The sequence below is a fragment of the Cyprinus carpio genome, chromosome B9 (genome assembly GCF_018340385.1).
Source record: "Cyprinus carpio isolate SPL01 chromosome B9, ASM1834038v1, whole genome shotgun sequence".
Taxonomy (NCBI): domain Eukaryota; kingdom Metazoa; phylum Chordata; class Actinopteri; order Cypriniformes; family Cyprinidae; genus Cyprinus; species Cyprinus carpio.
In genome coordinates, this window is record NC_056605.1 from 21,465,179 (window position 1) to 21,745,700 (window position 280,522).

Sequence of the window (280,522 nt, forward strand, 5' to 3'; positions counted from 1 at the left end):
GCTTCTTTATGATCAATGTTGATAACAGTTGTGCAAATTAATATTTTTGTGGAAACCACGATACATTTCATGATTCTTCGATGAATATAAGTCCAAAAGAACGGCATTTACTTGTAATATTTTAACTGTAGTGTATGATTGTCACAATCATGCTATAAACTCTAACTACATTTAAATTGAAAAACTATCTCCTACAGACTAATGTCTTGGTGAATGTGACCAGAAACTTGCATTTATGTAGTGTAGGTCAACTCCACAGGCCACCCAGAGTGCTATATGTAATCCATCTAATCAAGACAAGGTAGTATTTCACATTGTTTTCAGACAATCCCATTTAAAAGTCAATGGGCACACAGCAAGCTGTGAGTAATAATACAGCTTGCTCCACAAAGTCAGGTAAGGACGAGAGAGGTTAAATTACAACTGATAAGCAGAATCCACATCATGAATTTCAGGCAGTGGTATGACAATTGCATAGGTGCAAACACACACACACACACACACACACACACACACGCAAAGAGCCAGTGGGAGATGGGGGACGCGCAGCCTGTTGTGTTTAGCAATGCAAATGAAATGGTGAAGATTCTGTAACATTTGAGCAAACAAAACATCAGTCGTTCAACAGCAGCCCCAGTGAGCCTCAAACCTCCTACACTCTAAACAACCTAAACACAGACTCTCTGGAAGAACAGAGAACTGTTTGTCTTCATAAATAAACAAGTCAAGGATGTATCCTTCAAGTAGAGATGCCACATAACGGCAGTGAATCGCTCCCTGACCTTGGTGTAATGCTCAGCAGTTGGTGGTTTAAAATTCCTGCAGACTGTGGGACATCAAATAGTGCATATCAAATACTGATGATTTTATTCTATTCAGTTTATGCTTATCCTGGAATCTTATAGGACAACAAAAACATATGGAAATCACAGGCACATGGGTTCACACATAGGTTATGCTTGTTTGCCCATGTGCAGAAGAATTTTTTTTAAACAGCTCAACACCAAAGCTAATTTAACAGCAAATAAATAAATCAAATGTACAAAATAATATGGAAAAATGGGCTGTTTTGCTTGGTCTGCTACCTGGCCCTAGAAAAGTGGTGAAAATGGACTGGAGGGGTGAAAATAATATTAGGGCTGATCCGAATACCATTTTTTGAGCTTCGAAGCTCCGACAGTAATCAACACTGAATATTCGAAGCTTCGGAGGGACGGGCTGAACATATTCTTCTAATAAAGGCAGGAATGTCTGTGTGTCTGTCTGTTTGCATTTTTATTATGTCGAGAACCGTTCATCCAGTCGACTTCACGCATGTCAGCTGTGCTGCTGCGGACCCAAGGGAGTGCAGTGTCACATTTTGGTGCAATATGGACAGCAGCATGTTCAGAATGAATAAACTTTTAATAACTATAGAACAGCGCGCCTCACGTGGGCAGGGCTTAAATGCAACGAGAACAGACACTGCACTAGTGATACAAAACACACAGGTTAAGAGCACTTTTAATATAGACAAATTATTATTAGTTTTTTTTTGTTTGTTTGTTTGTTTTATATGGCTGCCGTATTCACAAGTATTTTCCAAGCAAATTAAGTGCACGTTTTTATCATGTGTAAAATTACTGATTAACATGGCGGATAAATGCAGCTCGTTTTTTGATCACTAACAATATACTATAGCCGTACTACTTACAGAACTTGAGGCCTTCTGCGTTTTTGTCTTCTCTTCCAGATAAACTGAATCATGACGTTCACTCATGGGCGATTCATAATCAGCTTTTCCACTATCGGCCCGAAAAGTTCTCTTTGCTTAACTGTTCCATTTCGTGCCGATCCCGGCCAGTCAGCACAGATATGGTTTCATTTTCCACTGTGGCGCTTATAACGGAGCTCTTTGGAATGCAATATCAATGCGTCAGTCCTTGCCTTGGTAACGGAAGTGTTAGATATACAGCAATATGGATGATGATCAGATATTTGTTTTTGGGACTCCTATTTTTATATGATATTTACTTCGATCAATAACAGAAAAAAAAGACTCTCTATGTGAAAAATAAAATAAACAAAAGGCAACGACAGGTATAATATCAATAAGCGCAAATGTTCACTCCACAGACCAAACTATCTCAAGACATTCTTTTTCTTTTTTATACTGAACATAGTGTAGCTGTTTACTTGGCTGTTTGGAGAAACTGGTAGCCAGGCAACAGAGTTCCTTAGAACCATTTGGCCCAACGGGGAAAAAACGTCTATATTCAAGAGCGAATGAAGACCATTTCGCGGGGATGCCAGGTGCTCAAAAAAAAAAAAAAAAAAAGATTGTTCGAATGCCAACTCACCGAACGAATATTCGAATATTCTGGTCCAGCCCTATATAATATATAATAAAATTTCCAAACAATTATATGAAAAGCCTTTGTTAAAATATTTGACAAAAAATCTGAAGGCAATACCTTTTCAAAAACATCTGTGAAATTTATGAAAAAAAAAGGAAATTTCTGAATAAAACCTTTGCCTTATAACATTAAAAGCAGGACAGTCTAGCAAAATATGCTTAAGTCAAACTTTGTGTTTAGGATTTTAAAAAAAGCAAACCCTGCCGTTAATAACCAGTGAACTGTTGGTTTGAATATTGTAAATTATTCTAAATCACAGGTGCTTAAGTATTTGTGTACACATAAATGTTTTCAATATCTATGCTACCCAGGAGTCGTCTTATCACTACCTAAAACTAAAACTATTAAAAAAATGTTAATTGAAAAAAAAAATAATAATAATAAACTAAATTAAAATTTGAAATGTTGCATTGGCAACACTAAAATAAGTTGAAGTACTAAATTAATAACTGAAAACTGAAATAAATAGAAACTATGATTAAAATATTAATAAAATGTATACATTGATAAACATTATTAAAAACTTTAATAATAAATAATAAATCTACCAAGGCAGCTTACCTAAGGTCCAAACTGCCTGCTTGCACAATGCTCTCTCTCTCTCTCTCTCTCTCTCTCTCTGCTGAATCAGGTTAGTGGTGTGTTCAAGATACTGACCTCCACTTGAAAGCTCTTGGTTTGAAAAATTCCATCGATTATAGAGGATAAAGCAGTTTCTACCTTATTGCTACATCTGAGAAAAATGATTAGCAAAAGATGGAGCACACATTGTGGAGCAGTTTGCCACCGGGAGAGGAGCTTCTCGTCTGATCTCAGAAGAGGATAGTGAGAACTGCTGAGCGGGCCTGTTAGCACTGTGTTAATGTTGCTGAAAGTATTAAATACTGACCCAAGCACATTTCACACTGCCCTCATGCCAAGACTAGTCTATTAAAATGAAGTTAGCCTCATTTTTAATATGCACTATTGCATAATAGTGAGCCAAAGCCAAAATGAGTGAGTAAAATTGAAGAAAAAAAAAATACATTTCTAAAACATGAGTAAGCTGACCTGACCAAAACGTGCAATCAAAATGTTAAGTTGTTCTAAAATAAATACACACAACATGGACATAATCTTACCACGTGGATCTTTCTACACAAATGCTCAAGCTGACTATGTGCTACAGAGACTGGGCTGGGCGCTAGGAGCAAAAATTCATATGTTGGTATTTTTTGGCTGACTTGCAGTATACGGTATATATCTCTGTATTTTGTATTTGAATTAAATAAAGTGAATGTAAACATGTAGGCATATGTACAAAAAAGGGTTAAAATTAGGGCTGTGTGATATGGACAAAAAAAAAAAACTATTGCGATTTCGATTTTAATCACGATTTTGAAACACACAGACATGCTTTGCAGTAATAAATGCATTTAGTATGAATTTGAAACATATTTCCAAAAGAAAACCAATTAGAGCTTTATCAACAAGTTGTAACATGTCTCTAGAACAGACATAAGTCAAAATAATCACTATGTAAAGGTGTTACAAAATTTCTAGACATATGGCAAAAAAATTTTTTTATAAATAAAAAAAATCCCGTGTCCAGGATTTTTTTTTTTCTTTTTTGCAATACATTGGTCATAGAGCTCATTGTAGCGGTGCCTCAGGTGTTGAAATATATTTGTTATACATTATACAGGTACACACGTACTACGTCTGCAGTGTGTATACAGTATGTGTATGCGGTGCAGAAGCAGCAGCGAAAGCGCATTATTGTAATGCGAAAGCACATTAAAATAACGTGCTGCATTCTGATTGGATTGTATAGCATACTGCGGGAGGTTGGGGCCAAGGAAAATCGTGCTATAAAGCGACTCAAAGCGTGATTTTATGATGATTTTGATTAATCGCATAGCCCTAGTTAAAATCACATTTTATTCTAACACTATTACATTGCAATCTAAAAACAAAATAATGCTTTTAAAAACAGAAGTTAAATTTACTAAACTAAAAATGAAAATAATAAAAACGCACAGAATAATTGAGTAAAAAGGCTAATTTGATTACCCCATTAGAGTCACTTTAAAGTTATTGCTATCACACCAATAGACTTACTCGTAGGTTTAAAATTCTACATATGGCGAGACAGACAAGAAGATGGCAGAATAGTTTCCAAATGACATGCAAAAGTGCCTGTTTTAAAAATATTTGGGATTTTGAAAAGCCTGTTGACCTCTGCTTTTGACTTCTGCCTAGGGATGCAACGATACCATTTTTTCAGAACCGATCCGATCCCGAAAATTCTGAGTATCTGCTGATACCGATCCAATCTGATACCAGCACTGTTTTATTTAAATCAATGTAGAATTTCTATACTTCTCTATGTTGACCTGATCATCACTCTTTTGTGTTAAACACAATCTACTACATATACAGTAGACAACTTCATTTTAATGAAAAATAACAAATGAAAAAATATATAAATCACAATCTATGACAAAAATCCTATTATAAACTAGGTTCGTGAATAATTGAGCAGCAAAAAATACTCTAGAAAAATCACAGGTGCACAATAATTTTATAAAATCTAGTGAAATATTTTATTTACAAATCAAAGTGAATAAGTCTAAAATACGGTAAAATGTTACAAATTGCTATTATTGTTACAAATTTGTATTATTGTAAAATACATTCATGAAAAAACAAGTAAATACATAGAAATATAAAAGACGATTCTTTTAAATGTATTGCAGCAACATATGATAAATAGGACAGAACAATAAAGACATTTTATTATTATAATACTAAAGGCGCCAATACAGAGTGGCACAGAGCGCTTATGCGCATCCCGTGCGCATATGGAGTCACAGTGTGCAGTCTGCGCAGCCCTACGAGTCCGTATAGAAAAGTTAGTACAACACACATGCTGCTCTGCTCGTGTTCATCTTCAGTTCTCTCTTCAAAGCAGTTCAGTCTGTGTACTGTTTGAGTAAATGAATTACTCCGGGATATAGGTTTATTTTGACTCAGAGGGAGTGTCAGCCACATTAAAAAAAAAAAGTTAATATCTTAAAGAGGTCATATGATGCGATTTCAATTTTTCCTTTCTCTTTGGAGTGTTATAAGCTCTTGGTGCATGAAGAACATCTGTAAAGTTGCAAAGACTAAAGTCTCAAATCCAAAGAGATATTCTTTATCAATGTTAAGACTCTGCCACGCCCCCCCTAAAACGGCTTATTCAAACACGCCCCCACATGTCTACGTCACAATGTGGAAATTTTTGCGTAATGCCGCCCAAACGTTCACGCAAAGAAAGAAGGCGTGGTTTCAGTAACCGCAGTTAGTGTTGAAGCAGCTATGTCAGGGAGATGCTGTGGGGAGATGCTTTCTAGGCAAAAGCAAAAGCACTTTATTTGGCCTTCCAAAAGTAGATGCATTTAGGAATCTTTAAAATTACTTAAAACAAGAACAGCAATGCATTTTATGGACGACCGTTTCGTGAACCTAGGAGAGGAGGTAATTCTGACTTTGCTACGACAATCAGGTGCTTCTGAATCAGCTACTTTAAGTATATTTTGTTATTAGTTTAAGTATTTGCTATTGCCTGTTCAAATGCGGATTTGGTGAACTGGTTCAATCGGTTCACTAAAGCCGAGCTCACACTACAGGATTTTTTAAATCCTAACCGATTATGAAATCTGTCTGCAGCACACACATTAGGAGAATCTTTGCAGATTATCTTCCCTCAAATCTTAAACATGCACACACTACAAGATTTGAACATCGTGACGCATCACACACTGCAAGATATCATTAAGATTATCATGCCAGAGGGAGCGCCTCACGTGATCTCACGCAGCAGTTCGTCACTGATATTTGTTTACTAATGTTAGCTAGTGCTAGCAGCTTTGTTTGTGATTTTTCTAGATCTAGGGTATCTTTTGCTGCTGAATCATCTACTAACCTAGTTTATAATAGTATTTTTATCATAGATTATGATTATATATTTTTTCACTTGTCTTTTTTTTTTTTTTTAATGAAGTTGTTTATATGAAGTAGATTGTGTTTAACACACAAAAGAGTTATGATCAGGACAACACAGAGGAGTATAGAAATTCTACATTGATTTAAAAAAAACTGCTGGTATCAGATTGGATCAGTATAGTCACCAAATTACTTAACTTACCTTTACTTTACTTAACAAATGATCTATTTTGAATCCAAAAGAGCAATTTTTTTTTTTAATTTAAGAATGCAGACACATGAAGCAATACTGTTGTGACATCCTCACATGATAGGGCTGGTCAAAAACAGCCACATTAATTAAAATGATTACTTAACCTTTACACCAAAGTTCACATATTAACTTTCTGTATTAAAGTGCCAGGGTTGGGTATGATATCCCTCACCTTGTTTTCTGTGACTAGCGAACCCAAAGACAATCCTATGTCTGTTCATCTGCTGGTTAATAAGGCCTGAAGCAACTGACTGCAGAAGCTCCATCTCAACTGATACATCTAAACACCATGTTTTTCTAGATCTCAATGAAAGAGACAGAGAAAAGAGAGGGAGTAAGTGATTTGGAAATGAGGAGCACACTGGCTCTTGTCTGCTCTCAATTCCATTTGTAAACACATTGTCTCTCTATCTGCAGAGGGAGAGGAGACTGCAAATATTTGACAGAGACATGTAAATACTATAATGCTGACGAGGAAGTCTGTATTCACCCATGTGGTGCATCGGTAAAAGGAAAATGATGTGGTAGTGACCTCACCTTCCAGATGACACTGGTTTAAAAAAAAAATTTGAGTCTGCGTTTGCATATGGTCTAGGAATGAAATTGATATGGAGACGTTGAGAGGAGAACTGATATTTGCATGAGAGAGAGCATTGCCTTCAGTTTAGCTTAGCTTTTTTCGGCATTTAGTAGACAACACTGTTTAAAAAACAAACAAACAAAAAAAAAACGCACAATGTACTGTATTAATAAGAATGAGTTTACCTGAATATTGAATTATAAACTTTATTGTGTTATGTTTTAAGGTTAACAAAAATGTATGTGAAATTACCGGATGACTGGAACATCTTCCATTATTTTTATTATCTTTTATTATTTTATTTATTTATTTATTTGTGCCAAGTTTGTGAATGTTTGAATGTTTTGTGGCAAGTATGAACAGCTTTTTATTGCACATCTACAAAGGACAATCACTGTACTGACGTCAAGGCACTTCCTGTCTTGTCCAGGAATATTAAGCCCAGTGTCTGACCTTTTACATCCTACACACTATTGTGTTTAACAGATGGGGACAGAGGCATCTCATTACACCCTCTACTCCATATGGAGACCAGACACTGAGCTAAAGTGCTGTACAATCATATACATGTATATATTATTTTTATTATGATTATTATTATTACTATAAAAATAGTAAACAAATTAAGAATTTGTGTAAGTATTACTATTGCAATATTTCACTGTAAAATAAGATCTAGTATTAAGAAAAAATATTTTACAGTACAAATAAACAAATTATAATACTAATATTGTTATCTGTCTTCATTTCTTAATTTAAAAACATTAAATCATCAAGTTTTTATTTTGGTAGAGAACCACAGGGAGCCCTTAAAGCTCCTCTTTTGTTGGCACCAGCCAGTTTATAATAGCTTCTCATTACAAGTTTGGAAAGATGGCTTGCATTCCCAAATGCATGATATAAGTGACCCAAACCTTGTGTAAAGCAGCATTTGCTGCAAACCAAGCCACATTTAGACACTGAAAACACCAGAACACAGTTTGAAAGAACATAGTGGCATACGTGATGAGATGAGAAACTAGTAAAGAAGGAGGGGGGGGGGATCTACTCTGGACCTGTCAAGACATGCTGAGTTCCAGATGAGAAACACTTAATTACTACATTCACAAGCCTGCCAGCACTGACTTAAACACAGCTCGATAGCCTCCAGATAAATCTAGCGTAGCGTTAGTTCTGGGAAGTCACGTTAGTCAAGCTCGCATCAGCTGACTCTCAGCTGATCCCTATCTACATATAGGAATACGACACCTATCTAAGCATTCATATATAAGGTCCCTCAGTATTATCAGCAGTTTTTGCATTGCTCAATAGCTAATTACCCTCCTCCATCCCCAACTCCTCCTTTGTCAGTCAGGATTCAGCCTTCTGATTCTCCTTTGAATCAGACTAATTCTAAAATGTGTACATAACATTATTGAACTTTAACAATATCTGCAATACATTTATGTTGGTTCTGTTCTGCTAGGCGGCATGGATGCGAAGGGAGTTCTTGCCCAGAACGGAACCATACCGCCAATCCAAACTGAATGCTAATTGTCAATAATACTTGATGATAGTGGTCCTGACAGAAGTGTGCGTTTGGGTCAAGGTGATAAACCCTGGAGGCTTTGATTGGGTTTAACTCAGCACTCTGCCATTTTTACTAAAGATGAGCAAGCAACCTTAGGGGTCTTCCACAGTGTCCGTGCATTCTACATTAAAAAAAACAAAACAAGATATAGCACATGGAAAACAGAACACAGGCGTCCTGAGGAGTCTTTAACATTTGAAAGGCACAGAGCTTGTGGCACAAGATGTGTTGCAATCAGTCAAACAAGCCTGTTTAGTACAATGTTCAAGCACACAGACAATTAAAAAACAGCTTGGATGGACACAAGAATGCAACGTGTGAAAAAACACTCCTGATTAGTCCAATAACAGCAAATGCTTTCAGTTAAAGACTAAAGGAAAGCTCTTCTTTACCCAAGTAACGTAGTACCTTTCTTTTCCTGGGTTTGGTAAATGTGATTACAAGCCTATTTTTGACATCCCTGAAAAGATAAATATAGGTTAGAGTTGTCTATTTCTTGCAAGGCTCCGTGTTCAAGTCACTGACAGGGATAATGGAGAGATCTTGCTAATAGGAGCAGTGAGATTTCAAATCCAGGTTAGACTGGGAAGACAGACTGGGAGCTTTGCTCTTATACAGCTGACATTCATTAGCTTGCTTTATAACAAAAGCCCTTTAGCCCGAGCTGCTTTGACAACGAAGACCTTCTTTTCCTAAGTCACACAGGAAGTTATATCCCATAAGGTTGGCTTGTTTTTAGAGAGAAAAAGTGCTAAAGAGGTGTAGAGGAGAAAAGAGGCTCCCAGTGAAAATGATTTAGAGGGAAACTGAAGCACTGACAAAAGAATATCCCAGTGCAGAGCACATTGCTCTTGGATAGGAAGTGACATTGTGTGGGTAATGAGCACAACTGAGGGGTTAGCCATATTTTTGCTGCTGTGAGAAGCTGACGGCAGAGAGCAGGCCAAGAAACATCTCTGCTACTGACTAAACTGTGGAAAGGTATGTCTTCAGCAGTACCTTTTGTGTTTATCTCCTTAGAGAGAAGTAACAACAAACAACACAAGGTGAAGACCATTAACAGGATCTGAAGATGCAATTTTGCCCAAAATATGAAGCAGAAACGCTATAATTTTACTGTGAATTTAACATTTGGACAATCAAACAATCTTACTCAAAATGAAAAGGAAGATGAAAGGAGGAGATGTAGAGGAGAAAAATTATGATTTGTAAAATATGAATGAGAAGAAGGGGGATATACTTACAGAGGAATGATAATAGGAAGGGGTTAGCCAAGCGTGAGCGTGATTTGTGGGCAGAAGGGAGTGTCGCAGAGCTATTTGTCTATGAATTTTTTTGCATCCAGGCAGATTGCAAGCAGCACTCCATCCGCTCAGACTAATTATGCACCGTGAAAATATGGTTCACAAAAGTAGCAACACAGACTTCACAGCTGAAGAGATTTTACTGGCAGTTTGAATTAAGAAAAAGTATTAGCTTACTGCGAAAATATTTACATGCAAAAAGGTTAAAGTAGAAAACGTGACTTCAACACCACTGAAGCACCTGAGCAGTTGCCAACAGTCAAGATCCATGTGATTTGTTCCTCTGCCATACACTACAGAGAAGCAAAACTTAGTTGGTGGGTTTTTAAAGATTATCTTTAAGTCAACATCAGATGATGGCAAAGGTTATTTAATATATTATTTTGGATATGCAAAATATACAAAACACTTCAGAGAAAAAAATATATTGTGAATCTGTGATATTTACCATGACATAATAACATAACTACTCAAGAAAAGAGTGAAGTTTAAGCTAAGAGTATAAGCCTTATTTCCATGAGGCATGTAAAATCCACAATTTTTTATAAGCATTCATCAGTCAGCTGATGGTGAGTCCTAGAGACCTGCAGTCAGACTGAGCTCTGATTGTGGCGATAGTAAGAGAGGCGGGAGATTACAGCCCATTTTTCCTGAAGAATCACTATTCCATACAGGAAGCAAGTGCCCAGGGGATCAGCGCTAAATAATTTCAGTCCACTCTCCCCATAAGAGGATCTAAAGTTATTTATGCGGGCACTTTCACAATAAATAGATAAATACATATCTAAATAAGCCATATTAATAACAGAGGGGCGAAGACGAAAGGGGACTGCAAAACAGTTTGGTTAGGGCTCTTAGGAAAGCCTGGAGTTTCTGTGCTTATTTAAAGAACTGTTTTAGGAAGTGTTAGCAAAGGTGCTGATTGACTGAGACAAAGTCTGCTAGGGTCTTTATCTTAGTGTGAAAACTGCCTGCCAATTTTCACATTAAACGGTTCAATATACTGTCGCTATCTGGGGTCTTGCGAGGATCCTCCGTTATAGCTTTGCAGGTAAGTCTCTTGAAGCATCTTGGGCTGCGTTTACACTTGGCATTAACATGCGATCACCGTGATCCGATCAAGCAGATCGGATCATCAGTCAATCAGAGCACGCCGCGTTTACACTTGGCAACATCAACTGACATTTCTATCTGTCTTTCCCGTGCAATATTTAAATTAGTCTGTAGAGAATGGTCCAGCGCAAAATGGTGCAACCTGAAGTGGTGGGTTTTCTTTTGAAAAGCATTTTCAAATCAAAGATAAGTGCAGGAGTCTCACTAGTCTCCATCTTTTTTTCTGACAGTTCGCGAGAGAGGGGCGGCGTTTTGCGTGATGTCGACCTGAGAATGCAGACATGATGGCTGGATTGAGTTTACATTACACTGAGATCCAAATCACAATGCATCCTCGACTACCTCTGGACCAGAACAAGCTGATCGGATAACATTCCGATCAGAAGTGCGTTTACACTTGTCTTTTCAATGTGTATATGGACAACATCCGGATACAGGTCACATGTTAATGCCAAGTGGAAACGCAGCCTTGGAGACGTTGCCAGTTCTTCTGGATTTAGTCTGTCTCAGTTTGTTCTGTTACTTCATGTCATTCCAGACACACTGGATCATATGATGAGATCAGATCTCTGTGTGGAGCACTAGCTGTTACCAGGCTCCTTGTGCAAAAAAAAAAAAAAAAAAACCATTCTCACTCGATTATTACAATTAATGGCAAAATGAATGTTTGGAAATGTAAACTGATATTTCCTACTGACCCAATACAGCAAAAGATAGACATAACTGACTTAAACCATTTTTAGTTGGTGAAAATACTAATGTAATTTCAAGGATGTTTCAAGGTTATCAGAATAAAGACAGTATGATTACTGATTTTTGACCTTTCTTTATCTTTATTGCATCTCCAAGCCTGGCAGCTTTTCACCAGCGTGACTGATTTACATACAGCGGTCAGTCAGTGACAAGATTTTTATTAAAGCTATAAAACTGATCTTTGAACACAAGGAAACACCCCTGACAGCAAGTGCAAATTGTAAATTTTGTGGAAGTACATTAATTACACAACAGTGGGGGGTTGAAAGGTTACAAAAATGCACTCGTTAAGCACAGCCACACTTTTTGCATTTAGTGATGAACATCTTTGAAATGCTTTTTGTTGTGAGAGATAAATATTTAATTTTAACATAACTTTTTGTACTGAAACCAATATCTTTTGCACTAAAAATGTCATCATTGTAGATTTTGGTGAGCTAGGTACGTTTACCCTACTCAAAGGAAAATACAAGTCGCAGGTCACAGTATTCTGACATACTCACAGAAAGACAAAATACACAATATAATGCAACTTAATGTCAGTTCACACATCCTTTATCTGACTTTCAGCATTCAGAGAAGCAGTTCCTACCCGACTCGGGGCTCGGGACTGTGACCATTTTCCGACCATTTTTTCTGCCGGTGCGACTAATTTTTGTGAACGGTCGCACTGGCGTGACCACCGCATTGTCCAAGTCCAACTCGTAAGTGCTGCAATTATTGTTCCATTTGAGAAACATCAAACAGCAAACTAAAGCGACACGTTTCACCTGCACATCGCGGACCAGCTCAGAACAGCTTTACTCTGGAGAAAAGTTGATTTCGCGACACTGTTACTGCACAAATGCAACCGCGCTGCGAGATCCAGTGAGAAGCATTAGAATTTTAATTTTATGATAAAATTATCTATATTTCAATACTCCCGCACACCACCCCAAGCGCTACTAAATCTGCTCCTGGTGCCACCATCTGTAGAACTTAGTGGTGCTGGTGCCAGTGCTCTCAAATGTTAGTCTGGAGCCCTGCGTCTGAATATATTATTCAGCTCTTTACTGAACCAAAGTCACATTTTTCATTGTCAAATAGAGCTGTTTATCATCACATGGCATCAGTACTTCACAATTTTCATAAAGTCTGAGCAAGCTCTCCTTGAAAAGAGGACACAAGGGAGAAAAAAAAAAAAACAAAGAACTGCAATATTAACCTACAAACTTTAAAGCAGAGTAATCTTTTTGAGAGCAATTTCAGGAATTTCAAGCCACTGTATATAATGGATAAGCAAATATATAATTTTTTTATTAACTTCTTGTAAATACAGAACACTGTACACCAGGGTTCCTCAATTAGTTTTTGCAGAGGGCCGAATTCTGCCAACAATACCACAAGATAAATATTCCGATTTTTTTCCCCAGTAGTCTGTTTTATTCAAACAAGTATGAAATTTTTTTGCATTTAGATACAGAAGTACTTTGCCTGTTGAATATTAAAAACAAATGAACAAACAAAAAAATCTGGATCTCCATGTCTGCCATGCAAATCAACTGTTCCTGCTCATCTCCAGACTGGATCTCTTCTCTCCACTTTCCCTAATTAAAGATTAAATTATTAGATCTGTCAGCATTAATATTTTTATAAATTGTTTGAGGAGGTTCAAACTATAACACTATGTGTCCCAACCAGACACAATGTCTTTTCCATGTAGTTTTTGTCCTAACCTCCCATGACAGTGACATGTGACAATGAGCAACACGGAATTCTATTTTAGAAACCGTTTTTATTTTCTGCGATGTCGAAGCAGGAACAACATACAAAATATGACAGTGATAATCTCAGGTAATGACTATATGCTTTATTCAATCTTAAAAGTGTCTAATGTGAGTTTAAATATTTTTTTGCATTATCTTTATAGCAATAGTGAAAGCAACAATAGAAATTTTACATCAGATCTTGAAAATAAATTAGGCTAATTAAAGCAAACTTACGTCAAAACTGTGAACTCACTGCGAACCAACATCCATAATGATGGTATCACTCATTCACTCACTCAAAACTGTTCAGTCCATTCACATTTGAATCATTTATTTTCAGTATCCACTTTTCTTAACTTCACACTTGCCATGTTTTTGCTGTCACATCGTATACACTGGACGCGACAAAGCATTGCAAATCATTTAAACTTTGTGTCAGCACGTTGACTATAGAATAGACATGAATAGGAGGAGTCGGCAGCTTTCTGTCAAGGATTTGTTGTGCAGTGCTGCACCGCATCCAGTGTAGACAGCATCACTGATTATAATAAGTATTATTGTATTTTGCCACACATTTTTCGCCTATTGAGGAACCCTACTGTACACTAACAGATGCAGTGTTGTGGCAAACCACAAAGGGGCAGGCATGACGAAAATGGAATATAGGGTGGGAGAGAGGGGTCTGTGAGACAGGTGGCCTGAAGGGAGGAAATGAGGATAAGAAGGAGAGAGGGATAAAGGAGGGACAAACAGAAGGACAGATGGAAGACAGAAAGGAGTAATGGGGAATGATGGGATCTTCTCCATATGGACTCTCTGGTGGCTCAGATACAAAAGACAATGGCAAACTCATGCCAGTTACAGCTACATGAAAACCCCTGTAATTATGAGCCATGATCAAGAGGCTGTGCATTACAGTGATTTTACCATGCTAACCAAAAGACATTATGATAAAATACACTCAAGTTCAATAAAACATTAATACCAATAATCACTAATCAATAATCAATAATCACCAATAAACAATTCTGCCAAGTATGCACACCCTGCAAAATCTTCTGTCCATTATGATTACCCTAAATCAAGGCTGGGTAGCTTTAGTCCTGGAGGGCCACCGTCCTGCAGAGTTCAGCTCCAACCCTAATCAAACACACCTGGGGGAATATAGGATTGGAGCTAAACTCTGCAGGACAGTGGCCTCCAGGACCGAAGCTGTCCAGCCCTGCCCTAAATGAACACTATGGGCCTGTTTACACCTGGTCACTTCATGCATTTTTTCTGATCAGACAGCTATCTGATCGTAAAAAGACCAGGTGTAAATGCCCTCCGAAATGCATTTGAGGCCGATATAAATCATATCGCTCAAACCACTTCAGAAGGAGGTCTGGGACACATTTCAGATGAAACTGGACAAGTGTAAATGCATCTGGTTGTTGCAAACACATATGCAAATTTTACTCCTCCCAAAACATTAAAATAATAAACGTGTGAGAGCGTGTTATAGACTATATGACATTATAGTCAGATATGACAGCACTAATGCAACACGCATTGCTGCAGACCAGTAGCTGAGCATCTCTTCAGCAAGCCGATGCACAAACTGCAGCGAATGAAACAAAGTAACTGTGCGTTCACACCGCCGGCGTCGAGAGCGTCAAAAATCGCTCTGACGTAGATCAAATGCTTATCGTGTATTTAAAGTGGCCGCAAAGCAAACAAGCTTGTTGATCTTGTGCAGACTGACCACAATGAGCGTAACGTTATAAGTTAACCTCATTAAATATTGTTGTGGACGAAGTATTAAGATCCTTTACCTAAAAATGTATAAAGCACTGTAAAAATACTCTGATGCAAGTAAAAGTCCTGCATTAAAAATGTTACTTAAGTAAATATAATCAAGTATAAACATTACTTAATGTACGTATAATCAAGGAAAATTTTTAAAAGTAAACTGGGACTACTGTAGCCTAGTATTATTTATTTATATCATTAGATTATTATTCTTATATCGTTACTGCACATCAGCAACTCACCAGAAACATGAACAATTTCAGACACCTTGGTCCACGTATCATTTTTAATTATTTTTTTTATGTCCCTGTACGCAAACAGGGACACATCATAGATTACTGCAAACCCGCCACAGCAATAATCAACCTTTTGTTTTGAGAACTAATGTGGTTGGAGCTGCGTTCTCTATCCTCTCAAGTGGTGGACTTCTACGTTCTGATTGGTTGCTGCCCAACCACGTCATAGATCATTACCATAAAGTTGCCCTGATTTCAACTCTCCTCGACGCTCTCAACAGCCAAGTCGCGCCGCGTCGCTCCTCGCCGCTGCTCGACGCCGGCTCACATTGAAAATGAATGACTTCCGGCCACTTTGACGCTCTCGACGCTGGCGGTGTGAACGCACAGTAAGACGCAGACACTCAACACACAATCATCTTCATTAAAAGTAGTGTGACTAACCTATCTTTCCAGTGCTGATGCCGCGCACTCTCCTATTGCTGGCTTTGATTTTGAAATGAGCTTATAATTAATAAAATGCAGCGCTTATCTTTTGATTTCGTTGACATGAACTCCGTTAAATTTAAATATAGTGTGGGAATTGAAGATCGGATTTATATCCATTTTGCGACGACTCATTTATGTGGCCAAGTGTAAATGGAAATGTTTTAACAGATATCAGATATCTGATCAGCGAAAACACATGAAATGACCAAGTGTAAACAGGCCCTATATAAATGAAATATCACATGAAAAACCTAGCATTTTTAATCTTTCTCATGCAAAAGTGTGAGGTCTGTATATATTTGATTCGCATTAATATTGAACACTACGTTGTGACATAGGCATGGGCCGATTACCGGTTTCAAGGTATACCGTGATTTGAAAATGTCAGTTTCAAAACCACTAATATTTTCCATTATATCGTTCCTGTGGTATGCGCTGTTTTCCAGGTCTCCTCAATGACTGAAAGAGTAGGAATCCCTCAGGCTGAGTGCAGTGTAGAGAGTAACACTGACCCCTCCTCCTCCTGATGCTGCGAGTGAGCGCTCAGTGTCGTGTGTGTAGGATGGCCGAACTTAAGGCCCGGGTACACTTCAGCGTTTCTTTCCGTCTCGCGCACAGTAGCGTCTGCTTTAAAAAGTATATAACCCGCAGATGAGCATGGACGGATGAGCTCGACACATGCGTAGTACCACGGGGTGCGTGGCTGTCCGCGAGTCTTCTTGATGATGAAAATAACGTAATGCCGACGATGCGCGGACGGCCGAAATATACTTTGGCCCTTACGCGATCGGCAACTGGCCGTTTTTTGCCTTATTGCAACTCTCTGTTCGGGACTTGAACAAACTGCATTCCAATGCAATCATTTTCCAAAATGTCATTTATGTGAAAATATGAAGACTGTTAATGCCCGTTAACACAGGCCAGAGACACTGAAGACGGACGCACAGAGAAAAATACTGTAGCAGGACGATCACTCACTGTTTATGATGAACTATTGGAAGAAAATCATCAATATTGATTTGGGGGTTTATATGAATGTATAAATAAGCTCCAGAGGGGAGCTGACTGTCTTCTGAAAAGTTTACATGGTATAATTTCACAAAGCTTGTCAGAACATTCTGTTTTTGCTTCAAATTGGGTTCAAATTTGCTTCAAATTATGTGTATGATTATTATTATATAACTAAATGATATGAAATTATATAAATGATATGTATATGAATTATATAACTATAATTAAATAACTGTAATTACAGATTTAGGTTAAATAAAGATGTCAGTCTTTATTTTTTTCTTTTTAGAAAACAAATCAAAGAAAATAATAAACTAATTCTACTGTTTATAATATTCTGTATGTTGCTCATTTTTACCCAGTCATTTAAAAATAACACATTTCAGAGCTGTAACAATATATATATATATATATATATATATATATATATATATATATATTTTTTACCCAGTCATTTAAAAATAACACATTTCAGAGCTGTAACAACAATAATGTGATACCGTGAAACCGTGATATTTTTGTTTAAGGTTATCATACCGTCCAAATCTCATACCGGCCCATGCCTATTGTGACATTGACAACTTCCCCTGACCTGTGGCTGGCCAAAAGGCACAGCATTTATGTGCTTCCTCTTATCATGGTCCACAGAGAAGTTTTAATTAAATAATATGATTCACACATATACAGGATAAAGGCTACAACACTTTCACTTTCCTCGTAATGTGTGAACATCAAGTGTTACCCTCACAAAGAACCATACCTATTATAGATGCCCGTAAGTTGACATCCTTCACATTGGTTTGTCATTGTGAGATACCTGATCAAAGCAAGCACCACTTCAGGTCAGGGACTACTGAATTCACTTTGCCTCTGACTCACAGCCGCAGTAAAATTGTGCTGAGTGGTTACCTAGGAAATATAGTTAAATTTAAGCCAGTCGTTTTTGAGCTGTCGGCCCAGGCTGCTGTGTATCTTGGCAAAGCAGCAGGAAATGACTTCAGTTCAAAAGGCCCACCATGAAAGAGGGAAGGGGGAAAAAAGAAAAAGACATTTATAAAAGCTGAAAATGGTAGTGTCTGCCTCAGCAACTCCAGTGGGTCAGTTTGGCCTGTCTGTGTAGAGTCAATAAGGCAAATGTCGTGTGTAGCATCCAGACTGAGATAAGGGCTGGGGTCTATCAGAGAGCAGCTTTAGGGGCAGTATACACAGCAGTGATTGACAGGGGGAAAGAATGAGCCTAAAGCCGATGACATTATCACTTTACTCACACACATACAATGTAGTTAAGAGTTCTACAAAGAGAATACTACCATTATGTTACTGTGATACTGGTTAATTATGAGCATCATCACAGTAAAATAAAATATGCTCCCATTACTCCCATTTTAATCACACAAATGATGTTTTATTAACAAAGTTCAGGAGAAGCACGTTCAGATAATTAACACGAGAGGTGCACAATCAGTAATCAACACAATTAACAAGATAATAGGTGTGTATATACTAGGGCTGGACCAGAATATTCGATTATTCGAATATTCGATCGGTGGGTTGGCATTCGATTTTCAATTTTGAGATTCGAATTATCTTTTTTTTTCTTTTTTTTCTTTTTTGAACACCTGGCATCTCCCACGAAACAGTTCTCATTCGCCCTTGAATATGAATCGCCCATGAGTGAACATCATGATTTATTTCATCTGGAAAAGAAGACAGAAATGCCAAGACCTCAGCTGTTTGGGAGCACTTCAAATTGAGTGAGGACAAGACAAAGGCAGTGTGCCAAATATGCAATTTGAAACTGGCCTACCACAAAAGCATGTCAAGTTTGAAAAATCACCTGAGTTCTGTAAGTAGTATTCCTATAGTAGCCTATATTGTTGATGTAGTAAAAAAAAAAAAAAAAAAAAAACACAAACTGCTTTTATTCGGCATGTTAATCAGTAATTTTACACATGACTCTTAACAGACGTGTGTTTTTTTTTTTATCACTAGTGCAGTGTCCGTTCTCAGAGCATATAATCCCTGAGGCGTGCCGCTTCTGGCTCACACTGTTCTGTAGTTTTTTAAAAGTTTATTAATTCTGAATGTGTTGTGTGTCCATATTGCACCAAAATGCGACACTGGACTCCCTTGGGTCCGCAGCCACACACCCGTCACGCGTGAAGTCGACTGGATGAACGATTCTCGACATAATACAAATGCAAACAGACAGACAGACAGACATAGATTCCTGCCTTTATTACATCGTGTCTACACTGGACACAACAGTTGTGTCGTCTCGCACCGCAACAGCTAAAGTCTGTCTACACTGGACATGACAAATCACCATTGAAAATCATTTGAAATTTGTGTCAGTAGGCTATGTCCTAAATAGACCGCAGCAGCAGTTTACTGTCGGGAATTTGTCAGCCGCGCGCGCTGCATTCATTGTAGACAGCATAATAGGTTCTATTGTATTTTGTCGTGTCGCTCACGTCCGGTGTAGACACAGTGTTACAGAGAAGACCAAAGTGTGCAGAGCGGGCCATCGCCATCTTGGCAGCGACCAAAAGGCGGGAGCTGGTTGCTGAAGCCACGCCCACCTAGCGCGACGGCAGTGTTAGCAGCGGCAATCCACCTGTCACTCACGTGGCCACGCCCTTAATTATGCAAAATACTTTAAGGCTTAATATAATTTAAACGAATGAGTTATAAAAAAATTCACCCCCCTCACAATTGTCATGAAGGGCAAAATTAGCTATATAGACCAAAATCATTTTTTGCAACAGGCTGTAAACATGTTTTTTTCTGCTCTTAAGTTGGGCATTTTAACATGGAGAGTCTATGTGATTGACTCCCCTCTGCAGCCAGCCTCAAGCGGACAGTCGATGAATTACAGTTTTAGTCACTTCCTTATTGGCTTCACGAGAGAGAGCGCGAGGTTGCCGCTTGGTTTATACCCAAACTATAAACTTTTATCCCAGTACTTATGTTAATTAAATGTCTGTAACACAGAAATAATGATGTGTGGTTGAAAAGACTTTTTGTGTTGCTCTTTCTGGATCAGCAGCAGCCTGAATGATTCATTAACACGGGCAGCGACAAAACGTGCTTCTCACGCTCCACTGACACTCGCAATTAGGGCTGGGCGATGTATCGCATCGCGTTCATTATCGCATATAAATCGCCTTCGATAATGAACGCGATATTGCGTAGCTTGTCAGTGATCTACGGCTCTGTCTGTTAAATGGCGCTCCATTTGAAAGCAGGTGATGGCGATTTAGCGCTAATCAGGGAACCGGCTTTACTGACGAAATGCACGTGACAATCGCATGCGATATATCGCCCAGCCCTACTCGCGATATGAAACAGTTTTAATAGACATAGTTGAATCGTTGTCTTTCAGGAATAAGATTGCATGTGTGTTTGAATTTAGATTGCGATCTTTAAACGATTAATTGTGCAGCTCTAATGAAAACTGCAAACTGTTTTGCAGTCTGATTTCGTGGATCTCGTACCACGAGATCTCGTCACATCCATAATCAGTTCTTATTTATAATAGCAAAGATAAAATAAAAAATAGCTGTATTGTGATTATTAATATAGCCTAGTAATTAATAATAAGAAAAGATGGAGGACTGCACTCTATCAACTTTAAACAGTTGTAGCTCAGTCATTTTTTGCCAGATTCCAACAAATCATGAATAATTTTGAATGGAGAAATGTTTTTTCCTTTTCCAATTGTTCATTGTGACTAATTTTGTCAGCACAGGTCACATTATTCTAAAGAGGAAGCACATGTGGAGGCGGTAAATGAAATCACGATTTGAGCGTGCGCGATTTCTAAATCGCTTTATACACAAATCCGCCGCAAACTCTATGGGCGCCGCCATCTTGCCTGCCGCCATTACTGCGTGCCTGCGAAGTGTGACGGTGTGACACTTGCCGGTGCCCTCTAATGACATTTCAATGAAAGCGGATCCTGCTCATTAAAGAAAATGTCTGGTGAAAGGGAAAATTTGGGTAGATGATGTCAGGCAGTGGCCAAAACTTACTGATAAAGGGTAATTTATTGACAACATAATGTAATAATGTATAAATATGTAATGTATTATTGTAATTAAGAAGTGTATTAATTGATGACAACAATAAAACCGAACGCTGTCATTACTAGCTGTGTTGTTAATATGTTAACAAACTTCACAAGTTTCAAATAACTATTAGGCCATCCTTAAAATATTCTTGTTTGCCATAACCGACCCTGTCAATTTAGGACTGACCCAATTAATTATTTTTTTCCCCTTTTTGTCCGACCGACTTGCCGACTGTAATTGCGTTAAGACCCACCGATTTTTTTTTACTCTTCAAACTAATACAAATGCAATAAAATGTGAGACACACGCAATTGACGCTTTTCACACGCTCTCACGCCACACATCCATGTTCTCACGCACAGAAAAATCGCGAGGCAAAGAGGACACGGAGACCGACAATCTCAGCTCTCAGATTATGTCAATTTTATTATGAAATTCAAACAATGAATACCGTTTTGGTGCTTGTAAACGTGACGCGACAGATCCCTAGCGGCACCTGAACTGATCATCTCTAGCTAATAGTAAAGAACTCTGTGTAATCCGTATGGCCGTGAACATGGGCAGTCAATGTGCAACAAAGGTTCGTGGATTTCACAAACGGGTTTATTCCATGCCTGTAGTTTTGTGGTGTTGTTAAAACAGCCAACCACAAAACACACTCTTCTCGGCATCACTGAACAGCATACGTACTAAAAAAAAACTAAATAAAAATAACTTTTCGTACAGCTATATTCTGCTACAGCCGCCTACGGGACTAACGCTACTTCTGCTACTTCCTTAGCAGCAAGGCACGCAGTAATGGCGGCGCTGCTTTACTTCCGTGTTTCGCCGGATTTGTCTATAGCACGATTTTCCGCGGTCCCGACCTCCTGCAGAATGCTATCTCATCCAATCAGAATGCAGCGCACCTAAGTGGAGCACGAGAACAGAAAATTCTGGGCATATGCCTAACTCTAGGTTCACACTCTGGCTGTGATGCGTATTTTTTTCCGAGCCCATGTTAAATGGATCAGAGCATTCACACTGCACGCGGTAAAAGATGTGAACAGAAAAGGTTAGAAATCGAAAGGTGCGAAAAGAATGGATATCTAGCTCATGAGCATAGAGAGAGCTGTGAGTGAGTGAGTGAGTGAGTGAGTGAGTGAGCGAGAGGAGACATGTTTTAATTGCGCACACTCTCTTCGGATGAGAGCAGCGTGTATCTGAGCACGCGTGTCTGGTTTTGTGACAAAGCAAAAGAAATCTGCGTGCGAGTGGAGAGATTCGCGCATTATTTTAATGTGCTTTTGCGTTACAATAATGCGCTCTCGCTGCTGCTTCTGCACCGCATACACATACTGTATACGCACTGCAAACGAAGTACGTGTGAACCTTGGGCAATAAATATATTTCAGCACCTGAGGCACCTACAATGAGCTCTATGACCAATGCATGGCAAAAAAAAAAAAAAAAAAACCCTGGACACGGGTTTTATTTTATTTTATTTTTATTTTTTGCCATATGTCTAGACATTTTGTTTGACATCTTTACTTAGTGATTATTTTGACTTATGTCTGTTCTAGAGGCATGTTACAACTTTTTGATAAAGCTCTCATTGGTTTTCTTTTGGAAATATGTTTCAAAATTATACTGAATGCATTTATGACTGTAAAGCATGTCTGTGTGTGTCAAAATCGTGATTAAAATCGAAATCGCAAAATTGATCAAAAAATCGTGATCTTTTTTTTTTTTGTCCATATCGCACAGCCCTACCTTATACTGCATTACCATTCTGTACAAAGCATGCCTATCTTAGTGTTGCAGGCAGATGATGTAGTGCTCTCATGCACAGGCCTGAAACATGGTGGAATAGAAGACACATTTCCAGGGAGCACAGGACACAGAGCTTTATGAAACAAGGGCCTTATTCGGAAAAAAAATTAACATCATTCCTTAGTGACTTATCAGGAATGGCATGTAAATGGGATTAAAATGGTCGGTCAATAGGGATGTTCAAATTTAACCGGTTAACCATTAACCGATCGTTAAGAATTTTGACCGATTAATACAATCAGTTAAACAGTTTAAAAAGTAATTTATTTATTTTCAGTAATTTATCAAATTATTTAAAAAGGTTTGTTGCATGGTTAAAATATGATACACGTATAAAAAAATTGTTTTTTAGAGAAAAAAACAAGTCGCAAATAATAAGTCGCATTTTATTATTTCATTCAGAAATAGGCCTAATGCAGACACAAAATGTTTACAAACATGATAATAAACTGTAAACATACATGGCTATTTTACTTCCCCTCACTCCACAACAAATCCTTTCAAATAACAGTATTTAGAAAAGAACAAGAATAAAAAATAGGCCTTTCAGAAGTTATAGCAATATAAACGACAAGCCAAAACGAATTAATTTAGGCTAAAATGAAACTGAAACCAACGTTGGTCCTCTCATTCAACACAAAATCAAATGTTCCCGTATTCGCGATATTTGAATGCCAAATTATTATTTATTATGTAGCCTACTTCACTCGCGTTCCAATATCCACGTGAAACAAAATGTTTTGCATAACATCACAGCGGTATGGTGATTACACTTAACGGCACAGATTTTACTACATATTTAAACTGAGCAGTATGTTTTTTTTCTCCATATGTTTGACTGAGTGTATTTTAGTATGATAATGAACAGGCTGCATTGTCAAAATAGCAAAGCTTAACTGTGTGTGCGCATGCGGTGCCAGCGCAATCACTTGAATTTTTTCCTTCTAACAGTGGAAGCAACTACTCCTTTTAAGTCATGAAGATAATCAGATTTGTAAACGGTTCACCTTTATTTGTGTACGTTCACAATAAAAACAAATCTCTGTGCATAAAATGGGATGCTGCTTTCTGCCATTTCTATTCACTGAATGTAATTAAAAAAAATCAAATCGAATCGAGAGCTTGTGAATCGAAATCGAATCGAGACATCTGAATCAATACCCAGCCCTAATGATGTCACACTTGTCCGTGTGTGAAGACGTTGCGCAGGGCAAATCCGTGAATGAATGTTCTGAAGTGAAGTAAACTTCAACAGATTTCCCCTGCTCAGGGAGTCAGCATGTCAATGGGAACACAGTTAATGCACGGAGCTCACATCTAACGAGCTGATTATCTGAATCAGGTGTGTTAACAAAGAGAGACATAACAAATATGCAAAGCAGGGGGTTGCAAGGACTGGAATTGAGAACCGCTGCTATAGTCCATTGCCACTTCACAAATTGTGACATCAACACAATGTAGATTTTAAACCCGGAAAATATCGCAAAAAAGCTTACAATTAATCAGTTTTCTCCAACAGTTAAAATTATCGGATGCTAACGTTGTCTTCTATGTTGTGCAACACAAACACCTCTGCTAAAATCTCAGAAAAAGAAGTCTTGGGTTTCATGACCCTTTAAACAGAATAGAGGGCCAGTTGTCTTCTCAGTGAGGCAGGGAACCAGGCTTAGAACATGACGTTCTAGATTAGGGCTGCACAATTAATCGTATTTTAATCTCGATAACAATATCCAACTTTCTCGATTAATTAAAAATAATCATCACGATATTGGCCGGCTCGTTATTTATCCTGAAACGTGTTTTTAATTTGCCATTTGCGTTATCTTGCATTGCTAACAAGTCTTCACTAGCGTTCATGCTTGTGGTTGCCAGATGTGAAGATCTTTAAGCCCCAAAACAGAGCTTTTCTCCTTTAAGGATAAACTTTCTGCCCGGTGTTTTATTTAATTTGTGCAATCTGGCAACCCTGTGCACGCTCACTGATGGCAGAACAATCGCTGATGATGATATGAAAACATACGAGTTTAGCAATCTCTCCACAGCGATATTCTGCTTACATGAAAGTGTCATATAGACAATGTGTGTTTTTTCACAAGCCATTTGTACTGTTTGTGTTACCAAATGTGCCATGATCAAACTTTCATTGAGTTTCAATAATGGATCTATTGTGTTTGAGGAATAAATGTGCTTTTCCTACCTGTGGCAATACAATAGGGAATGTACATACATTGGAATTGTTGGAATATATATGAAGAGTTTCTAAAGTTTTTACCAGTTTTCGTGTTGAAAATAGCATGGCAATGTTAGTTTTCAGTGTGTATTAAAAATCTTTGAGCAAATTTACTGTGCGATCTGAGTGTGTCTTTTTCCCCATTTGCGAACAAATTGTAACTTAGAAAAATGTAATGTGAATACAGATGACAAAACACTAACCAAAACCATGAGTTTTGTATTATCATAGTTGGTTAAAGGAAGACAGAGAACAACCACTCAAGGTAATCCAAACTAAAAAAAAAAAAAAAAAAAAAATCCCTGCTGAAAAAAAAAAAACAAAAAAAAAAACCCTAAAACCAGCCTGACCAAGCTGGGAGACCAGCTAGCAGTTTTTTAGCAGTTTTTTTTTTTCAGTAGGATAGAATAATCGTTATTAATAATCGTGATTACAATTTTAATCAAAATAATCATGATTATCAGTTTAACCATTATCGTGCAGCCCTATTCTAGACAAGGGCTCAACTTTGCTGGCATCAGAACCATTTAAAGACTCTGGAGAATTTATTAACAACTTACAACCAGGTACAACTCAAACTATGGAAACATAAAAAAAGGGACTGCCAAACAAAATGATTTTTAGTGGGTGATTCCTATGCTGATAACTAAAGGGTCTAATGTAATAATTAAAAAATATACTTAATTACACAATATTATTTATCACACAATACATCCAATGAGAAACTTCCACTTCTGTTAATGAGGCAAGAAGGCCAATACCAAAAATAAGTAACCAATATCAGCTTATCACAATATTTTATGCATGAAACTAATACCAAAATCCATGACAAAATCCATCCTTGTATGACCTCCAAAAGACCACCAAGATCTGTTGACAAAAAAAGTCTTCTAAACAAACTATATTAACAAAGCTGTTTTAAACTAGTCCAGTATGTCCATGAAAACACAGGAAATTAAAATCCAATGCATGGCAAAAAACAATGTGTTCTGGAAGAAGGAATATGATGAAATGCAGAGGAAACTGCCTCCGTTCACGTTTAATTTCACACAGCACCTTAATGACATTAAAGGAAGGTAAAATTTGTTAAAACCTGAGGGACAATGCCTTCACTAAAAAACAACCTGCTGTCCACATCCGCCATGGCACAGATTGCCAAAACTCAAATCATAACAATATAAAGCTGAAGTAAGTCACAACACTGTCAAACTTAATCACACTCCCAACATTTTGCTCAAAGCTAGATGCTCAAGCAAGGCAATTCGGTGATCTTATGCTCTCATCTGGGTCAGTGTGTCAGTCAGCCTCGAATCAAAGTCAGTGACACACACTTACTGACCTCATTACCACCCCCCCCCCCCACGCTCATAAAAAAAAACACTAGTGAAGACAACATGCTTAGCATGCTGTTAATGAACGTTAACACTTGTTTTGAGGGGTTGAGGTGAAGTGTGGGGGGAGCTTGACTTTATTACAACATTTTTCTTCTGCAGCTGGGGATAAATGAAGGTCAATTACTGATGGTTTGTGGTGCTTTCACAACAGAATCCAGAATCCTGGTGGTTTTATGAGACCGGAGGATAGTTTGATTTGTTCTAAGTGGGGACTGACTAACCTGCAGGAAACCATGTCAGAGTTATCTATGGCTCAGTGGAAAAAAAGAAAGCTGTATGAAAAGGTTTCGTTAGGACAAATATGTTATATCAAATACCTGGATGTATGAAAACTTTCATAGGCTCAATCACACAGGAGTCTTAAGACTTTAAACACATGAATCGTGTTGTGCTAGGCTGCACTGCCAGGTCTAACAGAGCTAAATCTGTTGTGCAGCACACTGTGGCCTAAAACTCATACAGTGCATAAAAAACACAATGACTCTGGACTTAAAGCCCACCACTTGGAAGTAGTACACTATATTAGATAACCAGTAACCATATATACAGAACCAAATTCAGCCACTAAATCCAACTCTGTGCTTTGGCATACTACTAGTGCCCGCGCCTAATAGTTTGCAAAGCCATCTGCCATGGCTGTATGAAACTCAAACAATGAATAGATTTCCAGTTTTTATTCCCCAAAACATCTGTCCTGAACATGAGAATGCAAAAAATAAACATAAATATGTCAGTTCTACTTTGAAAAACACAATATAAATGGCAACTTGGAAGGTTGCAGCTTTTAGTGTTTTACAAACAGACAGAGAGGCCAGACAAAATATCAGTGAAATATGGCACTGCAGGCTGGTTCGGTCATCTATCCTGACCCTGTGTGTCCTGTGCTATATTAGCAATCTGTGCTGTTTATAATAACAACACATAATAACAGACATAAACACAGCACACACACACACCCACACCCAAACATTTTATTAAGCTTATGGCAAGCCCACACTACATGATTGAAAGACTAGCCGAATCACTGTGTTGCTCACACTACGCAACAAGATTTCTTCTCATCTGTTGTTGTCTTGTCATAGCTGCACGCATACTACACAACACAACGCTAACGAGGTGCACACACTACAAAACATTCAGTGAAGAGGCGTTCCCGACAATCAGCGAAAATACGTTTTCTCACATGAATTCTTGCGAGAAATTACAGCAATTAGGCCATTTCTTCAAGCATGGACGATCAACTGGCTCTTCAATTGGTCTGTGCAGTTATTTTATCCGAAAGAAAGAAGAAACCATGACAAAAGAGAATATGACAGAAACAATGGCTTGGAAGACACTGACAACAAGGACTGTCAGTACTGCAGAAAGAGTTGGAGGTAATTAAACAGTACAATGAACGTGGTAATATTTACACAATCTATGCATTTGTTAAATTTATTTCTAGTTAGTTGATTTGATTAATTTGTGACTTTTCATTTCTGTTCATAAAGATGCATGATAAAGGCTACTAACGTGACTAAACAAGGGGCGCCAATGTGACTGTCCAACGCACAAAACACCAGGCCTAAAAGCATCTTTTTTAATAAAAAAAAAAAAAAAAAACGCCTCGGGCTTGTTTTTTTGTTATTTGATGCACCACGGTAAGAACTGGCCGACCAATGAGATTGGCGCTTTTGTTCACGTGCCTGTAGCTTCTAAAGTTACAGTAAAACACGACTTGGTAGCGCTCACAAAGACCACAAAACGGTCTTGCCGAGCACACATTGATAACTAACGATGAAGGAGATGCAATGAGGCATGATGAATGTAGAGCTGCTGGTCTCATTGGTGTCTGAACACAAAGGGTTTAATGACAAACGGGACAGCGACTACAAAAATCTCGATAAGAGGGAGTTGTTATGTCGAGGAATTGCAGATTAAATAGGATTCGATGTGTACCGGGGTATTTCTGTTTTTCATTAAGCGCTATCTAATGTCAGGGAGTGAATTTGCACATTCACTCAGCTCATCGCTAGCGAAAATCGCTTGGGTATGAACACACAAGACACATCAAAAAACCCTGGCGATAAGCGCGCACGATAATCGTCCCATGTGCACGAGGCTTAACAGTGTTTATACCATCAGCACTGTGATTGGCTGGATCAGTTCCACCCTGTCATTGTGTCGCTCACATTACGAGATCACGTGGCGATAATGATAGCGCCTGTGATAGCTCGAGACAGGTTCGGATCACGTTGCTGACCTGCTCATACTTAACGAGCTTCAGCAACCGCAACGAGCACTGATTTGGTCACGATCAGGGGGTTTTGTCACAGACTGTGGAAATCTGTCCGTGACAGCAAAATCCAGCCAAAAATCCTGTAGTGTGAGCCTGGCTTTACACTGGCCTACGGAGAGAAGCAGTGTCAGTGGGAGCGTATCTGCTTAATGGACAGCATCCTCTTTCCTTTCTTTACCTCCAAACTCCACCATGAGGCCTCAGGGTGGCCACGAAACAAGAAAGTAGATCACAGACAGTGCCAAGCCACAGAGACAGACAAAAAGGATTTCAATTTTGTGTATGTGCATCACTTTGAAAGAAAATGAATCAGTCCATGGCAGAACAAAATAAAGGCCCTGTAAACAAAACTTACAGTACTACAGGTATTTTTTTAAATAAGGCAGAGGCAGCCTAAATATATCCTTGTATCAACATACAATATGAAAACAGTCTATCAACAGTATTTCCATTTTTTGCACTGCCAAATTTTGATTGGCTGAAAATTTGTATACCCAAATTTTTATAATGTGCCCCTAAATATAGTTTAAGCAGAATCCACTGCAATGCTAACTATATGTTGTTTTGTTATTATGAGACAGCTACATGTACCAAACTGCTTCTAATTACAAACTCTGAGTACCAGAGTGCTATGTTGTGAGCTCTAATTACATGGTATTTGAAATGTACATGCATTATTGTCTTTACATCGAAAGTCAAGCAAACACTTGCCCATCAGTGACAGCTGGAGAAAAACTTGGTTATATAACACAAAAACACGAGATTGTCTCATAACAACAGCAGTCAATAGTTCCATAAGTACAACTACAACCTGAAAATAGTAAGACAACTGTGTTTCGGTTTAATATGAAAGGCTCCAGGCCTGCTGATACATGTGCTGTGCCCTTCACCACAGCAAAAAGTCACCAAACTCGTAATGTGGCTTAACAAAGCATTAAATCAGAAACAACTTTAATCACTATGGTGTTAGGTCCCTATAGCTTTATTCCCTAAAAGGTTCATTTCTTATTACTTTAAGCCTAACTACAGCTGTACTGCTCTTATAATGATGTGACACTGACCACAAATGTGGTTAAACTAGGTACCACTAAAAAATATTTTATTTTGTGTGAAAGAAAGTGTTTCTAAATGTTACAGATGACTGGTGACTTTTATACATATAAAATACTCTTAACGCATGTTATTGGGTAGTATAATTATTATTTAGTATTATTGTGTCATTGAGCAAATAAAATAAAATTTTACAATCAGTATTGAATATTATTTTTTGAATATTACACTTAAACACAAAAATAATCTGCATCATATATGTCATACAAAAAGCAGTACATCTCTACTGAATGTAGGGGGAAATTACAGCACATTAGGTAAAACATTAATGCCCATTTTTGTACATTCTAGTGTTTTTAAAATAAATAACGCATTATAATAGCCAGAACTCAAAAGTCATCCAACCCTGACCACTCAATATAAAAGACATGCAGTGGCTATTAACAATGACCAATAACATAACCACACACTAGCATGACTGCAAGCACAAGTCTAATAATATTTCTGGATATAACACCCTAAATGCCAGATGGCACCTAGATCTCCCTTAAAAATGCATATGACTCGGTTTATTCATCACAATCCTTTGCAGATATCATCAGTGCTGACAGCAATAAATGTGGCTATGCAAAATCGCTCCAGTCTTGTACACTAGTTGTGAATGGCATCTACCTGCATGAATGCTGAAAGTACAGACTTCTCTCATTTCTCACACACGCCACTCCCATTCCTCCTGCTTCAGACAACATGCCGATTTTTAAGAGTTACGACTGGATGTAACGGTCATATATGTTCGACAGCAGCATTGCACCACAACAACCTAAAATGCAGTGACAACTATGACGCTCGTCTGACATTAGACACAAAATGCAAAAGACGCAGCTTGAGTTGCAGATGCACATTCGCCCGTGTGTCATTATAAAAGTGATCAAACCGTGACACTTACTTCCCAATGACCTCGCACAGCTCGTAAACATCTTCAAAGAGCACGTCGTCGTCGGCCATGGTCCAACAAGACCGGGGAATTTACACTCCCCCCAAAAATCCGTCCAAATGGTAAATATATCAGAGGATTACAGCGTAGATACTTCAGAGTAACAGGAATGTGTGTCGAAAAGAAACGCTGACAGCCGACGTTACCGCTCTCCGAATTCCGATAAACAAGAAATTATTGATTCCTGTCGGTTTTAATGAAAGGAAAAATATCCGTTGGAGGTTCGGTTGAAGCGGGCTGGCGGACAGTAGTGAGCGCTCGGTCCGTTTGAGTCGCTCTGCCCCACCTTCTCCTCCCTCTCTCCCGGCCCCCTTAACGTTAATCCCGCCGCCACTCGAGGCTGAGGTAATTCAAACGTTAAAAACAACTCCAAAATAATCGCTGTTGAAGTCACGGAACCAGGTGGGTTAAGTGGACTAAACGCTAAACTAACTAACTCGATTCTGTCGAGCCCAAAAAAAGAACTACACGCCGTTTCTGGGATAAAATGTAGGCTGTTATTAAAGTGCGCAGTTCAGTTGATTCTACTCATTCTACCCACGCGCAGGGCTTCGCTGAGACGCGCGAGGTTTTTCCCTTGCTCGCTGCCGTTGCTCTAGTTCCCCCTTCACAACTCCAGCCAGGGTTGCCAGATCCTAGAAAAAAATCCAGTCCAAAGCTTACTCAAACCCGCCCAAAAGGAATGCAAATTAGCCCCATTTCTAGCCTGTCCAATCACAGCTGACGGCTGCTTTATTCCATAAATGTCCTTTAAATAATATTTTATTTATTCTATGTTTTGAATCTTAGCAAGACACGTTTATTTCTTGTATGTGCATATTAAATTATTTAATTTGTATTTTATTTATATTTTTATTTTACCCTTTCTTTCATTCAGCACTTTTCATGATAAAATTAAAAATTAGGGCTGGGTGATATGGCCAGAAATATTATGACAATATTTTTTTTCATATCATAGCAATATTTATCACACTATTCATTTACCATTATTATGGAAGGAAATGCTTTGAGAATGCATATAAACATAACTTGTTTTTTTTTCATAAATTCTTTCAAGCCAAGTTTTAATTTAGGGCTCCATGAAATTCACTTTATTTTCCCCTAAATAATGTGTTTTCCATTTTATTTATTTTGTGTTTTATGATTTAATACAAATTTACCAGGGAGAAAAACTGTCTAATGAAATTGGTAATAATATAATAAAATATATAACAATTAATTTACAACAAAAAACATTGCATTTTTATTTTTATCTCAAAACATTAATAGTAGGTATTAGTATTAGTCTATTATTTTGAAAAGTACATTTTACTATATCATAGTAACATATTTCTGTTAAAAGATTATGGGGATGGAGATTAAGTTCATGAAGTGCGAGGCAAACGCTGAAATCACTGTGAGCTTCACGTGTGTTTGAGTTTGTAGACAAAACTATAACTTATAAGCGACATGCTTTGACTGGCTTGTTTATTTCTGCTGTGTTAAAAAATAAAAAATAAAAAAATAAAAAAAACACTTAACACCTGCTGTGCTCTGGGTGAAACTCGCGTAATAGGTTGTGATGTGGCATCCTCTCCATTCTTAAGTTGCCAGGTATAAATTCCAAGTATAAAACACATTAGTAAAAGGATATATTTGAATTTTTATTTGTCTATAAATAAACTTTAGGCGGCCGCGCTACATTATAAAAGTATCCCAAAAATCCGCAACATGCGGCTCTGCAATTTTTCCCGCGACTGCATTTACAAAAAAGCCCAATTGTGTGGGAAAACCGCGACCCTGGCAACACTGACTCCAGCGCTGCTTCTCCCAGCTTCCAGAAAACCCCAACTCCTCCCACTCAAGGTTATGAAACTAGATCGCCTTACGCCATAATGGCTCCCGCAGGACTTTTGTATTCCGGAATTCCTGCATAACCCAGCACTACGGCTTGAGCCAAAATGACGACCAGGCGTCTCAGAAATTGTCTGCCAAACTGACCGTTTCTTAACATGGTGTTAAAGTGCTAAATGCGAAGAGTTAATCAAATTAAACGGCTTTTGGAAACCTTTTATTTACTAGCTATACGTCAATACAGAAAATGTGCAGTATATGAATGTAATATAATAAAAGTATCTTAAAAAGTGATTGGAAGAGTGAAATGTTATTTGTATCGATTTTTTTTTTCAATTCGACTTCAAAGTAGCCTACTTTAAAGGCATGATTACGTTCAATGTTGCTAAAGCGTAGATGCACATTATTAAAACACTCAAGAATAATAATATTTACATATAATAATTGGAACCATAATCCAAATCTAATCATTTATTTAGTTAGTAAACTGTGTCATTTTAATGTTTAATAATGGCAAAATTAAATAAAATGAATGGTTCTAATAAACAGGTAAATAAATATTACAAATATAAACTAGATAAAAAAGTTCGTCAAGACAAACTTTAAGTTGGCTTGAGAAAGCCTGAACAGAAAGTTTGAAAAGTTTAGAAAGTTTGAAAAGTTTGAAAAGTTTAAGAAGTTTAATAAAGCAAGTGACTAGCATGTCATTAGCATGATTAGCAAAGTTACTAGCATGTTTCTAGCATGATAAGCTAGTTACTAGCATGTCGCTAGCATGTTTCTAGCATGATAAGCAATTGACTAGCATGTCACTAGCATGTTTTTAGCATGATTAGCGAGTGACTAGCATGTCGCTAGCATGTTTCTAGCATGATTAGCAAGTGACTAGCATGTCGCTAGCATGTTTTTAGCATGATTAGCAAGTGACTAGCATGTTTTTAGCATGATTAGCGAGTGACTAGCATGTCGCTAACATGTTTCTAGCATGATTAGCAAGTGACTAGCATGTCACTAGCATGATTAGCAAGTTACTATCATGTCGCTAACATGTTTCTAGCATGATTAGCGAGTGACTAGCATGTCGCTAGCATGTTTTTAGCATGATTAGCGAGTGACTAGCATGTCGCTAGCATGATTAGCGATTGACTAGCATGTCGCTAGCATGTTTTTAGCATGATTAGCGAGTGACAAGCATGTCGCTAGCATGTTTTTTAGCATGATTAGCGAGTGACTAGCATGTTTCTAGCATGATTAGCAAGTGACTAGCATGTCACTAGCATGATTAGCAAGTTGCTAGCATGTCGCTAGCTTGTTCCTAGCATGATTAGCAAGTGACTAGCATGTCGCTAGCATGTTTCTAGCATGATTAGCGAGTGACTAGCATGTCGCTAGCATGTTTATAGCATGATTAGCAAGTGACTAGCATGTTTTTTTTAGCATGATTAGCGAGTGACTAGCATGTCGCTAGCATGTTTTTAGCATGATTAGCGAGTGACTAGCATGTCGCTAGCATGTTTTTAGCATGATTAGCGAGTGACTAGCATGTCGCTAGCAAGTTTTAGCATGATTAGCAAGTGACTAGCATGTCACTAGCATGATTAGCGATTGACTAGCATGTCACTAGCATGATTCTAGCATGATTAGCAAGTGACTAGCATGTCACTAGCATGATTAGCAAGTGACGATCATGTTTTTAGCATGATTAGCGAGTGACTAGCATGTCGCTAGCATGTTTTTTAGCATGATTAGCGAGTGACTAGCATGTCGCTAGCAAGTTTTAGCATGATTAGCAAGTGACTAGCATGTCGCTAGCATGTTTCTAGCATGATTAGCAAGTGACTAGCATGTTTCTAGCATGTTTTTAGCATGATTAGCGAGTGACTAGCATGTCGCTAACATGTTTCTAGCATGATTAGCAAGTGACTAGCATGTCACTAGCATGATTAGCAAGTTACTAGCATGTCGCTAACATGTTTCTAGCATGATTAGCGAGTGACTAGCATGTCGCTAGCATGATTAGCGAGTGACTAGCATGTCGCTAGCATGTCGCTAGCATGATTAGCGATTGACAAGCATGTCGCTAGCATGTTTTTAGCATGATTAGCGAGTGACTAGCATGTTTCTAGCATGATTAGCAAGTGACTAGCATGTCACTAGCATGATTAGCAAGTTGCTAGCATGTCGCTAGCATGTTCCTAGCATGATTAGCAAGTGACTAGCATGTCACTAGCATGTTTCTAGCATGATTAGCGAGTGACTAGCATGTCGCTAGCATGTTTCTAGCATGATTAGCAAGTGACTAGCATGTCGCTAGCATGTCGCTAGCATGATTAGCGATTGACAAGCATGTCGCTAGCATGTTTTTAGCATGATTAGCGAGTGACTAGCATGTTTCTAGCATGATTAGCAAGTGACTAGCATGTCACTAGCATGATTAGCAAGTTGCTAGCATGTCGCTAGCATGTTCCTAGCATGATTAGCAAGTGACTAGCATGTCACTAGCATGTTTCTAGCATGATTAGCGAGTGACTAGCATGTCGCTAGCATGTTTCTAGCATGATTAACAAGTGACTAGCATGTTTTTAGCATGATTAGCGAGTGACTAGCATGTCGCTAGCATGTTTTTAGCATGATTAGCGAGTGACTAGCATGTCACTAGCATGTTTTTAGCATGATTAGCGAGTGACTAGCATGTCACTAGCATGATTTTAGCATGATTAGCGAGTGACTAGCATGTCGCTAGCATGTTTTTAGCATGATTAGCGAGTGACTAGCATGTCGCTAGCAAGTTTTAGCATGATTAGCAAGTGACTAGCATGTCGCTAGCATGTTTCTAGCATGATTAGCAAGTGACTAGCATGTCACTAGCATGATTAGCGATTGACTAGCATGTCACTAGCATGTTTCTAGCATGATTAGCAAGTGACTAGCATGTCACTAGCATGATTAGCAAGGTTACTAGCATGTTTCTAGCATGATTAGCAAGTGACTAGCATGTCGCTAGCATGTTTCTAGCATGATTAGCAAGTGACTAGCATGTTTTTAGCATGATTAGCGAGTGACTAGCATGTCGCTAGCATGTTTTTAGCATGATTAGCGAGTGACTAGCATGTCGCTAGCAAGTTTTAGCATGATTAGCAAGTGACTAGCATGTCGCTAGCATGTTTCTAGCATGATTAGCAAGTGACTAGCATGTCACTAGCATGATTAGCGATTGACTAGCATGTCACTAGCATGTTTCTAGCATGATTAGCAAGTGACTAGCATGTCACTAGCATGATTAGCAAGTTACTAGCATGTCGCTAGCATGGTTTCTAGCATGATTAGCAAGTGACTAGCATGTCGCTAGCATGTTTCTAGCATGATTAGCAAGTGACTAGCATGTCACTAGCATGATTAGCGATTGACTAGCATGTCACTAGCATGTTTCTAGCATGATTAGCAAGTGACTAGCATGTCACTAGCATGATTAGCAAGTTACTAGCATGTTTCTAGCATGATTAGCAAGTGACTAGCATGTCGCTAGCATGTTTCTAGCATGATTAGCAAGTGACTAGCATGTTTTTTTAGCATGATTAGCGAGTGACTAGCATGTCGCTAGCATGTTTTTAGCATGATTAGCGAGTGACTAGCATGTCGCTAGCAAGTTTTAGCATGATTAGCAAGTGACTAGCATGTCGCTAGCATGTTTCTAGCATGATTAGCAAGTGACTAGCATGTCACTAGCATGATTAGCGATTGACTAGCATGTCACTAGCATGTTTCTAGCATGATTAGCAAGTGACTAGCATGTCACTAGCATGATTAGCAAGTTACTAGCTTGTCGCTAGCATGTTTCTAGCATGATTAGCAAGTGACTAGCATGTCGCAAGCATGTTTCTAGCATGATTAGCAAGTGACTAGCATGTCACTAGCATGTTTTTAGCATGATTAGCGAGTGACTAGCATGCATGTCGCTAGCATGTTTCTAGCATGATCAGCAAGTGACTAGCATGTTGCTAGCATGTATTTAGCATGATTAGCAAGTGACTAGCATGTCACTAGCATGATTAGCAGCAGTTACTAGCATGTTTCTAGCATGATTAGCATGTGACTAGCATGTTTCTAACATTATTAGCATGTTGCTAGGATAGAAAAAAAAAAAAAAAAAAAAAAAGATAGATAGATAGATAGATAGATAGATAGATAGATATAGTCAGATGATAGATAGATAGATAGATAGATAGATAGATAGATAGATAGATAGATAGATAGATAGATAGATAGATAGAAAGATATAGATAGATAGATAGATAGATAGATAGATAGATAGATAGATAGATAGATAGATAGATAGATAGATAGATAGATAGATAGATAGATAGATAGAATAGTTTGATGATAGATAGATAAATAGAAAGATAGATAGATTAGAAAGAAATATTATATAGATGAGTTTGAATGATTTCAAATGGATTAGAAATAGTACATAGAGGCGAAGCTTGATTGAGTCTAATGGGCTTCAGTTTGTTTAGATTTGAATTTTGACAGTTGGAGCTTGGCTCATCTGAACATTCCGTCAATGAAAGTCTATGGGATTTTTTATGATTTTTAATCTTCATTTTTATGAAAACCATAAGTCTGATCAGTTAGAAAAGATATAGCACACCCGGCGAGATCAGTTTGAAGAGCTGGGCTGAGTTTGAAGTCTGTAGAGTTAAAGCTCTAGGAGGAGATAGAGTTGATAATTTTAGTCTCAGAAGAATAATAATAACTAGATAAAAAAGTTCGTCAAGACAAACTTTAAGTTGGCTTGAGAAAGCCTGAACAGAAAGTTTAAAAAGTTTGGAAAGTTTGAAAAGTTTAAAAAGTTTGAAAAGTTTGAAAAGTTTGAAGTTTGAAGTTTGAAAAGTTTAAGAAGTTTAATTAAGCAAGTGACTAGCATGTCATTAGCATGATTAGCAAAGTTACTAGCATGTTTCTAGCATGATAAGCTAGTTACTAGCATGTTGCTAACATAATTAGCAAGTTACTAGCATGTCGCTAGCATGTTTCTAGCATGATTAGCAAGTGACTAGCATGTTTTAGCATGATTAGCGAGTGACTAGCATGTCGCTAGCATGTTTCTAGCATGATTAGCAAGTGACTAGCATGTCAGTAGCATGTCGCTAGCATGTTTCTAGCATGATTAGCAAATGACTAGCATGTTGCTAGCATGTTTTTAGCATGATTAGCAAGTGACTAGCATGTCACTAATATGGTTTTTAGCATGATTAGCGAGTGACTAGCATGTCGTTAGCATTTTTCTAGCATGATTAGCAAGTGACTAGCATGTCACTAGCATGATAAGCAAGTTACTAGCATGTCGCTAGCATGTTTCTAGCATGATTAGCAAGTGACTAGCATGTCAGTAGCATGATTAGCAAGTTACTAGCATGTCACTAGCATGTTTCTAGCATGATTAGCATGTGACTAGCATGTCACTAGCATTTCACTAGCATGTTTTTAGCATGATTAGCGAGTGACTAGCATGTCGCTAGCATGTTTCTAGCATGATTAGCAAATGACTAGCATGTCGCTAGCATGTTTTTAGCATGATTAGCAAGTAACTAGCATGTCGCTACCATGTTTTTAGCATGATTAGCCGGTGACTAGCATGTGTGCTAGCATGTTTCTAGCATGATTAGCAAGTGACTAGCATGTTGCTAGCATGATTAGCGAGTTACTAGCATGTACTAGCATGTCGCTAGCATGTTTCTAGCATGATTAGCAAGTGACTAGCATGTTTTAGCATGATTAGCGAGTGACTAGCATGTCGCAAGCATGTTTTCTAGCATGATTAGCAAGTGACTAGCATGTCAGTAGCATGTCGCTAGCATGTTTCTAGCATGATTAGCAAATGACTAGCATGGTTGCTAGCATGTTTTTAGCATGATTAGCAAGTGACTAGCATGTCACTAATATGTTTTTAGCATGATTAGCGAGTGACTAGCATGTCGTTAGCATTTTTCTAGCATGATTAGCAAGTGACTAGCATGTCACTAGCATGATAAGCAAGTTACTAGCATGTCGCTAGCATGTTTCTAGCATGATTAGCAAGTGACTAGCATGTCAGTAGCATGATTAGCAAGTTACTAGCATGTCACTAGCATGTTTCTAGCATGAGTTAGCATGTGACTAGCATGTCACTAGCATTTCACTAGCATGTTTTTAGCATGATTAGCGAGTGACTAGCATGTCGCTAGCATGTTTCTAGCATGATTAGCAAATGACTAGCATGTCGCTAGCATGTTTTTAGCATGATTAGCAAGTGACTAGCATGTCGCTACCATGTTTTTAGCATGATTAGCCGGTGACTAGCATGTCACTAGCATGTTTTTCTAGCATGATTAGCAAGTGACTAGCATGTCGCTATCTAGCATTATTAGCGAGTTACTAGCATGTCGTTAGCATGTTTCTAGCATGATTAGCGAGTGACTAGCATGTCGCTAGCATGTTTTTAGCATGATTAGCGAGTGACTAGCATGTCGCTAGCATGTTTCTAGCATGATTAGCGAGTGACTAGCATGTCGCTAGCATGTTTCTAGCATGATTAGCGAGTGACTAGCATGTCGCTAGCATGTTTTTAGCATGATTAGCGAGTTACTAGCATGTCGCTAGCATGCTTTTAAGCATGATTAGCGAGGACTAGCATGTCGCTAGCATGTTTCTAGCATGATTAGCGAGTTACAGCATGTCGCTAGCATGTTTTCCTAGCATGATTAGCGAGTTACTAGCATGTCGCTAGCATGTTTTTAGTATGATTAGCGAGTGACTAGCATGTCGCTAGCATGTTTTTAGCATGATTAGCGAGTGACTAGCATGTTTCTAACATTATTAGCATGTTAGCGCTAGGATAGATAGATAGATAGATAGATAGATAGATAGATAGATAGATAGATAGATAGATAGATCGATAGATAGATAGATAGATATAGAAAGAAACAGTCTGGAGATAGATAGATAGATAGATAGATAGATAGATAGATAGATAGATAGATAGATAGATAGATAGATAGATAGATAGATAGATAGATAGATAGATAGATAGATAGATAGATAGATAGATAGATAGATAGATAGATAGATAGATAGATAGATAGATAGATAGATAGATAGATAGATAGATAGATAGATAGATAGATAGATAGATAGATAGATAGATAGATAGATAGATAGATAGATAGATAGATAGATAGATAGAGATAGATAGATAGATAGATAGATAGATAGATAGATAGATAGATAGATAGATAGATAGATAGATTAGAAATATTAGATAGATGAGTTTGAATGAGTTTAAATGGATTAGAAATAGTACATAGAAGCGAAGCTTGATTGAGTCTAATGGGGTTTAGTTTGTTTAGTTTTGAATTTTGACAGTTGGAGCTTGGCTCATCTGAACATTCCGTCAATAAAAGTCTATGGGATTTTTATGATTTTTAATCTTCATTTTTATGAAAAAACCATAAGTCTGATCAGTTAGAAAAGATATAGCACACCCGGCGAGATCAGTCTGAAGAGCTGGGCTGAGTTTGAAGTCTGTAGAGTTAAAGCTCTAGGAGGAGTTAGAGTCAGAAATTTTAGTCTCATAAGAATAATAATAATAATAATAACTAGATAAAAAAGTTTGTCAAGACAAACTTTAAGTTGGCTTGAGAAAGCCTGAACAGAAAGTTTAAAAAGTTTGGAAAGTTTGAAAAGTTTGAAGTTTGAAGTTTGAAAAGTTTAAGAAGTTTAATTAAGCAAGTGACTAGCATGTCATTAGCATGATTAGCAAAGTTACTAGCATGTTTCTAGCATGATAAGCTAGTTACTACCATGTTGCTAACATAATTAGCATGTTACTAGCATGTCGCTAGCATGTTTCTAGCATGATTAGCAAGTGACTAGCATGTTTTTAGCATGATTAGCGAGTGACTAGCATGTCGCTAGCATGTTTCTAGCATGATTAGCAAGTGACTAGCATGTCAGTAGCATGTCGCTAGCATGTTTCTAGCATGATTAGCAAGTGACTAGCATGTCACTAGCATGTTTTTAGCATGATTAGCGAGTGACTAGCATGTCGCTAGCATGTTTCTAGCATGATTAGCAAATGACTAGCATGTTGCTAGCATGTTTTTAGCATGATTAGCAAGTGACTAGCATGTCACTAATATGCTTTTTAGCATGATTAGCGAGTGACTAGCATGTCGTTAGCATTTTTCTAGCATGATTAGCAAGTGACTAGCATGTCACTAGCATGATAAGCAAGTTACTAGCATGTCGCTAGCATGTTTATAACCATGATTAGCAAGTTACTAGCATGTCACTAGTATTTTTTAGCATGATTAGCATGTGACTATTATGTTTTCTAACATTAGCATGTGGCTAGGCATGTCACTAGCATTTCACTAGCATGTTTTTAGCATGATTGGCGAGTGACTAGCATGTCGCTAGCATGTTTCTAGCATGATTAGCAAATGACTAGCATGTAGCTAGCATGTTTTTAGCATGATTAGCGAGTGACTAGCATGTCGCTAGCATGCTTTCTAGCATGATTAGCAAGTGACTAGCATGTCGCTAGCATGTTTCTAGCATGATTAGCAAGTGACTAGCATGTCACTAGCATGTTTTTAGCATGATTAGCGAGTGACTAGCATGTCGCTAGCATGTTTCTAGCATGATTAGCAAATGACTAGCATGTTGCTAGCATGTTTTTAGCATGATTAGCAAGTGATATGTTTTTAGCATGATTAGCAAGTGACTAGCATGTCGTTAGCATTTTTCTAACATGATTAGCAAGTGACTAGCATGTCACTAGCATGATAAGCAAGTTACTAGCATGTCACTAGCATGTTTCTAGCATGATTAGCAAGTGACTAGCATGTCAGTAGCATGATTAGCAAGTTACTAGCATGTCACTAGCATTTTTCTAGCATGATTAGCATGTGACTAGCATGTCACTAGCATTTCACTAGCATGTTTTTAGCATGATTAGCGAGTGACTAGCATGTCGCTAGCATGTTTCTAGCATGATTAGCAAATGACTAGCATGTCGCTAGCATGTTTTTAGCATGATTAGCAAGTGACTAGCATGTCGCTACCATGTTTTTAGCATGATTAGCCGGTGACTAGCATGTCGCTAGCATGTTTCTAGCATGATTAGCAAGTGACTAGCATGTCGTTAGCATGTTTCTAGCATGATTAGCGAGTGACTAGCATGTCGCTAGCAAGTTTCTAAACATAATTAGCGAGTGACTAGCATGTCGCTAGCATGTTTCTAGCATGATTAGCGAGTGACTAGCATGTCGCTAGCATGTTTCTAGCATGATTAGCGAGTTACTAGCATGTCGCTAGCATGTTTTTAGCATGATTAGCGAGTGACTAGCATGTCGCTAGCATGTTTTTAGCATGATTAGCGAGGACTAGCATGTCGCTAGCATGTTTCTAGCATGATTAGCGAGTTACTAGTTACTAGCATGTCGCTAGCATGTTTCTAGCATGATTAGCGAGTGACTAGCATGTCGCTAGCATGTTTTTAGCATGATTAGCGAGGACTAGCATGTCGCTAGCATGTTTCTAGCATGATTAGCGAGTTACTAGCATGTCGCTAGCATGTTTCTAGCATGATTAGCGAGTTACTAGCATGTCGCTAGCATGTTTTTAGTATGATTAGCGAGTGACTAGCATGTCGCTAGCATGTTTTTAGCATGATTAGCGAGTGACTAGCATGTTTCTAACATTATTAGCATTGTTGCTAGGATAGATAGATAGATAGATAGATAGATAGATAGATAGATAGATAGATAGATAGATAGATAGATAGATAGATAGATAGATAGATAGATAGATAGATAGATAGATAGATAGATAGATAGATAGATAGATAGATAGATAGATAGATAGATAGATAGAGTCAGATGATAGATAGATAGATAGATAGATAGATAGATAGATAGATAGATAGATAGATAGATAAGAAGATAGATAGATAGATAGATAGATAGATAGATAGATAGATAGATAGATAGATAGATAGATAGATAGATAGATAGAGATAGATAGATAGATAGATAGATAGATTAGAAATATTAGATAGATGAGTTTGAATGAGTTTAAATGGATTAGAAATAGTACATAGAAGCGAAGCTTGATGGAGTCTAATGGGGTTTAGTTTGTTTAGTTTTGAATTTTGACAGTTGGAGCTTGGCTCATCTGAACATTCCGTCAATAAAAGTCTATGGGATTTTTATGATTTTTAATCTTCATTTTTATGAAAACCATAAGTCTGATCAGTTAGAAAAGATATAGCACACCTGGCGAGATCAGTCTGAAGAGCTGGGCTGAGTTTGAAGTCTGTAGAGTTAAAGCTCTAGGAGGAGTTAGAGTCAGAAATTTTTAGTCTCAGAAAAAGAATAATAATAATAATAATAACTAGATAAAAAAAGTTCGTCAAGACAAACTTTAAGTTGGCTTGAGAAAGCCTGAACAGAAAGTTTAAAAAGTTTAAAAAGTTTGAAAAGTTTGAAAAGTTTGAAAAGTTTGAAGTTTGAAGTTTTAAGTTTGAAAAGTTTAAGAAGTTTAATTAAGCAAGTGACTAGCATGTCATTAGCATGATTAGCAAAGTTACTAGCACGAGCATGTTTCTAGCATGATAAGCTAGTTACTAGCATGTTGCTAACATAATTAGCATGTTACTAGCATGTCGCTAGCATGTTTCTAGCATGATTAGCAGCAGTGACTAGCATGTTTTAGCATGATTAGCGAGTGACTAGCATGTCGCTAGCATGTTTCTAGCATGATTAGCAAGTGACTAGCATGTCAGTAGCATGTTTTTAGCATGATTAGCGAGTGACTAGCATGTCAGCATGTTTTTAGCATGATAGCATGTGACTAGCATGTTTTTAGCATGTTTTTTAGCATGATTAGCGAGTGACTAGCATGTCGCTAGCATATTTCTAGCATGATTAGCAAGTGACTAGCATGTCGCTAGCATGTTTTTAGCATGATTAGCAGCAGTGACTAGCATGTCACTAGCATGTTTTTAGCATGATTAGCGAGTGACTAGCATGTCGTTAGCATTTTTCTAGCATGATTAGCAAGTGACTAGCATGTCACTAGCATGATAAGCAAGTTACTAGCATGTCGCTAGCATGTTTCTAGCATGATTAGCAAGTGACTAGCATGTCAGTAGCATGATTAGCAAGTTACTAGCATGTCACTAGCATGTTTTCTAGCATTTTAGCATGTGACTAGCAAGTCACTAGCATGTCACTAGCATGTTTTTAGCATGATTAGCGAGTGACTAGCATGTCGCTAGCATGTTTTTAGCATGATTAGCAAGTGACTAGCATGTCGCTAGCATGTTTTTAGCATGATTAGCGAGTGACTAGCATGTCGGCTAGCATGTTTCTAGCATGATTAACAAGTGACTAGCATGTCGCTAGCATGTTTTCTAGCATGATTAGCAAGTGAATAGCATGTCACTAGCATGTTTTTAGCATGATTAGCGAGTGACTAGCATGTCGCTAGCATGTTTTTAGCATGATTAGCAAGTGACTAGCATGTCGCTAGCATGTTTTTAGCATGATTAGCAAGTGACTAGCATGTCACTAGCATGTTTTTAGCATGATTAGCGAGTGACTAGCATGTCGACTAGCATGTTTTTAGCATGATTAGCAAGGGACGCTAGCATGTTACTAGCATGATTAGCAAGTGACTAGCATGTCACTAGCATGTTTCTAGCATGATTAGCAAGTGACTAGCATGTCAGCTAGCATGTTTCTAGCATGAGCATGTTAGCATGTTTTTTAGCATGATTAGCATGTGACTAGCATGTCAGCTAGCATGCATGTTTTTAGCATGATTAGCGAGTGACTAGCATGTCACTAGCAAGTTTTTTAGCATGATTAGCAAGTGACTAGCATGTCGCTAGCATGTTTTTAGCATGATTAGCAAGTGACTAGCATGTCACTAGCATAGCATTTTAGCATAATGATAGCGAGTGACTAGCATGTCGTAGCATAGTTTGCATGATAGCAGTGACTAGCATGTCGCTAGCATGACTAGCATGATTAGCAATGACTAGCATGTAGCATGTTTTAGCATGAGCAAGAGTGACTAGCATGTCGCTAGCATGTTTCTAGCATGATTAGCAAGTGACTAGCATGTCGCTAGCATGTTTTTAGCATGATTAGCAAGTTACTAGCATGTCGCTAGCATGTTTTTAGCATGATTAGCAAGTGCTAGCATGTGACTAGCATGTCAGCTAGCATGTTAGCTAGCTAGCACTAGCATGTTTTTAGCATGATTAGCTGAGTGACTAGCATGTCGCTAGCATGTTTTTAGCATGATTAGCAAGTGACTAGCATGTCGCTAGCATGTAGCATGTTTTTAGCATGCTATTAGCAAGTTACTAGCATGTCGCTAGCATGTTTTTAGCATGATTAGCAAGTGACTAGCATGTCGCTAGCATGTTTCTTGCATGATTAGCAAGTGACTATCATGTCGCTAGCATGTTTCTAGCATGATTAGCGAGTGACTAGCATGTCGCTAGCATTTTTTTCTAGCATGATTAGCGAGTGACTAGCATGTCGCTAGCATGTTTCTAGAATGATTAGCGAGTGACTAGCATTGTCTCTAGCATGTTTCTAGCATGATTAGCGAGTGACTAGCTATCATGTCGCTAGCATGTTTTTAGCATGATTAGCGAGTGACTAGCATGTCGCTAGCATGTTTTTTAGCATGATTAGCGAGTGACTAGCATGTCGCTAGCATGTTTTTAGCATGATTAGCGAGTGACTAGCATGTCGCTAGCATGTTTTAGCACGATTAGCGAGTGACTAGCATGTCGCTAGCATGTTTTTGTTTTAGCATGATTAGCGAGTGACTAGCATGTCGCTAGCATGTTTTTTAGCATGATTAGCGAGTGACTAGCATGTCGCTAGCATGTTTTTAGCATGATTAGCGAGTGACTAGCATGTCGCTAGCATGTTTTTAGCATGATTAGCAGAGACTAGCATGTCGACTAGCATGTTTTTAGCATAGACTAGCATGACTAGCATGTCGCTAGCATGTTTCTAGCATGATTAGCGAGTGACTAGCATGTTTCTAACTAGCATTATTAGCATGTTGCTAGCAGATAGCATAGATAGCATGATAGATAGATAGATAGATAGATAGATAGATAGATAGATAGATAGATAGATTTTAGATAGATAGATATAGATAGATAGATAGATAGCAGATAGATAGATAGATAGATAGATAGATAGATAGATAGATAGATAGGCAGTCAGATAGATAGATAGATAGATAGATAGATAGATAGATAGATAGATAGATAGATAGATAGATAGATAGATAGATAGATAGATAGATAGATAGATAGATAGATAGATAGATAGATAGATAGATAGATAGATAGATAGATAGATAGATAGATAGATAGATAGATAGATAGATAGATAGATAGAAAGATAGATAGATAGATTAGAAATATTAGATAGATGAGTTTGAATGAGTTTAAATGGATTAGAAATAGTACATAGAAGCGAAGCTTGATTGAGTCTAATGGGGTTTAGTTTGTTTAGTTTTGAATTTTGACAGTTGGAGCTTGGCTCATCTGAACATTCCGTCAATAAAAGTCTATGGGATTTTTATGATTTTTAATCTTCATTTTTATGAAAACCATAAGTCTGATCAGTTAGAAAAGATATAGCACACCCGGCGAGATCAGTCTGAAGAGCTGGGCTGAGTTTGAAGTCTGTAGAGTTAAAGCTCTAGGAGGAGTTAGAGTCAGAAATTTTAGTCTCAGAAAAAGAATAATAATAATAACTAGATAAAAAAGTTCGTCAAGACAAACTTTAAGTTGGCTTGAGAAAGCCTGAACAGAAAGTTTAAAAAGTTTGGAAAGTTTGAAAAGTTTAATTTGAAAGTTTGAAAAGTTTGAAGTTTGAAAAGTTTAAGAAGTTTTAATTAAGCAAGTGACTAGCATGTCATTAGCATGCATGATTAGCAAAGTTACTAGCATGTTTCTAGCATGATAAGCTAGTTACTAGCATGCATTGCTAACATAATTAGCAAGTTACTAGCATGTCGCTAGCATGTTTCTAGCATGATTAGCAAGTGACTAGCATGACTAGCATGTTTTAGCATGATTAGCGAGTGACTAGCATGTCGCTAGCATGTTTCTAGCATGATTAGCAAGTGACTAGCATGCATGTGTTTCTAGCATGATTAGCAGATAGCACTAGCATCGCTAGCATGTTTCTAGCATGATTAGCAAGTGACTAGCATGTCACTAGCATGTTTTTAGCATGATTAGCGAGTGACTAGCATGTCGCTAGCATGTTTTTAGCATGATTAGCAAATGACTAGCATGTCGCTAGCATGTTTTTAGCATGATTAGCAAGTGACTAGCATGTCACTAGCATATTTTGCAGCATGATTAGCGAGTGACTAGCATGTCGTTAGCATGTTTTTTAACATGATTAACAAGTGACTAGCATGTCACTAGCATGATAGCATGTCAGCAAGTTACTAGCATGTCGCTATCAAGCATCTATCATCATGATTAACAACATGCAAGTGACTAGCATGTCGCTAGCATGTTTCTAGCATGATTAGCAAGTGACTAGCATGTCGCTAGCATGTTTTTTAGCATGATTAGCAAGTGACTAGCATGTCACTAGCATGTTCGAGCATGATTAGCATGTTACTAGCATGTCGCTAGCATGTTTTAGCATGATTAGCAAGTGTCTAGCATGTCGCTAGCATGTTTTTAGCATGATTAGCAAGTGACTAGCATGTCGCTAGCATGTTTTTAGCATGATTAGCAAGTGACTAGCATGTCGCTAGCATAGTGTTTCTAGCATGATTAGCATGTGACTAGCATGATTAGCTAGTGATAGCATTCGCTAGCATGATTAGCAGCATGATTAGCATGTCGCTAGCATGTTTCTAGCATGATTAGCATGACTAGCATGTCGCTAGCATGTTTTAGCGTGATTAGCATGCATGATTAGCAAGTTCTAGCATGATTAGCAAGTGACTAGCATGTTGCTAGCATGTTTTTAGCATGATTAGCAATAGACTAGCATGTCTCGATAGCATGTTTTTAGCATGATTAGCAAGTGACTAGCATGTCGCTAGCATGTTTTAGCATGATTAGCAAGTGACTAGCATGTCACATAGCATGATTAGCAAGTGACTAGCATGTCGCTAGCATGTTTCTAGCATGATTAGCAAGTGACTAGCATGTCATAGCATAGCATGATTATTAGCAAGTGACTAGCATGTCACTAGCATGTTTCTAGCATGATTAGCATGTGACCATTGTTTCTAGCATATGATTTTAGATTAGCACAGTTTGACTAGCATGATTTTGCATGAGTAGCATGATAGCATGTCACTAGCATGTCTCTAGCATGATTAGCAAGTTACTAGCATGTCGCTAGCATGTTTTTTAGCATGATATAGCAAGTGACTAGCATGTCTGAGCATGATTAGCTGAGTTTAGCATGAGATAGCAAGTGACTAGCATGTTAGCTAGCATGTTTAGCATGATAGAAAAAGCATAGACTAGCATAGATAGCATGTTAGATAGCGAGTGACTAGCATGTCGCTAGCATGTTTAGCATGATTAGCAAGTTTGACTAGCATGTCGCTAGTTTTAGCATGTTTGAGCATAGCATGATTTGAAAAGTAGCATGTGACTAGCATGTGACTTAGCATGATTAGCAGTGAACCAGCATGTCGCTAGCATGTTTCTAGCATGATTAGCGAGTGACTAGCATGTCGCTAGCATGTTTTTAGCATGATTAGCAGTGACTAGCATGTCACTAGCATGTTTCTAGCATGATTAGCAAATTGACTAGCATGTCGCTAGCATGTTTTTAGCATGATTAGCAAGTGACTAGCATGTCGCTAGCATGTTTTACCATGATAATCAAACGACCACAATGTGGGTCATATTGTGTGGGTTTGGTTGTCCTTTTGTAGCAAGTGTCGCTAGCATGTTTTTAGCATGATTAGCAAGTGACTAGCATGTCGCTAGCATGTTTTTAGCATGATTAGCAAGTGACTAGCATGTCGCTAGCATTTTTTAACATGATTAGCAGCACAACTGACTAGCATGTCGCTAGCATGTTTTTAGCATGATTAGCGAGTGACTAGCATGTCGCTAGCATGTTTTTAGCATGATTAGCGAGTGACTAGCATGTCGCTAGCATGTTTTTAGCATGATTAGCAAGTGACTAGCATGTCGCTAGCATGTTTTTCTAGCATGATTAGCAAGTGACTAGCATGTCGCTAGCATGTTTACCATGATTAGCATGTGACTAGCATGTCGCTAGCATGTTTTAGCATGATTAGCGAGTGACTAGCATGTCGCTAGCATGTTTTAGCATGATTAGCGAGTGACTAGCATGTCGCTAGCATGTTTTTAGCATGATTAGCGAGTGACTAGCATGTCGCTAGCATGTTTTTAGCATGATTAGCGAGTGACTAGCATGTCGCTAGCATGATTATCATGACTAGCATGTCGCTAGCATGTTTCTAGCATGATTAGCGAGTGACTAGCATGTCGCTAGCATGTTTTTAGCATGATTGGCGATTGTGACTAGCATGTCGCTAGCATGTTTTTAGCATGATTAGCGAGTGACTAGCATGTCGCTAGCATGTTTTTAGCATGATTAGCCAGTGACTAGCATGTCGCTAGCATGTTTTTAGCATGATTAGCGAGTATGTTTTTAGCATGTCGCTAGCATGTTTTTAGCATGATTAGCAAGTTCCTAGCATGTCATAGCATGATTAGCAGATGATAGCTGTAGCTAGTTGTTAGAAGCATGTTTTTATAGCATGATTAGCAAGTGATAGATAGTGTCGCTAGCATGATTTTAGCATGATAGCAAGATAGATAGCATGTCACTAGCATGATAGCAATAGATAGATAGATAGATAGATAGATGATTAGATAGATGAGATAGCATAGATAGATAGATAGATAGATAGATAGATAGATAGATAGATGATAGATAGATAGATAGATAGATAGATAGATAGATAGATAGATCTGACTGATAATTTATTTTCATAGATAGATAGATAGATAGATAGATAGATAGATAGATAGATAGATAGATAGATAGATAGATAGATAGATAGATAGATAGATAGATTAGAAATATTAGATAGATGAGTTTGAATGAGTTTAAATGGATTAGAAATAGTACATAGAAGCGAAGCTTGATTTGAGTCTAATGGGCTTCAGTTTGTTTAGATTTGAATTTTGACAGTTGGAGCTTGGCTCATCTGAACATTCCGTCAATGAAAGTCTATGGGATTTTTATGATTTTTAATCTTCATTTTTATGAAAACCATAAGTCTGATCAGTTAGAAAAGATATAGCACACCCCGCGAGATCAGTCTGAAGAGCTGGGCTGAGTTTGAAGTCTGTAGAGTTAAAGCTCTAGGAGGAGTTAGAGTCAGAAATTTTAGTCTCAGAAAAAGAATAATAATAATAATAACTAGATAAAAAAGTTTGTCAAGACAAACTTTAAGTTGGCTTGAGAAAGCCTGAACAGAAAGTTTAAAAAGTTTGGAAAGTTTGAAAAGAGTTTGAAAAGTTTTTGAAGTTTGAAGTTTGAAAAGTTTAAGAAGTTTAATTAAGCAAGTGACTAGCATGTCATTAGCATGATTAGCAAAGTTACCTAGCATGTTTCTAGCATGATAAGCTAGTTACTAGCATGTTGCTAACATAATTAGCATGTTACTAGCATGTCGCTAGCATGTTTCTAGCATGATTAGCAAGTGACTAGTAGCATGTGACTAGCATGTTTTAGCATGATTAGCGAGTGACTAGCATGTCGCTAGCATGTTTCTAGCATGATTAGCAAGTGACTAGCATGTCAGTAGCATGTCAGCATGTCGCTAGCATGTTTCTAGCATGATTAGCAAGTGACTAGCATGTCACTAGCATGTTTTTAGCATGATTAGCGAGTGACTAGCATGTCGCTAGCATGTTTTTAGCATGATTAGCAAATGACTAGCATGTTGCTAGCATGTTTTTAGCATGATTAGCAAGTGACTAGCATGTCACTAATATGTTTTTAGCATGATTAGCGAGTGACTAGCATGTCGTTAGCATTTTTCTAGCATGATTAGAAAGTGACTAGCATGTCACTAGCATGATAAGCAAGTTACTAGCATGTCGCTAGCATGTTTCTAGCATGATTAGCAAGTGACTAGCATGTCAGTAGCATGATTAGCAAATGACTAGCATGTCGCTAGCATGTCACTAGCATGATTAGCATGCGAGTAGCATGTCACATGTCACTAGCATGCACTAGCATGTTTTTTAGCATGATTAGCGAGTGACTAGCATGTCGCTAGCATGTTTTTAGCATGATTAGCAAATGACTAGCATGTCGCTAGCATGGTTTTTAGCATGATTAGCGAGTGACTAGCATGTGTCATGCTAGCATGTTTGTCTAGCATGATTAGCATGACTAGCATGTCGCTAGCATGTCGCTAGCATGTTTCTAGCATGATTAGCAAGTGACTAGCATGTCACTAGCATGTTTTTAGCATGATTAGCGAGTGACTCGCATGTCGCTAGCATGTTTCTAGCATGATTAGCAAATGACTAGCATGTTGCTAGCATGTTTTTAGCATGATTAGCAAGTGACTAGCATGTCACTAATATGTGTTTTTTTAGCATGATTAGCGAGTGACTAGCATGTCGTTAGCATTTTTCTAGCATGATTAGCAAGTGACTAGCATGTCACTAGCATGATAAGCAAGTTACTAGCATGTCACTAGCATGTTTCTAGCATGATTAGCAAGTGACTAGCATGTCAGTAGCATGATTAGCAAGTTACTAGCATGTCACTAGCATTTTTCTAGCATGATTAGCATGTGACTAGCATGTCACTAGCATTTCACTAGCATGTTTTTAGCATGATTAGCGAGTGACTAGCATGTCGCTAGCATGTTTCTAGCATGATTAGCAAATGACTAGCATGTCGCTAGCATGTTTTTAGCATGATTAGCAAGTGACTAGCATGTCGCTACCATGTTTTTAGCATGATTAGCCGGTGACTAGCATGTCGCTAGCATGTTTCTAGCATGATTAGCAAGTGACTAGCATGTCGCTGTGTTTTCTAGCATGATTAGCAAGTGACTAGCATGTCGTTAGCATGTTTTTAGCATGATTAGCGAGTGACTAGCATGCCGCTAGCATGTTTTAGCATGATTAGCGAGTGACTAGCATGTCGCTAGCATGTTGTTTCTAGCATGATTAGCGAGTGACTAGCATGTCGCTAGCATGTTTTCTAGCATGATTAGCGAGTTACTAGCATGTCGCTAGCATGTTTTTAGCATGATTAGCGAGTGACTAGCATGTCGCTAGCATGTTTTTAGCATGATTAGCGAGGACTAGCATGTCGCTAGCATGTTTCTAGCATGATTAGCGAGTTACTAGCATGTCGCTAGCATGTTTTCTAGCATGATTAGCGAGTGACTAGCATGTCGCTAGCATGTTTTTTAGCATGATTAGCGAGGACTAGCATGTCGCTAGCATGTTTCTAGCATGATTAGCGAGTTACTAGCATGTCGCTAGCATGTTTCTAGCATGATTAGCGAGTTACTAGCATGTCGCTAGCATGTTTTTAGTATGATTAGCGAGTGACTAGCATGTCGCTAGCATGTGTTTTAGCATGATTAGCGAGTGACTAGCATTTTTGTAACATTATTAGCATGTTGCTAGGATAGATAGATAGATAGATAGATAGATAGATAGATAGATAGATAGATAGATAGATAGATAGATAGATAGATAGAGACAGATAGATAGATAGATAGATAGATAGATAGAGACAGATAGAGATAGATAGATAGATAGATAGATAGATAGATAGATAGAGATAGACAGACAGATAGATAGATAGATAGATAGATAGATAGATAGATAGATAGATAGATAGATAGATAGATAGATAGATAGATAGATAGATAGATAGATAGATAGATAGATAGATAGATAGATAGATAGATAGATAGATAGATAGATAGATAGATAGATAGATAGATAGATAGATAGAAATATTAGAAATATTAGATAGATGAGTTTGAATGAGTTTTAATGGATTAGAAATAGTACATAGAAGCGAAGCTTGATTGAGTCTAATGGGGTTTAGTTTGTTTAGTTTTGAATTTTGACAGTTGGAGCTTGGCTCATCTGAACATTCCGTCAATAAAAGTCTATGGGATTTTTATGATTTTTAATCTTCATTTTTATGAAAACCATAAGTCTGATCAGTTAGAAAAGATATAGCACACCCGGCGAGATCAGTCTGAAGAGCTGGGCTGAGTTTGAAGTCTGTAGAGTTAAAGCTCTAGGAGGAGTTAGTTAGAGTCAGAAATTTTAGTCTCAGAAAAAGAATAATAATAATAATAATAGATAAAAAAGTTTGTCAAGACAAACTTTAAGTTGGCTTGAGAAAGCCTGAACAGAAAGTTTAAAAAGTTTGGAAAGTTTGAAAAGTTTAAAAAGTTTGAAAAGTTTGAAAAGTTTGAAAAGTTTGAAGTTTGAAGTTTGAAAAGTTTAAGAAGTTTAATTAAGCAAGTGACTAGCATGTCATTAGCATGATTAGCAAAGTTACTAGCATGTTTCTAGCATGATAGCAGCTAGCATACTAGCATGTTGCTAACATAATTAGCATGTTACTAGCATGTCGCTAGCATGTTTCTAGCATGATTAGCAAGTGACTAGCATGTTTTTTAGCATGATTAGCGAGTGACTAGCATGTCGCTAGCATGTTTCTAGCATGATTAGCAAGTGACTAGCATGTCAGTAGCATGTCGCTAGCATGTTACTAGCATGATTAGCAAGTGACTAGCATGTTAGCACTAGCATGTTTTTAGCATGTTTTTAGCATGATTAGCGAGTGACTAGCATGTCGCTAGCATGTTTTTAGCATGATTAGCGAGTGACTAGCATGTTGCTAGCATGTTTTTAGCATGATTAGCAAGTGACTAGCATGTCACTAATATGTTTTTAGCATGATTAGCGAGTGACTAGCATGTCGTTAGCATTTTTTCTAGCATGATTAGCAAGTGACTAGCACTGTGTCACTAGCATGATAAGCAAGTTACTAGCATGTCGCTAGCATGGTTTCTAGCATGATTAGCAAGTGACTAGCATGTCAGTAGCATGATTAGCAAGTTACTAGCATGTCACTAGCATTTTTCTAGCATGATTAGCATGTGACTAGCATGTCTAGCATGTCATTAGTTTTAGCAGCGACTACTAGCATGTCGCTAGCATGTTTTTAGCATGATTAGCGAGTGACTAGCATGTCGCTAGCATGTTTCTAGCATGATTAGCAAATGACTAGCATGTCGCTAGCATGTTTTTAGCATGATTAGCGAGTGACTAGCATGTCGCTAGCATGTTTCTAGCATGATTAGCAAGTGAATAGCATGTCGCTAGCATGTTTCTAGCATGATTAGCAAGTGACTAGCATGTCACTAGCATGTTTTTAGCATGATTAGCGACTAGCATGTCGCTAGCATGTTTAGCATGATTAGCGCTGACTAGCATGTTTTAGCATGATTAGCATGATTAGCGAGTAACTAGCATGTCGCTAGCATGTTTTTAGCTTGCATGGTTAGCAAATGACTAGCATGTCACTAGCATGTTTTTAGCATGAATAGCGAGTGACTAGCATGTCACTAATATGTTTTTAAGCATGATTAGCGAGTGACTAGCATGTAGCATTAGTTAGCATTTTTCTAGCATGATTAGCAAGTGACTAGCATGTCACTAGCATGATAAGCAAGTTACTAGCATGTCACTAGCATGTTTCTAGCATGATTAGCAAGTGACTAGCATGTCAGTAGCATGTTTTTAGCATGATTAGCAAGTTACTAGCATGTCACTAGCATTTTTCTAGCATGATTAGCATGTGACTAGCATGTCACTAGCATTTCACTAGCATGTTTTTAGCATGATTAGCGAGTGACTAGCATGTCGCTAGCATGTTTCTAGCATGATTAGCAAATGACTAGCATGTCGCTAGCATGTTTTTTTTTAGCATGATTAGCAAGTGACTAGCATGTCGCTACCATGTTTTTAGCATGATTAGCCGGTGACTAGCATGTCGCTAGCATGTTTCTAGCATGATTAGCAAGTGACTAGCATGTCGTTAGCATGTTTCTAGCATGATTAGCGAGTGACTAGCATGTCGCTAGCATGTTTTTAACATGATTAGCGAGTGACTAGCATGTCGCTAGCATGTTTCTAGCATGATTAGCGAGTGACTAGCATGTCGCTAGCATGTTTCTAGCATGATTAGCGAGTTACTAGCATGTCGCTAGCATGCTTTTTTTAGCATGATTAGCGAGTGACTAGCATGTCGCTAGCATGTTTTTAGCATGATTAGCGAGGACTAGCATGTCGCTAGCATGTTTCTAGCATGATTAGCGAGTTACTAGCATGTCGCTAGCATGTTTCTAGCATGATTAGCGAATGACTAGCATTTCGCTAGCATGTTTTTAGCATGATTAGCGAGGACTAGCATGTCGCTAGCATGTTTTAGCAGCATGATTAGCGAGTTACTAGCATGTCGCTAGCATGTTTCTAGCATGATTAGCGAGTTACTAGCATGTCGCTAGCATGTTTTTAGTATGATTAGCGAGTGACTAGCATGTCGCTAGCATGTTTTTTTAGCATGATTAGCGAGTGACTAGCATGTTTCTAACATTATTAGCATGTTGCTAGGATAGATAGATAGATAGATAGATAGATAGATAGATAGATAGAGATAGATAGATAGATAGATAGATAGATAGATAGATAGATAGATAGATAGATAGATAGATAGATAGATAGATAGATAGATAGATAGATAGATAGATAGATAGATAGATAGATAGATAGATAGATAGATAGATAGATAGATAGATAGATAGATAGATAGATAGATAGATAGATAGATAGATAGATAGATAGATAGATAGATAGATAGATATATAGATAGATAGATAGATAGATAGATAGATAGATAGATAGATAGATAGATAGATTAGAAATATTAGATAGATGAGTTTGAATGAGTTTAAATGGATTAGAAATAGTACATAGAAGCGAAGCTTGATGGAGTCTAATGGGGTTTAGTTTGTTTAGTTTTGAATTTTGACAGTTGGAGCTTGGCTCATCTGAACATTCCGTCAATAAAAGTCTATGGGATTTTTATGATTTTTAATCTTCATTTTTATGAAAAACCATAAGTCTGATCAGTTAGAAAAGATATAGCACACCCGGCGAGATCAGTCTGAAGAGCTGGGCTGAGTTTGAAGTCTGTAGAGTTAAAGCTCTAGGAGGAGTTAGAGTCAGAAATTTTAGTCTCAGAAAAAGAATAATAATAATAAAAACTAGATAAAAAAGTTTGTCAAGACAAACTTTAAGTGGGCTTGAGAAAGCCTGAACAAAAAGTTTAAAAAGTTTGAAAAGTTTTTTGAAAAGTTTGAAGTTTGAAGTTTGAAAAGTTTAAGAAGTTTAATTAAGCAAGTGACTAGCATGTCATTAGCATGCTTAGCAAAGTTACTAGCATGTTTCTAGCATGATAAGCTAGTTACTAGCATGTTGCTAACATAATTAGCATGTCACTAGCATGTCGCTAGCATGTCGCTAGCATGTTTCTAGCATGATTAGCAAGTGACTAGCATGTTTTAGCATGATTAGCGAGTGACTAGCATGTCGCTAGCATGTTTCTAGCATGATTAGCAAGTGACTAGCATGTCAGTAGCATGTCGCTAGCATGTTTCTAGCATGATTAGCAAGTGACTAGCATGTCACTAGCATGTTTTTAGCATGATTAGCGAGTGACTAGCATGTCGCTAGCATGTTTCTAGCATGATTAGCAAATGACTAGCATGTTGCTAGCATGTTTTTAGCATGATTAGCAAGTGACTAGCATGTCACTAATATGTTTTTAGCATGATTAGCGAGTGACTAGCATGTCGTTAGCATTTTTCTAGCATGATTAGCAAGTGACTAGCATGTCACTAGCATGATAAGCAAGTTACTAGCATGTCGCTAGCATGTTTCTAGCATGATTAGCAAGTGACTAGCATGTCAGTAGCATGATTAGCAAGTTACTAGCATGTCACTAGCATTTTTCTAGCATGATTAGGAAGTTACTAGCATGTCACTATCATTTCACTAGCATGTTTTTAGCATGATTAGCGAGTGACTAGCATGTCACTAGCATGTTTCTAGCATGATTAGCAAATGACTAGCATGTCGCTAGCATGCATGATTGTGCTAGCATGTTAGCGAGTGACTAGCATGTCGCTAGCATGTTTCTAGCATGATTAGCAAGTGACTAGCATGTCGCTAGCATGTTTCTAGCATGATTAGCAAGTGACTAGCATGTCACTAGCATGTTTTTAGCATGATTAGCGAGTGACTAGCATGTCGCTAGCATGTTTCTAGCATGATTAGCAAATGACTAGCATGTTGCTAGCATGTTTTTAGCATGATTAGCAAGTGACTATCATGTCACTAATATGTTTTTAGCATGATTAGCGAGTGACTAGCATGTCGTTAGCATTTTTCTAGCATGATTAGCAAGTGACTAGCATGTCACTAGCATAAGCAAGTTACTAGCATGTCAATAGCAGCATGTTTCTAGCATGATTAGCAAGTGACTAGCATGTCAGTAGCATGATTAGCAAGTTACTAGCATGTCACTAGCATTTTTCTAGCATGATTAGCATGTGACTAGCCATGTCACTAGCATTTCACTAGCATGTTTTTAGCATGATTAGCGAGTGACTAGCATGTCGCTAGCATGTTTCTAGCATGATTAGCAAATGACTAGCATGTCGCTAGCATGTTTTTAGCATGATTAGCAAGTGACTAGCATGTCGCTACCATGTTTTTAGCATGATTAGCCGGTGACTAGCATGTCGCTAGCATGTTTCTAGCATGATTAGCAAGTGACTAGCATGTCGTAGCATGTTTCTAGCATGATTAGCGAGTGACTAGCATGTCGCTAGCATGTTTTTAGCATGATTAGCGAGTGACTAGCATGTCGCTAGCATGTTTTTAGCATGATTAGCGAGTGACTAGCATGTCGCTAGCATGTTTCTAGCATGATTAGCGAGTGACTAGCATGTCGCTAGCATGTTTTTAGCTTGATTAGCGAGTTACTAGCATGTCGCTAGCATGTTTTTAGCATGATTAGCGAGTGACTAGCATGTCGCTAGCATGTTTTTAGCATGATTAGCGAGGACTAGCATGTCGCTAGCATGTTTCTAGCATGATTAGCGAGTTACTAGCATGTCGCTAGCATGTTTCTAGCATGATTAGCGAGTGACTAGCATGTCGCTAGCATGTTTTTAGCATGATTAGCGAGGACTAGCATGTCGCTAGCATGTTTTAGCATGATTAGCGAGTTACTAGCATGTCCCTAGCATTAGCATGTTTCTAGCATGATTAGCGAGTTACTAGCATGTCGCTAGCATGTTTTTAGTATGATTAGCGAGTGACTAGCATGTCGCTAGCATGTTTTTAGCATGATTAGCGAGTGACTAGCATGTTTCTAACATTATTAGCATGTTGCTAGGATAGATAGATAGATAGATAGATAGATAGATAGATAGATAGATAGATAGATAGATAGATAGATAGATAGATAGATAGATAGATAGATAGATAGAAAGATAGATAGATTCAGATAGATAGATAGATAGATAGATAGATAGATAGATAGAAAGATAGATAGATAGATAGATAGATAGATAGATAGATAGATAGATAGATAGATAGATAGATAGATAGATAGATAGATAGATAGATAGATAGATAGATAGATAGATAGATAGATAGATAGATAGATAGATAGATAGATTAGAAATATTAGATAGATGAGTTTGAATGAGTTTAAATGGATTAGAAATAGTACATAGAAGCGAAGCTTGATGGAGTCTAATGGGGTTTAGTTTGTTTAGTTTTGAATTTTGACAGTTGGAGCTTGGCTCATCTGAACATTCCGTCAATAAAAGTCTATGGGATTTTTATGATTTTTAATCTTCATTTTTATGAAAACCATAAGTCTGATCAGTTAGAAAAGATATAGCACACCCGGCGAGATCAGTCTGAAGAGCTGGGCTGAGTTTGAAGTCTGTAGAGTTAAAGCTCTAGGAGGAGTTAGAGTCAGAAATTTTAGTCTCAGAAAAAGAATAATAATAATAAATAACTAGATAAAAAAAGTTTGTCAAGACAAACTTTAAGTTGGCTTGAGAAAGCCTGAACAGAAAGTTTAAAAAGTTTGGAAAGTTTGAAAAGTTTGAAGTTTGAAGTTTGAAAAGTTTAAGAAGTTTAATTAAGCAAGTGACTAGCATGTCATTAGCATGATTAGCAAAGTTACTAGCATGTTTCTAGCATGATAAGCTAGTTACTAGCATGTTGCTAACATAATTAGCATGTTACTAGCATGTCGCTAGCATGTTTCTAGCATGATTAGCAAGTGACTAGCATGTTTTAGCATGATTAGCGAGTGACTAGCATGTCGCTAGCATGTTTCTAGCATGATTAGCAAGTGACTAGCATGTCAGTAGCATGTCGCTAGCATGTTTCTAGCTAGCATGATTAGCAAGTGACTAGCATGTCACTAGCATGTTTTTAGCATGATTAGCGAGTGATTAGCATGTCGCTAGCATGTTTTCTAACATGATTAGCAAATGACTAGCATGTTGCTAGCATGTTTTTAGCATGATTAGCAAGTGACTAGCATGTCACTAATATGTTTTTAGCATGATTAGCGAGTGACTAGCATGTCGTTAGCATTTTTCTAGCATGATTAGCAAGTGACTAGCATGTCACTAGCATGATAAGCAAGTTACTAGCATGTCGCTAGCATGTTTCTAGCATGATTAGCAAGTGACTAGCATGTCAGTAGCATGATTAGCAAGTTACTAGCATGTCACTAGCATTTTTCTAGCATGATTAGCATGTGACTAGCATGTCACTAGCATTTCACTAGCATGTTTTTAGCATGATTTTAGCATGGTTAGCAAGTGACTAGCATGTCGCTAACATGTTTCTAGCATGATTAGCAAATGACTAGCATGTCGCTCGCATGTTTTTAGCATGATTAGCGAGTGACTAGCATGTCACTAGCATGTTTCTAGCATGATTAGCAAGTGACTAGCATGTCGCTAGCATGTTTCTAGCATGATTAGCAAGTGACTAGCATGTCACTAGCATGTTTTTAGCATGATTAGCGAGTGACTAGCATGTCGCTAGCATGTTTCTAGCATGATTAGCAAATGACTAGCATGTTGCTAGCATGTTTTTAGCATGATTAGCAAGTGACTAGCATGTCACTAATATGTTTTTCGCTAGCATGATTAGCAAATGACTAGCATGTCGTTAGCATTTTTCTAGCATGATTAGCAAGTGACTAGCATGTCACTAGCATGATAAGCAAGTTAGCATGTCACTAGCATTTCACTAGCATGTTTCTAGCATGATTAGCAAGTGACTAGCATGTCAGTAGCATGATTAGCAAGTTACTAGCATGTCACTAGCATTTTTCTAGCATGATTAGCATGTGACTAGCATGTCACTAGCATTTCACTAGCATGTTTTTAGCATGATTAGCGAGTGACTAGCATGTCGCTAGCATGTTTCTAGCATGATTAGCAAATGACTAGCATGTCGCTAGCATGTTTTTAGCATGATTAGCAAGTGACTAGCATGTCGCTACCATGTTTTTAGCATGATTAGCCGGTGACTAGCATGTCGCTAGCATGTTTCTAGCATGATTAGCAAGTGACTAGCATGTCGTTAGCATGTTTCTAGCATGATTAGCGAGTGACTAGCATGTCGCTAGCATGTTTTTAACATGATTAGCGAGTGACTAGCATGTCGCTAGCATGTTTCTAGCATGATTAGCGAGTGACTAGCATGTCGCTAGCATGTTTTTCTAGCATGATTAGCGAGTTACTAGCATGTCGCTAGCATGTTTTTAGCATGATTAGCGAGTGACTAGCATGTCGCTAGCATGTTTTTAGCATGATTAGCGAGGACTAGCATGTCGCTAGCATGTTTCTAGCATGATTAGCGAGTTACTAGCATGTCGCTAGCATGTTTCTAGCATGATTAGCGAGTGACTAGCATGTCGCTAGCATGTTTTTAGCATGATTAACAAGTGACTAGCATGTCGCTAGCATGTTTCTAGCATGATTAGCGAGTTACTAGCATGTCGCTAGCATGTTTCTAGCATGATTAGCGAGTTACTAGCATGTCGCTAGCATGTTTTTAGTATGATTAGCGAGTGACTAGCATGTCGCTAGCATGTTTTTAGCATGATTAGCGAGTGACTAGCATGTTTCTAACATTATTAGCATGTTGCTAGGATAGATAGATAGATAGATAGATAGATAGATAGATAGATAGATAGATAGATAGATAGATAGATAGATAGATAGATAGAGTCAGATAAAAGTCAGATTCCGTCAATAAAAGTCTATGGGATTTTTATGATTTTTAATCTTCATTTTGATAGATAGATAGATAGATAGATAGAGATAGATATATAGATAGAGATAGATAGATAGATAGATAGATAGATAGATAGATAGATAGAGAGATAGATAGATAGATAGATAGATAGATAGATAGATAGATAGATAGATAGATAGATAGATAGATAGATATAGATAGATATAGTAGATAGATGAGTTTGAATGAGTTTAAATGGATTAGAAATAGTACATAGAAGCGAAGCTTGATGGAGTCTAATGGGGTTTAGTTTGTTTAGTTTTGAATTTTGACAGTTGGAGCTTGGCTCATCTGAACATTCCGTCAATAAAAGTCTATGGGATTTTTATGATTTTTAATCTTCATTTTTATGAAAACCATAAGTCTGATCAGTTAGAAAAGATATAGCACACCCGGCGAGATCAGTCTGAAGAGCTGGGCTGAGTTTGAAGTCTGTAGAGTTAAAGCTCTAGGAGGAGTTAGAGTCAGAAATTTTAGTCTCAGAAAAAGAATAATAATTTCTGTAGCTGATATTGGTGGGATACACTTGAATATTGGAGTTTTAAATAGTAGATCAGTAAGTTGGCTTTCTCAAAAACCAAATCAAGCAAATAATGTTTAAATAGTAGATCAGTAAGTTGGCTTTCTCAAGCCACACGAGTTTGAAATTAATATACATCAGTTTGACAACACTGAAAAGGCAGTTGACCCTCAAAAAATTTGAAATTAATATACATCAGTTTGACAACACTGAAAAGGCTGTTGATTTTCAAACAATGTGTTTCAGGCACTGAGTGTGATGGACAGAGGACATTTGGTATCCTCAGGTGCATTTGATATCCTTTCCCTGGCCAATGGCAGCTGGTGAATGGCAGAAAGAGTGATATTGTGTGTGTGCCAGAGGCTGGTTCTGTCTGAGCTCCTGGATCACTTTGTTCCAGTGGGGCAGGGGCCAAGCGATGTTGCTGGAGGCAGGGTCCCCCTCAATATTATTATATGGTTATTTGGATTTAACACAATTTTTTTAATGTTTGAGATTTATATGATCCTCTTAAGCCTAAAGACTGCCCATACCTTATAATTCAACTGTCTCTCTGTTCTTCTGTTTTTGTCTCTGTGTTTCTCTGTTATTTCTCTCTGACAGCTGAACAGATTCATTCTAGCCAATTATCATTTGAAACCACAGTGAATGATCAGCAATTTGTGATGAAAGACATTTTGTGACATGCAAAGTTGTCAATAGAAAGATTGCCTTTTTGCAGCAGTTAACTTAATAATAACTTTGACATGGCAATTGGCAGTGAAAAACGCAAACTCATCTACGAGTCTTCTGTTCGGCACATTTGAGGCTAATTGTATTGTTGTAATTGGGAACACACAGGCAACACTTAATTCAATTATGTTATAGCAGTCAATGGCAAACACAACTCAATAAGTCTTTGCCAGTTATTCCGGCGGATGTTATCCAAGAAACAAAATCAATGCTGGTGTCACACTACAGAAGGAAACCTCAGGGAGACAGAAAGGTAAGTGTAATCCTTTTATTTACAGCTTGGTGCGGAGGGGAGAGATGCAGATCAAACGGGTGAGTAACTCAAGAGTCTTTGAGAAGGACTGGACTTAGCGCAGGTTGATAACCAATCCTTGTATCTCTTTACAATTCTGACGGATGATGCAGACGGTGAAGACAGGCGGGTAACAGGTGAGAGTCCATATAGGTGAGTCAGGTAAGGAGTAACAACGTTTCTTTTCCTCTTTGCAGGTTGGCAGGCTGAAGACAAGATGTCAGGATGTTAGAATGCAGGTGAGTAGGAAAGGAATCAGGTATGGGTAAACCTTGACGAGACCAGACAATGAGGGTGTGAAAAGTGACTGCTTATATATAGTAGGTGATGAGATGAAGGCTGGCAGGTGTGCTGTCTTGGGATCCGGTGTAGGTGTGAAGCAGGTAGGATGCTGGGAAATGGAGTCCTTAATGAAGTAAGGTGACTGAGCTGGTGACTGGGATGGTGAACTTGTGACAGTACCTCCCCCTCACGGAAGGCATGACCCCATACCAAAAGGAGTCCAACAGGGGAAGGAAGGTGGGTGTTCTTAAGCTGTGGCAGGAAACAGACAGGTAAATAGGGAGGTGCTTTCAGGTTAGGACACCTCCAGGGCAGCGCCAGCAACTCAGGTAGCCAGGAAGGCACCGGCCGATTGGGAATTCATGGTGGCATCGGCTGTTCGGGAGGCCATAGAGGCTCCGGCCTTTCGGGAGGTCATGGTGGCACGAGCCATTCAGGAGACCCTGGGGCGAGGTTTGGAGGGAGCTCTGGAGGAGCGGACACAGGAGGGCACTCTGGAGGGGATGACCACCAGAGTACAAGAGTCGAGGTTAGGGATTTGAATTTCATGGAAGGAATGGCTTTCTAGTCAAAAACTGGGGAAGTACTCTCCATACCAGATGGAACGGCTCTCCTGGCCATGACAAAGGAAATTTACAGAACGACACTCCTGGCCATGACTGGGGAATTTCTTTCCATTGAAGATGAAAGGCTCTCCAGGCCAGGACGTGAAACTTCTTTCAATTAAAAAAGGAACGGCACTCCTGGCTTCGACAAGGGAATTTAATCCAACTGAAGAAGAAATGGCACTCCCAGCCATGACGAGGGGACTTAATCCGACTGAAGAAGGAATGGCACTCCTGGCCGTGACAAGTTGACTTAATCCGACTGAAGAAGGAATGGCACTCCTAGCCGTGACGAGGGAACTGGATCCAACAGAATATAGAACGGCTCTCCTGGCCGTGGCAAAGACATTTAATCTGACCGAAGGGGGAACGGCGCGTCTGGCTGTGACAAGGGGACTTAATCTGACTGAAGAAGGAATGGCACTCCTGGTCATGATAAGGTATCTGATTTTTACAGTGAGAGGAATGGCTCTCCTTGCCGTGGCATGGACATTTAATCTGGCTGAAGAGGGAATGGCACTGCTGGCCATGATAGGGTGGCTGATTCTTACAGTGATGGGAACAGCACTCCTGGCCTTGATAGGGTAGCTGATTCTTACAGCGATGGGAACGGCTCTCCTGGCTGTGGCAAAGACATTTAATCCGACTGAAGAGGGCACTCCTGGCCATGTGTCTAGGACTCAAATCATTGGCAGGAGCCTTTACTTGACTCTGGTCAAAGGCTGGGGCCTGTACTGGATTCTGGTCAAAGGCTGGAGCCTGCTTTGGAGACCTGTCGGGGGCTGAAGCCGGCACTTGTTCAGAGGCTGAAGCTGACACTGAACTCTGGTTGAGGGCTGGAGAATGATTTGAACTCTGGTTAGGAGCATGAGTCTTTACTGGGAACTGATCAGGACCGGGAGCTCACACTGGACTCTGGTCAGGGGTTGGAGCCAGCACTGGACTCTGGTCAGGCACAGATACCCTCTCTGGGCCAAACTCGTGGACAGAAGACCTCTCTGGGCCTGACTCTGGGACATGAGCTCTCTCTGAACTCAACTCTGGAACACAAGCCTTCTCTCGACTCTGGTCAGGGTCTACAGCCATCTCTTGACTCTGGTCAAGGGCTAGAGCTGATCTGGAGCTGTGCTCTGAGACGGGTGCATGGTCTGGATGGGATTCTTGTACAGGCTTTTGGACTGAAGGTAAACTTGGCGTTAACTCACTGGTACGAGTGGGCTCTGGTGCAGATTCAGGGGTTAGGTTAGAGCAGGCTCTTTACTCAATTCTGGGGTTGGAACAGACTCTGAATTTGTTTGGACTGTAGTGGATTCTGGACTGAACTTGATGAAATGAGTGGATTCATGGGCTGGAGCCGACACTGAAGCAGACTCAGGGGCTGGAGCCGTCATTTGAGCAAATTCATTTTTGGATTCCCGGACTGGAATGAACTCATGGGCTGGACTGGACACTGAGAAAGGCTCTGGGATGGCAGCCATTTTGAATTCAGACTCGGTACTGGTAGCCTGAACAGGTAATGCTTCCAGAGCAGCAGCCATAATGTGTGATATCTAGCTATCAGAGGCCATGATTGGTGATGACTGAAGTTCAACGAACCTAATGGGTGATGACTCAGGATCGGCGGCTATAATGGGTGAGGAATGGTGGTTAGCGGCCCTGATAGGTGATGACTGAAGGCCGGTGGCCATGGCGGATAATGACTGAAGGTCAGTAGCCCTGTTGCATGAAGACCCGGGACTGGCAGCCATGAGAGGTGCCGATATTATTGGAAGGCTGAGCATTTTTTCCGAAGTGGACCAGCTTAGTAGAAGGGCATATACAACGTATTGTTCCAATGTACAGTAAACAGGTGAGTAACTCAAGAGTCTTTGAGAATGACTGGACTTAGCTCAGGTTGATAATCGATCCTTGTATCACTTTACAGGTCCGACGGATGATGCAGACAGTGAAGACAGGCGAGTAACAGGTGAGAATCCAGGTAGGTGAGTCAGGTAAGGAGTAACAACGTTTCTTTTCCTCTTTGCAGGTTGGCAGGCTGAAGACGAGATGTCAGGATGTGAGAATGCAGGTGAGTAAGAATGGAATAAGGCAGTGGCGTGCACAGACCTCCGGAGAGACAGGGGCTAAGCAACATTGCAAGGGCACAATCGTGGTCCTGGGTGATCCCCTTCGGTAGAAATTGCTGTCCAAGGGCACATAGACCAGACCGAAAAGGCACTTTAGCGTCTGAGATTAAAGGGGCTGTGAATGCCAATAGAATAAGGTATGGGTAAACCGTGACGAGACCAGACAATGAGGGTGTGAAATGTGACATATATATAGTATAAGACACCTATCCACACAATCTGTATCTTCCATTTCAACCTCTCCCACCACAATGGTCAAGACCAAAGAGCTGTCAAAGGATGTCAGAGACAAGACTGTAGATCTGCACAAGGCTGGAATGGGCTACAAGACCATCAGCAAGAAGCTTGGTGAGAGGGAGGCAACTGTTGGTGCTATTATTCGGAAATGGAAGAAATACAAAATAACCATCAATTGGCCTCGGTCTGGAGCTCCGTGCAAGATCTTGCCTCATGGGGTAAGGATGATCATGAGAAAGGTGAGGGATCAGCCCAGAACTACACGGGAGGTGCATGTTAATGATCTTAAGGCAGTTGGGACCACAGTCACCAAGTAAACCATTGGTAAAACATTACGCCACAATGGACTGAAATTCTGCAGCGCCCCCAAGGTCCTGCAAAAAGGCACATGCACAGTCCCATTTAAAGTTTGCCAATGAACATCTTAATGATTCAGAGAAGGCTTGGGAGAAAGCACTGTAGTCAGATTAGCAGATGTCGCTGTTTTACTGTCATAAATGTCTTTGTCTGTGAAATGTTGGTGTCCATCAGCGAATCTGCTGATGAACACATGCTGCATTGTCACGGAAACATCCCAGCTGAAGATAATGAGCAAATTATGTCACTCCTTTTGCCAAGTGCATTCCTAATGACTACATAATGGCACGCACATGCCCTGCTCACTCCAAAGTCCCCACTCCAAGGGGATAAGGATGATCACTTCCATTTGGAATTTGACCGGGAACCATTCGGTACAGATACTACTAATGGCACACCCCTAGGAGGGAGCTTAAACTTTGAGTTGCCAAACAACAGCCAAGAAACCTTAAGGATTTAGAGAGAATCTGTAAAGAGGAATGGACCAAAATCCCTCCTGAGATGTGTGCAAACCTGGTGACCAACTACAAGAAACGTCTTACCTCTGTGCTTGCCAACAAGGGTTTCTGCACCAAGTACTAAGTCATGTTTTACTTGGGGATCAAATACTTATTTCACTCACTATAATATGAATCAATTTCTAACCTTTATAGATTGTGTTTTTCTGGATTTTTTGGTTGGTATTCTTTCTCTATACATTAAAATAAACCTACCACAAAAATGACAGACCCTTCATTTCTTTGTAAGTGGGCAAACTTACAAAATCAGCAAGGGATCAAATAAATATTTTCCCCACTGTAGTTACACCCCATTACTTGTGATGTAATGGTTCATTGCTATTGTAAATATTCACTGGGTAACACCAAAAGAGGAGTGTTTTGAGGCCTAAAAGGGAAAACAGGGAAAACAGGTCCTCAGTCACCACAGGGAAGACTTACTGACCCCTCTATAGTTGTTACACCTCCCAAGAGAAATGTCCCACAATGGGATCCTCTGAATTACGACTTAAATCACTCAGACATATTTCAACATGTTCAGCCAACCATGGCAACAAAAGTGGTCATGTAGCCAGCAATTCTCATTAACTGAACACCTCTTCAAAAGGCATGTTTGGTCAGTCTAGCTAGAATTACCATAGCAGAAAAAATGTGTTGGTGTTTATAACTGTACGTGTCTACACATACAGAAAGCTCAAATTAGTCTCCAGAGGCAGGGATGACCTCTTTTTCTGGTGCTTTGTATATCACACGGCGAGTGGCAAGGCCTTGGTAATGTTTTATTGTCACAAGGTATTGTTTCACACTGTGGAGTGCCCTAGGTGTATGTTTTGTGCTGCTCTCTACTATCACTCAAGGAGATCATTACAATCTGATTAAACCAGCTCCAGACTCCAAAGGCAGGGGATTGTGGGAAAAAACACACCTTCTTAATATGCTAAATTTTAGCTGCCCTGAAGTACAACACTGCGTTAGCCAATTTAAAAGACAGGCGTTTGGGTTTTTTCAGACTTGATTTTGATGGACCACTGCACACGGTTGAAGGGAGAAAATGGAAAACAAACCCTCAAAGCCCATTATGCCCTCTGGCATGTATAATGAAGACACTGCAACAATTATTAGTAAGCAGAGTATTTCTAATTGTATTGCTATGGAAATTCTGTAGCCTCTTGCCTGATGTGCTCAATAATGTTTCATTCTCATTTAGCCAAATGAACTTGGGGAGAAACACTGGTGCTCAAAATCATTCTCTAATCTTTTCTACCCTCACAGCCTTAACCTAAGTGTCTAAGCATCAGGGAATGAATGTGTCTGAAATCTGTGCCTGCAACATTGGACTACCTTGAGTTGAATATTGAAAAGACTACCACCAAATATTCAACTTCAGTTAACGTTACAGGCTATATTGTTTATCCATTTTGATTAAATATGTTTAGTCTCAAATATATTACCTCGGTTTTTAACATTTTTATCACAAGGAGAAGACACTCCAGTTGCTCACTTTCAGTTGGAACAACCATTTGAGTTACGTTAACTTACCGCAAAAATAGAATTTCAATTGAATCTGAATTGGCCCTTTGTTGGGGAAAACTTTTGCACCAGATATCACCTTGTTAGAGTGCACTGATGTGTCTTCCAAACACAGCATGAGCCTTGATATCTGATTCACAAAGAAATGATTCTTAAGACCCAGATCTTTTAGATTCACAAAGCAGGCCTGATTGTTTTTGTTGTTTTTCAATTACGTCCGATTCCAAATAAACCGAGAGCTTTTTACTGTGTTGTGTTAAAGATGTCATTCTATTTACTCATCGGCAGTTTACATGACTGTATAAATAAAGATACATGTTCACTCCAGAGTTCTGTGGCAATGACTTTACCAAAAATAATTGGTAACCTTCCAAAAACATAATAAAAAAAGACCTACTACAGCATTTGGTTTAGCCTTTAGACTGTGAATATGGATGAATAAAAGATCACAGATAAAAATATATGAATAAGACCTGTGATGTTTTATTGAATAAGAGAGAAGAGAGGAGTTCTTGCATCACATTACCTTCCTCCATGATGTAAAGTAGTCCTGTGGCCTGTGACCTAAAGGGATAAATTCATTAGTCTTGCTGTAATAAGATTATCACCACTTTTGATGCTGAGGGTCTCAGGAGAGACTGACCTGACATGTGCTAGCACCGTCTTGCATATAGATTAAACAACATGCACCCCCCTGAAAATGCAATCATTTCACCTTACAGGTTATAATATTGTTAAAATTCTGCAGCAGTTTAAAGGGTATGCACAATACAAAACTTTGAAGCACAAGAAATAGGCCTGAAAAAGTGGTGATTAACTATGATAACCTATGTCAGTGACCCAAAGGTTGAATTAATGGTGTCATATTGGTGCTGCCCCCATGTGGTTACTACTCAATTACATATACTACACTTTCACCACAATATTCTTTAAAAGTTCCACAAACAGTTCCACTTTTATAATGAGATTTTCTTAACTAAGCAATGCATAGAATGTACAACCAATATGAGATTTTATTAAAGTGTAGACTCAAAAATTCTCAAAAATTAAATAATAAAAATGTGTGTGTGTGTGTGTGTGTGTGTGTGTGTGTGTGTGTGTGTGTGTGTGTGTGTGTGTGTGTGTTTGTGTAAACCTACATAGCAAGTTTAGGGGGGAAATTGAATAATTATTATTATAATAAGGTGTGATGCATAAATCTCACAGATGGCGTGCAAACAATTTGGTGTACAAGACATTAAGAAGATTCTGAACCCCCTTGGCACTTTATACATAACTTATAGAAAATGGCTGAAAATTGCTGTGGGAATCACCCAGTGTTTAGACATTAATCTTTGAGGAGAGACTTTTGTAAATTTATATTTTAGCCTTGATCTACTCCAATGGGAAATGGTACATTATAGGGTATCCATTACTCCCCAAAATCTTTGTGAGTAGACTGAAGAGCTCAAACATATCACATCAATTACAAAGAATGTCAAAAAACTACCAGCACATCATTCCTGTTTTAGAAGCATTGGCTGTGGATAATTAAAGTGAAGCATAATCAATGAGTCACTGACCTATCAGTGGCTTAAAAAATAGTATATTAGTAGAATAGCTAGTCATTCATGATTTGCCAAATTTTTCTTTCAAATAGGCTGCTCTGATAATAATGGTGATTAATTTACTGAAGGTGTCACAATACAGTCTGAACTCAGACTGAAGGTTTTAACATTAAACTGTTAAAAACAAAATTAACATTGCAGCAGGTGTCTGGCATGTCTATGTTTGGCCCACAGGTGATATTTTCCCTGCAAGAACATCTGGAGAAGTCCGTAATGGGTCTCATCTGTAATGGCTCAGTGAAGCTCCAACTCAACTGAAGCCAACAGAAGACCATCAAAAAAAGAATACATTAGAGGTTGGGAGTTCCTTCAGCACTAAACCAATTAAAAATATGTGACCAGTTACTGCATATCCAAAAAACTTACACTGATATTTAAAAGACAGATCTGTCAGAGCTGATGAACTTATCAACAGTGCAGTTAAAAAAAAAAAAAGACTTCCTACTTGCTGCATCAAGAAAATGAAATGTTATGCATATGACTGAAAGCGTGCTAGTGCTAATGTGTAGTTTTTAGGTTTGTACCATTTAGGGGTAAATGTATTAAAAACACATAATAGTCTAAGAAACAGATATAAATTCCCCCATTTTAATTTTCTTAATATTCATCATTGAGTGTAATTCTGTGCGTCCTTTTTGATATCTCAAAGTCTAAAGACCACATAATGTTTTGCAACAGTGTAATAGATTAAAATGACAGAACAGCATTTGTGCAAAATTATGGTGAACAGCTGTGAAGAAGTCCATCTGTGTCACAATGGTGCTTCATTAAATCTTACGGTGGAATTACACACCTCGTGTCTCCTCACTATTGACATACAGTACAGACCCTAGAAGTTATTATATAGGTGAGAGAAATTAGTAAAATGCATTTGAGGGACCAACTAAATGCAGAAAATATGACATGGTGTTTACATTTATGCATTTAGCAGATGTTTTTTTATCCAAAGCGACTTACAGCGTTTAGCTGTGTGGAAACTAAAAATTACAAATGCAATCATAAAACAATTTATTGTTGCTGCATGTATATACTTGCAGCCACTACAAAAGTTACACTTCTACTTAAAAAATAAGTTAATAGATAATTAAAAAGATTTTAAATAGATAAATGAAATAATGATAAATACAATTTGCACAGGTTAGCTAAGCTACATGCATCCAACTAAAATGTTTCAGTGTTCCATGAATGATGATATATAACATTTTTGCAATTTTTTCTACTAAATTCTATTATATTCTATTAAAACTACTGGAATAATGTTTACTTGCCAGAACATTCCCTTTAAGTGGGGTATTTTGAACATTTATTATAGTCAGTTTAAACTATAGATAAATATTTATCAAGAGCACAATTTTTTTATGTGACCCACAGAGAAACATGAGGTCATTTGGAAAATGTAGCTTAATATATAGAGAATAACTAAAATATAATACAAACATGGACACACTCTATTCCGACACCAGTCTAAAAGTAACTGAACATCCAACAAAAAGACAAGTTTGGATAAAGTCCTTATTAGGTCCCAAATATTAATATTCTTTTCTTCGGTGTGTTTCAAGAACAAATTAGGAACAAATACAAAAACATTTAATATGTGTAAAGCTTCAGCAGCATCTTAATTCACTTAGCACGATCTAAAACCATAGCTATAAGTTCATGGTTCTTGTTGACATTTTGTTTTGGCATTTTCCTTGAGTCTGTGCTGCAGGTAGTTCGGGTACACTATTATCATGCTTATTCCCTCAGGTCTGCCTTTAGAGTCAGATCTGAATTGCTCATCAAGACAAACATACACTGGTAAAAATGATGTGTTGGATTTACTTAAAATATATATGCACCATTTTTGCAACACACTTTTTAAGTAAACCCAACTTGGAACAATTTTACTTAAAATAAACAAGATAATCTTTGTTATATGAACTTAAATATTTGAGTTCACTCAACATTCTTTACTTAAAATATTCAACATTATATAATCTACCAAGTAATTTCAAGTTGTGTTAACTTAACATTTAAGCTCATTTATATTTAAAAATTCAGTTGAACCAACTTAACATTTTAACTGATTTTAGATCTTCAGCTATTGGTCTGCTTACAGTACATTTAATATCTTAAATAAATTAAACAAGCAAATTACACAAAATAAAGCATTTCAGTTTATTTATTTTTTTTGACAGGCTGCAAAGCAACGGTGAAGCCTAAAACAACACATCATGAATGTACAACACAATGTGACAAATATACAAATGGAAGTTCACTTCTAACAAGTTAATTCCTTGATTTTTAACCCTTTGCAACACTTCATAAAGGATTTACATTATTCCAGCATTTAATTTTGTACAGAATTCCTAATAAAACTAGAAAAAAAAAGCATTTTCTTTATCTTTTTTTTTTTTGTTTGTAAGACACAATAGGTCTACAATAGGTCACTTTTTTTTTCACCCTTTGCAACAATTTTTCTAACATTTACTTTTGGAACACCCAAAAACATCCTAAGAATAAAACAAGAATGTAATCAAACAGTTGCAGACAAACATTGTTCATTGAGCTCTTTGGGGTAACTCAGATTAATTGCTTAAATTAGGCCAAGCAGAAAAACACAAGCCTTCGCAACACCTGCCAATCTCGTCATCACCTCTATGCCTTCCAGCACTATCCCAGTCTGTAATGGATCATCTGTTGAGCCACCTTTCTTGATGATTTTAAGTGTGAGCAGTTCCAGTTCCTCCTTATTCCCATGAGTATCCTATAAAAATAAAACAAAAAACATAAAGCAAATACGCATTTACTTATAACAACACTTGATATTTTTTTCAGATTGTTTCTTAGTGCAAAAAATACATTGCAATTAAATAACACAAAAAAATAAGATTTTGAAATAGACATTTATATTTTAAAATAAAATAAGTGACTTACAGCTATTCATTTTATTTCTATCTAAGTTGGTTGAATTTAATTAACTGTCTTTATAAAAGTTGTTTATTTAGGTTTGGAGAGTAACTTGGATCAATTTCAGATGCTCACCTGATGGTGCTTGATCAGATTCTCAGGATTTTCAGAGAGGCAGACAATTAAGCATAGAATTACAACTTCTCTACGTTGTTCCACAGGGCTGGTCTGAAAAGTAAAACAAAATGCAGCTTGTTATGATGCATACACACAAAATCACAACTATACAGTGACTCCATAGAGTTTGTGAATGAAGGCATTATTTGACCAACTCATCTATAATGACAGTGAAACTGCTGATGGAAAATGAAGTTGAAAAAAAAAATTTTTTGAAAGAGAAAATAAAATTCTATACACCACAACAATGATCTGAAATTTATACAGTGACAAGAGTGTTTTAAAGCTAATTGGAGAACGTCAGTCAGAAGTCAATCAGCTGATCCACCCAAAATGTTTTCATCATTTACTCACCCTCACACTGTACCTGATTAATTGACTTTCTTTAGATAAACAGATAAACAGAAAGTGATTTTCAATCCTGGTCCTGAACAGCCACCGCTATGCACATTTTCTATCTACCTTATCCGTTAACGGCGCGCTCTTCGGATCAGCGGCAGAGGGAACGCAGGTTTAAATTTACAGTTGTGACCATAATTTTGAAGGTTTACTAGACAGAGGAATCATTGTCATTTAGAAAAACGTTTGCTTGTGTCTGAATCGAGATCACCATTACTTAATTATCATGCATACATATTGACACGTAGCATATATTTTAGAATATAATATAAACCAAACCTCAAAATTAACCTGCGCCCTGGCCTGGACTGCCACTTATAGAGAACATGAGAACATTGTGACCGAACTTTTTTATTATTATTATCCTGGAATGGGTTTACACGTACAAACTCAATGTTTTCATAAGTATTCATAACACGTTTCTAATTACTGAAGCATTATTCTAAGCGATTCGGAAATTCAGTTTAAAAGTTCCCTTTTAGATCACAAACGCAATAAACGGGTAACGTTATAGCTACGTTAAGAGACAAATTAAGTAAGCTTACCTCTTTTCAGCATCTACATCACGTTGCGTTTCAGAAATGCGTTTCTTCACCCCCTAACACACACACACACGCACAACAGGGGTTCACTGATGGTAAATCGCCAAAATCTGATATCATACTTAGTTTTCAAAAAAAGTTAGCTTACCCCTTCTCACCGTCTTCACATGTGCTTCACAAAATGGCTCCTTTGCAGGAAACAGCACATCACATGGCTCACAGTCAAATACTTAAAATTTTATGCTAGATTTACTTAATTTTAACATAATTGTACTAGTAGTTGTCATGACTTACTTTCTTTCATTTTATTTATGCATACATTTAAGTTCACTTTGTAACTTATATTTTTTGCGTTACATGAACTATATATGTTAAGTAGACATTGAAAAGTTATAAATACTCAGTTTTTTGTGTTTAATATATTTACTTTTATAAGTAATGGTTGTTCAGACAACGAATCGTTTTTTTCAGTGTATGCTGCCAAACTGGTCTCAGTCCAAATCTCCTGTGGCCTGACTATCACAGCACATTTTAGAGATGAGTGTTGAGAATCTGTCATAAAAGGCAACTGTCTAACTATAGAGTGTTTTCAAAACCTGACACTTCCTGCTGAGAAAGGGCAGAACTAGAGATTAGATGAAAAGAAAAATGAAAGACAAGAGGTTGTGTAAATGGATGTCCACTGAACAATTTTTAATTAAACAAGAGGGACTAAGCAGTGAGCACATAGACAGGCATAAGAAATGATCTCATGGGAAAGCTGGTGATGTTTTAATGAATTCTACTGGGCATCAGTCCAAGCTGTATTTCATGTGTTGTGACTTTAAACAGGTGAAATCTTTTTGCCTTATACCTACCTCATAGATGCCCTAAAAACCTTTTTGCACCCCTCAGTTAAATTTGGATTACACTCTAAGAGAAAATGGTACAAAAGCTGTCCCTGGGCATTCTTTTAAAAGGTACACCTTTGTTACTTATTTACCCCTAAAGGGGTAAAATACTAGACCTGTACCTAAATAGTACCTAAATAATGTTTCAGTAACAGCTTTTGGTGTAAATTCTGATTAATTTGGGCATATTTCAGTTCATTTTATCTTAGGAATTCAACCCAGTCACCTTTTTTTTTAAATGTCCATTAAAAGAACCAGCTCCTACATTGACATGTACTTGCACAGTTACTTACAGTCAACAGAATTTAAAGTGGAATGTCTAAATTAGTGTCATTTTTTTGTTTGTGAATCGGGTCACAATGCATGTTTTTGATTCACTTAAACTACCTCATAACAGTCATATGTTCATGAAGAGAACATCAGAAAGGGGAACCTTTAAAGGAATAGTTCACCAAAAAATAAAAATTAGCTGTTGATTTACTCACCCTCAGGCAATCCAAGATGTAGGCGACTTTCTTTCTTTAGTAGAACACTAAAAGATGATTTTTAGCTGAACCTGTGGTGCTTGGTGATTCATAATATAAAAGTCAGCAGGTGCTGTGTCTTTGAGGGAAAAAAGCAGGAACAAGAAATCTTGAGGATTTATGGATTATGGGTAAGAATGTTGAAAATAATGTTCAGTTATTCAGTTATTAAAATTTGCAAACTTTAGTGTACAGAAATTTTTTGTGTGTTTGTCCACTGATTATGAATACTAAAATCCATCATAAACCACAGACAATCGCATACTATACATTTTACAGACTCTCCCCCAAAGCACCTGAGGGGAGTAATTTAGGTACTGTCCTTAATTTAGCACAGTACTGAGTGTTTTTTTTTTTTTTTTCACAGCATTGTACATGAACAATTATTCATCAGCTCACTCACGGTAAGGTTAAATACCTTTGTAAATGTTTTAAGTGTCATTAAAAAAATCATGCTAATACAGACTGTTCGAAAATACATTTACGTATTTATTACACAGTATGTTTTTGTGTCGATGACTGAGGCACACATAACACAGTCTCAGGTACACCGGCGTATGATGCACAATTCAGCTGAGGCTCAATTCCCACTGATGCTTCTTATAATAAAACACTCGGTCATTTTCATCATTAAAGCTTCATTTTCAAGGAGTGCTAATTAACGGAAATTGCCTGTGTCTGCTTGGCAGTGACTACTATGTACGGTAATGGGGCACTCTGACTGCTTTCTTATTGGGTATAATGTGCTATTAGCACAGATTTGAATATGACAAAGGAACATGTGGGGAATTTACTGCAGAGAGGGAAAAGCCCAGTTTTGAAGTCTGACTTGGCAGCTTAACAGATTATAATACAATTAAAACAGGCCTGATGTAGTCCTTTTCAAAGGAATAATTCTCTGTAGTTTTGGATCATGTTCTATTTGCATAACATCATGTATAGAGAATGTCCTAATATACAGCGGGGTCCAAAAGTCTAAGATTACCCTTAAAATCACAGATTTAAACTCAAATTTAGACCCTGGAAATAATAAGACTGTTTAGGGGTTTAAAACAACAACAACAACAAAAACATCAGCTTTTAAACAAATTTTTGGAGTTCATGCAACTTGAATACTGCTGTCATTAAACAAATCAAATACTAAGAAATACAAAATATTACAATAATAATTACAACAGCAGCAGCATTGATCTCAGACTTTTGAATCCCGCTTTAAATGTATTTTCAGTGATTATGAACATCTATTGTTATTACAAAGGCAGGTTCATTGCTATCAAGTTGACGTCATTCTCTCTTATCTTGAAAATTAAGTGTGCTTTGATATACAGTACATGTTTCATGACTTGATGTCATATTTCTTTCCTTGAGAAGGAAAAGGCTATATCAAAGTATTTGCATTTAAAGGGGTCATCGGATGCCCATTTTTCACAAGTTGATATGAACATTCATTGCCTAAATTAAAACAATATAACATAAAAAAACACCCTTTTTACCTTGTCAAAATTATCTCTTTCCATATCAACTTTTCAAAATCAGCTCTGTTCCTATCAAGCCATTTACTTGCATGTCGCTTTAAATGCTAATGTTCTTTGCTCACCCAGTCCCACTCTTCCATGGGTTGACGAGCAAACTGTAAACTTTAGCCTCAAAACTTGCAAACTAGCACATTATTAGGAAAGGCGATTTGCAAAGATTCATAACAAACCTTAAAACGCACATTTCACATTTCTACGTTTACCTTGTATATCTTTGTTTCGGTTTCTCCTTTTCAATGACAAATATATACTATTGATAACTGCTGATATAGACAGTTAATTCCTCTCACGCATGCGCAGAATGCACGTGTTAGTTTGCTGTAAGCTGTAGTCTGTGCGGTGTGTTGGAGCGCAGCTCTTTGGTCCGACACTGCAGACATGAGGCGACAACACCGTCAGCTTTCGTCGCCGCTAGTTCTTTGAAGTCGGCTTGGTGTGTCCTTGTCAATCAACTATCGTGGGAGCGGCCTGTGCAGAACTACATCATTCTGACATAGGACTCTCAGAACAGCCTGATTTGAGAAAGGGGATTTTAAAATAGGGATTTAAACAAAACCACTTGGTGTATTTTTATCAATATAGGGTAGATGTGTACACACTCTTCCAACAAACATTTATGTTCAAACAACATGTAAAGTAAATTTTGCATTCACTTTTTGGAAATTTGACCCCTTTAAAAACAAGATATGGCAACATTTGCTTTCTTATTCCATCGAAACAACCTAGCAAGTTCACTTTTTCACTAAATATTGCAAATATTTTAAAACAAAGCGAGTGGTGTAACAGATGGTGCTGTGGAACATTATCACACAGTACTTTAGCACATTACCCATGAGATCTTATTTCAGTAACAAATCCCCTGTTAATGAAGAAAGATGTTGAAAATGCACAGAGGCTTTGTCATACTGTAAAATAAGTAACACATTACTTTATTTACTATAGGTGTATCTGACTTAGCAAAATCCAGTTAAATGGGGACACATACTTTTGACCGTATATATTTCTTATTATTTGTCTTGATATGTTTTTATTATATTTGTTGAATTATTGGAAAAGACATGGGAGGCTGTAGATAAACAAACAGAAGACCATATCCCACATGCTTTTAAAGTTCTTATAATGTGAGCAGAAAAAAGAGAAAACTTCTGTACTACATCATAATATGTTACCTGCATGATGAATCACGTATACTTCTACCCTACAACGATTCCACTTTAGAAATTCAGCTGAATTTATATTGGCCTGTTATTTCTAGTTGTAATTTATTATAGTAGTTGTTATTTTTAATTTGTCTCTGCTTCAGAAACACCGGAATGTACAAATAACATGCAACTGCACTTTCATAAAACAGTTATTAGGAAAAGCCTTTGTATGAATTAATCAATACACATGCAAGAAAATCTAAATGCGTGAAGCTGTAGCGAGTCCTCTGAGATAAATTCAGCTCACAGCATTCATTTTGCTGTAGGTGTGATAGGAGAGAGTGGTGTATCATGCATTCATTTTTACAAAGCTACACTTATAGATTGGGAGTAAACATTTTACATGAAATAACTTATTGTTCTTTACATTAATTGTGAGGAAACCTTTAAGCAGAAAACCCTTCCTAAAAGCTTTAGAAAATTCTTCCTGAAATGTTTTTGGCAGGTTGGCACCAAAATCTGCAGTCCTGCAGAAGCAAGCCTGGACACCCCTGCAGCTATTATTATTACTGTTAATAGTTGCAGTTTTTGTCTTGCCTCATTTTGTAGGCTTCATTGTGAACTATTGGAAGATTTAAGATAAATATAAAGTTAAAATGATCAAATAATTTCAACTATAATCCACATTTAATGTCCACATATTTATTTATTTGGTGAGCATCCGTGTAGCAAGATAATGTAAACCGCTTGCAAAATCCTTCTTTCACGGTGAAAGGGTTAACATTATACGTTTCCTCAACAAACTTATGTCTGTTGCACAAATAGTGTGGGTTTGATTTACAAACTAGTTATATTTACAATTAGGAGTAAGCATGAAAACACATGAAAAAACCCTGAAAACAAGTCGGTCTGGTTATTTTTAGGGATCACACAGATTTTATGCATAACAAAATGCAAGGTGACAAAAGACCACTTGTATTCTGACTCTCTTTGTCATTTTAACTCCCAGTGAGAGCTGCATTGCTAGGTCTTGTTGAACTGACTTTTGATAGATTATGCAGAACGTAAATACAAAATGTCAAGAGCTTTCCATTGTGTGAGTTTGAAGGGACATTTCCAGCGCTAGTCTGGTGATTGTATGCAGAAATGTCAGAGCTCCCCAAGTGGTTTTCACCTTGTCAGTGACAACAACGGCTTCTGGAGAATGGAGACGAGATCAGCTCAGAACAGCCAGGCCAATGACGTGGCCTTTGGAACGGGCAGTATAGAGATTCATTCCACTCTTCCTGTTCTGTACACAGCCTGGGCCACCAATCCCTCCCAGTTTTCTTTGCTTTGTTTTTTTTAAGTGGAAGATGTGGGTAAAAAGACACCATAATGGAATAAAAAAGAAGGTAAGAGGGACAGAAAAGGGGGAAATAGAGGAGAGCAGTTTCCATAGCAACTCAGAGAGCAGTTGAGTAGGAGAACGGTGCTGGCAGTCGGCCATCAGAAAGTTTCAACTCCAATTTAATTGCTGCTCCTGCAATTCAGCCTAATTTGAAAAAAGTCTTAATTAATCACAAATACAATGTTTTGGCAAACTCACAGTTGATGAACAGCTGGGATGAACTATGTACTCTTTACTACTTCACACATACAGCACTATAAATTTCCCATAATATCTGCATATCATTTAAGTCAAAAGATTACTAAAAATGCACATAAACAAGTGTAAGTATCCAAAAAGTGAATATGCAGTATACATGATGCGGTAAGCAATAAACCCAAATGATGTAATACTTTTGCTGAGATTCAAAAAGCAGCAGCAGGAGGGATGGCACTTTTCCATCCCATAATGCCAGAGGAGCTAAAGAGCTGTCAGATTCTAAAAATGAAAAATTACACACCTTCAAACCTAAAGAAAACAGTTCATCAAAGGTTGTGAAGTAAGATTTTCATCACATACGCATTTTTGAATTTTATCACTTTTTTTAACTTTTTTTTTTTTTGCACAAACTGCTTTTTTCCTCAAACAACAAATGCAGAAAAAGAAAGAAAGTGCTTTCTATGCCAAGTGTTCTCCAGCCATACAATAGCTTTGTGTGAGGTACAGACTTTTTTGCTTTCAAATGTTATTTGTGATAATGGATATTCGAATTTAGTAAACTTGTTACAACACAGTTAAAGGGCACCTATTATGCAAAATTCACATTTACATGGTGTTTGACCATACATGTGTGTTGGCAGTGTGTGAGCAAAACCACCCTAGAATGATAAAAATCCACCTAGTGGTTTTTTTACAATCTCAATAATTCATAAGCACTGTCTCAAAACGCCCTGTTCTAAGACTGCTCTCACTGTGACGTAGAATTGAGCTAAGCCCCACCGACGTGGTTTGATTGACAATCTGGTTTTGGCATAGAGCCCGCCCTCCGTGATCTGTACACCATCCTCCATTGTTTCAAAGACAGCCGGTAATGTCTCCTAAGAAACATAAGTGTTCTGTTGTGGGATGTAATAATGAACATAGTAGTTTTCACTTACTTCCGACATCAGAGCCACTGAAAACGCAGTGGATGGATTTTATTTATGAAGGAAAGGCGCCACTCAAAATTCCAAAATACATTTATGTTTGCGCGAATCATTTTTTGACTGACTGTTTTGAGAACGAGGGTCAATTCAAAGCAGGTCTTGCTTCAAAGTTAATCCTCAAGTCTGGATCGTTGCCTACTGTTCGCGATGCAACGTCACCTTCAGAAGAAGTAAGTGTATTTCATGTTTTTTTTAGAAAATAGTCATTTCAGTCGATGTCAGCCAGTTCAATAACAAATGCGTCTAAAGTTGTTGTCGTCGTCGTAGAAAATCTGACTGTGTATATAATGTAAACCTTGTTTGTAAAGTGTGTATCCACACGTATATAATTTTTGTAAGATATTGTATTAAAAACCTTGTATGTTTTCTGTAAAGACAAGACATCAAAATTGCTATGTTTATACAAAGGCCAGCACATCGACACGAAGCTGTAGAACGAGGGATATTGGCGTGCAGACAGAAACTTCAAAGCTATGCAGTGTTGGTACACAACTGTCAATGAGGACGCTTCAAAACACACCACAGGAGTGTCTGTATGTTTATGTTTTTAACTATATTTATATTATATAGTATACAATATAATATTATATAATTGTATTAGCTAATTGTATTTTTATATGCACATTTCGAAATTCATTTTCTGTAAAGTTGCTTTAAAACAATGTATTGTGAAAAGTACTATACAAATAAATTTGAATTTAATTAAATAGCCACGATAGAGAAAGTGAATCTTTGCTGAAACTTTGCTGAATTATATATTCCAGGTGTCCAGACAGAGACAACATTGTCAAGTTTTGATGTTAGCACAAAATTAGTTTCTCATACAGCTGTTGCGTCTTCCACGCCCCTCAAGACTTCATCAAAAAGACCTTGTCTGGACCTTGAGGAAGATGAAGATACCCTGCAGGAATGCTCTTCAATACTAACATCACAAGAGACTGATGTCACATTTAATCCTGCAGAGGCAGACACATCAATAACAGAGCCCAAAGACTTGTCGTAAGTTTATATTATATTTTAGAATAATGTTTGTTTTAATTATAGCATATCTAATTTTTCTGTAGTGCTTATGTAAATTAATGTTTTTTTTTTTCAGAGCTCAAGAATCCAGCCCTAATCAAAACATTTGTAAATATATTGTCTATGAGACCTGCATCATGGAACTGTTTGATGTGTGCCCCGGTATGTCATAGAAGCTGTCATATAAGATCACAAAGGATTGGAACATTTCTACGTGTTGAACAACTCTGCCACCATTGTCAGTTCTCACGGAAATGGAACAGTCAGCCGATTTTGGGCAGTACTCCAGCTGGAAACCTTCACCTTTCTGCTGCTGTGTATCTCAGTGGTGCTTCATTTTTCACAATTGAAAAGGTATTTGTAAAATGAAATAATCCATAGCTTTGCAGTTACATGAGACTAAAAATGTGTAATGTAAAAAAAAAATTATGTTTATTCATTTATTAATTAACTGCTTACCAACTATTCTCTATGTGTTGTCAGATATTTGCAGCTATGAAGTTACATCTTTTCAAGTACGACACCTTTCGTCGTCATGCACGAATGTGCATTGAGCCTGCTATTGTTTACAAATGGAGAAACTGGCAGGATGAGATGCTACAGCTGTTGGCTCAAAGGGAAAAGGTCATTGTTGGAGGAGATATGAGGGCTGACTCACCAGGTACATTGTGGGACAAATTTACATTGTTTTTTTTATAAAGAAAAAAATATATAGAATTTTATCTTATAGACAAGGCACATTGTGTAATAAGAGATTATGTATTTTTTGTTTTTGAAGGGCACTCTGCCAAATATGGCAGTTACACAATGATGGACCTGGAGACAAACACCGTTGTTGATGTACAAACTCGTCCAGGTAAATGAGCAGAAACCTTTGATGCAACGTCCTGGAAAACTTGAATATTTTATTTTAAACGCAAAAAAATAATTATATTTTAATCGCTTTTCAGAGTAATGAAGTGGGAGGAAGTTACCACATGGAAAAGGGAAGGTTTGAAGAGAGGTCTTGACTTTTTGGATGCTCATGGAGTGACTCTGGACTGCATTGTGACTGACCGACACATCCGCAAATACAAAAATTCCTCAGGGAACGCAATGTCAACCAATTCTATGATGTCTGGCACATAGAGAAAGGTAAATAACCTTACTACCATCATATCATTTTCTAAATTTTTACGGACTAATAATTGCGCTGAAACTGTTCTATCTGAACATAAATATATATATAAATATATATATATACACATATACTGTGTGTATATATATATATATATATATATATATATATACATATATATAAACACCACCATTACATTATATGTAATGACACATTGCTCTACTTATTGTGTGTTGTCATGTTTGTATTTAATTGAAATCTCCAGGAATTTCAAAGCAGCTGGAAAAAGTGTGCAAGCTAAGGGTTGTGAGAAAATACGTAAATGGTTGCATAGTATAAAAAAACCACATCTATTGGACTGCTGCATCATCAAGCAGTGGACCTGAAAGAGTGGCTAAATGGATGTCTATGCTAAACCACATGCAAAATAAGCACACACATGAAGACAGCAATTTTCCAGCATGTCTACATGGAACAAGGAGAAGTCGAGACACAAAAAAAGTGGATAGCTGCTGGTATGTAGGCTAAAGAAGCAATAGTTACTTTTAAAAAATGTATACAGGTCATATAGCTTGCCTTTTTTTATTTAAAATTACATCATACTATAGTAACACTTCCAATAATTTAGGAACACTGCCCATATCTCAAGTTGGAGAAAGTTCTCTCCAACAGAGAATTGTGAAGGATGTTGCCAAGCTAAGTCCACACTATCAGACTTCTTCTATCGAGGTTTTCCACAGTGTAATACTACGGTTTACACCAAAAAAATGTGGTTTTTTTTGTTCCATTTCTGGGAATGTTTGTGCAGGTAATGTTATTGTTGTAAAAATAAATTTACTTTTACATACACTGTAGACATTGAATGTTGAAAATGTATTTATTGCTTACAGACTATACCTGGCTGCACTACATTACAATGAGAATGCCGGGCGTACTCAAGCTACGACAGCAGCTGGTCGACCGGTGTTCAAAGTGACCTTTCCAAAGGCCAAGAAGGGAGAATACCGGGTCAGAGAAGTAAAGACACAAGCAACATTCAGTATGTATAAAATGAGTTTACTTAACAAATTTACTACAAATGTACATATCTTTTTTGCATAATTTCTTACAAGCTATTTGAAAACTCAATATTTGACTAATTTAAAATAAAATAAAATGTTATATTGCACAGGATATGTGGATGACCTGCTGGACCTCATATTTGATAAAGTCTTTGTGGATCCTGCACCATATGTGGATGATGTTTTTGAGGATACCAATACCACCAGCATTGTGTGGCAGAGTATGACCGGCCAGAGAAGGAGGAGGCCATCTCTAGTAGGGTATCTCGGTTTAATCAATAGGTGGTCGAAAACCTACATAACTACCCTGGGTATCAGTAAACTCTCTTCGAATCCTCATGACCACACAGGATGGAATCACAACTCGAACTTTTCGTCCAAGGAAACCCCAGCACCAGCTCACAAAACTCCGATAAGCTAAAAATCTGTAACGACTAAGGCACACACACATAGCCACAGTCTCAAAACAGGGTTCAAGGATTTTTCTGTGTTTTTTTTCTTTCAAATATCTATCATTTGTTGTCTGGAGTTGAAATATTTGATATTTAATTGATCATGGTTAAAATTTTTTTGGAGGAATGTCCTTTTATTAAAATTATTTAATTTCTAAACTTATTTGTACAGTTCAGTGTCTTTATACATAATGTAAATAAAAAAATGTATATGCAAGTTGTTGTGAAATTATTTAAAGCTATAATATGTTTTGTTTTCACTATAATTTCCTTATAACCCGGGAAAATATTAGACTAAAAATTAATTCATCAAAAATTCATAAAAACATTTGTAATATTTAGAAGAAATTGACATTTTTTTCTTAAATGTGCTAATCATTAACACTCACTTTTGTACTCCACGAAGTCGCAGGGGACCATAGTCAGCCCTGTAAATGTTAAAAGCGTTTTGTAACGAAAACACATTTAAACAAACTGGATCCATTCCGGGATGGTCTACCATACATGATGGAGTGACTTGAAGTTGTTGCATCCGTCTTGTAACCGGTGATACAACAAATAGCGTATGACAGTTTTTATGTCACGTATTATTTTTTTGCAACAATTACAAATTAATACCTGTTCTATCTCCCTGCAGCATATATTTTCTGGTTCTGTAGCCATCTTCTCACATTTGCCACATAAACACCTGTATGACAAGTAATGTCAACATAACGCAATCGTTCACCTCGCATAAATATAATTTCGTTTGTACTTAGCAAACGTTATCACAGTATTTGTGTTTGTAGTTTAAAAAAATTGCGCGAACGTTATCACAGTGCGTGCTGCACATCCATAATTGCAAAGGGGACGCGATTAAAATATAAGTACATAAATGTATCAAACAACCATTCAGAGACGTCCTGCTCCATTCTCATTTGTGTTTCTTCTGCCGGAGTCTCTTCATCATCTGGGTCTGATTCCGGTTCAAACATATACGGCTGAATGCCATACAAAACACCGGGTCTCCCACTCTCAGCCATTCTGCTTCTACCGATCGCTCATTGTAATAGGTGTGCCAGTTACGCCCTCATCCAAAGGCAGGGCGGGGATATGCAGCTCATTTATATTTAAGGTGGTACACACCAAAACAGCTCTTTTTAAAACAGGCCCCAAAAATGACTTTTTCAAATGATTATAATAAATTAACTGTGGGGTATTTTGTGCTGAAACTTCACAAATACATTCTGGGGACACCCAAGACCATTATTATATCTTGTAAAAAGGGGCATAATAGGTGCCCTTTAAGAACCAAAAGACATTCAATGGTGTGGACCATCTTAAGTGCCAGTATGAATGTAAGCTTAATTTGAAAATGATTACATTTATAAGCTCACTCAGTTAGTAAAGAAACACTGCAGATTTTCTTCTCTCTTTCTCACGTTTCAATATTTAGGACATTTAATTAAACATCACTGAGACAGAATGCTCAGTCAATGACAGTCAGTCACTGAACACGACTGACAGATGAACTGTTCAGCAAACCATTCCCCTCCAGTCTGGAAAAACAGGTGTGTAACCAGTAAAAGACCTTGTCACAGAAAACAGCATCATGAGTTAAAGCTGAGAACTTGAGACTTTTAGAACCACTCAGGGATGTGTTTAGAGCTCTTAATGGTCTTCACACAGCAGACCCACACTCATGCATTTCACACCTGCTACTTTAATAAGCCGTAGCACAATACCACCAGCAAAAACATTTATTCTAATACTCCCCATATAATCATTCTATACTTCACTGCAAGCACTGAAGATGTCTCTACTAAACAGTAACAATCTGTATCATTAATTTTAAATTACTGAATAAATAAAATTTATTAGAGAATAAATTTAAATAAATGAAGATAAGTAAAATAAAGTAGAGATTTTATAGTTCTATTGTTCACCTAGTTGGAAACATAAGTAAGACTGATTATCATAACACAGATACCATTTATCAAGGAAGTTTGAGTTAAGGGACTTTTATACCATCAAAAGTCCACCTTGTCGAGTCCTAGTTTTTAATCAATTGAGTTTAAGTGGGAGACATTTATTAATTTTTATATTAATTTTATGTTGTTACTTTTTATTTTATTTTATATTACACATGACATGGATTCGTCTGTACTCTGAAAAATTTCTGCGTCCAAAATGTCTGAGTCCGAGTCCACCTGAGTTCACCCAAGTCCGTCCAAGTCCAAGTTCATTCACAACTGCAGTCTGAGTCTGAGTCCTGTGTCCAAATACCCCAACTCTGTTAACAGACCCCCTAAAGCGTGCCGTGAGTTTGGTGTGGTTGATTGAGAGTGGATGAGGAAAAGTAAAGGGAGAGGAGGCAATGCCTCCATTTGCGATATGACTGAATATGACTAGTTATGATCAGCTGTGATTGGTTCATGCGATAAATTTTGCCTATTGTGTTTGTCAGCATTCGCAAATCAGTCTGAATGAACAACATAATGGTGTTAATGGCAAGAATAAGATATAACCACTTTGTTATGTCAAAATAATACTTGAAAATGCATGCAAAGACAGCTTGGTGAAATTTAAGGTAAATCCCTATGTCTGTGACCAGTATTTACCTTTGATGACTGATGATCTGAAAAATTCACAAATACTTAAAAGTTACAGCTGAACGTAAGTTCACAAATAGAATATATTGTTTAAGTTGTTACTGCCTTGAGTTATTATATTGAAATAAATGTAAAATGCTTAAAAACAGTAACTGGACGAGATTCACAATTGGCTTTAATAACAAATCGGTGGAATGAATTTCAATAACTTAATCTTTAATGCAGGCAGTTATCACAAACTTGCTGAAAAATCCATATAACTCACAATAAGAATCACTCAAAACACAGAGCAAGAAAAAACAATAGCCTATTATGTATTATAGGGTTAAAAATAACCCAATGGCCCCATGGGCATTCCAAAATAGTAACGGGGCATGTAAATGTTTTTTTTTTTTCTTTTGTGTCTGCTTCACAGCTACTTGTCTTTTCAAATGTTCATTTTATTTGCACATCCACTTACAACTATAAACCTCAGATATGTGACTGCAGAGCAGGGGAACAGTTGGTGAAGCTGCAGAGATTTCCTCCAGTCGCTGAGCTGTGACTGAACTCAAGATTCAAAACCCAGCATGAAGACACCAACTGTTCTGGAACTGTGTGAAATGCAGAGCTGTAGTCGACAATCTTTTGGGTTTATTTCATGACATTATAAAACTGCTCTTCTTGGTCTGAGTTTTACAGTATTTAAAACAGATACCTTTACATTATTGACAATTACGTGCGAAGAAAACTAAATTAAGTCTTTAATAATACACTCTCTATAGATCATCCTTTTAAAAGGTGTATATATATATATATATATGTGTGTGTGTGTGTGTGTGTGTGTATGTGTCCTTATATGCAATTATTAATTAATTATATTTATTTTGAAGGGGGAAAGGTTCAACTTGCACTTTCTTCATGATACACTTGGAATTAATGAATAAGCTGTCACAAGCTGTTTCAAGGCTCCTCCCACATCTGTTTGAATCACATTAATTTGACAGTTTACACACACTTTTCCTCATAAGCCTGGCTTTCTGTGATAAGCTGATGGGCGAGGGAGGAATAGACATGCTAGGCTGTTCAAGTGGGAGAAAGATTTAATAACATGTCTGTGGTTACCTTTCTGAGGTAATTCTGATATGTTCTGAATCTGAACTTCCATTGGAAGCAAGCTGTGATTAGCGTTACCGCTATAGGTGTCAAACATTTACCCACTTGTCCTACTAAATACAAGACAGCTGTAATCATGTTCTCTGGCACTCCAGGAAATGATTTACAATCATAATATATCAACATGAGATGAAGTGCTGGCCTGGGTAATGCAAAGTGATTATTTCTATAACCTTTGTACTGTAAATATAGGCCTACATAAATATACGGATAATTCACTAGGATATGGTAACCATGGACTCATAATGATGTGTTTTCACTGCAGAATGAATATTAAAATAAATGAAACTCTTGACTGTAACAATTTCTTAATACAAAGCATTAAAGGTCCCAACTACCTTACATCATTGAAATAGATAAACTAAGAAATCACACCTGTTTCTTTGACAGCCACTTCATACTAAACAGGTCCACATCACAATCCATCACAAAATACAGCCAAACCTTGTATTTTCTTGACTTTTGTGATACTTCACCATGTTTATGTTTTGCCTTGTGGAACCTGTGGAATTTGTCATTTAACACACGATTTTTAACATTTACAATCAGTCCCTTCTCCATGTTTGATGTTTAATTTGCATGAATAGCGCATTTCGGTCCAATGGGTTTTCTGTGTGGGCGGGGGTAACAGACACAGCAAAAATAGAAAGCAAGGACCAGAGTCGACAAAGTAAGTAGTAGGGAGATAAGGAGATAATAACATTTTTTAGTGAAATTTGATAGTTATGGTGCGAACACTCCACTCTAAACAAAGTTGGTAAAAAAATGTAATAAAATACCACTTAAAGGGTTACTCCAGGGCTACTCCACCCCAAAATTATTAATCACTTACCCCAATGTCGTTCCAAATCCGTAAAAGCTTAGTTCGTCTTCAGAACACAATTTAAGAAAACGTTTTCTACGTGTTTTTACACTTTGATGTGAATAAAAACAGAGCATCCGTGCAGCGCAGCTGACACAGAAGAATGTATACCCATTAGCACAAAAACCATTATAAACGAGGCATTTGTTGTATCCAGTGGGGACATAATTACAGATTATAATGACTTATACTGTGTTTTGATGCATTGTGTTGCATCGCGCCGCATAAACATAAAACCATGTCTGAATTTATGATCGGAGAAATGACATTCAACAAGCGCTACTCTACACTGCTCAAAATTCGGGTTTGAATCATCAGTGGCAAATCCTTTAAATATAAAAACGTACTTACAGGCTGTGAGTTAGAACAGCTGACATTGTAGGTTGCTCTCCCAGGATCAGGAAACAGTTTAAACGAGGCATTTTTGAAGGGCGTGGACGAGTCTTAAATTTTATAAAGAATATCTCTTTGGGTTTGAGACTTTAGTCTTTGCAACTTTTGGGATCTTATCCATTCACAAACAGCTTTTAACACTCCAAAGAGGAAGGAAATCACATCATATGACCCCTTTAAGAAATCATTATTTTTCTGACAACAGCCAACTCAATATGAGTAAGAAAAACATGATCTTTGTTGCCTTATCTATAATAGTAAAAATTCTTGTTTTTATCTCTTATGTAAATTCAGCTTGCTAAACTCAGAATGGAGACCGCAGCTAGAGCTGAGATATCCATAAACTTTTGGTTTCTAGGATGGCTGTCTCTGCAGTATTTTAATCCCAACTCTGAACATTTTTAAACAATCAGCCTATTGATTGCTCTGCAAATATTACTCAAATATTATTCCCCACTCTAAAATCCAGGCTGTTAGACTCTGTAATCTCATATTGCTCTGACATTGTCAGCATGTTCAGCTGGTGAACTATAGGCAGGCATGCTTTTATTCAGCTCTCTGCTGAATTATTTTCATTGCTTATCTCTTACAGAGTTAAGAGTCAGAGTTTGAAAGCTCAGTGCTCTATTTACCAAAGGAATATTGTAATAAATAGATGCAAACAAACAATATCACAGTTGCTAGAGGGCTTGGAAAAAGTAGGTTAAACTGCTACGGCATAGCAAATATAAGACAGAAACCAAATAAGACAATAAGATAAACCTGATAAGATTACCCTGTGAAATCTGTATTTACATTTACATGAAATCAATTATCAGGCATTTACAATTCCTTTAAAAAAGCTCAAATTCTTTTAAAATAGTCAGTCCCCATAAAATCATTGTATAATTGGTACACTAACAGCACACCTAGAAAATTAGAAACCTGACCTGCTAAAAAAACAGGAAAATACATTTTCTTGTGGCATGTTGGCAATGAACATCACTCTGTAATATCAATGAATTGTACACTTCTGTTTGTCCTTTGACATAAAAACCCATCAACAGAAAACCAATTATACACCCACTGATGTGCTGATGCTAATGACTGAGAAGTAAATGAGTCTGACGTGTAACTCATCCTGATTGATGTTGATCATTTTTCTCTGATGATCAGGAGGGTCTCACCTACTGCTAGATCTAATTCAGGCTAAAAACATCTAACTAATGGAGCGGGACATAACTGCTTCCAAATAAAAAGCAGTGCAACAACAGGACATTCACATTATAAGTCAAAAGACTGGAATGTGTTTATTAAGACAATCTTTTATGCTTAATGATATGCATTTATACAATGTTGTATTTGCATGGTTCTTCCGTTTGCAGCAGTGGATGTTGTTTTAAGGAGGCTTTTCACTGCTCTGCAGTTTTATTTTCAATGTTTTGGCCTGCATTATACTGCTTTATTGTTTGCTTGAGATTGTTGTTGTCCTCATGAGCATTTCTGTTCCTCCAGCTTCTTTCTTCACTTTGATTACTTCTGTTTCCTTGTGAATCTGCATCGTTCTGACCAATCCAATCCCTGGGGCAATGTAACGAATTGTTCATTTAGATTCATCCATTCTATTTTAGTAATGTTCTTTTTTTCAGAAGGTTTGACCCTTTGTGAGTATTCTGTCTGATGTTGCAGCAAAAGTTTGTTTCGGTTCATCATGTGGATATCCCTGGAATGGTTTTGCAGAGAGTACAGATCAAACTTAATTTTACTCTTTTTCCTGAGGGTGCACAGCACATTTACAATTGGTACACTGGATGTACTTTGCTCTCCTTTGGGCTTGTCTCAAAGAGGCCTCAACCCGCTGATGAAAAACAATCCAATGTTTCTTCTGAGAGGAGCATTTAGCATGAAATTGCTACTGTTGTCAGACAGCATTGGACAGAAAGTGTTGTGCTGGTGCTCTCACCTCTTGCATGAGTCCTGACTGGAGCTTGATTCTTGAAACTAATAATTTTAAAGACTGATTAAGAAATAAATGATCAATGTTATGTTTAATGGGAGGAGAATGATCAAATATAGGCTATATATAAATATATATACTGTAGACTAAATATAGCCTATAATCTGAATATGTTTTCATTTAAAAAATGCTCTCCATCCACACTAGCATTTTTAACGTTTTCCAAAAGTTTCTCATCCACACTGAAACATAGGACAGCTATGGTGGACCAGTAGTGCACAACACAACAAAATCTCCACAACACAACGCATAGGACTTTTGTTGTGTTGTGCTAATTTCATTGTGTTGTGGCTCATTTCCAGTGTGTTGTTCTAATTTCGTTGTCTTGCAGCTTGTTTCCGTTGTGTTGTTCTAATTTCGTTGTCTTGCAGCTTGTTTCCGTTGTGTTGTTCTAATTTCGTTGTGTTGTGGCTTGTTTCTGTTTCATTTCATTATGTTGCAGCTTGCCCTTACGCAAAGAAAATATATTTCCTAATACAGTATATGAATGATCAATATATTAAATGACATAATGGTATATTAGAAATTATACAGAATAATATATTTTGTAAATATATAAGGAATTGCCGCTTTTCATATATTGAAAAATATTTGACAGTCTATTTACTTACATCACAATATATGTCATTTTATATTCAGTTATATACTTTATAATATATAGATGTACATGTGATAAGACATGGTACTGCATGTGTAAAAATACATTGAACATATATTCATACAGTATATAGAGACACACATATATGGAAATATATATTTCTTACATTTAACAATCATTTATAATATACATGTTTCATATTTTAAAATATAGCTATCTTACAATAGCATAAGTACACCTGCTCATAATAAAACACTTAATGAACGGACTATCACTGTGCTGAACAGTGCACTACCATTACTTTTTAAAAAAGTAAAATATAATTTAACAGTGTTTGGCCAATCGTCTTCCTGACCACAGACTCTACTCTTCTGCACAGCGGTAACCCCACAAACTTACACATAACAGAAACCCTTCTACATTTCGAAATAATACAACATTAAACACTAACAGATATCCCCCTATATTAATACTGAGCAAAAACACATGGAAAAACACTAAATTTTTTTTACTCTCCTTTAATAGTCAGAAGCAAAACATGTTGGGAACTAGACATCTGCTGTAACTCATTCCTTGAATGTGTGTAAATATGTGTGTACATACAGTACATTCACATTTATATGGGAGCATCTATGTGCAATACATAGTCAATAAAGGATCAAACAATGAATATTTATTTTTGTTTTCATTTCTTAATATATTTGTATGTGTCAATATATAGCTGTATATTGTCAAAGTATATATTGCTGTTTGTTGAAAAATATAAGCACTAGTTTCCAATAGATAGAAATGTATTATGTAATATATTGCATTATATTTTGCAGTATACTACCATATATTTTTGTTTCATAAGGGTGTTTCCATTGTATTGCGAAATGTTTCCATTGTGTCGTGCCTTGTTTCCATTATGTTGCAGCTTGTTTTCCGTTTGTGTTGTTCTAATTTTTTTGTGTTGTTGCTTGTTTCCATTGTGCTGCGGCTTGTTTCAATTGTGTTGTGTTAATTTCATTGTGTTGCAGCTTGTTTCTGTTGTGTTGTGACTTGTTTCCTTTGTGTTGTGCTAATTTTGTTTTGTTGCAGCTGGTTTTCATTGTGTTGCAACTTGTTCCCATTGTGTTGTGCTAATTTTGTTGTGTTGTGACTTGTTTCCATTGTGTTGTGGGGTGTTTTTGTTGTGTTGTTCTAATTTAATTGTGTTGCGGCTTGTTTCTGTTGTTTTGTGCTAATTTTGTTGTGTTGTGGCTTGTTTCCTTTTTGTTGTGCTAATTTCATTGTGTTGTGGCTTGTTTAATTTGTGTTGTGGAGATTTTGTTTTGTTGTGCACTACTGGGCCACCTTAGCAAACACTAAATTCAACTTACTGTAAAAAAATTTAAAAAAAAATGATTAAAACATAAAAAGCCCTGAGATGATACCGAGAGACCAGATGTAATAAAATTCTCATGCTATTCTTCAGGCACAATCATTTTATTAGGAAAATTTCTCACAACTTATATTGCATCAAGGTCACACTTGATCACCATTCAATATATGGTCTAAAACGCAATTACCCTTATTTTTTGCTGCAGTACATCAATTGTGAGGAATTTTTTGTTACCTTTCAGCAATGTAATATGAAGGTTGTACAAAGTAACATATCTTTAGCACTAGGTGAAAGTGCAAATAACAGATACATACTGGTATAATCAGACATCTATCATTATAATATGTGCCCCATAACTAAACTAATTTCTAACCTCCATTTTAACTGTCTACACTAAAATGCAAAAGCATTTAAAAAAAAGTATCCACTTTGGGAGAGCATTTTCAAAAAGCTTTGTTTTTGCAGGACAAAAATGCTGTCTTCTTATGGACAGAAGGTCATAACGTAGAGAAAAAGATGTTTTCAAATGTATCTGGATTGGTGTAGACGTAGCATTAGAAGACCTACCATGTTATGATGCCAACCTCAGTATCCAAGGTAGCTTTCTTGATTTTCATGTGAACTGAACCACAAACTTTCTGCTTGCTAAGCTTAACTCACTAACTCCACATCAAAAAACTGATCGCAGATGGCACACAGGTGCAGATGTGACACTCTAGCAGCCACAAGAGTTCTTATGCATTTGAGAAAGCGTTCTCTTAAAACTGGGGGGACACGTGCTTCAATCAAATGCATTCCAATAATGAAAGCTAATCAGAGCCTATTGTGCTCTAAATATGAGAATTCACAGACGATACGGTTTTCTATTCTGAGAACAAATGCAGAATGTTTGAAACTGTGTTAAGTAGCTACAGTACATTTATAAAAAAAATTTTTTTTACCATGAAAAGCTTTCAAGAACATATATATATATATATATATAATATATATATATATATACAAAAGTAGTCAAATAAAGCATGCGCATTCATAATAAAATGTGCCTTACATGGCACTTTGAATGCTTTGAGGGTGAGTAAAACATGGCCTAATTTTCATTTTTGGGTGAACTAACCCTTTAATTGTTTTAGATTATAAATATGATTTGATTTGTGTCTTTGCATTCAGTGTTTGGATGTGAACATGATTTCTTGTGTCTATGGCCTGCTGGTCTGACAGATTCTGGCAACATCTCTATTCATATAGTTGCAGACTCAGGATAGCAAGTCCAGGGAAGAAGTGAGGATCCCTCCTGCAGCCACTGGCCAATGTTCAGCTGTCTGCCCTCACACTGTGCTTGTGATTAACTCCTCACTGGTGCTGCCTTCACACATCTCTATCTGTCTTGTCACTTCTAAACTCCCACTCACGGCTCTCATCTGTCAGTGAGCCGCTTAAGACTGGCTCAAACATATGTGTAACGGACACACAATGAATTGCTGCCCCAGTTTAAACTTATGGATACATTCAAATCAAGAAGCTATAGTGCATTTAATTTGTAAATGACCCAGAACAATCATTTAAAATAAAACTAGAAAACAGTGGGAAAAAACACCATACTGAGATATCCATAAACTTTTGGTTTCTAGGATGATATATATATATATATATATATATATATATATATATATATATATATATATATATAACCAGGTGAAGAATCACACGACAAGAGGACTTCAATAAAGGCCCCAGGGGGTGCCCTGGTGCTCTGTGATCCACCTCTGTGCTTCCAAGTGCTGGCTTGCTCATGTGTCGAGCTCATGTGCTGGTGCTGGCCAGTCACACACTGCCTTCTGGAAGAAAGGTAGTGAGAAGTGGTAGTGCAAAGTGGTATTAGTATGGAGTCTTCTGGAGATATGTCTCACCAGTGTGTGTCATGCGGTGGCTTTTGTAGCTGTTCTCTTACTAGCTTCAGCTGTGGCCGGCCAGCCCGTGCTGAGTGTGCGCAGGAGTTTCCTCTCTGTTTCCAGGGCGACGCTGATGAGTGCTTGGGACACGCGTCACTATATATATATATATATATATATATATATATATATATATATATATATATATATATATATATATAAATAAATAAATGAATGAGCAGGTACCTTCCTTGTGCTAGCTTTTAACTTTATTCTAAAGCAGCACCTCAGTCTGTCTGTGGCACTGCTGACCCTTTCCCCAGTGGGTTTGTGCAGTGCCTGAGCTTCTGTTTTCTTTATTATAGACCTCACATTCTCATTATGGGCCAAATTATTAGCAGGTCACATTTGACCTCATTTGTTTGCCTCTTTCATTCAGAATCACTCTGGAGACACCAAATTTGAATAGACTTCATTAGCCCAGCAATAATGTGACTTAAAGCATGCCTGCAGCGTATCTCCAGCTGAATGGACTGTACAGTATCCAACCATGAACCGTGTTCTATAAACCAGGAGATTTTCAGGACACCAGGAGTTTTCAATGAACTACCTATTTGCCATACTATTTATTTAGTTATTTAATCACTTAATTAATTATGGCAAAATGGTGTTTCATTGAAAAATCTATTTATTTATTCAATATAGTATGGCAAACAGGTGATTTGCTGAAAAATTATTTATGTACATACAGTATGTATATTTCCTGTATTTTACTGTAGAGATTAAATTAAATCCAATTCAAAATGTTGTGGCTTTTACTCCATATCTATGGGTCAAAAACATTGATTGATTGACTAATACTAAGCCGTGTTACTCACAAAGGCCTAAAATACTCGTTACATTTCAGAACAAAAACTGTACAAGCATAGATCAAGAAGAAAATGGAGCTGAATGAGGATTTGAAGTCTAACAAATGCCTCTTTGAGACTTTTTAGTTTAAAGTTGGATTTGATTTATGACACAAGTTTGATCATACCGCTTGAACGAATGAAAACTGTGTCAGGCTGTGTGAAGGAAAGGCACAGGAAATGATACTAGATACAGACCGGTGCATTCACATTATATAGTATGACATTTACAGTCTCTTTCACTCCATACTCGGTGAAAATAATTCATACACAGATGCCGTCATATATGTTGCGGGGCATGTATGGATAATTCAGGAGCCACTGAAATGATGAACTGAACCGAAACATTTAGATATGATCTTATCCATTTATCTCAGCAACCAGCACACGGTTTGATCCAACAGCAGATGGTAAATGTCATAATGTTCAGCAATGGGACATTTAGACAACACTCTTAAGGCTCTGAATATTCACTTGTCATAAATTAAGAAATGGCCTAACCCACACAAACATGCAAACGTAAACAAACAAACAGAGCCTTCATCCTCAAGGAGACTCACCTAGCTGGGAGATCTTTTTCCAGCACAGCTCAGGCTTTTTAGATAAGATTATTAGATAATTTGAATGCTGGAGGCATGTTTTTCATTCTACGGACAATCAGGTCATGAGATACATTAAAAATGAACAGTCTCAATTCAATCAGACCCTGGTTTGTGGTCTCTCGCAGTCCTAAATTAAATTCACTGCCTAAATAAAATCAATCCACTGAACATACAATTGAACTTTAATAGACCTTGAATGGCCGACATTTGCCCACTTATTCAGCAAATAAATAATTCATGACTAAATTGTGAATGCTGTTAAAAAGATGGTGGCAGAATTCAGAGCATTTCCATTGAAATGAACCCTCGAAGATCACTCTAATTCTAAGGTTTTCAAACTTTAGACGCCCTCCAAGACATCAAAAGAACAAATCAGCATCTTAGCATTATTCATTTCATTAATATTTTATGACCAACTCTCATTTGTTTAATTTCAGAAAATAATGTTTATTTATCAAAAAAAGCAAGCATTCACTTTACAATATGAGCTCTGCAGTGAAATTAACAATGCAAATTAATATGAAACATGAGAAGAAAAATAAACGTTGTGCAATTAATAGTGATTAACCCATTACAGGGGTAAAATCATAATAAAATCTAAAAAAAATGAGACCCATATAGAAGAACCAATCTTCAATAAATAGCTGCATTAATCATTAATAATAATAATAAAACTGTTCTTCCACCAGCAAATAATTTATTAGCTGAGCATAGGCTTTGTAGTACATCAATTTATACAAAGTCGGTCACAGAACGTTGCCCATCCAATCAGAATGTAGAGTCAGAACTATCTATTTAATAATATATCTATGAGTTATAGGCTGCAAGCCTGAAAATGCTTCACTGATGCTCGTGTTTTTGTATAACATCCATTCAAAATAAGATGTCTTCGTCTGGTCATTTTTGAAAGCATGGATGTAAGCTATCCTTTGCTTATAATTTCCCACAATCCTGAACAGACACACAATAGTCACAGCCGAAGGGGTTGCAGGTTTTATATAGCACCTCATTCTTTTTTCCTTAATACAGTGGCACAGAAAAGTTTAGCATGAATGCTAAATTCTTATAAGGACCCCTGGTCATCTCTAAACTGTGTCTTCCGGGATATTTTCTTACTCCTTTTATCATAGGCGGAGTTTCACTTTTATGCTTGGGGGGGGGGGGGGGGGGGGGGGCACCCACTGGCAGACGAGCCACGAACACTTTTTTTTTATTTGTTCTATATTTCATATATTTATATAATATATACTCGACAGTAAAATACATAATAAATAAATAAATAAATAAAACATTTTTTCCCGAGGATACGCACAGAGTTTTTTTTTTTATCCTATTTAAAAAAAAAAATATTATCCATTCAGCAAATGCTTTAAAACAGCTTTAAAAACACTTTATTACATTCCAGATGCTTTTAAAGTACTTTTCACTATAAATTTTATGGGCAGCTTGAATTTTAAATATTGTCATGAATTATTTGTATTCCCATTTGTAAAATAGCCCAACAAATTAATTGTTGCGGGCTAACCCGATCTCATGATGAAATATAGCACGGTTTTCTGCTTCTATTTGGCGTAATATGTATATGCAGAAATTTACTTTGGCATGCAAAATACTGATAAATTCATAATTAATGGCATGGCTGGTTCAGTCGACAGAAATGCGGGACACACGGGCCTATAATAACTGCTGAAATGTTTGCGGGGCAAATCTCAGGTCAGTCTGAGCGCTCATGGTATGCGCAGTCATCTTTAAGTTACTAAAGAGTAATCGACGATGCGACCGCACATTTCACAAGATCCACTTCAGCTGTCACTAGCCAAGGGTGAATAAGCCTTGTGTATGTGCTTTAACTAAATACTGAATCACGCGCCACACTCAAGGCCATCGCTTCAAATTGCCTGTCCAATTCAGCCAGAGATGACTCAGTCCACCACATTTTTATTAGCGAGTTTATAAAGAAAACAACGAATATTTGTTATCTTGCTAAAGCTGGAAAATAACGAAAAGAGAGTCCTCTCATGTCCTCTCAAGTTAAGAACCATCCGCGACTCGGGATGATATGGGACTTAAATAATTCATTTAACCCAAAACGTACTTATTCTAACCACTAAAATAATAAAATAATACAAATAAAATGAGAAAATGTCAAATACAAAATCATTATTGGCTCTCGTCTGGGGGGGCAGTGCCCCCCCTAGCCCCCCCAGCCCCCCCTAAACCCCCCCCATGCCTGCCAATCACCCCCAAAACAAATCCTACTCCTTTTATGTGGGATTTGCTCTCCCCCGTTTGATGATGTTTGGTGTTGCAGCTTCTGTTCTTCTCTCTCCTCTCCGCTCTGGAGGAGAGTCTTATCCAGTGCTTATCGCACAAATATATTCATGTTTTCCCCCTCTCTGCACTTCAGCCCATTTTCAGCATTCACAACTTCAAAGTATCATTTGGCGATATGTTATCCCAGCATCCCTTATCTCTATACAACACTGATGCTTCGCTTCTTTTGAACTTTTTTAGCTGGGATGGTGAGAGACATTGTAAGGAGTGACGACTAAGTGATAATAACATTTGGCAGATTGACGAGGCGAACGTCTCGTTTCCTAATTTCTTGCTTCTCAGTGTTTTCATAGAGCGAATAGTATTAGATTTTCTATTAATATGTCCATTCATAATCTGCATTTCCTTGCCGAAACGGGACAAAGGACACACTCAACTTGAGTGAAGGCAATTTTCAGCACGTGCTCAATAAAGTTCTTTGCCTGAAGAACACAACAAATGCAATCATTTTATTTAGAAGCATTTTCAACAATAGTCATAATATTAAAGAAAGACAGAAACAGATAGATATAGAGAGAGAAGAGAGAACTATTATAGTTACAGTGCCCTCCATAAATATTGGAATAGTAAAGACAAAATTGTTCTGTTTGCTGTGGAGTCAATAAATCTGTAAATATGATTAAAAGATGAATATGAGACAAAATGACAGAATGTCACATTTTATTATTGGGTGATTCGACACAAAGATGTTTTACCAGCTAAGAAGATCAGCACTTTTAGAGTTTCATCTCCTTATCTGATGTGAGCATAAGTATTGGAACAGTTGCCTCACAGGTCTTTCTGAATGATCAGCAGTGTCCTGTTGCATTAATTCTTCAGATATTAAAAGCAGGGAATGTGTCTTATCAGCTATATCCATTGCTTTTGCATTCTAACTCTTGCATTCGATGATGACACACACAAACCAGGATGAAGACGAGGAAGCCGACTCTGAAAGAAAACCAAGTAATTTGGATGCTGAAAGAAAAGAGGAAGTCAATTAGAACTATAGGAAAAAACAAAGGGCATGGAGAAATCAAGAGTTTGGAAACTACCGGCGACATCAGCAACCAACGACGACCTGATCGGCTGAGAAAAAACAACAGTAGTTGATGACAGACAAATCATAAAAGCTGTGAAAATGAACCCTAAAATACATGTCTGTAAAATCACCAACAACCTCCTGAAAGCTGGGGTGATGCTCTGTCAATCTACAGTCTGCAGGAGAATTTGACACAGAATTACAGAAGCTACACAGCAAGATGCAAACCTCTGATCAGAACCAGAAATAGAAAGGCAAGATTCTTCACAAATGTGAGCCATTAGAGTTTTGGAACTGAGTTGATGGACCGATGAGACAAAGATTAACCTTTATCTAAGTGATTGGAGAGCAAAAGTGTGGCGAAAAAAGGGAACTGCAAATGATCCTAAGCGTACAACCTCATCTGTAAAGCTTGTTGGAGGTGGTGTCATGGCATGGGCATGCATGGCTGTCTCTAGAACAGGACCTCTTGATTTTAATGATGATTAATGTATGATGGCAGTAGCAGAATGAATTTGGAAGGGTACAAAATCATCTTGGCTACTAATATTCAAGAAAATGGCACCAAACTCATTAGAAAGCACTTCATATTGGATTAGTACAATGACCCAAAACACCCTGCCAGTTCAGTCAAGGGCTTTATCAGGGCAAAGAAATGTTAAGTTTTAGATTGCCCAAATCAATCTCCAGATTTAAATCCGATTGAACATTAATTTCACCAGCTGAAGAGAAGACTAAAGACAGAAACTCCCCAAAACAAGCAACAGTTGGAACTGGCTGCATTAAAGGCTGGGGAAAAGCATTTCAAAGCATAAGACCAAGAGTCTGGTGATGTCTATGGGTCGCAGACTCACTGCTCTGACTGCATGCAAGGGATCTGCAACTAAATATTAGCTTTTAATCTTTTACATCTGCCTTAAATTCAGCTGTTCCAATACTTATGCTCACATCAAATAGTGAGATGAACTCTAAAAGTGCTGTACTTTTTATTTGGTAAAACATATATGTGTCGAAAGACCTAATAATGAAATATGACATTCTGTAGTTTTGTCGCATATTCATATTTTAATCATATTTGCAAATGTCTTGACTCCACAGCAGAGAAAGCAATTTTGTCTTTACTGTTCCAATACTTATGGAGGGCACTGTATGACTTTGGTTCACTGGCACCCTCTAAGGGTCTAAATAAATGGTGAACATCTTAAAAGATTCTATCTATCTATCTATCTATCTATCTATCTATCTATCTATCTATCTATCTATCTATCTATCTATCTATCGCAACGTTGTAACAGTTTGTCAGCTGTTAAAAAAGGAAGTGCATATTAAGTTGTATTTCCATGTAACCTAAGGAACTTAAATCAGTGGAGAATGTCCTGCCGCGGTTGAAACGAGCTCATCTCTGCTGGAAGAGCCTCATCTGCTTTCTTCCCTGAAGAAAGACATCACACCAATCAAGAAGCTTGTGACTTTAAAAGGGAGTAATTCAGATGAGAACACAGTACATATCCTGATAACAAAAGAACGGCATACAGTATGCATGGTCTGGTGGCAAATCACACACTTTTATTATCAGTTTAGTCGTTGAATTTGTATAAAGAGATCAAATAATGCAATTACAAGACTAGACCAGTGGACATTGTGATACGCACACAAAATCAGACAAAGGGGCCTGATCATAGCAGAGCAGCTATGCAAACTGGAACAGGCGATGACATATCAGGTAAACAGGGCCATGTTCTGTGGTTTGGAAAAGCATTAGCAGCACATACACACACACAGAGGCACAATTCACTAGCACAGCAGGTGGAGGAGTTACAGCAAATACAACATGTCAGGACAAAGGTGTCACCACATCATTACAAGTTCACAGTGAATCAGACTCTAACCAAGATGTAGGTCACAGATAGAAAGATTTCTTATCAAATGTTATAGTCAACAGTCAGGAGTGGCTTTGCCTCTGATTCTGTCAGTCCTGGATCATCAGTGGCTTCTTCAGGAAGCAGTTGTGAAAGCTTTCCATTGTATGCTGAAGACTAGAGCGGTGGGTTTTTGAATGGTGCTTCAATGCAGATTTATCAGTCAAAAGAGCTTCACAAAGTCTTGTGAAAGGAGCTCGTTTTTAGAAAGCATCACCTAAAGCAGCCAGTGACTGACCCAGAAACAATGTTCAAGACTGGAGGAGCTCATCAGCACAGAGGCACTTGAGAAATGAGGAATACTACATCAGATTAAGGCACCACAAACAACAGTTACAACTTATCTTTGGAACAACAAAATGTACACACTTCAGGTTTACACACATAATACATTTTATTTTCTAATCTGTCTGGGGTTGCATGACTTCCTTTTCAATTAATTGCAATTATATTAATCATTTGCTAGATATGATTAAATAACTGAAGAGTGTTAGAATGTCATATACTTTAATAAATTACCATACATAATGTTATAATTGTTATGTAAATAATATTGCACAGGTTACTGCTATGAAGGTGAGGGAGGGACACTTTTTATCTATCTATCTATCTATCTATCTATCTATCTATCTATCTATCTATCTATCTATCTATCTATCTATCTATCTATCTATCTATCTATCTATCTATCTATCTATCTATCTATCTATCACAAGATTGGTAGATGGGGGGAAAAAACTAAAAAACTAAAACCATTGAGATAAACAGGTTTTACATTTTTATACAAATTACCATTTAATTAAATTTTATCATTTGTGTATTTTACTATTAGTAATATACTATGGAATTAGAGAACTGTTAAACAATGGATGGTTGAAAATAAATTCATATTTCAAGTATACATGAAAAACATCTACTATATAAAAGTACATTCAAATGCTTTCATATGATTCAATCACACAGCAGCTTTTAGAAATTACATAAAACGCTGGGACAAGCTTCAAATCAGCTCTCTATGACTGATAGACTTCACTTCGTCTTACTACCAGACACATAAAGCCAGTCTGTACTAATTGTTGTTTAACATTGTATGTTGAGAATCGAGAATGAATGTGATATGAACAGCCTCTGCTTCTCTCATGAATGATATAGTGAATTGTGCTGAAGCTAAAACAGCTTCTGTGCAGTGTTGTGATGTGATGTAGAGAAGATATTCTCAAAGTCTCTGTTATAAAGTACCATAAAATGCATTGCTAAATGCTAATCTAATCTCTGTAATGTTATTTCAATCTTTTGGAAGGTTAATTAACGAGTTCCTGAGAACAGCACCTGAAATTAGCAGAGGTAATCAATAAGACTGGTGAAAAACACACACACTCTCACACACGTAATGAATGGTTGTGAAATGTCACATGTTCGGTTCCTTTAATGCGGCTAGTGAACTCTTAGACAGGGCAAAAATTCCCACATTAACAATTAGTAGCTACTCATTATGCCATAATAATCACTTGGTTAATTTTTAACAATGACTGAGCAATTGTGTGTCAAATCTCATCTAAGTAACTCGGCCACACACCCAGGCAGCGTTATGACCGTGATTAGGTGATTGAACGCCACAAACACAAGGCCAGCTCAGAGAACAGGTTGTGAAAGTGGGAGGAGCCCCTTCTTGTAGGCGACCACTCCTGCTGCTGTGGCCAGAGCCAGGAAGGAGGACACGCCCATGAATTTAAAGACTCCTCCAACCGATGGCAAGTTTCTTTCCCAGAATGTGGTGACAAATGGCCGGGCTGGGACATCCTGAGGAAAAGTGTTCAGAGTAGAATTTGTTCAAGATCCAAATCGGAATGATATTTATGGATTTAATTAAAACATGTTTCTTAAGTGCATTCAAAAGTGCAATTTTTTTTACCAATGATTCAGGCTCTGACTGCCAGATCTGACTCGCATGGAGTTTTCCCATTGCGCACAAAATCTGGAAAAGAAAAGCACACAGTATTTGGAGTAACAGATGGCAATATTTAAAATCAGACATAAACTTCAATTAACCTTTACATGTAAGGCATTTAGAGCAAATGACAAAAAGTGACCCCAAACCTTTGTACAAACAAGAGCTAAATTAGGACAAGCTAATACAGATACAACAAAACCTTGTGCAACACAATTACGCATAAAAATCCAAGTACTGACAGATGTGTTGAAAATAGAAAATGAAGCATGAATATATGCGCAAAATGAAGTAGAACGAAATAGATTGCGACACGATGTTAAATAGATGGATTCCTATTGAACATGCTAATAATGGAATTCAATGACAGATTTTCAAACTTGACGAGAGCTTTTTGTTTCCTGCATTGATATATTTCCTGTTGACACAGGAAGTTTGGGGAGAACAAGTTTTTTGTAAACATCTTGGATCTTAGCAGCACCTCTCTACTGGCTCTCTCTCCAGCTTGCACGGCCCCCTCCATGTAACCGCTCCACTCTGTGGCCGTTTCAGTTCCTGCAAAGTACAGCCTGCCCACCGGCTCCCTCAGAACCCTGAAACAGAGAGAAACGGTCACTTCTCGTGTCAATTCATGCTCTAGTTTACTATCAGCAGACTAGCATAATGTTGAACCATCCGGAGGTGCACTAACCTCCCATACTGTGTCATGATACCAGGGGGGAAGTAGGCAGTGTAGCAGCCACCAGAGTACTCCTCCTCACACCAGTTTTTCTCCTCGTAGTGCACAGGCTAAAGAAGACACCACCACAAAAATGAAGCATGAAAAGTTATTAAAAATGATAAGACTAAAGGATGACAGAGATTTGTGACTGGTCATGGAGACTCACATTTAACGCTTCTTCTGTGCCAAGCACACGAGCATAAATCTCACAGATTCTTCTCTTTCTGAAATGATTGACAACATTCTGGTAAGAATAATCATTTCAGCACAAAGTGTGCACAGGTGCCGTGACAGTTTACTAATATGGAATCAAAGAAATATCTACCTCTCCTCTTTCGTCAGGCTGGCTAATTTCCTGGATTTTCGTGCCAGGATGAAACTGTAAAGAGAAGAATCTCAATTTTTTTTTTTAGTAGTTTATGTTCATCCTATGATAGAAAGCTCAGTGCTTTATTTACCCCATTATAGCAGGCACAGACCCATCAGGCTTAGTGTCGTCAAGAGTGAGCCCAATAGGTGCTTCCTCCTCCTCAATCACCATGCTGCCACAGTATCCTGAAAAAACAAAACAGCCCGGGTTAGCATACACACTGTATAGCCAGTGTTTACATACATAGTTTTTAATAATATTTTGAATGAGCTTTTATTTCTACATCTTCAGTTTTCATTTTATTTTATTTTTTAGTTTGTTTGAATCATTTTATGTGCTTTTGTAATTTGTATCAGTGTTTTTAATATTTCAGTTTAGCTTTAATTTATTTATTAAGCTTATTTCAGATTTATTCCAAATAACAAAACCAATGTTTAATCATTTTAGTTTACAGTAACAACACTGTGTGCAGTCAATGTCACTTCAGTCCCAAGATTCTTTTGTAACTGGCTTTCAAGTGATTTATGTAATGGAAAGTGGACAAGTGGTACAGACCCTTCTTCCTCCAGAAGTTCTCTTTGTAGTACACCATGCATTTGATGACTGAGCCCATGGGGACTCTGTGAATGAGCTGGTTCCTCAGAGGCGGTAGTTCAGGGTTGAAATGGATTTTCAAGTTCAGGCTTGGTGGTATGGCAAGTATAACATATTTGGCCTACAAGAAGAGAGAAAAGAAAATCTTTAAAAATTTTGCTAATTCATCATCATTTCAGATAGTTGGGTGTTAAAAGGACTCTTTCAGTAAGTTATAGGAGGCATGATCAAACCCTAGAAACCATCAGCACTGTGCCCATTAACAGCGTATTTACAACTGCTGTAGGTGATTTTTTGGGAATGCCGCACATTCCCTTCTATCTGATGGATTTCACTGAAATCACATCAGTATCTCTTACCTTGTATATAACAAAAAGACTTTTAATGGATTTACAAGATCAAAACATCTCTGAAATGTGGAACTCATGATTGCATGGAACAAATTTGCTTTGCCATCACAGAAATACATTTCATGGTAAAATGTTAATGATACACACAGCCTTGTTCTGTCTCAGTGAATTCTTACAAACCCGAAAATTTTGAACAGTAGTGTATATATATATATATAAGGACGTACAGTTGAATATAGTGGTTCCAGTGTTGCCCCCACTGTTCCTCCCCAGAGGTTTAAGCAGCTCTACAGCAGCCTTTAATAAGCTTTCAGCAAAGGAAAGAGGATGTGGCCAGGACTGGGGGATGAAGAGCGGCTTACTGATAACAATCCACCAAGCTTACACACATACATGGTGATACATACTCCAAAGTGGGACATTTGTCTTTCAAATGAGCCGATTTAGCATGAAATGTACATGCTGCTTACTCAGGAGCTCCATCACTGGTTACTACACTCAAAGGCTAGCACACTACCATATTACCATTTATGTGGTATGTATATTGTGTGTATTATGAACAGTTCTGTACTTGCACGGAAAGTGGGTATGATTTGCTACTTACAGAGTGGAAAAACGCATACCACAATGCAATGTGCCTGTCTTGACCTTACATTTCTATCTGGCCAACGTGACAACATTTTTTTTTAGCTTTGCATTCTTTCCCATGCTATGTTTTGGTTATTAGTATGCATTATATACTTTGTAATATGCTGGAAGCAGAATGTTAGTAGTCCATGCCAAATAGGACATTGCCATGGAGAGTTTTGTGCACATTCTCACCTTGTATATCTCCTCATTAACTGTCCTGACCTCCACCAGGTCTCCAGTCTGGTCAATGCTGTAGACAGCTCTGCCCAGCTTCACACGGTCACCCAGCTCTCTCGCCATCGCCTGACTGATTTGATTGGCACCTCCGGCAAACTTGCGCTCCTGTCATATTGGACAGCAGAAAACAGTTTTCCAGACTTTGGCTAGACTTTGTATGTAATAGAAATGATCAGTTTAATATACATTAACATTCACATTTCAACAATGACTGCAATTCTTTTATTCACCAATAGGGGTCTCTGTCTCTCAGAGATAGAATTATGACAGAGTTGTATATTACTGCCCACCATGCACATACCTTAGCAGACACATTAAGAATATAAAACAGGTTAAAGAACAGTAACAGGCAGATCATAACTGTTTATTGACAATGTCATTCCAAAGGGAATTAAAGATAAAAGGCGTGACGTTTTGTTATCAATTTAATAAACAAAACTCTTATTTGCTTTATTTGTGTACCATCAGAGGACACATTTGCTAGAAGGCTCCTGCTAAAAAATGTGACCCAGATACAGTGGCCACTATTTTGGTGTGTTACATAATCAGTTCAGTGTCACAGGAATGAATGGGTACGACACAAGATAGCCTCTCTTGAGAAGTGTATACTATAAGTATATACTATAGTCAACTAACTTGGAAAAAAAAATCATCATGGATTAATAAGCAAATTGAATATACTCCCCTATAAGGAGTATTGCAGTGGCTTAACTGAAAAATTACTATGAATACTTTACACATTATGACTGGGAGAAACGACCATTTTCTCATTTTTTTTTTTTTTACTGGTTGTTTAATATGAGGTCTACCAGTAGATGGCACCAAGTGATCTTTTCTTTAATGATAATAAATATTAATAATAATATATTAAAGTATTAAATAAAATGTAGTATAATGATCTAGTTATTATGTCTAAATGCAAAAAAATAAAACAATGAAAAACTGGTTCTCCACATCAGTTATTGGATATTTAAACAAAGCTTAGCATAAACAAACACACACAAAAACCTACAGATACTGTATTTTTCATAAAAAGTATTAGTTAAGAACAAAAAGCTACAATCTATCACAGACATCAAACCTGGCATGACATGTCTGACATGACTATATTTAAATATGCAGTTTGAATGTTTTCTAAGTGAACTCTCCCTTTAACCCTATGTAACCCTTCCTCTCTACTCATAACAGCAAAACATTTCTCTTTCTTCCACAGAAAGTCAATTTTTTGCCTTGCAACATACCCATTTTGAGAGCTGTGGTTAACTAAATTAGGGGTACAGACTGAACAGTGACAAGGACTGTTGGACTTGGCAGGAACATTGGATTGAACAGCTACAGCTTGATTTATATCACAGTTCTAACACCAGATTTCCTGGCCTGCCAATATTTAAAAAAAGACACTGTTGTGTAAGGACACTAACCCCCCATCTCTCACTCCCTCAGACTGCCATTCTCTCTTTCTCCCACAGATGTTAATTATACTGTAAACACAAGCACTGGTGCAGTGAAAAAGCCAAAGAGATATGCACAAACAAACTGCAAAACATTAATGTCGTGGAGTTCATATGTTTGGCATATAATTAACTCTGGTCTTCGACAGAGAAATAACCAACCGAGATAACAGTATACAGACATTACGCAACAGGCCAACAGTTTCTTGAAGCTAATCTGTTGTACAAAGACTTACCTGGCCTCCATTTGTGGTAGAGAAAATTCTCATGGTGCCTCCACACTGCTTGACGTACCAAAGGAACCACAGAGCAGACACCTCATGGGGCTCGGAGGTCACGTTCACATTGACGAACAGAGTGGCAAAGCGACGAGCGGACCTGCAAGCAACCCGTGGGTGAAAGGATATGCCATCAACAGCCAATATGCCACAACAATACCTGATATTAATTGGTCCCTTCTCTATACCTGGTCCAACAAATTTGGTCAATGAGTTGCTGCATGGTTATCTTGTCCCACTCTTCCGCATGAGGGGCCCTCCAAGGAGCTTCTTTAGGAATCTAAAGTGCACATTTGTGATCAAGGACTCTGTTTATTCACTTGAATTAATTCTGATTCCAGTTCCTTAATAGTTCCAATAATTATAATTTAAAAAAAAAACAACAAAATGATATTGCTAAAATTTAATTCAAAAATAAATATAAAACAATTCTTGGAAAAGATGTGTTCACTTTTACATATTTTTCACAGTCATAGTGGAGAAAGTTCCTTTAAAGTTGCCCCTATTATGGAGTTTTGAAAATTACCTTTCATGCAGTGTGTAACACAGCTCTAAAGTGAATGAAAACATCCTGCAAAATTTAAAATCTGAAAGCGCACCATGTATAAAGTTATTGTCTCTCAAAAGAAAGAGTCGACTCTGAATCATTAAAACGAGTCATCTTTAATACGAATCCCAAGCCGTTTCATGTTGACGTCAACATGAAACAATAGCATATTGCCCGCCCACTTGTTGGTCTTTTCGTTTTGGTCTGAATGAAAATGCAAATTCATTCTTTGCAACTAGGTGCCGCTTTTAGACTGGTAAAATAGCAGTTTCCCTGGTAACATACACAACTGTACACAAAGTAGCACTGTGCTCACAAACACGGCTTTATCAGGCATTACAGACATGATGAAATGAAAATGAGACCAATCGGACCAATCAACGCAGATTAGCGTCACACAAAGTAGGGGTTTGGAAAAATATGTCATTTAGCAAGTAAGGTAAAATTAAATGCATATTTTAAGACAATGAAAGTGTTTTTTGACCTTGTATGCATGTCAACCTGTTGTTGGGGACTCCCAAAACCAAAATATGCACCTTTCATTACCCATAATAGGGGCACTTTAACAATATATTAAACAATACAAAACTAAATGTAGTAACATATTTTATTCATTATTATAAAATACTGCTGACAAAGTGCATACGTGTATGAACAACTAGCAAGAGTTAGGTCTCAGTTACTTGTAAGCTGTATATATTTTATTCACTAGGAAGCATTATAATCATTTGTTCATAAATTGGACTACATTGTTTGAATTCGATTAACTAAAGAGCTGACTAATTACAGTAATTAATTCAGAAATCGAAGAACACTAGTCGCACTGTACGCATTTGATTCAATAAAAAGAACTGATGTATTAGGGTATTTCTTTCAGGAATAAAACTACACTGGTTACACTGTATGTTTTTGATTCACTAAAAAGAACCAACTTATGAGAGTTATTCATACAAGTATCACATTACACATTTTACACTATAAGTGTTTGATTCACTTAAAGAACTGACTCATTAGACATATTGATAAGGAAATTAGTCTACACTGGTTGCATTGTATGTTTGATTCACTAAAAAGAACCAACTTTGATTCACAACATTTGATTCACAAAAAAATACAGAATTACAAATCATTTTAGTGCACTGGTTGTGTTGTGTGTGTTCAGTTCTCTAAAAAGAACTAACTACAGAGTCATTCATTCAGGAAATCAGACTATACTGGTAACGCTGTATGTGTTTGATTCACAACAACGAATCAACTCATGAGAGTCATTCATTTGGGAATCAGATTACATGTGTTGCACTGTATGTTTGAGTGTGTTTTGTGATTTACTGTATATTCAGCAGCAGTGTTCTGGTGGCATTCAATAAGTATTGCAGGTAAGTATCATGTATACAGGAGAACAGTTAATGTAACTTTTTTTGAGTTGGTTCTGAATAAAATTGGCCTTTACCTCCATTCCCATCTTGTCCATTGTCCTCCAGAGGTTGTTGTAGTCCAGGTAGGCAAGAGGGTTCCACATTGGAGGGAAAGGCCCTTTGAATGGATATGACTTGCCTTGGAAACAAGAAACAGTGTCCGTAAGAAACCTACTACCTTAGCACCAAATAATGAAAATTGTAATTATTATTTTGTCATTGTTGATGTAATGTCTTTATCATAGCCATCATGACCTCATTATCATTAGAAGTGTAACCAGTCTGGAATGGAAAATGGTTTTTGCTGCCTAAAATATACGTAACTGCATTTCGCCTGGCTTGGAAACAAATCAGTTAATGGAGGGCCTCTGTTCACAGCCTTTACAGTTCACGTTAATACAACCAGAAGATCAGAAACAACTCGACCTTATCAAATCTCAGTCAGATTTTATGAATTAATAAAAATGTGACAATCTTCTTCATTAGGAGCAGGAAAAAGATATATATGCTCATTAGGGGGTTGAAGTGGAATATACAGTAATGATAAAGCATCTATAAATAGACATTAATGATAATGCTAATTCAGTAAAATTCATAATCACAGATAATGACAATATTAGCCTTTGGCAAACAGCAGCTATATGACACAAGCTGTTCACACATCGCTTGCTTCCCACAGTAGTGGAAACGCTTAGTCAGTATGATCATTCTCTGCGGCTGGCCAATAGGGTAACTATATGCAGACATTACTTCATACCTGGATTGCTCTGTTGCTGTGGGGCTCTTAAATAAGCACCGCTGGGCTGATTGATTAATGTTTAACTACACATCAAAGATGAAGTGCTGCATTTCAATATGTTGTTCTTCAACATAAAGCCTCTAATGATTGCTAAACCCATAATGATAATAAAAATGAATGAAATCTCTGATAAAGAAGGCTTGAGATGGACAGCTGAAAATGTGCTAAAGGTTATTTCGTTTTAGCACTGAATCAGGCAACCTAGTTAAAACTGCTGACAAAATCAAAGACCTGTCACCTAGAAGGATTCTCACGCAACCCTGGGTTTGATGTCCAGCGTTCACTACTGAGCAATTTGTCATGTCATAGTGATTTGTGCATTTTCAACACACCGTTTCGGAAAACCCTGTCATTTTATTGCTCGCAGAAACATTTGAGGGGAACTAAAGTGGTTTTTGAGTAGGACTAGAATGCACTTAGTAGGACAGATAAATGATTGAAGACTTCAAATGGCAGACCACCGCAAAACAACACAGGGACACCATGCTCCTTTTTGAGTGGGCTCTATTGCAGTTCTGGCTCTCCTGGTGCCTTAAACAAGATGAAACATGACCAAAATCAAAGAAAGACATCACAATTTAGTAGTCCGGCATTACAAGGTTCAAATCTAGCCTATTATATCAATAATAACAAAAGGAAACTGAACTTGACATATTTTTAAACTATAATAACCATGCATTATTATACATTTACATTTATCCATTAGCCTACACTTTCGTGCAATGTGCCTTCCATTGCATTCGAGGTTTAAATTCATACAGTTCATGCATTCCCTGGCAATCAAATCCATGAACCCATGACCTTTCCATTAGCACCATGCTCTTGAGCTACAGAAATTATAAAACATATATTTTTAAAATTTAAATTACACTTTTGATGGGAAACATGCATGAGATTTCTCCAGAAATGTATATCTTAGTATATCTTACAAAAATGGTCTCCTTGGCCTAAGTTGGGTTTTCAAAGAAGCATATGTATAATTAATGTGACTTGGCCATCTGCATCTGCAAGCCAGCTAACACCAGGAAAACATGTTCAGCTAAATAAGGAACCGTGACATTTCCACATCATTTGCGAGCCTGCCAGACCAATGCAGCAGAGGACACTGGATTGCTCAGCATCCAGCAACAGGTCTGTTCCCATGGCGACAGAATTGAGGTGGAGAGATGGAGTGCATCTCTTATGATATCTTTTCACCCAGAGCAGACCCTAAGCCTCTCTATCACTAACCTCATACTGCTCTACTGCTCTATATCCACACTGCTGCCCACCTCCATGGTTACAAGCAATGAAATGAGATCACATCCTGTCCAACGCAAATGTATCCTTCTCCAAATTAACATTTTGATTGCCTGTATGTTACAATATAGACTTTTTAATATAGCATTTTTTGCACCGATATTGACCGATACAGATACGCTTGCAATTGTTTGTATGTTATGGTGATAACCGATAAATGGCTGATATTAAAATCCTACACTACTTTATCTAAATAAATAAAAAGTACCTTTATATAAAGGTATATAAGGCAAAATTCAAGCTAAATCTACAGATAAAATATCTAATATCAATATCCAACACAGTTCCGATACATTGTTCATTCCTAGAAAACAGTAAAGTTTGTTTAGTATTAGTATTGTTTAGTTTTTTAAATTTGAAAATACCAACCTTTAGGTATTAATAGTAAAACTATACACTTATTACGTGTCATTATAATTAATTGCAATAGTACCAACAACAATGTAATTCCAAGTAGTTCCACAACAATAAGTTTATGTAGTTTATTAGTATTGCTCAGAAACCACTAATGTAAATGCACAGTAATGCAAACACTGTACAATAGGCTGTATTAATTTTTAACAACACTGCCTTTGCACAACTGTTCAATCATAATCATACTGATATGCTAAGACTGCCAGAAAGAGCAGAGCAGTTCCTCACTGACCGAGGCAGAGAAAACTGGGTCTGGCCTTTAGGATTACAGCTATAGAAAAGCTGATTACAGGGGCGCCTTGGCTGCACGCTCACCTTAATTACAAAATGGTCTGCTCATTGTAAGGCCCTTATTGGCTAATACTGGCTCAAGGCCAATACGTGATTGCTGAGTAACAGGTGATACTATAAAAGCGGTTGTAAAACTTTCAACAAAGCATGCAGGAGCAGATTGCACTGACTACGTGAGGGGCTGATAAAACTACCCTATGAGCCTCTTTCATAAAACTATGCAGAAAAATGCACACAGTTCAGCAAAACACTGATAATATCCAGGATAAACTCAAAAGGTAAATTATACCACTGTTGTTAAGGTCAACAGACTAGATCAATAGAGATTCATTCATTTATTCCTCAGTGACAAACCATAATTGTGTTAGTGACCTATAACAATCAAAGTGCAGTCACATTAGCACAATTTCACAAACAAAAAAGGTTTGCCAATTGTCAATAGTGTAGCAATGTATAAAGCACAACTCCCACAAAAATCAATTTCAAACCAAGCAGCTTTCTGTTGCTCACCACCTTTGCGAAATCTTTTGCATTGACAGACTGCATGGCTTCCTATTTAAAATGGCTGGATTTCTCCTCTCAAAATTTGCAGAACAGTGGTAAATGTGATCAAAATTTTTGTTGGAAATTGTACACTGGCTTTATTAATTAGTAGGTTGTCACCAGACATTTGCATGTCTCAACATTAAAAACCTTACATTGGTGCCTCTGTGGACTGAAGTGATTTGGTTATGAAGGAAACGCCCCTGATCCCAAAGACAGAGCCAGACATCATGGTGTGAGAAAACGTGAAAGATAGAGAGAGAGAGACAGAGAGAAAGAGTGTGTCCCCTCAATCCTGATAGCGATTGTCTTTTGATGAGGAGTGCTGCCATGGTAACCCACAGGGATGCTCCAGTCAGGAGATAATGGCACGAGGAGAGAGGGGACGGCTCCTTCAGAGCATGCACTAACACAGACACACACATCATTAATCATTAGGACACACACATTCACATTCATTCTATTTAAATCACAACAAGTACCAAAAAGCAGCCTATAGCAAGACAGACCATAACAGTCTTGGTTGAAATGAAGAAGCCAAATGAAAATGTGATGTAGCACAGCGCTCTCCTTTATTTCCAAGTAGTATCACTGAGCCTCTGAACAGCATCTTTCTTACAGATGTCTGAATCCATGCTGATGCATTCTTCCACAAATAAAGCCTTGAAATCAATGAGATATGCCTACCTGAGTTCATAGCCTCTTCCTGGTGTCTACCTCATTCTGCATTACTGCCTTTGTGTTTATTCTGACAAAACCTGCTAAGGAAGAGCTGGTCTGATATTGATTTTGACAATGATTGTGCTGTCAAACGGCACAAGCCAAGGAACAGGAACCAAGGATTGTTTTTTAAAGGGTTTGCATTTCTATACAAACAACTAATGCAAGAATATGAGGCACTGTACTGTAACTCAAAAGATCAAACATGTGCTAGCAAACAAAAATATATAGCCTATATATACGGTACAATAACATTAGAGGGTTAATTAAATAAAAAATTACTCATCTTTATGTTCTACTGTGGAATACAAAAAGTGTATTTCGGAAACATACAAGTTTCAGATCTTATAAATATTTAGCATTAAGCAAATATTTACATTGATAATGTCTAGATTTGATGGTATGGTGTTACACAGTTTACTATTCTGCTGGGCAAAACGAAAAAATTAAGGGAAACATGCCAAAGGGTCTTTTCCACGGCAAGTGAAATCCAGTTCCATCCTGACATAATCTACAATGAACACTCCAATGAATCTCCACCATGACCTTTCCCTTCATGCACACTGCCTTCAGTATGTGTGAGCTTGTCGTTTTCCTGGTCTCCATCTCAAGAACCCCTTTGATTTACCATGATAACTTCAAAACAACCTGTATTTTCATAAAGCAGTAAAGCCCACATGATAAAGAGCAGTACTAAGAAAAAAATCATTAATAACAATAAAATCATTTACACATTTAAAAACACACCCAAACTACAGAAAAAACCTAAAAATGACAACCAAACCTAAAAAGGGCTAGCTTCATGCAGCGTGCATCTGAATCCATATTACAGACTTCGTTCAGGCAGTGATTAGCATCTCCATGCTTAAGCGCAGCACACTAATGTGAAGGAGGGACTCTGTATTCAGCCCTGTTCTGCTGAGCGAACTGGGGCTAGCTCTGACTTCCTGTGCATTAAGACATGAGTGTGCTCAAACAAAAGGCCGTATTATTAGCCGAAGCTCTAGCCTGAGGATGTGAAGAGAGCTGGATTTTGAGGCAAGGAAAAAATCTTGTTTGAATTTCGCAGATGTTTTGCTTTTGATTCGGTAATAAGTCTAAGCTGCTACATGTGTAGGCCTTCACTGAGGTTTACCTTCACATAGTGAACCAGAGACTCATCCTCGTTGACTTTGTATGTTTTCACGCCGTACTGTTTGGCTATTCTCAGGATGCGGTTTTGAGTGGGCCCAATGTACGCTCCTCCCAGATCCACCCATTTGGTCTCCTTATTCTGAAAGCACACAGATTCACAATAAAATAGTCACTAAAATTTCTACAAGCCAAGCTGAGACCAAAAACAGGAAAAACAAAAAGGAAGTGTTAGAATATGCATGCAAAGACAGCAGATTCCCTTCCATGTGAAGGCAGCCTCCCACTTGGCAACTTGAAACTCGGTTTTGACTTTCACCCTTTTTTTGACATACTCGCCGTGGTGGCGAACAGCTGACTTGAGCCAAATGACTCAAGGTTAAATCAGGTTAAAAAGCAGTGTTTTTAACTTTAGGGGCATTTTTTCTATCTTTATTAGATGTATGCATCACCTTTTGTCACAAATTCTTACATTTAATCAATAAATGTAAAGGGCAGTTACCAATCAAATATACCAGATAAACCACTATCAACTATATACATTTTTGCAGTGCAGAAGTGGCACAGAAACTGCATCTGAAGTGGCATTTACATGTATTTGCATAGACTGTTGAATGCAGAGGTGGCATAAATGCATTTACACTGCAATTACAATCATATAAACAATGTTTCAAAGTACAATTCTGAATACTGAAATGTGAAGCAATGATTCTTCAAATAGGCAAAATCACAATGATTGTGTGGACTCAAGGAGCGCTCAAGGAGTTTATGTTTTGTGAGTGACATACTCAATGTTAAAGGGTTACTCCATCCCAAAATGAAAATTTAGTCATTATTCACTTACCCCCATGTCGTTCCAAACCCGTAAAAGCTTTGTTGGTCTTTGGAACACAATTTAAGATATTTTGGATGAAAACAGGGAGGCTTGTGACTGTCCCATAGACTGCCAAATAAATAACAGTGTTAAGGTCCAGGAAAGTATGAAAAGCATCGTCAGAATTGTCCCTCTGCCATCAGTGGTTCAACCGTAATGTTATGAAGCGACGAGAATACTTTTTGTACACGAAGGAAACAAAAATAACGCTACGCTGATTTGAAGAGACATACAGGAGAGGAATTGTTGAATAAAGTCATTATTTTTGTTTTCTTTGTGTACAAAAAGTATTCTCATCGCTTCATAACGTTACAGTTGAATAACTGATGAGAGATGGACTATTCTGACGATGCTTTTCATACTTTCCTGGACCTTGACACTGTTATTTACTTGGCAGTCTATGGGACAGTCACAAGCCTCCCTGTTTTCATCCAAAATAAAACTAAATAATAACCCAAAGACCAACAAAGCTTTTACGGGTTTGGAACGACATGGGGGTAAGTGAATAATGACAAAATTTTCAAGTTGCACGTTGTTAAAACAACTATGATATTATCATATCGCACACATCTTGTTGTGATATTATAGTCCATGACTCATGTTTCTGTCACACATGTAAAAGCAGACCGTGTGTCATGCAATGAAGTAATTTCATAAGCTTCAGATGTCTTCAGATATCTTACCTGAACAGTGTAGGTTCTTCCACCAACACGGTTTCTGGCTTCCAGGAGCACAGGATTCAGGCCGCTCTCCACCAACAGCTTGGCGGCACTCAGACCTGTGAATTGGGAATGTAAAAATGCAAGACTGTAAGATAAAAATATCTGCTAGATTGGTCTTTGAGAAAACTCAGGAGATGACAGGAAATGATGAAGAGAGAGAGGGAAAAGATTTTGAACTTGTGTCAAAAGCAGCACAGCTCGGTACTTTGGCTTACTGCTAAGACAGAGATTTAGAGTACATCTGAGATGCCAGTAGTCTGTGGTCTAAAATACTTTTTTCCTTTCAAACTGTTCCTGTCCTGATAATATTAAAGGTTGTTCCTGTCTTGACAACTTACTTCCTGTCTGACTGTGTAGAGTAGTTACCAATGACAGTGTTGTTGTTGGCTTTCTATTGTGTGTGATATCATGACTGACCTGCTAAAAATAACATCTACATATTTAAACCTCTTTTGTGTAAACAATTTGTGGCATATAAATAGTTTTTCTTCCATTCACCTCAACTTATAAATTAAAGACACAGAGATCTGGCTTGGTAAAATAAGTCAAACGGGCCTGAGAGTGGTGTATTCATATTAGGAACTGAAAATATATTCAAATTAGCCAAAACATGCAATGAACAAGCAAGGAGTAGAAGATGTGTGGAACTTTCTGAATGGTAGGCGTTTCCAATTCTGTGGAAATCTGCAGAGAACCAGTTTTATTGTTTTGTTTTTTGAATACAAATCTTGTTTGGCCTGTAGTACTAGTACTCACTGTAGTGCCTTGCAAACTTTTATCAGGAACTGCCACAAAACAGTTAGGAAAACAAAAAACTAGGGATGACCCTGAATAGTCGAAGATTCAATGCTTCGATGAGAGGAGCCTGATTTGACTTCCAATCTCACAATCGAATATTCGTTGAGGTGTTATGATCATACCATTTTTCGCCATATGAGGGTGCCCAGTGTCTGATTTCAACTACCAGATTTTTTCGATCAGGTAGGGTATAAGTGATTTCAAAATATTTCAGCCGGTTTATATATATTGTGTATATATTATTTATCTCGTATAAGATGCATTTGGTTGAGTTGTTGAATATTGTGAATTCTTAGATAATTCTTAACTATCTTTTAATCAAAACATAAAACATTATTTTTGTATCTGCGAGGTGTCCGTTACACATTTTTCCTGTGTGTTAACGTCAATAATTATGACTGTCCAATGTCTGACTTGACTCTTGTTAATGTATTCCCCCCCCACCCCCAAACACATGATTCAACTATCAGTCGACTATCGGCAAGATTCAGATATTCCGATTCAACTTTGTAAATCCTTAGTTGGGGACACCCTTACAAAAAACACTTACATTTTAAAAAAAAAATTAAATATACAAATAATTATAAAAAATGTGTGTGTGTGTACACCTTCAAAAGTTTAGGGTTGGTAAGCATTTTTAATGTTTTTGAAAGAAGTCTCTTATGCTTACCAAGGCTGGATTTATTTAATCAAAAATACAACTCAAACAGTAATATTGTGAAATATGTTTTACAACTTAAACAATTATTTTCTATTTGAATGTATTTTAAAATGTCATTTATTCCTGTGATGGGAAGGCTACATTTTCATCAGCTATTACTTCAGTCTCCTATGATGCTATCTAAGCTTATCACAAGTCATTCTTGAAATTCAACAAAACCTTATCTGACAGCTTGCTAGATAAATACTTAATTAGTCCAATATCACAACAACAAGGTTTAGTCTGTCATAGAAAGCCAAATGTTAAAGTTTCAAGACATAAAAACCCATGTACATGATCAACAAATGTAATACATTGTGACAACAAAGCACTGGGCCTATAATACAAGGACATCTTCATCAATCAGCCTGAAAGTCTTGTGTCATGCCTAAAAGAAAAAAAAACACTCAAAGTATCTAAGCTGTCCCATGGGCAACACTATCAGTATAAAACCACTTATATCTTTCAATAAATCTTTGCATCTTCCCAGTTATCAGTGAGATGAGATTCCTGTTTCAACCCCTGAGGCTGCGCAATGATTATGGTGTCAGAGCAATAAATCAACAGTTTTCTCCAATGCTTTGCTCAAAACTAGAAGCCACAAGTGAGAACTAGGTTCCCTGCAAGGAAAAATCGCAAGTCAAACACCAATTCACAGGAGTTTCCTGTCTGAACACACACACATAATCACTTCCCCTTCTTACAGAGGAAGTAAAACTGCTCCTGTGAATTTCATATGGTGTAATGACTTTTCACCACGCTGGAAATATAAACCATATATATATATATATACATCTAATAAAAAATGAAATTGGTCTTTTGCCCTTAAGGCAATTCATGTGATTAATATTTGATCGGAAAAGTTGGATAGTATTGTCACTGCTGAAAATGGCCTGTCAAACAAAAAATAAATGAAAAGATAAACCTGTTTTCTAAAATTCTGTTACAGCCACAGTGAAGTGACAATGCAGCAGAGAACTTCTGAGGTCAAAGCATGACCTCTGAAGCTTGCATAATACCAAAAACCGCCTTTGATAAGCAGAGAAAGTGGCAGACTCCCAGACAAACAGCTTACCCAAACACACGGGCCAAACATCTGAAATGCTCTCCATCATTTGGGTTCTGTGGCCGACAGTGACCTACATCACACACACACTTTATGCTCTCAGCAACAGCACAGATACAAAAGAAACTGCAGAGCCTTGCAAACCATGGCCACAGCTGTGAAGTCTGATATTTGACAGGTTTGAAATGATTGTTTTACTAAATGATGTTTTGGCTGAGCCACAAAGCTAGAAAGAAATCCAACATAAACCTCTAAAGCTTTGTTAACACTACGCACAAAGGCAATTTGGTTTTCCAGATCCAATATTTAGGACTGACTGTCCATTTAGCAAGTGATGAAATCTGATCTGTTTGTTCAGACAGCATAGCTAATATAACATGTATACTGTACATCAGTTACTATAGAAATGCATCAGCACAATGACAAGATGAGAGTTGCTATTAGTGTGGAAAAAGAAGATGAAACTTGGCCATTTGGTTTGCTCATGTTCATCATGGCATTTCACCACAACATTTTACACATTCATGCATATACAGTGTTCAAAAACACTCACCACATAAGGAAAAGGTGTGCAAAATGCAAATATTTGGACTATATTTGGTCAGGTGATATTAAAAACTTGATGATGTAACATTAATATCCATAATATGGGAAAAACACATGAATTTCCACCATTCAGACAGAGACACGTTCTGAAGAATGTACTTTGGGTCAGGTTTGTAAACATTGGAATTTAATGTGTTTTGGTGCTCAGACTAAAAAAAAAAAAAACTGAACAAGTGCGAGAACGATAAATGAGCTCACTGTTGTATACGCTGGAGTGAAACCTGATTATTTAACCAGGTGGCATGAGTAGGAGGTATTCAAGTCTCACCCCGAGGAGATGAAGAATAGAAATATTCCAAGAACCAATTCAATACAACCTCATATTTCACACGTGTATGCAATTAACAGCCAATCTGATGCTACAATGTTAAGGACAGTGCAAACAAAATCATACTCACTAACACACATATTTGAGGGTTGTCTATATGCCTATAAAATAATATATGATCTATGTTATGTTTGTCACTGATCGGTTGAATTGAAGATATTGCTTTAACATAAAAAGCTGTCATGAGAGAAAGTTTGGTCTTGCATGTTTGGCTGGCTCAGAAGTATATTTTCTTCTTTCCGAGATCTTAAATGGTCAGGAAAGGAAGAAAACAAACTTAAAGTTGGCAGAAACATAGTTGTGGTCTTTGTCACTCAAGTGCAGCACTTAAGGGACCACACTGACTGAACTCAACCACTACCAAGTAAACACACACAAACACATATGGAACTGAATACAAAAATGAAACTCGCAGTTTGCTAAAAACAATGCTTATAATAAACTCTGGCTACACAGTAACAGTAAAAGCACAGTAAACATCCCAAAGTGTGGTCAAGCTTAAGAAAGATTCGTGCTTGACTTTTATAAGATCACAATTATAGACTTGGGGCCGTTCACACAGGTCACTCTCTTATGTTCAGACTGCAAAATATTTTGATTGTTGGTCTAAGTACACATGCATTCGGTTACATTCGTGTTTTTCTCTCAGTAGGGGCCCACATCTGTGCATCAGTTATTCAACTGTGTCTCGTAGTTGGACATCCTGCCAGTTTATATATTGATTCTAGTAGTCTTAAACTTCAAGCTCTGTTTTCAGCCTTAACTGTTGCTTTATTTGTTTACAGAACATCTTTAAAAACAGCATTTAATAAATTCACCTTATATATTTTGAAAATGTATTTTAAGGATCTTAGTGTGAATAATTCAACCATACATAAGATTCATAAAAAAAAAAAAAACTGACCTCATAATTTTTCAATAAAATATCAGAACCAAACAAAAATAAAACTACACACCCACAAAATCACAAATTCTGCTTCATGCCTACTTTTTCTTATTTTTGCACTTGGATGTAGGTCATAATATGGAAAAAAAAACCTGCTTCTTTCATTTCATTGCAACTTTAACCAAATTAAACACACTGCAAACCTTTTAAATTACACAAATAATTGCTCTATAGTCTTTACAAACACCATCCCTTTTGTTTTTAAGGAAATGACAGACAAGTATGATGCAAAGACAACAAATGCCAGATAAGTGCTGACAATGACATAAAGGTAAGGAAATAATGGCAAAATGCTAAATTATCCTTTCAGACTTAGTATCAAAGTTGCAGTTACTTGTGCTCATTCAACCAAAAAGACTAATTTTGATAAAAAAAATTCTAGAGACATTAATTACATATATAGAAAATCAGACTTTTTCCATGTTTAAAGTCCCCAGTGTATCTACCAACCCAGAAAATGTGAAAAAGAACAACCCAGTAATTTATTTTTTTGGTAAGCCTTTCTCTACAAGCTTAGATCAAGCTAATATGGTTTAAAACTTATGATTTCAACACGACAGACATGTTAATCAAAACCAAACATGTTTTTAGCAGATTATCTGAGGTAAAGACAGCCCTATTCTGGAAAAGGGGGCGGGGAGCAGCTGCTCATTTGTATTTAAAGATACATGTGTGAAAACAGCACGTTTCTGCTCCCACTCATAATAGGCATTTTCAAAATGATATAATAAATGATCTGAGCGGTATTTTGAGCTGAAACTTTACAGACACATTCTGGGGACACCTGAGACTTATTTCACATAGTGTAAAAAGGGGCATAATGGGTCTCCTTTAAAACCGTAGCTTACAATTTAGCAGACACTTAAGTTTAAGCAGTCAGTCTGGTTTAATTCTGCTATCCAAATAAGTTTAAAAGATCAAGCCATGAATCCCGACTCTGCTACCTAAACACCCGGGCTCAGAAATACAGTCCCTGGAAGGTTTGTAAAATAAGTCAAGGACTAATGAAAACCTCAGACCAAATTATAGTAAAAAATGAGTGCAAAATGACACATTGCATACCTAGCTACTATTTTACAGGAAGTGGCTCTAAATAAAGCCCGAATTATGATATACCTCACTGATCTATAGGACATGTATGTTTGGCAAAACTAAACCAGTTTAAATGATAAAGACTTGAGTTGCATCCAACAGATTATTATTCACCACACAAATGGAGAAGATATGACCTCAACTGGAATGTCAAATCACTGAGGATTAGGTCAGTCTCTGGGAACAAAGGTCATCTCCCAGAATCAAAGAGAAAGGAAAGTTTGACCTTTTTTTTTTTGCTTTTCCACCCAATTCATTTCTCATTCTAGATCCACTCTATTTCTTCATCTTAAGGTGTTGCATATGAACTAAACAACATTTTAAGCACTTAAACTAAAACAAGAGTGGAATTTATACATGAATAAAAACAAACAAAATATATCTATTCTAATGATTATATTTCACAAGCAGTGCTTCATTATTATACTATAACTGAGGAGGTAAGGAATGACATGCAACTGTGTTGTGCTTTAGTCTAAAAACTTCCTCTGATCACATACAATTTTATAGAGACCTAGCTGATCATGATAAAACAACATATTTAGGATTCACTCCTTTTGTTGGTGCCAGTTCAGGGGGCCATTTACTGGGAAACAAGAGTCTGAGGGTGGATGGGGTTTCCATGACAACAGTACATATAAAGATGCAGTCGCTTGGCAAAGGTAAATCTATACCAATTACCTCTCTGTATTCACTGGGAACTAGAATCGGCTGTGCACTCTTGCTCTAATTGACATAACAAGATTATGCTTTTCAATAAGACATCAAACTAAAGGTAAAGACGGTAAAACAGACAACATACTAGCTTATAGGCCTGATCTGGATCTTATGCAGCATCAATTTGTCCTGTAAGAACAGGGATATACACTTTTCTCTTGTTGCACAATTATTATATGCTGCAGCTGACCACCTTCTACATTTAACTAAAATGAGCATTAAAAGTAGTTTTTATAAGGAAAAGTCTACCATTTGCATCCATGCTGAAATCTACAACTAATTATGCATGCATATTTTATATATTAATGCATGCAATTGTTGGAAATGCATGTAATATAAAAAAAAAATTGATGTTATTTATATTTTTGTTCTTAAGACATTTGCAACAGCATTGTCATATTGAGAATTATAACAATTGACCTCAAATCAGGAATACTGATTTATACTAATGCATACACACCTTTCCTCTGCATCAGTATGTCGTTCCAAAATAGGCCAGGATTAGTTTACAACTCTGTTCCTTTGAAAGGTCAGGTCGAGAACTCTATCAAATTACAATTCGCCATTTGTATTAATACTACAATCTAAACCTAACTGCTCTGCTTGCACTCTTACGGACCCTGATAAAACCTACAATTACAGACCAAGAAGAATCAGATTGAAGAGGCTATGTCTGTCAGCTGTAGTGGTAATTGCACAATCACATCATCACAACACATTAACAGTCAATAAGCCATAGATTGGAGGTGACACAAGCCACCTTTAAGTCTGTGGTTCATTACTCAAGGAATTTCTTAATTAAAATGCTTAGTGTCAGCTTTAACAAGCAGCTCATTCATCATTTAATCGCACAAGACAAAAGTAACAGGAACTTTGAGAGAGTATTGTTGACTAGATAGAAATGGACCAACATAATAATTATTAATGTTATGCCAATAACAACGTTCAATATCAAAACTCTGTACTTTATTCTAAATAAATTAAAAATAAACAAAAATGTATAGTTTTAAATGTTACAAATGAATTTAGGTATTATGATGCACAGTATAAAAATTTTAATATAAAGAATAATCATTCAGAGATTATGCTAAAGATTATATTTAACAGAATTATTAAAATATTAACTTTTACATTAAATAACATAAGAAATCAAATCTATGTACAACAAAATAGGTAAAAATGAGCATTAACAATTAAAAATACAATATCAGCCAATATATAAAATATAAATTAAAAAATACACTATTAAAAATAAAAACTAATGATACTAATATTTAGTGCATTCCTATTTAAAAGCATGAAATATAATTAAAGAAATGTACATCTCCATACTTTAAGATATCATACACTACATAATCACACTGTTGACTATACAGTGTTGTACTAATATCTATGTTTTCTTAAATCAGGGGAAATAAACTAGAGAAGCAATATTTGTGGTTAGTTTTTTTTAGTAGTATTATAATAAAGTTTGCTCTCTAACCTCAGCTGTGCAGCTGCAACATGCTTGGGCCTATGACCTGAAAACACAGCAAACAAGAATTTTAATCCATTTTTCTGTCTACATTTAAGCATGCTTAATTCCTTTACATGGTTTAAATATGCACCAAGTCAATCCAACACAAGGGAAAGGAGATTTTCTTAAATTGAATGCAGCAAATAATCACTTGAAAAAACATGTATGTAACAGCACGCACAGTTCCTGATGCTTCCTGCTCTTCTAGAAGCAACTGCTTTCTCCAATAGACTGCAACATCGACGTTTAGATGCATTATGGAAAAGCAATTACAGAGAGATCAGTGAAATGGCATGTTCTTCTGGCAACCCCAAGGACAGTTGTTCATCTAAGAGAGGAACAGAGCAGTATTATCTTAAGATGCATAATGAAGCCAGTCAAGCTGGAGTCAGGCTCGTCTCTGCACGGCTCAGAGAGGAAAAAACCAGGCCAATGACATTTGTTTACACAAGCTTAGAGGACACTGCAAAAATGCATTTAGGCATTTGAGTATTTCCCTAGCTCTCTAGGACTATGTAGACATGTTTATGCAAGTTCAGATGTTTGGTTTTTCACTATATTTTAAAAAAGGACCATAAAGAGAGTGACTGGAGATATAAAAGAATGATTCCAAATGCATCAAAATGTGCCAAGCTCTAAAAATCAATGTTTGTAATGTCTGTTTACATGGACTTTCAGAGATCCACAGCTGTATTTATTACTGGAATAAACATTGTTTCCTTTATTTTGAAGTGGTGTTGACACATTTTTGAACTGACAAAGCAACCAGAAGTCTTGTCTAGGAGAGATGGCAGTTTCCAGGAACATGAGTGCCTGCACTCACTTGCAATGAGGCCGTGTCTGAGGTGACAAAGTTGAGAATAGTTGAACTTTATGGAAATGCAGCAGCATAAAGTCTGGTTTATTTTACAACCAATTCTGTGCAAAGTCTGACTGAAGTTTTATTTTGTACACTAACATTCAAACGTTTGGGTTTGGTTAGGTTTTAATGTTTTCTAAATAGTCTATTCTGCTCAGAGAGGCTGCATTTATTTGATCAAAAATACAATCAAAACTGTATATATTGTTCAAAACTTATAACATTACTGTATAATTTTGTGCAATGTTGTTGACAACTGTTTTCTATCTTAAGATATTTTAAAATGTCATTCATTCCTGTGATGGTCTGAAGACATTATCCTTTAGAATTCATTCTAATATCCTGAAACATTTCTTACATTATCAATGTGTAAAAGAGTTTGCTGCTTAATTTTTTTTTTGTGGAAACCGTGATACACTTTTTTAGATTCTTTGATGATGAATAGATTTCCATAGATTTCCAATTCAATGCATCCTTGCTAAATAAAAGCATTTTTTCTTTCATTCTTTCTAAACAAATAAATAAAAACAAACTGACCCTATTTGAATGGTCGTATATGTCTTTGCAAAGCCATCATTACACAAACACACAATGCACAATAAGCACAAAACCACAATGTAAAGTCACCCATTCTGACACTCAACAGAAATGGCCTGTGAATCTCCATGTTTCCGGCCTTTCCTGGCTGTCTTCCAAAACAGGAATGCCAAAGTTCTTTAGCAAGAGCAGGACACTCACCAGGAAGCGTCAGCGTCAACAGCCTCCGCAATTAGATGTGGAATTCCTGCCCTCCACTTGCACACCTCATGAGAACTGCTGCTGAGACCTACTAAAGTTCTGAGCAAAACAACTTCCTAATGCTTTTGTTTCCGACAGCTATTTCTACATGTAAGCACAAAGAGACATAAAGAAATATTACGAAAAATACTTTCCCCTTTCCTAGCTTGATGTGCACATTCAACTATCATTAAGGTGGTTCTTTTTTCCTTTTTTTTTTTTTTTTTTTTTTGGTAATCTTCAGCACTGAAGTGATCATTTCAGACCCTTTCTTGTTTACACCACAACATAATAAGAACTCAAACCCAGCTTCTGTGCAGGAGAGAAATACTGGAGTCTGGAAAACTTGCTGATGAAGTGGACTTGGAAGGGGGAGAGGAAGAGCTGGCAATCCCTGATCATGTCACCGGTAAAGACATTTGCAGAGCTTTAAACGATGTATTTCAGTCAAATTTAAATTTAAATACGTACATTCTGCATAAAGTTAATTCGACTACCTTTTCTTCTCAGACAAGATTGAAGATAAGTTGTACATTTTTTGGTTCTTAACTTTAAAAAAAAATCATAAGCTGTATTTCATTGTTGTGTTTTAGTGATTTTTTGTTTTCTTCTAAAGAATTATATAATATTATACCATGGTCTATCTGAATACTCGATTCTGATTGGCTGGCAGGTGTGCATTAAAACTGTTTAATGCACAGGTAGTTCCAAGTCAGTTTAATCATCGTTCTATATTAATGTGCCACTTTTATTGATGCATGCAAACATACACACATATACACACATACAGAGTGCGAGCGAGGGAAATCGCAGATCACACTGCACACACACAGAAACATACAGGAGCACAGCAATTAAAATAATTATTTTATTAAAATAATTAAATATTTAAATAATAGCTTTGACACTGAATCGCTACATTATAAAAAATATTTTTGACCCATACAATGTATTTTTGGCTATTGCTACAAATATACATCCAGCAACTAAAGACTGGTTTTGTGGTCCAGGGTCACATATGATCTTACCGCACTATTTTATCTCTGTGTCTGATTTAAAGCATCTTATCTCCGCTGCACATAAGGTGGTTATTTGCCTCCACATCTTGCATTAAAACCATTTAATGCTAGTCGTAGATTACATAAATGACAACAGAATTGTTTTATATTGTTAGAGTTAAGAGTTGGTTCATTATTTATTTATTTTTCATCTATATATATATTTTAATGTAACAAGAGACTAACATGTATGAAAATTACATCCGTAAACAATATACTGTGTTATGTTGGTGCATATATATATAAATGAAAAGCATACCGGGACATCATTCCACCTCTGGAAGTGGTCCAAGTATGGTTCTCTTTTAGGGCCTTTTAGTGGGGTCTGAGATCACTTGGTGTGTTCAGATATACAAGTTGAACCACACACAAAACACCCTAAATGGGTTCACCCAATGTAATGAGTTTGGGTGCTGGATCTGTTTTTCTGACCAGGACAGAAGTGGAGAGATTTAAACACACCCCTATATGTAAATAATAATCTTTGCCAAGCAATTTGCACTATGGACCTTGATGATACCTCAAACTGCCTGACTTATTGAAGAAAGGTGTGCTCATTTTTACTTTAAAATGAGCAAAAAAATCCAATAAAATCACATTATATATGGCTTGAGACTCCTTTAGAAACCAACTGCAATACAGACTTGGGCTCTTTTGTTTTGGGCAAGTAAGGAACCACCTAACATAGCAACCAGAACATCCTAAAAACCACATGGTAACATGCTGACAACTATATAAATCATCCTAGGATCATGACAGCAACGTTTGCACAAGAAAGAGCAACTAATATTTCAGAAAATATAGTTAATTTTCCAATTTTGTTTGGTAAAACTAGTGGTGCAGAAATTATGGCTTAAATTTATGACATTTATGTATTTAGCAGACGCTTCTATCCAAAGCAACTATAACACTGTATTCGGAAGTCGTGGCCTAATGGTTAGAGAGTCGGACTCCCAATCGAAGGGTTGTGAGTTCGAGTCTCGGGCCGGCAGGAATTGTGGGTGGGGGGAGTGAATGTACAGCGCTCTCCTCCACCCTCAATACCATGACTTAGGTGCCCTTGAGCAAGGCACTGACCCCCAACTGCTCCCCGGGCGCCGCAGCATATGGCTGCCCACTGCTCCGGGTGTGTGTTCACAGTGTGTGTGTGTGTTCACTGCTCTGTGTGTGTGCACTTCGGATGGGTTAAATGCAGAGCACAAATTTTTTTTGTGGGGAAGTCGTGGCCTAATGGTTAGAGAGTCGGACTCCCAATCGAAGGGTTATGAGTTCGAGTCTCGGGCCGGCAGGAATTGTTGGTGGGGGGAGTGCTTGTACAGTTCTCTCTCCACCTTCAATACCATGACTTAGGTGCCCTTGAGCAAGGCATCGAACCCCCAACTGCTCCCCGGGCGCCGCAGCATAAAAATGGCTGCCCACTGCTCCGGGTGTGTGTTCACAGTGTGTGTTTTGTTCACTGCTCTGTGTGTGTGCACTTCGGATCTTATAAATGCATATCACTAATCACTATTATCCATCACCATACTTTTCTTAAAGCAACGTCACAGAATGTCACGTCACTTCAAGTTCTTCATTTTATCGGTTCCTAGGAAACAGAACCCATGACCTTGGTGTTGCTAGCACTCTACTGTTTGAGCTGCAGGAAATGACACACTTCGACTTTAAACATGGGAATAAAATGTAAACTGCGACAATTTAATTCAGTCATTGACATGAAACAATAAGGTCACAAGAGTAAAGATGTCATTTCCATTGTTTAGCTGAAAGGCTTCAGTTGTCTCTCTTCTTTGTCAAGCACAACCCCTGTGGAGCTTGACAACAGACACAAATACACATTTGTTGTCGGGTGTTCTTGGATCCCAGGGAGCATAAAAATGAGTTGTCAGTTTTGTTTACCACCTCTGCCAACATGCTGTCTCTCTGAACACCTCCAGTGGCTTTGCAAATAGTAATTGGATTTGCAGGGAGTGCTGGGTCGTTATTAAAAGGTCCCTGAAGCAATGTTGCATTTCTTTTCAACCCACTTTATAAGGTTTGGTTAGAATAAAAAGAAACTCTGATTTTCATCAAAGGCCAACAGGTGAAAAACATCCACTTATTCAATGGGTGTACGATGACAACCAATTTGTGAAAAAAACATATTTTTTCTCTTTCTATCTACTCCATGTTTTAAAAGCAGACAGTCATTGCAATGTTTTTTAATGCATTACTGCACAAATCAGATCATAAAACATAACTTACATGTGATTGCATGAATTGCACTGCACCTTTGACCAGAGAGTGAATGTGTAACTAGCTTCACACTGCCGATGATGTGCAATATTGCCCACATGGATTAATGACAAATGATTTACAGACTCAAAAGTGCAGTCTGTTTAGCATTGACTCCTAGAAACTTTGCAGGGAATCAAAGTTCTGATGCTGAAAAGGTTCTACAGCAATGGATTGGGTGATACTGGGTCAATGGTGCACCATGTGTGGACTTGTTACATAATAGTGACCGATTACATCCATTAGCTTTTTTTCAAGCAGAGTATTACTGGTTCAGTGCACAGCACACACCTTTATTATCTGAAACAAAGTCTGAGTTTGATTAATCAGTAGCGTATTAAGATCAGTAGGTAATAAACTGTGAGCTACATAACTACAGTATATAGTCTAAAACATCTGACTTGATTTTGTGGTCTGCTTGCATATCATATAAAATCGAAACATCAACACGGTCTGTATGAATAGAAATAAAGTTTCCATCAGGTTATCGGTAGGACATCTTGATGCAGTTTTGCTCAGTTCTGTTTCCAAGAATGCTGTTCTTACACAGGCAATATTTCATCCAGTGTGCACTCCCTCTGAGCTGGGTTTAAATTGTCACGCCTGTATATAATAATGCATATTCACTGTGGGAACAAGTCAGTTTGCACAAAGTAAATGGAATTTCCTGTCAGCTCATAACCGTAAGGACATTATGCTGCGCTTTTATGCTACTCCACACAAAATAGATCACATTCTATGACTGACTGAAACAGAATCCTTATGTAGTATTTTCTAATCAATACTGCATCCTATTGTAGTGCAATATATTCATAAATCTCTCTGCAATTTCTGTAAAATAAACTTCCCAGGGATAACACCAAAATTTCCACCAGGGTCAAAGCACACTAGTTTTCTCACTGGGATTATTGTGATATAGAGTTTGACAGGTTTGGGCTTTTCACACCACACTTCAAAGCAATGTTTCACAATGATTTTGTATGGGTTAAGCCTATGAAGAGAACCAGAGCATTGCAGGTATGTGCATGCAAGGACTGCAGCATATGTGTGAAGCTGATGCATGCTTAAGGAATTTTCTTTTTAGAAGTCAGTTTACGTTAATATTTATATAAATATATAAGGAAAATGTATATTCTGGGTAACCGCATTCTTCATTTTTAAACATTATTTGGGGATTTTCTAGTTCATTTCAAAAGGTCTTGCACTACATTTTTTAAAGAAAATATATTTTATGAAATATCTTAATATGATGTGATTAAAAATGTATAATGATTATAAAATAATAAATTATAAAAAATTGTTTTAAACTGAGTATACAATGTCATTCAAGACAACCTTAAATATATAGTTTAAGGTGTAAAATGCCCATGTCTTGAGAACACGTTGTATCTAACAAGATTTTCAATAGATCTTTTTCAAATAAAAAAGTGGACATGAAATATTGTTTGAGTTAAAATGTACAGTTAAAATGATTAGACACGTAAAACAAGTCCACAGGAATAAATTATCACTTATGCAACATTGCTGGTCATTATTCTGAAATATTTGATGAATGCAGTGATTGACCAATCAGAATCAAGTATTGCAGAGAAAGTGTAATAAGGATGAATAGTTTACATTGAAAAATAGGCATACAATGTTATCGAGTTTGACATAATTCATCTAAAACTATTATAAACAAAAATACATATTTCTATAATTTTTATACATTCAGAGTATACTAGATGCTAGCCTAACAGTAGAAATTATTAAATATTTGTTCTTTCATAAAATTATTTGTCATATTGCAGGACTTTTCTAAATGAGCTAGTGAAGGTAAACAAGTGATTTATAAAAATATACACTTGTTCTTTTACACATACGTATATTTTAAACTAAAATATCACGTTGAGTATAAAAAAAAGTTCATTGGCATGTTATATATAACTACAAGCTTACACTGTTGCATGCCACTTAACTGCCTCTGGCGTTATGAATATGAAATAATCATGTCACGGAAGTGGAAGAGCAAGCTCGGGTGACACCGCGAACAAATTCACTTGAAGTCTGCAGAACTAACCCTGTCCTTTTGGCAAACTAACACAGTCCTATTTAAAACGTAAATATGTTTTATTATTTTACACGCAGCCACGGTACAGTGTTGTTATAAGGTGTCTAAGCTTCTTAGGAAATGGAATATTCGTTCAGCACTGGTCTGTCGCGCGCCCTCGTTTTATTCAATAACCATGATCATAACTCAGCATGACTACCGTCAGCCTGTAATCTTCAGTGATATAAAGTTACTTTAACAGTGCGTTAATTGCAATGAGATTATTATATTTTGATGACACTAACCTGAAATGCCTCCGCCAATCACAATCACGTCGTATGTGTTCGCAGTCATGGTGCTGTTCGTTCCACTGGCGCTCCACTCAGAGCAGAAGAGCCGCTCCGCATCTGTGTTCAAAGCATTCTCAGCCCCGCCCCCGCCTCCTATCATTGGGAATGACACCGGGGTAAATGCACCGAAGCTCCCATCTGCGTGCTATGTGAAGAGTGCCAGAGGGGGGAGCTCATATTTCTATTTTAACAGTACAACATTATTGTACATTTGATTGCACAATTTTGATAAAATAAGTGTATACATTTATTGTAATATATATATATATATATATATATATATATATATATATATATATATATATATATATATATATATATATATATATATATATACTGTATATACACATTCACTGGCCACTTTATTAGGTACACCTTGCTAGTACTGGGTTGGACCCCCTTTTGCCTTCAGAACTGCCTTATTTCTTCGTGGCATAGATTCAACAATGTGTTGGAAACATTCCTCTGAGATTCTGGTCCATATTGACATGATAGCATCACGCAGTTGCTGCAGATTTGTTGGCTTGCACATCCATGATGCAAATCTCCCATTCCACCACATCCCAAAGCTCTATTGGATTGAGATCTGGTGACTATGGAGGCCATTTGAGTAAAGTGAACTCATTGTCATGTTCAAGAAACCAGTCTGAGATGATTTGAGCTTTGTGACATGGTGCATTATCCTGCTGGAAGTAGCCATCAGAATATGTGTACACTGTAGTCATAAAGGGATGGACAAGGTCAGCAACAATATTCAGTTAGGCTGTGGCATTTAAACGATGCTCAATTGGTACTAAGGGGCCCAAAGCGTGCCAAGAAAATATTCCCCACACCATTACACCACCACCACCAGCTTGAACCACTGAGACACGGCAGGATGGATCCATGCTTTCATGTTCTTTACACCAAATTATGACCCTACCATTTGAATATCGCAGCAGAAATCAAGACTCATCAGACTAGGCAACATTTTTCCAATCTTCTATTGTCCAATTTTGGTGAGCCTTTGCAAATTGTAGCCTCCGTTTCCTGTTCTTAGCTGACAGGAGCGGCACCCGGTGTGGTCTTCTGCTGCTGTAGCCCATCTGCTTCAGGGTTCGACGTGTTGTGCATTCAGAGATGGTATTCTTCATACCTTGCTTGTAACGAGTGGTTATTTGAGTTACTGTTGCCTTTCTATCATCTCTTACCAGTCTGCCCATTCTCCTCTGACCTCTGACATCAACAAGGCATTTTCGTTCCAGTTTTTGAAATACAACCATTCCACGTTCAAAGTCACTTAAATCCCCTTTCTTCCCCATTCTGATGCTCGGTTTGAACTTCAGCAAGTCGTCTTCACCACATCTAGATGCTTAAATGCAATGAGTTGCTGCCATGTGATTAGCTGATTAGCAATTTGTGTTACCAATCAATTGAATAGGTGTACCTAACAAAGTGGCCGGTGAGTGTATATATATGATACTGTCATTTCATGGTTCTTGAATTTGATTGGTCAACCGGCATTCCAGAACTCAACATTTCACTGTTTTGCTGCATCTGAAATTGCTCACTAGTTTAGACTACTCATTGTAGTGGGTCCTCAGAAGAGCCCGGAGGAACCGGTTGATGACGACGCGCTCCGTTACCTGAGCTGCTGTGGGATCTCCATCGAACAACCAATGTTGAGCAAGGCGGAATAATTCAGCAGCTTGTGCTCAGGCGGGGAGGTGGGGTTTGTACTCCCAGTAGTGGAAGTACTGGGCTGCGCAGACTGAAGAAAGCCCCAGGCGGGCCAGGATCTCCTTCTTGAGCTCACTGTATTTGTCTGACATAGAGGATAGTAGGGTGAAGTAGGCTCGTTGCACCTCACCCATGAGAAGGGACGCCAGCAGCCGTGCCCAGTCTTCCCTCTCCCAGCCCTCCTGGGTCGCTGTGTTTACAAACATCTGTAGAAAAGCTTCAACATCATCATGAGCCATCATTTTTGGCAAGAGCTGCGTCACTTGTACACGGGGGTCGGGTAACGGAACGCATCACACTTTGGCAGTATGTAGTGCGTCGAGCTTTTGCTCGGTCTGGCCCTGTCAGGCAGCGAGATGTTCCGTAATGTGTGTCCAGGAGTGGGTGAATCCGTGCTCGTGTAATGGAGGCCAGCGAGTAGGTGCTGTGTAGGTAAACCTCACTCCCCTGATCTCAAGAGACACACTAGCGACTTACACTAGTGGGTGCAGTCATTTAGCCTCCTTGTTAGTGCGTCCGCATCCCATGCCGGAGACCCGGGTTCGAGGCCCACTCGGATCGAGTGTGAGGTGTGGCGGCAAGACCCGGGAGAGAGGGGTTACATTGGTGCCGTGACCCGGATGGGAATGAGGTTTAGGGGGGTGAGTGTAACGGAAGCTAGCGAGTAGGTGCTGTGTAGGTAAACCTCACTCCCCTGATCTCAAGAGACGCAGTCAATGCAGTCGTTTAGCCTCCTTGTTAGCGCGTCTGCCTCCCATGCCAGAGACCTGGGTTCGAGGCCCACTTGGAGCAAGGATGAGGTGGCAGCGAGGGCCCAGGAGAGAGGGGTTACACTCGTGTTGGGGCTGATTGGTCACTCAGTGTTTTCTGGAACGGAATAGAAAGAGTGTTAGTTTTCTGTCTAATGGAGAGGCTTCTCACCCTTCATCGGTGAGCACGCTGCTTATCTGCCAGCAGGTTGACGAGCCCCAGGTGTGAAAACTCGTTACAACAGCTAAAGGTAAGTTCGTATGAATTTATGAATTAAACACTCATTTTAAAGGGGTCCTATTATGCTCTTTTACAAAGTCTTGATTTTGTTTTGGGCATGTACTAGAACATGCTCTTATGCTTGGTTTGAAAAACGCATTATTTTTCACATACAGTAATTTACATTATTACAATACCTCTCTCCCCAGCCTAGCACAAACAGCTTGATTAGTTCCGGTGCTTAGACATTGTTTTAGAATTGCCATGCCCCTTGCCAAAGCAGCAAGTTCCGGATGGTGTCAATCAGTTTGAGCCAGATTCAGACCCCGAGAATATTGAACAAGAGGATTGCACAGAACTTTTGCATGCATGGATATTGCAAGACATATTAGAGTGGTAACATTATTATTATTATATATATTTTTTTTTTTGGCTAAATCACGTTTTAGATAAGAACTTAAAAAATAACTGCATTTACTATGTACAGATAAATGCAACGGCAATATGTATTATATTTATTGTTCTTTAATTCTAACATTCTAACATGAATTGCCATGAAACTGTTATAAAGTTGAATTTATTTATAAGTTACCATAGTCCAATGGGGGCATATATATGCAAATTAATTCTCTGCCACCAGGAGGTGCTATAAGAGTGGTAGAGATTGAGGTTTTCTCGGTAACGGCTGTACACAAAGCAGCGCTCCGCTCACAAACACTAAATTAAAAAACAATACAAAAAAACATAAAAAAAAACTATATCCAAAAATTTCTGAAGACAGCCGGTTTCCTTCTGTAAAAAATGACTTAACAAGTGGCCAAGTATGGTGACCCATACTCAGAATTAGTGCATTGATCCCATCCAAAGTGCACACACACAGCAGTGAACACATACACCCAGAGCAGTGGGCAGCAGTTGGGGGTTCAGTGCCTTGCTCAAGGGCACCTCAGTCGTGGTATTGAAGGTGGGCGAGAACACTGTACATACACTCCCCAACCTACAATCCCTGACGGTACGAGACTCAAACCCCCAACTTTAGGGTTATGAGTCTGTCTCTCTAACCATTAGGCCACGATTTCCTGACTGTATTCCGAAATACAGTGATATAAAAACACCCGCACAGGTTTTGATTTTGAAACGTGCTGTGCTCATGTTTATTCAACAAAGTAAAAGCCTTTTAAAAAATCTATTTGTGGTGGTCAGTTTTGATATTGTGGCTGGCGCCACAAATAAATCAATGTATGGGAAACACTGTAGTCTCATAATTGAAGTGTAAATTATGCAGATTACATCGTTGTCCAGTATTGTACTGTCAGCAATTTATGAAAACGTTTTCATAATTGTAAAATACATATTTACATACATAATTATTTAGGTGCGTGTGTAATAACTTGTTGTAAGTAGCTGTGAAGTTTTTAATTTAGATTTCACTGCAATTGATATCTAAAAACGCCAATACGAGGTGTGTGAAGATGCATGAAAGTATCGTTGGTTAGTATGATAATACAGTAACTTAGTATGATAATACAGTACTAGTCTCAGCCTCAGACGTCACGCCCATGGACTGTTGGCTAAACATCTGATATATTGGACACAAAAGTGGAAACACTTCAGGATTGTCGAAGTCCTCATTGGATTGGTTGAATTCTACAGGATTTCCGGGAGACGTGTGTGTCATGTTCTTTAACTTTCTGTCCGGAAACAAAGATGCCGTGACGCCAAACCCCCTCACGAAAGAAGAAAGCCCTAGTGTTTACAACTGTGACAACGAGCGCTTATCAGTATCAACTAAACACAGTTTCAAAAGCATGTGAAATATTTAAAGTTCGCATCATAGAATCTTTCAAATACGTCCAAGAGTTTTACACACCAGTCTGTTATTGTGGTGACATTTCCACGCCCTGAAACATGATGCTGAACAAAACAAACTGTGATTGGTTGTTTGACATGTCGGTCAAACGGCCTCATGGGCGGGCCTTGGCCAATGAAAGCTGCCATGAATTCCAGACCTTCAGCCATCAGATCTCTGATCCTTAAACTGAACCTCCTGAAAATACAGTGCAGCATGTGCACGTCTTCCAGATTTTGAGACACTTCATATTTTCTCTTTAGGGCATTCTAGGCACCTTTCAAGGGTTCAAGAAGTTCTCCAGAGGGTCTTGTTAGTTGCAAGTCTGTTATTTTGTTGTGTACCCTAAATGGATTTTTAGTATTTTTTGCATCCACAGTTTCTTATAGAATTTGCTGCCATCTGGTGGATGTAGTCATGTAGGCTGTGCCTGTTGATTCACACACATTGCTTCAGGCTGAGACATATCATAGAATATATATATATATATATATATATATATATATATATATATATATATATATATATATATATATATATATATATATATATATATATATATATATATATATATAAACTGCACTTCTTTCTGGATGGGGCTGTCAGGCCATACATTATAATGTCCATGATAAGTATACGGCAGATAATCCAAATCCATTGTTGAGCTCATTTGAGTAAGCAAGTTACCCAGACTCAACACAAGAACATCTCTTTGCCCTTAGTAAGATATAAAGATATTGGTGCTCTATGTCCAATTTCTGCTGGCAGATACATATACCTTTACTAAAATGTTTGTCAAAAAATCATTAAAACATGACATTTATCATCATTCATGGTGCAGGAATGTTGGCCTTCAGTAGTATGAACCTTTTATTATCTTTTTTTCCAAGCTGCAAGCAACAAATGTTATTCAAAACAAACTTCATACATACATACATACATACATACATATGCAATATTATGATAGATAAATCTTAATAATGTATGAATTTCATATGAAATATTACAATATACAATATGCAATAATGCCCACATTTAGAATAAATAGCTGTGCATCAATGAATGTCTATATTTTCAGCTATTTTGCTTGAGAGTGAGATACTCACTGATGAGATTTTCTTTTGGCTGTGGCTGGAATGCTTTGACTTAAGACTTTTAAGACATTTTTGGAGCTTGATAGCTCTCTTTCATTGTAGGTAAAAGACTTGCATTCTTCATAGTATCTCTTGTAGTGCTCCCCAGAAGAAGGAAAATGACATTAAACTGAGTAATGACAGAATTTTGGCTGAAATAATATCTTTCAATAGAATGTAAAAAATAAATTAAAAAGAAGAAGAAGAAGAAGAAGAAGAAGAAGAAGAAAACACAAGATCAAGGCCAGAACAGTCCAGCAACTATCTCGGCCACAAGAGGGCGTAATTGCTACGTAAGTGTGCAACATGGAAACTCAACTCGAACAGCAATAACACCTACTACATCAAGATGTTGATTCATTTGGCGTTACTTTAGCATAATACCTCTTCATACTCCTTGTACTATCATTGATTAAATGTAAAAACATATTTTAGGGGAATTATGTACATTCTTTTACAATGTGTAAGACATACAATATTTTTGCTTTTTTTGTTTTTCTGACAACAGATTTAATTGCAAGTAGCTGTGTGTGCAAGCTCAGTAAAGGAGTATTGTTTCAAAGAAGAGAGTGAGTAATAAAAATACACAAGTGAATAATTTCAATTTAAGTAATGAAAAATTGCAGCTGATATTGGTTTCAGTTTAATAACGTGAGAGGACAGGATACTACACTGCCTCATATTGGTATCTTATGAGAGATCAAAAGGATATTGCAGTGATGTGTCGATTCAATGATCACAATTCCTTTGTATTTTATTCTGGAATCATGAGATCTCTGTACGATTTCTGGGAGAAAATCACTTACCTTTTTTTGTTTTAGATGGTTAAACATCACCTTCACTCAAGTGGACATCACAGAAAAAGGAAAAATCACACTTCTGGGCCAAAATCAGGACTGGCTTCAATTAACAGTAATCAGGTGAAATACTTAACCCGATTCTGTTTAAATCACTTGTCGGTTTTGCTTGAATTATCACTTGTTAGAAAGGGAATAAAGAAGCACACGTGTACAACACCTGGAACATTCTGTTAGAATTAACAGAAGGTCAGAGAACAATGTGATATGACATTTAACCGGGTGCCTCGGTTCTGCAGCCGATCGTGTAGGGAGATGTCTTGGGGCAGCCATAAAAATTACAGAGAACTCAACTGACAGCTATTATGTGGACTGTCTGTCATGCTGTCAAATTAGCCATTAAGTTAATTATAGCCCCACTGAAAGTCACATTGTATCGAGGAGCCAAAGTATGTGTAACAAGACAGCTAGCACAAGGCAGCCAGTCAGTCTTTAAAAACAAAAGGGCACTGTTTATTGGATTCATGTGCAGAGCCCAAAAAGCTGTCAGGTTAGTAGTGGAGTACAAACCTGTCCAGCAATCAAACTGTCATAATTTCCCAGGGGTACAGTTTCAGCAATTTGTAGAGGGTGAATTTATTTCCACAGACAACAGAAATTTAAGGAACAATACATTTTCTTTCATTTATATATATATATATATATATATATATATATATATATATATATATATATATATATATATATATATATATATATATGGTACTCGTCATTTACTGTACAATACCACAATGCAAACATTATAGTTATCATAACTGTACATGATTAGCATGACAACCCGCTGCTATTATGTGTCATGAGCCATTGCGAGACTTTGATGATAAAATAAACAGACTTAACACTGACATTTTCCACATACAGTCTGGCATGGTAGATTGCTGTGAACTCCACAGTAAAAAAGCTGTAGGAGGTTTACAAAGTCTAAAATTGGCAATATGATCGTTACAAGAGTATTTTTCATTGTTTAAATATTAAGCCAGTATAATGAAGCAAAAATGTATGCTGGAACGTGAGCAAATCCAGAGACCATAAAGGGACAATTCACCCCAACATTTTGTCACATGATTCCAAACCAGACTTAAGGGGGGTTAACTATCAATTTCTATTCTAGACATAACTCAAACTTTTATAGTTCACCACCACTTGCATTGTCTATGCAAACATTTCTGTCCTGGTCTGTGTATCAAGTCTCTCAGATACTGTAAAACATAGTACGCCAAAGTGACTCCCCTTCAACTTCATCAGATTTTCTTCAAGATTTATGATTTTGTTGTCGGCATCCGCTATTTTACACACGCAGTGATCAAAACAATGGAATGCAATAAAAGTAAATTGACGGGCTGAGCGCATGCGCAGGTGCGACTGGTGGGCCGACATCTGGAAATCCAAGTGCATGCGCCGCTTTACATGTGACGTGATTCTTCTTGAATTCTTGATGGGTTGTTGGCAACATTGCGGCAGTGCTAATGAATCGTAAAATGCTTGCTCTGAATCATCAGCAATAAAGTGTACCTTCAACTTTTTATTTAATGTGTTTAAGCCAGAGAGTCTTTCTCCATGACAAATTTATTCAGCTGCACTCCTCGCAGCTGCACGCAAGGATGTAGCGGTAAGTAGCGGTTATCCGTGTCCCACCTGAGCATCGCAGACGTACTGCCTTCAGTTTGGAGGTATGTGGACGGCAGCAGAAACACGTGCTTTTGAAAGGCTGCTTCAGGACAGAGCTGAAAGAGATCAGCGGGTCTGAGCGGGACGTGTGGCTGCAGTGACCCTCACATCGAGCCAGGAGAACCATCTGTGGAGCAAAAAAGGTTAATTAGTCCCATTTTTGAGTAAGCTGTCTATTTGTCTATCTATCCATCTATCTGCCTGTCTATGTATCAATCAATCTATCTGCAAAAAATTGAATCTGAGCCCAATTTGTTTAAAGGAATAGTTCAAGGAATAGTCATTATGTCGTTCCTAACACATAAGACCTTCGTTTGTCTTCGGAACACAAATTAAGATATTTTTGATGAGTGCAACTACCATGTTCAAAGCACAGAAATGTAATATAAAGCTCTGCTTCATAAAATTACGGTTGAACCACTGTTGTCACATGGACTATTTTATAGGGGTCATCGGATGCAAAATTCACTTTACAAGTTGTTTGAACATAAATGTGTGTTGGAAGTGTGTGTACACACCCTATGATGATAAAAATCCACCCAGTGTTTTTTTTTTTAAATCTCAAATTAGGCTGTTCTGAGATTCCTGTCAGAATGACGTAGTTCTGCACAGGCCCCTCCCACGATGGTTGATTGACAAGACCGTCTTACCTTCAACCCGCCCTGAGTAAGCTGTGAGCTGTCCGCCATTGTGTCGGGGCAGAGGAACACAAGAATGTCTCCGATTAAGAGATTGAGGTATTTTGTTGTTGGATGTTATAATGAATAAAGTAGTCGTCAATTACTCCCGACATCTGAGCCTCTGAAGCATCAGAGGATTAACGTTACTTTCGTTTTGAAGGGAATGCGCTGATCCCACTCTGCCTAGATGGGTCTATGTACAAGGGAATCATTTGTGATCCAGCTTCATTTACAGAAGGACTATAAGAGTTTTTTATTTGATATTTGCCTTTCCTAATAATGTGCCAATTAGCCAGTTTCACGGCTGAAGTTTACAGTCTGCTCGTCCCCTGACGGAAGAGAGGGGCGGGGTCAGCAGAGCTCATTATCATTTAAAGCGACATAGACTAAAAACAGCTTGCTGAAAACAGAGCGTTTTTTGACAAGGTAAATTTTTTTTGTACACTACCATTGAGAAATTTTAACCAAAGTATGTTATAAGTCGTGGCCTAGTAGTTAGAGACCAAGTGACCAAGGCACTGAACCCCCAACTGCTCCCCGGGCGCCGCAGCATAAATGACTGCCCACTGCTCCAGGTGTGTGTTCACAGTGTGTGTGTGTTCACTGCTGTGTGTGCACTTTGGATGGGTTAAATGCAGAGCACGAATTCTGAGTGTGGGTCACCATACTTGGCTGTATGTCACCTCACTTTCACTTTATAGACTTTTCATTAAGACCCTAAAGAATCATATCAACTTGTGGAAAATGGGCATCCAATGACCCCTTTAACAATGTCCTTTCTACATCTCTGGGCCTTGAACACGGTAGTTGCATTGCTGTCTATTCAGGGTTAGAAAGATCTGGGGTTTCATCCAAAATATTATAATTTGTGTTCCTTAGATGAACAAAGGTCTTATGGGTTTGGAACAACATGAGGGTGAGTAATTAATGCCAGAATTTTCATGTTTGGGTGAACTATCCCTTTAATTAATTTATTTTTTAAATAAATTAAGTTAAAAAAAGAGAGAAAGAAATTAAGCCATTTTCAGTCTTGATTTTTGTAGTCCCAAATTGGCTATACCCCTTTTTGAATACATAAACTGTGGAATGTGTGTTAAAGACATTATTTTCTATAGTAGTTTCATCAGTGGAACTTGTGCACAAACATGTTTAGCTATTATAAAGCAAGAGTCTTGTGCCATCCCTAATTTGAACCCTGTGTCAGGACTAAGATAAGCTTCCTGAGAAAGTGTTGAACAAAGAAAGCTTGTGTACTTTCACACCTTGACCTTGCACCTGCATGTTGATGGGAGTGTGGTTGATCTCTCCCAGACCTGGATGCTCAAGCTACTTGACTCCCCCAAATACCTCAATCTAATAATTTGCCTCGTCTGCTTTGTGAGGATTGTTGTGTGACAGATAAAATGCTTTGCACTTTGTGGAACCGATTTATGGGGGTCATTGATCCACCTGGCTACACCGCTGAAGTTACTGGCTCGCTCATCAAAGAGGGATTCGCTCATCAAAAAAACCAAAAACAAATAAAAGTGCAAAAAAATAAGAGTGCTCTGGTAATTAAAGGTTAATGAGTGATGCTCATCTGCAATGATAGACACAAACGTGACCCAGTTCAGTGGTCTACTGATTCGGAATATGAGGTGCTGGCCAGACCACGGGCCGCCACATTCCTGAACACTCCGTAAATGGACTCCTATGTCATGTTGTCTTTCAGCTGCATAGTGTTAGCAGAGTGTCACCCCCATTATAAGGAACACTAGCCTGTCTGAAGCCAAAAAGCACCCGATATGCATCACTCATGGTCCGACATCCATGAATGAAGCGGCATTTGCTTGCTGCTTTTAGCTGATGTCATTATTTAATGTCACCTGAAACTGTAGGCATACGGCCATGTTCGTAAAACAATCGGTGGAGAGATGTGGGGGATTTCAGAGGGAGGTGCAGTGGAGGTGTGTGGCCAACGGAAGATGGATATCCAAGGAAACATGGCAAGGTGACAAAAGCTGGGCAGCAGATGTAAGCTCTTCTTCCACTCTATATTTATCTCAGAGTGACTGCGCAGGTGGATCCTATTGTGTCGCACTGCTGAAATTTGCATGGAAGCAACAGCCATCCTCATAACTAATGCAATGTGTAACAAGCTTCTTTAAAGGTGACTGAGTTGAGCTTAATCCATTGTGCTGCTTTTAGACAATGGGCCTGTGTACTTGCCTGTCAATCAGAAACTGTTTTAGAGACAGGAAATTTTAACTGTTCATTGCATAATACAAACTGTCCGATTTATTTCCAGAGTGGAAACGTATTTCAGATTGTCTATAGTGTCCATTTTGCTTACATATCCAAGAAATTATCTGGTAATTATACAGGGAACCTTCTTGGTACATTATAAAAATATGAATTTTAAAAATGAAACTGTTAAGTATTTTGTGGATGAAGAAAACTTTACATTTCTTTTCTTCTGTAAAGCTGCACTTGACTTTTGTTCTGTTGACTTTCACTGCTTGTATCACTCCACTTGTATGTGTTTGCCATTCCAGACACACTCAGGCTTCAGTCTGTGCATTAGTTTGTGAGGATTCTTTCAGAAGATTACATTAAGTCAGTTGGTAACAAGTGATTGTCTTTACGAGTGCGTCACTGAATCAATTTTTTTCACAATGTTGATTCATTCAGGAACCCTACCACTGTGTTGACCAGAGCTTAACATTATCCCTTTGTGATTTTATTTAGAAATATTAACTTCTTGGTTATTGAACTGTTGTGTAAAAGCAATATCACACTTGCAGTTGCGCCACTGATTGACTAAAAAGAACCGGTTCGTAAGAGTCATTTGTTTGTCAATGGTACTACACCAGTTGGACTGAAAGTTTTTAATTCACTAAAATGAACCGGTTTATAAGAGTCATTTGTTTTTGAATCTGACTACAATGGTTGCGCTGAATGTTTGTGATTTACTAAAAAAAAGGGCATTTGTTTGTGATTCATACTCATCATATGTATAAATTGCCTGCAGTCTGCAAGGATAATTTGATAAAAATGTGGTACCATGCATATGTCATAATCTATTTAAATTCGAACTGCAGCTCACATAAAAACGTGTTGGGTCCTTCTAAAACATCTGTTCACTACATTTGTCAAATGACAAATGAATAAAAGACTCAGGACTCTGAAGGTTATTTGTCTTGTAATGTATCTTTGGCTGCATTATAATAATTTTCCTAAATCAGAATAAAATACATGTTGGTATGATTGCTTGTTCTGCGAAGTTGCCTGTTGAAAATATTAAAGGGGTCATCTGATGCCCATTTTCCACAAGTTGATATGATTCTTTGGGGTCTTAATGAAAAGTCTGCAACAGTTTGGATTAAAATTTCTCAATGGTAGTGTAAAAAACACCTTTTTTACCCTGTTAAAAACAGCTCTTTTCAGAGCAAGCCGTTTTGTAGCATTTTCCTTTAAATGTTAATGAGCTCTGCTGACCCAACATCACAAAGACAGTCATCTGAGATCGGCCCGATTTGAGAAAGAGGTAAAGATATTAGTAGATAAAAAAAAAAAAAAAAAAAAAAAAAAAAAAAAAAATTATCATTATAGGGTGGTTGTGTTTACTGCCAACATACATTTTAGTTCAAACAACTTGCCAAAGTGCATGTAGCATCCGATGACCCCTTTAACATTTTATCATGAAATTTAACCTTTTAGCAATGAACAAAATGATTTGAATAAAGATGAGCACATTTTGCTGAATGAGATTCAAAGATCAAGATGGTAAATTCATTTCATTCATTAATGACTAATTGAGCGAAGTGCGAAAACTGTGAAAACTGTGCTGGCAACATAAAGGATAGTTCTTGGGATTTGAAGTAGAGATCTTTAAAATGAAAATTACAATTAATTGTAATATCAGTATTTTTTCCCAACCCTATTCACTAATCACTTTCTGGAAGCAACAGTAAAAAAAAATCATGTACTCAGAATCTGTCTTAATTATTTTAGACAGACTCGGCTGTCTCATTTAGATCCTTGAATATATGTTTAACCGACTACGCTTTTGGATTATCAAGGTTGTTTGTCTTATAATTAGAAAATACAGTGTGTAATGCTTGCAGAATGAATATTTTCAGCTCAAGCACAGGTGGCTGACTAGCTCATCTTTAGTTTATTGGATGTTGGATATTTGTTGACACAGCCCAGCTGGGTTTGTAAGAACAAGAGCCTGAGAATCTTAATTCACGATATACAGATCATGAGAGGCTGCCCTTCTGAGGGGTACAGGTGAATCAGAGCATCTGGAACTCATCCCAGAGTGTTTATTATCCATGGCTTTATTTTGAGGGGAAGTTTTTGAGGCACTCTATTGTTTCGATAACCAAAAAATGTTTCAGGCACAGCACTGTGTGGAACCCTGGAACTGTGCCATCTCCCAGATATTTTATGCACCCCATGAGTGCTTATTTCTGGCGAGGCTTTGGGCCGCACAGGCAGGCTGTTTGCAGTGTTCCTTGCCAAGATGTCAAAGTAACTAAAGGTAGAGGTCATTAGACAAGCCAGCCGTGCTATCTGATTCAATAAATGAAAACAAGGTTTCTTCTCAGCCTTGGGTTCTAATTATGAGCGACATCCCTGGGGTCAGTATTTAAATGTAAAACCTTTTAAACACCAGGAGACTTGATTTGTTTTTAAGCAGCTTGTTAGCAGGAAAGTTTGTGGGTGTAGAGAGTGTATTGTCTTACAAGAGGATCTGACCTCCCAGACCATTTTTGTAATGCAGTAAGGATCATGGGAGCTCGATTTTGTGTGACTTTCACTTGGATGCTAATAAGACTTTCTTTTTTTCTTTTCTTTAAAAAAAAATAAGACCACAACTTCTCCACACTGACATGCGGCAAAAATAAAAATGTGACAATAATTTTAAATCAAACTGACATCGGTGAGATGCAAGAAATTTCTGTTTTGTGTCTGTGTTTTTTTTTTGTTTTTTTTTAGTTCTAGTGCTAGTAGTAATTCTAGTACCTCTATTTCAGTTATTTCCCAGGACAGTTCTATAAGTTTAAGTTTTCATTTAATATTTAGATTTTGCTTCATTTAAAATGTATTTCAATTTAAAAAAAAATTTAATAGTTTTAGTCTTAATTCTTATGACTCTGTTTCTTTTTAAGAAGTCAATCATTCATTTTAATAAGTTAGTCAAAAAGATTTACATCCTGTAACTCATTTCTGTGTTTGCAGTTTGAATCAGTTTGTTCAGTCAGTTAGTTGTTCAGATGCATTTCTGAGTTCTGAATGACTCGCTGAACTGTAAATCATTGTTGTTAACATTTTGTCGTCTTACCTTTGAATTGCACTTGTAAACAGGATGTGTGATGGTCTCAACAAAATGATGTCTCATACACCTGTCAGGATCATTGTCCCCTAAGTGTCCACTCTCTGCCTTACAGATTACACCATGCAGGATTGTCAGCAGAGGACATGTGACCAGAAGAAGTAGAATCCCAGGCTGGCTTAGAACGACTGAGTTCCTCATATTGTCCACAAATTCCACAGGTAAAAGAAAAGAAAGCTTGACCGTCTCCTACAGAAGACAACAAAGAGCTCTCCACTGTGATGTTGATGCCGCATATGTGAACCGAAACATGTAGTGAGCGTTCTCTTTAAACTCAGCCATCCTCTTGAGTGTTCTGGATGTGTCTGTGGGTAAAGAAAGGAACCACAGTTAGACCAGGACGCAAGCTGCAGTAAAGACACCCACCTGAGAGTGCGATATCAGGTAATGTTTCGCACGTTACACCTAGTGAGTGGAGCTGTTTAAATTGTTAGTGGAGGGACTGGGCAGGTAAGGTAAGGTGCAGAGTAAGGGAGAGTGGGAGTTTGTCTGCGTGAGAACCCGGCAGTGACAGATGACCCGAGACAGATGTCTGTTGTGCCTTTGCCAGCTGGTTAAGGTGATTGCTGCCATGTCTCCAGCCAGGAAAAAGTGGGCTGTGATGTATGAGGAGTGCTGGCAGACCGCTGTAGTGTTATTCTAACAATCCCAACACTGAACAAAAACATGGTGTTTTTATTACACAGCAAAGAAACCTAATATATTAATAAACAGCCTGGAGTAAATTTCCCCAGAAATGAATTTTTCATAAAAAGAAATAAGTCTCCACGCAAGTTCTCTCATGACAGCGAAACAACTGCCAACTTAGGTACATATTTATTTATATATACTTATTTTTTCATGAGCTTAGGCTTTACAGTCCTCATGACAATGTTTCGTGCGCGGTAGTTAAATTCACTGAGCCACAACTGCTAAAAGGTTTGGTGTAATGAGGGGGAGAATGAGTAGCAGAGCCCTGAGGGTAACCGACTCCGCAAACCTGGAGCAGACAGAGAGGAAATTATCTTTCACTAAAACAATGCCTTGCATTATATCTAAACCTCTTTCCAATTTTATTTCGAAACTCGCAATTGCTCTGAAATCGCAAGCACATCAGACTAATTTAAAGCTTTCTCCTTGTGTTTTTCTTACCGGAGCGACTCATTTAACTTTAACATTCCTCGCATAAGGATTTTAGGTATCAATTTGCCTGTTTAAATAAATACTCCCTGAAATGTTTAACTGCACCGGAGAGCATGTGTTGCTGGGTTTACAAAAGCACATATCAAAGTCTGTTCTTAACTTGGATGCTTTAAATACAGGACGCTCTTGTTTGATCATTTATTTAATATTGGGCATACCAGCCGCCATCTTCATCATCATCATCATGCCCAGACAAGACTGTTGACATTCAAACCTGGTTGAGGGCGTCTGCCGCACTGATCTGTAGGCACCGTAATAGGCATTTACAATGCAGTGTAGACACCCCAGCTCAAAAGATAACTACAGATCCAATTTAGTTCATAAACAATGAGACGGTGACCTCATGCCGCAATCATTCATGGCAGCTTCATCGGTCAAAAGCTTCTAGTGCTGTTAGGACAGTTGAGGGTGTGTTTCTTCTTGCCAGAAGTCAATGTAAGGTAATGTTGATCACCATAGTGTCCATACCTGCTTCGGCCTGTAGATTTATAAAGCCCTGTGTGTCTACAAACAGCAGAAGGACTTACAATCTCCTCCATCTCAGACGGAATCCACCACATCTGTCCAACTCTAAGCAGAGGAATTGTTTCCCTCTCTGGCGTATCTATCCACTTTGTAAACTTAAATTTTGGAGTTTATAGACTAGGAAAATTAGCTTTGACGTGCTGGAATCTTAGCTTAACAATTATCTGATGCAAGATGTACTCAAATTTTCTTTAATTAGCTCTCACAGTACAATCAGAGACAGAGACAAGAACTTGTTTTTCTCAGCATGGACATTTTTGGAGGTGTCTAAACCAAAGTGTTTAACCAGAATATTTTTGCCACAGTGTGATACATTGTAAAACTTCTAAAAATGAAAATTCTATCATCATTACCAAAGTCAGTTTACTCAGTGGCCATATTTGCAATGCCCCCGGGAAGCTATTTCAGGCATGCTAGACCAACTCCTATCTACTTAAATTGGGGAAATACCGAAATCTCAAAAACTCATAATTTAATAACATATTTCAAATCAGCAGCAAAATCTGACATGCTGTTGTTTTCAATATGGTGTCTCATTATGTTGTTGTTTTTTTTTACACTCAAATGGTTTATATGGTTTATACTTGAGGTTGGTCCAGCCAGTGTGCATATACAGTCATCCTAAGTGCAAGCCTAGGACTGTTTCTATGGTAACTGAAGCTTCTAATAGTGGTTGCAGTGACACAATTGCTTTACAAATTGGCAATTGACCTTTTAATTTAGAAGATGGGACTTATTCTGACATATTTCATCTGTTTCTTCCATGCATAAATAATATAAGTAAACCATCTTGGTACACAGTCTTTGGAATTACTCACTCTCATATCATTCTAAACCTTTATGAATCTCTTTATTCTTTTTACTTTATTATATATATTATTATGGTAACACTTTAGAATAGGGAACACATGTTCACTAATAACTAGGGGTTTTCCCTCAATAAACTCCTAATTTGCTGCTTATTAATGGATGTATTCACACCAGGAAAGTCCACTAGTTCACTTGCTTTGGTCTGGACCAAATACAATGTTGATTTTTTTTGTTTGGTGCGGTTCGCTTTCACACTGCCCTTTTTGCAAGTGAACCAAAAATTGTAAACAAAACCACACGTGTGCTAAGGTCATCCATTCATTGGACAGAAATTCTCAAGCAGGGAAAATCAGGAAGTTCGAAAACAGGCTAATCATGGAGATTTTTCGTAGTGCAATTGTTATTATTTTACTGATTTTCTGTTATTAGCTACAAATGCAATATGAAGACCCTTATGAACATCAGATGAGACAATGTCATCTATACGATGTTGCAACAAGAATTTTGCGAAGATGAAAAAGTGCCGCAAGACGGTTCCGGCGGAGAGAGCATGCTCTTATATGCGCCTACCATGACATACTGACCATGGCACTGCACAGAAGACAGATTAGGTATATTAAAAAAAAACGGCGTGCATAGGAAAGCGATGGCAGGGTTTGGCAAGTGGGGACATTCTAAAACACTTAACATACCTAAACACCGACCAGGGAAAACCAAATTTCTGTCAAACCTTACTTGTAATAAACACTGACTACCGTCAAAAGAACGAGTCCTTATTCCACAGATAAAGTGAATAATATCGCGTTAAGCATTTTCTCCCCCATAGAAGTCCATTATAAGGAAACAGCTTAATGTGGTTTAATGTAGCCTACCTTAACAATGACCGTGGAAAACCAAACATCTGTCAAATTTTACTTATAATACTTATATCACTTGCTACTGTCATAAGAATGAGCTCTTATTCAGCGTATGAAGTGAATAATTTCTCGTTAAGTTAATATTAAGTTAATATAACTTTCTCCCCCACAGGTGTCTATTATATGGAAACAGCTTAACGTGGATGCAAAATGGTGTTCATTATATGCAAAATCTGGCAAAAGTTTGGTTTTCCCCGGTCGTTGTTAAGGTACGTTAAACCATGTTATGTTTCCTTATAATGTACTTCTATGGGGAAGAAACCGCTCAACATGATTTGTGGGAGACCGCTCAAATCCCCTCTCCTTCATCCTTTCGCTGAACTTGCTAAACACATCCAGATTTTTATGTGTCTTCTCCAGACTGTTTACGCAAAAGGCGCAGTGCTTTCTGCAGTTCTGTCGGATCGAGGTCGGATCATATTCACACCTTAAACGAACTGTACCAGAGTTCGTTTGGAACCGAACCTAAACCACATCTTCAGCTGGGTCTCGGTTCGGTTGTTTGGTGTGCACCAGAGTGCGATTGCTGTATTCACACCTGCTAAAAAGATCTGCACCAAAGGGGGACATGAACCAGAGTTCATTTCAATCGAACCAAACAAGACAGGTGTGAATACACCCTAAGTTTAGGTAGGGGGTGGATTAAAAGGTCTTGAATAAGGTTATGCAGAATAAAGCATTACTATGTGCTTTATTAGTACTAATAAACAGCTAGTAATATGCATGCTAATAAGCTACTAGTTAATACTGAGAATTGATCCTTAAAATAAAGTGTTCCCTTTATTATATTATTACTTTATTATTCTGTGGAAAAAATACAATAAAAAAAATTGTCCATGAAGTGAAGTCAGTGTTGTTTCAATTTTTTATTGGTGGCATAAAAAGTTGAAACATTCTTGAAAATATCATCTTTTGTGTCCCTCAGAAGAAACAAAGTCATTGGAGCGACACGAATGTGAGTAAAAGTGAGCTATCCCTATAATATTTCCTAGTTGCAAGATGCAAAACAGGGTATCTTTTATATTCACTAACTGCCAAATTTTATCCCACAGGAAGAAAAAAAAATAAAAAATAAACAAATTTAAGAGGAAGGCAGGAGCCAGGGCTGGGTGAGACATGCCAGAACCCCACTGCACTGAACTCCCAGGCCCAGACTGCTCTCTTAGGGACCGCATCTTAACCGGGAGTCCCGTCAGTAGCTATAACGCGACTTAGGGAGCAGTTCCCTGCAATGAACTGTCCCTAGGCGTGGCACTGGTGGTTGTGGAAATAGAGTATGGATCTTTTGAACATGGCTGATCCTCTCAGGCCATAGCAAGACTGAGAGGGGCCTCGCCGTCTGCACCATTAGGACTGTGAAATTCCTGACATTCAAAAGCAGCCACAGTTTAAAGGCCATATGGCAGGAGTCGTTGCATACTATTCAGTGCTGCTACTCACCTCACTCTGTGTTGTGATACCATTAAAAACCATAGTGTCTATTTGATTTAGAGGGTATAAAATGTGGGAACAACAAGCTTTACATGCCAGGGCATCTTCACATAGTGGTTTTTCATTGCAGACACTGCAAGAACTCAAGGGGATCATGAGTAGGCTCTTGATATCTCAGTCTCCGTCTCCTGTTCTAACCCTTGCTGCTCTTCCTGCTTAAGATAAAGCACAGACTGTCATTTTAAGGAGGATTTTCTACTCAAAACCACCTAAGGGGTTGGATTATGTGGATTGAGACAATTGAATCCACATTATTAGTTATAGTTTCCTCAACACTGCTGTGCTGAAATGGGCTTATTTGAAGATAGAGCTCAATTTCAGAGCTAATCCATCTCGAAGTCGCCTAATGCCTTCAAACCAAACTATGCTGAGAACATAATCAAATTGGAAGAACATTTAATCTGGATCATAGCGATTACACAATAATGTTGTATAAAAGGAATCATGATACTGGAGTAAACACTATGCTAATATTGAGTAACTTAAATTTTAGACACAAAATTGGATGGTAGTTTGTGTATTTTTGCAGTCAACAAAAATGGTTCTGCATATTCTGTTGTGAGATCTGTTGTGAAACTTAGAGCAATAAACAGTAGTCTTTTTCCTGAATGATTCAGTTTTTTTTGAATGAATCATTGGAGAAAAAGATTATCTGTCCTGTTTTTAAAGACACTAGGTGGGTTTGCATAATAAGTACTAACCAGCAGCCATATCACCCTGTACCCCAAGACCAAGCCCACTGAAGCTAAGTTGGGTTGAGCCTGGTCAATACTTTTGATGGGAGACCTCCTGCAAAAAATAGGTTGCTGCTGGAAGAGGTACTAGTGAGGCCAGCAGTGGGTGCTCTCCCTGTGGTCAGTGTGGGTCCTAGCACCCCAGTATAGTGATGGGGCACTATACTGTCAACAAGCACCGTCCTTCAGATTAGACGATAAGCCTCCCGGTTTTCATCCAAAATATCTTAAGTTGTGTTCCGAAGACGTACGAAGCTTTTACAGGTTTGGAACCACATGGGGGTAAGTGATTAATGACAAAATTTTCATTTTGTGCTGGAGTAACCCTTTAAAAATCCCTGGATGTCTTTTGAAAAGAGTAGGGGTGTGACCTTGCCATCCCGGCCAAATCTGCCCATTGGCTTCTGACCATTATGTCCTCCTAACCATCCCCATATCTGCTGATTGGCTTCATCAATCTGTCTCCTCTCCACCAATAAGCTGGTGTGTGGTGGCCGTTCTGGCACACTATGGCTGCTGTCGCATCATCCAGGTGGATGCTGCACACTGGTGGTGGATAAAGAGATACCCCCTGACAATGTAAAGCGCTTTGAGTGCCTAGAAAAGCGCTATATAAATGTAATGAATTATTAAGTAGGTACTACATTTGAATTAAAACATACTTTGTAACCATTAAAAATTACATTCTATATAGACTGAACATGTAGTATGAATGAAATGCAGACGTACTACATCTGCCATGTTGTCACTGTCATGTGACTTAGTGTTAATTGCATGGCTTCAGTGCCATTTGCAACTGCCATGGCCTCAAGGGATAGTAAAGTGTTCATTAGATGCACACATCAGAATCTTAGCGGAAGTAATAGGTTATCTGGGTACTTTTTGCTCATTGTTTGATGAATACTTAATTGTCACCTTGTCGCCACCTACTGGTGTAAGGAAAGAGTCACTAAAAATCCCCACAACTGAACTGATGTATAATAAAAACTATATTTGTTGATTATACAAGAAAATTGAAATGAATCACATCATGTTTCCTATGAATCCCTCAGATTTCATTTCATCGTTTGAGTACTCTAACAAGGGTATCATCAAAACTTCAAAAGGGCGCTCTTGATGGGTCTGACAGCAGCTGAGTCCACAGTTGTTGAGTGAGTCGTGTGGTCACCTAGTATTTGCCAATAAGCAGAATTGTCTTCTCAGTCACATTGACATGCCCAAACCTCCTCCTCCGGTGAAGGGGTTATGTCACTGTTTTCTACTTGTTTAGCACCCTATTGTTTGACCGGCTTTTAATAAACCAAAGGGCAGATTCCTGCTGGGATCACCCCGCAGCCCTCCTCCCATGCCCATCTGCAACCCAAGCAGCATGCCAGGGGCACTGCCACCACACGCCGACGCCAGTAACCCATGTCTCCACACTAAAGCCCACACTAAATATATCTCCTGTGATAAAGATAAGACAAACACAGTGGATTTGAAAGTAGCTTGTTGCCAATAGCCAGGGCACCATGTGAGCCAATGCTAAACTAATGTTAGCTTTACTTTTAGCTTCTCAGAAAAGCGCCGGTCTGATTGGAATGCTAAAGGATGAAAGGGTCTGCGCACAGTAAATCCGTGGTGGGGTTTACCCTGTTATGTTGTGCCATTAACCTTCCCGCTTTAATGTGACGTGCAAATTGATGGCTGTCGTCATCTTCTGAAAATACCTCAGGCTTTAATATCTTTGTAAAGAGCTTGAAGAGTCGTCAAAGGACTGTTATGCAGTACTGATTATGAATGAGTTGCGCACTGGTTGACACTGTCTGTTTTTATATCTATTATTATATCCTGAGGGAAGTGTGTTCTAGTTCACCTCTTCCTCAAGCTCCATAAACAATCCTCAGAATATCTATGATTTCTCATCTGGTGCGCTCGGCTAAAGACCTCTGGCTTTGCATTAAATTGAGTATTCAGTCCCTGTCTGTGCTAGACAAGCAGCTGATGGCTTACCTTAGCAACCGGTCTCCCACAGCACACATTATGTGAAGCTCGTCATTTATAACATAGCCATTTTCCTTCGGTTACGAGTCATTTCAGAGCAAAACCCACTATGTGTCTGATCTTAATGTAATTAATATGCAATCTCTCTTAAAATTGGATTCTTAAATTGTGAGGTCAATCGATGACCATAATTAGCTTGTCACTTCTGGCAATGCAGTATATTAAAAAAGAAAAATCTAAGAATTAAGAAATGTAATAAAAACAGTAATATATATATATATATATATAAAATATCTAATTCATATTTATAGCTATTTATTTATATATTAAATAATTTATTTATATTTAGTATTTTTTTTTAAAGATATGAGCTGCCGAAACAAGGAATCAATAAAACACAAATGTATAGCGATAACCTTGCAGCCAGTGAAAAGTAACTCTGATGACCTAATCACCTTTACAATGCTGGTGGTCTTACCTTCTGCCTGGTGCCGCTTAACCTACAGAATTCAATCCCAGCTGGCTCCTCTAGGACAGAAATGAATTTTTTTTAAGCAACAATTGCCTTTAGATCTCTCCTTCTCCTTCATCCACTTGCTCTCTCCCCTCTCTCTGTTTCTCTTTTACTCTCTCTCACGCATGCCGATTGTGTGTGAGCTCTTACTCCTTCCCCTCCCTCTCGGCTCCCCTCCCCTCCGCTTTGACATTCACACCCCCTCTTTTATTGAGGAATCACATGGAAAAGGGAAAAGGATGGATGATGTACATCTTGGGATGGTTGTCAGATGTGGAACGTGACACAGCAGTCGTATATCACCTTAGGGACACACACATACTCGCCCCCAGCTGCCACACCGACAAGCAAATGGGGATTCCAGCCAAATCAAGAGGACTGACCAGAAGTTTGGCCCTCTTTTATGAGGTCCAGGTTATAAAACTGTTAGCAGAGTTTACTTAAAAACAATTGGTCTGCTGGGTTTCGTTGCTGTCTTCCATGAGACTTGGGAGGTGTAACTCAATCCAGCTGGAAGCTATTCTGAAGTATGTATGTAGTTATATGTTGTAGGATAATGGAAAAAAATGATTTTTTTTCTACCTCAAGAATAACTACAAAGGGGGATTGACAAAAGCTGTATTAAATTCACATCTTCATACGCTAGCACGTGTTTTGAAATTCTTACAAAATACGAAGAAATTGCATTCAAATGCAAAGCACATAACCGCATTCTTGGAATATAAAATAAAAAACAGATGTGCAATTATAAGTTCCCAATGAACGCATAATTACTATTTCACATCTCCGACATGGAGAGAATCCAGCAAGCATTTCTGTTTTTCTCGAAGTTTGTCCTTCTGTGGCCAAAAATGTCCTTTAAACATCGTGGTCGAGGAGGCAGTTGAAATTAAATTACTTCAAATATTGGCACTAGAGGGAGAAACTTTCGAGATATGGATTTCATCTGAAAGCAGACTGAAGGTTTGTGGCTCGATTGTCAGATCTTACCAACTTTATCCAGTAGTTTCCATGATGCTAAGTCTGCCAAAAAATTGAAAATGACTTAGTTTGAAGCTTCTTATAGAAAAGAAAATGCCAACGCAGACTAACTTAACTGTGAATATTGACTAACGTACAGTTTTACAAAAGAAATGCAGCACAAAACGTGATCAGATAGCACACACAAACCATCATGCCAAGTTAGAAGCCCCTTGAGAAATAAAGTCTGTGCTAAAAGCGCAGGAGGTCAAATGTTTACTCAGTATAAATTACCTGCAAGGCTTGGTGTGACCTCACAAATGTTCTCACCTTCTATCTCTTGACCACTTGACCCAACTCCTGTTCACACACTGCAAATCTCAGTAGATTAGCGAAATGCTAATTTAAAGTGGGCTGATCATGACAACAGGGTTATGTTACACGGCTGCTAGCTAGGAATTTAAGTGAGGCATACACATATGCATACATAAGAATAAAAATAAATAATTTCTCTGAAACTTTTCTACAACTGTGAGACAAATGAAGACTGCCGTTGACCTGGTATGTCAGCGAGAGCAAAATAGCCTTAGCAGAGATTTCCTCCGAAAGCTTCCCGTTCTGGAAACGAGCCCTTCTCATGCCTGTCCATTATATTTTTATTGTATCCAGGAGCATCTGCAGTCTTTCAACACTCAACTATTCTTTCAACTTCCGTTTTGCAATCTGATGTGGCACAAGTATTATATCAAGTGATTTACAGTCTGCATTTGTCCATCCATCTATTATTTGCTTCAGTGCATTCAAACCTTTTTATGAAAGACCCATCATTTTCAAGGAGGGTAAAGGGGGTGAGTATTGTCAAAAGACATTGCGTTTGCCTTGATGTCTTCTTACATGACAGTATTCATCCATGCATTTTATCCACAGATTCATATCTGTCTCCCCTTCAACTGAATTTGGCTTTTATTTTCAGCCACAACAGACAGAATGAGGGTTTGCAAAGCAGCTTGTCAAGCACAGAACATGAAGTGAGCCAAAGTTTTCAAACTCGGATTTGATCATGAAGTCTCATTTCAAGCTACATGACAAAAAAGCCTCATAATTTCGGGTGATTTATATTAAAACAATGCATGCTGTCGCACAGTCTTCCAGAAATGAGCTCCTCTGGGAACACTGACCTGGATGAAAATAGTCCATGGTCCAAATTTACAGCCGGTGTAGAAAAACTTTTCTTCCTCTAGCTATTTAAAATAATACTTGCCAAAGACAACTTTGCATTGATCACTGTACCAGGTTTAGCAGGCAAAAACACATACCTACTAAAATAGGTTCTTAGCAAGGAAATAACAGAAAATACAGATATATTATAAAATTTCTGTGTGATTAAGTTGGGAAAGTGGAGTCAATTATAACGGCGCTGTAAAAAAAACAAAAAAAAACAAGACCATCTAAAGGCAAAACTGAGGGGAATGTAACTGTTTCCCCATGTGTACCCGAGGCTGTCACTGGCCTCCTAAAATGACTTAATTCTGCCTGTTTACTATCAGTGTGCCAACTGCTGTAGGCCTTGTCAAGTCTGTAGCTATGAAAAGGACAATGCAAAATGACCGGCATCCACTAAGTTCCAGCAGCTTTTCCTATTAAATTAAAACTTATAAAATAAGAAGGACATCTTGTTTAATTGTGTTGTATTTAGGCAGTTAATGTAAGTGGTGTCTTCTATTAGATAAAACAAATCTGAATATATGTATTAGATGCTGTATTAAAGAATATATACTTCCGTTCACTTTCAGACTATTTCAAGGTACTGAGGTCTAGGGTTGCAGTTTTGTACTGGGGGATAATTAAAAATGTATCATTTATCATGAATGTTAACAAGATTTGAATATGAAATTGCAAGACATTGCGTTGTGAAACTGAAAAAAAGAAAAGGCAGAATTTTATTTTTGTTGAAAGCCTTTGAAATTTTATATAGCTCCTAAAGCTGAAGTGTGGAATTTGTGTACGAACCTAGTTGTATCTGCATAATAATCTTAAACATGTGTTTTAGGTTTGAAAAATGTCACACTTCACCTTAAAGGGAAGAGTTCTCCTCTTACTATTTAAACTCTGTCTACCGTGGTTTAGTGGTGGTGTAGTGGTTAAATAATTTTGGTTCAAAACTTAAGGTCTGGTGTAGTAAGTCAGTTTGGCTAAGATATTTGCAAAAGAATTAAAAACTAAAGCAATACGATTGGTTTTAACTATAACTCTATAATGGACCCTTTTCACAAGACTGTGATGACGCGTTTAACGGTCATCAGCATCATAAATCCTCGAAAGTTTTTTTCATATTTGTATTTTTTTTAAATGTATGTACATTTATAACACTATTCTCTGTATTATATTACCTTTGCTTCAAATTACAAAAAAAACAAACAAACAAACAAACAAAAAACGGTTAATGCTAATGCGCGGGTGTTTCTAATGCAGCGTCTATGGGATGGACGATAAATTTGACATTGTTCTCTCTTCTGACTGCTGTTATCAGTCTCTCACAATTTTTTTCATTTTATTGAAAGTCATGAAAACACTATCGTTGAAGGTTTTCTTTTGCTATTTGGGCAAATGGGAATGCAAAAATTATATTTGTGGTACTCTCCCATTCACTGCTCTTCAAGTTAACCCAACTATGACGACTTCCGCTGCTGAGAAACCCAGAAATGTGAGAAAAGGCCAATGGAACGTTTAGCAACCACCAATAGACCTTTTAAAAATTAATTGGAGATCTTTTGCACCAGATACTTTTATTACATTTTCCTGTTCAGAAATTTAAGGAGACTCGACTGGAGACTGAATAAACATCAGTTAAACAAGAGCCAGGAAATATTAAAACGATGAACATGCTATTGCTTAATGTTCTGAAAGGCAGTTTCACCTGAGGGAGAAAGAATCCCCACACATTTTGCTTGTGTTCAAGTTTGATCAACCAGCATCTCTGTGTAAAATGTGACTGCTGTCTGAGTGGTTCTTGCATTGCTACACTATAATGGATAATGGACCTTCTATGTCCACAAAATTTTGCTAAATTGACCGCTTTAAGTCTCTTAACAATTTATACTGTCTATATCAATAATTTGTAGTTGAATATAGAGTATATTAAGCAACAGAAATGACTGTGCTTATACATGACTGCGCGCTATTGACAATTTACCTTTTTTGCCCGCGAAAATTCTCTTAAAGGGGTCATATGACGTTGCTAAAAAAGAACATTATTTTGTGTAATTGGTGTAATGAAATGTGTTTACGTGGTTTAAGGTTAAAAAAATACATTATTTTCCACATACTGTACATTATTGTTGCTCCTCTATGCCTCGCCTTTCTGAAACTTGTTGTTTTTTACAAAGCTCATCGGTCTGAAAAGCGAGGTGTATGCTGATTGGCCAGCTATCCAGTGCATTGTGATTATACTAAAAACTCAAACTTTTTACTTAAATGTAAAACCCATAACAATAATACAAAACAATGTCCCGGAGCTACGAGGCAAAAAACCCATTACAAACGAGGCATTTGTTGCATCCAGTGGGGAAATAATTACTGATTATAATGACTTATACTGACTTTTTAAGCGTTGCGTTGCGTCACGCCGTGTAAACATAAAACCATGTCTGCATTTGTGATCGGAGAAACAACAAACAACAAGCACTACTCTACACTGCTCAAAACTCGTCTTTGAATCATCAGTGGCAAATCCTTTAAATATGAAAACGTACTTACAGGCTGTGAGTCAGCATTATTTGTAGGCTACATTGTAGGCTACTCTCCCAGGAAACAGTCTTCATCCTCCATAAAATGCACTGCACACACCTGAATATTTGGTTTGAACTGTTCTGGAACAATATTGTAAATACAACTTAAAGGGATACTCCACCCCAAAATGGAAATGTTGTCATTAATCACTTACCCCCATGTCGTTCCAAACCCGTAAAAGCTTTGTTCATTTTCAGAACACAATTTAAGATATTTTGGATGAAATCCGGGAGGCTTGTGACTGTCCCATTGACTGCCAGGTAAATTACACTGTCAAGGTCCAGAAAAGTATGAAAGACATCATCAGAATTGTCCATCTGCCATCAGTGGTTCAACTATAACTTTATGAAGTGACGAGAATACTTTTTGTATGCGGATATTCTCCAAAATGGTGCTACGGTGATGCGGAGAGACACAGATGAGACAAATTGTTGAATAAAGTCATTATTTTTGTTTTCTTCGCATACAAAAATTATTCTTGTCGCTTCATAACGCTATGGTTGAACATTACGGTTACAGTTGAGGGCGTGGACAAGTCTAACTTTTATAAAGAATATCTCTTTGGGTTTGAGACTTTAGTCTTTGCAACATTAGGGATCTTATCTATTCACGAACAGCTTGTAACACTCCAAAGAGAAAGGAAAACTTAAAATTGCATCATATGATCCCTTTAACTAGGCCTATTGCTAATATGACCGCAGGAGATATTCCTATCCGAAATATACTGGCAGTGGAGATCAGATGCATGTTTACGGAGCCCCGCACATGACATGCAAGAAAAAATAAATAAATTTTGCGCACGATTTATTAATTCGTTCCCTCAAAGTACTAAAACGTGCACACGATTACTATTGCGTTCACTCGATTTGCTAAATCTTGCGCACGATATAGCAAATCGAGGGAACGAATTAGTAAATCATGCGCACAATTTATAAATCGAGTGAACAAAAAAGTAAATCGAGGGAATGCAATAGTAATCGTGTGCACGTTTTAGTACATTGAGGGAACGAATTAGTAAATCGTGCTCATGATTTAGCCTACTATTTTTCCTCCATGCCATGTGCGGGGCTCCGTGCATGTTTGATATCAGGCCTAATATTATTATTGTTAATACAGTGTATCTTATTTTTAGGATTGCACCTCTGTGCCATTAATGTGCTCCAGACAGAAATGAAAACAGTACTGATAATGTTAAGGTAATGTTTACACCTGCCAGTAACATCTTTTTGAGCTGAAAATTTTAAGCTTCATGCTTATAGTTCTCTACTTGAGTAACTTTATTAAATGAGAACGTACATGCTTAAATATATATTTATTAATTAAGCAGACTTTTGTTTCTGTTCTGTTCCTCAATATTGCCTGTGACACAATAGCATTTACACTACACATACAATGTGGTTACATGATTTTTGACTACTGCAAAATGTGGTCTGAGCGATCATCAGATTCCAAAATTCAAAATTTTATTTTGGAAAGATCTCATATTTGTAGGCTATTTAATGCTTACCACAGAGATAGATGTTAATATTAGATGTAACCAGGGTCTTTGTTGCATTTTGTGATGTTAAAGAGAGTCGATCCTCTTTCCCCATTCACTGGAGACAGGCTAAAAATGTCCTAGATCCGTCAGCCTTTGTGTTTCGGACAGAAGCCTGCTAACTCATGAGGCTAATATTTTAGTAAGTGTGAAAGCTACTTGATAATACCGGTGTGATGTAATGCACTTCTTTTGTCTTGGCCAGGAACTGAAGCGTTGATCACAAAAGCTCTGATTACAGACACGCTCAACCTGTCTTTTTATGTACAGCATCAGCATTTATCAGTTGCATAATGTGCCAGATCAGAGCGTGAACAGCCAATGCAGGTTATAAAATGAGGATGTTGAACCTTTCCTTTATTATTTCCTTTCCTTATTTTCTCTAATATTCCTATGGCATGTTGTTCTATTATATTGACAGCTTTATCCACATAATCATGGCAAATGCGCATGTTTGTCTGCCTGTATATGAAATATGGTTTGATTTAGCGGCTCATATTTTTAACTGCTCATGCTTGGTCCCAAGGCACATAAGGCACTTCCAAACAGCTCTCTCATTCCAGCATGTTTTTGATTTTATGTCGAATAAAAAATACACATAAACTGCATTATGACATTCATGCAGCACAACAGAAACAACGATGTGCAACAATGTGAATTTAATCAGCGCAATACACAAAGTCAAGCAGATTTCTTGACTTTCTCATGTTATTGAGGATCCCATCAGGCCATTCTCAGCTGTCATTAATGTTTGTGGCGCTGCCAAAGACGTCCTCCAGAAAGAGCAAGTAGTTGATGGTTTTAACTGCAGGGTCTGCAGCGTCTCCTCTCCAGTCTGCGTCAAACTGAAAACAACAGCACCACAGGGTTTGAGAAACAGTTCACAGAGGTTCCTGGAGCACATATGTTTAACTGGCACTCTCATTTCATGTCTCTGCAAATTAAGCTGAACCGAGACAAAGATTTATCAGGCCGGATTGACTTTAGCACATGGTAAATGTCTTGTACTTGCTATTTAAAAATGTATGACAAATGTTTAATGACTTTGCATGGTTCAGTAAATCAGACACATAATCATCTTTTTAAAAGAATTGCTGCAGATAAGATTTTTTATTGCTCAATATGTTAAGGTGACCAGATTTCTCAAATGAAACTGGGAAGATCTTTAGTTCAACAGTCTATATATCACTGAAATATCCAATGTTATTATCTATGAATTCAAAAAGGAGGACAGTTTTGTGTGATTTGAACATGGTAAATGTAGAGTTATTGTATATCATACTCTGACATACTACTATAAATCAGTGTGATGATCAACACACATTTATGAACTGTAAAAACTGTTCAGAGTAAAGGTCCTTGCACACTGAGTCTGAAATTTTTGGTATGCGTTTTTTTGTATTTATCATCCAAACCTTGCACACAGTATCATGCGTCAAAACACCTCTCAAAATGCTTGCTATGGATGTGAAAAACGCAGAAAATCGAACCCGATCCAAATTTTTTTATGATGGACAAAAGTTTCGGAGCCAGTGTGTAAACGTTATTGACACATCGTGAGGTTGTATTCATTTTTTTAACATGCAAAAATTTCGGATTCCTTAAACTAATGTTTGTCGAAAGACAATGTTAACTAAACCTAAAATGATTAAAAATATTTTTGTTTATTAAATAGAAAAAAAAACTGAAGTACAAAAAAATGACTAATACGTAAACAAAAATAAATTAAAGCTAAATAGGAATATTTAAAAAATATATATTAATAAAACTTTGAATTTAAAATGACAAAGACAAAACAAAATTACTAAAATTATAAATAAAACTTAAAATACAAAGCTGAAGCTAATTCAAAATATGAATAAATACTATAACATAAATAAATCTAAAAATAACACTGCATATTGGCCACCAAAGGAAAAAAAATGTCCCTGGAAATCCAAGGCATCTGGTTATCCCTTCACATATGTAATATATAGCAAGTATACATACTTTTTATGCACAGAGCTTCATGTGGTTTTTATAAAACATGGCTCTAGTCACTAGACCAGACCGATTAGACAGACCGATCGATCCTTACAGTTTCAGTGTGGTCTTGTGGTCTTGTTCTTCTTTCTTTCATACTGAGAAGTATTTGATAAATGCAGGGCAATTCACCATTGTAATGGCTGCTAGATTAGGTTCAGTGAGGGCCACAGGAAATGGCTGAAAATTGGCAAATTTAGCGGTCAATAAACACAGTGAAATGAGCTATGACAAACGAAATGAGCAACAAAGCAAAAAACACAGAATCACACAGCCTGGCTTGATCTTATAGATCCATCTTGGAATCGCTATGTATGGTCCTACAAGCCTTGATTACATAGAAAATATCGCAGTGAGAAACTATTCAGACAAATCGACCGCTGGCTCCCCCTGCTGGTTTGTTAAGACCCAGCACAACTGGAAGGCTTCTCATTGCGAGTCAGTAAGCAGATGGTTCTGCTTAGGCTCCAAGGAGACATGCTAAATTACTGCACTGTAATAAAAGCTCCACTTCAGAGTAGTTGTTGAGTGGGTTTTTCCCAAGTCTGATTTACTTGTGATGAGGCTTGGAGGTGCTCAAAGCTTGTGGGGCAAAAGGTTACCAGGGCCAGCACCCTGACACAAACACTCTCATGTGCATGTGGCCGCTTTAGCAAAAGTCAAAGAATGACGTCGTAAAATATGTGTTTGTTGATAGAAAAAATGGACTGTTTTTTTGAGAGTCATCCAGACTGCTTTTAAACTCACCTTCACAGTGACATCTGGAAGCACAGCAGGGGCGGGGTTTTCTCTCCAGTTGATATTTGATAGGAAGGCGTGATAGTCGATCTTCTCAGACTCGTCTTGAAACCTGGATGCGTACATGAGAAATGCAGAAAATAAGGATGTGTTGTGGTGAAATGTTTTTTAGAAAAAATAAATGGGAGTTTTGCTTTGTTGACCCTACTTTTCGAGGAGGGCTCGTTGTAGGTCATCAGACAGGGGCAGTCGGAAGGCTTTAAAGATGATCTGTGCCTCTTTAGAAGAGAGGTGTCCAGATCTACAGTAGCACCATTTGAGTAGACAGAAAGAAGAATGAGTAACTCACCCCAACACATTCTATATATATATATATATATATATATATATATATATATATATATATATATATATATATATATATATAATATAAATTATTAGAACACTAGTATTTTAAGGTTTTAAGTCACTTATTTCTATCTTTTGCTGTAGTGTGTCAGTAGGAAATATCAGTTTACATTTCCAAACATTCATTTCACTATTAATTGTAATAATCCAGTGAGATTTTTGTTTGCACAAAGAGTCTGACAACACCCAGTGCACCACACTGAGATCTGATCTCCTCATCATCATCCAGTCTCAGTCTGTCTGGAATGACGTGAAGAAACAGAACAAACTGAGACAGACTAAATCCAGAAGAACTGAGGCAACGTCTCCAAGATGCTTCAAGAAACCTACCTGCAAAGGTACAGTACTGTTCAAAGTTTTAGGCACTTGTGTAAAAATGCTTTCAAATGAGGATGCTGTCAAAAAAATGTCATAAATTGATTTTCTTTATCAATGAACTTCTATTAACTAAATTAAATCAACATAAATCAACATACATAATCTGTAGAATTTATTACATTTTAGAATGAAGTTTTTTTTTCCAATCTCTTTTAAAAAAAATCAAAGTATTTATTTGAGTTACAATTAACAATTTGCAATGCTACAAATAGCTTCACTGTCACTTTTAAACAATGTAATGCATCCTTGCTGAATAAAAGAATTCATTTCTTTATAAAGTATTGACCAATTTTTGAATGGTACATAATTTCTAAAATACATTAGAAAATAATTTATTCAAAAACTATTATCATATTCAGTTTTCTTATGGAGTTCATGACGGACAGCTGCAGACATTCCTGGTTCATTATTTTCAGAACATCGTAAAATAACTAAACTTTCCACAGGGCCACATAAACAGGACAAGCACGTTGACCTGTGGGCATTCTTCCTCATCTATTTCCCCTGCCTGCAACATGCCACAGGTCTTCATCTGTTTCCAATGCTTCACTTGAACCGCTGGAACTAATCGTACCCCCTCAATCTAAAGCAGATTGATGGTTATTCTACCTCACCGTGATTGTTAGTGGTCCACATCAGTGCCTGCGTGACTCTGAATTGCTGAGAACAACGGGGACTGATTTTGTGGTTCTGTATGAATGCCTGTTTATGTCAGTGTTGATTTGTTATTATATACATTTGGTCATGTGCATATACTGCGACAGGGTGCTTACAAGTAACAGATTGAAGAAAACAGGAGGAAATATATATTAGCACAAAGTTAACATTCATTTATGAGAACAATTTTGTTTAAATTCAGTGGGGTCCAAATGTCTAAGACCATATGAAAAAATATGGTTTTCAAAATTTTATTAAAATCTGGAAACATGTAAACCAAAACAATATTATAAAGTAAAATGTATTGTAAATAGTAGTAAAATGTTTGATATTATTTTGGTTCCCCTCCTTAGAAGAGGAACTGAATGCACAAAAAGTATGCCATTTTGAAACTAAACATAAGCAGCCAATTCTAAATGTAGAATTTTGAAATTTGTAACACTACTCACAAATAAATCATATACTGACAGCCTTATGTGCACAATTAATTAAATACCAGAAAATCTACTTTAAAAAGTTAGATTTGAGACAGAAAGTGAACCCTGCTTGAGTGCTACCTGTCCCGGTCCTCATGTGTGAAGGCTCGAATCATATCTGTGAAGTTCTCAAAGTTTTTCTTCTTTAGCTGATCCTGAGCCACAGCAAGCACGAGGCTCAAGTCCACCTCTGGTTGTTCCCGCAATGAATAATTGCGACCCAGCGTTATGATCTCGTGTTCAGACAACTGAACGTCCATTTCAGCCAACAGAGTCCTGTGAAGAACACAGCCATTACAGAACGCTTGTGCACTGTCCAACTAAACAGTGTACGGGTACGCATATTTTGAAGCTTAGCAGCTGGCCCTTAGTTGGTCATGAGCTGGTTTAAGCTGGTTATGAGCTGGTCCTGAGCAGGAGCTAGTTGCTTAGAAACAGTTTAGGACCAGCACGTGACCAACTAAGGACCAGCTTAAACCAGCTTGAACCAGCTGCCATGCTTCAAAACATACCTAACCACCAGAATGTGCTGTTTTTTTTTTCAACAGGGCTTTTACTGCTTTTATTTGACTATGTGTTTAATGACAAAACCATGATGTGTATGTTAGGAATCAGAATTTAGTACAGTTTGTTTCTTATACTATGTTGTAACCAGGCACAGCCACCAAAAGAACTCCAAGTTTTGTCCCCAGGCAGCCACAACTGTGACAGGACATTTTGCAAGTCAGTTCTATTTCTGTAAGTAATCCCACCCACAATAAAATCTCAAATTCAGTGAGTCTAAGCCAAAATTGCACTCAAAATAAATTATATGGGAGGCTAGAACAAGGTGTTATGTACCTTTTATTTGTGTATTTTTGGCTGCCTTCTTACCTAAATGACTCATATGGAATGAAGCCAGTGCTGCTTGGGTCACTCATGGTGAAGAACTGTTTTACTTTCTTCTGCTCTTCCTCGCTGATGGATTTTACCTTGCTAATAATGGTGCCAATGTTGGCCTTGGGGAACTAAGTAATTGAGAAACATAAGTGAAGGGATTTCAATGAAGTTTCTGTGTAAAACAATTTGAATAAATATAGAAGAGACTTTATGATTTTTGTGTGTTACCTCATCTGCATGCTGCTCCATGTAGCTGAATGTAAATTCATCAGCATCCAGCAGCTGGAAGGGCTGATTGTTCAGATCCAGCCGAGCTCCCACATACAAATCCTGAGCTGTGAAATACTCGGACATCTCACTCTTAAACAGCTCCTGGCCTGGCTTCTTCACTTGACCTCTCTTTAAAAACTTACCCCCAATCACACCTAACACAAGAACAATGGAATTACATTAGATATAATCTTAATGATGTTTGTATCTAATCTGAATGTAAAGGAACAGGACGTCAGTACCTGAGTTTCTCTGAGGAGGTTCAAAGACGGCTATGGTATCATCACTGAGGTAGAAATATATGATAAAAACACGTTCCTTGTCGACAGGACTGTCTGTAAGCATTTTCGCCACAAATCTCAACACATTGCTTACCAGACCTTGCCTAAAGTTGAGAAAAAAGTTTCATTTATCATCTAGCTGAGAAATGTTTTGTTACAATAGACAGGAATGAATAGAATAAAAGTTTTATCATTGATCTGACATTTTAAATTCATACTAATCATGTAGACGCACCATGTTTTTGCCTACACTTTGAAATTAGTTTGAGCTGAATAGTTATTCTCATTGTAAAAAGTATTTATTCATCCTATACCATTTGTACACTGAATAAAACATCCAAACAATTCACTAGAGTTTGATGATTTTATTTTTATAATGGTTATTTTAAAGAGATCACCCAAACCTAAAAATGTTGTAATTATTTATTTACTCTCAAGATGTTCCCATCATGTATGACTTTCCTTCTTCTTCAGAATACAAATTTGTGCACAAATCAGCATAATAGAATGCCCCCCCCTTTAGAATCTATTTATTATACAATAAACAAAAGCCAAAAAGGCTTCTAACACTAGCTTGCTCTATTCTTTTTCTAATCTGTTTTCCTTTTTATTTATTATATAATAATATAAAAATAAACCTTGCTACATGTACTGTGTTAAGCAAACTAAGACTTATTATAGCACTTGCATATTATTGCTCTTTTGTTAATTTTGATTGCTGCTATTGTCCTCATTTGTAAGTCGCTCTGGATAAAAGTGTCTGCTAAATGACCAAATGTAAATGTAAATGTAAATTTCTGAAGGATCATGTGACACTGCAGACAAGTAATTCTGACTTGACACAGCCTCATAGACTGAACAGACCAAACTGCATATGACACACTTGTGCCAAGTTTTCTTATATGCTCACTATACTAATGGACTCCCTAAATTTGCTAGAAAGTTTGGATCTGTTCTCTTTCCAACTTACAGTGACTGTTCTTTAAATATTTAGTTCACCAGGCTTACAAAATCAGGATGGGTCTTGGTTCCTTACTTACATTCAAGAAGTTTCTTTGCTTATTCAATGTGTGTTTAGTCCTGTCACTTAGCTGCTTTGAGGTTATTACTATCTATAAAAGAACGTTTCACTTAGAAGAGCATTCTTTTTTCCTTCAAACTCAAAGCCTGCCAATGTCTGACATTGTATTGTCCAAAGCAAATTGAGCGAGACAGTAATTTGCAGCATGATACTGGTTCTGGGATTATATTTGGAAGCAAAGCACTTGTGAAAACAATGTATAATAATAAACTGACTTGAAAAAGTGTGTTTTACATCGGAAGTATAGTGAGATGGCTTTTGAGCTTCTGATTATTTATAAAGGGCATGTGTTCATCCATGTGCTGTATTGCAAAGAGCTGCACTTAACTGATGAAGGATGACTTTAGTAGGACAGACAAGGGTCTAATGTCTTCTATCAAAATGATCAGAAAGCCAGTTAGGGCCTGACATGTTGTTTTGATCTAATATTAATGGTTTTAAATGAAAGGCAAGCATATACTCTAGATGTCCTAAGGGATATTAGCTCCGCTGGTTACCTGTCTTTTTCCATAAGCTTCTTGAAATCCTTCTGTGGAGGTTTAAGCAGCAAACCCTGACAGGAGCACAGCGAATCTTCCTCAGATCCAAATCCAGTGTAGGGTGGCACCTGTCTGGCTGGTTTAGGAGGGAACGAGGCCTGGTATGAGACAGGTGTGAAGTCCTCTGTGAAGCCACACAGGAAGAAAACATCAAAAATACACACACACACATTTAAGCAGACATATGCATGGAAAACCGGAAGTGAGGCCAGGCAGGTTGCGTTTACTCATATGAATTCAATCAGCAACCTCTTAACCTCTGAGAAACGGACAAGTGCTTCATCAGAGCATATGTCAACCCGGCTCCATTAGGCTCATGTGTAACTAATGCTATGATCTCTTCGGCCAGCATAACGCCGCAGCAGACAGATGCACGCGCACCCGTATTGTGTTACCGCTGGCATGGAACTCGTGTGCTTCTCATGTCCGGGCTTTTGAAGATAAAGAGGCCAGGCTGGTCATTGCTCATATCTGCTGTCCAAAAACTGAGTCACCTTGAGGTGTCAATCAGTTCTGCTCCTTTAGTCTTCTGTCGTTCAATGCGTGTTATTCCGACAGTTATTCACAGAGATGAAAGCACACTAGGGAGCATTAGGCTCTCATAGAGACGTGGGATTTACGACAGGAAGACTTTGAAAATAATGAACAGCTTGTCAGACCACACAGCTGCGATGTGTACAGAGAATGAGGGGTTGGGGTATGTAAATTTACTTTTCAGTTTACTACAAAAAGCTGTAGAGCATAAGATTGCAAATGCTGTAGTGTAGAGTGTTTGTAGCAATCAAAATAAATATGAACTCTATTTCTAAAGTCACAGGTGAAACTCAATACTGACATCATGTGGTCATTAAGAGCGGTGCCAAACCCCTCCCTCTTTTAAAACCGCATAATAATAAAAATAATCTATTCTCCTGTTCTATTTTATACTATAAAAATACTACTAATAAAAAATACTAATAATAGTAAAAATACTTAATAATATAAAAAAGTTGGTCTCTTTTGCCTGGAATTAAATTATTTTCATTCATACAAAGCTATTTAACCACAAATCATGAATTAGGACATGAATCAAATATAATGTTATCACATATAAAAGCGTTAATACTACTGCCTCCCCTTGAGGCATGATGTAACTCACCAATACCATATTTAGAGCGATAATACTCTTTAGTGAAGTTGTCGCAGTCACATATTAACATCCTACGACCCCACACATTAATGACGCCTCCAATGGTCAGGTCACAGTCTTTGTAGAATTCTTCTTCTACTGCTCCAGTCTGTAAAATGTTAAGGAGACATTGACATACTAGTCAATTAAAACTTAAACAATTGACTACTGAACTAATTTTAAAATTGTATTTATAACAATAAACAATTGCTATGAAATTCCTAAGGGCATTGATAATGGACCATTTTTTTAGTCAGTACTTACCTTGAGGCTATCCAAAATGTAGCGTCCTCCTTGTCCGACTGGTCCGAATACATTGAGGACTGTGCGGTCTGTTATTTCTCCAGGCTGATGTTTGGGAATAGGAGCGTGCTGTTTGACACAATCAAGAGCAAAGTAATTGAAATTTTCAAGGACAAAACTGAAGGACAAGTGAAATCTGCTAATGGGTTCATTATTAGTTGTTCACTGGGGGACTCCCGCAAAACCTATTTAGATGACATTTAGTGAGAGGCAACAGAATGAGTGACAAGACTACATGACAACAGAAAAAAATCCTTCTTCCTTCATAATGAATTTAGACTGCAAAACAAGCAGGGAGGAAACTGAAAAGTGCTCTAGGGAAGCTGGATGTTCTTTCAGGCAGCCCTGTCAGTCTGGATAAAAGCTTGGCATGGAGGATGGAGAAATTTGTCCAAGCAAAAGAGTAGAGAGGAACTGATAACCCCTAAACTGGACTGAACAGTAACCATTTAATTTTAGATTTTTCAAACACATTCATTGAAGTCATCACCTCTGCATTTATTTGATCAAAATACAGTAAAAACAGTAATACTGTGAAATATTATAACAATATAAAATAACAACTTTATATTTGAATATATTTTAAAATGTGATAACAAAGCTGAATTTAGTGCTCAAGAAACATTTCTTCTTATTATCAAGATCTGTTAATAAATTATGGATATGTAAATATTATTATTTTATTTTTTTTGCAGTGCTGTTTTTTTTTACAGACCTTGGGAAGCTTTCCCCTGTGCAGAAATTTAGGGACAGCATCTCGACCAGAGTTTGGAAGGACAACTTCATAAATTTCCATTGTGTCATCTGCCAGGAAGTAATGCAAGATCAGCTCTCTGGAGTCTCCAAACATGCTCTCAGTATCATTCCAGTAGCAGTAGAAGCGCAGGACTTTGCGGTCATGTTCCAAAAACTGCTTCAGGGTGTCTATTCTTTCATACGGCCGCAGTGGCTTCATGTTCTCCTCCATCTGTGAGAGGGAAAGAAACAGTATAATATTGAAGTATTGATATCGCTATATAGATACATGGTGCTTTCTTACCTCCTGTCGATGTGTGGCATAGGGATCTGCTGGCGTGGAAGCAGGGGGGATTAGACGCACCCCCATTTTTATCAAGAAGTTGCGTGTGAAGGGGTCACAGTCCGTAATCATAAAGGTTCTGTTATAGAACACTATTTCCTGATTGATGTTAAAATGGTGCACATTGTAGAAGCAATCATCTTTAGGAGCTGGGAGAGGAATGCGGTGCCTCCGAATCAGGGTTCCTACACAGGAGGAGAACAGATGGATTTAAACAGGATGTTTTTACTGGTTTGTCATTAATCAGGATGCTATACATTTGATTCTGATGGTTTACCCTGTGGGATCCCACTGTTTTTGAGCTCTGGCTCCACTACTTGTATGGTGTCATCCTCCAGATAGAAGTAAATCTTGCACTTTCGCACTCTGTATTTTTCTTCCCTCCTCTGAGGTACAGCTTCTTGGAAATAAGCATCAAAACACAGGACCCGGGTAAGAAAACAGCGTGGAAAGTTAATATACTTTGCACAGCACTAGGTAAAATGGCTATATTATGTTCCCTCATAATAATGAAAAACCTGTTTGTCAAAAGCAACCCATGCCGGAGCATTGCTGCCCTCTCCCTTTGGAAAAAGTGAATACTTGGGTCTCGCGCTCTGCCCCAGGAGAAGCTCTCCTCCAATGCCTGGCTTCTCTGACCCGACCATCATGGCTACTCCATTTGAATAATCAAAATGCTGAGATTTGTGAAACTTCTCTTTTCCAAGCTAGAAAATAATGAAGAGAAAATAAAATGACACTGTAAACTGTTTTCATAATTTTATGACAGAATCTTTGTTTCTATCAATTTAACTTATGTAATCTGTACTTAATTTTACGTGTTTCATTTTTTTTTTTTTTTTGGTTTTCCTCCTTAATAAATGGTTAAAAACATAGAATGAACTACACTAACGTTACAGGTTGTGAATTTGGCACCACTTTCAACGTTTTAGGCAGCAATGATTACATGCACTCGCCAACTAACTAACTAACTAACTAAGTTAACGTTAAATAAAATAACGTTAGTAGATACTACACACACGCGCACTTTCAATATTTTCAGTTTTGTAAGTAAATATTAGCAAACCGCTCTACTAACATAGCTAGCAATACTTAAACAGCCCTTATTCACATAAAGTTATTTTCCCTCAACACAGACAGAAAATTTCTATAGATAATTTTGGTATCACTTACATTTCTATTGACTGAATTTCCGGGCAACATTGGTAACGCCATCATTAGTAGCAAGCGATGTGGATCTTCTCAGTGCAGGACGACCCCAGACTGTTGAGAACTGGTTGCCAAGGTAACAACTTGTTTGCAAATATTATTGCTAGGCAACGAAACGCAGATCACGTGACAGTACATTCATCGGTATTCAGTTTAAATATGATTTCGCTTGAAAGACACAAACCGAATTTAAGGTATATCAGTAATAAGTTCTTGTTTTGTGCAGTTTTTAATATCTCTCTGTGTTTCATAACGCGTACCATGCATTGACAGACAGACAGAGAGGACGGTCAGAAATATATTTTTTTGAGATTATATAAATTACTTATGAACATACTAGATTACTGCATAATCTATCAAGATTAACTGGGTGGCCAAATTCTTATTAAAGCACTTAATCTGTAATATATATATATATAACTGCATGTAAAGAAGTCCATGCTTTTGTTTTGTGTGGAAGTTTTTTTCCCCCTTGGAAAAATCATAACATGAATAAACCATAAACAACCAGAAAGCCATAATTTTTTATTACTTTCACAAACATGTTACTGGTGGGTGATTCTGTGTATTTAAAACAAAAGAAATTGATGAAGTAAAACACTCAAAAACATGCAAATAAATATTATGGAAATTATCTATTACTAACTCAAATAATGTATTGTCAAAAACAAAATACAATAAGAAACACTTTAGCTGTAAATGTAACAGACCTCATGTTGATGTCTTACTTATTAAGAGTATGCAAAATAAAATTTAAAATAACATAAAACCACACCAACAATTTTCTATAAAGTTATTGGCACGATATCTCTCTCTTCATCAGGATGATTAAGCGATGTACAGTTAAGAACAGCACTGTAGAGGAATATATTTAGAACAACAGTTCAGCAAATGTCTTCAGACAATACATCAAGTTTCAGTGTTGTATCGCTGTGATACCGACATAAAGGAGAATATTAATGTACAGACTACTTATATCAGTGGCAACACAGTAGATCCAGGTTTCATTTAGGATGCCAGGCCCAGCAGAAATCCTCCAACAAATCCACCCGAGATAACAATATTCCTCTTCACAAATTCTGTCGACTGTAAGAAAAATACACCATTTACAGAATGTAGGATAAGTGACAACTTTCTAAAGTGTTACATGCCTACACTAAATAATAATTCAAAATGCTTTATTGAACTGTGGGAGCTCAAAATAGCTAGTAGACTGGTATATGACGCTATGACGGATGCAGGAAAGAATACCCACTTCTTCTATAAAGGAATTGAGCTCAGGGGCTGCTTTGTTTGCCTTTTTCTTCAAATGCTTTTTTGCTTTATTGACATCCTTTTCCACTTTCCTCCAGTCAACCTGCACATAGCCACTGTGGTTGGCAATCTGAAATGAGAAATGGAAGATTTTTTCCCCCACTTAAGATGACATAGAAGCATAATAAACCCTTAAAGGAATAGTTCACTCAAAAATGAAAATTTGCTGAAAATTTACTCACCCTCAGGCCATCCAGATTTTGAGAAATTTAGCGTAACAACACTTGCTTAACAGTGGATTCTCTGCAGTGAATGGGTGCCGTCAGAATGAAAAAGCAATATTATGGATAGAAGCCTTGTATTTTGGCCGGAAGGAACTGTTTGAAGTTAAAAATGAATTAATGATGTATTTGTTTATTACAATAACACACATATTTTCAATTCATACGATGTTTATGATGAACTGAAGTTTTGTTTTATTGTTATTATTGTGATGTTTTTATCAGCTGTTTGAACTCTCACTTTGACGGAACCCAACAGCAGAGGCTCCACCGGTGAGCAATCTACATGAAACACATCTACATGAATGAATGACCTGAGAGTGAGTAAACATTAAGCACATTTTCACTTTGGGTATTGGCTACGACATATGATGCAAGCATTTTAATAATCCATACTTGTAGCAAAAGAAATCCCCCTCCAACAGCAGTAGCCACAATTTTTCCAACTCTCTGAAAAAGATAACCAGTACACCTGGAGGACAAAGTAATTTTGCATTTATTAGTATGCATTATTTCACACATGTAGAATAGAATACTGAAGTTGGTGAATCAAATATTACAGCACATAAGAAATAGCACAGGTTTCTTAATCTGTATTGACACTAACCATCCTGTCACTCCGCCCATCATGATCTGTGAAGCCACGGAGTACTTTTCTGCAATGGGTCCTGTACTGTTCCCAAAAACAAGACTCCACCATTGATGCCTCCTGGCATAATCTGTGATGTTAACCACCTCATATAACTCATCTTCACTCTCTGCATCTACATCTGAAAACGAAAGTTATACAATTGTATATTTACAAAATCAGCATGGACGCAAGTGAATATACACCCTTATACAATTTATTATGTTGTTTTGCATTGGTAAGCAATTGATATACATATTATTCGTGTATTTCCACCCAAGAACCAACTGTAGGTCCACAACCGGTTTTACATTCTTTAATATTTTGGATTAACCCTTTTATGATCTGATTTAAAAACAAAGAAAGTTAAGAAACAGCACGAACCGTAGGTATTTAACAATGATAATAAGGTCACCAACCATCGCACCTTACACTGAAACATCAAACCTGAGAGCAAGGCTCTATTCTGAATGTATTCAGCGACATACAGGTAAAAAGACATGAATGAGAAAGAGAATTAAAACCCTATGAGTGGATTTTCAGAGAGATTTAGCCACATATCTGTACAGTCCGCATAATAATAATAATAATAACCGATCACTTGCTGCTCTGCTACATTGCAAACTCTTGGAATCTCGTTGCATATAACCTGTATGGATAAATAAACACGCTGTCAATCCACCAAGGCTCTTCAAATGTTTGGCTGGCCAATTTATTTACCTTCACCGCGATCCGCCATTTTATGAGGCTTCGTTCACAGAGCTCTGCTCAAACCGCTGCAGCTCTACGCAAAATCCTGCGCACTTTACGTGCGACCACTGTCCACTGACTGCTGCGATCGCTTGTACGCGTTATTCACAAAATACTCTGCAAATTATTTCAAGTGTAAATTTGATAATTTTACATTTTAAAATGTTGTTTACCTACAATATCAGAGGCCTTTTACACACACTGCCTGAAGCTGGCTTAATTTAATGTAATAAGAAACACTGTAGTATTTGTATAATAATAATCCTTAAGCAAGGGAGTAAATATAAGAGAAATAATTAGTTATTTCTTCTCTTTTTTTTTTACTTTTTTGCTTAGTATTTTGAAGGATGTAGAGATATCTAATAACTTTAAAGAGGATAGTGGAAGAAAGAAAGAAAGAAAGAAAGAAAGAAAGAAAGAAAGAAAGAAAGAAAGAAAGAAAGAAAGAAGAAGACAATATAGGATAAGACAAGATGGGGTAGAACATGATAGGAGAGGATGATATTGTATGTGATATGATATAATAGAAGGATATTTATCATCTGAAATTTAGGAATTACACCATTAGACAAACACATAACTGATAACTACAAACAATAAAATTAAATACAGTACGGTACAGTACATTTCACTACCATACTATAATAATAATGACAGATTCCTGAGTTAAATTGTATGTACATAAGAAATAAATAAAAATAAATCATGTAACCAAATATTTCATATTTGCCACATAATCTGGAGTAATAAAAATCATACTAGCTCATGTAACAAACTGCCTATTAACTGTAGAATTCAGGCAACTTTTTCCATAAATCCTCAAAACCCTGAGTTTTCAAACAGACAGATGCTTGAGCCAATCACGTGTTTGATGTCGGTGTTACGTAATCATAATAAATCCAGGTGAGCCAATCACAGCAGGCGAAGATGCGGCGTAAAGTTGAGGGGTTTGTTATTCACCCTCCCCCTTGAAAGTTTATATGAAAAGAAGGATCCCGAGACAAGGCCGGTCACGTGGTCCTCAACCGAACGCAGCCATTGGCCGAAGCCGCAGAGGAGGCGTTCCGACGGCGGCGGCGTGGGTTCGCTTGAGTGACACAATTATAACAAGTTTGAGCTGGCTACTAGGGGGAAGTTTGAGATATTACTAAATAACAATTTGCCGTTAAATCCTGCATTGCTCGCTCTGCATGCATTTTGGTGAACCTGCGACTCATTATGGCGAGGACAATGTGAAAAAGGGGGTGCTCCGAGGAAATTATTTTCCGTCTATTCTTTTTTGCGTTTAGATCCAGCAGAAAAAGGTGCTCGGCTTGCGGTGCGTAGATATTTTCGCCGGATTTTTTTGTCTATGAAATCGTGCGGAGTGTCGGTGGCCGCTGTAGCTCGCGCTGCTGCTGGTGATGGTGATGAGGAAAAGAAAATGGCGGCGGGAACAGCGAGTGAAGCCGAGGAGGACTTTCCGAAGCTTACGCCGCAAGAAAGAGAGCGCTTAGCCGGCGTAGACAGGTCAGTTAAACCCCTTTACTTGCACCGATGACCCTCCGTGCATTTTTACGAGCCTTCCCCGCATGTTGAAGCGGTGCAAACGAATGCGGTGCAGGTAAAGTAACGCGGAACCGCCTGTGTTGTCCTCTATTTGCAGCACACTGTTTGGATTTCAGAGGCTTCATGAAGATGGCGCCAGAACGAAGGCCTTGCTGTTAAAGGTATGATGAGTATATGACACTGATGGAGACAGATAGACATAACTCTGCAAATCATATCACATCACTCTGCAAGCATACTTGTATTGCACAGAAAAAATGCGTGATATTGATACAACACAGTATACAGTGACACTCGAGGGGGTCTGTGTAGACATAAATATATACTTTATTAAAGAGCAGCAATGCACAGTCAGAATAATGCACAGAGACAACCATTGCATTGTACAGAATAATGCAGTGCGCGTGACACTTTTATAATGCTGTAAACAGATGTATACATATACACTTAAAAAGACGCTCAGTATAATATATATATTAAAAGTTGTATATAGTACATCCAACTTCATCCGCATACATATAAACTCAGGTAAAGCAATAAATATCATATCTGCGTGATTGCTTCTCGATGCAAATTGAAACTATGTTGTCGCCCAGCTCAAATCTGCTAAATAAGACTGCATGGCGATAGAAGGATATTGTAAATGTTAACTTTTCATGAAACTGATTTGAGTTTCGTCAAAGGTGCTATACCAGAGAAGCTGACTTGATTTAGGCTGCAGTGCATGTCAGTGATGGGGATCTGTAGATGCTCTGCGGTGGTTATTTTAAACATTAATCTGCTTTGAAAACAGCACGTAAACAGCAGTCAGACTTCGTTTTGTAAAAAGCCGTTTTCGTCTTTTATGACCTCGTTCACCCTCCTTCAGTGCTGCTCTGTAATGAAGAGTTGAGGGGCTGTTTTTATTCGTCTGCCACCATTTGAATATCAGTCAAGCAGTCGAAGGTTGTTTTGATTTAATGAATTATCATAACTATAGAGAAACGTGTCTTATACTTTATTTTTTTGACTGAGCCAGAAGGTGCGTCTGTCGTCTGATAGTGATAAACAATCTCCGTGTATAAGTTTAGCTAAGTTAGCCGAGCTGTTCATACTCGGTTAGGCCAAAGTTGTGAATTATTGAACTTATTTAGCCGATCTTAGACCAGACTGTAGGCTAGTTTAGTGTTTCAGGATGAACTGGGAAGGTTAAAGCTCTGATCTCGGTGGTTTACAAGGCAGCGGCTACGTGTTAGCATGATGCTAACCAACTAATTGCATGTGAGGAGAGTCATTTGAACGCTACTGTTCTCTTTTCAGTCTTATCTCAACACCCAGGCTTTCAATAAATCAGTAATCAAGTAGCTTACGAGAACTTGTGTGAGGGTTAACATTGCTTTTGGCAGATTTGAGTACTTCTGAAGGGGTTTGTCATTACGGCCGAGCAGGTTGACTTTGCAAGCAGCATTTGTTGCGATACGTCGTGCTGGATATTTTGTGTAACTTGATTTGTTTTAAGGACTTTTGTTTTTATTTATACTTATGTCTGTTGTTTATAGGAAAGCATATAATTTTGTTTTAAAAATTGTAGGACCCATGAAGTAAACATGAACTGCAGTAAAGTGATGAAGAGAAAAGATTAAGAAGTCCATGTACCTGTGAAAGTTTAATTTGATTTTTTTTTTTTTAAACTAAAGTATAAATGTAAGCTCGTAGACAAAACTATACTGAAAAACAGTTATTTTAAAAGCTTACATTTATTGTTCATAGACATTCATTTTCCACAAGAAATGCCGTAAATAATTGATGCGTCTTAAAAAATAGTGACGTTCATATAAAAAATGATAACTATAATAGTAATTATAGACAGTAGAGATAGACGCTGGAATGTTTAATTACATCTCTGCCATGGGCCAGACATTTGGAGGCTGTGGTGGCTCTGAGAAGAAAGGGATGATTCATGTAGAAACAGACGTGCGCATCCCTCAGTACTCTGCTGCTGTCTGTCTGTCTGTCTGCTGCTGTGGTACTCTTCCCACAAGCTAGCCGCGTCTGTCAAAATGTTCAGTGTCCCAGATACAGCCAGCACCTCTTTAAAAACCTTGTGAACACAGCGGTTAAACAAGCATTTCAGTTTAGTTTAACTAGAACATGTATTCATCTGTTTAGCACTGACTATACTGAAGTTAATTTGGTTCCTAGATATTGTCTAAAAAGAAAATGTTCATGCAAGATATTTCACAGTCTGTGTTTTATTTGAATGAAAAACATAGATTTTCTTAATAAACAAGAATCAGTTATTCAGTATGTGAAAGTTTGCATTGGTTAGTCTGAATGTTAAATTTGTATGTGTTGCAATTTCATATTCTGCTGCCTAGTGCATGTTTTAGCAGTTTAAAACACACCAAGTGAAATATTCCAAAACACATAGACGACAAAACCGAATGCAAACCTTAGTGTTCTGAATGTCTTGTGTCAAAGAAAATAACCAGTGTTGTTTAACCTTTTCTATGACCTTCAGTTCTGTTCAACTCGGGTGACCTTGTAGGCGTATCAGAGCTTTGAAGGGTACTGACAGGACAAGTTAAGAAGACTACTAGTTGGATATTGGGTGCTGCTTTAGTATATTTACAGTGATGGGTCTCTAATGATCTCCAACATTCTACCAAAGCAGTTAAAAGAGATCTTTAATGGTGCATTAGTCATTCATTTGCCACATTTAATTTGCGGTTAAGATTGTTAGATGTAAATGTAACATGTAAATGTAATGTGTTTTATAAAGCACATAAGTGAGCTTTAATGTTCTAATTTTGACTACAGTTCAAAAGTATAAGGTATATATATATGCATGCATACACACATACATATACACACACACATATATACATATATATTATGTCTGTTATTTTCAGCAGGGGAAATACATTTATTACAACAATCAATGCTGAAAACAGTTGAGCTGCTTAATATTTTTATGGAAATTATGTTTTTTTTTCAGGATTTTTTTGATGCATAGAAAGTTTCAAAACAACATTTTTTTTAAAATAAGTCTTTTGTGATGTTATACTAGTCTTTACTGTCACTTTTGGTCAATTTAATGTGCTAAATAAAAGTATTAATTTCTTTTAAGAAAATTGCACCCCCAATATATTGCTGCTGTTTTATATATATATATATATATATATATATATATATATATATATATATTTATATTTATATTTATATTTATATATATATATATATATATATATATATATATATATATATATATATATATATATATATATATATATATATATATATATATATATATATATATATGGCTGCTGTTTAATTAGGCAACATGTTTTAGAACGCAGACTTTAGAGTACAAAATATTTCATAATGCTTGGTCAGTGCTGAGATACATGATTTATATACTTTAGAAATATCAAACGAATATCTCTCTGCATTACATATCTTCACCTCGGTATTTTATGGTAAATATGTCAGTAGTAATTAATTGATTGAATTGAATGGTAGTTGATTGAGAAAATTATGTAACAGTCACAATTGGTTGGTCCTGGAAAAAGTTTTACCAAGTTCAAGACAAACTGGTTGATTTCTCCAGGTGGTCTTTCTGACTTGTGTTCACATTTACTGTTTGCTTTGCAGGCTGTTCGCTGCTATGACGTCTACATCTTAAAAGCTGAAGGGAAAGTGGAGCCAGAGGTGTTTTGCCAGTTAGGTCACTTCAACCTTTTGCTGGAAGATTATCCTAAAGGTGAGTTCTGACTCACTCTTTTATTGTCATTAAAAAATATCACAATCAGTCTTAATACGTTTCTTTTTTTTTTCTTTTCAGCATTATCTGCATACCAGAGATACTACAGTTTACAGTCAGACTACTGGAAGGTGAGCAGGGCCGGAGTGGGACTCATTTTCAGCCCTGGAGTTTCATGCCTTAGACCGGCCCACTTTAGTTCACGACTGACTATAGGTCTCTTTAAATAATGTAATTAAAACCTCAGTGTATAGGCCTACGTCTGCAGCAGTGAACTGTTCCATACAGCCTTGTAATTCATTGTATTTTTGGTTGCATATCTTCGACAACTGATGTTTTTTTAGCAAGGTGCCTCTGTCGTGGGAGTCAAAGGATAATTACGTCATCATTAGGGTTGCCATTTAACTTCAGAAATGGAAAATAAGGGACAACTGGGATTCTTTATAAGAAAATAAGGGACAGAATAAGGGAAGCTCAAAATATTTGTACTGTACCATAATGTATGCCTAAAAAGTTCTCAGAAATAATCACATTTGTTTTTCTTAACCTATTTATGTACAGTTATTCTAAAAATAATTTTAATGTCATACAAAAAAAAAAGTAATTGGCCTGAGTAAATTGTGCCATTTCAGAATTGTGACTGCATACTGCAGATACTGTGAAATTGCTTACATACAAATGGCATGAAATTTGAAAGCATAACTGAACGTCTATTTAACATCGGTCAATAAAGCATTTTTTTTTAACTAAAATTATTGCAACCATGTAGCCTATGAATGAATGAAAATGCATATTTTTCAATTAAAGAAAACTTAGAGAGTGTGGGCTACTTCTGGTCCTTGAATTTGTACTTATCCAATTGGCTAGAAGTTGATGTAGCCTATTTTTTCTCCGTTCAACAGTATTAACTTACAATAGTGAAAGGCGTCTTCCCTCAGGTAGATTGAATGTTTTGATTGGATGTTGGCTCATGATCAATAAGTTGTTTACATTACCAAACTCATTTGGCAAAATCCAAATGCGGATAGTGAGAGGGATTTGCTGTTAGCATGAGTCCCGTTCGCTGTGAAGTGGGAGCAGACGGCAGAGGATTGATCACTTGCAAATACAGGACAAACTGTGTTCCGTAGGCTATAGCATTTATACGGGACCATTCTGTATTATACGGAACGACGGGCAACCCTGCGAGTGGGCCTGCGAGAAAATAATACATAAAAAGAGCGGGGGCAGGGCTGCTATGAGTGCAGGCAGCCTAGGACAGCATCTATATCTCAGCCCCAGTGGCATGACAACACCGCCCCTCGCAGCCAAAAAACAGACCGGCCCACCCTGAAGGTGAGGGACACTTGATTCTCATTGGTTGTGCACTTGCAGAGTTTACACTTCCAACACGTAGGCAGTGTTAAATACAGGTGTTAACAGTGTCCAGTGTGTTTTGGGAATTCATTGTGTAGGATCAGGCCCACTTTCGGAGGTGCTTGTAGATGCATGTGGTAATATGTCATTTGTCTAATGCAGCGGTGCCCAATCCATTTCCTAGAGATCTACCTTCCTGCAAAGTTCAGCTCCACCCTGATCAAACACAACCGGACCAGCCGATTAAGATCTTCAGGAACACTTCATAATTACAGAAAGTTGTGTTGAAGCAGGTTTGGAACTGAGATCTCCAGGAACAGGATTGGGCACCACTGGGTTAATGCGTCACAGACAATATCAAAAGGTGGCGTAATCATTGCGCCAAAAGCAATAATGATACAATAAAAAAAACTGAACAAATATACAAGACTCAGTGGACTATTTGTAGTATGGCTACTTGCATTTTACATCGCCTGTATCAGATGTAATTCCACGTGTCTGTTGTTAGTGAAAACAATTCAGTTTGATGTGCACAATTCAGTCTGGCTAGGTGTAGCTGTCTATAAGAAAGTTTTTGAATGTGAAATGATATCCTGTAGGAGTGTCAGTATTGGCCTCTGACAGTTCTGGGTTCTCTCCTAGAGCAAGAGTGACGCTTTTGACTGTGAAATTTTCATAGCAGAGTAAACTTTCAACGTAATTTGACTTCAGATACGGCTGTCAACTGTAGAAGTGTCATCTCTCACATACCAGGCGTTAAGCCTCAGCATACGGCTAATAGAAACTGATTTCCAGCACAGATGGACTAAACGTTCTTATACGAGTTATTAGGTAGTTTCTAACTGTTCATACTATAAATGACTGTTTTGCATTGGCACTGTTTAGTTTGGACGCCTGAATGGAAAATTTGCCAGTGGAAACATTGCAGACCGCAGCTGTGGAAGTTGAAGATTTCATACATTCTCCAAAGCTTAGGTTTTTTTTTTTGTTCTTTTTTTCCCCCAATTAAATTTTTTGCTCTCAGAGTCAGGGCATGTTCTAAATTTGTGCCTGCGCTGAAGGAGTTAAAAAGGGTCCTGTCTCAGCATTCAGACAGCCGTGTGTGATTTGTGCAGGTGTGATGAGCGGCCCGTGTGCAGTAGCATCAACCTGTCAGAGTGATGAACCATGTGCTTTGCAGTCCGTGCTTCTCTGGCACGTTTTATTCGGCGCCTGTCCTGACTTCACATTGCTGTCCGAGGTCTTGTGAGACAGTCACCCTTTGTAGATTGTAAATGAGTAGTGTCCACTGTCATGCCGGTCGTTGAAAGCCCATGTCATTGTTGACTTCCTGATTGCATTGGAACAGAGCCGGATTCATCTAAAATGTGACAGTCTTGTCATTTGAGTGCATTGGAATGCATGAACTGATAAAATGTGTACTTTGAATGTAGTGTCTGTCACATAAATGCAAAATTTTTCTTGCTTTATCTACACTTTTTCCTGTAGGTCTACTCTGGTTAAAATGCAACAGCCTGAAATATAAATTGTTATTCACTGATAATCCTGCCTTCTTGCCCTTCTTGCATTTTATGATTGCATATTGGATATTTCAATTTTTTTTTGACCATTTAAGTGTGTAATAATATTTTGGCTTTCTAGCTTAAGCTATTTGACTTTTCCTCCTGTGCTTTAAAGTAGAAAACTCACTAAAAATTCAAATTGGTTGCAAGTTTTGTGGATTGCACTGCATATATGAAATGTCTATATGAAAATGGTGACTGGGGTTGGTATTTGTTTGACCATATAGCCCAGTTCTAGTTTAATTCTTAAGTTATTTACCTCGTCAACTTACCATCTAGTTTCATCATCTAACGAAAGTGCATTTGTGGGGAAGACAAGCCGCAGTGGCTTTCAGTTTTAGTCACGCTTGGCCTCTGTGAGCACAGATAAGAGGTTCAGACATGATAATGTTTCATCGATCCATATTGTCTTGCGTATTCCGTTATGTAAATATAACCTTTTGTGGTTGCGGGAGACGAAGACTTTGTCACCTCTTTAGTTTTAACACATGCTTGTTAGCTGCAGGCGTTTCTGTCCCCTGCTGAGTGCAGATGTGTCAGACCCGCTGTGAGGGTAAACCATCCTTAATCATGCTTACGGTGCCATCCTTTATTAGAAAGCCATTTTGCTGATTAATTCAACTATGATGTATTAATGAATAGTTTCTTCTCATTATGTTTCTAACTCTCAGCTTTATTTTTTTTTCCAGAATGCTGCCTTTTTATATGGCCTTGGTTTGGTTTACTTCCATTACAATGCTTTTCACTGGTAAGTACACAATTACTGTGTGTTCTGTGGTGCATTTGTTTTCTCATCCATTCCATCTAGTTTCTTTTTTTTTCATCTGTAACATAACATTGTTGAAATATCATCCCTAATAGCATTTTTCATGATGTGATGTTGATGCTTTCTCAGCTTACAGACTAATTAGAAATTCTGTATTTTATTCTCCTCGTGTTCATATTTTTTATTTATTTCCCTTTTTGCGTTCAGTCTTTTGTTGTTGTTGTTGTTGTTAAAGACTGCAGAAAGTATGTGCATTCGTTTTTTGTCCACTTTCTGTCGATGAATGACTGAAGTGTTGTTTTGGACACTGTATCTCTTGGTTGCTTTGTCTAAAGTATGGCTAAGCAATTAATTGAATTAAAATAGTTGCGAGATCCGATTAAACCACAAAATGATGGCAGTTAAATATACGGTCTGCATGCACTGTGTGGTTCAAAGTAAAGGGGCTCTTCATTCTCTTTTTGTTTGTAGTCTACTAAAATACAAGTGTGTGTGTGTGTGTGTGTGTGTGTGGGCTGTTGTTAGAGTGCCTTTCAATTTGTATATGATCCACAAACTTTCGCTCAGGGAGTGATATGAATTTGGTTCACTGGGTCCATTATTATTAACCTAGAGCATGGTTGTTTGTGTTCCTAGTTCTGTATTGGTGTGTCTGCATCGTTCTACAAGTATACAGCCAAAATGCTAGTTGGCAGTGCTGCCTACAGCAGCAAAGCGCAAGCAGAAAACATTGCTGGAGAAGTGGCAACTGTGTTGACAAATAGACATCAACTTTTGTTGCAAAAGTATTTAATAAACATTGTGAAATTCAATTTTAAATTTCTGTTGTTCTTAGGATCACTTGATTAATTTACTGTTTATGACCTTCTCTGTCCTCAGTTGTTTCATTAGAAGCTTAAAAACACAACACTCAGGTACTAGGTGATTACTGCAAGATGTGATTAAAAAAAAGACATCCATTTGATTTGTTCAACGTAGTCCAGTTATGAGTTAAAAGATGTTGTTTGGTCTTAAATATTAAAACGGTTAAATTTGTTAAAAATATGCAATATCTATTACTCATGGATTCGGTATAATATCTGTCTCTCTCAGCATTTGCACAGTGCTTGGTCATAATTGGTCACTGTACATTTTTAACATATACAGTGTCTTTATTGAATGAGTTTTTTTTTTAATGTCTCATGTTTTTGGCCAGTTTAGTTGTCTTTACTAGTTTATACAGGCTTTTTTCCCCAAATATATTGATGATTCATAAGGATTAATTTAAATGTATATGATTAAACTGTCTCTAGTCAGGTTACATTAGATTACATTTAACATTCTAAATCTGCCAAAGACCAACATTGTGTTCAGTTTGTAATCTTGTACCATCACAGAATGGTGGTCAGGTTTTGAAGGATTATGGGAAAAGCATCACATTCCCTCATTCATGAATCAGTCAACTTTTTCCCCCTCCCCAATAGTGTTTTAAGGTCAATTTTATATATTATATTAATGTATAGCGTATAAAATTTTATAGGATATTGGTATTGATTTGGCAATTGTGATATTTACTACTGGAGGTCCCCTCTTTCCTTGTCTTAGGGCAGTGCAGCGCACCCCCTCAGATGCCCATTCTGGACAGAGAAGGTAGGCATACCATGTTGGTTTTGTAAGGGTATGCCTCAGACATGCTCTGTTAGATATATTCAGCTTGCTCAAGCAGCAAGAATATTTGCATTAACTTGGCACATATAAAAGTACATTGATGTGTATAATGGATAAAAAAGGAATGACATGTTGATAGCTGTTAGAAATTAACCATCTGCATCATTAAACAGTTGGTATGGGAATGTATGCTGCATTTGTAAGTAGCTGGGGTTGAAAGCACAAATGACAAGCTAGTATTTGATAAAGCTCTTATTATGTGAAATGTTATTTTTTTATTCTTTTGAAGAAATTCTTTGTAAAAATCCTTTTGATTAGTGTTTCGCTTGTTTAGATTACCCTTGTTTAGGTGGATGAAATGGCTATTCCTCTAATGCCTGTAAAAAGTGCCTAATGGTTTATTGATATCATTGCACAGGCAAGGTTAAGGTTGGTTAGCAATTCTATCACATATTGTCATGCTAAAGCATATGAATTTAAGTTTTGTGAAGTTAGGTTGTGTACTTTTGAAACTGTATATTTGAACTGTTTCTGGGAAATTGTCTTTCCCTGTTAAAAATTACGGTAAAGGCTTTTTGAGTGTCAGTTTTTTTTCCTGTAGTGATGTACAATGTCACAGATGCTGTTGATATAGTGTGCACATCAAAAGCAAATTTAATTATTCGCACGAGTATATTACATGATGCGATCCAATTCACCCCATTACGATGCAGTGCAATCCGATTTCAGTTTGATTCAACGCAATGCATTTCAATGCAATGGGAAAAAATGTGATGCTATGCAATTCAATGTGGTATGGATAGTTCACTTTTATTTCTTTGGTTCAGACAGATAACCATGTTAATCTATATTATGCAACTCTGAAAGAAGCTGTTTAGAGAGGAGATAATAAAAGTATAGCGCACGTCTAATAATTATATATAAACAAATAGTTTTTTTTACCAATGCAAATATGTTAGAAACTACAGATAAAAATGCCAACTTGTATCCGATGCAAACTTTTTTAAACTGATGTATTGCATTGTTAACTTTTATGCTGATGCACCAATGCGAATCAGTGAACAAAGACATGAATTTGCGGCAGGGGTCGCAGTTGCCACAAATGTGCGATATACATCTTATTTGCATCTTCCGTGCAAGTTAAAAAATTTCAGCCTGAGCAGAAAATTCATGTGATGTTGTCACGCAAGCCAATCAGGAAAGATCTTATTGACGTGTCCGGTTTGGCGGTCCGGTTATATGAGAAAATGGAGGAGAGCATTATGCAATATTTTTATTTACACGGGTGACATGAAAATCATTCTGTGAGTAATTTAGAGCAACAACACAATACAAATATTAATTTTGCTTTGCACACACCATAACTATTTTTGAACCTGGAGCATTATGTTCAGTTGTGTTTTTTGGTCGCATGTAGTCTCTCGTAGCCAGACCTTCAGACTGACAGCTGAAGGTCTGGAATTCATGGCAGCTTTCATTGGTCAAGGCCCGCTCATGAGGCTGTTTAACCGACATTTCAAACAACCAATCACAGTTTGTTTAGCTTTGCGTCACGTTTTGGGGCGTGGAAATGTTGCCACAATAACAGACCGTTATGTAAAACTCTCAGACGTATTTTAAAGATTCTGTGCCGCGAACTTTAAATATTTCACATACTTTTGAAACTCCAGTGTTTAGCTGATACTGATAAAGCACTCATCGTCACAGTTGTGAACACTGTGGCTTTCTTCTTTAGTGAGGGGGTTTGGTGCCACAGTATCTGTGTTTCCATGCAGAACGTTAAAGAATGTGACACACGTCTCCCGGAAATCCTGTAGAATTCAACCAATCGGATGACGACTTCGACACTCCTGAAGTGTTTCCACTTTTGTGTCCCATATGCATCAGACGTTTAGCCATCGGTCCGTGGGTGTGACGTCTGAGGCTGAGACTAGGTCACGTGTAGCTTTCAGGTCCTTGACTCAATTACTCATTGAAAGTCTAAACAACATTGTCATGTTTTTGTCCTGTAGGTCAAGTAATCCTGTTGATCGTAACTAGGGATGCATCAATCCGATATTGTATCGGCTCCGATACTGGCATTTTCTGCCAGATTGGGTATCAGTCAGACGAGACCTATGATAGGACAGTAAAATAAAAAATATACATCTTTTAATTTTATGCTATATATTTATATATAAATACATTTATTTGTTTTCATTAATTTATTTTACAACAATACAAAGAGCAGTGTGTAACATTTTACCAGATTTAGTCAAACATTTATTCGCTTATTCGTTATTTCACTAAATGTTTAGATTTTATAAAATTGTGCACTCATGATTTTTCTAGAAAAAATTTTGCTGCTAAATTATCCACTAACCTAGTTTGTAACAGTAGTTTTGTCATAGATTGATTGTGTTTTTTCATTTGTTAATTTTCATTCGAATGAAGTTGTCTATATTTAGTAGATTGTGTTTAACACACAAAATTTGAAATTCAACGTTGATTTAAAAAAAAAAAATCAAAAAGAGTATCGGCCGATACTCTAAAGTTTCTGCACATTGAAATTAATGATCTAAGTCCAGAAAATTCTGAGCATGTGACCCAGTCATGGATTCTTGCTTGCAAGTAAATGAGGTTATCTTCCTGGGCCTTTTAGTTGCCGAGCAGGAAACTGAGATGAGCTGCTTCCCATTTTCTCTCTCTCGTTCTCTCTTTTATTCTTGCTCACTCATTTGCTAATCGTTGTAATTCAGAGATCTTCAAAGCCAGCAAGGTTGAGAGACAAAGAGATGTAGCCTATAACCAGGCAGTTATGTATTGATTTTCCATACTATAAAATAATCTAGCCAGATTATGTTTATAATCATAAATTTTCTGGTTAACATAATCTTTTTTTGCCTTTCTGTTTTCTAATTGTGGAGTCTTGAAATAGAGAAAGCAGCTGTTTTTTGATTAGCCATGTGGTTACATGCTAGGTTGGTTGTGACATGGGTTTTGGACTACATATAAATAATGATATTTAGTTTACTGGCTTCCAGTCCTTTTAGCAAATCAGTTGTCCTGTCTTGCCTAGATTTTTGGTTTGTGTTGTGTAAGTGGTACTGGAAGAACAAGTGATTGAGGGATGTTGATGCAGTATCATGAATATTTACAAATGGAAATAAAACTTAACCAGCATTGGGTCTATGGAGATTAGGAACGGTAACGAATCGACAATAGATTAATTGTTGTTGATAATTTAATTGATGGTCGATTAAGCAAGGTTTTGGGGGTACGTGTGGCTTATGCGCAAAACACATGCAGCAGACACCGAAGCAAGCAAGTCATTAGGGCTGTGACTGGCTGTGATGGGGCTGGATCTTCTGTGCAAATAATTCACAATATACAAATTATGCTTTTAATGTGATCTAAATTTAAACGTACATTAAAATAGAAACAATACAAAATCCTTAAACATCAAATATTGGGAACAGGTTGGAGCCCATCTCTTGTCTCTATCTTAATGTTTTCTCCTAATATTCCACAGAAACTCACATACCATTTGTATATGGGCAGAAAAGCAAATAATATTTTCAGCACGAGTGAGGCATTTATATTGAATGTTGAGCTGCGGGGAAAGAGAAACTGAATACTGGCACATTTGAAATACTCCTGTGTCCTGCTGAAAAAATAGATATTAAAAATTAATAATTCATTCAATCAGCTTGTTAATTCATTACTACGATAATTAGTTTGTGGCTACTGTTCATGTTTCGTTCATTTGTTCCCTTGTTAACCTTTGATTTAACTAAAATGAGGGAACAAATTAAGTCGTAAGAACAAACTCAAAATTCGTGGCCACTATCTTTTGGGTTTCCCCCCAAAATTCATAATAAAAAATTAATTATAATGCCAGTCACCATGTTAATTGATCTAATGAACATTTGTGTATTTATTGATCTTTTCAATTTCCTTTTATGTAGTGTCATATAGCGTTCGCTCTTGTGAGAGTAATGTGATTTACAGGGAATGAAGAAATGATGCTAAAGCTTTACGTTCTGTCATGCAGAGCTCTCACACACTGCAATGCTCTGCAGAGAGAGCAGAAAAGACTGTTTGGAAGGGAGGGGAGAGGAGGGGGATCGGAGTCATTGAGTTCAGTGGGCCGTGGCTCAGCAAAAACACCCTCTGTTTGTCTGAGCGAACATTGTATAAGCAAGCAAAACCCACTGCTCTGAGCTGACCACGTGTTGCAATCTCTGTCAGAGGTGGAGATCAAGTGTAATAGTCCACTGTGTGTGTGGCCCTCTGTTATCTGGTATAAATTTGAATGTCATGCATATATGTAATATAAATAGATGGGTTACAACGGAGTCAACCATGCAGCACGAGTTTCATTAGTATTTCCATTGCAATAATGCTTCTGCTTTTCCTTTTGCAGCACATGTGCAAAGCAATTTTACTATTTGTTGCTTCAAATGACTCATTTCCCAAATTTTAATTTCAGAGATTTTTTTTTTTGATGAATTATATTATTAATTCATTAATAATGATATTGTATCTATAAATGAGTATGTCTCTTCCTTAAGATTTTTTGTTGTTTCTGTTCTTCCACAGGGCGATTAAAGCATTTCAGGAGGTGCTTTACATTGACCCTAGTTTCTCAAAAGCCAAGGAGATCCATCTGCGACTCGGCCTGATGTTTAAAGTCAACACAGACTACGAGTCGAGCCTCAAGGTATGTCTTTTAATAGCTAAGTCTCCTTCTCTACATTACATTTAAACATTTATGCTTTTGGCATGTGCCTAGCATTGCATTCTAGAATTACATTTTTGAATTCCTGGGGATCAATCTCTTGAACTAAAAACCTTGGCATTGCTAGTCCCATTCTCTACTGTTGGAGTTACAGTAGCTGCATGCTCTAATGTATTTACTAACAAGCTTAAATGTTGGTTAAATATGCCTTAATACAAGACACTGGCCTTCTGAATGTGTTTTAGGGCCCAAGCACCAGTGGTACGAGGACCCTTTTGAAATTTATGTGTTTATTATTAAATATTTTGATGCTGGTGTCAGTAGTTTAGTTCAGACTGATGGCATTGTCATCAGGTGATTGGTCAAGGATAGTATTGGAGAAGTTTTCCCTTTGAAACAGCAGGCCACATTATATGTCTTATTTGAAGTACACCTTTTACAGTTTGCCTTTTTAGCAATATGATACCTGTAGATTAACTTGGTTATACATTACAGGTGTCATTTCTGTGGGCAGATGTTTTTTCTGTTATGCAAAGAGTGGTAATACTTATAATTAGGGCTGGAGGATTAATCGAATGCGTTTGTCATGCACATCTTTTTAGTAAAGCCAGTACTGTGATTAGTAGTAAATCTCCATCACGTGCTTTCAGATGGCGCAGCATTTACTACACAGAGCTGTAGTTCACTGACAAGCTACGCAAAATCGTATTCATAATCGCAGACGATACAATCATGCAATAAAAAAATCGAAGAAATCATTGTGCGATAATGAAATCGTTTGCCTAGCTTCTCAGTGAACTATGGCTTTGTTTAGTAAATCCTGTTCCATCTGAAAGCACGTGCGTTATTGAAAAGCACCACATTTAATAAGTGTGTAGTAATTTCTTCTTCGGGGCATATTTGGAGTTTCAGCGTGAGAGCGCTCTCTGGCCGATTTACTACTGATCACAGAACCGTGCTTATCTGAAAAATACACATTAATAATAATTGTGGTTTAATTTTGATTAATCGTGCAGCCCTACTTATAATGCAAATGTTTGCGTTTATAGGCTTTACATGTTCGTGACAGCAGTTGAAAGGTTAAATATAACTTCAAACTTAAAGGCCTTAGTTTTTTTACAAACTAAGGAACAAGTTGATCTGATTTCTTTGTAATTGTTAACATGCCATGATGCTACGTTTATTTTAGCTTGTCGATCAGTGTATTCATTTAACATTTATTTGTGCATTTCAATATTGTAGAAATGTGTTTTTTGTTTGTTTGTAGTAGGTTGATTAGCAGGCTTATAATTAGTTCCTCCAGACTCTTGGCTTCTACTCTGGTCAGGTATTACAGTGCTGCAGGCTGTTTTTGGCAAACGGTAACTGTTTTGTAGGTCAGTGAATCAGCAGTGATTCTTGACTTCCATCAAGTGATTTTGTTCAGCTTTACAGTGTTGTCAGTAAATGCACTGGTATGAGGGCCTTTCGCACCGCAGGAACCTTTTCATAGTACCAGAACTAATTGTGGAACTACCCACTTTTGGGTGTTTTCGCATGGCAGGAACTGGGTGCGATTTTTAGTATCGGACTGCTTTTTTCGAGAACCAAATTAGCTCCTACTCTGGAGCAGGGTCTAACAAGCAAAACTGGTACTACCCGTGACGTTAATAGACGTGTAACATACTGTAAACATTGTGTCAACGTATTTTGCAAGTATGACGAACAGCGATAAATATACGGACGCTGAAGTGCAGGCACTTGTAGCAAATGTAACACTGCCAGTTGTCATTGGAGACTCTTAGTCCTCCTTTTCGTTCTTTCAATCGCTTTACGTATACATCGACATTCCATGTCCATTATTGTGAAACCTGTGAGACACAACAAAAAACAGCTCCGATCACAGCGTCCTCCATCTTCCTGTTGTTAACGTTGTTGTTCTTTGTTTTCATTGCTGAACGCCGCGCACAAATGACATCGCTGTTGACCGGCTTACGTCACGTCCTAGTACACGCGTACTAGTAGAAACAGTTTGCGCAAAATCGTCCCAGTACTTTAGTACTGTACTCTTAGTTCTGAAACTAAAGCGGTGCGAAAGGCCCTATAGTCTTTTTACTTGCTTATATTTTATTGCTTTTCAAGTGTTTTTTTTTTATCAACTTTACTGTCCTTTTATGAATCTCTCTCCTATTGTTGAGGCCATTGAGGGCAAGGGAGACTGTGATTTTTAGCATCTCTACATGCTCTTCTAATGTGAGTGTGTGCATGCTGAGTAGCCATCTGGGCTAAAGGAAAGACCACCTCTGTGCAGAGAATTTGATTTTTAAGCTTATTGACTTCCTCCTCTTTTCGAAAATGTTTCCCTTGTTCCAAACCTCTCCTCATCTCTTCTTGATCCCACTCAATGGTCTTAAGCACCGGTGTGCTTACTGATTTTACGTTCATGATGTTTATGGGAGCAGATCCTCAGCTGTACAGATGCATAGCTGTATAAACTACATAAAATAGGCTATGAATGGTTTTTACTTGTCAGTCAGTCCTGAGTGGGTGGTTCTTATGAAACTGCAGACTCTGAATGTGTGTGAATGCAGTGCTTTCGACATCCTCAACCACCTAAAACTCTTCGGTTTATTGTGAGCCCGAGCGAGTGAGTGCTAATAAGTCGCGAGAACTGCACGTGCAGCACGTCCTCTCTCTTCTTTGGGGAAGTGGTGGCAGGGGCTGGTTGGCAGCCAGCTGAATGCTCACCGGCTCCCTGTGTGTCCCACTTACGGGAACAAAGCAGCAACTCTGAGGGCAGGCAGCAGTGCTCTCTTTACTCTCCCTGCATTCTGTGAATCTTTCCCATACAACCCTGCAGTCCTCGAACATAACCCTCTGGTAAGTGTCTGCCATAGGAGTCAACAGGAGGTGATCTTGCTATTATATCTGCATTCTGAAACAATGTATCTGTAGCGTTACATGTCATAAATGTTGCAAAAACACCATGCTTTGTTTGCAGTGTCATCCTTTCTGACATTGCATTGACATATAGACTGATACATTTATACTCTGCTATCTGCATTTAAAATTTTGATCTCCGTTCAGGATTGTGGTGTGTATTTGAATCTGTGTATTATATTTATGCATAGTCATTTTTGTGATTTTATTTGTTTTGCTCAATTATAGTTGCATTTAGAGATATGTGATATACCTGTGTTTTGGTTTTAGTGTGTTTTTCAATAGGCTATTAACTAATACCAGTTGATATTAAGCTTAATATTTACTTATTACAAAAGCATACCCTGTATATTAGCCATAAATCAGTCAACTATAAATAATATCAGCCATAGCATAAATATAATCATAAGCCTGAGTGTTTTCTAAATTTGTTTATCCCTAGTTGCATAGCATACTGACCTTATTCATGAGGACTGACTGAAATTGTTACTGCAGCTACAGCATAATGGAAAGGTGACCAATCTGTTGTAGAAATACCAATGGGGAGTCAAGTCACCTTTATTTATTTAGCGCTTTAAGCAAAACCGATTGTGTCAAAGCAACTGAACAATATTAATTAGGAAAACAGTGTGTCAGTAATGCAAAATGACAGTTAAAGGCAGTTCATCATTGAATTCAGTGATCATCATGCAGCTCAGTTCAGTTTTAATAGTTACTGTGGAATCATTTGCAATCAAGTTAACGATATCGCTGCAAAATGAAGTGTCCCCAACTAAGCAAGCCAGAGGCGACAGCGTCAAGGAACCAAAACTCCATCGGTGACAGAATGGAGAGAAAACCTTGGGAGAAACCAGGCTTAGTTGGGGGGCCTGTTCTCCTCTGGCCAGATGAAAACAGCAGTTCAATTCCAGGCTGCAACAAAGACAGATTGTGCAGAAGAATCATCTGTTTCCTGTGGTCTTGTCCCAGTGGTCATCTGAGACAAAGTCTTTACAGGGGATCTGTATCTGGGGCTCATCTAGTTGTCCTGGTCTCCGCTGACATTCAGGGCTGTAGAGGTCCTTTCTAGGTGCTGATCCACCATCTGTGCTGGATACGTACTGGATCCGGGAGACTGCAGTGACCCTCTTACTTGGATACAGACTGGATCTGGTGGCTACGGTCACCTCAGAATAAGAGAGAAACAGACTAATATTAGCGAAGATGCCATTCTTCTAACGATGTAGCAAGTACATCGGGTGTTATGGGAAGTGTTCCCGGTTCCAGTTTACCTAATTAATGCAGCCTAAAAATCCTTTAACGGATTTGGATATTAGAAGCGTATTAGTGTGTTACTGTATGTGTAAGCCAGGTTAAAGAGATGGGTCTTTAATTTAGATTTAAACTGCAAGAGTGTGTCTGCCTTACGAACAATGTTAGGTAGGTTATTCCAGAAATAACGCACCAAACATGAAAAACAACAATGTAACAAAATCGACTTTGATATTGTAGGTATTATCAATTTGCCAAAGTTTTGAGAACACAGCGGACGTGGAGGACTATAATGTAACAAGAGCTTGTTCAAATGCTGAGGTGCTAAAACATTCAGGGCTTTATAAGTAATTAGCAAGATTTTTGATGTTTGATAGGGAGCCAGTGCAGTTTTGACAGAACCGGGCTAATATGGTCATACTTCCAGGATCTAGTAAGAACTCTAGCTGCTGCATTTTGGACTAGCTGGAGTTTGTTTATTAAGCGTGCAGAACAACCACCCAATAAAGCATTACAATAATCTAACCTTGAGGTCATAAATGCATGGATTAACATTTCTGCATTTGACATTGAGAGCATAGGTCGTAATTTAGATATATTTTTGAGATGTAGAAATGCAGTTTTACAAATGCTAGAAACGTGGCTTTCTAAGGAAAGATTACTATCAAATAGCACACCTAGGTTCCTAACTGATGACGAAGAATTGACAGAGCAGCCATCAAGTCTTAGACAGCGTTCTAGGTTATTACATGGAGAGTTTTTAGGTCCTATAATTAACAGCTCTGTTTTTTCAGAATTCTCAGTTTTTTTATATCGACTATGCAAGCCGTTTGTTTTTTAAATTGGTAGATTTCACTGGGAAGAACTTGTAACACTGTGTATGGCCACTGTAAGAATTTCTAGTTAAGAGCTAATCTTCTTTTTGATAGTTTGGTATTCCATTCACTCAGCTAAAGTATGCACATTGACTGACTAAACAAGGGAAAAAAATATATTTATTTATTTTTAAGATTTCCACCTTTCCAGCTGATAGAAGCTGTACTATTATGTCCATTATCCATATAAAAACTGTGGTATTCACTACTGTTCAAATGTTTGGTGTCAATTTTTATTATGTATTTGTTTTTAGAAAGAAGTCTCTTATACTCACCAAGAATACATTTTGATCAAAATAAAATATATGTAAAGTAATATTGTGTAATCTTTTTACAAATTAAAATGATTGTTTTCTATTTTAAAGGTGCTATCGGTTGCCCATTTTCCACAAGTTGATATGATTCTTAAGGGTCTTAATGAAAAGTCTATAACATACCTCTCATATATTTATTAAATATTCTCAAATACTTCTCAAATATTTCTCAATGGTAGTGTAAAACAACCTTTTTACCTTGTCAAAGCCAGCCGTTTTCATGCATGTCACTTTAAATGCAAATGATCTCTGCTCACCCTCTCTCTGCTCTCTGAGAGATGGTAAACTTTACATTCATTGTTTAACTTGCTGACTAGCACGTTACTAGGAACGGTGATTTGCAGAGATTCATAAAAAAAAAAATGTCTACTCACTACTTCTGTAGGTGAAGCTGAATCACGAATGATTCACGCAAACATAGATGCATTTAGGTAGATCTGGGGTGCATTTCAGATGCCGGGAGTAAACGACAGTCAGGTAATAGTAGATTATCGACATTATCGGGGAAAAAAATTACAAATGATAAACCTAGTAAGTTGCAAAAAAATATTTTACATAGCCCCATAGTCACCATACATGTCTTTTTGCATGCAAGAATGAAAAAATGTAGTAGGAGGGTTGGGAATCGAAAAGCTATTCCAATTTTGGAAATCAGATCAGATTCGTAAGGTCAGGAATCAAATTACTTGTTATAAAATTAAATTTTGATTCTGCTTCTCGATTCCTGTATTTGCATTTATTGTGATTTCAACTGCAAGAAGATGAAATAGAACTCACTTCTGCACTTGCGCACTGTTTTCTGTGCTGCGGAACACACACACAAAAAGCGCATGCACAAAAGCCGCCTCTATACATGAACACTGGACTTGGTTCTCTTTCTTGCATTCTTTCACATTTGAATAAACAAATACACACAGAATTATATCAAAATATCCCATAAATACAATCAGTATTGTCTTGAGTGAACGTAAAGAATTGAGAAAGAAAACAAGGGTGTATTGGATCCATGCTTTGACAGCAGCCATTAATGTTAATCAAAGAACAAAAGAAAAGAAAATCCCTCAATAATCTTGACTGAATCATTTTTGTAACCTCAGTTTATATCTTATTTGCCTGTTGTTCGGCGCTGACTACTGTAATGGCAACGTGCATCTGTGTATGCAATTATTTTGGAGATGCGTTCCAATATCATTTATCCTTATTTAGGATATAGGCCTATTATATTTTGATCTGCAGTTTAATAAAAGTTAAACAGAAAAAAGACAAATAGTAGCACTGCATGTGTTTCTGAATACTTATTTAAACAGACTGTATAATGAAAAACCACAAACATGACAGTTATAATTAAAATATGCAAATTCCTTCAAAGCTTATATATATACAGCGCACATAGTACCCTATTTTTTTACAGATTTTTTTAAAAAGTGTATACAGTATAATTGTTTAATTAAGCTAAGATATAGCACTATAAAGTTTTGTTGCAAATGGATGAAGACATTGTTATGGGCCTAGCCTATATCTCAGCTCGCCCCTCACCATGCATGCATTCGGAGTTTCGGCAGCCCAGCATTGACTATTATATTGTGGCCATTGTATTTTGATTCATAAAATAAAAATTATAAAACTTAAAATACAAAATTTTTATTTAAATTACCCCACTTCTAAATAAAGTAGTTATTTTTATTTAGTTAAAAACGGGCTACAAGTTTAAAAACAACGCTACAATTGTTATAATCAAGAAAATTAAACTTACCATCATGAAATGTCTACACATGCAATAATGCCAAAAAGAAAGAGAAACATTGGAAAATAAGCATATTTTATTCAAGACATTACTATATGGCATCAACATGCATTTATCATTCTTGCAATCACCGCCAGAATGTCCAACTTTACCATGATGAACTTAAAATTGGGTTTTATTATTTTTCCTCAACAGTATTCCTCACAAAATGATTTTCAAACACAAATTTGATAAGAACAGAGTGAAAATTATCAACAACACCAACATAACAGCAAAGCTAATGTTTTCTGTTAGTTTAAGCACAAACTAAGAAAACTAAAACCAAACTTTAATGTGGCAATAATTAAGACCAAATTAATTATTGCCACATTTGTTGTTTTGGAGGGGGAGGGGTGTGGTGGAGGTGGGACTTAGGTAGACAATATTATCGGATATCGCGATATTTTTTTTAAGGCGATTATCGATAAGATGTTTTTGACATATCGCCCAGCCCTAATCCGATGACCCTGTTAATATTTTTTTAAGGTGTAATTTATTCCTTCAATGGTTATTTTCAGCAGCCATTACTGCCTTCAGTGTCACATGATCCTTGAGAAATCATTCAAGAAACATCAAGAGTCTTTTATCATGATAACAGTTTTGCTGATTGTTATTTTTTTATGGAAATTAAGAAACGTTTTCTTTAAGAATTCTTTGGCCAATGGCCTTGTGGTTAGTGTGCCAACATACAGTACAACTCCGCTCACGGCGACCCAAGTTTGATTCCCGTCTCAAGGTCCTTTGCCGATCCCAAAATTTGCCGAACAAATGTTTTTACTCTCATTTGTGATTAAATTAATGCACTCTTTGATCATTTAATGTTTCCTTATGCACCCAAAACTTTCTAACCCCAGTTTTTTAACAAGTAGCCTATGTATTTGAAATTGTGTATTTGTGTCTAGATGTATATGTTTTTAAAAACTGTAAGTCTAGTGTAGGGCACTGTGGGATAGGTTGCAGTTATTTAGCTGTAAAGATGCTATCTTGAGTTAAAAATGGCTCAAAAATGTGTCTTTTGGCAGCTGTGTTGCTTTCTATTATGCTCCATCTAGCTTTTTTTTTATTTTTTTTATTTTTATTTAGAAACGCTTCTTCAAAGTGTGTTGGTTCCATTATTAGAACTGTTGTATTGCCTGCTGATATGATGCACTGAAAAGCCTGCCGCCTCCTGCTTTTCTCATCTTGTTTTTCCCCTCTTCTCTCCTGTCCCTCTGTCCCGATTTCCTGCAGAGAGCGAGAGAGCGAAAGCTTACGGCAGCCGTATGTTGTGTGAGTGATGAAAAATGCCTGGAGGTATGGAGAGAGCAGCGTGTCATCTCTCAGCTGCTGCTGCTGCTGCCGCTGCTCTCTCTTGAATAGTAATCAGTATTAGAGAGAGAGACACACTGGTAATCCTGCTGCATTATCTACTTGCCAGTCGAGAGCTATAGAGAGCGAGCAGGAAGAGGTTGGTCAGTGGTGATCAGCTCAGCACAAAGCGTTTTCTGTGGTCAGTAATCCATTTTTCTGTTTGTTGGAGGATATATGTATGAAGCAGATAGATGTGCGTTTGTGTGTTTTTTTTTTCGTTTTGTTTTTTTGACAGAAGGTAGTAATGATTTGTTGGCATAGAAGTGCTGAGATTGTTAAATGTTTGACTTTTAATGCAAGTTCATGGCAGAATTAACTCTTGGTTGCACACCATTTCATATTTCCATTATTATAAATTATGTGAATTTGGTATCCATTTTGAGTATTGTCTGTTGATTTGACTCCAGAGATGGTATTATATTGAAAGTCGTACCTTTTGAGTTCTGTACGCTGGTCATCAGTACATTGTAATGCATGGCCATGTTCCTCATTTGTAGCTATGCAAGTAGATGGGTTTCCTCTAGGTACCTCTGTGCTGGGTAAGGTTCAGTGCTTTATTAAAGGCTTTGCTTTTGGGCTGGTTTCCTGGTAACTTGTGCAGTTGGTGGTTCTTTATGTCTGGGGTTGTTAAAAGGTTTGTGATTAGTCTTGTGATCATGCTGCTCAAAGAGTGTGTTTCTATGCCCTGCACACAAGATAATGTACGATACTAGCTGTGTCTGACTGCAGGATCCCATCCTCATGACCTTGCTGTGTTTCATCTCTCAAGTCAGAATCATTTAGTAGCTATATACGTGTAGACATATTCACTAATGGCAATTACAGAAGGAATAAATGAAGGAAGAATTGCTTTTTTCTGTTTTACTTAATTTGTCTTTCTAAGTTTAAGTGATTGATTTGATTTGACTGGATCATGATTGAAATGAATTAATGGCTGCATGATTGTTTTGTCCATTATTGCATAACATTATATCATAGCCTACAGAAATATGACAGGCTTCATTAGATTCACTCATAAAAATGAATAGGACCTTGGCCACTGGTGAATGCATAGTACTTGCACGTTTTCTGAATGGTAAAAAAATGCTGTTATTTAACACAGCTGGGGTTCATAAGTCTTTGGCCAACATCCAAATGTCCAGTGATCAGTGTCTCAACATGTGGAGTCATGCGATAGTTTGATGAATGGAATTGTGGTTGAGGTTGTTTTGGGAAAACAGTGATCGAAGCATTTCCTAAATTTGTCTCCATTTCATAATTACATTTTATTATGATATAGTTTAGAATTTAGTTGAATCTGTTTTTAATGGCATTGTAACAATGGAATTATGTGTTATTAGTCCCATATGGCTCGTTGCATATTATTAGAGGAAGCAGATTTATGTTTGGACATATGCATTGGTTGGAGAAGAAATGGTGCTTTTGCTGTAGCCAATTTATTTAGATGGATGATTATGTTGGGATAGTTATTTGTTGCCAAAATCATTTGGGCAGGTCTAATTTCAGAATGACAATTTAGACAAAAAAAAATTGCCAGTTTTTGTTATTAACTATATCAGGTCTAATCAAACTTCACCTTGTCTTGCAGCATTTTCAGCTGGCATTGATTGACTCCACACCCTGCACTTTGTCAAAAGCTGAAAGTAAGTACCCTCCAATGGTTGTTCATTTTAATTACATATCTTTTTATTAGGAAACTGCATTCAGTCACATTATGCACGTTTTTTTTTTTTTTAGCCGTGAACAGTGATGTTTGTTATCTCCTTGAGAGAGGTTTTTATAGGAAAAAGGAGTATTTCCTCAATTAGATTTTTCCTCTTAACATTTCCATCCTGCCTGAGACTGCAGTTGCCAGGGAAACTGCATGACTGGATTCAGCCTTGTGTTGCCTTGCATGCGGGCAGTAATGACATGCTTGAAGTGCACAAAGGGCAAGCTAATATTCTTCCTTCCCGATGACTGTACACCCATAAGCTTATTAACGCTCAAGCTGAAACAGTGAAGACAAAGAAGGCTGGTTTAATATTCGGCCTGATATCAGATTTGAATGCAGTGTTTCCATTAGAATAGGATTTCCTGTATTGATCAGTTCCTCTTTTTGTCCCTACAGTTCAGTTCCACATCGCTCATGTATATGAAATTCAGGTGAGTGTTCCCCTTTTTTGTAACGTTTTATCAGAATATGCAGTGTTTCGCTGATACTCATGTTTTAGGGTATGATGTTCTGGATAATATAGACACCAACAGTGACTTGCTTTTACACAGACCTTGGTTCTTAAAGGGATACTCCACTGCAAAATAAAATTTTGTCATTATTCACTTACCCCCATGTCGTTCCAAACCCTTAAAAGCTTTGTTTTTCTTCTGAACACAATTTAAGATATTTTGGATGAAAACCGGTAGGCTTGAGACGGTCTCATAGACTGCCAAATAAATAACAGTGTTAAGTTCCAGGAAAGTATGAAGTGACGTGACATACAACCAAGTATGGTGACCCGTACTCAGAATTTGTGCTTTGCATTTAACCCATCCAAAGTGCACACACACACACACAGCAGTGAACACCAGGGCTCTGAACCGGTTCAAGGAACGGAAACGAATGAAATTTTGACAGGAATAGAAGCAGAAACAGAAACGAAATCAAATTTTATAGTTCCGAACAGAATCAAAAATTTGAAATGGCCATTTACCGGTTAATAACGTTATTTTATCATTCCATTTAATATTTGAAATTTGCTATCAACCAATTAGGGCTGTGCAAAAAATCGAATACGATTTTCATGTGCATCTCATCAGTAAAGACGCTCCTGTAATTAGTAGTATATCTCCAGCACGTGCGTTCAGATCAGGGTTGCCTGGTTTTCACAACAAATCCTGCCCAGTTGCTTCTCAAAACTAGTCCAAAACTAGCCCAATCGCGTTTCCAGGAGGATCCCCGATAAAAATTGCATCCCGGGGTTAAAATATACGTTTTTTTGGCATGGTTGCCTTGGTAAAATTCTCATTTTAGGGGCTAAATATCACGTTATTGGTATTGGCGTCGCTTCAACCCGCAGACATGAAAAACAACCGCAGACTTGGCAACACTTATTGATAAGAACTATTTCATGTCTTTTCATTTACAGTAGCATGAACCACGAGTAGTCGAGTAACTCGAGTATTTTTTAAAAAAAAAATAAGAAATCGACTAGAAGAAATCAGTAGTCGTGCAACCACTATTAATCCCTATTTAACCCCCCCCCCTTGCTATGGAAGTCAGTGATTTCCAGCAACTGTTTGGCTACCATCATTCTTCATATTGTTTTGTGTTCAACAGAAGAAAGTAAGTCTTGCAGGTACAACATGAGGGTCAATAAAGTAATTTTTGATTAACCATTCATTTTAAATAGTTTTAGATGTTTTACAGCATTCACACTTTTTTCCCCAAAAAATTCCCCAAAGTTCTCCCAGAAACTGCAGCTGCTATTTACCATGATCATCAGTTTCATGCTACCATCAACTTTTCTGATGGGTGAATCTTGTAATTTCAGTAGTACTTCATATTTAATTGCCAAATTTAAAGTGATCTTAAAAACTGCCAGAACCCTACTGTTGTGTTCTATTAGCATTTTAAATGACTGTTTGTTAAGGAAGCAGGCTCTAGAGGTTACAGGGCAGTGCTGTTGGTCCTGGGGTTTTCATTTGCTCACAGTTTACTGATTTTACAAACATACACGCTTGATTGATGGATTTGTTTCTGGGGTGCCTCCTCGACGTTGTGTTTGTTCAACCAACCGATCCCCACCTTGCCCTCTTGGTTTTGCTTTAACTTACCTTCAGTTAGTCTCTGTGATGAGCGAAAGACTCTTTTTACTCAGTCTTTTCTCTTCAACAAACATAGTTCTTATCCACCTTGCCTCATATTAGATTAAAATTTAATTCAATTGTATTAAATCTCATATAAATTTACAAACAAAACTTTGCTGTAAGGAATGATGACTGCACTGATCAGCCAACCAGTGCCTAAGTTTTACAATAGGTCAGTTTTATTGTCCACCACAACAGATGAGATTGCTTTTAAGTGTGTTTAGAGTCGTGTTGCTCAGGTTGGTCAGCTATGATGGTCAGCCATCGGCTCCAACAAAGATCTGCGTCAAGGTCGCTAAGAAAAACAAACACTTATTCTGAGAGGGCTTCTCAAGTTACACTGATACAGAGCATGTCTCTGTCTGACATGTTAGGTCTAGTCTGGTCTGGACTGACCCTCCCCTTGCGTCTGTGTGTTTGTCTGTCTCCTCCTGCGTCTGGCCTGGTCAGTGTCCAGTGTGTTTCCTCTCTTCTTGAGACCGTACATTGTGATCTGTCTGACGAGGCCCTTTGTGTCCACCCAGAGGGGCCATAAAAGTGCTGACCCTTTTGTCTGTTAAAACATCTCTCCCCTTCTCTGACTGTCTGCAGAAGAAATACCGTATCGCAAAGGAAGCTTATGAGAGTCTGTTACAAACAGAGAATCTCCCTGCACAGGTGAAGGCAACTACGCTCCAACAATTAGGTGAGTGTGTGTTTTACTTGGTTGTTTTCCTGCTTCCCACAGTCTAAAAAAACCTGGAAATATCAGAATTTGTGATTTGTATGCCTGGAAAAGTCATGGAAGTTAATAATAAGTCATGGAAAAGTCCTGATTTCTGTCATCAGATATGTCTAGTTATGCTCAGCTATTAAATATTTCATCAACTGCAGTGCAGTGTTCACAAAATGATCTTAATCCATCCAGTAATCACAACCAGCTGGGAAAGGTTATGAAAATTCATTGGTTAAAATGTGTGGGAAACCGGACTTTATTTTAAATAGTGGGTTTCCTATGCAGATGATTGTTTGCTGTATGATTTCAGTCTTGATTAGTCAAAGAATGCAATCTGCAACTTTCTGCACAGATTTTGCACACATGATCTGGATCATTCTCAATGCGGTAATAAGGAATGTATGTGGCAAACTGTGGTAAATATTACAATCTTGTTAGGTGGAAAAATAGAGAGCATGCAAGAGGGTGGGGATGTTAATGTTAACTGGCATTTACATTTTTGGAATTCTGCACAGCTGTTTGTGGAATTCTGCAGCCACAAATTCCACAGATGTGTACTGAGGTGTATTTTGAAATAAATTGTAAAGAGAGAATATTTTAAGTTTTTCAGAAATTTTCAGATTAGGTAATTGTTCATCATAATTCATCCATTCAGCTTTCAGACAGTCCTCACTAATGTAACTGCATCATGCCATCTCGCCAAATAATGTTAGTGGGATTCTCAATAACAGCATCCCCAAATGTACAGTCCAGGTTTTCTAAGATATTTTTCAGTTCTCTAGGGTGTACAGTTCTGCCAGATGCAATTGCTAATAATAAATGTACAGATTGCTTTTGGGATACCGTGGTGTGGTTAGAAATCTGAGCATCAATAAGTAATTCAATAATTTGAATAATTGGCACAGTTGCATGTTGTGAATCCTCAAACCCCAACTCTTCATCATACCAATTTCTTTCTTTTGCTAGTCCAAAAAGAAAGTGCAAAAAAAAAAAAAAAACAGCTACCATAAAACCATTGCCACGTTGCCCCTGCAGTTGTCAGCAATGGTCTGGTTGCTGTAGTAACGTGTCCCGGGTGCAGGCGCTTGCCACAGGTGTTAAGAGCTCGGCTGGGATCAGTGCATAGGAGAAGCCAGGCCACATGGGGGAAGTTCTTTGTCTGCACTGCCTTTGTCTGTCTCATTCTCCTTAACAACTTCTGGCTGGCTGGGAATGGAGAGGAGAAGGGCTGTTTGGACAGAGCCATCTCTGCTAAGACCCTTTGAAGCTGGTGGTGGTAGTAGAAACCACCACATCCCCCCGATCCTACTCCACCTCATCTCCCCACCCTACCCTGAAGATAACAAGAGCGAACCATTTGCTTCCTTTACGAGTACCAGTGTAACAGTCTCCACAGTGCACACCATGGCTTAGTGTTGTGGCAGAGAGTGTTCTAGTTGTTTTGTTGAGAATGCAGTTTCTTATTTAATCCTCATGTTTCCCTGCCTCAGGCTGGATGCATCACACGGTCGAACAGTTGGGAGATAAAGCCAACAAGAACAGCTATGCTATTCAATGTCTGCAGAAGTCCCTAGAAGCAGACCCCAATTCGGGACAGTCTTGGTATTTTTTGGGCAGGTAAGCAAAAATGTAACCAGATTTAAATAAAATTCCTCTTCCAAGTATATTATATATTTTTTTTTTAATTGTTTGTATCTTATATTTTTGTTTTACAAAACTGAGTTTGTGTAAATCTTGAATCCACTGTAATTTGCTGAAAGTGTCCAGCATATCCATAATCATTAAATACAATTCTCATATTTAAGCTCTACAACTTGTATGCCTGGAAGTGTCTAGATTTGATGTGTTTTCACTTGTTATGCAGGTGCTACTCAAGTATTGGGAAGGTCCAAGATGCCTTCATATCTTACCGACAGTCTATTGATAAGTCTGAGGCCAGTGCAGATACATGGTGCTCAATTGGGTAAGCTCTTAATGATTGTTGTTTGTGAGGTTAAGCTGGTTCCATTTATTATTTATGTGCATTTCTTGCACATTAAAATGAGATATTCTTGTTTGTTTTTCTGGTAGCTGGGTGTAAATAGGGTAATTTGGGGCAGATGTTGCCTCAGGCTTGGTTTATATTGCTCTCAGGGGAGAGACAGAAATGCTCAATACATTTAAGCTAAAGCATTCACCTCAGAGTTGTGTAATCACTTTCTTATCACAATCTTAACACTGAAAGCAGCTATGTACAAACACAACTTTCGTCCTATCGCAATTTGTGGAAACCCTTTTTACCTAATTAGACCACAAGGAACCTCCCAAAATGTCAGCAAAGCTAATCAGAAAATTTGTATAGTTGTTACAAAATATTTTGAAATGTTTGTCATCCATGGTTTGTCATGGCAAAATTTTATGTGGAAGATATTAATTGTTTCTTGATGGATTAACCTGTGGCAGCTAGTTATGATCCGTCTGTTTATTAAGCTTTCCATTTTTAACCACTCCTCTCTGCTATGCTTGCTTCTCCAGTGTGTTGTATCAGCAGCAGAACCAGCCGATGGATGCACTGCAGGCATATATATGTGCAGTGCAACTGGACCACAGCCATGCGGCCGCCTGGATGGACCTGGGCACACTCTACGAGTCCTGCAACCAGCCACAGGATGCCATCAAGTGCTACATCAATGCCACGTGCAGCAAGTCCTGCAGTAACATCCCAGCTTTAACCGCTCGCATTAAATGCCTCCAGGTAGAGAGAGTGCTTGCGCATGACGTTATCAGGAGAGGAAGTGTACATGTTTCATTTTAATGTGCCTATCATTGTGTTTTTCTTTCGGGAAGATTGTGAACATTGTTCGTTTTTGAGTTCCTTCCTGTTTGAGTTGAATCACCTCCCCTTGTCTGACATATTATACACTGAGGATGATATGAGTGTCATTTTCATCTGTGATTTGATGCATACCACCATTGCATTGACTCGAGCTTAGCTGAATCCGCCACTGAACATGTTTTCTGCGCAATCTTTTTCTAGGCTCAGTTGTGTAATCTTCAGCAAGGTAGTTTACCAAGTAAAAGTAAAATGCTCCCTAGTATTGAGGAGGCATGGAGCCTACCAATCCCAGCAGAGCTCACCTCCAGACAGGGAGCGCTCAACACAACACAACAGGTGAGAACAGATCAGCTAGACAAGCCAGTAGAAACTCTTACACTATCTAATGGTTTAGACTCATTCAAATGATTTGTTAGTGGTAGCTTGGACATTGTGACATTTTAAAGAAATGTTTTGGGTTCAGTACAGGTTGAGCTTGACGCTGTTAGTGGCATGATTGTTCACTACAGAAAACAATTTAAACTTGACCCTTAATTTAATTTTTAACTAAATGTTGCAGTTACAATAAAGTATCTACTGTACAATGAAAGTACAATGAACGGAGTCAGGCAGTTAAAGGGGTCATATGATGCGATTTAAATTTTTCCTTTCTCTTTGGAGTGTTACGAGCTATTGGTGCATAAAGAAGATCTTTAAAGTTGCAAAGACTAAAATCTCAAATATAAAAAGATTTTATAAAAGTTAAGAGTCAGTCACGCCTACCTAAAACGGCTTATTCTAACACTCCCCCACATGTCTATGTCACGATGTGGGAAGATTTGCATAACGCTGCCCAAATCTTCACGCAAAGACAGAGGGCGTAACTTTTATTCTCCCTGTAGCTGCCGGCACCATGTTGTGGAGACGCTGTGTGTTTCGTTGTGAAAGTGAAACTACTTTGTTTGGCCTTCCAAAAGAAGACACAACTAGAAATCAGTGGTTAAGTTGTATTTACAACACTGTTATGGAACAGTTCAACCCAAATATTCAGATGTGTGCAGCGCATTTTGCGGAGGACAAGGACTCTTTCCTGTGAGAGTATCCTACAATCGCAGTGTCTGTTTCTATAAAGTGGGGCAATTCCAACTTTGCAAGGACAGTCTGTGCTTCTGACACACAGCCTGTAAGTACGTTTTCATATGTAAAGGATTTGCCACTGATGATTCAAACGCGAGTTTTGAGTAGTGTAGAGTAACTTATATAGCTAGTTGTTCGTCATTTCTCCGATCACAAATGCAGACATGGTTTTATGTTTACGCAGTGTGATATACAATGCGTAAAAAGACCGTACAAGTCATTATAATCAGTAATTATGTCCCCACTGGATGCAGCAAATGCCTCATTTGTAATGGGCTTTATTGGGTTTGTCTCATCGCGCCGGGACACACAGCATCACAGTTTTAAGGGGTGTAACATTTGTCACTCACTTTTCAGAACGATGAACTTTGTAAAAATCTACGCGTTTCAGAAAGGCGGGGCATAGAGAAGCAACAATAATGTACAGTATGTGGAAAATGTGTTTTTTTTTAACCTTAAACCACATAAACACATTGCATTACACCGAATACACAAAATAATGTTCTTTTTAGCAACGTCATATGACCCCTTTAAAATTAAAATACATGCTTGTTTAAATAGTACAGCCAGAAAATTATTAAATATTATACTAGTGTTGTCAAAATATCGACTTTGGTACCAGTCAGTATTGAAATTTTAAAAAAGTCCATTTCCTGGTAACATTTGAGCACTGATTAGCTGATTCTTATACACTGTTGATTGGTCATTGTGGTCGATCACAGTCATATCTGTTGAGTGTGTGAACACATTGGCCAGTCAGCAGTGTTTAAGAATCAGCTCAACAGCGTTCAAATGTTAGCAGGAAATGGACGTTTTTTAAAACATCAGTACCGACTGGTACCGAAGTCGGTACTTTTGACATCACCATATTATACATGCATACTATCATAAAAAATTTGAGGTCACTAATTTATTTATTTGTCTATAAAAAATTATCAAAGAGTTCTGGAGAAAAAAAGGCTATCACAGTTTCCACAAGACTATTAAGTAGCACAGCTGTCAGCGTTTATAATCAGAAATGTTTCTTGAGAACCAAATCAGCTTATTAGAATGATTTCTGAAGGATCATGTGAAACTAAAAGGAAGTTGATGAAATTAAGAATATAATGAACATTTTTTAAACTTTTTTTATATTGTAACTATTTTACAATACTACTGCTTTTACTGTATTTTGGGTCAAATAAATTAAGCTTTGGTGAGCAAAAGAGACTTCTCTTAAAAACATTAAAAAAAAAAAAACTTTCAGTATGGCCGTATGTTATTTTGAATCAGCAGAAGCCCCATAACCACAGATCTTGTATAACAAATGCTGTTGAATGAGCTTAGCCTGTATTAATCCCCTGACATTCCTTTAATGAAACATCAAAGTGTGTGGTAAGGCCTGACTTCATGATTAAGTACCACTAAATGGTCCTTAATTTCCAGTCATACAGAACAATGTTGTTGTTAACATTGATTCTGGACAATAATCTTAAACTGCTAAGGTTTAAAGTTATTTCCTCTAGTTCATTAGACCATAGCACTCATCAGCACACATCATCCTTTGTTTCAACATATTGGTCACTAATTTTTAAATCTGAAAATTATTATATATTTTCCATATATTTAACAGATATAATTAAGAGTAAGAAAGTTGGCATAAATATAATCCTTATGCTTATTGTGTAAGGGAGCAGTTTGACACTGAAACGTTAATATTGATTTTTATGCAATAAATGCAATTTTGGTTACTCTAGTGAAATGTTCGTGCAACTGTCCTAGCTGCAATTTTGTATTTGTTGCCAATAGCAGACCACCTGCAAAGCTCGTCAGAGCAATGAAGCCCAGTCCCAAATCCCAGGCCAGTCTCTTCCCCCTCATATGGTCTCTGGCCAGACTGATGACCAGTCCAGCCCAGCCAAAAGGAAGAGGACTGCAAGTCCAGCCAGGGTACTAGAGGACAGCATTTTAGTTTGTTTAATCTGTTACAACTATCAGGCAATGTTTGTGATTATTCACTAGTTTCTCTTCTCACCATCAGAATTCACCAGATTCCTGGGAAAATGATCCAGGTCATCATCAAGTCCCCAACTGGAGTTTAACCCCACAGAAGCTTCAGGTTGGTAGATTCAGTGTTTATGGTTGTTTCTATATCTTTAAATTGTTGAATATTATTGATTTATGTTAGGGATGCAACGAAATGAAAATTCTGGACCTAAACCGAAAATTCTGGATACACTTGGCTGAAAATGCTTTGTAATGATTAGTTATTATTTTATTAAATAATATAAAGTAATTTTGTAAAACTTTTTAATTTAACGCAATAATTTTAATGATACTGAATTTATAAAAACACACGCCAATAAAATAACCACACTTTTACTGAAAGTAACAATAAAACTGGACAGAATTTATATTAATATTGGTAACACTATACAATTAGGTTCATTAGTTAACTACTTTATTTAACATGAACTAAGACTGAACAATAGTTCTTCAGCATTTATTAATCTTGGTTAATGTTAATTTCAGCATTTACTAATGCATTACTAAAATCAACAGTTGTGCTTGTTAACAGTTAATGCACTCTGAATTAACACGAACTAACACTGTATTCTCATTAACTAACATTAAGAAAGATTAATTAACACATGAACTAATAGAACCTTATTGTAAAGTGTTACCTTAATATTAAATGGCAATATATTATTTTTATTAATTTCCATTCAACAGAATCAGATATAACTTTTTACAACTAGTTGTCCAAATAATGTATAAACCTACAAAGCTATAATTATCAGAGCATGTGAGCAGAGCATAGCGTCATGAGAGGGTAGTGTCCGGTTGCCCGGTACAGCTGTACCATGTTACAGCACAGTAGCGCTATTGCAAACAGGAACAAGTGTACTACATAGAAATTTCCTATTTTTGCATTTTGAGCTTTGTTATTTGAGCAGACTTTGAGCATGAGCTGTAGGCTACTACATGAACGGAACACACATTCATAGAGCGGGATATTGAGTGGAGCATCAACAGTGATGAGGAGAGTAAATCCTGCGTGGTGAACACTGCCAGCTGGGGCGGTGCGGGATGCGCCATGTATTATTTTAAGTATATTTTTGGCACATGTTTTCAGCCGTTCTTTTGTTTCGGCTGAAAAATCGGTGCACCCCTAATTTATGTACATTAACAGGCAACTTTTTCCTTTTGTTTTTTAATTAAGTTTCTCAATTTCACCAAGGCTGCATTTATTTGACCAAAAAGTATGATAAGAACACTAATATTGTGAAATAGTATTATAATTAATAACATTTTCAATTTAAATAATTTTTAAAACATTTATTCCTGTAATGACAGCTGAATTTTCAGCACTCATTATGCCAGTTGTCAGCGTCTTATGATTTTCAGAAATAATTTTATGCTCAAGAAGCGTCTGCTGTTATCATCAATGATGAAAACTGTTTTTTCTGCTAAACCGTGATGCACTGGCATTCTAAATTTAAATGTCTATTTATTTTATTAATTCTTTAAACAGTGATGCATTCATCAAAAGTCACAGTACAGAAATTTATTACAAAAGATTTCTATCTCAAATAAATGCTGTTCTTTTTTAACTTCAAAGATCATGTGACACTGAAGGCTGAAGTAATGGCTGCTGAAAATTCAGCTCTGTTACCAGAGAAATAAACAATATTGCTTTTTTTTACTGTATTTTTGATTGCATACATGCAGCCTTGGTTAAAATGAGAAAATTCTTTCAAAAACCATTAAAAAAAAAACTTAATTCTTAAGTACTTTTGACCTTTTGATATTATGCTAGAGCTGGTGCAAAGCAAACTATTCTGGTTTTGTTGTTGTTGTTTTTTACTCAGCTTCTGGAACAGTTACGGACCAACAGGGCTAATCTGAAGCCAGTGCAGCTGCAGATGCTGGAACAGTTGGAAAAGCAGCTCAGTCTAATGCAACAGAATCAGCAGGTGTGTGTCATGTATAGTTGTGCATAGAAAACTGCAAACTTTTAGACAGATTTAACTTACTGAGTTTTCGATACTGATGGTCTTGCTCTCCCCAACAGATGAGGCTGAATGCTATGGGTCAGATACGACCCAGTGTGTCCAACGGTCCTATAGCCGACCCCTCACTGCCTATGAACTCTAATTCCACATCCTCCTCTCAACATCCACACATTGCTCTTTTCCGCACACCCTCCGCCCACTCACGATGTGCTGCTCAGCAAATAGCCAATGGACCTATCCCTGCAAGCCCCGCCCCATGCACGGCCGGAACCATGGGTAATGCAGATGCCATCTCTGTGGGCAATAATCACCTCCCAGGATCGGGGAGCAACGGAAATGTGCCTTACTTGCGGCAAAACGCACTACCTCATAACTGCACAAACCCCACCAGCAGCAGCTCGGATGATGAACCGTGGAAAAGCCAACACATCAACTCCACTCAAGTGAGATTAAATGTCCTGGTCAATATGATAAGATCGTAATTATCATGTTATTTAAGATAAGAGAGTTTTATAGGGTCATTCTGTGTCAAATCAATTTTCAGAAACTTCTCAAGCTCAAAATTTTAAAAGATTAACATGATGAAAGCCAAAATATTAAATGTCATGGATAGATATTTCCAGAGTAGTCCACTGTTTCATAGAACGGGTTCAAAATTACAATCTTTACCTGAGATTTGGAGCCAAATTACAGCGGGGTACAAAGGAGTTTAGAAAGATGCATAAAAAATGGATATTCATCTTGATTTTCTGCTTGTCTGTTGTGTTTCTCTAATTTTAAATTCTTAAAGTTAAATGTAAGAATAACAATTTCACTGCTTAACCCTGCATTATTTACACTTTATCTTTATTGCAGGGGCTTCAGAGGAGTCCAGGTTCATTTTCAGCAGGTCCCAATGGCGAGCAGCCTCTCTCTTCCGCTGGGACGTCCCAGCCTACCCCGACAGCCGTCACTGGTGTTCCAAATCAGGTCGGACCTTCGGCCACAGCCAGCGACACTTTAGCGCAGGAGGCCAGTCACAATCATCTCCCCTCCCCTAGCTCCCATCACTCTGCTACCTCAGGTGGACAGCAAGGCATGGTGCACACCAAAGAGAGCAAGCCTTCAGGAAACGGGCATCCCACAGGGACACCTAACAGCACTGCCACTGCAGAAGGACTGCCTAATCACGTCCATCAGGGCCAGGCAGACGCTGCTGGGGCGAAACCCTGCTCACCAGGTGTACTTAGTTCAGACAATCCTCAGCTCTCTGCCTTGTTGATTGGAAAAGCCAATGATAGTAATAATAGTAATGGTGGTGGGTTGACGGCTGCCGGCACAAAGGTTAACAACGTTCACCCAAGTCTGCACCAGGGGCTAAAGGCGCAGGAGAACTCGGTGGCCTCCTCCCCGTGTTCTGCCATGTCCACGGCCACACCCTCACCTAAATCAGCAGACCATCACAGCACTCAGAACAGTGTTAACAGCCTTAACAGCCCCACGCTCAATGGCAAAGGTCTGGAGGACTCTCAGAGCCCCCTGAAGGTGGCATCTCCGCTGGTTTGTCATAAACCCAAGCCTCCCTCGTTCGCCCCGTGGTCTTCTGTCTCCATCTACCCCAGCTCCAGTGACGTGCTCAAAGCATGCAGGTGAGTTACCAATTCCAGTATCCATTTGGTGTTGTGCAAAATTCCAGACAGATTTCTTGACGGGTTTTGTGCTGATTTTTTGGTTATGTTTATACCAAGCCACCTTAACAGGATTATAAGTTTTTTTTTTTTTTTTTTTTTTTGTGTCTGTGCATATAAATTACATAGCTAGACCATATTATCACCTTTTTTGCTCTAATACAAATCCATCCTAGTTGATTTGGTTTAAATCTGCTGTAAAATGGTTTAGGCTGATGATTTGATGTATTGTTTGGATTTGTGCTAGAAAGAGATTTGCAGTGGTGAGCTGTTTATTATTTGGAAGGTAGTTACTTGTTGATATTGGAAGGTAAATACATGTTGATTAGTGTTAGATTTTTTATAATATGATTTGCATTGATGGGAAACGTCATGGGATGTGTCAACTAACTATGTTAGGGGTGTGTCTGTAAAATATACAGCTGTGTGTGGTTCTTTTCAAGATGGTCTTTGATTGCTTTCAATACACTTCAAAAGTAGTACCCTATTGTTTAAAAGTTTGGGGTCAGTATGTTTTTTTGGTTTGCAAAAATTGATGGTTTTATTTAGAGAGGATGCACTAAATTGAGCAAAAGTAACAGTAAAGACATTTTATAATTTTTCAAATGTTTCTATTTGGACATTCTTTTGAACTTTCTATTCAAAGAATCTTGGAGAAAAAAAGTCTATCAAGGTTTCCACAGAAATATTATGCAGCACAACAGTTTTCAAAATTGATAACTATTTAAAATGTTTTGTGACACTAAATACATTAAAACAACAGTATTTCACAATATTAATGCTTTTATTGTATTTTTGATCAAATAAATGTAGCCTTGGTGAGCATAAGAGGCATTAAAAATGTAATTCCTTACAGACCCCAAACTTTTAAACAGCAGTGTATGCACAGGTTTATTTGTTTATTTATTTATTGTAGTGCTAATTTCATATGTACAGATTTGTTTGTTTATTGGAGTGCTAATTTCAAATGCATTTGTTAACCCATCTAGTGCCTAGTAGTAAGCAAAACTGATAATTTTATTTTTTTTACGCCGCAGCATATTAAAAAAAGCTATTCCATCATTAAAAATGACAGCAAAAGTGCCACACTACCCAACAACACAGTCAGGCAGTGTCAAACTTGTCAGTTTTCACTATCACCAAGGTTCCGCTTCCAAACAAAAACCAGCATGACTACCCTCCAGCTTCACAGCTGTAATTATTTAAAGAAATTTTAGTTCCTGACCTTTTGGACCCTCTGCCGTGTTGTTTAATGTAGGACATTTCCTCAGTGCTTTCAGTCTTATTACACTGTTTGTTTTGACTGGAAGGGCTGTTGATGGGGAAGGACATTGCCAGTATGTCTCTCTGTCTCTAGTGATCTGGTTTATGGCTCCACCTGTTTCTAGAAAGCAACAGCACATGTACAGACCCTCAGTGTCCCTGTCATGTTGAGGAGAATACATCAGAGATTACAGTCTTCACTGTAGCATGCAATCAATTAAAATGAGATTTGGATAATATAAAAAGATTACGTTACATTACATACAGCCATTTGGACATGTGCATATGAATATCTTATGAAAATTATTTTGCAGAAACCTGGGGAAGAATGGTGTGTCCAGTAACAGCATCTTGCTGGACAAGTGTCCCCCTCCACGGTTACCACCTGCACCCTTCCCTCCTCTGCCAAAGGACAAGCTCAATCCTCCCACCCCTAGTATTTATGTGAGTAATATAAACCTGGTTGCTCTTTATCTGCTCTCTCTAGTATTACTGCCGTCTTGCTATTTACTAGTCAAAATACAATGCAGTTGCACCTTAAGGCATTTGTTGCCATGGAAAAGAAGTCAACTTTGTTTGACCTTAATTTATGCTTGCACAATTATACGCTTTTTTTTTTAATTCCAAGCTTTTATTTTCTCCAGTCAAATAAATCTACTTTTTAAATCCTTGGCAGTTGGAGAACAAGAGGGACGTTTTCTTTCCACCGCTACACCAGTTCTGCACAAACGCAGCCAACCCCGTTACAGTAATCCGTGGCCTGGCTGGGGCACTCAAGCTGGGTGAGAGTGCGTTTCTGGGCGCTTGTGCACATTTGAGTGCTTGCCAAAGCACTGTGTATGTGTGAGCGCTGATCTGTGGTCTGTATTATTTTAATTTTCCCTTTTATGGGTTTTGTTGCATATTAGCACCTTTGTTTAAATGATTATGTTGTAGTTTTTGTGTCTGCGCATTCAGTCAGGAGCCATTTAGCAAAAAGTGAGTTTTGGCACAAGTTTCAGGATGACTAGGGTGTAAATGACGACAGCACCATCTGCATGTTGAAAGTGGCATTACATGGGAGCATCTTAAAAAGGTTTAAAGGGTTCTTCTTAAATGGATTTTTTATGTACCTGCTCTTCAAACCTCATACATGACATGATGGAATATATACTTTTGCTGTCAGATGGGCTCTGATGGTCTAATTGGGGAAAGTGACATTCAATTTTAAATTTAGATTCTGACTGATATTGTATGCTTGTTATTGTGTGTGTCATAAAATATCAGTGTTAGACATTATATATGTCATCATTACTGTGTGGCAAGTTGCTGTTTGGGATATTTTGGCCATTTGGACAAAATTTGTATACTGCCTGTCATGTCAAATGGCAAAGAAAGTGTTTGTCCATATTTTTCTACATATGGCCTCAATCTATGCACAAGGTTTTGAAATCTTAACCTCATATTCATGTTCGAGTTGTAGAAAAGGTTCTTCAGCTTAATGATGGTTTATATGCAGGTGGCCTAAGTTCCATTCCAGCACTTCTTTTCCTCTCGATGTCTCTAGTTGCTACTTTAAAAATGCTGAAAAATTCTATTCTATCACACATTCTCTTCATACCTTAAACATGCAAAAAATAAATTATTATTGTTTAATAATAAACAAAATATTTAATTAATATATTTCTTTCTGTTTTAACCCTTTGTTTTCATCAGTTGACATTGTGCTGTCTTTCTCTTCATGTCAGACCTAGGATTGTTCTCTACCAAGACTCTGGTGGATGCCAACCCAGAGCACCTGGTGGAGGTGAGGACTCAGTTATCTCAGCCCACTGATGAGAACTGGGATCTGACAGGAAGCAGGAAGATGTGGCGTTTTGAGAGCAGCCGGTCTCACACCACCATCGCCAGATACGCTCAGTACCAGGCCTCGTCTTTCCAGGAATCGTTGAGGGTGAGTCGTCATAATTCCCACATTAAGAAAAAAAACATGCAAACCCAAGATGTCTGGAGATTACCTTAATATTTTATTCGTGAATTCAGTTTAATGTGGATATTTTGTTTGGAACAAATTTTTTTTCAACTCTCTACTTAAAAATAATTACCACAATTTTCCACTCTTAATTGTCCATTGGCTCTGTACTGGGGCCAGTATGTCAACAATCTACATTTCCTCCTCATGCCAAGAGTTCGGTTGCGTGTATGTTTTTGTGTGACTATCATGCCATTTGGGAGTTGTTGTTGTTGTTGTTTTTTTTTTACTGAGATTTTTGACAGTGGTGCATTAGCACTTTGAAGCAATCCAAAAACTTGAAGCGTTTGCTCTCAGCCAGCTGTGTTGGAGATATAGACAGACATTGAATGCTGATGATACTGTGAAACGCTTTATGATTGGTGCTTGGATTCTAATGGTTGCTTTTTTACATTTTTTTTTTTTTTTTTTTTTTTTTTTTTTATCTAACAGGAGGAAAATGAAAAGAAAGGGCAGAAAGACCACTCAGACACAGAATCTGCTCCGTCAGAAAAGTAAGTCCATGTTCAATTAAAGTCTAAATGTTTGAAACACTTTTGACAGAAACATAGTCTGTAACTGGAGCCTGCATTTGTTTCAGTGTGGTCCGCAGAAGAAAAGGTCCCTTTAAGCAAATCAAGTTTGGGACTAACATTGACTTGTCAGATGAGAAAAAGTAAGTGCACACTGGCTCTGTTCCCCTTCTAAGCATTCAAGCACAAACCATCTAGTATGCAATACAAAGTTGCAGATCTGCTCGCGCTTTAAAGGATTAGTTCACTCCAGAGTAAAACATTACCTGATAATTTACTCACCAAGATGTCATCCAATATGTTAATGTCTTTTGTTCTTCAGTCAAAAAGAAAGTGAAAAAGTGAAGAAAAAAAAGTGAAAGTCGTGACATTTGCCAAGTATGGTAACCCATACTCGGAATTGGTGCTCTGCATTTAACCCATCCAAGTGCACACACACAGCAGTGAGAAGTGAACACACCGTGAACACACACCCTGAGCAGTGGGCAGCTATATCCAGTGCCCGGGGAGCAACTGGGGGTTCAGTGCCTTGCTTCAGCCATGGGTATTGAGGGTGGAAGAGAGTGCTGTTCATTCACTCCTGCCAGCACCGAGACTCGAACCTGCGACCTTTGGGTTACAAGTCCAAATCTCTAACCATTAGGCCACAGCTGCCCCTAAATTAAAGTTTTTGAGGAAAATATTCCAGGATAGTGGACTTTTTCTTTATCAGGAAATTTTATTTCTGGAGTAAACTAGTCCTTTAAAGTCCCAAAGTGATTGTGAAGCCTTTTTTAATGAAAATGCATTTGCAGGCACATTTGGTTGTAAAATTGAAGATGTATATTAGATATATATCATTATTACAGTTTAACCCTCATGTTGTGTTCCTGTCATTTTGACCCACGTTAAATTTCAAAAAAAACTATATATATTTAAAACACATTACAAAAAAAAAAACGCCGCCCACCATCTAAAAAACTCCCGGGCATCAAACAAGTGCAACTCCTATCTCTTTGAATGGGGAAACATCAAATTCTACAAAACTGTTCACTAGGCTTGCGATTAAATTTCATATTTGAAATCACCAAAGAAATCTGATAACAACTGTGTAATAAATGTTGTTTATTTTGCTCAAATAATGTTATAAAAAGTGTATTATTCAGGCTAGATCAACCAGTGCGTATGCGCAGTCCTGAGCACACGTCTCAAAACTCTGACTATTTCTATAGAAACCGGGACGCTTCTAACGCCAGCTGCAGTGACGCACTGACTTTACCGATTAGCAATTGGCTCCTTCATTCAGAAGGCGGGGCTTCCTGTGATTGAGCGGCCATATTGAATGTTGCATTTTTCCCCATTCAGAACTATACGAGTGACACGTCTTGGGTATTCTATGGTCTTTGACTGAACTTACTGACTCTATGGTGAATAAGCTTAGATCAGTGAGGCCCATGACCAATCCTAATTGAAAGAAAACAAGTTGACAAAAGGATTGAATCCAAAATTTGGTGATAATTTGTCATAATGAGAGATTTACAAGCAATTTTAAAAGGCCTGTCAATTTTGACCAGTAACCCTTAATTGGGTAAAGGATTTTCAGCACAAATGTTAAAATAGGCTTTTCCTATTTTTAGACTTTTTAAAATTGAACTTTATAGCTGTGATAGTAGACTGTAGTGTTGAATAGAGCTTCCCAATGTGCTAATTTGGTCATTTAGAAAGGTGCTTATTACTTTTCTTGTTAAATGAGAGAAAGATTTCTTGGCAGAAAATGATTGCCGCTTCAATTAGTGTGGAACAGCTACAGTGCTGGTTTCTGTTTCTGTAGTATTGATTACACTTTTATTTCTTGTAAAAAATTATTTTTTTTGTCATTTATTTATAATAGAAATAGTTACAATAATTTATAACAAATGTCTTAACAGTAATTCTTGATCAATTTGATGAATTGTAGGATAATAGTAACCTTGCAGAATCTGAAATAACTGTAATATTTTAAACACTTGTTTCTTTAATGGTCAAATGTCCTTTATAAAGGCAGTTAGCCACTTGAGTTCATGAAGTGTTTTTTACCATGGTGAAAAGGCACTCAGCTTCTTGTTGTGCTTAATAACCTTTAACAGTAATAAAATCACTTTAATGCATGCCTCATGTGGTTTAGTGCTTCATCGAGATGCTCTAGAGAGTTTAATTGAAGTCTGAAGGAGGATTGCGAGTGTTAAATCGGCCTCTTCAGACCTCTTGCAAGAGTTATGATTGAACGGGGAACATGTTAGGTCGCTGCATCTGACCTCTTCGCCCTGTGGCCTTGCAGGTGGAAGCTGCAGCTGGCTGAGTTGAGTAAGCTGCCTGCCTTCGTGCGGGTGGTGTCTGCAGGGAATCTGCTCAGTCATGTGGGCCACACCATTCTCGGCATGAACACAGTCCAGCTCTATATGAAGGTCCCAGGCAGCAGGACACCAGGTCAGCTCATGGGCACACAAGCACATGCAGATCTCACCGTGCTTTACCAAGACATTTCTCAAATACAGACGTTACAGAGTTGAAAGTCGGGATGTTAATAAAAACGATTTCTTTTTCCATTCAGGTCATCAAGAAAATAACAACTTCTGCTCTGTGAACATTAACATCGGCCCTGGAGATTGTGAATGGTTTGCTGTTCCTGAGCAGTACTGGGGTGTCATGAATGACTTCTGTGAAAAGTAAGCACAAGCAAAAAAGCTTTAATGCTGCTAAAACACCTAACCATAAGATTAATGTAAAATATGAATTTAGGCTTGTTTGTAAGTCTGTGTCTTATTGACTGACATATTCTTTATGCAGGAATAATATAAATTACCTAATGGGCTCATGGTGGCCAGATCTAGAGGACTTGTACGAGGCCAATGTTCCAGTGTATCGCTTTGTCCAGCGACCAGGTGATCTGGTCTGGCTTAATACAGGCACTGTGCATTGGGTTCAGGCTATTGGCTGGTGCAACAACATTGCCTGGAATGTAGGACCACTCACTGGTAAATATGTCAAGTTGCTTATTACTGATATTGGACCACCAGGGGCCAAAACGGGCATAGGATTGAAAATAGACCAAAATTTGTGCACACTGTACGGACACTCTTGACCAGGGGTCTTCAATTAAAACCGCTTGAGGGCCAGTAATGAACTCGCTTCACCAGACAATTGTATATAAAAACAGTTGGTGGTTTTTGCCAGACCAGGGTATCTGCAGTATATTTAAGCTTAAATTCAAAACTTTTAAAAACCTTTTCAAAAAATGAAAATAAATGACTAAAAAGCATGATTTACAATTCAGATTCACGTTTTCACAAAAACAGAAGGTTTTATAAAATGATAAACGTCACATTTCAGCCATTGAGTCAAAGGTATCATTTCTTATAATTTAAACCGTTATTATCAATCAAGTGTTATTTAATTAAATAACATAAATATATTTACAGTCTTAATTGTTTAAGTTTTTATAATACGTTATCTTGTCAAGCCACCAGTTCACATTTATTACTGTTTTTGCTGCTTAAAAACATAGGTTGATTTTCACATTGGTCTTTGACAGCAGCAGACGGGCTGATTGAAAATGGAAAATCATTCTCTTCCAGCAGGTGGCGCTTTTGGAACGGCAGTACACAAAGCAGCGCAGCAGCTGACTTTGAAATGTGCAACACTCAAATTTATTCAATGAATAGCCTTTTAAAGTTTAATCACAATTCTTGTCTTTCTGTCCCCCTCCTGAAATCAAAATTAAGGCTTTCTTGTACTATTTAAGACTTTTTAAGGACCCGTCAACTTTCCAAAATGTTGAAAATACCATTTATTTAATTACGTCAAAAGCCTTCACGGTCTGCATGGACGCATTTCACAGTAGGGATTCAGACCGGAGTCCGCCAGTTAATTATTTAAATATTTTGTGTTTTTTGAGATCATTTTATCAAACAAGGATACATATATTTAATTTTGAAAGGCCATGATTAAAACAAAAACAAAACGCTGTCTTGGTAGGTAGCTCATTTGGGTTTTAAACAATTATGAATATCAATTTTGAAGAAGGTGATATTTTACAGTCTTATAAAGTAAAATATAATAATAAAAGTGAAACAATAGTAGTATATTTGATAAAGCCTTAAACCTCACGTTAAAATGTAGTTCATCTATTTGTTAATTGTTCAAAACGATGAGTTCTTATTTGTTCTTCCTCAGTGCATCAGTACAAGTTAGCTGTGGAACGCTATGAGTGGAACAAACTCCAGAGTGTCAAATCCATCGTTCCCATGATTCACCTCTCTTGGAACATGGCCAGGAACATCAAAGTGTCAGACCACAAACTCTTTGAGATGATCAAGTGAGTCTACTGCACCACATTTATGAATATGGTTCTTTGAGAAGACAAAATGAAGTTTAGCGTGACTGAAATTTTAAGCAGATTAATGGAAGTGTTAAATTAGGTCTGTTCCTCCTCCTCAGGTATTGCTTGTTGAGGACACTAAAGCAGTGTCAGACGTTGAGGGAGGCGCTTATAGCTGCTGGAAAAGAGCTAGTTTGGCATGGAAGGACCAAGGACGAGCCTGCGCACTACTGTAACATCTGTGAGGTGTGTATTCTTCACCAAAGGGTCTTTATATTTGAATTGCCTGTAAGTTGTAAATAATAGACAATAGTTTTTTATTAAGAAATAAATGTTTGCTTTGGCACATTTGTTTGAAATTACATAATCATCACATGAGGTGAAGACTTCAGTCATATCAGTGATCTAGAAAAAGCTCTTTTTACATTTCTCATAATGGATATATCAGGAAATGTTTAAAAAGGACTTTGTCAAACCTGAAAAATTAATTAAAAATAGTGCTGTCAAATGATTAATCACATCCAAAATAAAAGTTTTTGTTAACATAATATATGTGTGTACTGTGTATATTTACTATGTATATATAAATACAAACACATGCATGTATATATTTAAGAAAAATGTTTTTATATTTACACGTATATACATGTAAATATTTTCGAAATGTATGTATGTGTTTGTATTTATATATACATAATAAATATACACAGTACACACATAATATAAAAAAAAAAACTTATATTTTATATGATAAAAATCGATTTAAAAAAAAAAAAAAAACACAACCAAAAAAAAATGTAATTATTATTATGCATAGAAAAATCATGAAAATGTTAAGTATTTAAGTATATCATTTAAAATATTTCTAGATATGCTCAGCTTTCAAATATTTATTTGGCTTGAAATTTCAATTTAAATGTGATCTCTATTTAAAGTGATTTTATTTTTAAATTCTTATCATTTAATCACAAACAGTTGGAAGCGTCATAAAAAAGTGGTTGGAGAAAACCTCTGTGTTTATTCTTTATCCCACTCATCATGACCATGGAAAAAATATCCCTGTGATGTTGAATGTTGAAATATATTAATTTTTAGATTCTAGCATTTCTTTTTTTCTAGTAATTTCATACAAGGCTTTATTTTTAGATCCTAGAATTTCTCTCCTAGTAATTTTATACAAGGCTTTGTGAAGTCAACCATTAGGTAATTAATATTAGTCATTAGGTAATTAATATTAGTCATTAGGTAATTAATATAATAAATAAAATATTTTTACACTTTCACCAGTTTTGTTGTTTTTGCTTTAACCTGGTTTTGCCAAAAACATAAAAAATTACATGTAAGGTTTTTTCATTCATTTTTATTTTAATTATATTAATGAGATTATTTAATTATATTATTCCATTTTCATTTGATTGGGTCTTTTCTATTCATGGACATTTTAATATTATTTTATTTTGTATTTTTTTTGTTATGGCAGGTGGAGGTCTTTGATCTGCTGTTTGTCACCAGTGAGAGTAACTCATGTAAGACATACGTGGTGCACTGCCAGGGCTGTGCTCGGAGGTTCAGCCCTAACCTTGAGAACTTTGTGGTTTTAGAGCAGTACAGAATAGAGGACCTCATGCACGTGTGCGACCAGTTCACGTTAGTAAGTCTCAAAGCCCTTATTCTGACCTTCTCTAGATCTGATTAATGGTCTCAGGTAGCAAGAAAAGGGCATGCTTAATATGCTCTGACTGTTTCCACAGGCCCCACCCCTGCCCTCCTCCTCAACTTGACGTTAACATTAACGGTTCTTCGGATAACACCCTGGAACGCAACGCATCTCTTTCTGATATTCAGGAGACCTGACCCAGTTCCACACCACTGGTTTCTGTAGCAAACCCCACAAGGCTGCTGGTTCTAAGCTGTTTGTCTATGCAACCTTGCCAAGTATGGAGTTTCGGCCCACTGGAGTGAAGTGGTTTCGTCTCCATCTTCAATACTGTTTCAGCTTGTTCAGCACCACTTCTCTTTGAAACACGAACTACAAATAGACTTATTGCTGTGGAAAAATGGTTTTGTGTATATACCACAAATGGCAAAATCACTCAAAACTACTGACTCTCTTTTTATTTTACTGTTGCGTTAATTCTCCTTTTTTTTTCTTTTGTCTTCTGTACTTCATGTACAAGTTAATACATGATTTTCTTTCAATCTTCCTTTAAGTAGGGCTTTTTGTTCAACATTTTCTTTAGGTAATAAAAAAGAGAAATTTGTAATGTGAATTTTTTTTTTTCTTTTTAAATATTTTTTTGTCTTTTTCTTAAGGAAAAAGTTAAGTTGGGGGGGTTATTATAACCGTAAGATATTCAACTTTGTTGTGTTTTTTTTTTTTTTTTTTTTAACTTTGTTGTGTTTTTTTTTTTTTTTTTTTTTTTTTTTTTCTAATCTTGTTGTAAATTTACACTATTTATAAATATTTATTGCTTGAAAATATTTGTTGATGGAATGCTGTTATTTTTTTCAGAGTTCCTGCCATTAAATTTTATGGAGTAATGTAATTTTGAACATTTCTCTTTTTACATTTTCTATACATGAATAAAACTGCTTAGCAAGCATTGTACAGAAACATGAAGATTGATATGGTTTATGGGTTACTAATCAGAGTTGTCTTTGTAATTAAAATATTCTTCTTTTGTGATGAAGTTCCTTGTCTTTTCTGTGACTTTTATTTTTGCAATTTGAAGACTGATTTTACTTTATTTTTTCCCAAATATGTCTCAATGTTTGTTTGCCAGCTGTGCTTTGATAACCTAAAGATCCTTCACTTGAGATATACTGATGAGATTACACAGTCCATTTCATGTTTTGGTCTAGAACCTGTCACTATAGAGACATTCAGGATACCTGTATCCATAGAGAGAACTGCATGGCCTTAAATGTCTGTAAAATGTCTTTAAAGGTTTGGACAGCAGCAATTATTCTTTGCTCTTACTGAGATTGATCTGCACAGATAGCAAGTGCACTGACGGCTTCTTTGGGAAGATGACCCGACTGCACATCATTAGGCACGAGCAGATTGTTAATGACATGTTTGCAAAGTAAGATAAAACTCTGTGGAGCTCGAACAGTCTCACACGTGGGAGGTCTTTCACAAGATCCACTGAGACCGGAGAAGACATCGAGGTGTTCTGGTAGCAAGTCTTCATCTGGAGGATATCCTGCAGGAAGGAGTGCAATGAATTAGGTATAACACCGCACCAGTGTCCAGTAAAGCAAAATCATAATTTAATATATGTATATTATCATTTAGTTGAAAACAGTTGACATTCTTTGATGAATAGAAGACTTGAATTACATTTGAAAGTTTGTCTGTGAACATGGTAAAAGCAATGTTTTATCATTAACTACTGTTTACAACTGACATTTCCTGCAAGTCAAAAATCCCTATGGTACTGGCATCCACAATGAAGACCCCATTATCATGCAAGGTACCAAACATGTCCCCAGATTTTGGAGTAGAGCAGTGGTTCTCAAACCTGAGAACCCCAGCCCCCTCCCTCATCTATCACACCTGATTCAGATCATCTGCTCTAGTGGAGACTGCAAGACCTGAAGTGGGTGTGTCAGATATAGGGAGACATGCAAAATGTGCAGTGCCGGGGGTACTTCGTGAAAGTGGGGAAGTCGTGGCCTAATGGTTAGAGAGTTTGACTCCTAACCCTAAGGTTGGCTGGCAATACCACGACTGAGGGGCCCTTGAGCAAGGCACCGAACCCTCAACTGCTCCCCGGGTGCCACAGCATAAATGGCTGCCCACTGCTCCGGGTGTGTGTTCAAAGTGTGTGTGTGTTCACTGCTGTGTGTGCGCACTTTGGATGGGTTAAATGCAGAGCACAAATTCTTGGCTGTATGTCACGTCACTTACACTTTTTTCATTTTCAAAATGATGGCATTAAATGTTGGATGCAGCAAAAAGTGAAGGAATCTCTTCTTGTGTTTTGTCTTGTTTTCCGATACAAATATTAAACATCTTTCAATCAAGATGTTTATTTATGATGCAAATGTAAAATAAAGTCTTGAAGATTTTTATAAAATGAAATGAGTTTATACTCATAACAATAACAAATATTTGTCAATTAGTTATCAAAACTTCCCTTTTATTAATTTAATTAAATTAAGGTGACTCTTTTGCCAAATGGCAGATATTCTTGTTTTAATCACAAAATCACTTCAAGCAAGACTTCATATTTCATGTCATTTTGTATCTCCAGTAAATGTATCTTTATGCATTAAAATATTCCAGTGTCTGGGAGCAGAGGGTTTCAGTGCATTTTTGTAAAATGAATTAGAAAATTATGAATATCTGTTGGAAGTTGTATTTTCAAACTCTTAAGTTAATACAACTGATTGTGTTTCTCTCCAGACATTTACATTTACAGAACATATTTGTTTTTCCTCATTTGTCCCTCACATTTGATTTACTTGGTCTTAAAAAGGTCTTAACTGTACCTTCATAAAACCTGCAGAAACTCTGTTTCCTTACACGTTAAACTAAATATTCAGCTTGTTGCAGACTCCACTGGTACACTGCCTGTGTCTCATGGTTCCCATGTGGAACCTCAATCAGAATTTTCAGAATGCAGAAATTGATAAAAAAAAAAAATTCCCTCTGTATAAGAACTACATGTATGCCACCTCTGCCTTTGCTGGCCTCACCTGCGACCCGTACTGGACCTGTGAAGACTGCTGGCAGGGTGTTTGTACTGGGCCACAAGCATGGAGCCCATTGACAGCATGCTTAAACACCATGGGAAGAAGGACATCCTCAGGACTATGCAGCAATGATCCAAACAGCATGCTCCATTCGACCACAAAACTGCACATTTCACAGTATGTCAAGCACCTGGCCAAACTGCTGAACACCAGTTCATCATTAAACTCCAGAGAAACGTCTTTAAAGCAGGTAGTGAAACAACCAGAGCGCCAGTGGTAACAATGAAGCCTGTGGATGTAAACCCAGCGGCACCTGCTCTGACCACTAACTCATGACACCATTGAGAGAATTGTATTATGGAGAAGAAGAAACAAACAAAGACTTGTCTTGCTCGTGGACAGCCAAATATGTTTCCTCTATCCCCTTTTTTTAATCAGAAAGTTCCTGTCAGGTTCTTCTACTGTTCCATAGAGGTTTTTAATGCTTACAGTGATTAAGGACTAACAAACCCCAGAAGCCATTCCAAGACATTATGGAAATGGAGTTCTTTAAGAGTGAACTTGAGGACACAAAGAAACAGATGGAGGAGAGAGGACAGAAAAAAAGGATGAAGAGTTCAACCAATCATAGGGTGTTTTTTTTTCTTTTTTTCCCAGAAGTGTAGCCTACTGGAGTTTCAATTAAAGTGTGCTGGAGTTTTTTTTTTTTTTTAAATAGCACACCCCCCCCCCCCAACCTCCATCCAAGGTTGGCAGGTCTGAAAAGTCTTTAATTAACTAACCTCAGGGCATTCAGAAAGAGATGACCTGGATAGAGTTTAAAGAGTCTGCGTTTTACGAGAAAAAAAAGGGCAGTAATATTGAACTCATGTATATACTGTATATTTTGATTTTTAGATTTTTCAGTGTGAGATTGTGATATCTGTTGTGATATCTACATATTGTCAGAATTCTATTTTTCTTTCTATTTTATTACTTTGGATTGATCTTAAAAAGTGCTTAAAGCATTTAATAAAAATACAACTGAAAATTACAAATTGCTTCATGAATGCTGTGTTCCACTAAGTAGGACTAATATTTTACATTTAAAAACTTAATTGAAAAACTAAATCAATCATAAAGTACTTAAATTATTCCATCAATCAGATTTCATTTCATTTAATATTTAATATAACCATTCATAGGTTTAATATAACCATGTAATGTTTCACTTCTATTATTATACTGTATTTATTTTTAGTACTAATCATTTATTCATAATCCTTTGATTTGTAATCCAAAAAGGCGAGACACAAATTTAAAATACTTTAAATGCTATAATACGATTGGCTTTCAGTGAATTACAAACTATCCACGGCATCCTCCGCGAGCAGAGCGCGAATTCTGGGCGAACCGTCCGCCAGTTTAACGGAACAGAAAGCGAGCTAAGATCGTAGGGAAACATTTAATAACCGTTTTACAATATAAATGTGAAACTACTTGAATATTCTTTTCCTCACGCATGGACGTTCTTAATTGAAAATTTAAATAGTTTGCTTATCATTTCTATAATTTCTGTAATTCCTAACTGAATGTTGACGAGGCAAGAAACGTACGTTTTGGAAATACAAATAAGAGTTCATGTGTGTGCATATTTTACAATATTATTTGCAAACAGTTCAAAATGGTTACTTCCTAACTAGAATTACACTTAGAATTTCCTTTACCATTCGGCTTGTTTTCACTTTATTATTCAAATCCCCCAATGTTCAAGACATGGTTATGGCTGAGTTCATGCATTGGGAATACCCTGGGAATCGAACCTATGACCTTGACGTTGCTAGCTATATGCTCAATTACAGCACAATGTGCAATATTCACTTATATTAGAAGGCTAGAAGGGAGACATACAGCTGCAGCAATGCGCACATAATAATGACTGTTTTTGAATTAGCCTTTTGTAAGGGGTAGGTATAGGGTTGGAGTAGGTGTAGATGTTAAAAGTTTTGTAACATTATAAACGTCTTTATCGTCACTTTTGATCAATTTAAAGCATCCTTGATAAATAAAAGTATTAATTTCTATACCCCCCTTGACTCCAAACTTGTATAATAAAATATGTATAATGTTACAAAAGCTTTTTATTTCAGATAAATGCTGATCTTTGGCTCTTTCTATTGGATCTTTCTTACTGTTCAATTTTTTTTTACTGGTAGTGTATGTATGTAGCCTATGTATCATACTCATATCATCTTGTTTTATTAAAAAGTATTTACGTATTCTACACTCATGGCGCGTGCACACATCAGGATAGGTTAAATTCCTGCCTCCGTTGCGAGTCCCTCAAGCACTCGATTCATATACTCTCTTCTCCTCCTCCTGCCTGGCTCTTGGCCCGCATCCCTCACCGCAGAGCAAGCCTGCTCTTGATAAAGCTGCGGTGAAAACGTGGGAAAAGCCGACGAGGAAGAAGTTGGGGTGAAGCGATCTTTATACAGGCGGAGCAAAATACTTCATCGCTCCGTATATATCGCATTGTGATGGGATGTTTACACATTCAATAAATGAGACAAACCAATGGGCCACTGCCTGCTCGCTGTCCGTGCGTGATGGTCCTCGGCAAAAAAAAAAAAAAAAAAAACTTCTGTCGGCCCATCGGGAAAATGCCCAGCCCTGCCTTCTAGCCACAACCACTTATTGATATAACTGCAGTATGAGAGGCTGTTGATTGACAGCCAGGGTATAAAGAAGCCAGAGTTTGTCCTTTTGACTGAAGTGCTTCATCTGCACACTTCCCACATCAGTCACTTCAAATTAACTTTGCACAATGTGGTCCAGGAGCCTCTGAGATGGACAGCGCAGCATCGGGTTTACCAGACCCTAAGGAGTTTTAAGTTTTCAAATGTGATGTGTTTCTTTAACTGTGGGTTTGTTCCTTTTTTAACTTTATTTAGGCCACAATGGTTTGTTGTGGGGGGAAATTAAAACTGTAATTAAGAAATGGAATATAAAAGTGCCCAAAGTTGAAGAAACACCTGTAAAACATAATCTGTTTAAAGTTTGGCTACAAAGGAAGAAATATACCTTCATCTTCACCAAAGCTTTGCTTTAAGAACCATTGATAATTGAGAAATAATTTGCCACATTGTAAGTGCTAAATTGCCACCTTCTAGTTTTCAAATTGATAACCCTTTGAAATTGAATTGTTCAGACCTTAAATCCTAAGCCACTGCTGACCTCAAATAGACATCAGAATACAAAGGCTGAATGCAGACCTTCACCATGCTGGGAAGCAGTAGGTTGGAGCGGACCCAACTCTGGAAGCGTGAAGTGGCCCTGAGGACAGCTTCAGTGCTGCAGGATTTCCCTTTGCCTACTGAGGTGCAAATGCTATTGTCTGTCTGGTGCAGGTGAGGAGACATCACGTAGGACAGCACCACAGGTCTCCAGCCCGCTGTGCTGTTTGTAAAGTTTCCCTCATATGAGCGCACATCTGCTGAGGAGAGATTAGACTGAGCAGTCAGCCATCTTTCAAACCTGCGGTGAAATAATCAGTGTCCACGGTAGCTTCCTGTTTTTGCTTTCATTGCTCATGCTCACTCAGATCAATGATTAGATATTGTGAGCTGCACATTTTGAAGACAATTTTGATGTAGAAAAAGGCAGCTTTCTGTTGATGTTTTATTTTCTGATGGCATGCAGTGCTCTTATTTGAGTAGATTTATATATACAAGCAGAAAATTATTTAACCCTGAATATAGTACCTGAATGTAGTATATGAGGTCAGTGAAGATATGCATATGGAAAAAAAAAGAACATCTTTACTTCAATATCTGGATATTTTTGTATTTGGACATTTGGATACCTTGTTCCAGAGATCCTAGTATAAATCCCTTTAAAAACCTCTCCATGAGGACAAAGAGAAAATATTTTTCTGTTATATTTTATCCTTGAAAAACTTCTTGCAAATGGATATTCCAGTGCAGGCATTGCATTTATCCAAACCCAAGAAGACTCTTCTGGAGTCAAGTTGTTTCTCTTGGGGTGCTGGCGAGGGGTCTGGAGTACCAAATGGCAATATGAGGTACAATGTCCAGACCTCTGACCATATCCCAGCCTTCACTGTATCCTAAACCCCAGAATCACAGCACCATAGTGGCAGCCCAACGCCCTCCACACATAACATGAGCACATTAAACAGTAAAGTGTTAGCTTTAGTAGATCTGTTATATCCCCTGCACTAAACACCTCACTTAGAGAGGAAACACATGGTGAACAAAGATAACCCTTGTCGTCATGGTGATACTTCCTCCTGCATACAGCCTAATTTCAAAGCTGCACATGCAAAGGCTGAAACCCTGTTGTACCCATTGAGTTTTTCTGAAATGGTGATTTTTGTAAATTGTTGATTCCAAACACACACCTTTAATAATGCAATATTAAATTTTAAAGATTGAATTTTATTTTATTTATTTTTTTTATTTTAAAGATTGAAAGTTTGTATAAATTGATTTGAGAAAAAAAGTCAAAAATATTGCAAAAAATGCAGTATAATGTTTAATATTTAAAAACTGAAGCATAACTGTTAACAATATGGAAGATGAATGACACATTTAAGAAATTATAAACAAATACATTAAAATATATAGTATATATAATTTAAAATGTTATTATATCATTGCTAAATGTAAAAAAAGATATTTAATGTACTAACAAACTCTGCATCATTCTTTTTTTGATCCAAACAATTAAATTGCAATATCAGTGCAATGAATAAGCATCCATATTGTTCCATATTCATCATGGGTACTGTTCAGAATGATGTACTACTATATTATGCTCACTATGTCCGCACACTGTCCACAGTATGGCAGTGTTTTTTGTAAACAAATGTTTCAAACAGGCTTCCAACCCTAAAATCATGTCTAATGAAGCAAATATTTAATATCTTAAGTGTAGAAAAGCAATCATAATTTGAATATTAAAAATAATGCTTGCTGAATTAAATATGTAATGTAATAAGATTATGTGACATAATAGGTATATAATAATAGGCATGTCATTTTAATAAATAGTAGGCTGTGCAGTAAGCAGTATGGCAGAAAGTATTCGCCTCTGAAAATATCCCAAGTGTTGGTATTGTGTTGTTGCTGTCTAATACTGCACTTTTTATTAGTCAAGCTGTGCAATACACAAAACGGGCAATAGATGTCAGTCGAGAGACTTCAGCTGCGTTTGAAACTGAAGTTTATTCCTGTCGCGTTAGTCACGCTCGTGATTCATAGTGCATGTTAAACATGCTTGTGTTTTTACTCGCGCTGATTCACAACTGTATGGAGAACACAGGAGACTATTTAAGATAAAAGGAAAATATCAATATGTGGGAGTGGATTCTGGAAGTTTTCTTTCGTCTAGTCATCCGACCACAGGAAAACATCGTTCAATTATTGTAGGAAGTGGAGTAAGTTTAACACAGTCTCCTATTCGAGGCTGTGTGTCAACGATGAATCATTTTCTGAAAAACATGAATGGCGGTGAAAATTATTTGACTTTGCCCCATCAAAATAAACAATGTCTTAATATTTAAGCTGTTGAATATAATAATATATAGGCTACTTTTAGGGTTTTCCTTCTCCATTTTCGGGATTTTTTTTGTATTGGATGCTATACATTACAGTCATTTAACTGACATTTTTACCCAAACTGATTTACAGTTCAATTAATAGGCTACAGCAACCTCCTGTTAGTTCATGATATCGATCCTTGTGATGTTGAACAACCTTTCTGTACCAGCCCAGATCAATTAGCTACCATTAAGCGTTATTGTAAGGCATAGTTTAAAAATAAAATAACATTTTAAATAAATGGAATGAATAAACACAATGTCTGTTTGTAAAGCAGTGACCTGCACACTGCACTGAGAGTGAACTGTTAGACTCTATATATAGGGGGCATAAATAGCCCCCTGTTCGTTTGACTCACCGTGTATTAATCATCAGTGTTTCAGTCGAGTCCCGGGACGAGCGGAAACCGAGTTTATTGACTAAGTGACTAAACAAAATCCCACTAAATGAAACGGTTGCGCTTGCAAGCTTTCCTATCACAAACAAAAACCTCAAGGTTGCATAAAAATGTGCCAATTTTATCGTAGACAATCTAATATTCATTAAAGACAATCATAAAATATAAATAGAAATAATTATTCACTATAGCAATGGTAGCCTATGCTTGATAAATCTATGCCAAGGTAATTTTTACTGTGTTTTTACTGTGTAGATATGCATTTTGAAAGCAGAATGACCTACACCCCTGACTTCGGAGATGGAGTAGTCCGTTATTATGGCCCTAAGAACAAAATTCCCCCAAATACCAGTTGCGTTAGTGTTCATGCTGATGATCTTACTCATGTGTGGCATCAGATTATATTTCCGCTATTATGTTAAAGTGCACATATTATCATAAACCAAAAACGGATTGAATCTTTGTCTCTAGCTAGGGATACGGGTTATGCATTACTAATTTAAACTAATGTCTAACATTTTAACATGTTTAAAAAAGTTTTAAGGTTTGAAACACCTTCGAGTTCAAACTAAATGCAAAATAATTAATATTAATACCAATGCTTACAAGATGTCATCACACTCGGAATCGCGCTTTCTTTTCTCTGGGCTTTTGTCAATCAACAAAACGCGGCTTCCGTATTTGAACTGAAAAAAAAGTTTGAATGGATGTCATCAAGCGGTCTGTACTGGATTAAAGACAGAATTCAATAGAGAAGTAAAAGAAGAATAAGTTTAAAGGTATTTCATTTCAGTAGGCTATTCGCCTTTCAGACACTGTACAGAGCACATTGTGGTTTGTCGACATAAAAACCACGCGATGGCGGTGTTTACAACTCCAACTGAATTTAGACAGCTGTACAAACAACTAGCAACATGCGAATTGGTTTTGAGGAAATTTGGATGCTTATTCATTGCATTGATATCGCAATATAATTGTTTGGATCAAAATAAGAATGATGCAGCATACGTTAGTAGGCTACATTAGATATCATGTTTTTTTTTTTTTTACATTAAACAATGATATAATAACATTTTAAGTGTTATAAACTATATATATTTAAATGTATTTATTTATCATTTCTTCGATGTGTCATTAATCATCCATGAGTAAACCGACAGGAAGTTTGTGCAGATGGTCAAGTTTAACAACAAGGAATATTTTCAAGCAGCTCACTCTTAAAGTGCTGTAAAAGATAAAGCTTTGTTTATGACAGCTTCTTGCTGTTCTTAGTAGCCTACATTGACTCTGGTTCAGTCAATAGTGTGATACTTCTGTAGTACTCGTATTTGGAGAATTATTCAGTGATACCGGAGTTAGTTTTCACTCATTTTGCTCGATGCACTGAAAACATTTCACGGTATGTTAATTTGTGTATAGGCATGTCTTTAAACAGTCCATTAGTTATTTGTTTGTTAGTTTTTTAAGATAGCAAAAATGAAACAGAAATATAACATGTAGAAATATCAGACAATTATTTTGCCCAACAAATAGCCTATTACTGCAATTGATAAACTGTACAAATATAACACTTAAAACAGTGTGACAACTTTTAGAAAAAAAAAACCTCCCTTGTACTGAGAACAGAGTACAATCTTATGTTTAAAAAGGTATTTTTTTTATTTATTTATTTTTTTTTACCAAACAGCTGTAGTAAAATATGATAACATTGTTATTTTAGTTTAAAGGACATAATTCATAAAGATATTCTAATTTAATAAGGATATGAGAACTAACCACACTCTTATAAATAAAGGTTCCATGAAGAACCTTAAAAATCCATGGAACATTTCCATTCCACATTATAGTGGAGTAAGTTTTTTTTAGATTATTAGAATGTCCTTCAGATTTATTTAAAAAAAAAAAAACAGTTATTTTCACAACTGTTCTCTGAAAAGTTATTTTGAGAAACCCAAAATGGTTCTACTGTGGCATTCTCTGTGAAAGCCCTTTTGAAAATTTTTTTTTATATTCGAGAACAACTTACTAAACCACTGCTAGAGAAAAAGAAGCATTTGTGTAATTTGTGCAATTTCAACTCATATTCGTACTGTAAGTATATATAGATGTTTAGGAACAGTTTTGAGATCTGTTATGTTTGTCTGGGTTGATGTGTCAGCTGTGAGGAATCGGATCTGCAGGGTGACTGCTGCCGCAACAAGTTAAATGCTGGGGCTTGTAGGAGGGTTTGGGTTGCGGTACATGGAGAATGAATCAGCATGGCAATGTTGGCATGCCGACAGAACACCTTCAGGGTCCCTGCGGGTTCCAGTGTGGTCTCAACCGCTCTCGATCCGGTCCACACGCTTTCGTCCAGCCCTGGCGGATCTGTCTGCTGTGAAGTAGAGTGCAGAGCCCATATTTGTCCACTCTCTTACCATTTGCTGCACTATGAGTCACGTCTTTTTCACTCCATCTAGAATACCCCCTGAATAGAGTTCAAGGAAAACGAAAGCTTTAGGTTTTACACTGAAAAGACTGAATTCTTTTATGACTTTAGTTAGTGGAGTTCATGATGGTCCCAGTACCTGTGTCCCTGTGTGCTTGTGTCAATGGAAAACTAAATCATTTATTAAATAATCAGTCCGTGTTTGAGGCAGCAAGCTGGTAATGACATCATTGGGACAATCCGGCAGAGGTTGATCCCCTATGTCGGCGTCACTCATCTAACGATTGTCGTCGTCTTTTATGGCTGTGCTGTTATGTGTCAACAAAGCAGAGAGGAAAGATCCTGCTTCTAACAAGTGACACCTGTAGAAATGACGTACCATTTGAGCAGGGTGTGTGTTTGTTAGGCATGTGTGGACTGTGTTTGTTTACTTGTGTGACATACAGTACGTTTTGTTAGCAGATTTTTCCCTCTTTGTTTTGTATTACATTTAAGCAATTACTCAAATCACCTAAATGATTATTAATAGTTTAGCAGCCATGCTTGATGCTGGATTTGCAGAAGTGCAACAGGTTTTTTTTTTTATCAGTCTCTGGAATTTCCCTTGCACTGGGTATCACATATGGACAGAAGTGTTATTTATTGTTATATATTTATTTTTATATGATTTATGTATTTATAATATATAAATAAATCTAATATATTTTGCTATAAATGTATAATTGTAAAATAATAATAATAATAATAATAATAATAATAATAATAATAATAATGAAGTAGTAGTAAATGTAGAAATTTTTATTTTAAAAACTAAAATAAAATAAAATACAAAATCAAAGCTAATAAATTACTCCTTATAAAATGTGTATATTTTATGCTACTGTTTTGGTAAGATTTATGTATGATTTGAGCAAAATGTCTTATGCTCACCAAGGCAGCATTTCTTTGATCAAAAATACAGTTAAAACAGTAATATTGTGAAATATTATTGCAATTTAATTTTTTTTCTGTTTTATATATTTATGTGTGTATTTTATAGTATAATCTGTTCCTGTAATGGCAAAGCTACATTTTTTTAAAGCAACCATTACTCAAGTCTTCAGATCCTTCAGAAATCTTAAGAAGTATTTCTTATTGTCATTGTTGAAAATTTGTGCTGCTTAATATTTTTGTGAAAACTGTGATACGTTTCTTTTCAGGATTCTTTGATGAATAGAAAGCTCAAAAGAAATAAAAAATAGAACTAGAAAATTTGAATATTTGGTAATGCAAATGTCTTTTCTGTTACTTTTGAATCATACACCTTTGTTGAATAAAATTGTTAATTTCCTTAAAAAAAAGAGAAAAGAAAAAATGCTGTATAATATATAAACAGATTTAAATCAAGGCTATATATATCACATGCATTCTGAGTCATTTATTTTGAGCTTGCCTGTCTTATATTTCCATGTAGGTTTATTATGTTTGAGACTAGAGTGGACTCATTGCCTTCTCACTTCTTCCATGTTCCGTCCCTTTAACGTTTTTTAAAATGTGAGGAGGGGAGGGGAGGGGTGGACAGATCAGTTTGTGGAGGAAGCGCTGTCATATCCAGGAGGAAGTATGACTCAGCCGTGTTGCATTTTTCAAGGCTGATTCAGCTTTGCCAATGAAACGGGGTCTTCAAAGTAGTTTGAGTGCCAAGAAAGTGACACCAATCCCTTTTGTGGTCACATTGTGCCGGGTGGTGTATAGCAGCCGTTGCAGTGTCAGTCCAGCGACACTGTTAATGGCTGCTGAGGAACAGAGCTGTCACTTCTGTAGAGTTCAGCATCTGAAAGTCTGCGTTGAGATGAGAGAAATGGAGAAAGACCGTTCTCCTACTGTTCACCCTGGTTCCCTGAAATTCCCCTCATGCCCTCTCTCGCTTTCCTCTTCCTCATCAGCTCTCGTGTTTCAATGCTTTAGCATTGCATTTAACTCTTTAGAGCCCAAAGTCTTGCACTTAAACCAGAACTTTGTGACAAGAAGCATAAGAAATCTCATTGGAGAGAAAGTGAGGAAATAGCTTGAAATTTATATTTATTAATTTTGTTATAATTGCATATACTATACCATTCTACCAAGTTTAAGGTGAGTAAGATTTTTTTTTTAAGGAAATTAACTTTTATTCAGGAAGGATGCTTTTTTTTTTCAGAAATGACAGTAAAGATATTTCTAGAATTTATTTGAACTTTCTATTCATCAAAGAATCTTCATCATTGATAATAATAAGAAATGTTTCTTGAGCCCCAAATCAACATATTAAAATAATTTCTTAAGTATCACGTATCTTTGCCATCACAGGAATAAATTATATTTAAAAAATGTAACAAAAACATGATGACATTAACAATAAAATTCACAGTATTACTGTAAATAAATATAGCTTTAGTGAGCATAAGAGACATTTCAAAAACAATCAAATCTTGTTGACCCCAGACTTGGTAGTTGTGTGATGGATAGATAGATAGATAGATTTTGTCTGTGAAGAAAAGTCATTGCATTCTGTAAAAAAAAAAAAAATACATCAAATATTAATGGATAGAGTTTACTGCCAATACTTGATCCCGAAGGCACCTGCTACAGGGTGTATATGTCATTCAATGTGTTTCATCTCACATGGCCAAAACCTCCAATAAATCATTTTAGCAATGGACTAGTGCTTCCCTTTGGGATGTGTTTTACTGTCCCAGAGCCTGGCATCCATAAATGTGTTGAGGGGGAAGATGTTTTCCCTAGAGATTAACCCTTAGGATATCCCCTGCACTGGAAAACAGGTTCTCTGCTGATTCACACACAAAAAACACGCACACACTTACCCTGAAGTATGTGTTGTAATGCTGTAATGCAGGGTAGTCGCTAGGCAACAGTCTTACTCTTAAGCTACTCGAAACAAAAGGACACACTCAAAATCTTGCTGTGTGCCGAGTTGTAGAGGATCTTCAAATAAAGGAGAGTGAGAAGCTCGAAATCACAGATTCAGCTTTTGTAGAGCTGTCACTGGAGCAGCCATTAAAGGGATAGTTCATCCAAAAATGAAAACTCTGTAACACTTTAGATTAGGGAACACTATTCACTATTAACTAGCATATTGGCTGTTTATTAGTTCTTATAAACCACATATTAATGCATTCTGGATTCTATTCTGTAATCTTACCCAATACCTAAACCAAACTACTACAACAACTACTTACAATCAGTAAGCAGCAAATTAGGAGTTTATTGAGGTGATTATAGTGAATATATGTTCTCTAATCTAAAAAGATGCTGAAAATTCTGTCATGTACTTGCCCTCATGATGCTCTGAATCCACCTGACTGTGTTGTTCCCCCATCACATTCCAGGGGGGTTCCCCTGGGTAGAAATTGCGATTGTATTCCCTTTGGTAGAAATCGTGTTTCCCCCTTGGGGGGCCCCCCTCCATCGCATGCTTACCCTTAAAATTGTCCTTAACCTTCCCCCCCTTATGACGCCCGGTCTCATATTTTAGAGCAATCAATGCCATTTGGGAGAGAAATCAATCAAATATGTATGTGTGTGAACATTCAGATGTAACCCCCTTTGTATCCATTAACATTTTCATAAGTAACTGATTTAATTACACATTTTTTCTCAGTAACTGTAACAGATTACATTACATTTATTTTGTTTTACACGTTATTTTAAGGTGACCTTGTTACACGTTACATCTACTTACTATTGTAAAAACAATAAATTATGCATAATTAAATGCTAGTAACCCTAAGCGAAACCCTAATCCTAACCCTAACATATAGTAAGTACATGTAGTTAATTAATATTATTCATTACTTAAATGTATAATTACACTGTAACAAGGACATCTTAAAATAAAGTGTAACCTTATTATTTTGTCTGTTACATGAAACTAGTTACGCCCCAACATTGCTGTTAAACACACACACACAAAAAAAATACATCACAATGTTCATAGTACTGCTGTTTTTGAATGTGGAAAAAGTGATTCATTGTATGGAAAAGTACACTGTGTTGAATATCTCTTCATACGGGTCATATCAAATCATACAGGTTTGGAACGACATGAGGGTGAGTAAACGATGACAGAATTTTATTTTTGGATGAACCAACTGATTTTTTGTGAACTGTCTTAGTTAATTTTACCATCAGCTGCTTTTTTAGTATAATTAGATAAGCGAGTGCACCAACAAGGAAAGACTTACCAGATGAACTCTATAGATGGTAAAAAGAATTTCAGAGAGAGAGAGAAAAAAAACTTGTAATCCCTGTACGGTGGCCTCCTGTCATGTGGTGTTCATTTCTGTCATGCCTTCTTCCTCTTTTTCATCCATCAATGATGGCTTCTCTCCCCTCCTCCTCATATTGCACAACAGCTTCCTTTCTACAGGGCTCAGGGTATGAATGAAAATCTAACCCGTGTCACATGCCACTGGCTGGGGTCAGATGCTCCCTGACTGCTGAGTTGTGCTGCCTCGCCAGATCTTGTGCTGGATAGCCAGACTTTGTAAGCTACTGTCCCACTCTGTAGGGCATCAGGGATCGTACCAGGGTCATGTGGTCAGAAACAGTAATGAGCAACAGCAGTGCACAGTTGACAGACAGACGTTACCTTATTTCTTAGTGTCACTCTTTGCTGCTGTGGAACCGTGGCACAAAAAAGGCAGTAATTTAAAGAAATAGTTCCCACACGAATGCAAATTTTCTTGTTTACTGTATTTAGATTATTTTTGTCCAAACCACTTTTTTGTTGTACATTATTAAAAATGAAAAGCATACTGTGTTGGAACAACATGAGAGTCAGTAAATGTAGATTTGGTTGTACTGTTCCTTTAAGAGCAGTGGATCTGATGAAAGAACATCGCAATGACATGGTCAAATTGATCAGGGTCAAATGTAACATGATGTCAAGACATCCACAATGACTCTTGTTAGACAAATTTGATTTTACAGTGAAATGATTATTAGTCATCAAACCTGACGCCTGCATGGTGCCATATTTGATTTGAAAAGCAAGGCAAGATTTTTTTAAAATAAAAATATAAGAAATGCAACTGGTCACATGGATGACTTTTGAGGGTTTTTTTTCTTCATTTTTAGAGCTTGACAAACATGGTCATGAACTGTTGATATAGAAACAAGAAAATGTGTGATTATACAAATGATTATACAAATCATCATTTAATGTTATACATGTAATGTTATAATGTATTTTTGAATGAACTAACCCTTTAATAAGGAACTTGCAACTTCCTCTTATTGGGTTTTAAAAATGGCTGACATCACCTTTTTATCTTCCTTCCCTTTTTTTTGTAACTATAATATAAAGTTTCTTGTAAATACACATTTTCTGAAATTTTGCAGTGACCTTCTATAAGTGTGAAAAAATCTATATTAATGTAAAAATTCACACTATGTAAATGTTGCAAACACCCATTTTTGCACAAATTAACATGCAGGCACTGCTTATCCATATAGAAAATAGCATGTAAAAGCTATATATAATCTTTTATAAATATAAAATTAATAATATAATATATGCATAAAAAATCTCAATGACAAAAGGATAAGTCAACTATCAAACTGTATGCTTTTTATTGTTTCATTCACAATCAACTGATACACTGTGTTTAGCCTCAGCATAGCAAGGCAGTGATGTCACATGCAGTTCAGAAGTGGAAAGAGACATGAGGACATGCTGCTATATTAAAAGACAATAAACCCTTGACCATTGACCTCTTCTCAGATGTCTAGCAGCTAGTCCTGTCTGTACACATATTCACTTCCATCACCCCTAACCTGCCAGGTCACGGATTACTGCTTGTGGAAACATTTGTATTTTTAGTAATCCATTTTGAAAATGTTCTCTAGAAAGATGATTGCCGTCATCATCACGCATGGGCACCTCTTCCATTATTGGATGTAAAATGAATGTATGAACATATTGGAGTTGACTATGCCAACAAAAGAGGATAAGTATGCCCAGAACTGTCTGCAGTCCAAATATTTTAATGCATGCAGTGATCATGTCTCTTGTGATTTGTGTTTGTCTGTTTAACCTCCTCTCGTTCCAGTGGCAGGATGCAGTGTGGAATGTGCACACCTTGGATCAAGAGTCATGACAGAGAGAGAGAAGGAAGGAAGGGAGGGAAAGAGGAAGTGAAGCACATCCGCCGCATGCATCTGGGCTTAGAGGGATCCTCTTCCTTGGCTGCTGGTCTACGTGTGGAAGGACCAGGATGCTCATTGAAGAATCACGCTGCAGTTTTGGTCGAATTAAAATGCTATCATTCTGACTTTACAGGTGGGACATATTGTTAATTTTTCATCTAATGTAAATTATAAATCAATAGCTAGAATGAAATAACAATGAATAGTATGGTAAATACAGTTAGGTAAATTTTTGTCATATACATTTTTGACATTTCAAGTTATAAATGAACAAATTAATAGTCAGTGTTTTATGAATGAACATGAATTAACAGTGAGCAATAGTGTATACTGTATATGTACACTACTGTTCAAAATCATTTTTTTAATTGTATTTTTTTGTAATTAATGTTTTTATTCAGCAAACAAAGTAAATTGAGTGAGAGTATGGACATTTAAAATGTTAAAAAAGATTTCTTTTTTAAATAAATGGTTTCTTTAAAAAAAAATTATTAATTAAAAAACAATTAAATGGAATAATTAAAGAATTCTGAAAAAAGCTTCATGGTTTCCACAAAAAATATTAATTAGCATAATGGTTTACAACATAATAATAGTAATAAATATAAATGCTTTTGATATCCAAATCAGCCACCACTGAAACAAATTACATTTTTGAATCTATTAAAACAAAATAAAAATGTATTTTTAAATTGTTGTTTTACTGTATCTTGAATAATAAATAAATGCATCCCCAAACTTTTGAACTGTAGTGTATACATTTACAATAAATAAGTAAATAAATGTTGTTTAAAAAAATTTTTATTCTTAGCTCATGATCGTTAACTAATATCCAACACAACCAAATAAACAAAAAAAAAAAAAATCATGAAGCATATTTGACTAATTGTTGACTCTTTATTATAAGTATACACTAATAAAGTACTTACAAATCATTAACAAACTATTAGTTTACAGTTAATTCATAGTTTATAAACTAGTTAATACATCAATAGACTTATCTTTTATTTAAACAATAATAATTCTGTTAATTACAGTGCTAATGAATGAATAACTCACTATTTGTCTAATGTATTACCTACAGTTATGAATTAACTATAAACTAATAGTTTGCAAATGATTTGTAAGTACTTTATTAGTGTATACATATTATAAAGTGTTACCGACTTTTTTATTTTGTTTAGTTGTTTATGTTTTTAAGTTTTAGTTAGTTTTATGGTGCATCATTTTATTGGTTATTTAGGTCATTGATTCGATCAGATTAGCTCAGTTTTGATGATTAATTACTAAATTAAATGTCTTTTTTTGTCATCTGTACTTCTAATTCGTTTTTATTAATTGTGTAGCACACATTTAATTTTCAAACTCATATTTTTATGTCTGTTGAAGATTACTTCACTGTGAGTTTTTGTCTTTGTGATAGTTTTGATAGCAGTAACCTTGGAAGCAACCAGCAAAATGTTTCTTTAATCTGCAGTTGAGCTCCTGGTCCACGTCATGTCACACAGATACTGTTATGACCCTGAACTCCTTCATACATGACTTGCACTCGGTGTGGTCTCTGTGTATACACTTAACACATTCCCACCCTCCACCGTCTTCCCGCCCAGTCTGCCGTGGTCATGAGACCAGCACATGTGGGTATTGTACACCCTGCGTGAGGTAGCCAGCATTACCTACAGGATAAACGTATAAACCCCTACAGCAGGACAAGACTTGCAGCATGTTGATGGAGTGTATCATGTTGTTAAAGCTTCACAGGTACTTAATACTGAGTAATGCAGACAGAATGCATTCCCACCCACACAGGGGGCTGCCAGAGATGCCAAACGGTCACACCAAACCCATAGCACAGGCGTTAGGCGCAGCTATGAGTCATATCAAGGTTCGGATGTAAGACCTAGATTAATCTGTACGGAGATTTGGTACTGGATAGGCAGCTTCTGGCTCCCACGAGACTCTTTTATCATTCACAGCAAATGATATGATTCAGATGACAGAAGCTTGGTTAAATGGACTTTACAATTATGCAGTTCTGTCCATTTACTCTTTTTCTTTTGCACACCACAAAATTATTTCAACTCTTTTTGTTCATACAATGAAACAGACATTTTTCCAAAATATTGTGTTCCTTTAATGCATTAGGTATCATGAACTAACAATGAAACATAGCATTAATTAGGTAAGGTTAATGCTCTACATATAATAATACATTTTTCTTATTTTTATTGATTTTCTCTTATTAAAAAACCGAAACAAATACCAAAGGTAACAGTTTAGTATAAGGACAAATTCTCACAATTAACCAGCTGCTTATCACATTAACGTATTGGCTGTTTATTAGTACTTATAAAGCACATATTCTACATCCCTAATCCTACCCAATACCTAAACTTAACAACTACCTTACTATTAAAAGGCAGCAAATTAGGAGTTTATTGAGGCAGAAGTCATAGTTAATGGTTTGTTAATAGTGAGAATTTGACCTTATACCAAAAGCACCTGGAGAAAATAAATAAATAAATACTACTACTACTAGTAATGTTAATAATATCAATGAAAATACAGTAATATGTACATATAATGCCTTTTTAACATTTAAAGTTGTATAAATAGCATTAACCTAGATTAATAAATGCTGTAAAAATTTTCTTTTATTAGATCATGTTACTTCATGCATTAATTATTGTTAAAAAATGGAACCTTATTTTAAAGTATTACTGATGAAATTTCTGAAATGCACGTTATGCAAAATACAAATCATTTTTCTTAGACTGTTTAGTGGTGTCTTAAGGGAACTTATTTGCTTTTGAACAACAACCTTTGGGACTATTAACACAGTTTTTAATAAAAAGGATTTATTTGCCTATATAATTATTGGCTCATCTTTCAGAGCATTTGGAGAGAGGCAGTTTTCGCACCAAGCGCTCTCCGTCCAGAAATCTTCACAGTTGAGACAAGGCCTCGTCTCCATGGTACCCGAGCGAGCAGATGGAATGGAGTCTATGCAGCTAAGTGAAATGCAGAAACTTTCGTCAGTTTCTAATCTGCCCTTGGCACTGAGGTCCACGTAAGCTGCGCTGATATTAAGAGATTCTCTATGAGTCACTCAGGTATTAAGAGAAAATACAATGCTCCTGCGAGCACTCTTTTAATGTGGGGTTTTATTGTCGAATGCATTTGTGCGCCAAAGAAAATTTCCACAGTGCCTTTTAATGCCTTATGCAAAAACACATTCAAGCACGCAAACTAATAGCCCCATATAAAAGACATGTAAAGTGCATGCTCGGGATCCCCTGCTTTGCCTAGTGTTTTATATGCAGCGTTTCCATATTGTATCGCATTACAGTCCAATACTATAATGCGCTACAAGGACTGTGGGAGGTAGAAAGAATATCTGTAATATTTTTGAATAGATCTACTCTTGTGTGGGGTGTGAAAAGGTCAGGGATCGCTATATGACCGTTGCAGGTTATCAGGGTATTACGCCACATTCAAACCAACTACACTACGGTGTGTGTTTGTGTTTTGTGCGACCATGACTTCATTCGTATCTGATTTATAATGAGATAGGTGGAAAACTGCATGTGGTGGTGACGACAGCACAGCTCACCATGCAGATATTCTGAACAAATGACGTCAGTGCCGTCGGTCAGCCCTCACCCCACACTGCATGGTTAATCTGCCTCTATCAGTCCTCGCAGTTACCCAAGGGAAGCCCTGACAGAGCATCAATTAGCATTCCACACAAGCCCAACCATGGCCCCGGAGGACCCCCGCTGATGTCATCTAACAGCTCTTGCCGCACAAGATATCAAAGGAGCGATTTACTTCCATTACATGCTATTCAGAGGTTTACATTACTGAAATACTTTCACCCTGGACACTTTCCCCTCTGGAAATGTTAGTGCGGAAAAACTTGTTGCTGCAGACAGTTAAAGAATTTTAGCTCACAAAGAACAGAAATGTTCTTGTTTGAAAAGAAAGTGGCGCCCATTTATGATTTGTGATTTAGTTTGCAGATACGAGACTTCCTGTAGAGCAACAGGTGTTAGCAATGCAGCTTCATGTGTTTGATTCAGAAAATATAAAGATAACACTTTAGTATAATATAGTTTCTTATTATTAACATATTGGCTGTATATTAGTACTTATAAAGCACATATTCTGCATGACCATATTATATATCCCTTATCCTATACCCAGTACCTAAGTAACAACTACAAACAAGCTTATATAATTAGTCATATTTTGTATTTCAATTAAAATGTAACAGTTGTCAGACATTTTAATCACTGTGAAACGCTTTCGTTCCTGGTCTGAGGGGTGTGAATTTAGCGCTTCACAAAGGGAATACAGTCACATGATGGCTATGTCTGTTGGGGTGAGCAGATGGGAAGTGGCTGTTCCTGGAGCAGCCCGAGTGTGTTTTCCCTGTTCCTGTTGTTTTATTGAAGTGGTTCCAGTATCCGCTGGCTGAGCAGTGGCTAGCAGTATAGAGTGCATACAGAGGCTCATAACCACCTGCCTCCATATTCCTGTTGTACAAACAGTAGTGCAAGGGGGAATGGCATCATTGGAAACACCTGTGCACGACTGCCATAATGGCCCACTGCATTCAGACCCCCCTCCACTTTCATTTCTCTGTTCATTTTTTTGTAATGCCTAAAAATCACTATATAGGCTTTGAGCATGTGAATTTCACGATAGCAATGTTGCACTTTTAAAATAAAATTATTAATTAATTATTCAATAATTTTTAAACTTTTTTTTTTTTAAATACACTTGTACCATTTTCTTGGAAATTTGCAAACGGTATGCAGCTCTGAGATTTTGACCCAAGCGGTCAGTCTGTGACTTTTAGCTCTGCTATTGGTCAAACAACTTCATGTAAATATCTAGATCAGAGTTTACCAAATTTGAACTTTGGTACAAGTTTGCAAAACTTCTTCACATTTGCTTGCGTTTCCGCTTTCCCACTCACATGCATGTGGATGAAAGTGAATGGCATTCAAAGTCTAAGTGTGACTGGTGCACCTTAACACCGTGACCTAAACAGACACGAAAATGACGAGCGCCAGGACATTTTGTTGAATGTGTCATGCTTGGTAGTCTCACTCCTTATGTTCGCTTACTTTGGAAATTTGGCATTGTGAATATACTAAGCTCTTCTATGACAAAATGTTTCTCAAGTTCTTTTGATAATTTTAACTAAATGATTAAGTGTCAATGTCATAACTACGTTAAACATCAAATATGTTCTGATTGGGCATAATTGCTTGTTGCAGGAAACACCCAGGGACTGCAAAAGGAATTTCAAATGGTCAGGAACTTTTGGAATGTGGCTCTCTTAAAAACTCACAAGAACCTAATCATAGCAAACAACAAGTGCTCTTTGGAGCATAACAGGTGTTTTGTTTTATAAAATTGCATTATCTTGCTCATAAATTCTCTGGACTGCTTTTATATTATGCAGTAATATAGAATATGGTGGCATTCGCTGCTGTATGAATGCATTACAAAAAAGACACATAACACAAAGTGAGGACTGTGAGAGATGTGCTACAGCGTTCCTGCAAGGCATTTCTGTCAATATCGTAGTCAGATTGTGTGAGGATTTAATGACCCGAGTTCTCTGGAGGCTTCAGGCTTTCTTCAGTTCTTCATTAGTTTTTCTATGCATCGAATCCCTAAAGACATAACGGTACGCAATATAGGTAGATTTCAGAATGCGATTTTATATTGCATGAATGCTGAATTTTTCTTCTAACGTTCATTGTGTGTTTGTGTGTGTGTGTATGTGTTGTGGGTGGGTGTATTCAGACGCAGATGGGTAATAGTGATAAGAAGCTCTTCTGGGTGTACGGCTGAAATATCTTGGATGCCTTTTTAATCCCTGGTGAAATTTGTCAGTCTGTCATTGGATAGAATCCGTGCAGCTCTACAAATATCAAGCTGAACCCACGGTAAGAATAAACACGAAGAGAAATAATTGGACACATCATAGTTTTTATACTTTCAGTACTTTTATTGTATTTTATTCTCATAGTAGGATAAATCTCTTTCAAGCATGCATAACGATTAAACGACTCACCTTTTCAATTTCTGAGCAGAGCAGGCTTTTTCTGCTGGCCTGAAACCCAGCAGACAATGTAGCTGTAGATTTTACCACACAGAAATCTACATTGTATGCCAGGTTCACGACAGCACAAAAGAATTCATCCTTCGCTCTCCAAAACCAATGCGATTCAGCATGTCTGCGCATTTAACTCTCATTATTTGTCAGCCTTCAACAACTCAAAAACATTTGCACAAAGACAGCCCCTTGTGACAGGCAAATCACAAAGAGAATGTGACATGTCGCCTTGTCCTTTGTTACCTAATCACTTAAACTGAATCTTCAGAAGTCAAAAAAGAAACAATGTCTCAATCCTTTCTTTCAAAGCAGTCTGAAATGGGTTCCCGAGACTTTTAGCTGCACTTTGACACTTCACTCACCTTGATCAAATTTTTTGAGGACAAAAAAGAAGAAAAACCCACATTAAACTAGGCTAAAAATGTGTAAAAGCACCACCAAATCGCTCTGGTCGAAGAGACCAGCTGTTGTGACAAGGGCCCTCTTTAACATCCATGAAAGAGCGAGTCCTATTCTGACAGGATGAGGCACACATTGTGATAACATACCACACAATCTGAAAGGAATGTGCCAACAGGAAGCAGAAAATGCCATCAGAGACCCAGTAGCCAGATGTAGCTGCTGATTACAACACAGGATCTACACTGACTACTGAGCACCTCATGAGCACCCTAACAAGCTGCTGGCAGCGCTCGTCCACTTGAGCCGTCCCCAGCGCCTGAGGAAGACAGAGACAAAGAAGCGAATGGTTAGACAACCCCAAATCAACGTGTCTGCAGCTCTGGAGGACGACAACAGCCCTTCTTTTTGCTCACAGCACACAGACAGGCAGCACTGGGGAGGGGGAGCTAATCTCCCTATGGGCATTTTTAAGCATGGCGTTAGCACTCTCGCAAATATTTCTCATTCTTTCCCATTAGCCTGGAGGCAGGACGGCAGGCAGGCAGACAGGGGCCACGGCTCCAGCACGTTTCTAAAGGTGCTCATCACACCCTTTTAACCTAACCAGACCTGCGTCGTGCATTTTTCTCATAACAGACGGCACCATAAACCTTTTTCTTTGACCTGAGCATTGTGTTAAGGCTGTTAGATATCATGAAAATGTAAGCCTGGTTTTGCGGCTATTATTTCCAGAATCCACTTAGTGGTTTGGCACGCATTAGGCTACATCAGTCAGAGCGCTCAATTCAAGTCTTATTAATTAGAAGTGGGTGCTTGTTAGCCGCCAAAGGTGCACTTTGATTGGGTCGTCGACTAATTAAATCATCTTCAGCTAGACAAACAAAAGAGAGTGACTCACATAGAGCTAAATACTTCCTGTTGGCAAGGATGCTGAGAGTGTAAGGCCGTTTATGTACTGGTTAACAATAAAGCTGTTTGACTGACAGGAGCAGGCAGAAATTGTAGGCTGTCTTTGCCCCCTTCTGTAAAGGCTCCAGCTCTACATACCTGAGACCTTGTGACTGTATTGATCAAACATACTTCGACCAGCTGATGGTCACTTGACTCCAATTTTTCTCCATTAGGGAGTTCATTCCTAACCTGAATTCCAGTGCTCTGTCCCTGCTCGCTGTTAGCGTTTCTGATTAGACCGTGGGACAGTGACAGCATGAGGTCAGAGAACTATTGACGGTTTTTATCGAAAAGGAGGCGATGGATTGACTAATTGTGTCTGGTTGGTCCTAGAATGGTAAAAGGCTGGACATTTAGGGGTAAAGATGATCAATGGGAACCTTGCCTGCAAATAATTATCTATCAAGTACCTTAAGGTATAGTAAATTGTAAATTAATATGACATTTATTCAGTATCAAGGTATATGGGTCAGTGAATACCAATAATTGTGCCCACAGAAAAAAATGGTGGTGTAACCATAAATAAAACAACTGTTTTTTTTTTTTTAAATATAAATGATATATAAATATCATTAAGTTTTAATATCCCTAAAAATAGGCTATTTGGTAACACTTTAATTTGAAGACCAATTCTCAGTATTAACTAGCTTATTAGCGTGCATATTACTAGCACATTGGCTGTTTAGTTGTATTTATTAGGCATATATAAATGCCTTATGCTGCATGACCATATTCTAGATCCATTAAACCGACTCAATACCTAAACTTAACCACTACCTTACTAAATATTAATAAGCAGCAAATTAGGAGTTTATTGAGGGAAAACTCTTAGTTAAAAGTGAATATGTGTTCCCTAATCTAAAGTGTTACCAAAATATCGAAATGAATTTAAGTCAATAAAAAAGAATAATTTTATTCAGCAAGGATGCATTTCATTTCAGCTAAGATGCATTAAATCAAAAGTGACAGCAAAGACGATTATGTTGTTACAAAAGATTTCTGTTCCAAATGAAAAAAATGTATCCCAGTGTCCACAAAAATATTAAGCAGCACAGCTGTTTTCAACGTAAGAAGAGTTTCTCGAGCACCTAATTTAGCATATTACAATAATTTCCGAAGGATCATGTGGCACTAAAGACTGGAGTAATAGCTGCTAAAATTCAGCTTTTCCATCATAGGAATGAATTACGTTTTAAAATACATAAATATTTCACCATTTTTTCACTAATATATTCATATGACTGTTTTACTGTATTTTTGATCATATAAATGCAGCCTTGATTAACATATAACAAACAGAATAAAAAAAAACACCTTTATATTACCAACCCAGACAATGTGGATAGACAAAAATATAAATTAAAGATAAAAACAAAAATAAGCACCACACCATTGACCCATATATCAAAGTACGATAAGATACTATCACTGTACCATGGTACAGACACAGTACTCTTTTGTAAGAAAGTGTTTATAAAACAGTTAAAGCCATTTAGCGAACAGTGAACTGTCATGTGAGAGTGGCCTTAATAGAATGGTGCTTGTAAAATGGATCTCTGTGTTGTTGTGTCTTGTAAACGTGGGCTTTTAGTTTATGCTATGCTAGAGTTATAATTATGCGGTTTAAGTGAAAAACTGACTGTCTGACATGTTGGCCGTAAAATGCTTTGGATTCTAGGGTTTAAAAATTCTGTCAAAATTTGCTGTTTCATTTCCAGAGTGACAGCTGATGTTGACAGCTATATTGTTTCATTCTGTTCCATTTACATTCCTATTGTATTTTTTTCTGGCAGCACCAACAACAGGCTCTGAAAATTAAATGCACGAACGGACGCTTTGTAAAGATGTGAATCACAAAAGCCATGCTTTAAGTAAACTAAACAATTCATGTGATGAAGTTACAAATATACACACATCTACCGGCCCATTGAGCCTTCCTAATTTGCTCCGTTTTTTATTTTTTTTGTGTGTGGCGCTATAACAGGGTGGGGGAGTGTGCCGTGAGGCTCTCGAGGGAGGTATGTGCTTCCTGCTGCAACACTATTGTCTGCCCCTAAGGAGAAGCCCCAGCCCAGGACTTCACATGAATGACCTGTAAACATTATAAGAATTCCGGCACATTCCATTCATAACCTTCCACAGTCCCTGCACAGCCCAGGGCCCTGCTAGTCAGCACATAAGACACGGCTTGTATTGTAGATACTAGTTCTGAGCGAAGGTTCTTTTCAAAGTGCTGCAGCAGACATTTCTGCACATTTCAGATTAAATGTGATGACAAGTTAAAGTGTAATAGCTTTGCAGCAGACACTGATGTGGAAGCTGACAGTCTAAGTTGTCAAATGCAGTGAGGCAGGAAATTAGCTGCAATTTTAAATGATATATAAATTAAATATAAGCATGTGCTCACCTAAATTGGAATGAAGACATGGAGCATTACACGATCTGAAAAGATTGAGCCTGTCTGAATAACCCTGTAAGAAAAAAGAGAGAAACAATAAATTATTTTAATTATTATTAAAAACCCACATAGCTAAACATATCACAAATGCCTTGTAAGTCCTCTGACATCAATAACACTAAGAAATCAGATCTTTAGAGGGACCCAAACCAACATAGGCCCCTTACTGAAAGAGTGAGGCCCACATTTAACCCCACACAAACAAAAGGCTTTTCCAAAGCACTAAAGGATGAGATGCTACCACCTTCCTTGTCACTGCATTTAACATAAAAATGTCCCTAAAAGCCCATCTGTAGATTGAGTCAAAGACCTCTTGCTTATGACTCCTACACGGCATCTTCTAACAGCATTGGAATTATTTTTGCTAGTGATCAAAGAGAGAAATGCACAAAGCATGACAGGTAAATTCATGATGTTTCTTAAAAAGCAAAGGCCTTTACGTGGCCTTATGAACAGACATCAAAGTTACAACTCGTCAAAGCCTTGAGGGGAACTCCATAGCGATATTTCAAGGAGAAAGAGTGATGTCTCTCTCGGCTCCATAATGAAAACCGAATCAAAAAGCAAATGTGATTTATATAGCGCCGCTTTTGATGAAAAATGTTCAGCAACATTAACGATAATGATCAATCATCTCTAATGAAGACATTCACTGCAGGCAGAGCCCAGATCACAGCAGGCTTTGTGTTTATTGATGCGGATCCAGATACCGGGGCAGGTCCAAAACCAGAACTGATGAGCCTCTACTTGTACTACTCACTATTTACAAGACGTGTGCCAGGGCTGTCTTTTTAGGGGGAGGCTGAAGATTGGAAGGGAGGAGAAAGGGCAGAGAGGAAGCTGCCAGGGTAACCTCCCTGAGCTGGGCTATTCCTGGAGCCCCAGCGAGTTTCAGTTGATGTGGGTTTCCTCCTGGCTGCCTGGGAGATGACTGGCCTGACCACATCCAGATTTTGAGAGGAGCAGCAGCCGAGCCCCTGACCAGAATGCTGTCAACGTGGTCGGCAACCAAACAGGAACTGAATCATTACCCGCAGCAGCCCTGAGCACAGGAGGAAGGAGGGGAACCCAGGCAAGTGTTCGAGAGGGTGTGTGTGTATGTGTGTTTCTATTGTACGTGCCAGTGTGTTTGTAGGAGAGCACAAGAGAATCAACAAGTGATGAATGATTCAAAACTCTTAGAACCACCATTGTAACATTTCAGTTCTGTTTAGATGCCACCGAGGACTACTTTGTTGAACCTTACATTTCTGAGGTACACAGTATTCCTTAAAAGGCTGCCTAGTTTACTAGCAGAACTATTTTCGATCTTTGAGGTGATCTGTCTGACAGCCGGCTTATGGCAAAAATCTATTTTCTTACTGAAGGCTCTGGCTGTGTTTAGTCCTCCTTGCCGCCTCTGACCTCCTACCTACACAGGGCAATGCTTCTAAATAGGTCTGGACTGCTTTCTGTCAATACCGGCTGTTTGCTATGAATGTGGTCGTATTGAATACAAACAGTGTGCGGGTCTCGGGTTCATTCAAAATAAAAAATATATCGCTTTCACGAAGAGGTGGTCTCCTGTCATTGAGAAAGTGGGAGAGTTGGTTTTAAAGTCTAATTCGATTTAAAGTAAGTAACCGTGCCATACCAGGCTTGATGAGGGATTGCGTCTGGGTAGCCTAGTGTTGATAATCAACCTCGATAGGGTTTCGGTGATACAATCGTACATGGAGAGTTTGGCCCTGGCTCCATGAAAGGTGTAAGGGAGATTCATTTCCCCTAAGCCCACTTGCCCCTTACGGGGGGAGCGAAGAGTCAGATCTCCACTTTCAACAAACTTTCCACGATTCAATGTGTAATTCCATTAGCCTGACGGATAGATCAGATAAGGGTGCTCAATCTGCCGTCGGGAGGGTGAGCGTAATTGGTTCCGACCGGCTTCTAAAACATCGCTAACCAGTGAGAGACGGGATCAGAGAAAGAGGCTCCATTTCCCTGAAGAGTTCAGAGAAGGTGAGAGGTTTCTGCCATGCTGCCATTGCACTGGGAGTTCCCCTTTTTGCCAAGACCTGACCGACTCCAGAGGCGGGAAGTCCATTTGTTTTATGGCTTGTAATGCGGGTCCCATTAGAGTAAAGCCCTACAGATGGGTCAGGTTTGAAGTGAAAGGTGATCCCTTAGCACTCTGAGGAGGATGGTGAAGTCTCACGCAAAACTACCATACTCACGAAAAGCTGCACGCATACATTTCCTGCCATTCGGAGACCAGCTACTGGAAGCTCTGCACTGGACTCTCGGTAAAGAGAAGCGAGAGACTCTTTCCAGAGGGCTGTATTGATGGGAAAGAGCTGGCACACAACAGAGCCTACAGTCCCTTTACAAGGCCTTGGCAGAAGCGCAGGCTCGAGTGAGAAGGGAGAGAATGATCGAGAGAGAAGGAAGGAGTCTGGCCCACAGCACACCCACTCACACACTGGCCTGGAGAGCAAAAGCCTTCTATTCCCCAGCACGAACTACTCCCAGCGCTGCCCTGGGCCCGGTCCCGCTCTCAAAGCACAGTGAAGCGTATAGCATTACACCTAAATGAGGGCCGATAAATTCTTCTCCATTAAGGCAACACAACTCTCTTAAAATAGCTATAATACTCGCTCTGTTTGAGAGTGCACTAACCCTGCCGCTGATATGCGAACCACCTCAACCCCGGAGCACAGATCGCAGAGGCCATAAAGAGTTTGGATGCAGGTCTTCCAGGGCATGAAGCTGGGCTGCTCTGCTTTTCTGCTTTACATGCTGCCAGTGGTCCTATTTTTCTAGAAGTTGTTATTAAAACTGTTGCAGAATAGGATCAGACAGAAAGTTCAATACTGCCAAAACATCACATCAATTGTAATATTGCAATGCAGCAACACAAAATGTCCACCATGCTGTTAAAAAAGAAAACGATATAAAAATAAATATTAATATAAAAATGTATTTGTAAAATAATGTATTGAGTAAATTAAATTGGAAGTAAATTAGAAAATAACGCGTTCCATAGTGGTCTATTGAAATTAAAGCTAATTTCTTGAATATAATGAGATATAAATTTAACACTTCAAATTTTTTTGGTTTCATTTCAAAGATTAGTAATTAGTTAACATCTAATGTTTCTGTAAATAAACATTGTGTGTATTTATGGGTAATTTATACTGAAAAAAAAAAATTATTATACAATATATATAGAAAAGAAACAATGTGCAGTGTGGTGCTGCATGGCTATATGTATGTGTTCAGGATTTAACTGCTATTTTCAATGCTGCATTAATGCTGCACAGCCTTGCTAACAGAATGGTTTAGGTGTAGCTATGGACAATCTGCTACCTACTTCATAATTTACTTTGATTGGACACTGGAAACACCGAACAAAAAAAGAGAGAGAGGAAATGCCATGATCGCCATTGATTCTCATTTTCCATGACGTGTTGCCACACGTACTACACTCGTCGCTTATTGGAATTCAGTGCACTGCCTGCACTCTGCCCAGGTGGGGAAACACTGCCCATATATGGGCACGGATACACAAAGCGCTGGGTGTGCGTGTTGTGCCGTTACCTGAGTGTGTACGTCACTCACACACCTTCTCTCTGTCTGCCTCCCTCTTTGAAACTTTCATTACATCAAGAGCAGGGAGGCATGGAGACAGAGCCGGGAACAAAAGCAAGTCTCTTACTGGAAGTCTGCCTTATGAAGACCAGATTTTGAGTTTGAGAGAGAATTGTGCTGTTGCTTAAATAGATAAGCTCAAGAGAGTATGTAGAGTAAGAATGCTTACGTAAGCTGACAAAACTGACCCTGTGGCACATTTACGGCAGGTATGTCAAGGTTGTGTCGTGCACGGTGACATAAATGGTGCCGGGACACACCCATGGATACGAAAGCACTCTACATGGGTGTATAACGTGTCAGTGGCTCCCCACACTAGTCACTCCCACCACTCCCTCTACAGGGAGTGTAAGTCTGACAATTCTTGCTCTAAAAAGCCACCTGATGATTCACAACTGCCACTGAAACTCTAACTGTTTGAAAAAGCGTGACCTAGAAATCAGAGCAGCATCATCACATTCATTTCAGCCTTGAGACAGGATTTGAGCAAAAGCCGGCAAGACGTCTTGATAAACTAACAATTTATCATCTCATCTAAATACCTTGTGAGCATTGCACTACACTATCATGCACATTTTAGAGACAGTGGAAGCCCTTTGATATGATAAACCCAGATCTTTCACAAGGATCATGCTGGTGAATACAAGGACAAAATTCTTACCTCGTAAGGAATTTAAAAAAGTGATAAAGCTTAAAGGGATAGTTCACCCCAAAACAGAAAATTCTGCCATCATTTATATTCCAAACTTGTATCCATTGTATGCAAACAAAATAACATATTTTGAGCATAGTTTGACCCCACTGACTTTCAGTATATTGACAAAAACATTCTTCAAAGCATCTTCTTTTGTGTCCTGCAGAAAAAAAGAAAGTCATACAGGTTTGTAATGACATAAGAGCGAGTAAATGATGGCATCATTTAAATTTTTAGGTGAACAATCCCTTTAAGCCCGACTTCCTTGGGTGGGCATGAGAACTCGTCTGTTGTGAGCTGGACTGGAGGGAGTGGTAGATTTCGTATAGTTTTAGAAACACAAAGACATGGAGGATGCGTGAGCACGTTGGTGGGCGTAGGTTCTACCGCCGCACCCTTCTGCAAGCACAGGGGTCAATGTGTGACCGGCAAATTCCTTCGGCTGTTTGAGGCGTCAGTCTCGAATGCACACCCACACCCTTTCCACGCCCAACGCCCAACATCCTTCGACTTCACTTCCTGTCAGGGCCTTACATGATGGCAGGTAGCCTTGAAATCTAATTTTAGGGTAGCTATTGTTTGCAGTAGTTTCCGGAAGGCGCCTGTGTATAGTCGGCAATAAAATAATTAGGTTAGTGTGTGAGGTGACGGTTTAAGGGACTTTAACTGCACTTCCTGTGTCTGCAGCAACCTAGATAGACTGGGAGAAAGAGTCGGTGGCATGCTACGTAAATCGAGAGTGTAAAATTAAATTTTCACAGATCAAATCTTTATTTCTCCTATCTGTAAACTTTTAGATTACTGATAGAAAATAATATCTTAAATATTTTAAATATTATTATATAAGTTAAAATAACTGTTTTATATTTTAAAATGTGATTTATTCCTATGATTCCAAAGCTGAATTCAGTCTTCGGGGCGGCACAGTGGCTCAGTGGTTGGCACTGTTGTCTCACAGCAAGAAGGTCCCCAGTTTGAGCCCCTGCAAGGATAGGAGACCTTTCTGTGTGGAGTTGGCATGTTCTCCCTGTGTCTGTGTGGGTTTACGCTGGGTGCTCCAGTTTCCTCCCACAGCCCAAAGACGTGCAGGTTAGGTTAAATGAACATTCTAAATTGTCTTGGAACAATTTGTGAATGGATTAACTGGTTCTCACCGTGAATATAGCCATAGATGCTGGAATGGTGTTTAGAAAGAAAAAAAACAACAAACTCCAATCTTCAGGGTCATATGATCCCTCAGAAATCATTTAAACATGCAAAAACTTTTCATTATTATCAATGTTGAAAACAGAGGTGCTGCTAAATATTTTCAGGATTATTTGATGAATAGAAATGTAAAAAGAATAGCATTTATTCAAAACGGGAATCTTTTGTAACATTATAAATAACTTTACTGCTGTTTTTTTTTATCAATTTAAAGCATCTATTCTGAAAAAAAATATATTAATTTCTTTAAAAATGTGTTTAAAAATTCATATTTTAATCATTTAAATTAAAATCAAGGTTTCATTTCCTTTAATTCATTTTGAACAAATCTATATGATTAAGCATTACATGCTTATTTTGTACATTTATATTCAACAACAAAAAGTTCTGACTCAAAGTCAGTAATTCAACTCAACTCCTTTGAAGGTCATTCACGTACAGTAGATCCTGAAGGACAACAGCTGGGCATAGGGCCGAATCTAGTGTCTCTCTCACATTCTGATTGGCCATTGACTAAGATAAACATCTGCTGCCCTGAGCAGTTTTTTTTGTTCTATGTACTGACACACAGCCTTACAAATATCCCTACAAATATATCTACACAGTACGAACAAATACTCTGCCTTTATTGCCCAATATTGCAACAGCAGCTGGTTGAGAAGACATAGAAGGTAAATCTAAACACCGGTGATTCCACCCACTAGCTGGCCACTAGTGGGCCGGCCGGCAAACCAGAGAATGTGTCCTCTGATTACCCAAGAGCAGCCGGCCAATCAGAAGTGATACTCACACGCTCCATTCATAAGAAGCAGCATTGTGTAGGGTACTCTCTATAAATTCTTCCTCCTTCTGTGCTTGCTAGCCATAGCCGCAACAGAGCGCTCTCTCATTGGTGGAACACAACAACCGATCTCCCAGGGGAAACCCCCAAAATATGTTCTCAGCCTCCAACAGGCACATTGGCAATTCTTTCTCAAAAATGACCCACATGTTGTATCTGGAGAACAGCTACTAGAATTAGCCAAAAACAGTGTTTCAACACATTAGCGACACTGACAAAACGGAGATATTTTTCGTATCAGCTCGGTAATTAGTTTCAGTTAGGTTAAAAACATAAATTTTCCTCAGTTATGTTCCATCATGTGACACAGATGAAAATGAAAGCACATGAACGGCAGTCCTATCCATATGAAGTTAACGCACACACACACACACACACACACACACACACACACATATATACACACACACACACACACACAAACACACAGTATATTACACTTTCAAACTGTCCATAATTTCAGCCTCTGAATTTCTCAGTTTAGTTATCGAAAACCTGCAAACAATTTTTCTGTTTTAAAGCACACCATATGATATCCATTAGTAGCCAGAGCTCTCTGTCTTTTTTCCCCTCTCATTGACTTACTCTGTCTGGGTGAAAAGAGTATTTCCTGATGGTTGAGCGCTGCCTGCATGTGCGGGGTCCCCGACTTCCCCCTCCGTCTTCAAGAGCCGCAAACACACACACACACACACACACAGAGAGAGAGAGTGAGAGCTCCATTAACGTCTCCGAACTGCTGGAAAATAAAACAAAACTCTACTCAGTTCAGTATTATCAGTCTTCTCCATACGAGTTCCAAGCTCGAACGCTCTCAGTCTGTCTCTCCCTTCTGTCTCTGTCCCTTTTCTCTCTCTCTTTTTCCACTCGCATTCTTTAGCGACTAATCAGTAACACTCTTAAAGTGATAGAGACAGAGGAAGCGTGCCGTAGACTCTGAAAGTGCTTCCCTGTTTCAGCGGAGAACGAATAATATCATTGTTATCACTGTCACTGAATTTAAACTCTCTACCGCCCCCTCCCTCTCTCTCTCTCTCTCTCTCTCTCTCTCTCTCTCTCACCCTCTAAACAGTCAGTCATACACTGGAGACGGACTGCCAGAGTACTTATAGTGTTGGGTTGAGGGGCTGAGCGATTTGCCCGCAGCCTATCAGTGTTCAGGGTAGTGTCTTGTTTCAATGCTGCTGTGAATTGAGAGGTTAGAGAGAGGACACCCATTCAGAAAAAAAGCAGGGGGAGAGCGAAAGGGAGGAAGGGAGAGAGAGAAAAGCCGGCAGTCGTGAAAAACGCCTAGGCTGTGCCTCGGATCTTTAGGAGGAGGAAACTCCCCTACTTATGTGACCGAGGAACGTTAGTTAGTGTCTTTCAGTGAAGAATTTGCTCCCATACCAACCAGTCTAAACGCTTTTCTAAACGGGTCCACCAATGTCAAACAAAAGTGCCGTTTGTGACGACGTAAAACAAACCTCTTAATAGTCTCAACAAACTGATATTATGTAGCTTCAAATTATAATCAATACAACTGGATAAAACTGTTTTTTAAATAAGAAGTTAATTGGGAAACTAACTTCTTTTTCACTCCAAAAATGTATTTTTAAAAGCTTATATGTCTTATATACTAACATAAGTTCATCTGAGTTCAAATTCTGATCATTTTTGTGTTAATTTATGAAAACGTGCTAAAAATTAAATGACTGCTTTTTGAAACATATCAGAAACGCGGCTTTGACTCATCCCAGCTCATCTTCTTCATAAACCCCTAATTCTCCATCTTGGAGAAAGTACCTGAATTTTCATCAGCTGTGGGAAACCCGAAACCTCAGAGGGACACTCGGCTGTTTAATATTTCAGAGCATCACCTTTCCAGTGAAATAAAAGAAAGAACGAAAGAAAGTGATATGCGGAGAGGTGGAAGAAATGACAACTGTACCTGCCCATCTCCCTCTCTCTCCACAGTCCTATGGAACTGGAGCACCACTGAAACTTCTTTTAAACTGCCATATTTTAGTTGTTAGTCACAAAAAGAATAGTGAGTCATCTCCGTGTGCCGTGAACCGCACCGCGTGGAAGCTTGCACAAGCCCTGTATTTTACCCCCGCTGCCTGAGTAACACAGCGTAGCTCTGTGATTCTCTACTGCCCATTTACAATACACAAACAGCGGACGGTCGGCCAGTGCTGCCGCCCCTCTGACGACCCACTGGCTCTTCAACCGCCGCTGAGTTTACAGCATGCTCAAATGAGGCTCAGTCATGAGAAGCAAAAAGGGGGAATACAGGTCTCCTATGTAAGTCATGCTATTCAATGAGAAAGATTAAACTTGTGGTTTGATCATTTCCAAACATTTTGATTTCTAAGCTATTTTGAAGATATATTTCACCAAATTATTCTTACTATTAGGTTAGTCTTGAAATTTGTGGTTATATTAACCTAGAAATAATCAGCAAGTTCTATATTTGACAACACATTTTTATATTTAAAATATAAAATTGAGTCTTATATTAAAAGATTTCTAAGTCACTAATTAAACAAGCAAACTTTTGACAAAAGTTCAGATTGTAAAAAGAAATCATTGTATTAAATCAGAAAAGTGTAAAATAGAAAAAATTCATTAGCAGTTTCAGATTTTTGAGCACCATTTTATATTACTTATACAGTATTTAGTTTCTAGATTTTACATGAATCTCTTGGAATTACAAATATCTGTGATTTAAGAGATTATGTAGGTCAGTAAAGTTGTATGCATAAATTGACTTTAGTGTACGTATCTCCCTCCTACGTTCCCCATCTCTTTACAGCAATCTGTACACAACATTCGTAAAGTGTTCAAGCTCCTGCTGTGTCAGTCTGCACGGTGAAACTGAGCTTGACCACAGTACAGACAGCGTGTGTTCCAATAGAAGGGAGGAGGTGACGATGAATCACACATCGTAACGCGTCAACATGATGCTTTGCCGTTTTTTTTTTTTTTTTTTTGCGAAAAATTTTACTTGCTCTTGTTCATTTTGTTGTCAGTGGGTTGAGAGCTTATGAGTCAGGGACATTACAGTGTAACCACAGGGCAAGCAGGGGTGATTGTTGTTGCAACCATGTGCTTCCCAGTCCTTTCATTTGGGAGAGGAATTTAAAAACAGTGTTCCCACTTAAGGAAATTATCTTAAATGCTACCTTAGATATCAAATCAACTGGACAACTTTACTTCATGCTGTGAATACATAGAAGAAATGGAACAAAAATATATTTACATTATATTTTTTTATACATTTAATCAAAATGTATGTATAATTGTTGTATTCAAATATTGCAGATTAACAGTTCTTTAACAATTTTACCTTTCTTAAATATTAAACAGCAAGAATAACTTTAAACATTATCCAACTGATCCTAAACTGTAACATGCTGTAATTTTACTATTTAAATTTAAACCTACCATGTACTTTGAAACTCTGCAAACCCAGTCACTTTAACATTAAATCGTTTTCTGTTTCTTTACCCTATTGTAGAAATCAAAAACAAAACACTAAAAGATGCTAATTCAGAATCAACCATGCCAACCATGTTTTAAACCATTTACTCGTTGTTTTTTTTGGAATCCCAGTCGTATAAAACATGCAGTACATTTGAGCTGGAGGGCTTCTGTCTATAAGCACATAATGATGACAACAACCATACCGGAACACAGAAATAGCCCTAAATTCTTCACATTGCTGTGGTGTAAAAGGTGTGAGCTATAGCTGCCAACACCACCATAAATGTAAAGATGAAAGACTCATCCAGCCTGCCATAACCGTCCTCTGCAACCTCACTGGAACCTGATAAACTACGACCTGATGCAAGACAGGGGTCAAGACAGATTTAGAAGGAATGCAAGACTGGCATTATTCATGAGCCCAATGGCTCAAATCAATTTTGTAAGTAATTGCTCCTATGTAATTCCCACTTTGAATTACATTAAACTAGCTTAAACTCGAAGAAACAAAAGCAGTTTTCATCACTTTATATGCATTAAGCATCACCTGCAAAACAAGAGGCTCCATCTCAGCAGGTTAAAAGTGGCCCATGCTGTAATCAGACTCATCCAGGGTGGTTTGCACAACGGGTACAGCAGCTGCCAACATCAGGTGACCACATCAATCCTAAGGCACACTGAGGATCTCATGGTGACAGAGGCAGAAAATTGCCCTCATTTGTGTGAACGAGCCAAAATCACATGAGTGTTCTCGGCTCGCTTGAGCCACACTGGAATTTGTTTGAGAGACGTCAGGGTGAAGTGCTGCCACCTCATGCTCCCTCCTCCCAGAGCGCAGTTTCGCGGCTCGTGTGCATGCCTGCCGGGTCCCACCACGCTGGTCTCTGCCAGTCTGGCCCCAGGCACTGGATGCCTATATTAGGTGGCTGCTGGCAGGCAGGAAAAAAAAATGCAGGGACGCAGCTGTGATGTCATTGTCATGCCACAAAGGCATGACTTCATGCGTCTTATCGGCTGCAGATAGCCCTGGATGCTTGTGTTATATTCTGCTACATGCATTCACACGCTCTTCCACCATCACTTCACCAGCATGCAGACGCAGCTTTTAAAAAGGCACAAGACTGTGCACCCAGATACCTTGTAACCATGCCAACCATCTGTTTGACATACTGTAGCTGACAAGACAATGAGGGATTGAGCCGGTGAGTGGAGGCGAATCTGACCCTGATCCAGGAATGTGAAACATTCCTATTGAGGAAACGAACAGTCTATTAATGATTGAGCTTACAACTGGTTATAATTGTCAGACACTTTGTGACTGTTGGAGATGCCTCACAGAACAATGGGACTCTTCTGCATACGCAGAGGCAATCTTCATTTTTCACTTCGGTCTGACTGAGCGCTAATATGAAACACGATGGTTGAGGATCTCTATCATGTGACTCTTTGTCTCCATCTCTATCAAGTATGCGATGGAAGTGCTTGTAAACTTCTGTGGTTGGACTGAATCGTGAAACTGGTACTAAATGTGATGCAATAAAAAGAGTGTGTACTGCAAAATAATGGCAAGAAATGTCTTTACAAAAATAACATGGCATGAGTATAGTCCAATTAAATCAAAACATACAGCGTGACTAGTGTAGTCTGATTCCCGAAAAAAAGATCAGTTATCAGTTTGAATCTGTCTGAAGAACCATCCTGATCTGAACTGAAGAATCAACTGAAACAACATCTGATTCACTGTACTGCAAGAAATCATTATTTAAAAAAAAAAATTATTCGAAGCATTTTTTAAATGTTTTTGAAGGAAATCTTACACTTATTAAGGCTGCATTTATTTGGTTACAAATACTGTAAAAACAGCGATATTGTGAAATATTATTACAATTTAAAATAAATGTTTTATATTTTAATACATTTTAAAGTGTACTTCTGTGATGGCGAAGCGTTTTTTTTTTCCAGTAGCCATTATTCCAATCTTCAGTGCCACAGTCTTCAGAAATCATTCTAATATGCTGATTTGGCGCTGCAGAAACATGTTTTATTGTAATCACATTTCATTTTAGGATTCTTTGTTGAAAAAAAAGAAAGTTCAAAAGAACAGCATTTACTTGAAATATTTATAACAATGTTAAAGTCTTTTTCACTTTTGACCAATTTAATGCATTCTTACTAAATAAAGGTAGTAATTTCTTTAAAAATATATATTTTACTGACCCCAAACAGTAGTGTATATATTAGGAATACTTCTTTGTTTATTGCAAACAAAACATAATGTTAGTAACATTGCTAAACACTTTTTCTGTGTACTTGTTTTAATAAAGAAACATAAAGATATAGTAAAATAAAGAAGCCTGACTTGAAGGAACAATAACGAAGCATTTCCTTTTGTGAGCAATAAATCAGTCTGCTAATAAGTACGATGTTATGCCTTTCCTGTCCCATTTGCAGGGGTCTGGGTGGATGCTGGGTGGGAAACCGTGAGATATGGTAAAAGGAGCCTGACTGGCTCCTCCACCCTTTGGCTGGCCCTTTAAAAGGTGTCAGATGAAAAGCAGCAGAGATTGTTGCTTTCCCTCACTCTCTCTCTCTCGTTCTCTCAAGCATTCTTCTGTCCTCGCCCCCTCAACACCCACGTCTTTTCTCTACTCCTCAGTTGCCCACACACTCCCTGCTCACGCTCACACTGACACACTCCCAGGACCCTCGTTCCCCTAGCCTGACGCCTCTGGTTGTCCCTATAAACTCAGGATGCGGGACCCCCGCCTTGCGCCACGGTGACCCCATCCGCTCTGGTCCACGCTTCCCCCTTGCGTATATCCTGTGAGTGGGCTGGTCCGCCAGTGAGAGAGAGAGTACGAAAGAAGAGGAGAGCCACTGCTCCCTTTTCCGCCCCCCTCTCCAGAGCCAGCGCTCCAGCGAAAGAGAGTGACCAGCGGCGCAGCGGCAGACGCCCTCGTCCTGGAAGTTCTGAACACGTTCTTTTGAAACATTCCATTCTACGCCAAGAAGGGTTTCCTGCTCTCACGCCCAGCCCCCCACCCTCCTGCGCCCACCCTCTGCGCCCGGCCTCCCCCGGCCCAGACAAGGGCTCTTTCAGGGCTTCCTGGAGTACCACCTTCAATTATCTTACGGCCGGAGAGAAAGTGCTGATGTTATACAATGCTGATAAAGTTTCCCTCAATGCATTCCTCGCTAAGGCAGAGTGGCGTAATCAAAGGCGGGACTGATTACTCTGGCCCGGGATCATGTTGGACTACGGCAAGGGTGACGGAGAAAGGGAGACTCCGAGAGAGAGATCAAGAGATTTGGGGAAAGAGAGTAAACTTGGACTGGAAGATCGAGCGAACGAGAGCCAATTGGGGAGTGAGTGCGGGAGGGAAGACATGACATTAAAAAAAGTGTGAGAGAGAGAGAGTCAGGGGCTCTTCTCCAGCTGTTTAAAGGGCTACGGGTCAGCAGGGTTCATTTCCTCCAGAGCACACACGTCTTTATCTGGCTCAATTGCCAATGGAGCTGATAGGAGCCTGGGGGACGCTAGGGGTGTCTACCACAGTCCCAGCCAGTGTCCCTTTGTCTTTAATTTAAGAGGGGTGCACAGTCCGCCGTCACACATCCCCTGCAGACTTCCTGGTGCTGCTGTATTGTCCGCCTTTGCCCTCGCGTGTGATTCAGGGTTAAAAAAAAAAAAGGGCCTTCTCTGATCCGCAGCGAGTCTCTGCCGATGTTTTGTCTGCCATCACACAATGGTTTTTAAGCATACGTTAGGTTGACTGTAATCAAATAATTCACCGTCTGTAGTCAAGGCTTTTTGGAAGATAGTCTTGACTTATTTAAGAGGAGTATAACTATTTCATCCCCATGCTACATATATATATATAGTTTCTGATAAATGACTACTTTAACTCTTGGATGAAAGATTACCAACCAGGGGTACCTGAGGCTTTTAGTCCATGTCTAGAAGTATTGAAGCAATTTATATGCTAGCATACTCCTAAAGGTTGAATCATCCGGCACTGCACTACACAAATTTCTGTCCAATCAAATGGTCTATAGATTGAGAGCATCCCTCCCAGTAATAATAATATAGCTATATATATGCATACAGAGAGAGAAAGGGAATTCTATATAAATTATAATGAATGAAAATTACAATATATGATGATTATAATTATTATTATGCATTATTATGCATGTAATATTTTTATTATGAATGTTTGTAATTAAAAAATAAGTTAAAATAAGTTTTATTAGAATTGAAATATTGAGTTGAATAATGTATACATAATACATACATACAAAAATACTGACAGCCCTGATATTTTTGTTCAGAAATGTTAAGCCCTAATAAAAAGATCAGGTCATTAATAATTAATGTTGATCGCTTTTATTTGTTTATTTATTTTTTTCATTTCATTTCATTTCATTTCATTTCATTTCATTTCAGGTTAAAAAAAAACAACAACAACTAAAAACTAAAATAATATGTGCAGGCTGTGTCAATTTGTGTGGAAGAGACAATAGCACATATAGCCTATGAAAACACCAGATGTCGATTTCTTCAACATCGATGAGTCTAAAGCAGCACATTTCTGATTTTGTGTCTCTGAAGGGCTACTTGAGCCTGACAAAAGAAGTTCTGAGTTGATCTTTAGTTAATGTAGTGATGCTGACCGTGTATACTTTATGAAGGAAATGTAGGGACTTCACAGCCTTGTCAGGGAAACAAAAGTCTTCTGTCTGAACAACGATGTATAAATAAGGACTAAAAGAGAGTGAATACAATAATCTTTGACATATGACTCACGGCACTGCATCATTCATGTGTAATACTACTCTCTTGAAAGAGCACAAAAAAGATACTAGTCACAGGTTGAGTAGAGGGGATGATGTGTCATCAGTTAGATGAAAATAAATAAGTGAATCGATTATTCAGCTGCACATTATTAACATCCGAAGCCAGTCTTACAACACATGAAAAGTGGAAGAGAGGAGAGGAGAGGAGAGGAGAGGAGAGGAGAGGAGAGGAGAGGAGAGGAGAGGAGAGGAGAGGAGAGGAGTTGCCCTTGTGTGGGTCTGAACAAGGATGAATCACAAGTTTGTTGCCCACTCAAACACCCACACAAACCAGAGAGTGGGTGTAGAAATGCTGGGCTCGGAGCCTACGGGCTATAGAAAGGAAGAGATGATCATTCTGTCTCTTATTTTCACTTTCTCTACTCCTCTGCACACATACACCTCTTCTACCCACGAGCTAAGCCCACATCGAGGGAGCATTTTATGATGTCATCTCCTCAGATCTAAAGAACCACGGCACTCAGGATAATGTGTGGGCTATTATCCTCTATACGTAGGTGCCGCGTGCATGTAAAATACTGAATCTTTTTGGAGGATACACTGAATCCTTTTCTTTCAAACTTTTTTCTTTTGAAACAATTGACCAGAATTCTTTTCAACAGCATCCTGCTGCGCACTGATCTCACTCTTCTCACAGACCCAGGGTCAAGTCTGGCACCTGCCAATCATCACTTAAACTTTTAAAAGCACACCATCAGAGTCTGACGATTTCTAAAAATGCCCACTGCAGCTCGCTCACCCTTAGGAGAGACACTAAAGAGAAAACGTTGGACCTACCGGTGCAGGATGAGTGCGTGATTTGGTTTTAGCAAGTCCATCCTGTTCTGTTTCAGGAATATTCATCTGAGGCACTACAGAAAAATGAGAAAGAGAAGGAAGTGTGTTATAATGCCACATCATAATGCTAATATTAAAAATGTATATATATCACACTCAAAACTGTTCCAGCCATCATGGACCGATGTTATGCTGTTTAACATGTCCAATTCAAATTAAACCCTTCAGGACTGTGAAGGAACATTTTGTTGAAACGGACCAGCTAGATGACACTCAAGTGAGACAGATTGCTCATTAGAATATTTCACATTTGCGTGTGGGCGATCACCAACAGCCATTCTTCATCACAACTCAAATAATCTCCAGAGATGAGCGCTTCAACTTGCAAAACAATTCAAATCACACAAATAATCACGTCATTTCTTCCTTTTAATAATTACACATTGTATATTAATTATAACCCCTGTAACAGTGAAATGTACACTATGGATAAAAGGTTTAAAATACTATTGTGTAATGGAACACGAAAATGTGGCAATTATACAGCCGTTGCTATAAAAGGGAAGCCCTTTTAAGACACTTTGGGGTACTTAACTGAAATATACAGCGGTATGAATCATTCACATCTTTATCATTATGCCAATTGAGGTGCTGGATCCATTAACAGCACTTTTGAGGGCGAAAAGAAAATTCTCTGACATGTCTGACAGCACAAAGAAGACTCTGTTAATGCACTACCTTGTAACTGATCAGACGCACCATTTGCCGAAAATTGAAATTACATTTTGACATAGGTTTACTGAGAAATAATCAATATCAGTCAGAGACAATATCAGGTGCTAAAAATGCTGCCTGTCAACATTCAGACAGCAGCTATTGTTACAGATAAGCCGTAAGCCATATTTTACAATATCAAATTTACATATGACCAACAGGATTGGATTTTTTGTAAAAAAAAAAAATGTTTTTCATTTTTTTTTTTACTGCTTTCACATAAGGTTTCTTCTTATCCCCCTCTGCACACTCATATTACAGTATGTCTCATGTGTGCCCCCTGAAATAAAATAAACAAAAACAAAAAATACAAACTAACAATGTATTTTAAATTCAGGACTATTAGACTAATGATTTGTGGGTGAATGACATCATTTGGCTGACACAGATTTAAAAAAAATTTTGGACAGTTAAAAGTAGACTAATTAAAAGTAGTTACAGATGCAAAACACATTTAAATTGTTTACTTAGAGCATTACATCTCATTTGTTTTAGTAGTACTATTAGCACTAGTTTAGTAATTAATAATGAACACAGAGATTTTGCTCCCGATCCCTTCAGTTTAGTGGTGTGTAACTGGGGCGATGAAGGGTTCTGGGGTGAGCGGGTTCATTGAATCCATGTACATAATGTGTCTGTTCAATCCACTTGCAGGCGTCCGGCCACTGCACTACATCTTCCTAGGCAGTGGTGTTATCCTTGTCATTTTGGGGGGGAAAAAAGAGGAAAGGGGAAATGTGTCCCCCCTTGTTTCCCCTCTCTAAACTCGCCCCTCTCTTATTCCCCAACTCAATTCTTTCAGTCCCCCCGGGGCAACAGCATTCCAAAACACACACAAGAATTTCCTTTTCTTCAGTTCACAAACCCTCCCCTCCTACCTCACTTCAAGAAGAGGAAAAAAGAATACATCACCCTCAACCAAATGGCCCTTACTCTAAATAACAAAAATATAGAAATAAAATGTCTGTGTAACTTATGACAATTCATTAAACCACTTTTTTCAGCCTTTCTTTCTCTCGCTCGCTCTCTCTCTCTATAAAATGCATTTGTCAGATACCACACACACACTGTAGCTACAGCATTCTCTGTGTGTGTGTTTCGTGCATGCGGCATTGTAAGTTCAAGGTTTTAGACACAAAACAACATAAATGCAGGAAGCAGCAAAAACAAGTATTCTTTTAAAATTAATTATCACATATGTATCATAATTGTGGCACTGAAGCTGTAGTTTGGCCATATGCTGCTGAAAATAAAAAAAGATGAACCAAATGCCAAACAATGCTTCTTAAGCATACACACTCTGCAGCTTATGGCACAATATAATAAAACAGACACAGGACGCACCTTTTGTTTGACTTCGCTGCATGCTCGCATTCTTCCTCCGCGCACCATCACCGCTGATAGCGAACAATCTGTTTCTCTGCGTCCAGGAGAAAAAAGAAAGAAAGAAAGGCATGAAAAAATGAGCTCGGTCGACAAAATGAAAGTACGACTCCGTTGCGAATGCAGAGACACTTCATGGTCATCATCGCATGTTTCATTCATCCTCTTGTCATTTCCCTTTTTCTTGCGCCGGCCGACTTTTCTCGTTGTGCATTAACATACCGAATGGCTTGGAAATGCCACTGCTGCCCCATTCACATGAACGCTGCTGACTTCACTAACCAGCATTCAGTTCAGAAATCCCCCTCTGCCGGGGCCGTCCCTTCGCGCGCGGATATAACGGGGATATAACGCACTGCAGGCAGGCCTATATTATATATGCACACGATTTGAGGAAACTCTTAAATCAGAAAATGACTTTTATGCAGAAAAGGCGAAAGTTCTATGCTGAGATGACATCATTTTTCTATGTTGAACTTGAATGTTTCTGAGAACAGAAAGGGGTAAAACAGCTGCGTCCTCATAACTCTCATTTGTAGGCAGATGATAAAGATTTCAACAGTAGATTCAAAGGGGAATTTGTCAGTACATTTAGTTGTTCTTCAAGTCGAAAAAAAATGTACATTTAAAAAATAAAGCCCGCATTAAGCCACTAGACAACTTTTTAAAATTCCACAGAGGGTTTTTTTTAGACCGTGTTATGTAGACAACATCTGTGTTCTTTAAACTGTGTGTGAATTATTCACTGACTTTCGGGGATTAAAATGACTTCCTGTGAGTAATTTTCGCTGTTCGTCTCGCGCCTCTTATACAGTTAGTCAAATGCCAGCTTTCTTAAATTGTCTGATTCTTTAAACAACATATTTGTGTCATATACTCGTGACATGTAAATATATAACAGAATTATAAAAGTAGCCTACTTGTGTTTGTCGACGTATCAACCGATTACGAATCCAAACAGAACGCTGTCGAGCTCTGCTGCTGCTTACTTGTACAGTAACTTCCCTAGCTAGTAATTATTTATTTATTTTTAATGTTGGGATTCCCAGTCTTTTTTTTTCCTTTCTTTTTTTTTTCTTAAGTACTCCATAGTCCTAGCAATTTTGCTTAAATGACATGGTTGGGAATCACCGTTTTAGACTCCATTAACCAATACGTTATTCTGAAGAACCTTTTATCTGACGTCAAGTTGTTCTCCAAACAACCATACAGACAACACAGCATTTATAGTGAAAATTGAATATGAATAAGTTTGTGCCACGAAGAACCATTAAATAACCTTTATTAGAGTATAGGATATATCATCAGGAACTTTAAGACGTTTTAATATAAAATGCAAGATTGCCATAAACTGAAGAGTGTTTATGTCAGTACTTGTTTTCCTCTAAAATTAGTTTAGGGACTTTAATCCAATTGAGGAGGAAGTTAACACTAAAGGCGTTCGATTGATTGATTCTCATTTGGTCAAATTGATTTGAAACAAGCCTTTCATGTGTATTTAGATGCTTTGTAATGAGCTTACATTCCCCAGATGTGGTTTCTGAAATTTACTCATTGAAGATTATTGTTTTTAATTGAGTTAACGCTGAATAGTAGTTCAAAAAATATGTTCCTCATCTGGACATAATAACCTTGTTGTAATCGTGTTGTAACTTCAATACACTCAAAATATCCTAAAGGATACAAGAGAATTTAAGACCTAATCTATGGCAATGGAAACATAAAAAAAAACCTTTAACAGTTTCCTAAGACACAATTTCAAGTGCAGTGCATGCCAGATGCTAAAATGTGCATGTCGACAAATGAGTAATATGCATGCGTTCACTCATCTAAGTAGTTTTGTTGGTGTACACTGATATGGGAAACCACTGAGCTTTGTGTACAACATGGTTCCCCCTTTGCTTTCCCTCCTTCTCTCAACAGCAGAATTGTTTTTACAGTAGACACCCGGGGTTTCACCAGAGAGTAAGACTAGCAGGAAAGAAGTACAATGGGAGTTCACCTAACTGACCACATCGTCTCATTCACAACAGACCATGAACACTCTTCTTCAATCCTTGTCCCGGATGCAAAGAGGATGCATGGGGGAAATACAACAGCTGTGGGAGGTGCCCAGTGATTTACATAAAATTTCCAAAGTGCCAGATTGGCATATGATGAAATGTCTCGTTTTTTCCATTCTCTCTCACACTTTCACAGAGAACATCTCAGAGAAGGCTTTCAAGGGAAGGATGAACAGATGATGAACTTGGGGAAATTTGCACAATTGATCATTCTGACAGGATTTAAGAAAAAATAATTCTGTCATTCCATGGATGGATTCTGGTTTAATATATGTCCAAATAGCTAACAAAATGTGCACACAAATTTAAAAAATTGAATTAGGAAAGCAGAATCGAATGCGCTAAACCGTCATTTATCAAGCTTCAATAAATCAATCCGTTTTGAACTGAGAAATGTGCCATATTATTAATAAAGAGAAATTTTATGACTGTTAATGATTTTACTCTGAAAAACTTCATTTGTAGCTTACATATATTGTTCCGATCTAATCAGTGTGAGCACATCTGCACACAGAAAAATATGAAAACATAACCTGCGCAGCATGTCTCTTCAGCCCTGCTCACACACACGGCACAGTATGAGCCTTTACTGGTATGGAAACATTTTAAATATCAGTTTCACAGCTGCTTCAGCCAAATAAGACACAAGCATCAGACAAAGAGTGAGAACAAAACTGATGATAATTTAGTCGCTGTATTCAAAGGTGGATTAATACACTTTCAAATAATAATGATTTTTTTTTTTAAAGATCTGTACCTGAAAAAAAGGACTAAACAAGGTTAATACATATTTTTTGTTTATCATAGACAGAAATTCCATTAACTATTGAGAAACATCCAAATTCCTTACAATAAAAAAATGTAAAATGTGCACTGTTTCAACTCAGTATTTCTTTAGTGCACTAAGGGTAGCATGATTTGATTCTTCAGTTATATCATGATCAATAATGACTTGGCAACATTTATGCTTTCATCTGTTCCAAGACTAACCTCTTCAAATGACAGTCGCAAGCGGTTCAATAACATATACAGCACCCAGAATGCAAAAATACAGTTGAATGTTTTAAAGTGATCTATTTTCATTGCATCTCTGATTGCACCTATTATTTAAAAAAAAAAAATCTTTACTTGTCCAGCTGAAGTATATCTATAAAATATTTGGAAAAGCCTTTCTAGTTAATGAGAAGTAAAATCTGTACACAGAATTATGCCAGCTGTAGTATTTGGCAGCGAGTACATTTGTGGATCAAGTGAAATCTGCTGGCAAATACAGTTTTCCCCCACTTGCAGCTCATGATTCATTTACTGTTAATGAATAGTATGTTACGATATGGGAGAATGCAGACATAAAAATCAGAGAGGTGCTCTAAGAACTAGATATTTTTTAAGGTATTGTATATGGTTACACTTGGCTTAAGATGCAGACAATAGCGAACAATCCTCTAAATGCATTCTCTGCGTCTCATCCTGACAAGTACCTTCAATCATCTGCGACTTCAGTCAGCTGTGGCTGGAATTTGTTTATCCATAGTCTAAAGGACATGTTGCCTTTGTTTAGTTAGACCAGACATATTGTAATGAATAACCACTCCTGTTATATCCCGTTCATGTGTTACGATTCTTTATCATATTTTCTACAACATAAATCACCAGGTTGCATGTGGTTTCTACATTCTTTGATCTTGGATTCTCAGTTACATTTAAAAATCTGTGCAGGATGAATTGCCTATACATGTGCAATAAAAATTCTCACTGCAAAGTAGTGAACAAAAATTCCTGGTGCATGTGCAAGGACCTCAAATTCCTAAACGCAATGTCATCTTAAAGGAATTCAGATGAACTTTCACCTCTTTCCTCATTCAGACAGTGAATTATAGAATTGATTTTCAGTGTAGACAAACATACTCTTCCTTAATGAATTTTTAGGTCGAGCAATCTTTAAAAAGGGATATGAAATGTTTTGATAGGACTTTTTGTGTGGAAGAACAATTAATACATAAGATGAAATAATTCAGTTTTTGAAGTCTGGCATCTCAGTCACAGAGAGTAAATCTATTCAGAAAGATTGAATCAATTCAAACCAATCAGGCCTTATTGCTAAATGAATCGATACCGAGTCAGTGTACACAGTTTAAAATAAAATAAAAAAAGAATATGTCAGTACTTCCCTCACTTTATAAAACCCATCTAAAATGTATCTATACTTAACTAACAATTATGTTTTATTGCATTCAAAACTGATATCTGTACGTCTTAGGTTTGCTAAGATGACACATTCTGCAGAGATTTTTCTGGTGAAGTATGCAAATGAACGAGTGAGTCAGTACTCACTAAATCTTATACTCCTCTGTGCTCGAGTTTGAACATAAATGCCACTTGCAAGTGCCACATCCATAGAAACATCCCTCTTTGTTTGTCTTTTGTAATGATGGAATGAGACCACCTCTCAGACCACACACCATTTAAATACATTGGCGCATTATTCAGTGAACTGGAAATGAAAAATATCGCCAACCCCACAGGGAAACGACAGCAAGACACTTCACGCTCCCAGCAGACAGTGCGATTCTAACAGCACCACAGGTGGGTCTCTTTGTATCCCCTCCCGGTTGTGCCCCATTTTGGGAAAGACCCTCAGCAGCAGACAGCAACCGTCTCCAGCTGAACCTGAAATACAAGCCTGAGCGCTGGATTTTCCCACTGCAGCAAGGGGGGATTGATTCCCAGGGATCTGTCTGAGCTAAACCCTCTTAAATGTCCCCCTGGCTTTTGTCTTCACGTTTCAGCTGAAATTCGCAGCATTCATCGAGCGCCGCTTCAGAAGCACAGGAATGCTCTGGGTTTGACAGGCACCTCTCGCCTTCTGCAAATGGGTGGAATATTTCACATACACACACTTCACTTGTGCACACACACACTTGGTCACCCACACACACTGAGCTACACCCTCCCACACAAATACCTATATCCAAACACCCACACACACTCATGTGCTCCTGAGTGCACATGCACAGGGCACACACACACACACACACATCCACCCACCCACACACACGCTTCAACACAATAAGTTTCTCATGATCTGGTTTTATACAGAATGGGATACAACACAAACAAATACGGCAGATAATGGCATTAGCTGAGATCCCGCTGGCAATTTTAAGCACTTTGGGAAGAAGCAGATAGGTGTGCGTATGACATTTATTTCTCTTTAACTGCGGAGAACAAAGAGCAAAGCTGCATTTCAGTTTCTTGCATTCCATTCTAGCAGAGACACTCTTTCAGCACAGAGAAAACAATTACAGATCCCAGTCTGTCAACAGCCTCGCACAGCACAGAGGATCTACTCTCACTGCAGCGCACTGCAAACAGTGAGGCGCCTCTTTTCTATTCATGAGGAGTTGAAACTGACCACATTTTTAGCATGAGAGAGACTGAGCCAAAACTTTACATCATTGCAGAAACTCTCATTCCATCTGAAATTTCAAGTCATGTAGATCAGCTTTCATTTGCTTTCACTCAAAAAGTTTGTTCATCTTCAAAAGAATCTTACCTGCACACATGACACGGCGTGATTTGTGTCTTCCTTTTTTCTTGTCACTCCATTTCCTCCAGTTTTCATGTGCCTGTGACTAACTGCAGTATCCTGTTGAGATCTACTGTTATGTGTGTGTGTGTGTGTGTGTGTGTGTGTTTGAGGCTGAGCTTTTGCCGTTCTCTGAGAGTGTCACGCTGGAAGTGTTGTATCCACAGGCTGCCTTGGGTTTAACTACATAGCATCTCTCCACCCCCATGGCTGCATGGTAAGCGTGTGTGAGCAGGGAAGGTTTCCAGCCTACACGGCTCTGTAAGTCGGCCCCCAGCCCAGCCCACCCCCCCACACCACACACACAAACACACACACACACACACACACACACACACACACACACATTCACAGCCTACTTTAAAATGCCGTCACCTGACCAGCCTACCACAGTCAGCCCACACATAGTTCAGTTTTTCCTATTTTTTCCAGTTTTTTTTTTTTTTTTTGCATCAGTTTTTTTACATCTCAGTTATGGTTAAGTAGAAAAAGTAATGAAATAACCCAAATAATCAATCAGAAAGCACAAAAAGTTGGCATACTGTTGCTCTAAGAATTTATTCTCGCCAACAAGAGGCGTTTAAGCAAACTCTTCATCAAGCACAATCAGACTGATTAATTTTTTTTTAAAAAAGTGCGCCGACCTTTTGTGCTTTTTTAATGTGAAAACATGACTGTACAGAGAAAACGTTTTAATTCTTAAAACGTTTTATATATAAATTTCTTATAAATAAATTTATACATTTAAATATATATATAAATTTCTATTCATTTTAAATTCCATTAATGCATAATTAAAAACTTGATTTAAATTATATTTTTTAAATGAAAATAAATTAATAGATTTCGGTTAATGGTCTGTAAGTATTTGTAATGTTATCAATGAATATAGCTTTTTTTTGTGATACTGTTTATGCAATATAGCTTTTTGGCTTTAAGCTGGTTTTGCAGAAAAATAATCTGTTTTGAGACTTGATCCGGTTAGGATTTGTCATCTGAGGGGAAAAAGGAAATTGGATGTGAAATTGTAATTCATGACCTCACAATGCTCACCCTGTTATTGGATTGATTACTCACTCCATTAAATCATAAATAGGTCACCTCGAAATGTGTGCTGTTTTCCATGTGCATCTCATCAAACCAGTCCTTTAACACTCAAAGACAGTGCATGCTTTTAAAAGTGTGAGGACTCAATGAAATGTCAGTGTATGGAAAACACATGCCTTTGTTTGCAATCAGAGATCAAACAGTGTTTGAGGCAACATCACAAAAAAATCTCTGAACGAATATGAATATGTGGCCCCGAACATATCAATCAGTATTTCCATCAACTCTGAAATATCACAATGGAGCAGTTTATTACTCTATGTGGAGGGAAGGAGCTGTATGTTGTTTTTTTTAATTCCCATTTCTGGGAAGATGTGTTGGAATCAAACTCTCCATGTCCTTACACTTTTAAAACTAACCAGCCGCAAAGAGGTCATAAAATACGAACTTGTCTATCTTAGAGCCCATTTAGACAACAAGTGCTCTATTAGAACCAACCACCACGGTTATACAGCTTTACCTTCAGTGCTGTGCATTAAGCAGAGGTGGGTGTGGGCGCTTCAATTTGTGATTACTTTTCCGAGCTGGTAATTGGACTATTTTAGAGAGCGAGTCTGAAAGAATATTCATATATATTCAGGTAATATGGCTACAGAAAAGAGGAAGGAATTATGCGTGGGCAGAGCACAAGCTCTCAGACAGATTTTATAGACTCTAATGGAAACAAACGAGGTTTATCTGGAAAAAAATAATTTAGCTGGTACCTAAAACATTCAACTTCAGTTGTGAAAATCATTTTGTTGATTAGTATTAAGCCTAAAATATCTAAGCATTCTTAAAACTGGCATAAGTTTTAAAAAAATGTCATAATATTGTATAGTGGCATAATATACGCTCTTAATAATTAAGGCTGCACAAGGGTGTTTTTGAAGCAATGCAATAAAATGTTGACTTCCACTACAAAAAAAAACTTTGTTAACAATTCTTAAAATAACCTTTTTTTTTCTAGAATAACAATCTAAAGAACCTTTTCTCATTATACATTCTTAAAAACAAAGGTTCTATATTGTCATCAGTGAAGTACCCTTAACATCCATGGAGTCTTTCCACTTTTCCAAAAGGTTCCTTACAGTAGAAAAAAAAGATTATTAAAATGCTCTTAATGTTAAGAAAAACGCTCTGTTCACAGCGATTTGTTTTGGTGCATGTCTCTTTAAATGATAATGAGCTACTGCTCACCTCACCCCTCTCTTCCGAATTTTTTGTGTATTTGGCGGCGCTTTACCAATTAAAAACAAAACTAATCCACTGCGTCCTCATTGGGAGAATGATGTCGGGAGAAAATGAAGACTCTTATGTTGACTTTTACATCCAAATACTTTGGGTTGTGGATGGGGCCTGAGCAGTATGACATCATACTAAAAAAATCTAAATCAAAATGGCTTGATAATTGAGACTGTTTAGGTTTTGGGGGGATTTAAAAAAAGGAGTGAATGCATCCACACACTGCTAAGAGACATTTATATGCAAACACCACATATAAGTGAATTTTGCATCTAATTTCCCCTTTAAACAAACTTTGTACAATGGAAATGTCCCATGGATGTTAAAGGTTTTTCATAGAACCGTCAATGTTAATAGATACATTTTAGGAAATATTAAATATGAATACATTACTATATTAGTATATATAAATGGTTTTGGCAGTGTATACTGAACCAGATATTACTCCGTTCTCTTTATTTTTCTTTTTCAGACGTGCCTGACTTCTATGGAGTTTACAGTATGACAAAACAAATTGAATTTGTATTGTGTAAATTTGAATTATTAACAAGTGTCATTTAACTTCCACAGTATAAGATTTCAGAACAAAAAAATGCTGTTTGAAAATGCATGTCAATAAACCTCTGCCATAAAAATATTCAGTTGTTAAATTTCAAATATTTGATATTCAAGTAAAAAAAATAATAATAATAATTAATGTTAAATGCCACATAATATCCAATTTTGTTAAATGACACTTGTCAATAATTCAAATTTACACAATAAAAATTCAATTAGTTTTGTCATATTATAAGCTCCATAGACTTCTCTGCAGCATTTAAAAGCATTTAAAGGTCTAAATTTATGAACTACAAAGTACCAATATTAACAACTAAGATTTGTGACAAAGTTTACTGAGCTGCTTGAAGAATCCAATCATTTTGGGAAGTTTTTGTTCCTATGCATGCAAACAACAAATGCTGACATATCTGATTTGTTTCCTTGAGTGCCTGTGCATTTTTGTTAGAAAAGTTACATTACATTAAATAATTTACAGCCATAGTAAACTGTCAACAATTTATGCGTTGCTTGCAAATTGTCCATTATACTGTACATAAAGGTAATTCTTAATAAAAAAAAAATGTAAAATTTGAACTCTTGTTATTATTCATAATGAACAGGTGTGGCTACTAAGAAACAAAAACACTCATGTATTTAGTTGAGTAAGTTCTCATCACATATGCAAGCACAAAGACCCCACCCCTACACCCTCACCACAGTTTCCCGACAATCCTCTCCCACCTTAACCTAGATTTTACCAACAGAGAGTTCAACAGCTAAACCGGTTCTCACAGTCACTCGAGTCACTGGGTTCTTTCTCAGATTCAGGGTGTCCACTCTTGAAATTTCTGTCCTGCTGTTTAAAGCGAATTTACCCAGGAACAACACAGAATCATGCTGTGGAAACCTGAGATACCTGCAAGCGCCCATATGCACTTCATAAAATATGAGGGGGACCCATGGAATGATAATGACAGGAGAGTAATTGATGAAATTATTGTTCTGCACTGAAGATCAAAAGTCATTCACAATCAAGAACTTTCCATATTTCTGCATAAAGTTTTTTTTTTAGCTCATGTTGCCCTTGAGCTGGTTTGGAGTTTTAAGAAATCACAGAATGCAAATAACATTGTTATCTTTTCTGTTCTGTTTTTTTTTTTTGAAAAAGACAATTGCCAGGAAGATGAATCGGTTTTCTTCGCAACACTTTGCAGACATCTTTAAGTTAGGTACTTTTTCATAGGTGGGATGTGGACAGACAAAGTGGGAAAACCCTCTGGACTCTCTGCTCAGACAAAGATTACTGTAAAAAGGCAGCATTATCTTTATTTTTAAAACATTTTTACTGATTATGAACTTTAAATATAAAGGGACAGTTCACCCAAAAAAAATTTAATTCAGTCATCATTTATTTTCCCTCATGTCTCACCCTTAAGTATTACTTATTCAAAAATCAATTAAATTCAGAAACAAGTTAAAAGGCAGAAGCCAGACTTGGAATGCAAGCATTTTGTTCAGGTATCTGAATTATTTTGAGGACTGATGAGCTATTTCAAGATAATTCCAACTCACAAGTTCTATTTTTAGCTATTATTTTTAACCTTATCTTGTCTGTAACATTAGAGGAAATAAGTGTTATTCCTGCATCTGGAGCCAGTTAGAATTCCTTTGACACAAGTTAAGTAATTATAATTTATATAAAGTATAATATATATATATATAAAAAAAAAACAGTGTATATTTTTCCTTTAAATTAAAGCATAAGAAGATAAATAAAAAGATGTATGGTATGTTAGGTGGAGGAGGACATGCTGGTAAAATACTGTTCTCGTTTTGATGTAGAAGGGAGTTCCCCTTGTAATTTCACAGCAATGAAAACAAAAAGAGACACTGGTAATTCATAACAGGGTGCTTATTCGTACTTACATGGAAATTATTCAAATTAAATCTAAAACACTAGGGATGTGCTGATTTAGGTTTGAAGTTGCTTTACGATCTGATTATTTATGGAAGGCTACACCCCAATGAGCATGAATTTCCATTCAAAGCATGTTTGCCTGGTACCAGTAACCTTAATTCATTCAGTAAAGAATATAACTCAATTAATTTCGTGTTAACATGCTGCTAAGCTGATGTTGTGATTGCATAACAACATACAGAAATAGTGGTTTAAATAGTTGGATTGAAGTATTTTTTTTGAGAAAGGTCTGACCTAAAACTTTTGTTTGCACATCGATGGATAGGGTAAATTCTGCCGTTGTCACTACTGAGGAAATACAACGTGAGCAGTGACGCCTCGATTGCTTCAATGGATGTTGGGGAAGAAGTCTTGCTGACAACTGGACAGGAAGAGGAAATGAAATGATCTAAAAAGAAGTTCAACACAGGTAATGCACTGTGGGAAATGAAGTGTTCTTCCACACAGTTACTTGATTAGATCTATCTAAAGCATTTTTTCAAAATGTTTAAACAAAACAACATTCTTTTAATTCTACTTCATTATTCTGAAATTTAAAATGCAATTCTGCATCCTGTTTGCAGAAACTGAATTCAAATGCAATCACAAGTCTGAATGCCCATCATTTGTTGTGAAGGCCACTGCTGCAGTGGCACCACTGATGGCCAACACAGATCTTGTTCCATTTCTCCCAAAGGCTTGTTTGCAATCAAGACATCAAAAACAAAAAATGAAAGAAAACAAATGCCATTATCATAACACTTTGTCATTACTGTAAAACTTAATATTCTGTATTTCTAAGAATATGCAAATCTGAAATTCAGATTGCAGACTAATTATGACTATAACTGCTATCTGATTGTGAGTGCTGCAGAAGCAAAACACATCAAAACTGAACCTTCATACCTGGAAGGGCTTGAAACGAAATGACTGTTGACCTAACATTTAATATGTGGACAAGAGGTGTCAATAAAACACTAAAAGATGGTTTTGCTTAAATTATAAAGTGTACAGCCAATCTTTCTGATAACTTGAAAACTCTTCCCCTCATGAAGTGATTTACTTTTAGCTGTAATAATCATTTCGCAATATGCATTTCACTAATATTTATCTATATTAACGGGCTATGATGAGATAATAAATGCAAAGCTATTTAATGTCATTTTTGTAATGCACAGTAAACCCGTAAAAATAAAAGGTCCAAAAACATTTTGTTTCTGTTAACCGTTCTTAAAATAACATTGTTTCTTAGTGTAAAAAAACATTTCAATAATCTGAAGAACCTTTTCCCAATACAAAGAACCTTTTGTTC

General features: G+C 37.5%; 6 protein-coding genes and 2 long non-coding RNA genes across 35 annotated transcripts in view; 2 read left to right on the forward strand and 6 right to left on the reverse strand.

The window, feature by feature from the left end:
• The window catches only part of LOC109055356 (peripheral plasma membrane protein CASK), a 149,859-nt gene extending 118,193 nt beyond the window's left edge, over positions 1-31,666 (reverse strand). For 7 of the 21 annotated variants that reach the window (XM_042731534.1, XM_042731515.1, XM_042731522.1 and 4 more), the window contains exon 1: positions 30,723-30,870. In XM_042731534.1, coding sequence (XP_042587468.1) covers positions 30,723-30,799 — 77 coding nt within the window. In that variant the 5' untranslated portion in view covers positions 30,800-30,870. Of the gene's footprint in view, positions 1-30,722; positions 30,871-30,996 lie in introns of those variants that run through there. The other 14 variants (XM_042731532.1, XM_042731527.1, XM_042731518.1 and 11 more) reach the window with 7 other exon arrangements.
• Positions 31,667-72,034: 40,368 nt separating this feature from the next.
• On the reverse strand, positions 72,035-74,588 carry LOC109089658. The gene is made up of 4 exons (XR_006155634.1): positions 74,394-74,588; positions 74,249-74,301; positions 73,263-73,355; positions 72,035-72,984 (listed from the first exon to the last, which is right to left on the reverse strand). It is a non-coding gene; the product is annotated as an uncharacterized LOC109089658 (long non-coding RNA).
• An 8,410-nt stretch (positions 74,589-82,998) lies between these two features.
• Positions 82,999-84,295, forward strand: LOC109094484. Its single transcript, XR_006155521.1, has 3 exons — positions 82,999-83,064; positions 83,938-84,086; positions 84,219-84,295. It is a non-coding gene; the product is annotated as an uncharacterized LOC109094484 (long non-coding RNA).
• A 19,287-nt stretch (positions 84,296-103,582) lies between these two features.
• Positions 103,583-132,776, reverse strand: LOC109096363 (amine oxidase [flavin-containing]). Its single transcript, XM_042731537.1, has 15 exons — positions 132,594-132,776; positions 117,487-117,581; positions 115,934-116,071; positions 110,768-110,872; positions 108,959-109,050; positions 108,729-108,870; positions 106,997-107,146; positions 105,786-105,945; positions 105,319-105,415; positions 105,186-105,239; positions 105,027-105,084; positions 104,831-104,928; positions 104,621-104,732; positions 104,104-104,166; positions 103,583-103,991 (listed from the first exon to the last, which is right to left on the reverse strand). Exons 1-15 carry the CDS (start codon positions 132,736-132,738, stop codon positions 103,824-103,826), a joined length of 1,677 nt encoding a protein of 558 aa, XP_042587471.1. The 5' UTR covers positions 132,739-132,776; the 3' UTR covers positions 103,583-103,823.
• A 7,082-nt stretch (positions 132,777-139,858) lies between these two features.
• LOC109087709 (norrin-like) lies at positions 139,859-155,222 on the reverse strand. The gene is made up of 3 exons (XM_042731538.1): positions 155,014-155,222; positions 146,843-147,198; positions 139,859-140,960 (listed from the first exon to the last, which is right to left on the reverse strand). Exons 2-3 carry the CDS (start codon positions 147,032-147,034, stop codon positions 140,736-140,738), a joined length of 417 nt encoding a protein of 138 aa, XP_042587472.1. The 5' UTR covers positions 147,035-147,198; positions 155,014-155,222; the 3' UTR covers positions 139,859-140,735.
• Positions 155,223-161,565: 6,343 nt separating this feature from the next.
• On the reverse strand, positions 161,566-173,133 carry LOC109083489 (EF-hand domain (C-terminal) containing 2). Its single transcript, XM_019098277.2, has 15 exons — positions 172,787-173,133; positions 172,132-172,320; positions 171,891-172,041; positions 171,575-171,798; positions 171,251-171,502; positions 170,497-170,604; positions 170,203-170,341; positions 169,023-169,188; positions 167,406-167,548; positions 167,122-167,318; positions 166,888-167,021; positions 166,096-166,290; positions 164,304-164,396; positions 164,105-164,207; positions 161,566-162,180 (listed from the first exon to the last, which is right to left on the reverse strand). Exons 1-15 carry the CDS (start codon positions 172,829-172,831, stop codon positions 162,070-162,072), a joined length of 2,250 nt encoding a protein of 749 aa, XP_018953822.2. The 5' UTR covers positions 172,832-173,133; the 3' UTR covers positions 161,566-162,069.
• A 189-nt stretch (positions 173,134-173,322) lies between these two features.
• LOC109083486 (FUN14 domain-containing protein 1) lies at positions 173,323-175,885 on the reverse strand. Of its 2 annotated transcripts, none has more exons than XM_019098274.2 (5): positions 175,706-175,885; positions 174,965-175,127; positions 174,754-174,829; positions 174,078-174,206; positions 173,323-173,908 (listed from the first exon to the last, which is right to left on the reverse strand). In XM_019098274.2, exons 1-5 carry the CDS (start codon positions 175,722-175,724, stop codon positions 173,831-173,833), a joined length of 465 nt encoding a protein of 154 aa, XP_018953819.1. In that variant the 5' UTR covers positions 175,725-175,885; the 3' UTR covers positions 173,323-173,830. The 2 variants fall into 2 exon arrangements, with proteins under 2 accessions (XP_018953819.1, XP_042587480.1); XM_042731546.1 differs by lacking the exon at positions 175,706-175,885 and adding an exon at positions 175,370-175,524.
• Positions 175,886-176,731: 846 nt separating this feature from the next.
• On the forward strand, positions 176,732-224,173 carry LOC109095461 (lysine (K)-specific demethylase 6A). Of its 7 annotated transcripts, none has more exons than XM_042731540.1 (31): positions 176,732-177,244; positions 177,381-177,444; positions 180,917-181,025; positions 181,107-181,156; positions 184,633-184,691; positions 186,294-186,338; positions 190,938-191,058; positions 201,157-201,211; positions 201,679-201,713; positions 204,006-204,099; positions 205,620-205,746; positions 205,994-206,092; positions 206,644-206,863; positions 207,146-207,280; positions 209,852-209,989; positions 210,081-210,158; positions 211,912-212,016; positions 212,115-212,498; positions 212,911-213,683; positions 215,300-215,429; positions 215,662-215,767; positions 216,713-216,918; positions 217,429-217,490; positions 217,577-217,651; positions 219,805-219,953; positions 220,078-220,192; positions 220,314-220,501; positions 221,700-221,841; positions 221,964-222,090; positions 223,325-223,495; positions 223,596-224,173. In XM_042731540.1, the coding sequence occupies exons 1-31, from the start codon at positions 177,087-177,089 to the stop codon at positions 223,623-223,625; spliced, it is 4,350 nt and encodes a 1,449-aa protein (XP_042587474.1). In that variant the 5' UTR covers positions 176,732-177,086; the 3' UTR covers positions 223,626-224,173. The 7 variants fall into 7 exon arrangements, with proteins under 7 accessions (XP_042587474.1, XP_042587477.1, XP_042587476.1 ...); XM_042731539.1 differs by having other exon boundaries at positions 176,733-177,244; positions 209,849-209,989; XM_042731543.1 differs by lacking the exon at positions 207,146-207,280 and having other exon boundaries at positions 209,849-209,989.
• The last annotated feature ends 56,349 nt before the right edge of the window (positions 224,174-280,522 follow it).

What these genes read in the sequence shown, in the direction of transcription:
- LOC109096363 (XM_042731537.1), bottom strand. Translation starts at nt 132,738, where the DNA reads ATGATAGGAGGCGGGGGCGGGGCTGAGAATGCTTTGAACACAGATGCG. An exon ending in GAACTTCTGGAGGAAGAAGG is followed by an intron (nt 105,416 to 105,785) that starts GTCTGTACCACT and finishes TTGTTTTTTCAG; the next exon opens with GATACTGTGGCAGCATGGTG. An exon ending in GCACAGAAGAAGCGTTAAAT is followed by an intron (nt 104,929 to 105,026) that starts GTGAGTCTCCAT and finishes TGTCTTCTTTAG; the next exon opens with CCTGTGCACTACGAGGAGAA.
- LOC109083486 (XM_042731546.1), bottom strand. Translation starts at nt 175,487, where the DNA reads ATGTCTTTTTACCTGTATGTCGCTGAATACATTCAGAATAGAGCCTTG. An exon ending in ATGGGCGGAGTGACAGGATG is followed by an intron (nt 174,830 to 174,964) that starts GTTAGTGTCAAT and finishes TTTGTCCTCCAG; the next exon opens with GTGTACTGGTTATCTTTTTC. An exon ending in TCAATTCCTTTATAGAAGAA is followed by an intron (nt 173,909 to 174,077) that starts GTGGGTATTCTT and finishes TTTTTCTTACAG; the next exon opens with TCGACAGAATTTGTGAAGAG.
- LOC109087709 (XM_042731538.1), bottom strand. Translation starts at nt 147,034, where the DNA reads ATGAGGAACTCAGTCGTTCTAAGCCAGCCTGGGATTCTACTTCTTCTG. An exon ending in TTTACAAGTGCAATTCAAAG is followed by an intron (nt 140,961 to 146,842) that starts GTAAGACGACAA and finishes TTTGCTCCACAG; the next exon opens with ATGGTTCTCCTGGCTCGATG.
- LOC109083489 (XM_019098277.2), bottom strand. Translation starts at nt 172,831, where the DNA reads ATGATGGCGTTACCAATGTTGCCCGGAAATTCAGTCAATAGAAAT. An exon ending in GGGTTGCTTTTGACAAACAG is followed by an intron (nt 172,042 to 172,131) that starts GTTTTTCATTAT and finishes TTTCTTACCCGG; the next exon opens with GTCCTGTGTTTTGATGCTTA. An exon ending in ACAGGGGAAAGCTTCCCAAG is followed by an intron (nt 170,605 to 171,250) that starts GTCTGTAAAAAA and finishes TGTGTCAAACAG; the next exon opens with CACGCTCCTATTCCCAAACA.
- LOC109095461 (XM_042731539.1), top strand. Translation starts at nt 177,087, where the DNA reads ATGAAATCGTGCGGAGTGTCGGTGGCCGCTGTAGCTCGCGCTGCTGCT. An exon ending in ACTACGAGTCGAGCCTCAAG is followed by an intron (nt 191,059 to 201,156) that starts GTATGTCTTTTA and finishes CTTGTCTTGCAG; the next exon opens with CATTTTCAGCTGGCATTGAT. An exon ending in TAATGCAACAGAATCAGCAG is followed by an intron (nt 212,017 to 212,114) that starts GTGTGTGTCATG and finishes TCTCCCCAACAG; the next exon opens with ATGAGGCTGAATGCTATGGG.